Source organism: Gavia stellata, chromosome 2, assembly GCF_030936135.1.
Source record: "Gavia stellata isolate bGavSte3 chromosome 2, bGavSte3.hap2, whole genome shotgun sequence".
NCBI classification, from domain to species: Eukaryota; Metazoa; Chordata; class Aves; order Gaviiformes; family Gaviidae; genus Gavia; species Gavia stellata.
The window spans coordinates 110,825,168-111,086,635 of NC_082595.1; the positions used below are offsets into that span (position 1 = coordinate 110,825,168).

The 261,468-nt window shown below is 40.8% G+C and overlaps 2 protein-coding genes across 2 annotated transcripts; one reads left to right on the forward strand and one right to left on the reverse strand.

Moving 5' to 3' along the window:
* Window positions 1–5,104: 5,104 nt before the first annotated feature.
* On the forward strand, window positions 5,105–130,498 carry KIF13B (kinesin family member 13B). The gene is made up of 41 exons (XM_059832010.1): window positions 5,105–5,159; window positions 15,852–15,945; window positions 56,517–56,532; window positions 58,594–58,654; window positions 60,400–60,492; window positions 61,138–61,318; window positions 61,726–61,813; window positions 63,204–63,338; window positions 65,380–65,492; window positions 65,931–66,042; window positions 70,780–70,992; window positions 74,138–74,248; window positions 78,263–78,397; window positions 80,327–80,457; window positions 81,512–81,598; window positions 82,603–82,793; window positions 83,636–83,846; window positions 84,976–85,138; window positions 86,153–86,299; window positions 86,794–86,943; window positions 87,622–87,750; window positions 89,335–89,505; window positions 90,397–90,554; window positions 91,843–91,975; window positions 92,993–93,139; window positions 94,892–94,921; window positions 96,795–96,894; window positions 97,224–97,350; window positions 98,889–98,944; window positions 100,260–100,384; window positions 101,521–101,697; window positions 103,285–103,377; window positions 104,316–104,468; window positions 105,462–105,539; window positions 106,190–106,243; window positions 107,194–107,214; window positions 114,410–114,527; window positions 115,504–115,637; window positions 124,677–124,739; window positions 126,286–127,309; window positions 129,942–130,498. The coding sequence occupies exons 1-41, from the start codon at window positions 5,105–5,107 to the stop codon at window positions 130,232–130,234; spliced, it is 5,871 nt and encodes a 1,956-aa protein (XP_059687993.1). The 3' UTR covers window positions 130,235–130,498.
* Window positions 130,499–156,956: 26,458 nt separating this feature from the next.
* HMBOX1 (homeobox containing 1) lies at window positions 156,957–217,463 on the reverse strand. Its single transcript, XM_059835339.1, has 10 exons — window positions 217,451–217,463; window positions 204,237–204,716; window positions 202,388–202,473; window positions 193,295–193,405; window positions 185,979–186,132; window positions 164,727–164,809; window positions 162,456–162,551; window positions 160,671–160,759; window positions 160,394–160,462; window positions 156,957–157,121 (listed from the first exon to the last, which is right to left on the reverse strand). Exons 2-10 carry the CDS (start codon window positions 204,701–204,703, stop codon window positions 156,984–156,986), a joined length of 1,293 nt encoding a protein of 430 aa, XP_059691322.1. The 5' UTR covers window positions 204,704–204,716; window positions 217,451–217,463; the 3' UTR covers window positions 156,957–156,983.
* Window positions 217,464–261,468: the final 44,005 nt, after the last annotated feature.

A 261,468-nucleotide genomic window follows, 5' to 3' on the forward strand; every position in this document is an offset into this window, starting at 1 on the left:
TTTTAGCCTGCGGTTGCTATTTGCTAAACACAGGCAAAACACATTACACTTTTTTAATTATTATTAGTGTAAGTGCAGCTGGAAAATTTAGATCTGGGTTTGGATTAGGAGCTCGGTCAGTGTCTGGCAGTGTCTGGATCACTGGGACATGCCTTGAAGCTGTGCAGCTACTGGAGAGAGGGAAGGTGAAGAAGAGAGACGGTGGATGGGCAGAAGAGCAAAAAAAAAGTGACTTTTGCAGGTGTCTCCTCAGCAGAAATGGAGCAAGAACAACATGATTCAGCAGATGAAGCTATAACATATTCCAGCCTTTGAAGTCAAGGCAGTTCAGCTCTCACCGATCATGTATCTCAGAAGTACTAGGAGATAAATGCTGCAAACATTACACAACTCTCTAACTATGCATTCTTTAGAGTATCGGCGATTGCCATTGTGCTGGGTTTTTTGCTTTGCTAGGACTAAGCTTGTCTTGCAACCACTAAAAATACTCTCCTGCTAATTTTGTTTTTTGCAAGTTCTCTAGAGATTCTCCATTTTCTCCAAAGACAGAAAAAACCATTTTATTTTCCAACAAGTGAAATGCAATGTCAAATCTTTATCTGAGGAAAGAACCGTTCAAATACAATGCAACAAACCTGGTAAAACCAGTTGCTTTGAAGCACACTGCATCAGCAAACTGAACAGCTGATAAGAATAATAAAAATTTTTAGTCAATAAGATGAGAAAATTCTCATTGGGAGCCTCATCCTACCAGCACATAAATTGCTAATATTACCTGGCCCTGCATTGCTGCTGGAGGTATGAATTTTCATTGAAATCCCACTGTACAGGAGAAGCACCCCAGCCGAAGCATAGCTATAAGAAATTTCACTGCCATAAACAGGTTTATAGAGTCATCAGAGCCTGGCTATCCATTTGGGATTCCCTCTAGGTAACAGAGGAAAGAGTATTATGTCTTATAATGCCAGGAAATTTATGACCAGGACTTTGAACTTTGGAATAACTTTTAAAAAGTGGGGGCTGTCTACAAAAAGTTTGCTTCAGGCTTTACTCTGTTATAATCTAGTATTGCAAGAAGACTTCAAGAGTTCATTTATTTGCCCAGGGATACTGTTCACAGTGAGGGCAGGAGGCCACACTCAAATACCTTTAAAAGTCCATCCCAGGATCAGTAAAATTCACAGTTATGAATGACCCTGGAAACAATCAATCCTCCGATATTACAAAGTTCCTATTCAAATAACAGAGCACAGAAAGTGCCTTGCTAAAATTAATGTGAGTCTCCTGAACCTGTACCTTTGTACAAAACGTTGCAGGAGAAATTTCAGCTATTCCTTTAACAAAAACAACCCAACTATCTTGATAACAGGCAGAATTTTTACACAACTGATTTGGAGAAATTGATTTGATGTTTCATCCAGATTTCTCAACCTGTTCTTAATACCGATTTCCCTTTGTGCTTTCTTTCTCAAATAGAGTTGAAAGAAATCTATAACAAACTTGTCTTCTGGTTTTGTGTATAAGTACCTACAAATTTCTACTACATTTACATATTTGTACCTCCAGACTGAAAACCAAGATAAACCTGAAGACAAAGTTCGCATATCAGAATACCCAGGGACTGGACAAAACCAAAATCTGTGAAAAATGAACAACAGCAACAGGTTTTATTTTCTAAATGTTTCACCACGTACTTTTGTGCTGAGGACCTGATCACTGATGGTGTTAAAGAGCTGCTGGATGCCCTGAATGCCATCCAGTCTCTGAGTGGGACTGTCCCAGTTGGTGCTCAGCTCCTTGCAAAAGTGAACCCCAGTGACACTTAAGAGTTTGCATACAACTAACTAACCATGGATAAGATCCTCTGTTTTAGTTTTCCAATGCCTGAATGATTTATGGGCAGAAACTAGGTCTACAGCAAATTCATAATTGATGCATCTCTTTTGATAGGCAGTCTAACAAAGGAAAAAATGGATTTAAAATACATTTGATTTGTTGCTTGTTATGGTTTGGCAGAAGACATCCAAAAGACTGTCAAGTTTTCTGCCTTGCCCTGAGATATAGTTTTATCTAGATGATGTGAGACCTAACCCGTTCATACCTTCATCTAGATAAAAACAAAGCCAACTTTTTCCATTGCAGCCTGGTGATAAGCACACCCCAGGCATGGCAGTTGTGGGACACTCGAAATCCTTTTGACTTGGTTACTTCTAAACAGTAAATCGTATTTAGTCACTTATAAAAAAATGAGACGGAAGACCTGATTTTCTGTCCTCCACTTCACTGCTTTAATCCCTGTTACGACCAGGTGGGTATAGCAATAACTGTGGCTCCTCAACCTGATGAAAATAGTGTTGCATTCAGAAACTCGATAAATGAATGGGAGAGACAAGTAATGCCTCCCCCCCAAGGATGTTTTGTTAATTAAATTAGCATTTAAATAGCCAGAGCTAATCTGGGAAGTCAGCCCCTCATTACAGTAACTAGGAAGGGGGAAAAGAGTTGGAGACAATTCCCTACAAGATGGGGTTAAGTTGGCATTTCACAAACTATTTGCCCAGCCTGTCCCTTCCAAATGAAAGCTGCCCCCCCCCCCCCCCCCTTTTCCTCCCAGCATAATTAGCATGTTCTAGTGCGGTGAATGGAAACAATATCCTCCCTCCGAGCTGTGCCCCTCCAGGGAGATGCTTCCCACAGATTGTGAAACACCAAGCCAAGGAAAGGGCTTGTCGAGGAATTCACAGTGGGGTAATTACACTGAGGTAGCTTGTGCCAGTGCAAGATAAGTTGCATTACTGTAATTCATTGCAGGAGGCAAGGGCTTGCATAAAGGAAAAGTCCAGAGGCAGGACTGTGGAGAGCCATGAGAAGTTATTGCTCCCGTGCGCCTTCCCAGAGCCCCGATAAAACCTGACGACGAAGCTGAGGACGGTTCTTCGGGCTCTAAGGACGTCTCCATCTTTGAAGAAGCTTGCAGAAAGCAGCAGCAATTTTATGCGAATCTGGTTTCTCTTTGGCAATTAGAACTGAAGGATGGCTAAAAGGGTGGGGTTTCAGATTTTAAAATAAATTCTTCATTCCGAGTAGAAAACTGGAGCAAAGCTTGCAAGAATTGTGTGCCTGCATTTGTTATTGTCCATGCACACGGCACTTAAAACACGCTGGCACCTCTTCTTAACAAATAGAAAGGTGGCATGCAGTCCTTTCCCCAAAAGACTTACTATTTAATTCTACATAAAACAGAGAGACCAATGATAAGTAATACCAGGGGAGAAGAAGGAGGAGGAAGGACCGGATTTGGGTGACAGCTGCTATCCTCAGCAGTATGCACATCTGGCGGGTTTCATCCCATTTATTTAAATCAGATTCCAGGTGACTCAACCTGACATAAAAAACCCCTCCCTCCACTTGCTGCTTATCGTGCCCAGCTGCAAAACGGGGATTATATTTATCTCCATCGCGAAGTACTCGGTTTCAGAAAACGTTGGTGCGGTTTGTTGAGGCCCCAGCTGGAAAATACCACAAGAAGTTCAAAGCCGGGTTTCATCCTGTAATTGGATCCTCAAGTTCACAAGTGCAAGAACCAACTGTGCAGGCTGAGAGTGGGACGTCCCCTCTCCCAACAAGAAACCCTCCGCGGCACGGGGCGGTGGGACTCAACCGCGAGCGCGACATGCCAAGGAGCCGACGCTTTCTGCTGCTACGGACAAAAGCTCAATTTTTGTTTCAAGCTTTTGCCACCCTGCTTGATCTGACCTGCCGTTATTTAATTTTCTTTTTAACTTCAAGACAACTCCCTAATTCAGGATGCTCTGGCGCTCCTCTTAAGAACGTGGACTTTAATCCCAGCGTCACTTAAATGCCAACTTAATATTCATTTTCTCTCTGCCTTGCCAAGATATTTTTCAGGTTAGGCAGGTACGAAATGATAGATATTGATACCTTCTTCTGGACAAATATTGCTACTTTCTGAAATCTTATCTCAAAACCCCTTGGGAATGTGTTATTTATTTATTTCTGTCATAAAAACTCGTTCGATGTTCAAGGGCCAAAGGATTACAATTCTGAATTTGTTTTTTTTCCTGTCCTCGCTGAAATCTGGACTTTCATAATAACACAGAGAGAATCCTTGTTTTGAACAAAAATAGCAGCGACAAGGGTTTTCAACCGTGACCATTTAAAAGAGGTTTTGGGTGGGTTTTTTTTTTGCATCTTTGCATTATAGTTTCGTTCTCAGTCGTTGCAATCAGTAGCTGCGGTTGAGCAGCCGAGCCGCCTAATGAGGATAAATTGTAATATTGTTCAAACCGTCTCCGATTATTACTGTGGAGCTCTTTCAGTGAGCTGCCTTCGCTAAGCAAATTGCAACGGGCCCGTTAATAACAGTGCGTTGACAGAGCATCAGGGGTTGCTCTCTGAAGCCAGACCCAGTCGTCACCTAAAACCAGGGCCTACACGTTGGGTTACGGTTCACCATCTTCAGCGTGACGTGATTTCTAGCGGACAGAAACCCCACAGACCAGCAAAGCGATGCCGTCTTGCTTTGTTACCCACGGAGTAAATCTTGCGGTGAGGTGAGGTTTTTGGTCTCGGCGGCGACGCTGCTGTCTGCCCAGCATGAAATACCGCGATATTCCCCCAAAAAGGGCCCGAGGCGCTGGCAGGGGACAGAGGTGCGATGGGGCTCACCCGCAGCCACCCAGGGGTTGAGTGGCAGCGCCTGGGGTGACCCTGAGGCCCCCCCCGTTGTACAACACAACCCACAAACGCCATTTGGGGCTCACCCCCCTCACGAAACGCCTCTATAGTGGAGGACTACATATCCCAGCATGCAATGCTTCCCCTCCAGGCGGGGGCCGCGGGCAGGACTACAGCTCCCAGCGCGCAGCGCGCCACGCTGCCCCCCCCCGCTCCCGGCGAGCCGCCGCACTGCACGCTGGGAGCTGTAGTCCGGCCGGACGTTGGCCACGCACGGTGCCTCCCTCCTACCGCCCCCGGTCTCACCCCCCCGCCCCGCTCCGCGCTCCTCCCCGCGCCGCCGGGTGTCCCTCCGTAGACGGAAGCCGAGGAGGGACGAGGGAGCCGGGGAGGTCGGAGCGGCGCGATGGGGGACTCCAAAGTGAAGGTGGCGGTGCGCGTCCGCCCCATGAACCGGCGAGGTGAGACCCTCCTCCCTCAGCGACCCCCCCCCCCGCGCCTCTTCCCGCCGCGGCGCGCGCGGGGGGACGTGTGAGGGGAGCGGGCCCGAGGGGCAGAGCGGGGCGGGAGGCCGGGGGTGCCTGTCCCCATAGGTGTCTATAGGGGCAGGTGCGCCTGCCTGTGGGTGTATAGGTGTGCGTCCCGGCGCCGGGGCGTGTTTATAGGCGTATGTCTATACTTCTTTATTTATCATGCACGCATGTGTAGGTGCAGGTAGGTTGGTGGGCGAAGGCGAGCTGCTCTCAGGAAGCGGCTGTCTTCCCTCCCCTCTCCTGACATCTTTTTCCTAAACTCGCCCGCTTTTATGGCTTTATTCTTTTTTTTTGTTGCCCCCCTCCCCTCGGGGCACACCCCTCTCCACACCTCTTGCACCTGCTTTGCAGCCGGGCTGTGCCCTGGTCCCGGCTGGGAGAGCTCTTCCTTCTTCCTGCTTTCGGGGGTTTGGGGGAAAAATGCCTCTCTGTTTGTTTTTTCCCGTGCTAATTCAGCCCTCAGCTCTGTAACCCCTCTTCATACCCCTCGGTGACTGCGTGGAACAGAGTTAACCAGATGACAGAGGCACTATAAGGACAAAAGAAACAAAAACAAACAGGAAAACATGGAAGAGGAAGCCTGAATTGACAAGCGAAGATTTTTTTATTTGTTGGGTTGGTGGTTTTTTTCCCTCAACGAAACTTGCCTGAGGGTTATGTTAATCAGACTGTGGTCTAGGCATCTGTTTAAATGCTTATTACTTGTCTTAATTAGAAAAACTTGCTCTAGATTATGAGGAAGCAAGTATGAAAAGGCAACTTCAGCCAGGGAATGGGAAGGTGAAGAAGGCAAAAATCCAAGAAACGTGTAGGGTGACTTTTTTCCCCCACATTCTCACAGAATAATTCCTTTTGGGGAAAGGGAATCAAGTGAAGTCAGTTTAATAGCTGATGCAAAAAGCGGGGCGGGAGGGGGTGTGTGAGGAAAGCCCTTTATCTTCTATGTGCTCTGAAATAAAATAACTCTTTAACTTTTTTTTTTTTACTTATTTATTGAAAGGAATTAAAGTATTGAATCCAGTATTTCCATACCTTTTAAAATAAAAGCAGGGTAATGTCAACCTGAGTTCAGAAGAGCCCACAAGTCCCACATCCAAAACAGAGAAGAGTTGATGTCCTTACAAGCTGGGTGGGTTAGGGCAATTGAGGCTATTTTGACCAAAACCTGCATTCTGTTAAATTTCAGGTAGCAGTCCTCAAAACTGAGGAGGGACCCATCCTTGTGGAGTATTGCTGGAAGGAGATTGAGTGACAGTGGGGAGGAGTTGGCGGGAGCTGGGATGGAAAGGAGCTGAAAGGTGGTGCCTTCGTCCAGTGATAGACGTGGGCTTTCCTCTTGCTCATGTCCCTTTCCTGTTGTAGGTCATTTCCTCGGCTGTGACCCAGACATCTTCTGACTGTGTAGTGCTCCCTACCCCTGGGATTATACAGTAATTCAGGTTGGAAGGGACCTCTGGAGGTCTCTAGTCCAACCTGCTGCTCAGAGCAGGTCAAATTACGTAAGGTTGCACAGGACCTCATTCAGTCAAGTTTTGAATCTCCAAGGATGAATAATGCACCTCTCCCTCCTGGCGTATATTATACATATGTTCAGCCCCGAGTTTGTGCACGTGTAGTGGTCTTCAGGCTGCCTCCAGCTAGGGACTGAGTTCTGCAGAAAATAGATGTGGGGAAGAAGTGGTGGAAGTAAAGGGGAAAAAATGATGGAAGATGATGGATTTAGAGCAGTACATCTATTTGAAGCTTCTGCCTTCCTGGGGAATATCCTAACACTGAGCTGCATCAATCTGGGAGAATGTATCTTGTTATCAGAGTTATTTTATTCTGTATAAACTTAAAAATGTTAATGGACTAGAGAGGATGACTGTAGCCTGTTTGTTTGGAGGCTCATCCAGGAGCGAGGGACATTTGAGTATCAGTCCTTGCTGTTCATCAGAGAGAAGAGGGACCTGAACCCCACATGCTTGGCACATAGCTTGGCAGTCGGGCTGTACCTCCTCTCTGTAAGAACCACTTTGCAGGTATTAAGCGTCCTGTTATTTTGTGAGTGACACCTAAATCCGTGTAAGTCTAGCCTAAAAGATCAATGTCTTTCTTCCTGAAACAAAATGTCCTGGAATTTTTTTTATTTTTTTTTTTTTTTCCTGAGGGGATTATTTGTCACAGTCCGGATGTTTTGGTCAGTTCTAAACAACTGGTACCTCCATGCAGTATTTCTGATGCTCCTAGAATTTATACAAACAGTGATATGAAGCCTAGTATTTTTCTTAATCTATGTAATGTTAAATTTAAGAATTTGTTTAACTGATTTTCTGAAGAGTCATCCAGTTGTAAGACTTCTGTGGCTTTGCTTTTTTAATAGGCTTTGAGGCAGGAGGTGGCTTTCTTGGAAGTTCTCTAATATGCACTTTGTTCTAAGTAGTATTTGTATGAAGTTCTGGGGTTTTGGACCTGAAGCAAGTATTTGTTTTCTTCAGGATCACGAGTAATGTTCTTTCCTTCCCTCTGCACCGAAGGGCTTAAAACTGCAAACCTGTCAGATGGTTACAACCGTGGAAATTTAAGCTTTGAAATATTCTCAGTGTTTACTTGTGGTGGTGGTGGTGGTTGTCTGTAGTGTTTGAATTATGAATTTCTTAAGGCGAGGGTTTATTAGGTTAATAAAAGCGGTATGTTTAACTATTACTAATTTATACAGCTCATAAAAGTGTAATAGGTTCCTTGCATGCATGTTGAAGGGATTTCTGTATTAAACACTTGGTTATTCATAGTACTCGCAGTTCAAGGTGATTGTATTGAGGGTCCTGCTTCATTCTCTTGCAAAGTGGCAATCTATAAACTAAGCTTATAATACTCACTTTTAGCAGTGAGGGGAAGCACTCGTAATTGGACGTAGGTTACTTTTGTTTGCATCTAGGTTATTTTTTTTTTTGCATCTTGCTTCAAATTAGACCCCAATCCTACAAATTATGTATGGAAGCCATGCTTTTGTAAAACTACTACTTTGTCAACACGCTTGCAGCGTCACATCCACAGTTGTAGGCTCTGCTAGGTAGCAATTGTCGCTTCTTTTTTTGCATGCTTTCTACTTCGCAAACCAGGGTCTTGATTAGCATGCTGTTATGAATTAAATAATTGAGCACTGTTTTGCTAGGTAAGACTCTTAGTCTTCTGTTTTCTTGGTTTTGTCATTCATGAAAGTATTTCTTAGTGCACTGCTTTTTCAGATGGGTTTTTGATAACAGTCTCAGGTCTTCTGCTGGTGTATTTTAGAGTTGCAGTGGATTTCCTTTTACAGATACTCTCAGTGTTTGTCTTCACTTAGCAGATATTCATTGTATGTCAGGTAAACGCTGTGCAAAGCTCAAGCCATACCATGAAGCAAAGCAAAAGACCACTGGAGGCTTTTTAATTAATATTTGTCTTGCTGAATATTTTGTTTTCAGGTGATGTTGGTGTACGGGCATCCCATAAGTACGTTTAAGTCCTTGTGTTTCTCTGTGCCTTTGAATCCATTCAGTGTAGTGTTAATTAAAATCTAACATCTTTTGTCAGTACTAAAAGAATAGGACTTACGCTCAAGGGTATGGCTGATGATGCCTTTAGCCAGTCAAAACTACTGCTGTTGTGTTGCTCCATCTTACTTGGGTTAATACTTTTCTGTTTGAACAAGAAAGGCAGAAAACTAACTGCAAAAAATTATGTGTTTAGCGCTTTGAATGAATTTATTGAGGAGCAAGAGAAGCACCGGTGCTGGTGCAAAGCTGGGCAGGGTGGGTGGGGGCCTCACACAGCTCAGGTGGGGAGTGGTGGTGTGGGTGTGCCAGGTTTAAACTGTATGGGACAACAGCCTGTATTCCGGCAACGTTGCCAGATTAAACTCTTTGTAGGATTGTGGTGTAAGACCTATAGCTTCCAATTTAAATATACATTCAGGTATCTATTATGTTAATGTGTATATTCATCCAGACTAGTTTCTGTGTTAAAACAGGGATCCTTTTGTGCTTTGATGATAAAGATTCTGTCTCCAGTGCTTGTAAGGAAGGAATTGCTTCAGTATCTGTGCAAGCTTCTGACTGTGGTGTTAGGTGCTAATTTTCTGTCCTCGTACTCTTTGGAGGAGGTTGCATTTCCAGTCACTTGAAATGTTTTTGATTATGGGGGAGGAAGTGGGGTTTGTTCTGGTGGTTTTGTTTGTTTGTGGTTTGTTTTTTTTTCCACTGGACATTACAACAGAAACAATTTATCTATAAATTGGAGTTTGTGCAAGCAGTCTTACAAGATTAATTATGATATTAGAGTAAATGAAATGGCACCTGTTGTATCCCGATGGCAATATGCAAAACACAAGACTTTTCTTCACCATTATCCTTGTCATAGATGAGTGCTTAGAGTTTTTAGTATTTCCTGGTGATTGCTGATAACCTATAAAACAGCGTTTGCGGTATGAGCAGGATTGACCTAGAGGTATGGTGACAAATGGGTAAAGCATGTAGACTTAGTGTTTCATCTTGCGTTTCTTGGTGAGGCAGTTGTATCTTAAGAACTCCTGAGGTGTTACAAGTTTACTTCCCACTGCCAAAGAACCAGCAGACTACCAGTCAGTCCAACGTGAATGCCACAGAGGCGAACAATTCTTGTGCTAATTACATCTTTAGAGCTAGCCTAAAGCGCAGTATGAGATTACCCTGCTGCTCTGATTTCATGAAGTCAATAGAAGATCAGATACACACCCTGTGAATAGTTCTGCCTTGGCTTTTGGGTGGTTGGTGGCAGAGCAAACATTTCATTCCAGTTAACTCTGAAGCCCGGAACAAAGCGGCAGCACAGAGTTGTGTGTTGAACTTCCTCAGAGCTCCTTGCTGCATCAGACAGTCACCAGACTCATTTAGTTAGTCTCTGTGAGCTGAGAAGCGCATGCAGCAGCAGAACTGACTGTGAGTACGGTTAATCTCCAGATACACAGAGTGCCTTTACCGAAGCCATTTGGCAAGCTCTCTTCTCGCAGAAAATGAAGCAGGAGAAGATAGAATAAATTTTTTACCATTTGGACAATGTAGTGTTAACATGTGAGGAGAGCTTGCTTGCGTGCAGTGTGCTCATGAGTTCGAGTTGACTTATACCTCATCATCAAGATTAGATAGTATTGTGTGCTCTTCCAGATGCGCTCATACATACTTAATGATCTTTAACTATATATATATAAATATAGTAGAGAAGCTTGAAAGATGCCTGCGTAGATTTCATGTTGGTGGACTTAAGGGACAAGTCAAATTACTGTATTTTTGTCCAGAACATGGTAGTCACTATAGCTATAATTAATGCCCTAAAAGTACTATTATGCTATTTTTTTTCCATTTAAGCTTTTAGCATTGTCATTTAGATGTAAGTTATTTTCACGTTCTCTCATATAGTCAGTTAGGTTTTCCTTAATTTGTGTTGGCTTCTACATAGCAAAGGGTAAAAAGAAAAGTCACTCTAAGGCAACAAATATTGGCAGGAAAACTTGAGGACCTGTTGTGTTTGAACTTGCTTTCAGACTTCTTTTTCAAAAAAAAAAAAAAACCAAACCAAAAACCCAACAGCCTCTGTTTTTTTTAGTTGACATTCATTTAATTTGTGTGATAAATAAACTCTCATATATTTTTAAGTTACTATTTAAACATTTCTCAGTGTTATTGCCATTTGCTTTTTCAGACCAAGAAAGGTACAAGAAACCAACTGTAATCTCTTACTCAATTCACCTTGAAGGCTCAGGCCGCACCATTCCAGTTTTAACCTTCAAAGGAATGTTAATCTCCTGAAAATCTACTGGCAATTTAAAATACAAAATTTCTGTCTTTACAGGAAATTATGTTGAGCTTTTGTATTTGGGGCCAATTTTGGCTCATGAGCTTAGTACACGCACTGTAAACCTTTCACATTTTATTTTTTATACTTCAGTTAGCTTTTCTGAAACTCTACAAGAGCAGCCGTGCTGGTTCCCCATGACACCGTCGAGCCTAATGTCCTGTTTCCAAGGGGTCCTTAGGTGTCGGTGCAGGTGCAGCTGCCTTAACCCTGGTAGTGGGACCAGGAGAAATCTTTCACAAATTTTATTCTACTTGTGTTATAACACCAGGTTCACATCTTTGTTTCAGTGGGGTTTAGGAACAAATGGTATACGAAAGGGCTGAAAAGTTGTCGACCATAAGAAACTAATTTCTTAAATTGAAATCTGATGGAAAAATCTACATCGAAATAAAGGCTCTTGATGAATTCGGAAATGCTTTCACTTAAGTCATCTTATACAGTGTGAAAAAATAGAGGCAAATATGGAAGGTCAAGTAAGTTGTAACGGACTTTTCAGCTACTGTGGCAGTTGTACTGAAAGCTGTTATGATGCCATGGTCCCAACCACTAGTTTAATAAATTGCAGACAAACTTATTTACTGTGTCATCTTTCATTTTAAGATTATTTCAAACTGCCCTGTAAAAGCTATCTGTTAGAATCATTTTGTTTGGTTCTGAAATCCAGTAACCTTAAGTGGGATGACTTTTTAGGGTAGTGGCTGAAAAAGCTCCATCGTGGCAGTTCAGCTGTTTCTGTTACGCCACCTGATGCAGCTGGGTTTGATTCCGTACCCTACTAGAGGGAGTGAGTTGGGTACATCATTATCCAAGCACTGTTGTCATTAGTTGCAGCTAATCTTCGAAGACAGTTCCCTAACTGATCCGTAAATGAAGGTGGAGGTTTCCCAGAGTTAACGTCCAGCTTTTTCCAAAATACTCCTCTCCCCTTCCTCCAGGAGTCACATACGCTCTTTGTCTCTGCCCCAAACCTGTTTAGTACATTTTAAAGTTGCACCTCTGCTATGTTTCCCAACACCGTTGTGGAAAATCGGCTGTGTAGAGTTTATGATTACCAGAGGTGTGACTGCTATTACAGAGGGAATGTAAACTCCTACCTGTTGTTGGGAATATACCAGCGCCTGCGGAATCCACCGTTGCATGTGGTGGTACACTGCTCCTGCTTTTTCTTGCTCTCTCTTGCTTACTGACCTTTCCACCCTGTTTGAAACGCACCGAATTTCGTAGGCTAGTGAAAAATCCCAACGTGTATGTGGGTAGTGTGAATTCTTTTTTACAGCACTCATAAGGCTTATAAAAGGCATAGTCATTTAGGATTTACATGAGTGTGGTTTCAGCTAAGATCTGCATTGCTTGAATCCCGGTTTGTATTGTCTTAGAAAACTTTTGTGAGGAGTTGGAAAATCAAGGGAAGTGGAAAGGAGAATGGCCTCCTTCAGGCCCCACCTTCCAGTTTCACATGTGAAATAAGTCATGTGAGAGACCCTCTGTGAGTAGCTTGGACCCACTTGACTTGACAATTATTCTTGCAGTCAGCCCAGCTTTGCTTAACACTTCTACAGCTGTGAAATGTGGATGTGGGAAAGTGACTAAGATACGTGTTACCCTTTTATTATGGACGTCACAGCTCTCTTACTCCGAAGCTATGAAAGAGGCTTTCATTCCCTGCAATAAATGTTTCCTGAGATGTTGAGAGTTTCAATTTTTCAAAAGGCAATTAGCTGATTAGTTTCTTGATTTGATGAAGCAAATGAGTAGTTGATTGTGTTTGCTTGTTAATGACTGAAGATAGAAGCAGGTTAGCAATAATAATAGGTGAGATTTTAAACCTTGAGCTACGAGATTTGTGATAAATCTCCAAAGTTTGACAGTGAGCCACTTCTCTCATCTTTTCATTTCTCCTAAATTTTGTGATGCCTGAAAAAACCAAACTGTATAGTTGAAAGAAATAATAATACCAAGCCTCAACAAATGAGTCCTTACTACAAGATGAACTAGTTGGTGTTTTTAGATGTGCATGCTTATCATCTTATCTTGATGCATCCTAATTTTGCTTATTCAGGGCCAGCAAGTACACTGCTTACCGTGGAGATACTGAAACTAGTAAAAGTAGGGGTGGAGTCCTTGTGTGATCATATCCAAAAGAGCAAGAAGATAATTTGCCTATAAGGCTAACCTGCTTTAGTAATATTAAAAACTTAATGAGGTGGAAATTATGATGATACGATTTTCAGTAGTGGCTAATACAAGATTTATCTCTCGGAAGCATTAAAGAAATCAGAAATCAGTCAAAGAACATACTTTGTAATGGAGCCAGAATTTGTAGAAAGTGTATGATGTGCTATTAAAACAGAATTTAAACTATTTCTGCAGCTAAAAGGAGAGCTGCCATGTGAGTCTTTTGCCAGGGTAACTGGGATAAGTAGCCTTAAGGCTGTCTAGGTACATAACCCAGCTTAAAGGCTGAATATAACTCTTTCTTAGGGGTTTATTTCATGAGACACCATGAGCTGATGTAGCAGTTGTTCATCTCTGCTGGGGGAAGGTCTCACTCTTCTGCCTCCTCTCTCCCCCCCGTACAGGTCTACCCACTTCTTTGCGCAGACTTTGACGTTCTTCAGACCTTTCACTGGGCTTGTGTAACTTTCTACGTGGCTGAATACATCTGTTTTTCATGTTGGGTAGTTTTCTGCTGTTGAAGTAACTTAAAGTGACTTACAGAGCAGTCTGCTGAGCACGGTAGTGGTGGAAGGTGAGCAACAGGCACAGGTAGGCAGAAGGAAGGGCTGAGACCTCCCTGTTTGGCAATAGCTGTGAGGTTGGCTCACCCTGTCTTCCGAAACCGCGCTGTCCCCTGTCTGCAGGATGCCTAGGTGAGGGATTTTAACGTTACCTTTTTGATGACAATAATCAGACAAGGTGTGTTGTACATGACAAATTGGCTTTCAATCTTTCTCTTTTCCTGGGAGGATATACGACTTTAAGGAACTCTTGTATCCTGTTTGTGTGCTTTCTTAAAGGTATTTCACAAAGAGAGGTTTAATGAACACTAGCAAGACCTAGAGTTCACTGTGCAGTCATGGATGCAAAACCTGCCATCAGCATTCTCTTTCAAGAGATGAATTAAAAAACGTGATAGAGACCATACTGCTTATATACAGAGTGCGCATACCTTATGCTTTGCATAAGGGAGGTAGCATGTAAAAGCCTTCCTCAGTAGCTGGGGAAAAGCAGGTCAATGCAATACAGAATGTTAATCACTAACCAGCCAGACCAAGATAAAGTGGCTTGTCGGATATGCGATGTATGAAGAATATAATTTCATCTAAGCAAGCATGTATTGCATACTAATAATAGGTAAATTGGCTTTCAGGGTGTGGAGAGAAATTAAAATAAACACTGGCTTCTGAAACTTGTCTGTCTCTTCCTTCTATAAAAGCACAGTTTAATAACAGAGGAGTAGTTTTGTTCAGAAGGATTTCAGTTTCATGTGACTGCCTGCTATGATCAGTAATCTCGAGCTTTGGCATGCTTTGTTGTGTTTCAAGTAGCAAAACGCTATAACATTTCTTTCAAAAAATGCCTGTGGAAGAAACTTCCTCTTATTATCTTATTTAACAGTAGCAAGAAGTCTGCGAGGTGCTGCGCAATACTTAAGATCTGCGGTCTTTGCCTGAGAGATTTTCAGTCTTGAGTTTATAAGGTGCTGTAAGGTGAAAGAGCAAGTACAGTGACAAAGAAGGAAAGAGCAGAGATGAAGGAGGATGAGGATTATAATTAACATGATTAGGCATGAGCATATTTCGGTGATTCAGCTGAGGTGTTGAACCCGGTATGGAGGTTATGCAGCGTAGCCCCTCGTCATGCAGCATGTGAGGGTGTTGCAGAGTGCCTGCTGGGTGTGATTAGTGTGTCATGTTTATAGGTATCGGCACTTGGGTGCACTTCCCAGGTTTGGCATCGGAGTGGAAGAACATAGTACTGGTCTTGCTTATGTCCAGGCTCCGATGTCTGTAGGCAGTGACTGTGATTGCAAGTGGCTGCTTTTTTTGATATCTAATTCCATTTGTCATTGGGTGGATACCTTGGACAGTTGTCAGTGTTATCTGAAGCTTTTATTTTGTTTTCCCCGCCTCTACGGCTGAGAATTCACATACATTCCAAATATTCTCATTACTCATCGTATATATCCCATTTCTTAGCGTCATTTGGAAGCGTTGGGCTTTCCAGCTGACTGTGAGCCTGTGGGGAAGGATAGGCCCTTTTCTACACACTCGCACCTAAATTATGTTTCATGGGACTTGAATCTCTGCGAGCAGGTGCCCCAGGACTAACAGCTGGCGTGGCATGCTGCGGTATCACAACAGTGGCTGGGGAAAATGTGCTGCAGATGGTAGGGGCAGCTTTCCCTCCGAGCCTGTGAGGCACTGAGAGAGCAATAAGAAGAGCTGTCAAAGTGGTTCCATGCCTAATGGTTCCTTGCCCAGAAGAAATTTCATCCTGCCTTCATCCTGCCATATGCTGATTGTCCTTCAGTAAAACCTAAGTGCTCTTTCTTGTTTTGAAAAGAGTGCATGCTTTAAAGCTGGACAGGATCCATCCCGTCAGAATATCTCTAGAAGTGGAATTTGGCAATAGTCCTGTTTCTATTCTCTAGCTGGTGGGTGGCTGTCAGAATGCATGAATAAATTTGGTGTCTGGAGGAAGTAATGGTGTATATAATCCTAGTGCTTTAGGAGCGGCACTTGACACTTTCTCATTTCTTTATAGAGCTTGATCTGCATACAAAATGTGTGGTGGATGTGGATGCAAACAAGGTTATTCTTCATCCTGTAAACACCAACCTTTCAAAAGGAGATGCCAGGTAAGATTTTTGAATTAGGAAGGTCAGGTTTCATAAATTAAATATGAGGCTAACAACTAGGAGATGTAGGCCTTGATAGAGGGCTTCCAGTTTAAAAAATAATATATATTCTTTCTGCAGTGTAATTGCCATCATCTATAAAATAAAGCTGATTTTACCATGCTGGGAAGATGCTTTGAAAACCTAGTGCTTACTGTATTTGCTTCCTGCTCTAAACTATGTGTTAGCAATTAATGGGTCTGTGAACTGTTTCATTTCTTCTCACATGCTATTATGGAACAGGAGAAATTTAAATCAGCAAAATAATTTGAGTGGGGCACAGTTTGTCATTTTGGAATGAAATTAATTTTCACAATTATTTTCTCATAATGGGCTTGTCTTCATTGTGTAAGAAGGTGAATGGGAACATGCTGGAGAGGCATAGCTCGAGGAATGTCTTGACAGTGGGGCGTTTACGTGCATCAAAAATACTTGGCAAGGTGGCTAAGGGTAGGGACCAATTTATGTCGGAACTGGCATCAATTTGTTAAAACTACTGTGAAACTGAAAAGTCCTGTAATAATTGATAGGGTTAAGGTTGTGACTATTTATTGCTTGTTTGCAAGGGGAGGAAATGAGAAAATGTATGCATGAAACAAAATAAAGGGTGCAAGAAAAGGCAAAACCCGTTACTGGACATGTACAGTCAATCATGATTTGTTTTCTGGGGGGAAAAAGAAAAGTGGTCTTAAGGGTGACAGAAATGAGAGAAATTCAGTTAAACACATAGAAGAGCTTTGTTTAAATGCAACATATCATAGCTTTTTCATGTAAAGCTAAACTGTATGTCAGTGGTCAGTAGAAGTATTCTTTGATAATTTAAACTTCTCAAACCCAAGTGGTAGTAAATGGAAAAGCAGAGAGATAATTAGGTTTAATATGTATGTTTTATTGTCATCAGCTGAAAGACTTACTATAGACAGTGGGACCAGAGCTTTAAGAAGGTACTTAGAATCAAACAGGCTGTGTGTGGTGGGGTGTTTTTGTTTGTATCAATATCTGCCTCCTCCAGAAACATGTGTATTGTTTAGCTGCCAAATACCTATGCTGATTTGAGCCTTTAAAACTGCTAAAAATGGCAGGAAACTGAGATTCTCAGAAGCCTGGTCAGCCAGAGCTGTATTAAGAATGTTATTCATAGTTTCTCTAAAACATGGCAACTGATCAAATGCTGCATAGTTTATACTCACGGATATATGCTTAAAAAATGTTCATACCATGGCCATGAGAGAATACATAATGCCTATCGTGCCCCCTGGCAAGGGAGGAATCGGTTGGCAATTGTGTTGACGTCCCAGATGAGATGGTGAGGCCAGTGTGAGAACCCAGCATGCCAGGCCGAAGAATACTTCATTTGCATTTTCACAAATACCCATTGCTAATCTAAGCAGGATGCATAGTAAATTTATGTGGGGCGATTTAATAGAAGAAGGAAAAGTGGAGGCCCATTAACTGCGCTAAAGATTCGCCTGCAAACGGTGAGACAGCAAAACATAGTTGGACTAGTGAGGATCTGGAACAGGGTCCTATCTAGAATGTGATACCCCTGAGAGAGGCTGCTGCTAAATTGTCTTGGCTTCTGCAGCTCCATCAGAGGAATCTTAAATACCAGCTCAAGGAAAAGGTTAGTTTTAGTTACTGTTTTTATAAGTTTTGGTGTTAATTTATGCTCAGGTTCTGCTTCTGTTTCCAAATCCACCGTCAACAACTTTGCCTTGTGCCATAAAATAATTCATTTTGATTTCAGACTTGTCTAAAGTGAGCTGAAGGAATTCTGGCAAACCTAGAGTGCTTTTACTTAAATAGAGAAAAGCAAATAATATTGTAAATACACTCTTTAGATGATTGCGAAGCAGGATAAGTTTGAAATTCTTAAGAGCTTTGCTGCATTTCTCAGTAAGATGCCGGGATCAATTTAAGAATTGGGAAAAGACTTTTAGAAACAGAAATCTGTGCTCTCATGTCCCCACTTGTCATGACTCAGCCACGCTGGTGCAGGGAGTGACATTTGGAAAAACAACTGATGACTTGGAAATAGGCATGTTTTCCCACTTCCTTCCTCTCTGGTAGAAACTAAATCTGGGAGTTGGGTAGGTGTAAATAAATAGTTTAATGGGTGAATTAGCTGGTGGCAGAGTTACACGTATTTCTCCTGTTGCCCCAAGGTGGTCCTCGCAGGCCAGAGATCTACATAATGTGCCTGTCCATCTGCAAAGAAATCTCTGCCAGTCAGAACAGTTAAAATGGCAAATACCTGACATGTTGTTTTCATTTGTCTCTGAATTAAAAAGGAGAAGCAGGTTTTGGAGTTCCTAAGCAATACACCTGACTCTCCTGATTTCCCATGGGACCTGAGGATGAATGTGTACAGAAAAAGTCAGAAATGCCCACCCTTTTTATGTATTTCATGTTTTGACAGATACCCAACTTGAGGTGTGTGGGACCTGACTGGTGAAAAAGTGTGTCTCTAGCTGTGTTTCAAATTTTCCATTAAAAATTAAAGAATGTTTTGAAAATCCAGGTGATAACTGATCAACCTCGCTTTCTCCTGCATGTACAAACTGAATGTATTATTTACATGTTTCTCTAGAGACTTGAGGATTGATAAATGCATGTAAAACACTCTCAAAAAAAGAAGTCTCTTTTCATATGAATTCAGAAATCTAGCATCTTCTTGTTAGTTATTCCTTAATCAAGAAATGACCTTTCCTGAGATAGAGAAATGCAACGGTTATTTTATTGAGCAATCCTTAATAGTACCGTGCAGGTTTCAGTAATCTGATCGCACACAAAAGATCAATTTTAAAATCTATTGGATGACCTCCAGGCTGGGTAGGCTTTGTTACTAACCTTGGGCTATTGGGGGGTGGGTTTGGTTGAGTGGTGGTTTCTCGTATTAAAATGAAAATTAAACTGTGTGAAAATGGTCAACCTTTTCTTTAGTTGCTTTCACAAAATTATTTGTTACAGAGCCTTGAGTTTTGTCACAAATTTCCCAAAATGACCTCTTTAAGTCAAAATCTCCCCTCTCAAGGATATGTGAACCTCCAGGGATTCGCTGTAAATGAACGGTATCATTAGCATGACTTGTCAACTTTTTTGTTTGCCTTATGTAGTTGTCTGTTCTCTCTGTTGCAAAGGGCAAGGCTAAAGTTTCTTTGTCAACACGGGATTTACTGGGTGCTGCAAAGGTTACTCATAGCATTATTACTTGGTGGCTAGGGCTTGAAAGAGGGTGTGAACTAATTTTGATTGAAGTGAATAGATAAGTCCTAGGCAACAATTGGAATGTTTATAGGAATAAATTTTTTGGAAAACCTCCAAATAGACTCTAATTACTCTAGGCTCCTTTATAGCCTTTTTTTTTTTTTTTAAACTAACAATTTGCTTGTGCTGTCATTTTACATTTCCCAAACAAGACCTATTAAAAAGACTTAAAAAATTATTAATTTTGACAGGTCTGACAAAGGAGTTTTATTCTATACTGCAGACATAACTGTAATTGTTGTGTAACTGATACAAGCTCAGACATCAGTTGTGTATTAGTCTGGCACTTGCCTATGAATGAGCCATGACACTTGTAAAACAAAGCATTTATTAAATCTGCCCAACAAACCACCTTTGAGCCTTTTTATTAAGAGACTGCTTAAAAATGAAAGGAGTGCTGGCAAGTGTGTACTTTTGTCACAATTTGTGGTTTATAGATGCTTTCCCTCTTGTTTTGCAGAACAGATAGATTCCAAAGACTGGCACAGGGTAAAAACTATTCCAAGGAATGAGTGAAGCTAACTGAAGCTGACAAGTGTGTTAAACCAGGCTGGGTTTTTCCTTTTCAGCTATTGTAATAACTTTATAATTAGTGCTTTGTAATAGATACTTCAATAATTGAGTATCTTTATAAATATTTTTTAAAAGCAGTTTGCGTTTAAGGTATCTATTCCTGGATTTAAACCAGTTTATTTTTGTATATTCACACAGACAATGTTTTTACCTCGTGAAGATGTGATAATTACGCTCAATTTTATTGTTTTCTAAGGAGTTTTGGAAACTAAGAAGGGGTGTACTATTATCTTAGAGTTGAGGATTTTTGTAGCCTTGCAACATCTGAGCTTGATGATTTCTGCTTTGATGAGGCACTGGACGAAGCCCAAGTATATTTTACTTATACAGAATTACTTTTATAAGATTCTTCTACCGTTCCAATTCCCATTTTCTTTCTGAGACAAATGACGGCCCTGAAAAAGGTTGTGGGGAGAAATAATTTTGGACCACTTTCCTTGTAATTAAAACAGGGTCACCTTTCAGAGCTGTAGGTATACTGTGCTTACCTTGTTGTGGCTACTAATAATAATACTCCCAAAGAGAAATTTCTTCCATAATGAATTTAAAGATTGTTGAGAGAATAAAACCAATACTCACAGAATTTAGTGAAAAAAGACCAATTAAAAAAAAAAAATCCTACTTATGCAGTAAGCAGGTAATAAATCGCTGATTTCAGATGAATGATGGACTTTAGGCAGCAGTTGGGTTGAAATAAACAGCCCAGTGTTTTAAAACTTTCGGTAGTTTTTCTCTTCTTATAAAGCTGAAGAACCTTTTAATCCTTTTGAAGAAGTAATCAAAATTAGGACCAAGGCAGACAGATTTAGCTATTGAGAAAATGGCACCGGAAAACAATTATCGGAGTCTCAAGGTCTAAGTAGTGTTAGTTCACTCATTTTGAAGGGTTAAGTGTGGGGTGGGTGAATGGTAACAAACACATGCAACTTCTGAATTTTTAAAAAACAGAAGGATTGGAAGGGCTTTCTAGTTGTCAAACACTACTGGTGTGGGCCTGGGAATTAAAAGGTATCTATTGAGCCAAGCTATGTATTCTACTTTAACATGAAAGCTTACAAAATGCCTAGATATTATGTTAAATAATAGGTAAGGCACCCAGAGCTTTTCCCAAGCTCAGAAAGTGTATTTAGAACTAAATATGATCTTACCGTATTCTGTTTTCACCTATTTTCTGCTCAGTTACTAAAAACTAGAATATGGCGTTTGTGCAAGCCCGCACGAGCTCCCTCTGCCTACTCTCAATTAGCCAGGAATCTTGTGATGGCATTGCCTCTCAGTTAGCCAGGAATCTTGTGATGGCATTGCCCGGTGTGGAGGCAGCACCAGTGGGCATGCTGAGAAGCAGGATAAGCTCCTGCTTGGCACAGCCTTAGCAGTTATACAGTATTTGATCCGCACGGAGCGCAGGTGAAGCTGGCTTTCGCCTGGCTGCAATGCGTGTGTGACTTTAGCGTGACTCGAACTTTCCTTAAAGCTGGCTAAAAGCTGAAAATAAGTCGCGGCTTATCAGCTCTTGCTGTGTGGAGTATTACAGATCTCGTGCTCTCTTGATAAAAATGGAAACTGCTAATCTTAATGTAGCTGACTACATGGGAAGTGCCTGAATAGTGAGGTGGTAAAACTTGCACATCAATCAATTTCTTTTGCAAAAATTATAAATAGGGAGTGTGTTGGTGGGGGGAAAATGTCCATTAACCAGTAAAAACTTGCATTAACCACTTATAAATAAATCATCTCTTTGTGACGTGAAGAAGCATATATATTACTTGTACAATTCACGAAAATGTGATGGATGTGGAATGGTAGGCAAAAATCCCAGTTAAAGGACAGTTTAGCAAAAGTTGAAAATATCATGATCCTGTTTATCTCTGTTATAGTGTCTTACAGTTTTTGCACAATTAATCGATTTGCCTTGTATCTTCCAGAACAGCATGCAGATAGTCAAGATGCCTAGAGAGGATATGCTGACATGATTATATACGTGCTCTTGTACATGTGTATAAATATGAACTGGAAAAGCTGACTGGTAGGAGCAACCAGGAACACTTTGACTTTTAAAAATATTATATCAGAGCAGGAGCGTGTAGGGGTGCACACTTTACTTTTTCTACCATAGGAAAGAATATGCGTAATCAGAAAATGAGGAAAATTTATGAAGGCAATGCTATATATGGAATTAATCTGCAGAACTCCTTGCCCCAAGAAAACCGTGAGAGGCAATTGCTGGTATATAGTCATGGAAAAATGCACGCAGTTTCTTGAAAATACACCAGGATCCTGCTTGATGTTGGGTAAGAACCGCTTGGAAAACTGCCTCATCTTAGGCAGTGTTTTATGTATATGTCCCCAGTTGTTCATGCATTTTACTTAGAAGTATCATCTGTTGGACACAGCCAGAAATTGAAAATTGAGCGTGGTGGACCATTTGCATGATGTCGTACAGTTGCTATTTGACAGCAAAGCAATTTAAAGGAAGAAATATTATTGTCTTTGAAGATGGGTGAAAACTAATTGCGTTGCATGCGCCTTTGCTTCTCTGTATCTTTCCTGGCGTTGTATTAATTCCTGCTGTGTTAAACTGCTTGGGATAGGAACAATTCAGACTAGGATGTGAGTGTGTGGAAACACCACTAACTGCATAGCTGGCTGTGGAACCTCCTTACTGAGGGGGAATGGCTTGCTGTGCGGGTAAGTGTTCATACTGATGTATAAAACTCTAACTGAGAATGAAATTTCTGGGTTAGATGTTAGTTCAGCTTTGTCTTACAGGGAACAGATTTATGCAACGTTTCATAACGCAGAAATGTTCCAGGAAGTTGTGGGGGGAGGGAAGGAGTGTGTTTGTATTCCTGAGACTGATAGCTGACATGCAGAAGAAAGGGAAGCCTGCCTCTCTCAACATCCATACTGGTGTTTTGCGGGCACAGAACAGCTCACAGGAAATTCATGTTTGCAAAAACAGCGCGATGAGATCTTCCTGTATTGCCGACTTTGCCTGTACAGCTCTGTTGCATCTTTGTGTACAACTCTCACTTCAAGCATGACCTTGTTCTGTAAAATGATGATTGCTTCTGATGAGCTCCCTCAAGTATGCATTGCTGCTTTTTATTGATCAGGTTACTCAACAGCCTAAGAAAGTTAGAAGAGGAGGGGAAAAAATAAGCCTCCCCTAAACTGGACAGAGTAATTTAAATGGCTGAATGAAATTATGGTAAACCCGTTGCATTTTCAGTCATAAGAGTAACTCGTAAGAGTTTACTTTGTAGGAAGTCGTATTAAACCTGGGTTACGGAGCACACTCCTTCGTGTGCATTAAAGCTGGACTGCATCTGGCTGCCAGTCATCTATGTTTTACTGAAAAATGTCTTCCGATATAAAATTATATGTCTAAATAATTCTGGTGAGTTGCTGCAGTACCTAGAAATCATTTTCTTTCTTAAAAGCTTGAAGGCGATCTGTTTGTTTGTCCTGGACAAAGGATGGAGACAATGTCTTGAGGACAGCAGGGCTAGCACATAAGGCTGTTACTGTGGACCCCCTGAGTCTTTAGTTGCACGAGTGAGGGATTATATTGCACAAGGAGGTGAACACTTGCCATATAAAATACTTTTCTTGTGCAAAACTGAGAAGTAGGAGTTCTGCCAGGAGAGAAGGGGGTTGCTGCACTTCAAGTCGTGCTTTTGAGGAAGCTTGCTACAACTCGCGTGCTTTGACTTGACTAAAAGTGAAAATGCAAGACAGAAACCCTCCAGAAATTCCACAAAAAGTTAAAAAAACTTTGAACTGCGCTTGTGTATGTCTATGTGCTTAAAAAAGACCTGTATCCTATTTTGTTTGGCTTAAGAAAATAAAACAGTGAGACTGTTAACGATGTTTTTTTATAGACAGTTACCCTCCCACCAGTTGGGTCACACCTATTTACTTCCACCTTTTTTTATGGCTAAATTGCCATAGCAAATTAGAATTATCTGTTACTTATAAACTCTGTGCCCATATTGTAAGTGAAAACTACTTTTAACATGAGCCATATCCTCTTGAAATGAGAACTGGGCAGCCGTGCCACCACTAGGAATCATCCTCGTCCACCTTATATTCCTCAGCTGAACATGAAAGAAGCCTTTTTTGATCTTGCCAAGTCGGTAGTAACCTACTGTACTTGAGGGAAAGAGTAAAGATCATAGATGAAGAATTAATTCTGTTCACATGTCATGTCATCTGAAGTATAACCTTCAACTTGTGTTTCGTGGATTCCTAACCTCTCATACTTTTTTTTTTTCTTCTTAAAACCTAATACATTTGTAAAGTACCTGCAGCCTTGATTCTTCACTAAATTGAAGGCTTTTAATAGACCATGTAATCTAGCAGCAAGTTCTGGCGTACCCTTAACATCGTTGACCTGCTTGCAGGCAGTGTTTGGAGGTTGGTGGTGATAGTTGCTAAGCAGCCTGTCCTTCATGCAAACTTCTGGAGTCAGCGAAGGCTTCTGATTGTGAGTTATCTAAGGAGTGGTCTTCTGCTGCAAATAAGAAATAAGTTGTAGTCCCTTCCCATTGCAAAGCAGTATTGGCAGTAAGGGACAGTTCCCAGAGTTTTTTTTTAAAAAAAAACCAAAAACACAACCCAAAAACCCCCTCTTTGTGGCATATTGAAGCTGTAAGAATGAACATGTTAAATATTTGAGTGGAATGTATCTTCTATTTAAATCTCTAAAGCAGTTCTGAGATAACTGTCAACAGTTTTGTTTTTAAAGCTAGTCTATATCTGAACCTTAGAGTATGAGGCCGTTTAAGCTTCAAGGAGACTGTGATGTGTTAATTGTTTTCTTGACTTGTTAAATCCACAAGTTAAAACAGACAAATCCATTTGCTTTAAGAAGAGTCGGTTGGAATTTGGCTCAGTGTCAGTCTTTTTCTGGACTTCAGTTTCAATGGAGTTAGGATTTGACCTGGTGTTTTCCAGTTTAGCTCAATGGCTTTTTTGACTTTGCTGCAATGTAGGTTTATCTCTTATGAAAAGAATTTGAAAGGGCATAACATTTGATTTGATTGTAGTAATTGTTTGAAATGGTAGAAATCAAGTCAAAACTCGGTTTGAATGTATGAAGATAAGGAAATGACACTAACAAATTACCCTGTGCTATTCCGACAACGTTAACAGACTGGAACGCTGGATAGGTAATGAAAACTGAGCTTTAAGTTTGAAATGTTCGTTTCCTATGTAGATCTAATATATTAAGAGAAAACTTAAAGGTTTTAAAGTATATTTCCTGTTAAATCAAATCAAGAAAGATAGGGGACTGACCTAGTGGCCATAAACTGCGGGGAGAAGTGAATAAGGGTTGGGGAGCAAGCTTGATCTTAAGATCTGCCTTCAGTATTCTGAGTAAATGTTGCACCTATGAGCACTTATGTGAAATTAGTCCATCTTAATTTTCAACTCTTAAATAATAATTCTTCGTGAGGTAAGACTATAAAATGGATTTAGTGGTCAGAATGATGTTGAATAATACTCCTGCAGGCTGAAGGGTTATTTCAGTGGCTGGAGCCACTGGATTCTGCGGAAGGTGATAGGTGCAGTTCAGGACAGCTTTTACAACCTCAGCATTGGAAGGCATTTGGAATGTTAGCGAATATCTAGCACCTTCAGTCAGATTTCATGCCTGTCAGGTAAGTTTGTATCAATTTCAAGAACAGAAATATATATATATAAAAATATATATCTAAAATGAGTCTGTTAAACATCTTAACTGCCTTAAACTGGTTTTATGCCCACCAATTTTGTTTTGAGGATATTTGAGATTAAACTCCAAAATCTTGATCTCAGATTAATATGATTGTGAGATAGCAGAAAAAGATGCAAGAGAGGATATTTCTTGCCATCCAACGTGATTGATCAGTAATAGCCAGAATAACTTTATTCATGTGGAACAACTCTAACGCTTTTTGCCGCAACATTTTAGGTTGTGTCGATGTATCCCTCGAGCTGATTTGGGTGTTAGTTGATGGTTGGACTTGATGATCTTACAGGTCTTTTCCAACCTTAGTGATTCTGTGATTCTGCAATCTGAATGTTCAGAGTTGAGTATCTGTGGCAGGACATGCTCTGATGCTCTCCTGAGAAGGTCGTCAAATGCCTCATGATATTATCAGTGATTGTAACACATGTACTTTTATGGTCAATTAGAATACATAGGTAGATAATATCATATATAGTCTTCTGAATTGCTTAGGTTTTGCAAAATGGAATATAAACACTGGCAGGGTTTGTTTCCTAAATTATTTGTGGGCTTATTGTGAAAAGTGAAGAAAAGGAGAAACCTTGTACCTCTTAGTGTCTTGTATTCGTTGTCCTGAGGAACTTTGAACAAGTTTTTGGAGTTATCTATGTGCATCAGTTTGAGGTAACTTGTCCTTTTTTTGTTGTGGTGGTAATTTTAGAATTAGAAGTTCAAAAGATGACACTGTTACACTTGATGCTCCATTACATTTAAGAGGATTAGCCTGGTTCTGACATCATCTTACAGCTCTGTAAAGTTGGAAATAACACTGCTGAATTCAGAGGAAGTTGTTTCTGTGTATCTTTGTTTTCAGGCCCTTACAGTAAGAAGGGAAAACTGCAATGGCTGTAGCACCTCAAGATTTGCTTTAACATTTGATATTCTTCTACCTATTTTTATTTCAGTAGCTGGTAAATAGTTAAAAGGCCTGTTTTTTCTCCTCCTCCTCTGAGAAGAAATCAACAATCAGCATCTTGTAGGTATTTTTGGCTTTTGTTTTCCATGAGCTAGGTCTGCAGGAATGCAGCATCTGCCGCTCTTGCATGGGCAGCACCCTTCCCTCTGGGTTGGAATGTCTGTCCTTCCTGGAAAGAAGCAACGGAGGTATGGCTGCTTACAGCCTCCTCCCAAAAGGCACACTAAATTTTCTGTTGTTGTTGCAGTTTTAGAGGTATGAAACTATTCTCCTCTGATGCTAGTTTGCATTAAAATAACTTGTGTCTTTAGCTATTCTTTTGGTATGGAGCAGGACAAGGTCTGATCATGTCAACTTTGGCTTTCTGGGCACTGTTGTGGTGCTGTGGTATGAGTGTTGCATTCAGTGCTCTGGGAGTACGTGAAATAAAATAGCAACATTTTAATTAGGGCTTTAAAGTTCATGGCAGCTTTGATAAGCATATACCATTTTACAAAAATGCAAAGCCTAATTGGCCGATGGGTGCTCCTTTGAGGAGAGAAGCAATCAGGTTAAGTAGTGATGTTTTTTGCTAAATGATTGTAATGGAAGAGGGCTGGACTTTAAAGATGTCTGGGGAGAGGACGGATGGACTTCTGGTAAGAGAAGTGCTGCATTAGTGGATTTGGGTTTTGCCTCAGCTCTACCATACGCTTCTTATCTGACTGTAGGACAGTCACTTCAGATTCTTTTCTTCCATTTCTAGCCTCTAAAATAGATGTAGCATTTTTTCCATTTTTTTGGTTGATACCTAGTGCAAGAAGGGTTTTATTGTTTGGGGTGGGTGGTTTTTGGTTCCATTGTTTTGTTGTTGTTGTTGTCTTGGGGGTTTTTTGTGTTTGGGTTTTTGGGTTGGTTTGTTGTTTTTTTTTTTAAGCCAGAAGCTTCCTGTACTGGTATATAATTAATTAGGTCACATAGCTCAGTGGGACCAGAACTCAGGGCCTCTATATTGCGGTGGTGATGTAAAGAAACCTTACATCTTAATGTGTGTTGTCTGAGGTTCTTAGGCTAGACCACTTACTTTAATTTTACCCTTTTGAAAAGCACAATACCATTTTCTTTCTTTCTCCTCAGGGTTCGTAGACTTCTGCCAGCATTTTGTTCTGTTTTTCGGCAGTTGTAACTCTACTGTGCTGATCAGATAAATGAAATGAAGAAACAGAATATCCACCCAGCTTTTATCTGAATAGCCCTTCAGTGATGAGCAGTTCAAGCTCCCTGAAATTTTTTAAGCATTATTTGCATATGTTTATGACCTGAATGTTATTTATACTTGGTAACAAATGTAATTACTTACAAAAATGTTACCTAATATAAGTAATTCTGATGAAAAGTGACGTTATCAATTGTTTTATTCTTCTGTCCAGCCTTTTCCTGGTACGAAGGCTCTTCTCTCTACTCTTCTGAGCTTTTTGACTGGTATTTGTCACCAGCTAGCCTTCCTCTGATAGCCCGTATAGTTCTAGTTTCTTCCTGAAAATGTAGCTAGAGCTGATGAATTTGCAGTGTTCGCAGCCATGTTACTATGGGAAGGGAGAATTACAATGTGCTGAGCAGAAAAATAAACGCTTCAGAGGTGTGAAGGGGAAAAAAAAAAAGACAAAGTATATGCAAATTTTGTGGCAAAGAAGAGAGAAATAGGGATGGTTCTGGGAGGAAGCAATTATCTGGTTGCTTTGCTCATCCGCTGAAACCACATACGTACCAGCTGAGACTTACAAGCATCTCTACCACTTACAAGCTATCTTACTTAGTACCTATGCTGCCCACAACAGCCAATAAGTTATGCAGTAACTTCATGCTAAAACCTTACATCCTTGCTTCACTCCAGCCTGTGCAACTGCTCTCTGCAAAGTTTTCACACGTAGTAATTATCTCTTCCTGTCACCACTAAAATATCTTTCTTTGCTGCTGCTAAGAGTTTAATTGAATTGCAGGAAGAGCACTGGCAAGTCCTTTACAGCATACCCAACACAAGAATTATGCCAGATTAGTAGAACCACGACAGGTTCACACTGTAACACAGGAGTATGAATGATACAGAGTAAGCACGCTTTTGCATGCCGAATAATTACTGCAGCACTTTGACATAGGTTTGGAAGTAGGCGTAGGATAGTCCTCCATGACCCGATCTCTGATGACAATAAGCAGTCTCATGGTTGTGCAGTGCGGCATTTTACTTGTGAAGGTGACACAAGGTGAAACTGATAGAGCTCACTGATATCATGGGATGTATATCCTGGTGCAGCTTCTTGTGAAGTGGTGTTAGCCTTTTGAACCGAGAATATTGTATACTTTGTAATAAAACATTTCCTCGTACCTTCATTTTCCTTGTCTGTGCTTCTAGTCCCTGTTCGGGTTTCTTAGGTGCTACTTTCCCAGGTAAGGTCATGCCAGCAACCCCCTTCCAGAGGACGTTGCTGAGATTCTGCACGCTCTGCACAGGCTGTTTTGCTGAGCAGGGAGTCCAGCTGCCTGTCTCCAGGTTGGAGATTTGAGAGGCAGTGGGTTCCCAGAATATTTTTAGAATTGCTGTTGTAGTGAGAGCAGGCTTACCCGGGGCAGTCTTACACACAGTAATGTATGTGTAGAGTCACAGACTGGTTGAGGCTGAAAGGGACCTCTGGAGATCATCTGGTCCAACCCTCCTGCTCAAGCAGGGCCTCCTAGAGCTGGTTGCCCAGGACTGTGTGCAGATGGTTTTTTGATATCTCCAAGGATAATTCACGTAGCTCTGTACGTGAATAAAATCATAAGCTGGATGTGTACTGTTGAGTAGGGACCTTATTCAGAGTGGCAGAATTTGGAAAACACCTACCTCACTGAGATGTGGTAACTAAGCTGACAGTACTCAATATAAATACTAGCTGTCACTGTATAATTGTATCCACAATTAATATGTTTGAAAGTGAGAGACAGGTTCATTTTCAAGGCAGTAGTGATGTCAGCAGTTAATTGAATTTAATTTGTGAGAGGTTATTGTCAAGATACAAGTCTTTACCTTTTGGTAAGTTATATTTAGCAGAACATCCATCCAGAAACTAAAAAAATGAATCACAGTTATTGAATGTTCATCTTAAATAATTCTTTTCTAAATGAAAACTTAGTTGATACTTCGTGCTGGAACAGGACCCAAAGAAATTCCAACTCAACCTGAATGCTTTTGCCTCAGTGCTGACTGTTTCTTGTGTTTTAGCTGTTGGCTGCTTTGGCTTCTGTATAAACAAACTTTGAAGGCTGTCAAAGGTTTCGGCCTCCCTAAGTGTTGGAGATAGGACATTCATCCTTTGATGTTTTAATCATGCATCATATGACCAATGCTTTCTGTGGCAATGATCCAGCGTTTCAGTATTCTGCAGATTTGGCCATGGAAACATCATGAAACTTGCTGTTTCTTAAATAGAGGTTGGGCAAGACTGAGTACTCTGGATATCATGTGAAGTAACCCTCATGTTCAGAAGAGGTCGAGATTTCATATGGAGAGTAGGTGGAGCTGTGTTTTTTCTCCTTCTTCAGTAAGCGTGGATGTACCTTCAATTTCTGGAGGGGAAAAATCAAGTTTCCCATTTATTCACTGTATCAGTCCTTGAATTCAGTTAACTGTCCCACTGCTAAACATAAAGCATCTTCTGTAGCACTCAGTGTAAATAGCATGTAGTCTATTCTAATAAAAATCACTAGATGGGACACTGTTAGTACAGGTATCTTAAATTCTGCTCATGAGCTTCCTTGAAATGTTTGCATTTGTAATGATGATATCGCAGATGGTACTGTCTGGGTTGGGCATTAATGACAAGCATCCAAGTTTGCCTTTCATATGGATATCTCATCTGCAAAGCTATACTGCCCTGCTGTGTTCTCACTTGTGATTTTGCCCTTGTCAGTGTGTGTTTGGGGTAATTCCTGTGATCCTTTGTCCTAAATAATCAAGGATATTTTTTTATTGTTTTTTTCTTTCCTTCAGTCAGTTGTCATTTGGGGAAGATCTTGCCTGATTTTTGGGGTAATTCTGGGAGGATGTTCAGCACATTAGTGATTTCAACCTTTAGCAAAATTTGCCAGATGCACTCCAGGTTACCATGGATTTTGAAATACTTAACATTTTTCTTTGCATTTTGAACATTAACTACTACCTGGATCCTTGAACCTTGGCAATGGCAGATGTTGGTAAAGTGTTTTTTAAGTGATACAGTCACTCAGCTGGATGCTGCATAGGTAACAAATGCATCACCCCACATGACAGATTGAAACAGCTTCCTTTTGTATGACTAGCCAATCCAGAGATGATTTATACAGGATTTTACACTTCCTAACGTGTACTGGTGTTTACTGGACTAACTGCACCCTAAAACAAGGCAGTCTGCCCCATGGCAGTTGCCTCTCATGGTATCCAGAGACATAAATGCTTAGCTCTTTATGCAGAGTATTGTATGAATGCTTGCAAAGTGAAGTCCATAGCTCCAAAAGCTTGTAGTATAAAAAAAGCTATACAGAAAAGTGTTGGAGAACCTGTAATTTGAATATATTCAGTTAGGTAGAAAGAAGATTAGCGTTTAGGAGCTCATAGGTTCTGTTCATGCCTGTGCCTTATACTTGCTGCGAATTTTGGCAGATGAAATTGTGAAGACTTCATTGACACTAACAAGTTTTAAAACTGTTGCCAAGTTGCATAATAGTCATTAATCCTTGTTTATTGTCAGGGTTAATGCTTAGAAGGAGCTTGATTCTTTACGGAAAAATATTGAAGAAATCCATCCTTGCAGAAAAACGAAGTTAGTTTCTTTTGTGATAAAACTTAACTTGACAACTTAGTCTGTCCTGGCATCTCCAGGCCAACTGGAAGCTAATTACAACATAATTGTGGTTTTCTCCTGCTGTTGTCCCCATCTGTATACAGTGGTTTATAAAATATTTAAAAATGAATGAAATGGCCATAACTTAAATAACTTTGCTGTTTTGCAAATGATTATGATTGGGATTATAATGAAGTTTTTGAGCAAGTTTTTAATCTGTGCATTTGCACAGGACTGTAATGAAATATAATGAGTTTATACTGGGACTTGAAAATCTATTTATGTGAACTCATAAAGGAGGAAAAATCTTATGCTCAAACAGTTACTAAGGGGATTTTTAATTGTGATTTGAAGAATGCCATTTGAAGCCCTTTTAAAACCTATTTTAAAATTCAGATTCTTTTAGAATACAGTAACAAAGGCAGTATGTAGAATGAGTAATAATGATAGTAGTACAGTGTAAGATCTTTGTTCTTCCTTAAAAGGAGATCTCCATTTTATTATTTGAATTCCAAGTTGCTGCAGCCTATTCTTATGTGAGTCTCTTGCTGTTGATGAATCTTTTTAATTGCTAAAAGATTCGTAGGGAATCTTTTTCACTGCTAAACCAACTGAATATATTCAAATTACAGCTTCTCCTGTAAGGCTCCTTTGTAGCCTTTTCCTATTACTTAATGCTAGATGTTGTGAGAAAAAAATCATACTGATGGGGCATCTGAATTTTGGGGGAGGGAGGATTTCCTCCCTGTCTCAAACCCTCCTGTTCGAGATATTTGAGTGGCAGATGGGGGGGGGGGGGGGGGGCGCAAAATGGCCTTGAAAACTCACTTTAGAGTGACCTTGTACTGTTGCCATGGTGTTGTCTTTGACCAGGAAGAGCATGGTGACCAAGACATGCTCTCAACACAAAACAAACTTGTCAAAGCAGACAATTATCTGTTGCTGCATGTTCTGTAGAGATAGAGGGCCTGTATCATTGCAAGGGATAAAGAAGAATCCATTAAGTGTTTTCTGTACTTGCAATCCGGAGGCTTGTTCAGGAGGTGCCTCTTTTTCTTTTCCCAGTCTTCTCCTTTCATCCAGGTGACGTGATGTGCAAACATGGGAAAGCAAACTGTTCGCTTGATCAGAGTGGAATATGTATTTCTTTGCATTGGGCCTGTGCATAAATCCAAGTTACTTGAACTTGCAAAGACATGGGAATTGGCAGACAGAGCACCAGATGGTGTTAATTTTGTTGATACCACTTATAGTTGGAATCACTGATTTCATACTGGCAGAATTTATTTTTGTTGGGCCTAAGACAGTGGTGTCTTATCTACGATGATGTAGAGTAGACACACTGCAGGTGTTGATAATGAATGATTTTCAAATTTTGAAGTATTTTGGGGGGCACAGCTCTTACTCCTGCTGAAACAACATTCTTGTCTGGTAGATAGTTTGCTGCAAAGGAAGCTGAGTTAGATGAATTACTAATTTGATGGGTTACAGTCAGTTGTTGAATGCTGTAGAGTACTTGTAACACCAAGCTGGTGTGTGAAGCTGTGTTTGGGAGGCTTGTACATCGTCCAAACTTTAACGAAAGCAAATGGACTCTTAAGTTTTTCATAATGATGCTGGGCAGGATGTCTGCTGAAGGATGGAAAGATTGGAGAGAATGCCCTTGTTAGGCTTTGTTGTACCCAGCATGTCAGCGGTTCTCTCACACCTTGGTTTTGTCCCTTCCTGTGGTTCCTGGGATGTGAAGCACACCCCACGCTGCCTGAGAACCATTGCTGTAGGGGTGTACATAACGTACACACGCTATACCCCTCCAGATATGTGGTGTCACCTGCGGTCTGCAGCCACTATTTCACAGTGCATCCTGCAAATGTGACGGGCATAAGCTTCTGCTGTCCACCCTTTGCCATTGAATACGTATTTCCCTACTCTTCTGAAGTCAAGAAAGCCACCCATATCCTGGGCTGCATCAGAAGCAGCATGGCCAGCAGGTCGAGGGAGGGGATTCTGCCCCTCTAGTCCGCTCTCGTGAGACCCCCCTGGAGCACTGCCTCCAGCTCTGGGGCCCCCAACATAAGAAGGACATGGACCTGTTGGAGTGAGTCCAGAGGAGGCCACAAAAACGATCAGAGGGATGGAACACCTCTCCTGTGAGGACAGGCTGGGAGAGTTGGGGTGGTTCAGCCTGGAGAAGAAAAGGATCTGGGGAGACCTTCTGGCGGCCTTTCAGTACTTAAAAGGGGATTATAAGAAAGATGAGGACAGACTTCTTTGTAGGGCCTGTTCTGATAGGACAAGGGGTAATGGTTTGAAACTAAAAGAGAGGAGATTCAGAGTGGATATAAGGAAGAAATGTTTTACGATGAGGGTGGTGAAACCCTGGCCCAGGTTGCCCAGGAAGATAGAGCTGCCCCATCCCTGGAAACATTCCAGGTCAGGTTGGACGGGGCTCTGAGCAACCCGATCTAGTTGGAGATGTCCCTGCTCACTGCAGGGGGTTGGACCAGATGACCTTGAAAGGTCCCTTCCCACACAAACCATTCTGTGATTCTGCAAGTCACCTTTTTTTTTTTTGTCTGGTATTGAGTCTGAGTAGCACTTTTCCACTCGTGAACTGATGAATGTAGGGTACTTACTTAAGTTCCAGAAGACCCACCCCAACCTTGAGCACTTCGTAGGAAGCATCAGAAAACAGCATCTCCTGTCTTGTTGGGTGAATCTCCCTTTTTGGAGGGCACGGTTTCTCTGGCCTGATAATATCTGCCTTATGTGACACACGTGCTATTAATGTTTTAATAATTTCGAGGTATCACACAGCTAGGAGTTACTTCAGCAGTAATTCGGACTGTTTCGTGGGATCAGTGGAGAGAAGTGAGTACGTGACAGTTTTGTCTGCTGGCTGACATTTCTCCCTGAAGTTATAAAATAGCTGCAAGTCTTGGAGTTTTATTTTAACCCCCCTGGAAGGTTTATCTTGCCGTTTAACAGTTGAAACAATGCAGCCATGGAGAACTTCAAAGTGGTGTTGCTTCAACAGCAGTGAGATTCAGGCAGAGCAGGTTCCTTCCTGTAAACACTCACTTTCATGGCTCAAATTCTTTGTTTTTAAAAGCGTCTTTATTAAGAATCACCTATTAATGCTCTGTCCAGGAGTTTGTCAGTGTGTATGATCCTCCTGGGTTGTGCTGTGGAGAAACTGAACTAATCTTTCCACATGCTTAGAAAGTTGGATAGGCTGGATTGAATTGTTTTTACATTGATTTTTTTTAATGTGTCTATGTTTTATAACGTCTTATTCCTGGTAATTAAATACAGGCCTTGCACACAGAACCAACAATGTATATAATATGTTTATCTCATGAATCACTGCTTCAGAATAGCTTGTTCTGGTTTATCAGGTTTTTAATTAGCAGTGGTTGAGGATCTGATGCAGATAGAAACCTTATTTTTGATCATCTAAGACTGCTTATCGCAGTGAAACATTTACTGCTGATAATTACTGTGGTGTCAGCAACAAAGCGACGCTGGTTTAACATTGCTCACTTAAACTGTGAATCCTGCAAGCTGAGAGGTAAATAGGGGGCAGTTGAGTTGTTTGAGACGACAAGGATCTTTTCCAGCAGTCTAAGTGATGTTGATTAATTATTCTCTATTCTACCTTATCCCACTTGTTTACTGATATTGTCTGCTAATCTGCTGATACTCGAGACTGTTTTGATACTATGGAGATTTTGGCTGAGGATGATTGCTGCTCATTTGGGGTTGCCTATTTAACTGGAGTGTTAGTGTTGCCGTGTCCTTGACAGAAATGCGAAGTGCATGTTGATAGACTAATGCTTTCTATTTAGCTACAACCAAAAAACTAGAAAGAATTTTCATGTCTGCCCTTTGGTATTTGAAAATGAGGGTGTTTTGGTTTCTTTTGCAGTAGTCATTCTGTAAAAGCAAGCCCATTTTCTGTGCTGTAGCCTTGCATACTTGCTCTTTGCTATGGCATTTTTCATTCTGGGATTTTATTGGAATTACTCAGTAAAATACATGTTCCCATGATATAAAACAGACAGTCTTTGTCACATAGTTTTAGGTCAGTAGTATGAAATGGCTTTAGCTGCTTATCCTTTGTTTCTTAATTCTTTTGATTTGCTTGTTTATGTGGAGAGTTTATGGAAAGGTTTGGAAGTGGAAGACACCTTAGCGTAGGACTGAGTATAAAATGTGATATTTTGTGCGTAAGATACATGCCATCAGCAGGTATTTGTCTCATTATTGAAATTACTTTGTTTTGCTGAAATACGTCTCTCCACCATAGGCTTTCGACACTGAAGGATCATAAATCGTGAAGTACTTCATGTGCTGGACCTACCACATGACTTTTGTGCATGATAAAGTGCTGTCGTCATCTTGGAAACTTGCATTGTAAGAAAGGAAGGGTATGACAAAGACTAAGTGTATGAAAGCCTAAAACTAGAGTAATACAAATTAGGAATTTACATGTACCATTTTTAACAGCAAAGGTTATGAACTGTTGGAGCAAACTATGACAGGTAGTGGTGGGCTCTTGGATGTTTTTCAGAAGGAGCTATGATGGCCAAACACAAGTTGATGGGTGTAATTGTGTAGCTGGTGTTACAAGGTCAGGTGAACTGTCCAACGGTTCTTTCCAGCTTTAGTATCTATGAATATGTAGAGGACATGATGGTAAGACTTAAGGTATGGTGCATGGTTGTAGTACAGATATAAAATGTGAATGTTGTATTAAATTTACTCAGTTTTAATATACTCTAAGTTGTTTGCAGTTGGCATTTAAGTCAAGTTTTACATGGGCTGTGTGACAGTGTCTGACAACCTCCTTAAAGTCTCTGTTCATCTTTATTCAGAAAGCAGGTGGCATTGGCATGAGTGGCTCCGCAAACAATACATTGTTATGAGGTCTTAAGAAATACAGTCTCCCTCCTCTTGCCTTCTTTCTAAAGTCCTTAGATGCTGGACAAAATGACTTGTGTTGTGAAACCCTCTTCCTTAGGTTGGCATGACAGGCAATAAAATGTGTAGTGGGGAGGGGGATAAAGAAGGCTCTGGGCTCTGCTTCTGCTGCCAACACATACAGCCTTGGATAAGTTACCGTTCCCCTTTATCAAATCCATACAGCGGGAACAGTGCAAGAGGCTTCAAGAGACTCTCAGTGCTCTTCTGTTATTTAAAAAGAAAAGCTTCACATTTAAGTAATCTGTTTTTGAATCATCTCTGTGGATTTTGTTGACAGCACAGGTAGCTGAGTTAATGCCACTGAACCAGCTGACAAATGCACTGACGAACCTGAACATTGCCTAATCTAAGATTTATAAAATTTTAATGTAGATTTTTTTTTTTTAGCATATCTATATGCTGTGATAGTTCAATAGGATGTGTTTAAGAACGTAAAGCATTACACAAGTGAGTAAGCTCACTGGGCTTGAAAGACTGCCTGCTTCATTGTATATTGCTAATTGATAAACACAATCTCTATGCTCGTTAGTTAAACTAAGCAGGGTTATTTTTAATGAAGGTTTTCTTCGCATCAAGTACAGGAATGTTCAGATCTGTACTTGTCCATGGTTTTCTTTCTAATGAACCTGTGCTATGAAGGGTTGTATGTTATTTGAAAGACTTTAGTATTCAATCTTTCTTTTAAGTGCTCATAAGTCATTGGAAAAAATACGTTTAGCAGTTGAACTTAAAAACCATTCCACTGGGGAGGAATAAGTAGCTTGGGGAAGATGCTAAGAGATCTGGGTTTTTTCTGCTAATTTCTATTGGGTCTGCTCAGTGATTTTTAGGCAGGCAAAGTCAATTGCCTGATTTCAGAATGGAGCATTGGACTTGACACAAGCTAGGACCTTTGAAAACCTTGCAAAAAGAGCTTGAGCGTTTTAAAATATCCCTTTTGGTATCGAAGCCCTATTTGAAACTATGGCGGCTAAAAAATCCTATTAGGTATTCCTCAAGTTTATAATGTGTATTTATTAGAAAGAAGCTGTAGGGAATTGCAGCATTGGCAGCCTTTCAAGCAATCTCTTACAATACAGCTTTATGCCTGTAACGTATTTTCTCTTCCTTTCTTTTTGCAAGTCATGTTTTAACCAGATTTCTTTCCCTTTCAACTCTGGAAGGCAAATGTAATGTTTGAAACGCTGTGTTGTACTTGGAGAGGCTAGATTTTCCTCTCATTCTGTGGAACAATAAATGGAAACTTGCATGTTTAGAATTGCACAACCCCACTCTTCCTCTGGGAGCATTCAGTCATTAAATTGCTGATGGGAAAATCAAAGTTCAAGGGGAAAAAATAGAGGTGTAAGGAGGGAGATATAAGCAAGGGAGGGTCTCTTCAGGTACTTGGTTTTAATATACAGCCAAACACAAACTGCGTTTTGATGCTCTTCTGTGTGAGCCAAGTGTCAGTCTGAATTCTTTCCAGCTCTGACTCTTGAGAGTTTCAAAAGCCTGTCTCCTTTTGGTCTCACAGTTCTACCCGAAACCGTGTGGCACTACGTGCCTGGACAGTTCTATCAGCCGAAAAGGTGAAGCTGCATTCCTGCATGCTGCTCCAGTCTTGCATAAATGCTAATTTATGGATTGTATGTTGGGGGTGGAGGGAGAGAACTATACAGATGCTCCCCCTCCGCCCCTTTGATTTATAATTGTACCACTTTATAAAAAGTGCTTTATTCCCTGGAGACTGATTTCCTGGTCACTGTAACCAACACAATAGCAGCAGTGCTTTTCTGTCTCCCCCTCAATCCAGCACTACAATAACTAGAGCCAGTACAGGTTGCCAGCTCATTCTATACGTGTTTTAGCAGCGATAACTCATGTCGGTAGTGCAAATCCTGCAAATTAGGACAGCAAACTCCACTTCGCGCTGCGGTTAAGTAAAGCATGGTAAGAAGCTGGTATTGTTACTTAAGCAAAAGAAATTGTGTGTGATGACTTAGTGACACTCCACCTTTAAATATCCTTTCTTCATCCTGTGCTTAGAATAGCACCTTAAATTTCTGTATGACTTTATTTTTATGGGAGCTAGTTAGGAAATCATGGATTACATATTCCAAGAGCGTGGGCAATTCTCACGTGGTAATAACTGTTGCTGCAATACCTGTAGAGAGGAATTTTATTGATGTGTCCTGTTTTTGTAGCATCAAATGACAAAATTGAATATCCAGCATCTTTTCTGTGTTTGTGGTTATGCTTGGGCAGCTTCATTCAATCAACTGCATGAATGAGCACTTAGGGATTTTATAAGCCAGAGTGGCCAAATGATGGTAATTAGACATCTTGTCTATTTTGTTATACTGGCTGCAGAACAGTAATGAGGTTAAAGGAATACTGACAAGTTGATGAAGGTACAAAATTGGCGTACCTAAAAGCTGTCATCGTTCTGCTGTATATATCTGAATGCTTTGATTTTAGGATGTTCTTTCTGCATATGTTATGTGACATTTAGAGGCAGGCAGAACGGTGCAAATGTGTGGCCTGGTGTGGAAGCTGTACGAGCTTATTTCTCTTATTTTTCAGAGTTTATTTCTCTTTTAAATGCTGCCAAAGAACTTGACGATCTCTAAAGTTCATGTTACACAACGGGTCACCTGTAATGTTTCTGGAAATGTGTTATCTCTCATTCTACTGGGTATGGCAAACATACATCTAATATCACAGAAAACTGGATGCAGTAGAGAAACAGACAACTTTTTAGGGTATTGCTGCTTATGAATGCCATTGTCCTTTACATGTGCATCTCTCCTGCACACATTTAGCAAAGCACAACTGTCGTAAGACTAGTTTTCTATAAAGAAAAATAATTGTGTTTGCTTACGTGGCTGAGAATTTGATGTGTTAAATCCTCATAATTAAAGGTGATTCCAAGGAAAAAATACTGGTTGAATAACACCAAAATTGGATAAATTAGCTTGTATGTTAAAATCAAGCCTGTGTACAAAAAGAACTCATAGCAGTAGCTGAGGACAGCAAGCCGGTATGCTGAAGCCTGATTTTTGAGGAACTCTCATATGGAACATGTGATCTGATCTTTATATGAATATCCCTTTGCTTCTCTTTCCTCTTATGTACTTTGTCAACTGTTGTATTTAGTTCTTACGGTGTCCACAGGCTTTTATCTCAATGTCTGATATTAATTTCACATGTGTTAAGTGTTTTTTATCAAAGTAAGCTACTAGGTCTTTTCCCTTTGCAAAAAAGCGCTGGTGGAGAGACACTTCTTTTCCCCACCACCTTCAGGGCTGTGTTGTGGGGAAATCAACTGTTAACAAAGCATTTCTTTTGCAACACAGGCTTCATCCTAGAGCAGCTGACCTCGGATAATCTCCTAACCTGCCTGCAAACTGACAACTTTTTCTTCTTTCCTGTTGGCAGGAGGAGGAGGATAGCCTAGCATATCCAAAGGAGTTGGTTTTGACCTGTGTTCTTAGGACTGACCGTGGGAGGTGGGCATGGGTGTCATGCACTGTCACTAAAGGGTCTGCAGAAGCAAGAAAGTCTACTGTCTGTAAAAGTAAATGGGTTCCTTCGGGGCTCACAGGTCCTTTAGAAAATTGTTACGGTTCTATTAAGGGCAGGGGGAGCTCGAAAAGCATTTGTAGATGGTCTAACAGTGAAATAACTTTACTTCTTTCTCACTATGGTTCCAACCATTGCCACCGTGTCTTGTGTGATACTACCGCCAGCGAAAACGGGGAATCTGAAAAAGGAAAGTATATGCAGGGCTGTTTAAAGTGATTTTACCATGGTGTCTACATCTCTCCCTAATCTCAGCCCTGTATTCCAGATGAAACAGACAATGTGGTAACTCTCAGAGATAATTTTGGCTGTTGATTCTTCCCCCCCCCCCCCCCCCCCCCCGTTCAGTTAAGAAATATTAGCTACATGTCTGTCTTTTCCCTTTTGCTGCAGATTTTCAGTTTGTGTCTTTAAATATATGCTTGCTGGTGGTGTATAGCAAACTTCTTTGTAAACTAATCAGTTTTGGGATTATTCTTTTTTTTTCCCCTCAGTTATTGCTTGTATGAATCACAGAATCGTTAAGGTTGGAAAAGGCCTGTAAGATCATCAAGTCCAACCATCAACCCAACACCACCATGCCCACTAAACCATGTCCCGCAATGCCACGTCTACACATTTTTTTGAACACGAATATGTGATGGTTTATAGCGGTGGGCAAAGTGTGAGCTCTGTGGAACTGCTAATCCACAAATACACTGTAGTTTATTTTTAACAGGACTACTAGTACCTTTTCATGCAATAACTTTTCTTCCTCTCAGAGAGCCCTCCTTCCTGTTCCCACTCCTAACCCCCACCAAAACAGAGGTTAGGCATTAATGTTTTCTTAAGCAACTTGTATGTGTGTGGGTTTTTTGTTTTGTAGGTAAGTAACACGCAACTGAATTGATAGATCTGTACTGTTTGGGGGAGTTATAGTCAGGAAAATGCCTACATGGAAATGAAGACAGTTGAGTTTAACTGATGTATGTGGTCTAACTGTAAAGAATTGCAGCTGCTGCCCATTTGAGTTTCTCTGCTTGCACCATGTGGCGTTGAAGCTTGAATGTCATCCCCCTACTTCACTAGGAAGGGACGTAATCTTTTTGGTTACAACCTGATTGTTTCTTATTAAAAACATTTTATATGGTAATGATACAAACGGGAAGGAGAACAGCTGACTTTGAAATTCCATGTTGAGTTATGTTCCCAATCGGATTGTTGGGTTTTTTCAGTGTGACTGGGAAGCTGCTTTGTGAATTTGAGTGGATGATGCAGTAACCAGGGAATCCAGCAGTGGCATTTTTAGAAGAAGAGTACATTTGATTAACGATTCTTGTTTTGTCACCCCATATGAAGTATTGAGTGCTAAGCATTAGATGTATCATCTTAAACTAACGGGAAACTTAAGTACTCGGCTTTCAGCTTCTCAAAATGGTCTTATGTCTTTTGGATTTAGAGAAACAAAGTATGAGTGATTATGAGGGCAGTTGCTTCAAGCTGTTTGAGACTAAATCAGTCCTGTTCATCTGTTAAAACTCTAGTATATTCCTATTCCTCAACAGAGATACTCATAACTGCTTTTTGTAATTCAGGATTAACTGCAGGTATTGTACAGCACGTTTGTAATCTCTAAATTTGGTTTAGCATTAGCAAAAATCATGCTTTTCTTGGTGATGTGTGTGTTTAAAATAATTAAAAGGGGTTCTCAAGATAAGTGTAGAAACATCTGCTTTTACTATTGTTTGTAGGGGCACCGCTGTGTACGGTGCTAAATCATGATTGTGTCACATAAAGCGCTTTTGCATGTGCTGTCCCATATGAATTGCAGTCAAGCGGGTGACAAGTTGCCTCTAAAAGCAAGACGCTTCAGTCAGAAGAGACAACCGGGAGGCAATCTGGAAGTTCAAAGTTAGAACTCGGCAGAAACCACCATTTGGCTCCTTCCAGGACACATGAAAGCCTTACATCTCATTACTGTTTATGAATACCAGCAACTAGCTGTGTAGCCTACACTTGCAGACTTAAAATAGCTTCTTTGCAATGCAAACGTGGCATCAGGAGCTGACAAGTTTGTTTGATATCACCTTTATGTGGGTTTTTTTTTTTCAGAAAATGAGTGGCTCCTTAACTGTATATGAACTATCGTACTATCACGGAAATAATCACTGAGACCGCAAAATATTAAACACTTTTCCACATGGCATGTACCACACTTTGTCTCCCAAATAGATCGCTGGAAAAGGAAAAGAGATGTTTAAGTGAAACCAGCTGCTAGCAAGTATCTGGTGCTGGTGGCTACTGTGGAACAAAAGAGCAGTGTGAGGAGGTAAACATTAGTGCAAATTCTAGGTTGGAGCTGACTTTTTTTCTTTATCTTGTTTTAGATTTTTACACTTCCAGAATTTCAACTTTTTGCAGAGAGTATTGTGCCCAAAATGTAACAGAACCCACATCGAACATAGGCTATGTCTGCATTTGCTTCACAAAGAAATTACACAGCATTTGCTTCTAACTGTGGTCTTTTAGTGATAGCAGAATTCTTTTTAAAAGTTGCATAATTAGGTGAAGAATTTAGAAGTATGAGCAAGCGATTTCATCAGACTACAACAAGGCAATGTGATTGATTTTCTGGGTTATTAGGATTTTTCCCTCTTTAATTACAATGCTTTATGGCAGAATTGACTGGTGACACTTTACAGAAACTTTTGCTCTGTATTTTTATGAAGGTGAAAGCCACCCCTGTACCACCAGGCCACAATCTATTCTGAGAGCAAATTCTTCTAGAGCACTGGCTCAGCTTTAACAAATTAATATTTTACAGGGCTATAGCACATGGTCAGTGATGAGAACTGAGCTATTTCTACATTTTCTGCAGTGCCTGAGTATCTGTTTTGTATTAATCATTCCTGGCAGTGGGAACCGGCACACAGGTCTCGGTTTCTGGGTGATCGATTGCACGGTTCGCTAGGACTTTCTAAAAAGCCAGTTTATTATGGCTAAGTTCACAGAAAGCCAAACAACTGTTGTCGTAGTCCAGGATGGACACCGTAGATGCTTTAGTCCAGGAAAAGGTTCTGAGCTTTGAATTCACAACTAACATAAGATCTGTCCTGCAGTTGTTACACATTTATTCACAGTGGCTACATGAAGACTCATTCATACGCAGCCCCTAGTGCGGCATTTCTTGTTAGCCGGCTCTGTGGTTCCCTGTTCTGTGGGCTATTTTCCCTATTTTGAAGTCCTTTATATTGTATAAGTGAGGGGGCAAGTACTTAAATAGCCGGATAGCTGCATTCTTGCAGCATGGGACACTTGAACATACAATGAACTTCTAATTGGCCTGAACTGCATGTGATAACAGCACACGTATAATGTCATGAAAAGACCTTTTTTTAATATCTACAATCATAAACAGGTTTTGCTCCAGAAACAGTGTTGTGGAAGGCTTTAAGGCTCCTTTTGGGCTTGCCTTTTTTGGGTTTTTTTGGGGTGGTGTTTTTTTTTTTTTTTTGGAGGGAGAAGTGTTGAAAGGGATTTCAAAAGAAAGGGCATGCTGGGGAGATAAACAGCTCTGTGTTTAAGAGCAGTGCAGGAAGCGAATAGATGGCATTGCTTGTGGAAGCTCTTGGAAGTAATTAGTGATAAGAGTGAGGAAGGAGGAAATCTGGTTGGCAGCTGCTGCGCATTCAGCAGCGCCTCTGACCCTGGCCTGTAGGTGCTTCGAAGCCGCTGGGGAAAGGTTTGCTGCCAGAGCCGCTGGATTTACCTGAATTCCCTCTGAAAGACTTTGTGAATTCTGCTGAAAACCTGCAGGGTGTAACTTCTCATCGTGTGTCTAAAAGCCCCACATCCCTTATTCAGGCATTGCTTAATATACGTGATATAAGTTGGTGATAGATCAGAGGACTCATGTTTGCACTTTTTAGATGCCTAATAAGAGTACTAGGAACAGTCTCCCGTCAGTCTGTGTAGGGTGGGAATTGTATCCTCCTTGCAAACACTTCTTTGCCCTGCCGTGGGACAACATGAGAGTTGGCAAGAGTGAATGAGTCGTTGGCCAGAGTCCAGAGCCCAGGAGACTGGTTGGCAGGAAAGTACATGGCGGGATTTAGGCTGACACAATTTATTTGGATAAAAGGGGTAACTGATGGTGTACGGTGCGTGTTTCACCTTGCTAAATAGCTGAATTCTCTTGCCAGAGCTGTGAAATGATAACTTAATCCTTGATCGCTTCTTACAGCGCTGCAGGCCATAGTCTCTGGAAGAATGTTTTGTCAGCCAAAAATTACGTACAGCTTTACCAACCCCAGTTACAATGCCTATGCCAGCTAGCTAACTTCTGAATTAATTTGTGGCCAGATGCTTTTACACTATGTACATTGCAGCTTCTGCACTTGGTACCAGTAGCCATACTTCTCTGCTATTGCCTGTTACTGATTCTTATTTTTTTTTCCAGCATGAATAAATTACCAACAGTAATGTACAAGCCCTTAAGCAACTGCCAGATTTGTTTTTGGAGGTGATGGGTGTTGGTATCAGTGTTTAATGAAAGAAATTTTTGTACACAAAAATAAATAAAGATCATTGGAACAAGAAGTAGGGAATAAAAGCTTATTCAAAATGACCTTCCCCATTAAATACTTCGGGATTATCTGATTCCCCAAATGAGAGCTTTCAGTTGGGACACAATGGGCATGAAAGAACTGCAGTGCTTTGAAATAGTTATGTGGTGTGTTGACTCAAGAATAGTTCACAAAATATTTCCTACACTTAAAAATGACCACAGTGATTTGCTGAGGTGGGAGGGAGAAGAATAGACAAAGCAGATGTGTAAGTTCATCATGTGGACAAAAGATGAATTTAGGAAATTTAAGGGCACAGAGGAATGCTACAGCAAATCAGTAGCACTTATTTAGGCAGCAGTAGTTGGGCTTTTACCCCCAAATACTGAAGAAATTTGATATTTTACAGAGAGGAAGAAATGGAAATGCTGAATATGCAAGCAATGTTTTAGTCCTGTAGCTAAGGACTACTGCACCTTCAGGCTTGTACCCTGTAGCTGGACGTTCAGCTGCACCTTGGCTTTTCTGTATGCATTGTGTGCCCACGAGCCTGGGATCTGTCTGTCTTTTTCACTCCAAAGTTATTTATTTCTTTTTGTCTTCAGAGCAAGTTCTTGATGCAGATCTATACAATTTCATGCAATTCTAGATTTAAGCAAATATTTAATTCTGCCTAGAGCACTATGACTTTTTTTCAGCAGTCTGGAGCCATTAGTAGAGCATATACGGGACATGGGAGCCAAGCTGTCATGGTGAAGGCTTGCCTGTAATTTTCATAATATGCTGTATTTTCCCTTTGCTTTTCAGCAACCAGGTCAATTATAGCTTGTTTCCCATCCTCGTGCTGGGAAAAGAACGGTTGATTTGAATGGTACACTGAGGATAAGGATTTCTTTTCTAGGTCAGGCAGAAGAGCAGCTTGGTGCAAAAATGTTACCCTGAAAAGCCGTAGTCAGAGGGGCTATGGAGGGACCTAGGCTGCTTGTCTTAATGGTTCTTTCTAGCCTTAGTTTCTTTGGGGCAAAGATTTTACTTATTTCCTCATGCCAGGTACTCTAGTAGTGAGATTTCAGTCCTGAGAGCTCACTATAGGTCGGAAAAATGACAACAGAAAGTAACTCTGGCTTTCTATAGTGGGGATATGAGTAGGTGAGGAAAGCAATCCCTTCTTAACTTTGTTCATGGCAGAACTGTAATCTTGCAGCTGCTGAACTGTTTGAGTCAGTTTGCATAAATGGAGTACTGCGTAAAAAGGCTTGAAATCTTCGTGAAGAAAAAGTAATGTATCGGTGTATGCCAAAATGCTTCAAATTTCTGTTGACATTCAGCGTACGACGAATGTCAGAGTGGATATTGATTGCTGCCTTCGTTCTTATCTTCACGTTATCAGTCGAGTTTGCTAAAATGGGTTAGAGGAATAGAGACAGTACTGAAAGAGTTGATCGGGGGAGGGAAGGTATGTAGTCTGTGCTCTTGGGAAGAGTGAAAGACAGTATGACACATTTTTCTTTTTTGAGAGATACCAAACACTAATTTTACTATAGCTGAATGTTTGAGGCTTCTAATATATGTCAAGATTTTTTTGAAGTGCTCTTTTTGAGATGCCAGTGTCTTGACAAGCTGCCGTTCTCGCATTCCTTTTTTACTAGAGTGGTTCAGATGCGTTGTGCTGTTCTTTCACCTCCCAGGCTCCTTGGATGTCGATGGGAGGTTTGAGTTGAGAGTACAGAGATACTGTGCAACAACCTCTGGCTTATCACTGTGATCATGAAACGTGTATGTGCTGAAGTAAGGAAATTCAGGCAGTTACTGAGGCAAGACAAATAACTGCTATGCTAATAACCAACCCTGCTTGCCTACAGCTCTTATCTTTCCCCTCCATACACAACTAGATCGACATCATTTGTGGTTTCTAATGTGTGTGTGTAGTTTTAAATACTGCTTGAGTTCCTAATTTGGAGTTGGATCCAAAACAGGCCATGAATAGACTTGCCACATGAAAATAACACTTTGTTTAGCAGCTGCCTGGTTCTGGAGGCACCAAAAATGACTCTGAGGTATAAAGTTTTGCACTGTGCATGTGCCCGGAACTGCCCTCTTCAACACCCAGTGATGCTGAAATTGCACTGAGATTCAGAAAGTAAGTGGACGCTATAACCAATGAAATTCCCCACCTTGGGAATACATTGTATGTATAGCAAACACAACATGAAGACCGATTTATTTACAAAATGTGGCCACAGCAATGTTGTCTTTTGAACTGCACCCATTTCAAAAGTTACCTACTTGCTTCGTGTCTGGTGGACTGCTAAAGTCGAAGTGAGTCCATGTGTCTCCTCAAACAGGCATCACTCTTTCCAAAGAGAGGAGGATGTACTCTTCACTTGAAGACATGGCAAATTCACGGAGCCAGAAAACAAAGTGAAGGAGGTAGTTTGACTTATTATTTAGACCATCAAGCTGGAAGGTGTCTCCCCAGTTGCAGTCTTTGTGATTATCTAATATAAATTGCATGGACAGTCATGAGATAAATGACTGTAAGTTCTTTGGGGATGTGGTCTTTACAGCAGAAAATATATGGTAGCAGGTATTATAATGTAGAGCTTCTTCATGGCCTAAGTAATTCAGTGGAAGGAGAGTAGCTGGGAATTAGCGAGTACTCAGAGACAATTAAGCAGAGGAGAGGCACCTCTCACATTATGTTTAGAGGGAATTAGTGTGTATTTAAAAGAAATAGAGAACATTGCCAAAATTTTCTGAATGCTCTCGATGAATCATTTGTTTCCCTGGGTTGAAGAGTCCTTACAGTAATTTCTGTAACTTGCAATGATTGCCTGCTTAATACGAGGATGAAGAGCTTGTGGGCTACTCTGGAGGCTGGGAGCCTCCATGGCTGCAGATCCTTTCATACTCTTCTGCAAATGGCTCTTGTTCTTTGTTGTGGACTGTTTTCTTGTTCTCTTACTTGTTTGAAGCCGAGAGGTGCTGAAGTAGATTGATTTTTTGTCAAATGATACTGGATGCATACATTTGTGTATAGGTACATGTGTGTAAATATATCTAAGCCTCTGGAAAAACATCAACTTTCTTCCAAAATGATTCTGGATGATATATTTGCATTTTCAAGGAAGACAAACTCAAACTGGTTTAAGGTAGAGGTCATGAATTAGATGGTACAACTGGCTGATCCACAAAAGGAGGAAATGCTGAGCTTGGTGGAACTGAAAAAGTTCTTAAAATACCCTTTCATGGATTAAAAAATTTTGTTCTCATTCCTAGGTGCTCGTAAAGGACCCCCACCCCCCCTTTCCCACCTTTATTTTCTACTTCTAGCTGCCAGTAGACTCCCCTTAGAAATTTCTGTGGATGTCAGCATGTTTTTCTTTCTGAAGTGAGGGAGTGTTGACAGTTCTCAAATCCCGCACAAGGGAAGTGAGCAGGGAGGGGGCCTGGGGAGGTTGTCTGGTGCCGTTTCTACCGGTGGAGGAGGTACTGGCATGGGTTTGGCTTGTTCCCAACTTTCACCCTTTTGCTGAGTCTGTAAGAAAAAATATCTTGTGACAAAGAATTGCAGTAAGCCTTGAGATCACATTGAAGTGAGAAGGGTGAGACAAATCTTTAAAAAATGTTGCTATAGACTGCTGTAGCTAACTGAAAACAGACACAGACAAAGTTGTTTTGAAAGATTTTCTTTTAATTTTTCTTTTTTTCCCTAGGAGACCTGGTGACGGGTCCTCTGCCCTGGTAGCTCTGCCATAAATGCACACACAGCCTCATACGCTGAAGTCAAAATCGCTTTTCTAGGCAGAAGGCTGTAGAAGTAGGGCATGGCTATTTGATGTTGGAAAGGCTCAGAAAGAAAATAAAAAATCTGTATTAAATTTATGGTGGAAATTCTCTTTGTGTTTAAAATAATTTTCTCATTGTTTTGTGAATGTGCTTGCTGTATTTAATCTCAAAGAGTTGAAGAAAGTTGCTGATAAAGAATTTAATTGTCATGGGTGGCAGGTGGTATTTAGGAGAGCTCAAGAAGACAACCAAGAAAAAAATGTAGGAAAGCCCTCATTTTCAAAATAGGCATTTTAAAATCTTACAGTGAAGAAGCTACAGTTAAGGAGGTCTAAACACAGTTGTTCGTTCTTTGCAGCTTTGTTTGCATTAGAAAAGTTGCACTGTGTTGCACAATGAATTGTCAACTTGCAAAAAAACTAAAAAAAAAAAAATTCAGAATGGTAGCTGTTCTGAAACTGGGACTTCATAACGCAGTTTCTGCACGAATTGCAGATTAATTCTGCATATTGACAGGAACTAGGGCTAACAGTGTGAAGAAAACCTTGAACTGGGAGTCTTGGATCCTCTTAGAAATAAGAAGCTGATGGCTTGGGGAAGGCAAAGAGGACAGGCTGAAACTCATCTAATTGGCAAGTAAAATGCTTTTTAAAAACAAAAGCCCCCCAAAACCAACCCTCACTTTTGAGTGAAAAAGTTCTGATATGTATGTTTTCAGGCAATAGTTTTGTAAGAAGAAGAAAAAAAAATAGCTATTAGCTTCTAATATCACAGCCAAAAGGGTTTTGTTGGTTGTTTTACGGGAGAAGGGAAGTACAGAATCAGCTGTTCGGTGCTGTGACATTTGGGGCAGTTCTGGTGATAATGCTGAAGCATTCCAAGTAAGATGTCAGACTCTGATCTGTTGAGCTTGTTTCACTCTTCATACAGTCATAGTGTTGAGGGTTTGAGGTTGGTTTTTTTTTCTGATTGTAAGTATGATGAAGTCATTCTAATGACACAGTTGTTCTCATACAACTGCTGTTTGTACAGACTCTGTTGTGCCACTGAAAAAGATGCCTTGTGAAAACACAGACTGTTTTCCCTCTTCTGTAATATACTGGTTTTGAAAGTATCTTTACAAGACATAATTACATCCACATCAGGACACAATTATCCCAATACCTATTCTACCAGGTGGAGAGATTTTCCTCCAAAATACTTTCCGATGATTTGGTAGCCTGCAATGTGGCTCTCCTTTTCCAGTTCTCTAATTGTAGATTTATCCTATATCTCTATGGCTGTGTGAGCATTTACAGCTTTTAGTGTAAACCCTGTGCTTTGCCTAGTGTACAGTAGATCGTTCTAGGCTTAATCCTGTATAACAGTGACTTGGCTTTTTAGCCCCTGCCTTAAATTAAAGGTTATACTGGATGGGAACGCAGTGCATATAGATGCCTGCATTAGTTGATGCTGTAGAACAAGATTATCGTATGTGTTTCTGTACATCCGTACACATATACGGAGACACACATGCTGTGCGATCTGCCCCTTCGGGAGCTCATCAGGCAGCTCCTTGGCTGGCTGGAGATCGCGTTTGACTAAAGCAAGTTGTGCAGTTGTCCCAGAGGCAGAACAGATTTTTCTGCCAAATCCCAGGGCTAGGACCGTCGTGTTTCCATCTGGACATCTATTGGTGGAGTTAATTGGCTACCAAGTTGTAAGAGGGCTTTTTTCCCTCCCTCCCACGGTTATAAAATGGTAGCTACATCAGGCCCTATTAAAAAATACTGAAATTCACAATAGGAATTGAAAGTTTGGGTACTGGCTGTTCACCAAACATTTTCTAGAGCACAATAGTATCCCAACATCTAAGTGTTTACAAACAAAAGGATAAAGTTGTAATCCCCTTGTCATAACACAAGCTTTATGGGATACATGCACCACTTGAATGTGGTCAGGACTAAGCAGATTATTGTACTAACAATACAGAAAATTTAGCTCCAAGTAGAAAACACCCCAAACCCACAAAGCTGCTCTTCAGCCCAAGTTCTGGGTTTTTTGCGGCTTTTTTTTTTTTTGAGTGAGCTGGCAAAAATTAGTTTTGTCAGTAGAAACTAAGTAACCGCCAACTATGCCTGGAATGCCTTGGAGCACTGGAGGAATTTTCCAAGTAACAGTGATTACTTTTGTTCCTTTTAGCTACACAAGTTTAGGCTTTGAACTGTGTATGCTCTTTCACATTTTCTTTGATGTATTTGGGGATTTTGTTTTAAAGAGACTGTTTCTGCTCACAAAAACATCTTTTGCTCAAATAGGGCAGCATGGTTTTCTCGGAGAGCTCTGTGTCGCTATGGAGGTAAAATTGAGACTCCGAAAGAATAGTAGTAATTGGAGGATGTCATCTAGCGGGACTCAACATTTCAGTACCGCCTGGTCTATGTGTAAAAATGGGGAAAGAATATTTATAAACTGTTAAACCCAACAACCTTAAGCACTTTATCTTCTGAAATATTCTGGGAAAATGGATTTCTAAGTAGCGTAGGATAAAGAAGCCTGAAGTGATCAAACTTGATTTAGCTGACATTTCCTCTCATTGTATGCCTACCAGCAGCAAAATGTGTTGCAAGTTGTATTTGTCTGATACGTGTGGAAAGAGAGGAAACAACTTCTCCATGAATTCTGCTATTTCTTATCAGTTGTCGTACTGCTGTCTTTCAATTATGTCTATGCTAGTAAAATAATTAAATTTATTGTCTAAATTTTATTTCACCATTGGCTGGCTTTCTTTTATGTCAGGAAAGAAATTCTGCAGCTGAAATTTAAACAGCAAAACTTTGAACATTGTAGTGTCTTTTCTAACTAACTGCTGGCTCTCCAGAAAACCTTATTTTGAATCCTTTATTCAGATAGGGAAAAAAAAAAAAAGCTACCATTTAAAGGATTTGCTTCAGAAAGATAGCCAGGCTCCTAAACTTCAAACAAATGCAAGATCTTCCTGATACTTTTTTGTGCCCACACCCTTATCTGGTGTGCCTGAAGTTGTCTGCCTTGAGACTTGCTGGTGCTAGAGCTCTGCAGTCATTCCTACACCACTTCTCAGCTTCTCCACGCTAGGAAGCTCCTGTCGTACAGAGGAGGATATATTTGCTTCTTCACGGTGGAAGGTGAATTTGAAAATAATAAGCCTGTTATTCCAAAAGAAAAGACCGCAGAGTAGTGGTTTCTTAAATCCTGCCTCCTGTTACAGGCAGGTATGTAATGCCGAGGCAGCATGAGCGTTGCACAGGTCCTTTTGGTATTCAGCTCCATCTACGCCCAGTATTTACCCTTCCGAGATGCAGCTAGGGGTCAAGCTCAAAAGTCTTGTTTGAAGAATGAGTTTTCTTGAAAAACCTTTCAGTCCATGAAAGCTGTTACCTTTTAACCCATCGCTCTTCAAACAGAGCCTACATTTGCTTAGTAAAGCTCTGCGCTAAGGTTCTGTGAATGTGATATTTGATTTTTCTGAGGTGTTCTCAAGCACACTTACCCTGTGGTGTTTGAGTTGAGGACGCTTATGGCAGGTGAATGAGTGAGAAGGGGTGAGAGAAAACCCTGTACAGAAGCCACAAAAGAAGTTGAGCATGATAGTTCACAATTTTTCATACAGGTACTATTTGGGGCATACTTAACCAGGGAAAGGAAGGAAAGAAAGATTTGTGTGGACAACTAATTCTGCCCAGTGTAGCATTAGTTATTCGGTCCCAGGGAATAGCTGAAATATGACACAGTTGTGCATTTGTGTCAAAACCCAGCATTGTTATTGTCCTGCTTTTATCTGCAACAAATTATTAAAAAAATCACAGAATGGCTGAGGTTGGAGGGGACCTCTGCAGATCATCGGACATTTGTCCTTCAGGTGCTGCACTACAGTTTCTTTCCTTTGACTCGATACCAAGAGCAGCTCTGGGGCTGCTTGTCCTGTTGTGTTGATATTCCCAGTGCGCTGAGTGAGAGTGAAGGCGTAGTTACAGCATAGCATTTCTCGTCCAGATTTGCTTGGAAGTGTGGAGCGGGCATGATGGTTGTGAGTGTTATAACAGGGTCTGTGAATACGGGGTATGAACAGTTTACCTGATAAGTAGATTTAAGAAGTCTCAGAAACACAGTGGTTTGGACTATATCTGTGCAAACTTTAAAAAGAATAAACTTGCTACGAAGTGGAGTTGTTCTGCATCCGAAGGATAAATTACTGTGACACACGATGCCAACTTTACTTGTAATAAAACGTGTGTGAATACAAATTGATTTAAGGCAAGCTAACTCAGCGGGGAGCGTAAAGATGTGGTCTTACCGAGTGATTGCTGGGAGACACTGACACCTTTCTGCTGTTAAACCCCAAGTAGTTTTTCCCCATCAGTATGTTTTTCTAGTTGCATTTTTAGCTACTTCTGAGAGTTTATGCTGAGCAGTTCCTGCTGAAGGGCATAAAATAGCAGTAATTACATTGGAATCCGATATGCTTGGTTTTGCAATCGTTATGGAAGGTTGAAAGTGGAAAGCAGTAAAAATTTCTGGGAATTTGCTGAGACTTCCCTAATTCATAGTTACTGTTGTAACTGTTCCCTCTCCCCTTTTCTTTTTTTAACCTGCAAATTCTTACTATATTTTGCTTTTCCAGAAGCTTCTGAAAACGGTAAAATGTTATGTTTCAATTCCATAAATCCAGCGTACGTAGACTTGTGCCACTGAGCAGTATCAGCCAAATTTATAGTTTGGATGTTGTTGTGGTCACTGCTGGCATAGGAAATGTTCTTTTTTTAAAAAAAAAAGGGGAAAAAAAAATGCTTGGCTTGTCAGATCATGTTCTACAGCCTCTGTACCTCTTTTTCCTGCTTTCTGACTTGCCACCTCCCACCCTCCTCCTCCCGTTTGCCCCATCTGCCTATTTCTGATTTAGGCAAGCAGCAGGATGTGCTGTGACTGATTTAGAGCATGTGCTGATTTGCCAGCTGGCTGCGATCGCTGAGCTGCCGGGTCAGCCAAACAGAATAGATAAGGTCTGAGCTATCCTCGCCTCTCCCCAGTAATGTTTCACCTCTGCTGATTTGCTGTGGTGTTTTCCCCACCAGATTTGCAAGATCTCTAATATACTTAAGGTCGCTATACCTTCCCTCTGCTTTTGAACCTGGAAAGCCAGAGTAAAAACTGATCTGAGATATTACTAAAATAGCGCTAATAACTATGGCTGAACAGAGTAGTTTATTGTGCTTGAATGTATCATTTAATTATTGGAGATTCTATTTTTTTAAAAACCAGAAGCAGTAGTGGTGTTGAACATATACTGATGGTCTCACCTGGGAATTGCTCTGGTTTTATCCGGTGTTTAAACTGTGCATAAGATCTGTGAAACCACTAGCATTTTTGTATGAAAGCAAATGTGTCTTGGTCAAGAACCTTAGAGCATGTAAGAGCTAGCTTAGATAGAAATGGTTACTCAGGGCTGCATGTCTTCATTCACTCTTGAAATGGCATATATATTAACTTGGCTGAAACAAATAGAATAGTAATAAATGTAGGCAGTTGTTTTAGAGTATTTTCTTTCTCCTTTTTTAATTTTAGAAACCCTAGATACATTAGATTCCCCTTACTTCTGTTCAACATTGAGTTGAAAAAAGATGAAAGCGGGGAGTTGGCGAAGGAAAGTCCTGTCAGTCTGGATTCAAGTGAAAATACGTAGCTGAAAACATCTTAGTGACATCCTTCAGTAGCTAAAAGATAAGTTTTCCCTTCCTGTCCTGGACCTTTCTGCTGCATTTGAGATAGATGTGAATTATGGGCTGTCAGCCAAGGAATAATAGCAAGTCCTGCCTGCACCTCTGAAGTGGCAGCATCCTTGGGGGAAACCGCCGGATAGCACTGGACGGGTGCTTTGAGTCCTGCAATGATCGTTTCGCTGTGTGCTCCTTTTCAGTCCCTACCTTGCAGACACTGGTTTGGACATGGGTTTCAGTGTGAGCAGTTTGCAGGTGACACAACTGTACATGATCTTTTCTGCTTTAGAACTACATGTGATTCTTTACTCGTCATTACGATTACAAGTTGACAATATTAGGATCCTCTGGGGTTTTTTTGCTAATGCCAGCCTTAACCATAGGAAGTGTTCTTCACATACGTTGCTGTCATCCGTGTTTCGTTGTAGGAGATACTTCCCTGAACTGTAGGTGATGCTACATATTCTGTAGGTGATGCTGTTGCCGTTAATGCTTTCCTTAGGGAAACATTTGTCCCCTTTATTCTCTTGGTCCAAATTACACAGAACAAGCTACGGCTCTAGATAGCTGTGCTGTATCCTAAATGCTGTACGCCAGGTTTCTTAGATGTAGGGCTTCCGTTTGCTCTTGTTTGGATTAAGCGAGGCTGTGAGACATGGTTTTGTGTGTTTGTGCAGCTCTTTAGAAAATGAGATATTTAGTTCAGACTACAGGTCTTAAATTAAGCTTGATGATTTACATAGCCTAGCATAATCCATCCTCTTAAAATTGTATATGTGATAGGACTTCTGAGATTATATCCTTATTGCTGCTTTAATCCAAATACTCACTAATACGTCCTGTATTGAGGGCTGGAAAGATCAACCGCATTGTCGCAATATAATCCCACCTTGGAACTGGGCTGGGGAATATGAGCATAACTGCTTGCTGAATTAAGAGCAGCGTCACATCTCTGAGTGCTAAACTCAAACTCAGAATCCAGGATTGCTATTCTCTTTATCTTACAAGGAGAATGATCTTCCTGTAAGAATAGGAATAAGCCTGCCTTGCAAGTAGGAGCACACCTAAAAGCCGCTTAACAGTTTCCAGTGAAGTCCTTCAGCAAAATGCTCCACTAGCATTTCAGAGCACAAAAAGCCAAAAAAATGCTCCTGTGTCTCTCTTGGAGTAATCGAGACGGGCTCTCTGGTGTCTTCTGTGTCTGGATCAAAGCCCTGGTGAAGGAGATTCCCTCAATGCGCCCCCATATCTATGACCCACCCAGCAGCAACAGAGACAGTCGAGAACCTGCACCAAGCGTGCTGCCAAGGAGAGGAGAGCCTTTATTCAAACTTAGCCGGATGGCAGGGGGAAAAGTGGTATGTTGTTATTGCTTACTTAAAAGACCCGGCGACATGGCTGTCACAGGGTAACCTTGACTTAAATGATCATCCTGCATAGTGGGTCACACCGACCTGCTATCCAAAGTCACTGTTGTTCCTGTTACATCAAACAGATACGCATATTAGATCCAAGCCTGAGTAAAAAGAGATGAGGGACTTGCGTAACAAATAATTATTTTTGAGAGACAATGCTGATAAATTACTATTTTTAAACTCGCTTCTCAACCCATATGAATGGCAAAAACTCTGAGAGTAATCTTATATGGCTCCCATGTCTTTCCCCTGCTCTGTTCAAAAGAAATCAGTGATGCTTGTCACAAGACTTTACTTGTTACTGATATCAAGAGCTTCCTAATCTCATTTGGAAGGTCCAGGACAAGGAGAATATTGGTTCCTCATTGTTGTGTGTTTGCTGCATTTCTCCAGTCTTCTGTATGCGGGGAGGCTGTGTAACCTGCTGTCGGGCCATTGACTGATGCTGTGCTGTTATTTTAAAGGTCACTCTAGTAATTTTGTACTTGTTATTTTAAAAAAAACAAACACCCCCCCCCAAAAAAAAACAAACAAAAAAAACCAAACAAAAAAACACACACCCCACAAATTTTATGTGCGTAAGAGATTAAAGGAGTTGCTATTCTCTGCTCATTCTTTTAGGGAAACAAACGTTTGCCTTGCTGTCCCAGCAGCTGTGAGAGAACTGAGTTGGGCAAGTCCAAGGGTTGGGCCCTGAAATTTCCTCTTGAATAGCTCTGCTAAAGTTCCTGTTCAAGTGGTTTTGGAAATTTTTACGTTGCTTGGGTACTCTGTTTTTAAGAGACAGTGACACCCACAAAACTAGAGAGAGAGAGAGATGGGAAGAGATGGTGACAGCATGAGGATAATCCATGACTTTGAATTCAAAATCAACTTACTCAAATAGAACAGCATCTCAAACCTTACTCTTGAAAAGAGATAAGCATTGGTTTATAAAATGACTTGGGATCTGTAAGCAGGGGCAGATCTGAGGAGAGAAATGAATTTTTAAAATACACATGATAAGGTATTAATGATAGAGTAATTAAGCTAAAATCACTACAACTAACAGTCTTTGGTTTTCTTCTGTCTTTCTTTTTCTTACCCCAACCCTGTACCAAATCCTTTCTGCTCCTGATGCTTCGGGGAACAGTAGGACCCAACCAAAGGTAAGGGCTTTAATGCATGTTAAATCAGTGTGTGAAAAATTGTCGTATCACTTATTCGGTCTTGGGTTATCCAAATATTAAAAGCATTTTGAAAAACAGCTCTGTAGTTGATCAGCTGTTGAGTAAGAAACTCAAAGCATCTCCTCGCTGCAGAAGAGCACTGTACAGCCTGTGCCAAAAGATGAGTCACAGGAACAAATGAGAACATACATACTCAGCATTACAGACTACTTGTTATTTGTGGGCTTTTTAAAAGCATTTTCTGGTATTTGTATTAAAGCAAATCCATTTTCTTGTTATGGCTTATGGTCCCGTGACTCTCTATTTGGTATGCAGATATCTGTCTCTACCCTAGCATATCAGGATTCAGCTTTATTGATGTGGTCATGTAGCCAGTGGTGTTTTATGAAATAATCTGAAGGCGTGGGATGTTATAATAATATGCTTAATTGGAGAATAAATTCAAAGAACCAAAACCCCTTAATTTTAACTAAACAGGCTGTTGTTTCCTCAATTAGAGCATGTAAAATAACCACTTTTGTCTTTTGATGCTGGGGCATTAATGTGGGGGGGGGGGGGGGAAAGCAGTGTATTTTTGAAGATAAGTTATTTATATTTCAAGGATTTTGCTACACTAAGCATTTTCATAAACGTAGGTAGTAAGTTTGGATGTGTTGGTAGTATGGATTTTCAACCTTTGCATAATTTTTCTAATTATTTTAGTTAGTATAAATACTTGAGGAAGGTTTGCTTTGTTGCTCCGTGAGTCCTTAAATGGTTTTTCAGATTCCATGATATGATCTATTAGGAAATGCTGTAACTGAGGTAATTCACTACAGACTCAGTATCTCTTTTTAGGGTTTTCTCAGAATTGATCTAGGTATGACGCAACATATTTTGTTCCTACAATCTTTACTAGTTAAGAAGTGTTGAGTTTGATTACCTATGCAGATGCTAGTTCATGGTTAGTGCCTTTAGCATATAGACAACAAACTTTGCTAAAATGGAACATGAAAATGTGTTAACAGACAAAAAAAATTTTCAGAAACAATGGCATGAGGGTTCAGAAGGTGGGTGTGAGATGCTGACATGGTGCGCTTGCTCTGCCAACGTGATCTGAAGTGATACAAACGTTGGCTACATAGCAATACAGAACATCTAAAGGGGAAAGAGCAGCCGTCATTAAGCTCGGGGGAGAAATAAACAGCCAAAGAGCAACACATCGTACTTCCCTTTTCTTATATCCTACAGAGTGAATTTTGCCTGTGTGAATGTACGTCAGGTATTACCCTGAATTTTTTTTCTTACCAGTACGTATCCAGGGGAGCTGTTTTTGCAAATGCCCGTTTTTGCAGCCTGAGGTCCCAAAATATGTGCTGTCTTATTGGAGATCAGCTTTCATGAAGACAAGTGCCTGTGGGCTTTTAAATGGATTTACCACAAAATTGAAACTTCTCTATTTAAAAAGATTATAGTGTTACTCTTCTCATGATAAAACTCATTTGCTCTATATTGTTCTTTACAAGTATTAGACTTCGGTGACGACTGCTTCTGTTTGTCAGCAGTATATAAATACATACTCCTCTTGTACGGAAAGAGGTGCCTGCCCTAAGGCTCGTTTTTAATTTATGCAGGCGAGAGACACGGGAGATGGTAGGCAGAAGCAGCCAGGGGACATCTGTCAGTTTGCAAAATAGCAAGTCTTGTGAAAAATGAATTGCAAGGATGGGTTTGAAGGAAGATAAGGAGAGACCCTTGACATCCACACAGTTGCCACATGGGGAGCTTTGGGAGAGCACGGAATAGGAGTAACACGGTAGAAAGGAAGAAATAAAACCAAATAAAAGCGAGGAACAGGCTTGCATATAGGAAGATGCAGTGTTTGTTTAGGCTTCAAACTCATAGAAAATAAGTAATTCTGTGGGAATGTGTGTTATGCTCAGAATGGCCCTGAGGAGCATGGTGTTAGCCAACATAACACAGCACTGTTAAAATTTGGATAACGAGTTTAATTTGGCAACAGGTTTTTTATGAGGTTTCCTCCTGGTTATTTTCCTACAGGTGTTTGCTTACGATCACTGCTTTTGGTCTATGGATGAATCTGTCAAAGAAAAATACGCAGGTAATGTTTACTGTAGCTTTGTGCTTGTTGTCTCCAAGTGCGAATGATCTAATTAAAATACAGTATTTGCTACAGGGCACAGACCACATGGCATGAAGTGCCTTCCCCTATATGACTGCTTGTTGTCAAAAGAAAGAGGAAAATCTTCAGTCATTCCTGTTTCTATTCTCTAAAGATGATAATAGCAGTAGGCATTGCTACCTGTTTGCAGTGCAGGAAATTGAGAAATCCATCACAATAACGGGTTACTCATATTTACATCTTTATTTAAAATACTGTTCCAAGTCCATCATTTTAAAAGCATCAAATCCGTTCCTTTTCAGGATTTGAGGAACATTTACATACATTAGTGTATGTAATTTCATGTTTCACAGTGCTGATGGGATTTTGGCATCATATTAGAACTTAATGATGGAGTATTAAAAAAAGCCTAATTTAATACAGGGGTATGTGAATTCATATGGTCTGGTGAGAATGTGTAATGTATTTAATTAAGTTTTCTGTGTATTATTGTGGCACATTTTGGCAAATAGTTATGGTAAAATACGAAATATATTTGGACTTGCCACTCTTGTGACCTATTCCCTTGATACTTGGTATCTCTTAGAATTGGGAATCAGTTAAGCTTGTTCATTTATTTTTTAAAAAATAAATGAAAAATAAAAGATGCATATGTTCTAGGTTTTAATTTCTCTAGCAAATAATTAATGAATAGTAATATAGTGAGGAATTGAGAAAACCATGACACTTTCAGCCATAGAAATTACATAGGAAGGTAAATTTGTTTCTCAAACTACTGGAGGGTCCTATGTCGCTTATGTTATGATCTGTTATACATTGGATGTGTTTGGTCCAAAACCATTCTGCTGTGCTTAGCTAGACACAGCTATTAGTAATTTTGATGGGGAATTTTGCATGCATAAAATTCTGAGTGGGCTTGGATGTAAAGATACAGACTTCAGTCAATGAGAGAAAGGAAAAGCTCTCAGGAACGTTAACATGTTTGAGAGGACTCTTCAGTCCATAAAGTTCTGCCATGTCTTGTTCAGACTTTAGTTCCTCTGCTTGTAAAAGAAATTCTGAAAATAGTTTTGTTTAAATAGATACTACTGAAATATATTAAGCATTTCTTCCTCTGCTTGGGAAAGGAGCAAAAAGCGGTTCCTACAGATTTAGTTCAATTACAAAAGAAGTGATATACCCTGTATTTTCCTAATGCGTGTCTTGTACTATAATATCTCCCACATAGTTGTGATTCCTTCGCTGCAAAAATCTCCTCGTGGTATTATGTAATACCTTGTACATATACAGTAAAATTATCTAGAGCAATTAGTAGACCACTAGATTAAAATCAAATGGCAATTGTTAAAATGTATGGGTTGAGAATATTTTGAGGTGGTGTCATTCACCAGTGGGTGAAATTCCGCAGCTGGTGGCAGATTTTCTGCTGATAAAACTTCTGAGTGTGAACGTTGATAGGATGTTGTTTTAAGCACATAGAGGTATATGCATGATAGTCACAGCTTCTGATTTTTACAGTAGCATAAATCTGGAGCACGTCTACTGGCTGATGGTCTCGCTCTTGTAGAGCGAGCAAATACTGGATGCTAAACACATTATTTGGGCAACACCAGCAGGAAAACACTAACTGTTTGCTTTTACATAATTATTGAAGGATCCAAATCAAGGGGTAGGGGGAATCTGTTGCTGTGTTACAATGTTAGCTTGTGTGTTTTATTTCTTAGGTCAAGATGTTGTTTTCAAGTGCCTTGGAGAGAATATCCTTCAGAATGCCTTTGAAGGCTATAATGCTTGCATCTTTGCCTATGGGCAAACTGGTAAGTCCCTTCTGGACGTAAGCAAAAAATACCGTTGATGCAAAAGGTGTTACGTTCTGACTGGAGATTATTTTCACGGCTGTTGTGACATTGTTTCAGGAGAAATGCCTTGTAATGTAGATAAGAAATGTTTTTCTCTTTTGTAACATTAGATAAGAGGTGGACAGGATGAGAAATAGGATTTTGTCTGTTGCTGTTGGCTACCCTTATTTCTCACACCTTAGATTATAATCTTTGGAATGATCATGATCGACCTTGAGTTCAGTGCATCACTCATATTTTCTACATCCGTAGTTGGAATAATATTAATCGTAATTTCAAATGTAATATGCAAAAATCAGCATGCTTGCGCACCTGATTTTTCTCATTATGGCATATATGTGGGTGTTAGTGGGTTGTCATCTACAGTGAGACTGTACCTACCTGAAAAAGCCTTCTCTGTCAGTTTGAACTAAGGTTTGCTTTTCCTTTTAATTAAATAGTCTTTAGCTAAATGGTGTTTTGGTTGCTGTAAAACAGAAAACTGCACAAATATCTTTCACTGAAATGCAAATTACTTTTTTTTACATCTTCTATTTTCTTTTCATGTTCTGCACAGCAAGAAACTTTGTTGCATATACACTAATCATAGATTCAATCACACAGGATCTGGAAAATCATACACAATGATGGGTACTGCTGACCAGCCTGGATTAATCCCTAGACTTTGCAGTGGACTCTTTGAAAGAGCACAGAAAGAGGAAAATGAAGAGCAGAGTTTCAAAGTGGAAGTATCCTACATGGAGATATACAATGAGAAGGTCAGAGATCTTCTTGACCCCAAAGGGTAAGTAATTTGTGTGTCAACAGCACTGTAGTATGTTGTCATACACTCTTCCTTTCCACAACCAGCTTGCTTGCCTTAATGGATCCCATCTAGGCCATTTGCATAGGATGACTTTTGCTTCTTCCTGATCTCAGTGTCCTTTCATTTTAAATCAAAGTAAAGTAGTTAAGACTAAAAGCTTGGAGTAAACTCACCCTAATGCTAGCTTTTATGAAGTGACAAAAACGTCTGTCAGCATTTTACGTGTAGACATAAGGCTTTTTTGTTTGCATTATAGTCCTTGTTCTGTGCTTTATTACGGTATTTGTAAGACCGTCATGTTTGAGATCTGTCAGTGAGAAACTGACTTTCTATAAATGTTGTCTTAAGTCAGTCGTGCTTATAAATAACTTTTTTTTTCCAACCAGAAGCCGTCAGTCTTTAAAAGTTAGAGAACACAGTGTTTACGGTCCTTACGTAGATGGCCTATCCAAACTAGCTGTTGCTAGCTACAAGGTAAGGATCAATTTTATGAAAGGCTTGTGTTGACATCCTAAACACTAGGGTACTGTCCCTTAAGCAGGACAAAATCATTAAGCTACTCCTAATTGCGATGGCAATAACATGGATTTTAGAGCAAGAGAGCTGTAGGATTGTTGTATTGCGATCGCTGGGGAGAACAAGGTTAAGAGCAGAAACTCATCGTCATCCTGTACTATTCAGTAATTCTGGAAGTAATTCAACTATGTAATGAAACAGCTTTCCTCCCAAACTTAAGATGAGTGTACGCTGTATCCATGAGAAACTGTTCTGGGATTAGTTACAGAACCAGGATCTAGCAGAGACAGGCTTTCAGTACCACACCTTGTCACTTTTTGGCTGTCATGCTATTGCCTAGTAATTTCACTTACCAGTAGCACACAGGCTCACTGGACCTATAAACTAATGGTTGTTTGCAACACAGATACTTGAGAACATTGCATGAAACTTGCTTGCTGGATAGTAAATGTTCATATATGTATTCACGAAGTGCCCTAATTTTTAAGAAGCATTAATGTACTGTAGGAGAAATGAGTAAATACGGGATGGAATTCTGTCATCTTAAGCAAAACATGAAAATGGTGCAATCCTTCCTGTTGCAGTCTCTCCAGGTATTCATCTACCTCTCTTTGGTGGTTTCTGTTAAGACAAGACACATTGCATGCTTTTGCTTTACATGTTGCCCAGCAGCTTTGTGTAATACAGCATACAGAGTCAAAGTGGTCCGTGGTGGTCTTTTGTTTGATTTTTTTTTTTTTTATTTTTTTAGCATCATCCGGCTAAAGATGCTTAAATAAAAGTTAAGCCCAAGACTCTAAGGTTTTAACTATTTTACAGGACTGCTGTAAAACAGTTAAGCAGGGGAGCTGCGTATTTCTCAAGTGTCACAACTTAACGTATCAGAGGACTGTGTAAGCTCTTATATGTAGGAGGAACATAATGACCTGTTTAGCGTGGTTCTGTTTTATAAAACTTTGAGCCTTATGTCAGTGTTACAGATTTCAAGAACATGTGTTTGACAACTGAGGCTAAAACATTACAGTGTTCAAACATGAATTGCTGTTTCCTCACTTTTTTCTTTGCTTTTGAGTATTGCTATGTGCAGGCAGGTGCATTATTTTTGTTGGTAATTTAATATCTAGGTAGAGGTAATGGATGAATATGCATGTCACAACATGGTGTGATTTCTAGTCTTTGAAGGGGAGATCACAATATTTTATTTTTTTTTCCTCACATTTTATGAATAAACAGTGGGAAGCTTAGTGGGAAAATACTTGCTGTATTTTACCAAAATGAGATTGTTTCGGTACATAATTGAAAAGAATGTTAATGCAGATATGCTTATGGCTGTGACAATTGTATCTAGGACATCGAGTCCTTGATGTCTGAGGGCAACAAATCTCGAACAGTGGCTGCAACCAACATGAATGAGGAGAGCAGTCGATCCCATGCAGTCTTCAAGATTATCCTCACCCACACGCTCTATGATGTACAATCAGGGGTAAGTAAAACAAATTACAAGGTCTGAATGTTAGTTACGCTTGGATATGTGTCTCCTGCTTTAATATATTTCATAGACTCATAGAAATGTTGGTTGGAAGGGACCTCAGGAGGTCATTTGCTGCAGTCTCCTGCCCTTGTGTGCTGCTAGCACTGGATCCGGTTAGCTATGGCTTTGTCTGGCTAAGTCCTCATAACGCTCATGTGCTTGTACCCCAATGTAGGGAAATGAGTTTTAATAGATTTGTAAGTGAAATGTGTTTTGTGCAACGGAAAGCAAAAATGCAGGTCCCAAATTGCAGCAGATCTGCTGGAGGGTGCAGGAAGGATCTCCTAATCCTAGAATCCAAACTAAAGAAACACTTCTTTTTAAGCAACGGTGTGTAGTACAGACTTGGAGCAGAAACTAAAGATCTGATGTGTAGATGAAAAATAGAAGAACACCTGAGTATACATCTGGTAATCTCCTTCAAGGGGTTATTTCATGCAAATATGTATAAATGATCAACTCTATAAACAGAAACACTCATTTCAAAAATTTTGCATTGTACAACACTAATTTAGTATTTGTATGTATATATATTAAATATCTAAAAGACATTTAAATGTGAAAGTATTTTTCTTTACATTTCCTTATATGTAAATATTCCTTGGAGGGGTGTGTGAAATACATTTGAGTTAATATTATTTAATCCCTCACAGAAAATGGTGATAAACTAAAATTGAAATAGATCTCCTACACCAAAACTCTTTAAACTTTGTTGAGAGATTCTGTGCTTGGGCAATTCTTTAATGTCTTCAAAGCCTTGGGAGAAATTTGGAGTGCCCACGGAGCAAATCTAAGGCCTGTATGTGCCTAAATATTGAGTACAACCTAAAGCATAATGAGCATTTGGATTTTTTTCCTCATTTCTCAGTCTTCACCAATCTTCTTATCCAAACAATTTTCCTTGTTCTTTATTTGTTTCTTTTTCCCTTTGCACTTCAAATCAGTAGTCATACTATGCTGAACTCCTTGATTTGCCATAGTTTTGTCACTCCCTTTTTGCTGCAGCTGTACTGCGTACTTATCATACGTATTTTTTGTGTGGTCATGGTCAGCCTGGATGCAAGGTGGTAGTTCAGCTTGTCTGTCTTCTCTGCATCTTCCAGTGACCGCTGTGTGAATTGCTGGAACAGATTTCTCTGTTTTCCCATCTGCTGGTCCTTTCAGTCCTGGAAATGACACATTTCAGTATGGCCTTATGATCACACTATAATTTGAGAGGCTTAGAGTAACATTTTTCAGAGCATATTGATTCTAATTATTCCATTCATTTAGGGGAACGTAGCACTTTGCAACTGTGATACTGAGATGCTAAAGTCATAGATGCTGCAGAAGAGCATGATGTGAGCAAACTGTTCTCAAAGACAGTTAGCTCTTCAATTTCAAATTGACATACAAAATTCACTGAATGTTTCAGAATGTCATTTTTGGGTCAAATGAGATAAAAGGATTTGTGACAAAATCTGTGTTACAGGTTTAAGTACTCGCATGGCTTGGATTGCTTTCTGGGAGGCTGTTAAGGATATAGGAGACTTTGCAATTGTAATTTCGTAAATTATAACATGCTTCCTGTCATATTCGTTATAATCTCTGAAAAACAGAAGAAACCTGGTATAAAATCTGAGGGGTTTAGGAGACTGTTTTCAAGATGGGATTGTAGACCCCATGTCTTTGTTTGTTACTCCTTGACCTGTACTATCTCTGCATTTTTCTTGCTTTAACGTTTTACTAATGCGCCCTGTGTTCCTCTCCTCTGGAGATTTCTGAGATGTCTTGAAGATGTTAGTGTCTCTGACGTCACTTCAAATCTTCCTCTTGTTTCTGAAACAGCAGCTACTAAGTTAACACAGAATTGTCTGATGACTTTAAAGGTGTTGGAACAGCTGCAGGGAGTCTATACCAAGAAATGAAGCTTGATTCTTGTTTGAAAATACATCGAACTATGTAACTTAATTTGAGTGAACTAACAGTAGCTGTACTCTGGTTCCTTCTGCAGACATCAGGTGAGAAGGTGGGCAAGCTGAGTCTGGTGGACTTAGCAGGCAGTGAAAGGGCAACTAAGACCGGAGCTGCAGGAGACAGGCTGAAAGAAGGAAGCAACATTAACAAGTAAGACTCCGTGATGATTTCTTTTCCTTTTTTCATCAGTACAGTCATGACTGCTAAATACAGCATACTTGTAAAATAGGATAAAGTCAATATAAGCTTTTGTAGCCAGCTTTCTTCTTCCCTTCTCTCTATTTCTCTTTCTGACATACAATACTCTTAAATGTCTGAATGAGATCTCTGCCTGCTTAAAATGATTGGCATTTTTTATTCTGTACTTGTGTCCCTGCAACTATCACAATGCAATTATGTGGAGGCAGGATTATTAAGGCTGAAAACATACACTGAAAACAAGGAGTAGAGTGTCTGTGAGAGAAGAATGATCAAAACTGTACTAGGAACTTTTTCCTCAGAATTTTTGGAGAGAAAGTGACTGTCTAAATATGCATTTAACTTATGAATATTTACACTTGTTAATGACTGACTGTGTTCTCTGTGCAGATCCCTCACAACTCTTGGGCTGGTTATTTCTGCCCTGGCAGATCAGGCTGCTGGCAAGAACAAGAACAAATTTGTTCCTTATCGTGATTCTGTGCTCACTTGGTTACTTAAAGTAAGTACTCTGATCTTGTTTTTTTTAAAGAGAAATAAAAGGGAGGAAAAGGGGAGAAGAGTCCTATTCAATGAAGTAAAATGCTGTTCTTCTGCCTTGTTCTCTGGTTTTGATGTTAACCATAATTGTCTTTGGAAGATTAGCTTGGATGTAAGCCGTTAGTATCTCTACAGACTAAATATGTTCCCTGTCTTCTGTTGACCTGTAGCACCTGAAGAATAATGAACTTGAAAAATAAAATAAAATAAAAAGCATTATCTTTTATGGGTCAGTTTACATACGGCTTCACACACAACCTTGGGACTAATTTAATTTGAGCTATTGCCACATGCAACTGAGTTTTATATACTGGCATGGTTAGCTTTGAAGATTTTGATCCTTTTCCTAATTTTCTAATATATTTGTCAATATAATCTACTTTTGTCAGCAGAATATAATTGCAGAGCATTATCCCAGTTACAGTCTGAGGAACAGGTCAGAAGACTTTGTACATCATATTCATGTGAAATGAGCAGTTAAATAATTTTCTGTACTGCATGGGACTCTATTTGGCATTATTTTGCGGGGAAAAGAGTATCATAATGGCACGTGGATGAAGATCTGTAAGGTCTAAATGAAAAAAACAAATTGTTAAACATGAGTTTTATGTATGTCAAATTAAAAGGCAAGCTTTTGTTTTTGTTGTTCTTGCCACTTCCGAGATACAGTGGCTGTAAAGCGTGGTAGCCTGATGACAGAAAATCTTGGGAGTGCAAGTTTGATTCTAGGTATAGTTGTCATCTGTATTTCTCCTGTTCTCTGAAAGAGTGGCAAGCACAAATGTAGCCACTGCTATCTGTAAAAAGCTTGCCTGCTAGCAAAGGTGGCTTGTCTTTCTTTTTCTTATTTTGCCTGGTGCAGCTTGAGTGGTCTTGATTCCCTTGGATTTTGAAGGATTATTGAATTAGGTGTCATATGTAGATTACTTCAGTTTCATTTTTATAACCTGTCATTTTGTTAAAATTTTTCTCTTTCATCATTTGATTGCCAGGATGTTTCGTAACCATGTCTCATAGAAATACTAGCTTACCAAGTTTCCTTTTGTCTCTTGTGCTCTGTTTTATTGTTATCAAGGAGCAACTAAGATATTTGTTAGTAGAAAGATATAATCTGGGAAGAAACTGATTTTTGGCACCACCAGCCTTTCTTTGTCCTCTTACTTTTGTAGGTGCTCTGGCTAGATTTTGTTGTTTTGGATACTCTGCTGTGCTTCCCCACCCATTCTTAGCAATGTTTTTAGATGTTGTTTGAATTTGATGTCCCTGTGATTTAACTGCACATGTGGAAAGAAAAAGAAAAAGTTACTTGCAGGTTATACAGAGGTGTGGAGATTAAAAAAGATGTTTTCCTTAAGCAGCTTGGAAAACAAAGTTGACTTCAGTGCTTAAGTAAAATAAAATCTCTACTCATGTAACCCCTTGACACCACAAGCCTTCATTTTTCTCCGTGCTGTCTTTTAATGAACCTTTTAGCATGACTACTGTGAAATGATTTATCTCTTCTCCCCGATGTAAACATCACAGATACTCGACATCAAATAGTACAGTCACGAGGGCTACATAATAATCAGAATGGCATAACAGAAATAGTGTTTGTGCTTTTGTACAGTAAAATAAACCCTCATTTCACAGTGTTCCTTGCTCTAAGACTTTTTTAGTGTTTAAATATATTTTTGCTTCTATATATTTACACTGAGTTTTTACTCTAATTAAACAAGTGGGTTTTGGCTCTCTGCAAAGATGGGAACAAAACCAGCATGCAGCTTGCTTCAGTTTGCTGCAGTGGCATGTGTGCTTGGGTTCCTGATGTGGCTGTAATAGTCTGAGCAAGCAGAGTGGAAACTTTTCTAACGAATTTCCAGCGTTGTTGTTAGAATTAGTTATGCTGTTCCATTTCTAAACAAATCCAGCAAGCAGACTGAAATTCCTGTTCAGCACCTGTCTGATGCATTGTAGCTACGATGACGATGGCCATACACAGCACATGCTTTAGCTCAGAAATAGAAGCGTACTTTTGTTCTGCCTTCTTTCAAGCAAACCTTCTTTGTGTCTTTAACATCCAGCTATGTTAAGTGCAAACAAAAGGTTTGGGGCTTTTGGATTTTTTACAAACAAGCTCATTGAAGAGAAGCTTGATTTTGAAAGGGGAAAATTTAAACATTTTTTAAATTAAGGATCAAAGGAGGGATTTATTCGTTTAAAGAAGCCTGTTTGTAGAAGCCATGAGATGGCGGGCTATCTTTCTCTCTAGCTTTCAACTTTTAATTATGATTCCAAAGTGGATTAAATGTGTTCTGACACTAGGAATATCTGTTATACAGAGTCTCTCCACAAATCTGAGAAACCAGTAGAGTCCAGGAGGTCTCAAGATCTAACAATTTGTCTTAAATTTTGTTGAGGATCTTTAGATGAAAGTACCAGGTGAAAAATATTATTGCAAGAGGAGACTTGAAGAGTGGTGTCAGGTTATGTGTGGGAAGCAGAATAGCTTATCAACTCTTTAGCCTCTTGGTTTTATCTAATTCTATTGAGACAAACATCTCATTTTCCCATTTTCTTCAGAAGCCCTGTGTGTGTTACTGATGGCTGCTTTTAAAAAATATAATTGTGAATCTTTACATTGTAAGTTCTTTTCTCAGTAATCTTGGTGCTAGAGAAGACCATGCTAGTTTAGTCTTAGAAATAACTAAACACATTTATTTCCACTCTGTGTCTCTCTCTATCACGTGCAATCCCAGCCTTTCCAGCGTAATTTGCAGATGCTGTCTTCACTAATGAGAGGCTTGCTTACCATTCGTCTACCTTTCTTGCTTAACATTAAAGAAACCAGTGAAATCAGCACAGCGGTTTTATGTATAAAACTTTATTGGACAGTCTGGCATTGGGCTTGAATAGCCACAGTACAAGAGGAACTTTACCCAAGTTATAATGGGTGTTTTGTGAATTACAGTGTATCACTGTAACAGCGTTCTCAGCTGCCTGTACAGCAGAGTTGCAATTCAAATAATGAATTAATCCTATTTTGGAGCTAATTAGTGTGGTGAAGGAGGCTCCCAAAGTGCAAATTGTTAAGGTTTGATTTGGAAGCGGAGTACCTGGCCAGCTCCCTGATAAACTTCATATTTTTTTTTTTTGTTTAGAACAGGGATTGCAGTTAGAGAGTGTCGTTCCTAATTTTTGAAAACTGTTGACGGATTGAAGAAAAGTCCTGGCTTCTGTAGAGCCAGAAATCCCATCGAATGAGCCATGTGCTCTTGTTAGTCTTTTTAAAGTTTTCAGTGGATGCTTTGGGAAAACATTAGTGTGTTAGAGTGGATCCTCCCAAACCATATATTTATTGGAGTAAACATTGGCTGCTCCTCAGATGAGAAAAAAACCCACGCTGGTAGCAGTCAGAAGGCTGTTATTTTCGACTGACTTCTCTATAAATACTCCTACCTGCAAATGCTAACCGTGCTGGTGTACCTCACTGTGCTGAACACTCTACAAATGAAATCATATTCTCTACCGAAAGAGCTAGCAGCCCTTTTGCGTGACCGGAGACAGCAGAGCGCTACCAATGCAGCCGCGAAGCAACATCGGTCTGTGTGGTCAGTGCTTGTCTGACCGCTGAAGCAGCCAGACTGCTGTCAAATTGTTTTAGGCATCATGCAGCCAAAAAGAGAGTCTTAAGGAAATACTTAAAGGGGCGTTTTAATGATTGCTAGGGAAAGCTATGTGTGTGCTTTGTAATTGAAATGGTTAGATGAGCAGCTAATGTAGTCAGATCGTTCTAATGGCAATGCCTGTCCTAGATTTCATGGGTTATTGAAGATGAAGTTAATAGCACGGTTTGTCTCAGAAAGGGGTATTGGGTAAAAAACAAACAAACAAAAAAACCAACCCAAAACTCCCAACCAAACACTAAAAAAAAGATTTGCTGCAAAATTTAAACCAGACTATTTTATCTTTTAGACTGGCCAAAATTGTAAACCACAATTTTACGATCAATAAAAAGATTGAGCGCTTCCTTCCTTCCTTCCCCCACTCCCCTGACACACTGCCTTGCAGGAATGTGGTTTCACACCCTTCTTCTCTGTCAACTAAATTCCAAAAGGGTAATTTCTTACATAACTGGATTTAGATTTGTGAGCTGTGTAAGTGGGCGAAAGGGAAGGGCCCCATTCGGAAATACTTATAAGGATAAATTCAACTATATTGTTTATGAGGAGATCTTTAAATAATTTAAGTACTTATTGAAGACATCTTGCTTCCAGTCTTTAAAATAAGATAATCTGAATTCATCGTGATCTTTCCTGAGCTCCTTCAGTAGTATCTGAGAAGTCTAATGCTGAAGTGCATAAACCTAACCAGAAAAACACAGAAGTAAACCTTCTGAAGCCCTTACTAGGCACCATAAAGCCCAAAGAAGGGACTGTTTTCATTCCTGTTTAAACTAAAAATGATTCTGAAAGCCAAGAATGACATTTCCTAAATGTTCTTAAAAAAAAAAAAAATCTTTGAGAATAACAACTTTCCTTGATTTACACAGCTTTAAAATATTAATTTTAAACTGAGGAGCTCTGACAAAAATGTTTCTGTTACTAGTTGCCCGCATCTATTCCCAGCCCTCGGTTATTATTCGGTGCCTAAGTTCATTGACTGGGTAAAAACCGAAGAAACCTTTTGTTTTAATTTTATAATCTCTATCACTTTCCAGGATAGTCTTGGTGGTAACAGCAAGACTGCCATGGTAGCAACAGTAAGCCCAGCAGCAGACAACTATGATGAGACCCTTTCAACACTGAGGTACGCAGACCGGGCCAAGAACATCGTTAATCATGCTGTGGTGAACGAAGACCCCAACGCTCGCATTATTCGGGAGCTTCGTGAGGAGGTGGAGAAGCTGAGAGAACAGCTCACAAAAGCAGAGGTACAAATTTTAGTCTCGATTAGCCAGTAAGTCCTGTAAACCCCATTGTCAGGACTTTCTTACCCGGCTCTCGAAAATGAATGCCACAAGGAGTTACTACACAGTATCTATGAGAAATCTTCCTTTGTATCGCTTCGTTCCATTTTTCTGTACATCAGTCTTGAAACACGGGTGATAACATGAGATACCAGGTTCTGTCTAAACACCTTGTTGTGCAATCTTGTTTTTGTTGCGAGATACAGATCAAAAGCAAGAGGACATGGAGGCAGGAGTAGGGGTGGAGTCTTAAGATTGTGCAGTTCATAGGCAGAGCTTTGCCTGTGCATTTTAAGAATTCAGTGTGGCTACATCCTGCAAGATGTGAATTCAGTTAAATAATGCTTGCTTACGAGCTTTAATTATTCTAAATTGAATCTCTCTCAGGTGCTAGACAATATTACAAGTATCTGCATAGCTACCTCAGTGAAGTTGTGAAAGGAGCATAGTCTATAAATGTTAGATGAAGGCCAAGAACTAGTGTAATTCTGAGTTCTGTTCTAAAGTGTGGCAAAGCAATGGTGATAAAATTTGACTGTTTTTCAATTCAGAAAAAGTATGATTACAGTATTTGCCTCATGAGGCATGCAGGGCATGCTGGCTGTGGTGTTAGAAATGAGTAGTGAATTTTGGACTGTTCTCATCTGAGCTGCCTAATACGTAAAGCATCCAATAAGTGTATATCAGTTTCTTTAAGGTATCTCAACTTAGATATCTAAAAATTCCTTTTAAAGACAAACCACAGACTTAACAGTACTCTCAGAGATGCAAGTACTCCCTATTTATTTCATTTGTGAGCATTAGTGCCAAAATAATGTCAGCTTTCCAAAGTAATGAAGTAGTGTTTCCTAAATATGAGGTAATAAATACTTTCTTTTCCAAGTATTACAGTCCCACCCTAGTTGTCATCTCAGTGGCATTGACAAAGAGCATGGAAAAAATGGTGTAGTTGGCTAGTAAGAGGCTACACAGTAAGGGTCAAAAGCCACATTCGTCTTGTTGGTTTATTACATTTGTAGCCCATCTAATTGTTCATACAGAAATGTGCATAAATAACTTTTTTAAGTGAACAAAAACATTGACCTGTTATGACAGGTTACATTTTCAAAGCTCATTTCCAAATACAGAAAGTGCCAAGTTGTGGTTTTGGTCTTTTTTTCCTTTTGGTGTCGGTATCCTTTTCTCTCCTAAACAGCTAAGGCAGAACAGAACTTGACAGTTTACTTTTTTTTTTGACAGTTTGCTTCCCCCCCACCCCAGAAGAGTAAGGCATTATCCTCTTTTCCCCTTTTCTTTTTTAATCCACACATTTTGATCTTTTCTTGTCGAAATTAATACCGCATGTTTTTAATTTGTCTGTGCCAAGACCACCAGCTTGTCCTTCCTAAGCTGGGAATTTAAACTAACTGCTTTCGGCAGAGAATCGCACCTGCTGGTCTGGTGTGAATCCGGGCCCATGTATCTGTTGGTTCTATAAGCATTGTAGGGACGGAGGAGAATTACTCATTTTATTAGCTCATTTTACAGCTGAAGTATGTGAAAACATTGAGTAATTTTGCCCCAGGTCCAAATAAATAGACAAACAAGACTTAGACCTTGGGAGTAACTGGGCTTCGCCTTCCTGTCCTGCTCCGTAGCGTCCAGCGCTGATCATGTTTTATCGGTCGTAACAAATCTTTGTTCTGGAGTTTGCCTTGGCTTCGCTTTCCTTCCTGGGTGGAATTCATGTTCCCTTTTACCCTGTATTTAGGTATTTGAGATATTCAACCAGAAAAAGACTACATGGGACACATCAGCTGATAGTTCCTAGACTGTTGTGTCTTGAGGCAGAGGAAACTCCTGTCTTAAAACAGGATTTTCTCCTCCTGGCACTTGCTCCTTTTCTTGAACGAACTGCAGTGTAATGAGGCCACTCTGTTTGATTTGGATTCCTGTGAGGACTTTTGGGGTTTGCGGTAAGGAAATATCTGATGGAGAACGGTGCTTGCATTGTTTAATTGGCATTGTATAAATACCTACCAGCCAAAAAGATTTTCGTCTTGTTAGCAGTAATGAAATAATGATGTAAGGAAGTCCAGAGGCTTCCTGTTCAAGGTAGTACAGGAGGAATACGCCAGTACCGAGCCCAGAGGAACTAAATGTATGTAGTATAAAAATCACAGAATCACACAGAATCACTACGGTTGGAAAAGACCTGTAAGATCATCAAGTCCAACCATCAACCCAACACCACCATGCCCATTAAACAATGTCCCACAGTGCCACGTCCACACGTTCCTTGAACACCTCCAGTGAGGGTGACTCCACCACCTCCCTGGGCAGCTTATTCCAGTGTCTCACCAATGTCGATGTCCTTTCAGTTTTTGAAGTGTCTGATGGGTGGCAGTGGGGTATCTTCTTATTCTCAAGTTAGTCCTTGGGTGGAACGTGGGCCTTTGACTATTTCACAAAACAAAATTAGAGCTGTGATGAATTAGTGAGAAAATTGAATTCCAGTGTCCAGAAGCACATCATAAGGCTTCTTTTGATAATCCTCTCTGTAATATGCATATGTAGAGTTGGATATCCAGAACACCTCGGATACCTTGATATTTGCTATAGAAAGAAAAAAATCACACCCATCAGGCTCTATCAAAATGAACAATAAAAATATTTTGGTGGCGTGGCAGTTTAAGTGGCTGAGACATTAAGTGCCATTTTGAGGGAACGACAGCTGAGATGATGGTGGCTAGCCAGAGCAGCGTATCTTGAGAAACAAGGTTGTTTTAGATACGAGTCATTTGGGATACTCATATTGGTATAGAAATGAGATTAGTTTGCATTTGAATATCTTTGTGCAAATCTGCCAGTATCCTGTAATTGGTTTGCATTGAAGTATATAAATTCCACTTAAGCATCTGTACTTGAAACTAGTTAAACTAACTTTTTGATGGATTCTGCATTTGTATGCAATATGCATTTTAAAATCCCTTTACTTACTGCTAAGTATGCCTTGGAAAATGAATAAAGTTGTTTCCTTTTTTCCCCCATCTGTGTGACAGTGATGTGAAAAAAAGAAAAAACCGAAGCCCAACAAGCTTTCTTGATTTATTTGCTTTTATTTCTGCAGGCTATGAAATCACCAGAATTAAAAGAACGATTGGAGGAATCAGAAAAGTTGATTCAGGAAATGACTGTGACCTGGGAAGAAAAACTAAGAAAAACTGAGGAGATAGCACAGGTTTGCTGCTTTCTTTCCCATCCCCACCTCCCCACCCCCTTTTTTATGAAAAATATGTTTGTTTCCTTTGTCAGTTCATAGAGATTGTCTGAACCTCTCCCCACATTTATGGGTAAGTAGGTCAAGCTTACTGCCCTGTTGAAAAGCTTCACTTAATTCCTGTGATAGCTGGGTGCCTCCCAGATTACTGTTCCAGTGACAATAATAAATTGTCACTGTATGCAAATGGAGAAGTTATTTAAAAAAAATAATAATCCGTGGATGAGAAGATTACAGGGATTTTATATTCTTCAGACAGTAAAATTGTTTGAGAGATGGAGCATCGAGAGCGTTAAATGCAAGGTTACATACAGAGTGCCTCAATACACAAGGCAAAGGGCATTCAGAATATTAAAAAATAGAACTGTTCAGGATCCCTGTGTGTTTTAATACCTCTTACACACTGATACTTAGGGCCTCAGACCATAATTGAATATGATGGTTATGTTGAAAGATTGTGCAGGTCACCACGATTGTTGCATGACACTTCCAATTCTTACCACATAAATGCTGATGTGTGTATTTGCAGTAGGGAGCTTTTGAGGGGGAGGACTACTGAAAGGTGATGAATAGCATGTAATAAATAAGGAGAAAACGGAGCCTCCAATACAAAGCCCTCTTGTAGGTGACACAATCAGAATAGACTGTGTTGACTTTAGTTTTAAAGATCCATTGTAAGAAGTGATGCTTGTGACTATGAGGGCTTCCTGGCTTTCAATGCAGATTTGTACCATGGATTTTCCTCCCTGTGTATAAGGGTGAAAAATAATAATAATAAAAAAATTCTGCTCTCATCCTACACAATAGTTTCTAGACATAGAAACCCTGAGTGTGTGAGGAGGCTGAAAAACTAGAGTAACGGGCTCAACACTACAGACTAAATCTACCTTGATGTTTGCATATAGCTGCTTGCTTTAGCTCTCTTCCTCTTTGTCTCTAAATTTTCGGCATGTTATGATGTTTCAGAGCTGGGAGTTTCATGAGCCTTGCAGCTGTAGAAAAAGAGATTTTTTTTAAAATTTTTTTTTTTCTCAGAGGAGTGATAAGGACTAGTGTTTGTGCGGTGTAAGGCTGTTTTAGGATGGCTTGGAAGCCAGTGGAAGGAACTTTCTGACATCTTCAGTAGGTGTGGTGGGTTGACCCTGGCTGGATGCCAGGTGCCCACCAAGCTGCTCTATCACTCCCCTCCTCAACTGGATAGAGGGAGAAAAATATGACAAAAAGCTTGTGGGTTGAGATAAGGACAGGGAGATCACTCAGCAATTACCATCATGGGCAAAACAGACTCGAATTGGGGAAATTAGTTTAATTTATTGCCAATCAAAATCAGAGTAGGGTAATGAGAAATAAAAACCCCCAAGTCTTAAAACATCTTCCCCCCACCCCTCCCTTCTTCCCAGGCTCAACTTGACTCCTGATTTCTCTACCTCCTCCCTTCCAGCAGCTCAGGGGGTCGGGGAATGGGGGTTGCAGTCAGTTCATCACACGTTGGTTCTGCCACTCCTTCCTCCTCACACTCTTCCCCTGCTCCAGCGTGGGGTCCCTCTCACGGGAAACAGTTCTCCACGAACTTCTCCAACATGGATCCTTCCCACAGGCTGCAGTTCTTCACGAACTGCTCCAGCGTGGGTCCTTTCCACGGGTGCAGTCCTTCAGGAGCAGACTGCTCCAGCGTGGGTCCCCCGTGGGGTCACAAGTCCTGCCAGCAAACCTGCTCCAGCGTGGGCTCCTCTCTCCATGGGGCCACAGCTCCTGCCAGGACCCTGCTCCAGCGTGGGCTTCCCACAGGTCACAGCCTCCTTCGGGCATTCCCCTGCTCCGGCGTGGGGTCCTCCCCAGGCTGCAGGTGGATATCTGCTCCCCCGTGGACCTCCATGGGTGCAGGGCACAGCCTGCCTCACCATGGTCTTCACCAGGGGCTGCCGGGGAACCTCTGCTCCGGCGCCTGGAGCTCCTCCTCCCCTCCTTCTTCACCGACCTTGGTGTCTGCAGGGTTGTTCCTCTCACGTATTCTCACTCATCTCTCCCAGTTGCTGTTGCGCAGCAGTTTTTTTTCCCCTCTTCTTAAATACATTATCCCAGAGGCGCTACCACCATCATCGATGGGCTCAGCTTTGGTCAGCAGCAAGTCCAGCTTGGAGCTGGCTGGCGTCGGCTCTGTCGGACATGGGGGAAGCTTCTAGCAGCTTCTCGCAGAAGCCACCCCTGCAGTCCCCCCACTACCAAAACCTTGCCACGCAAACCCAATACAGTAGGCTTAGGCAGGTCCAAGATTAAAGGCATTTATATCATGGCTTGTCAAGGGATTTTATTTCTGGCCAGCATCCACCAACATCTGTCTGTCAAATTGTAGCAGGGTAGGCAGGTAGGAGGGGGAGATAATTGTAGATCTTTGAGGAAAGGATGATTTCTCATAAAGAATGAGGGCCATCAAAGAGGCAGTTTTTAGAGATGGAGTGGCAATAAGGGTTCAAAGCCTTAAGGACTAACTATGTGAATAGGCAATTTTTCACATTTTCAGTGAGTATTTGATATACTTTTAATGTATTTTGAACGTTTAAGTTAATTAATGTTAGGTCTTGAGCAAAAGTTAATAGAAACGGTCTCATTTTTTTTTAAGTTAATCCTACGAGATTTAGACTGTGGCCCAAGTCCTCCTTTGGGCAACACGTTCTTTATCTCAGTCTGTAGATAATAAGGAATTATGTGAACTTCAGAGCCTGGCACAGATGATCGGAAGAGAGATCTTTGACATCACACTGCAGTGTTTCCTCTGTTCTTTGTTTTCCTCTCTCTCTGTCTCTCTCACACACATACACATGACTTTTCCTTACAAGGACATTATGTTGGTTTTGTAAGTGTGTGGGGAGACAGGGTAGAGAAAATCAGGAGGGAGTTGTGCTTGCTCTTCGTTGCTATTTCAATCTTGATTAGACCTGGTACAACTCCAGTGCTGAACAGAGAATTATACTGAATAGTAAGACATACTAAGTTTTTAAATACAGAGTGATAGGTAAAGGTCAGAACCTTAATAAACATTCCTATATAATGTCTGCTAAATATATTTTTTTTTTTTTTAAGTCTCAGCATCGCAGGGAAGGCCCAGGAGGTCTCTTGTATTTTTTTACTTACTTGTTTTACCCTCCCCTGTTTCTGCTTCCCCCTAGTAATTCTGAGACGCCTCCCATGTTTATTTTTTAAAATTTTGTTTGCTGTGGTGGATAGTGAGTCCCATTTCAGTTTTTGTGTGATCCTGGGAACAAATCTCAACATTTCTGTCTCAATTTTTTTTTTTGTAGAAGAATCTCTTTCTGTTCTTAAGTCAGAAATGTTTAATGTTCCTCTTTCACTGCTCTAGTCTTCACCCAAACACTTCCCTTTGAAAGATGTACATTTTTGCACAGTAATGCTTTGTTGTTGAATTCTATGAAGTCTATTGACAAGAACAAAACACCATCCAAAATGCTACTATTCTTGTTCAGCAGGAAGTGTTATTTGCATTACTTAAATAGCAGGTTGCCAGTTTTTTTGTCATTTTGATTGCTCTGGAATAAAAGATAGACATGGAGCTTGACTTGGCAGGGATTTAACTTGTTGCTTTTTAGCTCAAAAGAGAAAATAAGGGCTCTAGAGATGTCTTTGTGGTAGTGTTTTGCTGTTTCAGTGAGGTCATGGAGAAGCTCCTACAGTACTACAGTGTGCTGCTCTCAGCTCTTTTCATTTTTCACTAGGAAGATGCAACAACTCTGTGAGACTATAGCACATAGCCCTCTGAGACCAGAGTGGGAGGACAAGAGAAATTACTGATCAAAGCTTGATATAATTACAGCTTTTGTGTCTAATCGATTGCAGAAGAGTTCCCTTTTTCAGAAGTAGCTGCCCATCGTTTTGTCTTGTGGCTTTGGCAGATAGGAATGCATTTCCGAAGGGCTGTACATCAATCAGCTTAATTTTTTGATGGCTACTCTCTTGCAGGAGCGTCAGAAACAGTTGGAAAGTCTTGGCATATCTCTTCAGTCTTCTGGAATAAAAGTTGGGGATAATAAGTGCTTCCTGGTTAATTTGAATGCAGATCCAGCTCTGAATGAACTTCTGGTATACTATTTAAAGGTAAAAATAAACATCTATATCTATATACACACACAAATATATTTTTTTAAAAAACAGAAGTGGGCTTCTAATGCCGTTGGCAGAGATGTATTTAATGTTACATAAACTGCATACCTAAAGTATTCTCTGATACTCCCTGCCTCATTAAAAATAATATGAGTACAACCTTTTTATTTCAAATTCAATTCTTTGTATCAGAGTAAGGTTTGGGGGTTTTATGTTTTTGTTCTGGTTTTTAAAAGAAATTCAGAGATGCTCTCTTTTATAAACTGTCTTCTGTTTTTTTATGCCAGCTTTCAGAAGGTTTTACCCAGAAAAGTGTTTTATCTGGGTGTATCAGTAATCAGCTCGTTTCTACATGTGTAGTACTGACTTCAGTTTATAAAAAGTGTTTTTATTCCTCTTCATGCAACTTGCCATGAGTGAAAATCAAGTTCTGTTCTGCCTCAGCACTTCTGCTGATGTGCAGTCCCTGTTACTGATGTTAAACATAAAATGTGTAACGTGACTTTTGGACTCTGTACTGAAACGTTTGAGCAGTTTATTCTAGTTTAACAAACTGTAGATGTGATCCGGAGTCGGGAGAAGAAACGAGATACAACCATTTTTAAGTGACATTTTAGAATACAAGTTCTAAAAACTTAGTAGTGTAAGAACGTTGGCGGTTTGAGCTTCACATTAAATCATTCTCTTCTCTTTGAAGTGGTCTGTAGTAACTCTCAAACTAGCCACAGAATTAGCAATCGGGCTGAAAGATGGTTTTGGTTTAGTCGGTCTTAGGAAATACGTGATCCTCTTTGATATCAGTCATAGTTGCTCTGTGATATCTCAGTGAAAGCAAGGGAAAGAACTTTCTCAATGTTGTATCTGCTAAAAAATGTTAAAAAGGACCAAAGAGCTGAGCTGAGGTTTTGGGAGCAGAGCTGAATCCCTTCCAGGCGCCTTGCACGTAGGTGTCCGGAGTGTGACTCAAGCTGCTAAATCAGCCTCCACACTGACAGCTATTGAAGGAGAGCTGACTTCTGTGGTGTTCATTGTGAACACATGACAAGAGTACACTGAAGACAAAGCCTGCTCAGAAAACAGTCTTGGCCCATCAGTACCAGCAGAAAGGTCTCAGGTGGTACTGTGCTACTTTCCGTTTCTAGAGAAAACCCCTTTGCATGGGGTAGATTTTGTGTGTTTCAGTTAGTATTTATTTATATTTTTTATAATGCACATTCGTTTTGGTGTAGAAATCCCTGTGCTTTGAAATTTTTTCGATAAAATGACTTACACCTGTTTTGCCTAAAATTCTGAGGTTAAACTCTCTTGCTTCTCAGAGTAAATATCTTGCCCACATTCTCTTTAATGTTGAGCTGCATATGTACTAGTTCTTATAAGAACCAAAGAACAACTTGATCTGACTTATCTAAACTATTGTATCTGTTCCTAAAAATTGCTCGGAGATGCCTAAAAAAGAAATGGATGAACTGGCGCATGTGTGGAGTGATCATTCCTCTGCCAAATCCCTCATGCCTCGAGTACTTCAGGAATTTCCTAAGTCGTTGGATGATCTAGGTGGAACCTGCATAATAGCCATGGGTCTAACCACTGTGAACCTGTCTTAATTCCTCTTTGAACTCCTTTGTACTTTTGGCTTCTACAACAACCCGAGGCACTGAATTCCACAATTAAGTTATAGAAACCTCTTCATCTTCGGATTTAACTGTTGCCTGTAAACTTTCCTGAGTGCTCCCTACTCGTTACTGTAAGACAAAGCGAGGATTTGCTTGCAATGTTTCATTCTCCTTTTTCCCTCTAAGGGAAGTATTGAACAGCTTTCAAATTTTGGAACTAGATGACAAGATGTATCCAGAAGGAGAATGGATGAGTTAGAACTGTGAACTTCTGCAATCCGTTGCTAACATCTTAATTAATTTTTCCCAGGAGCACACGTTAATAGGCTCAGACAACTCTCAAGATATCCAGCTGTGTGGAATGGGAATTCTTCCTGAACACTGTATTATAGACATCACTCCAGAAGGACAGGTTATGTTAACACCTCAAAAAAATACTAGGTAAAGGAATAAAATACAGCTCCAGTTGTATAATAATTGTAGTTTTATCTAGTATTTTATGATTAGTGGTGCAAAAAGATAATTAAAAAATAAACTTTTCTATGTATTCTGAAGTTAGAAAATTCTACTTCTTGTATCCTACTTTTATATTTTAATTGTCGTCTACCCCTCTGTCAATTCATATCTTTTTTTCTAAAGAGATTTCTTCCAGTGATGGTGTTTGTAGTCTAAGTTTTCAAAGAGAGGGTGAGTAAATTGCAAATACTTTCAGCAAGTAGATACTCACTGATTTGCAGTAACTGTTGTAACTCTATCCAAATTTGAATTAATTTTCTAGGAAATCTGTTGATATGCAAAGAGCTGATGAAGCATTTGTTGCTTTATTTGATTAAGTAGCAGTACTTGAAAAGCAGATGGTATATTCAAATTGATCACAAAATGGCATGCACCGTCAGCATCTCCAATAATTTATTGTTAGATACACAAAATTCAGGAATTTCATGTTTAGCTTGAGATGTAGTTGATCCTGCTTTGAGCAGGAGATTGGACTGGATGACATCCTGAGATTCCCTTAAATTTGAGTTATGCTATGATCCTATTTTCAGACTTAATGTGACTCTGAAATAAAAGTAGTTTCTGATTAATCTTACTAGTTTATTGTTTTTAAGCTATTTATATAGCAAAGTTCTCTGTCTTATTCAAATGTTTCTATTTTGTGTCTGTATTTCAAAGTAATGTGAAAAGTGTTTATTTCCAGTAACATCATCTTTTTTCAGGCCCCTTGTTTTTAAGCTCTAATTGTACTCCCCAGACATAGCTGTCATAATATCTATCCAAAAGTACTGAACTCAATAAGCATAATAATCAAAAGAAGCTGAGTTTGAGGAGTTTATGAAACAGCACAGGGTAGGTGAATGAAGTTCCTGGGGATATTTTGCCTGTTTGCAACCCGCAAACCTGTTCTCCTACCTTAACTAGTTACAGTAAAGTAGTACTGGAAAAAAAATGAAGCCTTACATAAATGCATTTGCTTTAGATTTTTACCTTTTCACAGGACGTTCGTAAATGGTTCTGCTGTCGTGTGTCCTATCCAGCTACATCATGGAGACAGAATACTGTGGGGAAACAACCACTTCTTCAGGTACAAAAGATACTAAAGAAATTGTAAGTTTGCGCCAACTTTGTTTTACCATAAGGTGTAAGGAAAGATGACAGTGGAGCGTTCAGGCTGCAGGAGGAGGTGATTTCTTTTTCATTGGGATTCTAAAGGGGATGCTGACATTTGGCTGTTCTTGAATGCCAGATGTCGTAGCAACTGTACATGATTGTAGTTTCAGAGCAATAGGCTGACTTAACTTCTTGTATTTTCAAGGGACCGTAACCTTGCTGATGAGGACCTTACTGTAGTTATCAGTACCATTATCTCACTGAAGAGGTTTAATTTTTGAGGTGGTAACTTTAATGTGGATCGGTACCACATTAATATCAAGTACTTTCTCTTCCACCGTGAAAATATTACACCCAAGCTTTGACTTGGATAGGCTGCCTTTTGGATTTGGCAGCTAAGGTGTTAGGTTTTTGACCTATGTTATCCAGTGATCCGGATCTTACAAGGGCTCTGTGTTCTCTGTTCCCTGGAGTTCCAGCTCCAGTCATACCTGAGACCTTCCTGTATCAGGCAGAATCACTGGCAGAAGTTTTCTGTGAAAGACTATTCTTGAAATCCTCTGTGTCTGGTCTGAAGTACCTTAAAGATCAGTGGATTTAAATAATAATCTAAAACTTAATTGTTTTCTTTTATGCTTGAAAGAAGAATCTGCATAAAAAGTGGGATATAATTTCATTATTGCCTTTAAATTATTTGGATATGGGATGACTGAAAAAATTCATAGTTGTCTAAACTATATGATTAGTAATATCAGGTACTCTCTATTACTGGAGTGTAGAATGGATTAGTTAGTTTGCCTTGAACTCCCCTGTTTACCGTGAGGAAAACTACGCTCACGGGACATCAACAAATTTTGAAAGGGGAAAAAAATCTACCGATCTGGGTAATCTACTTAATTTTAATAATCTTTGAAAGCAACCCTTTGTTTCAAATTTGAGCAATTAATAGTTCTTTAAAAAAGTTCCTCTTATTTAAAGGCTGAATTTGCCAAAGAAGAAAAAGAAGGCAGATCATGAGGATGAAGAACGAGATAACTCTATGAAGTGCAGTAATAGTGTTGAGCAGCTGGACATAGATGGAGACAATTCCAGTGAAGTGTCTAGTGAGATTAACTTCAGCTATGAATACGCCCAGATGGAAGTCACTATGAAGGCACTTGGTAGTAATGGTAAGAAGCAGCAGAAATTGTTGGAAATGGGTACAGAATATGAGGTTACATCTTCGGGGACTCTTAACCGCAGACTTTTTCCCTTATAACTTCCTACTGGAGAATTTTTCTTGTGAATGACTCATCGTAGCCATTTTAGCACTTGAGGGGGAAGAAAACCACCACAGAATATTTTGTTTGGCAGTTCTTGTTGAGGAAAAAGCCAAAACTGGAATACTGGTGGAACTGCAGCCTCAAATCAAAGTGTTTTCACTTTGTTGTTTATTTTTCTTGTGTTCTGTCTCACTCGGGCATTAACTGTAGTGATTACTATCTCTGAAACCATGTTCCTCAGTTTTTGCGGTCTTATGTAGCTGTCCCAGAACGGCATTATTTTGGGAAACAGGAGGAAGTTCGGTTTTTTCAGCTTGGTCTTTCCCTTTTCTCAGTTCTCTTAAATCATCCATCCAGTCTGTTCTGTACATGTTTATTTCACTCTGCAGTTGAGCAGCATTTTTTTTTTAATATGCATTACAGCAAAAATATAATCTCTTCCTCCTTCTATATGCTAACTATGTTTACTCTCCAGGGCGTTCTTCACCATGGATTTCAGTGGCTACTGCAGTCCCTAACGTGGATAACTGCAGATATAGAATTGGGATGGGAAGTACCAAATAATAGTAATTTGTGCCTTGCTCAAGGTCATGGAGCATATCTGCAGCAGAACGTGGGAAAGATCTTGTATTTGGGAGTCCGCTGTCTCTGCCCCATATTCATTATGTGATTGTTTCCATTTAATTTTATGATTAGCAGGTATTTGACCCCCAAAAGTACTAGCTGCTTTGTTTTCAACATCTGCTTAGATCCAATGCAGTCAATCTTGCAAAGCCTGGAGCAGCAACACGAAGAGGAGAAGAGATCTGCGCTTGAACGACAGAGACTGATGTATGAACATGAACTGGAGCAATTGCGAAGGCGACTGTCGCCAGAGAAGCAGCATTTCCGCAGCATGGACAGGTTCTCCTTTCATTCTCCCAGCGCTCAGCAGCGCATACGGCAGTGGGCGGAGGAGAGGTGGGTAATCAAATCGGACCATCAGGAGTGTTCATTTAAAGTTCTTCGGTGCTAGTGAATTTTGCAAGATTTTAATTGCATTGCACACCTCTGCCAAATTTCTGAGAGGACTCCTGCAGGGGGTTGGGGAGGACAGAGTGAAAATACCAGTCTAAGAACAATCAGGCCTATAATGCTAGAAAAGATGAGAAAGAATGAGTGCCTGCTTTGTTGTTCAGGAGAAACTCTGTCCTGATCGGCAACAAATTTGACTAAAGGTGAGTGATTGGAAGAAATTTTGGGACCCCTCCATGAGTTTGTTCTTCTGTGGATCATGACGCAGCTGCTGGGAAGGTTGTTTTTCCTCTTGATTCACATCCATCTGTCTGACCTGGGCAGGTCCTGGCAACCAGAAGAGCGCAGAAAGAAGAGGGAGTAAGAGGAGGATACAAAGAATTTTGATCCAGAGCATTGCAAAAACTGTTTAGTAACCACAGAGGGGCCACTGTCCTCTTTGCCTCTTGTAGGCAATTGCATTGAGGTTATTTACTTCAGCCTGTAAATGATTGTTTCCAGTATTACTGTCAAAAACAGCAGCTGCAGGAGCAAGATGAAACGTACTCTAAAACAATGAGTATGGTAAAGACATTGTAATGAGAAAACACAAATCTGATTTATATGGCTAGAGAAGTAACTTTTGAAATCAAAAATATTTAAGACAGTCTTAACAAGGTGTTAGCTGTGTGTCTGGAATATTTTGTGGTACCAGATTCCTGTGCTGCACAGTTGGCGCTCTCTCACACTTGCCAGGGAGCAAGTGGGTCATGGTGTCTGAATAAATCTTTCTCTGTAAGATGGAACATCCACATCTGTGGTGGGGAAATTCTGGAGTAAGCCACACAAGAGCTGACTGTTCAGCAGATGCATGGAGAAGCTGCCAAAGCCAGCAGTATGCTAATGTTCATACTGCTAAATTAATACAATTTTTTTTTTTTTCCCCAGAAGAAATGCAATTTAATTTGTCTGATTTTTGTGTTTAAAAAGCTGAATGTTAAGACTCCTTCCTGTCAAGTGATCATTTGTTTTGCACTCAGTTTCAATACTTGAATGCCACGATTTTTCCTGTCTCCCCCTCCAAATCCCCTTCTAGAGAAGAAATGTTGACCCACAGCCTGAGAAAGCTGCGAGAGCAGATTGTTAAAGCCAATTTGTATGTGAGAGAAGCCAATTTTATCGGAGAGGAATTGGACAAGAGGACAGAGTATAAAGTTACCCTCCAGATCCCAGCTTCAAGCCTTAATGCTAACAGTAAGGTAAGGTAGCCCTAATGGAACTAAATTATTCAGTATGTTTGCCCCGCAGCATTCAGAGTTGTCGTATTCTGTCTTTAATGGTCTAGATAGTTTGCCAGTCTATTCATGTGCATTAAACATGGCTCTGTTAGTGCATGCTACATCCTTATCTTACTTTGTTACCATGGAAGTCTTATAAAGTGCTAGCTTACTGATACATGTTATGGTGCAAGACCTTTCCACTGACGTTGAAGTTCACACTTGCTTCTGTTGCAGAGCGATAAAATCTGTGCAGGTTAGGTAACTTCTATTTCAAGTATTTACCATCACCTTGTGGACATTTGGCTTTACATCATCCTAGTGAGTTGAGAAAATGCTGTCATCCCCATTGTACAGGGAGGAACTGGAGCAGAGAGGATTTAGATTCCAGGCATCTTAGAAATTTTGGAAGGAGGGAACTGAACCCAGATTTCCATGTCTCAGACTGGAAATTTCTGTTCTTGAGGTCAGATCAATATTTTGGTGATGGTCAGGCTGTCTTTAGTACAGTAGATGTATTTTATTCCAGGATTAGATTTTTTTGTCAGTTGCTTTAGAAGTTTCTCTCGGTTGCTTGTTTTTCTTGCAGTCTTTTGGCACATCTAGAAACAGGATGGTAAAGAGGGTTAAGTGTCTGCACAAGTTGAAAGCTGCAGACAGTAGTAACCTTAGCTGGAACTCCAGGCCTGCTGTAACTTGAGGATATTTAGGAATATTTAAGCATTTCACATTTGTAACACTTATGTAAGGTGAAAATTCACGGAAACTAGTGCCCTCAGCTGTGATTAGACTTCACAGTTAAACTGAATGTGAATGTACTGTGACAGCTGAACTCAGAGTCTGTCACGCTAGAATTTGGTTGCTCAAGCTAGAATAAAAAAAAGAATGAAATCCAAGCTTTTTCCAAAGATGTTCTCAGTTTTTTATTGTTTTTAAACTATTTTTTCATTGTTGTGACATGAATTCTTTATTGATATCTCTCTAATTCCTTCACAGAGAGGCGCAATTCTCAGTGAGCCTGCTATTCAGGTGAGAAGGAAAGGGAAAGGCAAACAGATTTGGTCACTGGAAAAGCTGGAGAATCGACTGGTAGATATGAGAGATCTTTACCAGGAGTGGAAAGACTGTGAGGAAGACAACCCAGTAAGTAAAAAATTACTCCAGCATTGTGCTGGTAGAATTACATCCCTGTTAAATTTTTTTGTTTAAGCAGATGTGAGAAAATCTTTGGGGTGTGGGGAAGGGGATATGCAAAGAGACAAGTTTTCCAAAGCCTTTCCTTTTCCTAGTACTGCAGCGGATCTTCAGCATTTCATTAACCCTTATCTTGTCACTTTGATACTTGTTTGCGTGCACAGTTTGGTGACCAAACTGGGCATACAATAAGAAGCAATAAGTAAACACAACAGGAGTTGATGTTTGGGCTGACTTCTCTGTATCTGACAACATTAAAGAGAACTTGCTGAGGACAGACCTTATGCTCGGTCCAAAGTAAAATTCAAGTTTCTATTCTTCTTGTGATCTAATCTGGCCTCTTGCTTGAGTCCATTTTATTTTCACTAGGCTGGTTGTGCAACACCGAAAACTGTTTCATGAAAAGTTTTGTTTTTCTTACATTATTCTGAATTTGATTGAAGGTGATGAGAGCTTACTTCAGACGAGCTGATCCATTCTACGATGAGCAGGAAAACCACAGCCTTATCGGAGTGGCCAATGTTTTTCTTGAGTGTCTGTTCTATGATGTGAAGCTACAATATGCTGTTCCAATCATCAATCAGAAGGGAGAGGTTTGTCATTCTTCTATAATCTATCCTTACTCAACTGTTTAATTACAGCCCGTGGATCTTATTACCAGTATATAGTAGATGTTTTCCAGTTTCATGTGCACAAGCTCTTTGCTAACAATTTGGAATTATGCAAATCCCATAATACCTTACTAGAGTTGTTTAGACAGCTCTGAATTCCAGCGTAGGGATTGTGAAAGGAGAAAGCTTTGTGAGCACCTTTCTGAACGAAGCAGCCCAAAATAAATACTTAGTAGAATAAGTATGAGCTATAGCTCCACTGGGTTTCACTGACTACCATCAAGAATAGCCTCTTAAATATACACTGTAAGAACAACTTCAAAGGCAGCTGGAGCATACCAGGCAACATTCTCTGTGCTCTGCATCACATGTGCACTTTGCAGACTCTCTAGAGACTGGCGTGAAGGTGACTGAGATTGCAGTATGCTGCTCCCGAAGTCTCTCTAGGGGTTATTTATGGTTTTACAACAAAGGCACTTTGATTCTTGCTCCAAAGAATTCTTCATCTGGTGCAACAAATGCACAGTGCAAAACAATAGAAAGGAATAAAATGTTGTCTGCTTACAAGACTGGAAACAGCAGTAGTTGTAGTTACTTGAAAAGGGATGAACCTGCCGCTGTTTTCTGGCACAGAAGTAATTCTTACTCCTTTCTTACCAGGTATCGGGTCGTCTCCACGTTGAAGTTGTTCGAGTGAGTGGAGAGATAGACGACAGGTTGGTTGGAGGCGAGGATAGTCCAGACTATTCAAATGAAAATGACACTCAGGAGAGAAAACTTGTCTGCCGGGTGAGTTCCAGATATATCCCAACCTCTGAGCAACCTTCTCTCTTTCCATCCCAGATCTTAAAATGAAGAAATCCCTGGCGCATTGGCTTCTGGACGTTACGTGTCTCTTTGTAACCTTGTGCACCATGTTCGCTTCCAGTATTCAGCTACACAGGCAGATTCCTGTCTTTAAACTCATTGATTGACGATATGAAATTCTGTTGATGTTTCAGGAGTAAAAAAAAAAAAAGCAAATAATTTATCGGTACCTACTTATTCAGTTGTATGTACAGAGTTTAATACTTTTGCTGTATTTGTTTTCATGGCCTTGTGTAATGTCCTGGTGCCCAGTGTTTGTCTTGAAGCGCTGCTTTGTGGTCTTTTCTCACGATACTTTGTTTCTGGAGTGGCTGAAATAATACAAGAGAACTAGATGGTTTTTGTTCCTTTCAAACTGCATGATGTTTGTTGGTTTTTTTAAGTCTGCAAGGTATTCATTAATCTATATGTATATGCATACAGTCTTACCCCAGACAGTTTATTGTAGTCTTGGAAGACATGGACGATCTGTGCACTAGGATTGGAGCTACAATATCTAATTCAAAAGAACTTATAAAATCTAATAAACTCCCATTGTTCTGTGAATCATTCTGTCTCAGTATTTCTCTCTCAATATTCAGTATTTTGTGAAATATATGCAGGCGTGTTTATTATTGTTAATAATAAAAAGAAAGTCGGCAGGAAGGATTTACTAGCAGTTCTGTGTTGTAGTAAAATGCAAGATAGGCCAAGCTACAGGTAAGAAAAGAGGGAGGCAAAAAGCACTAGAGGGAGTGGAACCCCTGCTTTGCTGGCTTCTGGACAATATGAACAATTTGGGGCAACTTTACTCTTTTTCACTTTTTATCCTGTCCCGTAGAGCTCCATGTGCTTGCGAGCAGTATGGGGCACTGTTGCAGGAAACAGACTCTCCTGAGGGTCTTACCATAGAAGCCCAACTCATCAGAACTTAATTTGACAAATGGCAAATAGAAGTATTTTAAATAATATGGTTAATATGATGGCTTTGTTTAGATCAGAAAGTATATTCAAAACATTTTGTTTCTATTTGGCCTTGATTTTGAAAAAGAGGGGACAGGCTACTTTTCTATTCTTGGGGTTATTTTTGTATTGTTTCTAGCATCAAAGAATAAGGACAAGTAGTATCTTCAGACAAGGATTTTGCAGAATAAGGGGGCCAGTATTTGTAGAAGTATGAAATTTTTATTGTATTCCTCTTCAGTTATAAAGTTTTTGGTGCATCTCACCATTAAAAATTAATAAACTGTTTTGGTGAGTTTGTAAAATTGGTACCTTTAGCTTTCACTCCCAAGAAATATGTGCCTGCTGACATCTAGTGGTGGTGTTCAGCTGGTGCACTCCAAATATTGTCTCCAGTGTATATCAATGCAGAAATTCGCATTTTGTAAAGTCTTTTGGCTTGCTCCTTTCTTTTTTTGTTATCCTTTGCAGTGGAACAGAATAACATTGTTCTAACAGGAGATATTTTTAATTCTATGCCTAATGAATAAGAGCTTTTTCTTTGTTTCTCATCTCTTTTTCTAGATTAAAATACTTCAGGCTACAGGTTTGCCACAGCACCTCTCCAACTTTGTGTTCTGCAAATACACGTTCTGGGATCAACTGGAGCCAGTTAACGTTGCGCCTGAGGTGGATCCTTCCCTGTCTTCCATCAGCAAGGAACCACGGTGCATGGTTGTCTTCGATCACTGCAATGTAAATTTTTTTTTGTTTGTTTTATTAATGCAACTGTAGGCAGAAGAAGCAGGTTTATGCTTGCACAACAGTTGCCTCTTTGCTCTCATTATTGTACTTTGTGAGGCTGATACCCATCTTTAATAAGAACTTGAAACATCTTCAGAGTCCATAGAAGTTTGATTATACTACACTGTTCACTTGTACAAAAATCACAGAAGATGAAGAAGTGGATTAATAAAGGAAAGCAGTCTGTTCAGCGGAGATGCTTATGGTGGAGTTTCACATTCAGCAGCATTTTTAGTGTGGGTAATGGAGGAGCGATATTCATCTGAGTACATTTGATGTCCATATCTGAGCTGATCACTCTACACTCTGATGTAGTGGAGAGAAATGTCCCGGTCCTGGGACATGATGCCTGTTAGCCTAATGTAGATGTTGAAGTTAGGTTGTGTGTCTTAAAACAGACTATTTCTTCCTATGGGCTTTTGAGCAACTGTCTGAGTAGAGGCATGTCTATTAGAGATATCTAAAGTCAGCTTAGATGAATGCCAGCCAATCACCTGCATTCTCATCTTGTTCTTTATATCATTTGTCATTACACTGAGCAATTTATTCCACTTACCATTTGTAAAATAGATATAATACCTTGTGATGAGTTTTGATTTTCTGATTCTGAACATTAGAACATACGATTTTTTTTTTTTTTGAATCATTGGATCAGGACTTGGAACAGCATGCAGTCATTTTTTTAGCTCTTTATAGGCTTTAATCTTCAGCAAATCATGTATCTTTGCCTTGCCTCCTGATTTTACGAACTGAGGTGACAGTTCTTCCTTTCCTCTGTATTGTGTCTTGGGGACCAGGGTCGTTGTGTAGTCAGTCATCAATTGATTTGTTGCTTACGTACAGGAAGTTTCTGTAAATATTTCCGAAGACTTCATGGAACATCTTTATGATGGTGCTTTGGCAATTGAAGTATATGGGCACAAGCAGAGTGGTGACCGCAAAAATCCTGCCTTGTGGGATTTGGGAATAATTCAAGCCAAAACACGCAGCCTCCGTGACAGGTAAATATGGAAAATAGATCCTTGGTTTAGAATTTTGAAAAATCACTGTCTGAGGTGCCCAATTTTGAAGCAGGTTTGGGCTAAGTAGTCAAATCTTGAACTGAAGACAACTGAACGTGTGTCTGAGACTGTGTCCGTTAGACTATAGTAAATGGACTCTGTCTATTGGAAAAACACCATGCGATGTGTCAGTAGGCTTTAAAAGAGTGAAAGAGGAGAAATGCCCATCTCTGTTTCAAAATAAAAGTGGTAGAACTTGAAAGACTTCGAAGCCCCTTTTATTTAGGCAAACTCAAGTGCATAAGTGGTGTTTTACAAAAGAGCAAGCTGATTATTTTCCTTTATATTGTTATGCTAGTCTGCGCCAGAAAGAGCTATCAAGTCTAAAACGGCAAGATGTTGTTCTGAGTGTATGCTGATACATTTATTCAAGGTCTGACTCCAATTCATTCTTTGCCATGAAATGTCATCACTGTAATGCTTCCATTGGAAAAGCTATATTGCTAATTACTTCAATTGGAGTAAATATGCAACAGTATAGTAATTTAGACTGAAGGGGGTTGCTTTTATGCTGGCAGCTGTTTGTTGTCCCCAAAGTAAGCTTAGTAGCATTTTCTTAAATGTAAATTCTCCCCAATTAAAGGCAGCTTTGCACCTTAATTTATTGGCAGTTATTTCTCTTTTTACTTCCAGCCTAAGCTTGCGTTGAGCATCTTGAGTATTAAGCTATATATAGGGGAGTTTAAAAGAAAAGTCAGGAAAATATGGCAAAAAGGAGATGGAAAAAGGAGGCTATAAAATAGTGAGTTATGTTTGGTAGCTGAGTAGTAAGTACCTTCTTCCTTTTTAATTTTGAGGTACTATGAAAGTGGCTGTTTCTTATTTAAGCTCTTGGAAGAATTGGAGAGAAGGTAGTAGTATGAAGTAGTGCAGGAAAGTGCCCTGAATCTCAGAAGCTTGTGATACAATGTCATATTTCATTCTGCTGTCTTCTGTATGAATCTGATTGCACTGACAACGCTGGGCTTCTGTGGCAGTAGTTGAGACCAGAGCTTAAATGTTAGAATCTAGTGGGATTGGTTTTCATATTAGAATAAAGAAAAGGCTTATTTCTTTGACTAAAATAGCTGTCAGCAATATTTGTAAGAGCTGCACAACTAATAGCCCTATATAGTCACAAACAGCACACCTATTGAAGTGTTCATTTGCTTCTTCAATCTGCAGTCTTTTTTTTCTTTTTCTTTTTTTTGGGGGGGAAAAAAAAAGACGTATTTGATGTGTTTTGCAGGTGGAGTGAAGTAACCCGAAAAGTAGAACTCTGGGTTCAAATTCTAGAGCTGAATGAGAATGGGGAGTATTGCCCAGTTGAGGTGACTCCTGCCAAGGATGTGTGCACAGGAGGCATCTTCCAGCTCAGACAGGTAAGGGGGCATGTGCAGGATTTCAGCTGTGACAAGAGCCTGCGGAAAGCTAAGAAGCTTCTGTTTGGTATGGTAAAGGGATGATGTCCAAGGAACTGTTAAGCGTAGATGCAAAATATGATCTTGTGTAAAACAGGCATAAAATAGAAGAAAGTGGAGTCCCTCTGTGTTCTGTGAAACTGCCAGCGTGCAGAAGCTCAGGTGTAAAGGTAGTCAAAGGCTTACCTGTAATCTTTTTGCTATGTTCTGTTCCCTGTTCTGTGATAGCACCTGGTAGAAAGGACATCAGTCTCGACTGAACTTAATTATTTTTTAAAGAGGTCCAGAGTTCCCCTTTATTTGATCCTTTCAGCCAACCGCTCCTTTGTTCTATGAATTCTACACGCATTAAATTGTTAATGCTTAACTGAGTAGTTAACATTTTTAAGTGATAAGCTATTGCCCAGAGAACACTAGGAATTAGTAAAAGTTAGATACAGGCTGCCCCTCTGAACTCCCCAACTCCTTTGATTATTTTTTTTTTTTTTTTTTCCCCTCTATGGCTTTTACTAAAGAGCAGTTACTTTGATGCACTGATAGCATCAGTGGGTAAGAATTTTCAGTCAAGGACGCTAGAGTCAGGAAAAGTTCACTGGAATGCCAGTAGATACCAAGTTAGACTATTTTCTCTCCTCTTTTGTAGGTGGGGAAGAGATCCTATTTTCCGCCTTCGGAAGTATTAAAAATAAAATCCTATAAGTGTACATTTTGAAAACCCTCCAGAAAATAAACTGGGGAGTTGCTGAATGCTAAACTACTTCTGTAAATACATAAATCCTGTAAATGTAAATCCTTGCAACAGAAGGGGTATCTCTTGAACACTGGGTCACTGAGATTGCAGTACTCGCCACTTTGTTTTTCGCAAAATAAAAATAGAATGTTGCTTGCAAATGACTGCCAGTAGAGGTCTCTCTGTCATTAAGCTTTCAGCATTTTAAATTCTTTTTTCCAAGCATTTCAAATTGTTCTTTTGGGCAGGGGCAATCTCGACGAATCCAGGTTGAAGTGAGATCTGTACAGGAATCTGGGACTTTGCCACTGATGGAGGAATCAATATTATCTGTTGGAATTGGCTGTGTTCAAATAAAACATGTCAAGTCACAAAAAGTACCTGAAAATTATCAGGTAAGAGTCTGAATATTTCCGGTCAGCTATGGCTATTTCCAAGACATGTAAAAGCATAAAGTAATATTGTAAGTTTTTTGCAGTTGGAGGCAACTCCACTGTTTTTTAATTTTTAGTTTGGTTTTTGGGGGATTTTTTGAACCTACTTCTTAAACATATAAAGCAATGACAAGAAGAATTGTTAGAATTGCTTTGATGGTGGTTTTAGGGATTATTCAGGATAGTTTAAATCCAAACTTCTGTCTTTCAGGAAGTTTTGTGGAAGATCTTCCTCTTAATCAAAAATCATTTTCCATGGCAAAAATAAAATTTGTAAGACTACCTTCTGTGTCTCTTCTGATTTGGGGTTTTTTTCCCTATCCTTAAAAGCAGCACAGCCTTAGCACACCATTCAAAGGAGAAAAGAAAATGCCAAAGTTTCTAAAATTCATTAGGAGTTTGTTCAGTAGATTTTACTTCAAATATTAGATACGATAGCAATTTTAAGTAAGTATTCAAATTAAAATAAATCAATGGAACATATACTCAAGTAGCGTTGAGTTACAAATGTCAGAATTACATAAGCCAGTTGTTGGCCCATAGTAGATGTTGGCCAGTTGTTTGACAATCTCAGAAGCACTGCATCTCATCTTAAACTGCAAGTATATTGACCTGTTTTTAGGGATTGTCTTCTTGCAATGCTCCTCTCTGTTTCTAGTGCAGTTTGACTTTTTTCTCCCAACAGTTAAATTAAAATTTAGTCACTCCTCTGAGTTAGCAAGCCAAAATCTAGTGCAACAGAACAAGCAAGTCTCTGGACTTGCGTGATTAGCTGCTGTGCTTGAGACAAGGCCAACTAAATGTCAAGTAGTTTTTGGGACATCTCCCAGCTTTCCACAATGTTTAGATTGTTGACAAGAGTATGATTCAATGCATGTCTGCTCACCTTTTTTTGCTGAATCAGTATTGTTTTTCCCTTTGAGGTCTGAAGTAGTTGGGTTTTTTGTTGTCTCCTAACCTTAGCAGTCCCTTGCCCCTTGTATGTCAGGGGTACAAAAAGGGAAACTTTTCCCACCTTTGCAGAAATCTCACTTTTCAGCAGCATCCTAGGCAGATTATTGCTTTTATTCCCCATTATGCTTCTGCTAGTGACTCTGCCTGCAGGCTTTGGTTTGTTGAGAATGAAAGGTGGTGTCTCTCATCAGAAAACAGCGGAAATCAAAATGTCGAAGGTCTACGTTGTGACTCCTGGTGTGGCAGACAGAGTTATTCTAACTCCCTAACAATTGGCTTAGATGTTTACGGTTTTTCTCCTTTAAATGCTGCAGCAAGCTTACCTCGAATCCTTTATGCCAGACTTTGATTTTTCAGTGCTTGCTGTAACAATTGTACTTAACTCTTACAGGTAAAACAGCACATTTGTCTTTGCTGTCCACGATCAACAGGTTTCAAATTGTTTCACTGTAACTCCTATTTCTTTCTTAGGGCAATTTAAGTATTCCACTTGCTTCCAATTATGAAGAATTCTAATGGTTATATTTCTGTGAAATTTTTCCATTATAATTGTTGGTTTGTTCTAGTTTGTGTTTAGATGAGCTGAGAGCAACAAATCCTTGGGATGTCTGTGTTTTAGTTCTATGATCGTAGCATTGCTAACCTCAGACTTCTGTGTAAGACTGCTAATATTGCATAAAATAGTTACACCTTTTGCATTCAATGTGTTTCCTGCTATAAAAAAAAAAAAGTGACGTGGGTTTGTGTGTTTTGGCCTAGGAAGAAGAGGACGAAATGGACAGTTATCAGGTAAAAATTTTGAATTCTCTCTTCTTACAAACTCAGACATTTTCAGATTAAAACATGTTAGAGGAGGAACAGCATGTTATCTTTGCTGTACTGGTTGGATATATAGAGACCCTGTCTTCTGAAGAGACTAAAAGCTTAAGAATTGCATAGATTGTTATGCTACAAAGCCATATGGTGGATTAGAGAGGTGGAAGGGAAAGAACAAGATGCCTTAATGTGTATTTCCAAAACAAGATTCAATTGCTTTTCAGTGTTGATGTTTTGAGGGAAGGAGTCGTCTTTCTTGACAAACCGTGGTTAGATTGAGGTTGTCCTCGTTAAGAACAGGAACAGGCATGGCAGTGTTGAAAGGTGCAGTCAAAATACTTCATGCTGTTTCGTATTATGAATGTGCTGTGTGTCTGAGAGCTGAAGTATACTGCATAGTAATCAACCCTTGGGCAAGCAAGGGGGATTCTGTTCCTGGAGCCCTAAGATGACAGTGATAAAACTACTGAAATCAGCACACTCTTTTTTTCAAAAATGTTTGTAATGTCACAGTAACCTGAGCCTTAAAGGGGAACTGATGAGGTACAATACCTGTGATATATTTTTCATCTTCTTGTGAATAACTTTAATAAAAGCACATCATCTTCGTTATAGATCTTAACTTTGTATAATGTGAGTAACCAGAGATTTAGGTTTAATGCTCTCTGACAGATTCCAGCGTACTTGTAGGGGTCTGCGGGTGAGTAATACAACTGTAGTTTATAGTCTTGCATCCACCCATTTTTCTTGACAAAGTATTTGTTATAGTTTGATGTGGAATGACTCTGAACTGCTGTTGCCGTAAAAGAGGCTTGCCTGAAGGCATCCCAGAGCTGATAGCACCCAACAAGCCTCATGTAGAGCATCATTCATCATTTCTGAGCATTTCTACACCAGAGACAAATGAACTGAATGTTCTTAAGGATACCACGATGTTTTTGTTGAAGGACATGAGCACTTAAGAAAAAATATTTTTAAAAGGCTCAGTTGCAAATGCCATAACTAGGGACAGTGGCATGACGCGGGGCAGGGAGGGATTGCTAGTATGAGTCCGCTAAACACTGAGTGTGAACGGTGAGTCGTGAATAAGGACTGGGGTTTCGAGCTTTGCCACAAGGTAGTGGTTAGCGAGTTTTAGACTAATTGGGGGGCAAAGAAGATGTATATCAAGTGAAGCTTGTTCAGCTGGGCAGTACAGAATAACAGCTAGAGGAAGAGATGCCTCAGACTCGCAAGCAAAAATACTTCCAATAAGATGTGGAAAGTTAAGGGTTTGGACCTGTGAAGAAAGGCTAAAAGATCTGGGGCTGCTTAGCTTCAAGGAGGAAAAAAGGCTCAGGCAGGATCTTTTCAATGTATGTAAATGGGAAGGGGTAAAGAAGACAGAGTCAGGCTCTTCTCAGTGGTATCCAGTGAATGGACAAGAGGCAATGAGTCTCCACATAAGAAACTTTTTTTTTTTTCTTTTACACCGTGGTAGTGGTCAGACACTGGAACAGGTTGCCTGGGGACGTTGTGGAGTTTCCAGCCTCGGAGATACTCAGATCCCAACTGGACATAGCCCTGAGCAAGCTGCTGTATTTGACTCTGCTTTGGGCACAGAGCGGGGTTGGACTAGACAATCTCCAGAGGTCCCTTCCAACCTCAGCTATTCTGGGTTTCTGTTTAAGTTGTCCTGTGCAAAAGAAAATAGAGAAGAGCTAAGTGATTCATTGGAGGTCTGCTCTGTCTTATCTGCTTCTTGGGTACAGGATGAGCAGAAGGGTTGAGGAAATGTGCAAGCCACAAATAGGAAACCTTGGCTTTCCTGGGTCAATATTTAACATGACTACTTTCCTCTTTACAGGATAGGGATTTGGAGAGGCTCCGTCGGAAATGGCTGTGTGCCTTAACAAAGCGTCAGGAGTATCTTGATCAGCAATTGCAAAAACTTGTTGGGAAGCCTGGTAAGGAAAATACTATTAAAAGTAACAATAGTGATAGTTGAGAGGGGCATGCACACACACTTTTTATCTCAATATATTGTAAAATTTAGAAAAGAAATAATGGAGAGTTGAATCTCTGAACTCGCCGTTAATTTGCTTTCAGTAACGTTAGAGAAGCCCATATAAAATTGTTCGTTGTTCTTGTATACTGTGTGTTTCGTCTTTGTGGGCTGAATTTCTGAGCAGACTGGATTTTATTCTATTATGATGGTATAAGATCATCGACACTTGATAAAGGCAGTGAGTAAGAAATGCTCTCTGTTGTCCTGACTGACATCCTGCTTCTTCAGATAAAACAGAAGATGATGCAGATCGGGAGGCACAGCTTTTAGAGATGAGGCTAACGCTCACTGAAGAAAGGAATGCTGTAATGGTTCCTTCCGCTGGCAGTGGGATCCCTGGAGCTCCAGCGGAGTGGTATGAACATACATTGCCATATGCAAGAATGAGTATAAAAATGATGCACGGCCTGCTCCTGGCTTGGCGTGTTGCCATTTTTTGCTTTCCTTAATCTGGCCTCTGTACACTGTATGAGCAAAGTTGTTAAAATTAGGGCTCTTGCTTAAATTATTTTATTAGGCTGTGTATCTGAAATCCAGAAATGCTATTTAGTAAACGATACCATTATTGATCAGAGTGTAATTATGACCTTCTGAAAAAACAGAATCAATATTTATTACCACTGCACTTACCATTTAAAAAAATTAGCTAATATGTTAATTACCTAGTTCATTCACTTAAAAGACGGCTCTGTCATAATAAAACTGCATCTACAGGAGCATTTTGTTGCGCTCCTGGTTTGAGTGCAAAGTCTGTTTAGTCAGCAAGTGCTCCATGTAATTTTCTAAACATTAAAAATAGTAAACTACGCTAGACTGAGACTGCCGTGCTGTAGCAGCTGAGTAACAACTGCAGATAAGGAAGCAAGGTTGTTTCACTTCAAACCTCTTGTCTTCAGTTGCTTCCAACTTTCAGAAATTTTTTTCTGAGCAAACCTCTGACAATATTTATGGATGAAATTGGGTGTCATGGAGTTTTAAGCTGAAGTTTAAAGCTAGTATTTCTGACACATAAAAATGGCAAATGCTTGTTGGAAACACATCAACTTTCACTTCAAAGTGTTTGCCTAGGTTTGAAAACAGTGGAGCTGCAGGAAACTTGCTTGAGGAAGAATCTGTTTTGAACACATTTGCACCAGAGGAAATGTTCAGTATGATTTGAACGCCTTATATATTCCATAAGACTCCAGCCTGCTCTTGTTCACCATAAAGTTCAAGTCCAAGTTTGTCATGAGATGGCTACAGCCTTTCTTACCGCTAAGATTGCAACAAGGAGTCTTAAAGTCTTTCGTGCTTCATACTGCATTTTTAGTACCTTATTAATGTTGTGTAGCTTAAAAGTGCTAGGCCACGGAATATTTCATTTAAAAAACAAACAAAACGCCACCTCTGTTACCCTTTCTTCCGTTATCTGAAAGACATGCCTTATATGGCGGCTTTGATGCTTAAATACATGTTTTACAGAAAGAGTAACAACTTTGTATGGTGGCAACATCGATGTGAGGGTAGAAACTTGGATTTTCTGACTCTCACTCCGCTGTCTTCACTGCCATCACTAATGCAGAGGGGTTTGCATTTAATAAACTTGAGCGTCAGAGTAAATAAACTTAATTTTGCTATTAGCATTTTAGAGGGAGCAGACATTTCTGAAAGCAGAGGTCAAAGAATATAATAATTGTAAGAGAGCTGGTATAAAAGAAATACCAATTTAGTTGAGTCTCTCTGAATCTGCAACAGTAAATTAAAATAAAGCTGTTTGCCAAGGTTATCAATGGTCTGGCTTAGAATTGCGGTTGTACTGAATGTAATGTACTGTGGGCTTGTATCATAAGGTACGTGTGCTGGGTAAATCTGTGTTAGTTTAAATGCCGCCATTGTCCCTGTCTTACATTTCAGGACTCCTGTGCCTGGTATGGAAACTCACATTCCTGTTATTTTCCTTGACTTGAATGGTAAGTGGTTCTTAAAACGGCAGAGTACTTTGAAACAAACTTTGTACAACCAATGACATTATAGAATTTAAGCAAGCTAATAAAATGAAGAAATGCCTGGAATGGCAGGTGGATTAATTTGAGAGTGCACATTTTTCACTGAAACGTATTGTTTAATGTTGCAAAATACACAGCATTTTACATGGAAGGAACCATTGGTTTTAATAATCCCGATATTTTGCAGATACTTAGTAAGTAAAATAGAAATAGTAAAATTATTATGCTGAAGGGAGTGAACAGCAAAAGCCAGTGTTAAAGAAAAAATTATTGTTGGGCATGTTCTTTCTGGGGACTTACAAGGATATAGCACTGATGCTATATCCTATAATTTCTTTATTGATGACTTAGAAGAAAATGTGGAGTCACTGGTAATAAGATCTGTATATAAAAAAATCCGTGGCATGGTGAGCTCAAGTTAGTTTTACAGAGTGTGACTGTATGTGTTTCTTTCAACAAAGTATGTTTTAATGCATCCAAATACAAGATGTAGAACAATGTATTTGGCAGATACTTCTACCAAAGTTGGCAAATTGTAGCCAAGAAATTGGCAAGCCCAAAGTAGTCCGGGAAGCCAACAGCGCCTAATCAGTTGAACAAATCCTTGTTACGATGTTTAAAAGAGGGTTAACACTCGATTAGAAGCATCAGGTGAGAGTGGGGAGGTGACGTTCTGCCTGTTGTGAGGAGGTCTTTGTTGCAATGCTGTTTACATTTATGGTTTGTTCACCTCAAAAGGCACATTGGTATCTCAAATGGCTTCAGAGAGGAGCTAGTTAATAATTCATTCCTGGTGAGGGACTCGGGCCAGAACAGGTTAAGCTTCTTCTCAAAAACCAGATTAAGGGTTGGTTTGATCATGATCTAAAAGTACTGTACTCTTACTTGTTCAACCAGCAGCTTATCTTTATTTAAGAAAAACCACAACACCTAACTAATGCCAAATGAGCAATGTACTTACTATGGTTGAGCAGTAGTGCTGAAAATGTACCTGTGGGCAAGGAAGGGATGTTTACAGCTGCGGGAGATTCCCGCACAACAGAGGACTTTATAAGGCATGCTTGAGTCTGTGTCCCCAAATCTTTGTGCACGCGTTCTGTATAGAAATGGGTTCTTTTCGAAGTGGAACAGTGCGGGGAGCTTTTCTTACATGGGTAGAGTTGAAGTAGCCAGGCTGGGAGTTAGTGATGAAAATGTGAACACATGACTTGCCGGATGTTTTTAAAAAGGATTAATTGCTTTCTGTCTCCTCACCTTCTGCATTCACTTTTGTTTCTAGCTGATGACTTCAGTTCCCAAGATAACCTTGATGACCCAGAAGCGGGTGGGTGGGATGCTACTCTTGTTGCAGAAGAGGAGGAGGAATTCTTTGAACTGCAGATTGTGAAGCATCATGATAGTGAGGTAAGCAGAGATACAGACCAGTGTATTTAGTTTAGGAGTCTTTTAATTCTTCTCTTAATATGTTAAGATGTGACAATGATGCATCAAAGATGGCATACAAAGGTTACAACACTTGTTTCTTATATGACTGACTTTTTGTTTTCAAGAAATATTTGCTAGGATTTGAACCGTGATTTGAAAAATAATAAAACTCAAGGATCTTCCTTCATCTAAATCCAAGCATTACAAAAGCTCGAGATACTGAGTTCATGTTTAAAAAAACAAAACAAAACCCCTGAGCAAATTAGAGTACGGAAGCCCCCAGCTGAAAAACCAAACAATCTTAACTGTTGCTAGAGCTAACGTATTTACCTCTGCATTGCTATAGTCATTATACTCCATTTTGCCACGTAGCTCATAGTTTTACAACTTTACAGTTGTTGGTTTATAATTTTTGCTATTAGGTTTAGAAGAATCTCTGATTTATCCTTTTACCTTAAAATTTTGCTCCTTACTCTGAAACTTACTTCTTTTTACATTCTTAGAAGAGCTTTATTGCTGATGGGTTTGGTAGGTTTTTTTGTTCTGTTTTGTTTTTAAAGCCTGGAAAGATGGCTACCAGGCCGTTTTTCTTATGCCTTGAAGATAAACCATTTAACTCTTCAGTGATACTTATATTTTAACATTCAAGAAGAGAAATTCCAGCTTTTGCTGTATTGCTAGAAATGTTTCAGCAAAGTTGTTTCTCAAATACAGATTGGAGAGTTCGTGTGGTGTGATGGAAGACTTTTTCACTGCGATCTCTGTTGCTCTCTGGTTTATCTTAATGAATTAGGCCAAATGGTCCTGTAGTTCTGCATATTTTATAATTTATTTGCAATGATCCTGGGTATTCAAAGATCTTTTTTTCAAGAGGAAATATTCCAGAGTTTGAGCAAGTTGGCATTTTTAATCTCGACATCTTCATTTGGCAAACTAATCTTGATTTTTAAATGGCCTCCTCTAAAGTGCAGGGATTTTTCTTCATAGGGAGTGAAATGGAGAAGCTGACTCTCAAAATTTATGTATTATGTATTTTTGTTAATTATGCTTAATTAATTACAGTTAATTATACACCTAATTATGCTTATTAGAGGATACATTTTTTTCCTTTGCAGGTGAAAGCAGAAGCCTCATGGGATTCCACAGTCCACGACTGTATCCAGCTCAGTAAAGGAACAGCAGCAGATGAAAGAGTTTACCTTATTGTGAGGGCCACTGTCCAGCTCAGCCACCCTGCAGAAATGCAATTAGTGTTACGCAAGCGCATTTGTGTTAATGTGTATGGCAGACAGGTATATCTTTGTATAATCCTTCACACTTTCATTCTGTCCCATGTTTATCACTGCTTGAGGAGGGGAATGCTGTGATTTGTGCAATATGCTGCTGCTATGACTCTTATTTTCTTGGGTCTACCTTCATCTCTGCCTGAATGGAAACACCGTATCAATGGCATGCATAGAGACTTCAAACTACCAAGTAACTTTCGTAGTATCTTTTATATTGTGGATGATAATGTGGCTTTTTTAAACGCTCAATGGCATCTAAGTATGAGTACGAGAGATTGAATATGATTTGTATTAACTACTAAGGGCTTTATCCCCAATCACTGGAAAAAGTAGAATGAGTTAACTTCTCATGAGCTTGGACTTCATGTTTTGCAAAAACTGTGCATCAGAAGAAACTTGTGTGTCTCCCTACTCCTATAGTATGTTCACACATTACTGCTAACCATTTCTATTTATGCGTCCAGTTACTTAGAGATAAACTAGCAATAGCTGGAGCAGAGGTCCCCCTGTGTAATTTGTCAAAGTTAATCACTCTTGGTATTTTGTGTTTTCCAGTTGGCTTGTGCTCTTACAATAAAATGTAGGTGAGAGCAGGAAGTTTGATAAATGGAAAGCAGAAGGTTGTCATTCCATTTGCAGCATCATGTCCTGAGAAATGTTGAATTCTTGAGAAAGATGGTGAGGAAGAGTTTGTTCCGCGTTGTTTCAGAATCCAGCTTCCCCTAGCAGTGATAATGACAAAGCAGAAAGCCTGAATTGTTATTCTGTTTGCACATCTGTAGTTAAAATGTGAAGCAAGAGCAGAAGACGCGTGGTCACACCCAGAAACCCTATAGGCAACTCTAAACTGCTTTTAGTGCTAGGAGCAGAAGAACTACAGGTCTTGGTGCTTCAATCAGGCAAAAGCTTTTTCTCAGAAAGGGAACAGTGATTTTTTTTTTTGTCATACAGAATGGAAGAGAGTATGAAATAGATAAATTGAGCCTGCCAATAATTACAATTGTGTTAAGTCTTCATCAATTCTGTTTTCTACAGATTTAGTCAATGATGTTTTTATTCGACACGGAATCTTTGGCTTTCTTGCTAGGTTTCTAAAAATCCTCTCCAATAACCTTTCCCGGGCGTTCATCTCAGCAGCATCTTTGAATGACTCATCTCTGCATTAATTCAACAGTCCAGTTCTTAACCCTGCAAGGCGCCAAGTCAGCATAAACAATGACCGTGCCCCCTTAAGTCATTCTTCATAACGATCTCTTTGGTCAAGAATTTAATGCCTGCACTTGTCAATATTCAAGACAAGTCACCTAGGGCTCTACCGAAAATAAAACACCTCCTCTAGAAGTAGCAAATGCTTTGTTTGCTGGTTAAGCGGTCACCTTGCAATGAAGGCAGTTAATCCTTTCTCTGTATCTAAAATAGAGACAAGCAAATGATTTGTCTCCAGGTGAAAATCTTTGACTCGTACATATTTATTGGCTAGTCTCTTGGGTTTGGACTTCTTTCTTTGCAAACTATATTTACTTTAGCTGAAATATGTTAAACCATGGTTTACTTAAATCAAGAAATATTTTCCTTTTTTTTGCCTCCCCACAGGGTTTTGCACAGAGTTTCCTCCGCAGAATGTCTCACCGAAGTTCCATTCCTGGCTGTGGTGTCACTTTTGAGATAGTCTCAAATATTCCAGAGGTGAGTAAGAAATCAAGAGTATCTGAAATTGGCTAAGAGCCTCTAACTTTCTGATTTTTTCCCTTATTTTGAGCATGCTAGCTCTTGCTGCTGCAAGCATAAACTATGGCTCTTATAAAAGATTAAGCATGCTCCTTTACATGCTGTGACTTAGCAGCAACCTATGTCTTATCAGCGTCACTATGTATTTTGTTGAGTGAGCATCTATTTGCTCAGGTCCTTGAAGAAACATTTTAGAGAGAAAAAGGGGAGTAAAGACGGGTGGGTGAAGTGCCTAATGTAGGGAGCATGAGAATATGTAAAAAATAACAAAGTGGCTTTTTCTAAGTAATGTCTTTATGCAACTCTTGATTCCTGAGCATGTTCATAGATGCTAATCCTTTCCTTCCAAACAGATGCTCTATCAGAGCACTTGTAAAAACATTAACACATGAAGAGCCAAAAGTCTGATTGCTGCCTGACTCTGTCTTTTATGTTCTGCTCTATTTAGTGCTCTGTGCTGAAATGTTTCTCAAGCAATGTTCTGTTTTTTTCTTGCAATTCACTTGAAATTTTGTTTTCCTCGCAGGCCAGATAATGCCCTGAATGTGTTTGAGCACTTTTTCATTACAAAATATCTGAATGCAGCCCTTTTGCTAATTAATGGCAATATCTCACTGTAGACTCTCAAAACCAAAAGAACAATAACCACATATAGCTTGAGATAATGTCTGTGACAGTGGTAGGAGCACCCATGCAGTTCGCATGGCATGAATTCCTTCAACATAATGAGGCTTATATTTAGAAATCTCCAACAAGACATCTGAATCTGCCCCTGATCTTAAGGGCAAACAATGTTGAATTTGTCCTGCATGTTTTAAAAATGCATTTTCTTCAGGACTGATGTGGGAGATTTCTGTTTTATTTTAAAAGGATGTCCTTTCTTTTCGTCTTCCTAGGATGCTCAAGGAGCTGAAGAGCGGGAGGCACTAGCCAGAATGGCAGCAAATGTTGAAGACGCAGCTTCAGCTGACTCTGAAGCCTATATTGAGAAGTACTTGCGGAGTGTGCTGGCTGTGGAGAACATTCTCACCTTGGATCGCCTGCGCCAGGTCTGTTTTTAAGGCTGTAGCAGACAGCAGAGAATACGCTTACTGAGAACAGTATATGGCAATGCAAGTGTTCTCATAAGTGGCTAACAAACCAAAACCACCACTTCAGTGCATACCTCAGCCTTACAAAGTGTGTGCGTGGCAAACATCCAAAGAAGCAAATGTAGCTCTCTTTACAGAGATGTTCTCACTCAGCTGCCTGCAATATGGATGGATGGGACTGGGAGCTTTATATTAAATGTGCTATTATGGGAGCCTTGGTTTGTTTTTAAGACCGTGTATTGCTAATTACAGTTCAGAAAAAGTAGTTGTGTGGCATTAGCTTTTGCTTTCTGAAGCTTGGGCTTTAGTAATAGTTTCCGAAATTGCTAGTAGAATTCTTGTCATTTTGCCCATATTCTACCTTGGAAGTAACCAAACCCGTTCTGTCAATAAATAAGACATTGGTTGGGTTAATCTTAAGCACTGTAACTTGATCTGTTTACCAGGAAAAACACAGGAGAGAAAAACATTTATTGAAAATTGTTCTTCTGGATATAAATTGTGTAAGCACAAAAGAAAGTTAGGCAAAACAAGCTAGAGTATGTGCCTGCCCACTGTAAATTAATGGTGAAGTGTGATGCACTCTAAGTATTGAAAGCAAATTCCCTGACATGTATAATTAGTTTGAAGGATTAAAATAGGAGCTCAGCTAGGAAAGGGAGTCTTAGTCTTCACATCTGTAACAGTCATCTCCTAGAATCAGAACTAGCTGTAAAATCCTATGTGTGCCAATTAGCAAAATGCTAGATGTTAAAGTTTATCCACTCTTGCACTTCTAGCCATGTTATGTGCAAGGTTTAGATGACAGTAGACTTTACAGACAGGAGCCTGTGCAGTAAGGCTGTTTAGAAACATTTTTCTTGTACAGACAAAACTATCCTGGGATGATTGGAGCTTAGATTCTTGCAAAACATGCATATTTTCTTTCTTTTGCTTCTCTATGATTGGCAGGAAGTTGCTGTAAAAGAGCAGCTAATGGGAAAAGGAAAACTCTACCGCAGGAGCCTGAGCTCTCCCAATGTGAATCGGGTGAGTATTCCACGCTGGCATCTGCAGCATATTGAGGGCAGCAAGTCCAGTCTTTCAGTTACAGATCTCTGATGCCAGAGTCATGGAGTATAGCAATAAATTTCCTTCTGTTTGACCCTTCTGTTTGTCTGTGCTATTTGTGAGCACGTAAATCGCTAAGTGGAGACAAAATCTGCACATATTCATGCTTTCATCATACAGGCTAGTATGCTTGAAAGCACCCCCATAAATCCAGACTATCTGAAAAAGCAACGTAAAAAGAACTTCTGCGTTATTTTTTTCCTGAACACTGGAGGCTTTTTCATTTAGCTATCAAGTTGAAGATTTTTTTACTTTAGAAGATTTCAAAGCAGGTTCCAAGTGTTTACTGAACTTAAACATTGTAACAGTGTTGTGCATAAGAAAGATGAGACTTCTGTTGTCCAAAATTTGGAAAGAAGTCCTTTGAATATAACTGGGAATCAAACTTGTCAAATTCTGGCTCCTTCCAGGTCAATAATCGGGATTTCACCTTTCACCTCTTGGATTTCAGTTCTGCTTTAACAGCAAAACTGTTTCTTTTCACCTTTCCTTGTGTTTGTCAAGAGGCGTATTTATCAGTTATTTAAGTTTTTGTTAAGAAGTAATTCTGCTTGTCTTAACTATTTTAGCTTTCTGGAAGCCGCCAAGATTTAGCACCCCCTTATAACCTGAGCAGTAACCGGGTAAGTATCTGAAAGTCTCCTGGGAAATCTGTGGAAAAAGGTAGCTACAGTGACTACACTGTACCAGTTCAAGGGGCATAAGTGGGAAATATGTGTCAAAGATATGCTCCTTGTATCCTTGGGACTGTTCCTAGGACATACTAGCTTTGGATGTGCTACACTAGACCTCTCTGGGAAAGTTCCCCGGCCTTCGTTAGTGGTATAGCACTGCTGCCAACCGCTGTGGAATGTACAGTGGCACACCTGAGTTGAGCAGATGAGATTAAACGTAGCCATCCGTCACACAGGAATGCGTTTATCGGGGGAAATTTTCTCATTGCCAAGCTTCAGAGCTCTTCCAAAGCTTTCACGTGGGTGAATGCAAACCTTCTGGGTAAGGGACAAATTTGGGTTCATATGTTAAGTTCAGGTCCACCTCTAGGACAGAAGAGAGGCCTATGAAGAGATTCTCTGACCTTCAGAGGGAAACCAGCAGTCTAAAGCTTGTGGTGGGTGATAATTCAGCCCATTACACTCCTTAAAAACAACAGTACAGATTGAAAGTATTTCTTTAAGAAGTGAAAGATTAAATTTAAACTTATTTTCCAAATCCTAGATAAACTGAAGGGTCTTCTCCTGATAGATATTCTGCCCAGCGAGTGTGTAGTCATTTTAAAAGGGAGAATCTAGTGGTGACAAGGCATTTTAATGCATAATGCAATTGCACGGAATAATAGAATTTTGATGTAGTGCTCTAGCATTGGTTGCTAAATCTGCTACATCTGATCCATGTAGAGAATGCTAAAATATGTGCAGGTGATAAAGTGCTTATACCAACTTCTGTTTGGAAAGAACTGTGGGATGTTTCAATATTGTAGGATTTTAAAGCAAAAATTAAAGACCAGAGTTCTTAATGATTTCTGTTTTTCTCCTCCCTTCCCCTCAATGGTTTCTCTCATTGCATGTTTCAGAGTCCAAAGGTCCCAGCAGAGGTAATGCATTAGGTCCACCTAATGAGTGGGATAATAATTTTATCTCACTATAAAGTTTATTTTGCTCACTTGAATGCTTTTACTTCCTGCTTTGAAGATGCGGCTGGTGGTGTCTCATTTGCATAGTACACAGCAAATGAGGTTTCCCATTGAAAAGTCTGTCATTAATGCAGTGTGAAACTGGTACAAATGAGAGAAGTTTCTCCTTCTTGGGTGCATCTTATGGTTTGTTACAGAGCTATAGCTATTTAATGCCATTTCTCGCAGTTCTTTGGACAGGGTGAAGTTATTTCAGAAATGGCCCCATCTCAGCTAAAAAAAAAATAAAAATAGACAGACATGAAAGCAAGCAAATATATGCCAGTCATGTCTACATTAGCCTGGAGATGAGAGAAATGTTGAGAGTTTCTTCCAAATCTTTCTCAGGCTTTATGGCTTCAGATAGTTCAGCGTTAACAACTCTTGATTTCTATGAAAGAATGATTTTCAATTAACAGTGGGCCGACGGAAAACATGTTTATCCTTACTATCATGTTAAAACTCTTGGAGGAATGACTGTCCCCTTAGTTGTACCAAGCTTTGGTTAACCAGAGTTCATCGGTAGTGGTTTGCATGGGGTTTTGCAGCTCTTCACCATGGTTGATGTAGCCGCTGACAAACATGCTGTACCGCTGTAACATGGAGCTGAGATTGTGTAGCTTGCCTCCTCGCTTGCAGCGTGCTTCATTTCAAGGCACTTGTTACTCAGGACATGGGGGTGCAAACTCCCCTGTTAGAATATTCTGATTTCAAATGGATCACTGGTTCAGTTTCCATAGGGAGATGAACGAAAGCGTGTGTAATCACAGTGAAGTGTTAAACAAATTTTTAAATGTTCCTATAGCACGCAGACATAATAAAGCACAGTAGTGATAGCAGTCCTATCTATTTTGGCATAAAGGATCTGAGAATGGCTTGATATGCAGAGTTTCACCTAGGTTAGGTGTCTTTGTCACTTGCAGAGAAATTTGGTGAAAAAGAAGTCTTCTCCAGCAGTCATAAATTGTTATTTTACCAGGAATTTGGTTTTGTTTACAAGTGACTATAATAAGCTGATCTCAAACAAGTAGTTTATTATATCATAAGAAGCATCAGTCACAGGATAGTAATGGCATCCTGAATTGGGTGCAGAACTAATCTATCAAGCCTGCATACTTTAATGTTAGCGGAAGATCTCAACATGTTTCAGAATATTCCTCTCCTTAACTTTTACTCCATTACTTCATTTTTCTCTTTAATTTTAACTTTTTTATTCCTTGCATTCCTACTGTCTTTACCATGGATTTTTAGCTTTGTGGAAAGGGCTCTTGGGTGTCATTCCTCTTTGTAAAGCGCCATTCATACCGGTAAAGTTATGAATGTGGACGCTTTTCATTCTTCAGCACTATGAATAACCAGGACTCATTCCCCTGTGAACAAGAATATTAAACAAGTTAGAATAAGAAGCAAAGGTGGTGGTCGTGCCACTAAACCAGGCAGATGAGAAGTTTCTAGAATTAGGGCCCGCATCCATCTTGCAGCCATAGTTGAATCTTTGTTACTACAAACGTGGATGGGTGGTCACACCCCCATGAAGAGCTGGAAAAGCCCTTCTCCAGGGCTGCAGCAGAGGTGTGGGTTTGGCACAGTTTGAAAAACTGTTAAAGAATATCTCTGTGTACTGACACCAGAGAGAGCTTCCAAAGAGCAGGATGACTTTGACACTGAGGTATCCGTTCACGTGAAATATTTAAGTCATCATTGGGATTTTTTTAATAATAACTCATAAGATTAAGCTACCTAACTGGCTGAGAAGGAGATGCCTTCTAAATTCACTTCAGAAGACAGCCTTCTGGATGTTTCATATTAGGTTAACAGGACTGCATTTGGTCTCACTTCTAAGTTGTATCTGCTTGCTTAAATGAGAAAAAGCCTATTTTTACTCCTGTTATCACTACAGATATAGTTACGGGAGAGTGAGATGAATTTTGTTTCATCTTGCACATCAGCACATGTCAGGTGATGCAGGAGTACAGAGTCTCTTAGTGGTGCTATAAGATATGGAACTGGATTTTTACGCTCCGGGGTGCTTGCATTGGAAGTTTAAAAATTCAGTTGACTTAAACTGGATGAATCAGATGCACAAAGAATGGAAGGCACCTCTGACTTGTTTTTCAGGTCGTCTTCAGACTATAATCACATACTGATGAAAAATGTCATGAGCTGTTCTTAAAATACCTTTGCACAACAGCCATTCTGTCTTTGGCAGTCGTCCTTCCTTTCCCAAAGGTCCAGTAGTTTGTAGCTCAAAAGCCTTGTATCCAAAAGCCAATTAAGACAAGACTGTGCCACTTAACCTTCAGGTTTTACTGGGAACCAGAGTTGTTTTCACCAAATTGGTACCACATAGACCAATTTGAATAATCTTGCTGTTCATGAGAACAAGTGCCTTTTGTCCCAGCTGTATGCTTAAATATAAGTGCTACATGGTCGCCTTTTCCTAAGCCTTTTCTGAACTGCTAAAATAATAAAACACAAGAACTATTCATTTCTCTTACCCAGTGGCAGCATTTTAATGGTCTGTCAACTTCAAGAAGAGAATTGTTGTCAGGTAAAGCCTACAGATGACTTAGGTAGTGATCACCCATATTTGCTCTAAAAGTTTTGTGCATGTTGGTGCTGACCTCAAATAAATTCCCTGGTGTTTTTCATGGAGGCCATGTGAAAGAAGGGAAGGCAGAGGAGAAGGAGGAGAAGGTATTACAGAAATAAAACACTTTATAAACAGCTCTGTATCAAAATACATCAAGGGACATGCATTCTTCCAGTGGCTATTTTTGATTTGTTAAATTAAGTCACTTGACCTCTGTTTGGTCACTTGGCAGAGACCAAATATATTCATGAAATGATGGCTCCTCTGGGCAAATGATTTACAAGCTTCCTTCCTTTCTCTCACCACCCTTCTTGATAGAGGAAAGATTCACAGCACTTAAATAATACCTATTTTAGACTTAATGTTTAAGTGTTTCAGTTAGCGAATGCACAAAGCAATCATGTGAGAGTGCTACATAACATGCATATGTGAAACTTGGGAACTTCATCAAGTTAATATAGTTAATAATTCTTGTATTTTTTCTTTTTGTGAGATTGAGATGGGTTATCTTTCAATCCAGCTTAGTAAAATCAATCATTCATGAACTACCTTTTTGCCTCTGCAGATTCTTTGCACAACAGTTGACCCTTTCAGTTGTCTCCAGTATTTTCTTTCCCAAGTGTTTCTCCACCTGTTGCCCTGATTTACCTACTTTTTAATGATGGTTTGCTGTCATCTCACAGTTGAGGCTCACATTACCCCTAACAAATCTGACCTTCAGTCTAAAAAGATGATCTTTCCGCTCTCTCCAAAGCAATTGTTATTTAGAAACCTAACATGCCTTAAGTATATGGCCAGACAAATCCTTTTCTCAAGTGCACATTCCTGCTCTCAGGACCTTCATTTTATTTAACGTGGCAAAATATTTAAAATTATGTAGAAAATGTAGTCGTCCATAATATCAAGGCTGAAGCAAAATTTCCTGAACATTCTAAGAAAAAACGCTCTTCCTAAGGAAAAAGTCACTAAACACTGCCATTCTTTCTGTACAAAATGAATATTCTGAAAGTGGTTTGCTCTGTTTCTTACCTACTCTGATTATTTTTTTCATCATTCTCCAAACAGATCTAGAAAGTCAAGATGCTTGCCTTGAAATTATTTTTGTTGAAATAGTCAATGAAGGGCACTTCTGACTCAACAAATCATGATTCAGAAAATGATTCAGTCGCTCCTTACCTGCATTGAGTCGATGTTCTAGTAAGCTAGAAAACTTCCCATAACAGTCTTTCTGTTTCTTATGTCTCTGTGGTCTCCAGAAGCACTTAGGCTTGGCCTATGGATAGACAATTATTAAGACTTGTCACCTTTATCCATCTGTTTTTAGTAAGTGGATCATTATCCTAAGGCCCAAAAGTAACACTGATCAAGCTTTGTTATGTCCTCCAAAAACAGAAGCCTTCAGATGCTTTGCACTCTTCCGTAGTTCTTTTTCTTAACCTAATGCCAACATCTACCAGGTTGATGGCAGACCAGACCAGAAGGCAACAAAGCCAAACAGTATTTCAGGAGTGTTTGAGTCTTGTGATGACTTCCCACCAAATAGTCATCTCTTTTTTTTAACCTTGCTCAGCACCCCTGAGCTGGTGCCTCCAAAAAACACTGAATTACACTGAGATACTTTCCCCATCTGGATAGAGTATGCACTCTCTTCTCATGTTTTGACTCTTCTCCTGCAAACTAACCCATCAGTGGGAGCCAGAGAAAGAGACTTGGCGAAACATTTCACATCCCGAAGGGGAAGGCAGTTTGACCGTAGTCTGAAGTTGTTGGCTGTTTCCATGCTGGCTTTCAATGCCTCTGCAGTGTGTGAAATGATCAAAATGGCAGGATACGAAAGCAGGATTTTGAATGGATATAAGTGGGGCGAGACGGCATGCTGTAAGGCTGCCTGAAAGAAACGGGCACTAGTTGAAACACAAGACTGCAAAAGCCTGAGTAAGAGTTTCTGGAGAGGGGAATAGGAAAGACTGTTTCATAGAAGCATTTTGTGGAAAGAATTTTCCAGGCTTAGGCATGACTTTTTGATGTGTGTAAGACGTGAGTTGCAGGTCAAAGATAATGCTTAAGTTGGGGGCTTAAGGTATAGGTAGAACAGCTCTGTCATCCATGCTGATAGAGCAGGAAGCTTTCAAGAAGGGCTTAAACACTAAAGTCCTCAAAAATACAAGACTAAACAAGCCCCTGCTATTGCTGCTAGTCCCAGCTGGGTTACATCAGTTTTGACATTTGGGATGGCTGCCTCCAGTCAACCCAGACATCCGGTAGTCTTTAGGTATCCCGAATGTTACTTCACAGAAACAGCGCCTGTTGTCTCTACGTCTAATAACACAGATGTTAGGTAGGAGAGGTCTGAAGGCGGGTGCTGCTCTGCAAAAGTGCGAGTTACTTGCTATTCAAAGCAGGAGAGCTTCTATGGGACTAACTTATAGATCCAAATGGAAATGATTTTTGCTCTGGGCTGTTCAGTGTGACCTTCAACCCATTGGAGAAATCTATTCCTCCTATCCTGGCTTATTTATTATTTGTGAAACATTCATGACTTCAAGTTACAGTTAAGATTAGTTTAGCTGCCTGTCATTTTTCTGTTCAAGGTCGGATTAGTTCCTTGCATCCAACAGCCTGAAGCTTCTTGGAAAGGTGCGAATTTTCCCTTCTTCCCCCAGGGAAAAAAACACATGAAACTTGTGGTCTGGGATGTAGCAGGTTTATCCATCCCTTGTGACTCCTTTCTAGTATGTTTGCTGTACCATTTCGTTGTGAAAGTATTTCTCTTTCTGTTATGTCTTTTAAAAGGACAAGCAAGATTCAGATACAATATAATCCAGACAAGTACAGATGTTGTACCAACCATAGCATAACTCTTTACCAGAAGTGGGATCAGACTTCAATTTGTATCGGATTGGCCGCACTACCCTGTGTTTGAAACTTCTGTTTCTGGAAAGGTGAAACTTTGCAAGCTTGTAGTCCTGAGGGCACTCTGCTGCCTGAACGGGACAACACTTTTCCACAAGACATTGAGACTTCTTGTAGCATTTGAGACCAGGCTCTCTAAATGGATATTGAATTGCCTTAGGATCTCCTATAAATTAAGTAAATTAGTACTGTATAGCTTTGTTAGAGCCTACCCTTCAGCAGTGCGAAAGAACCGCTTCGACAGGCATTGCGAGTGTGCCTCTATCAGAAGTTTGCAGGGCAACCGCATGGATTTCAGTGCGCCTTTTCAGCACCGCACACCTAACGTGGTGCTCAGGTGAATCACAGAATCACTAAGGTTGGAAAAGACCTGTAAGATCATCAAGTCCAACCAAAAAAAAAAAATACCAAAAACAAACAACCAAACCAAAACACCACCCACACACCACAACCCACACCAAAACAACCCACCCCACACCATACAGCACCATGAAGCAATATACTGTCCTGTATCCACATGAAACTTTCAGGAGAGACACCCTCTGGCCAGTCCCTTAGTGTAATCGTTGCAGACAAATCTGTAAACGATTTTAAATATCAAGATGATAAAGTTAGGAAAAAATGATTTGGCTACATAGATTCTTGACACTTGTGCCCTGGTGTGAAATACTCTTTTGGAGATTCTCTCTCTTAGCCAAGAGACTTTGTCATTGAGCCAGTTTCTGACCCGTAAGGTTGAGATGAAAGTTGCAAAACCACAGTGGACCTTTGTAAAAGCGAGAGAAATCGCGCCCCATGTGCAGAATGGTGCGTACCTCCCTTGGGATCCATGTGAAAACCCAGCTAGAGAATCGTGGGACCTTGGGAAGGCAGATGGCCCGCTGCCTTCTCGGTCGCTGTTTCTTCCTACCTCATGTACACTCAGGCTCTTGCAGGTCTGAAAATCGTGTTTCATCTTCACTAACCACGTCAAAACTCTAACCTGTCTTTACTTAATCTTTCTCTTGGCTCCTGGTATCCGCAGCTTGTAGTTGTGTATTCCATCTCCCTCTTTTCCAGGCTGTTAAAAAAAATTGCACTACCACAGTTCTTTCCTCTTCCTCTGATCAGCTCATCCATTATCTGACCCTGGGCACTAACATCCAGCCTTTAGGTCTAAGATCATATTTCTTCTCTTGTTCAGAGCTCTTGTCTGTCCTCACCCCTTCCCTCTGACAGTCTCTACATCCAGATTTCACTTGTGACCACTTCCTGAGCAGATACGCAAAATATTTAGGCATTTTGGGCAGACAGTACTATTTTATTTTCACCTGGCTGTAACTTGTCACCTGGTTGTAACTTCCAAAACACAGCTGCGCAGTTGAGTGAACTATTGTAGCTCTAAGGTCTATAAGTAGACTTTTTCTGTGCCTTGATGCTGATGGGAGCTGAGGGTGCTTATCTTTGCAGGACTGGGTGTTCAACTAAAATTGCCTCTGGGGAAGGGTCTTTCCTCAGCTCTGTGTGTTCTGAACTTTGCAAAGGGGCTGTGCAGGCTGGCGTGGTATGTAAGTATTGCTGTACTGTTGCTGGTGTGCTAACTTTGAAAAATACAACTTTTTTTCTCTCTAGGGCCGATGGGAGAGTCAGCAAGATGTATCCCAAGGTGCCACAAATTCCAGTAGAGGCATTAGTCCATCTCGTACCTCTCTGCCGGGCTCTGGGCAGCAAAACCACTCTCCTGATCCGGGTAAGGGCTTTTCTAAAGCTAAACCAGCTTTCCTAAAAATGGAGTGAGGTTACCCCAGCTCCTGGATGTCTGATAATGCTGAGCTGCTTGCAGAGATGCAGAGAAACCTCTTCTCCAGAGCAATGTTAGTGCAGTTCCCTCTATGTGAATATTTAGCAGTTGTGGCGAAGCTACTCAGACTCTAGGCTATTCCAACTAGCCTCTCCTTTAACTCTGTTACCAGTTCTGCTGAATGCCATGTGGTTAAAGTTGTCTGAAGATGCAAGCTGATCTCAGGAGCGCAATTTCTAAAGCCAAAAAGTTAGCTGGGCTCAGAAAATGCTATTTGTTGTGAGTAAACCAGCAAAGGACAGTAAGGCTGCTAACATTTTAGAATATAAGCAGCGCTGGAATTTGATGGATTATTTTGCAGCTGATGTGCCTAACGCATAACTGAGAGCGCAGAGTTATATAGTAGTGATGCCTTGTATGTCTAACTGGGTTTTCTCAAGGGGGGAGCAGTGCAGAAAAAATGGCAGTATGAGTAAGGAGAGGGTTTTTGCTCTTTTTCTTAACTTGGATCTTCTTATTGTTTATTTCTAGTAAGTTCTGTAATTGTCATTAAAATTGTGTGCTAAATAGACATCCTTTTTCAATTTTGCTTCTTGGTGGTTTTTTTTCCCTGCTTCTGCAAGTCATAAAGCATGTTATGTTTCCAGTTGCAGACAACAACCTTTTTGACACCATGTGGTGAAAAAAAATTTCTGTATACTGGGGCCACAGATTAAGACCTACCCAAATTCATATGTCCCTTTCAAGGGAGGAGCAAGCACTCAATGCTTTTCCTTGGCTAATGCTTTGACCACTGGAAGATGTCATCTTAGACTAAAATGATAACAGTTTTGTAATATTTTTTTAGAGGCGTTTGGGTTAGGGTTTTTTTTTCTTTGCCTTTCCCCAAAGCATAACTGTTCTCTTTTTTTAATTTTTCCAGCAGGTATTGGTAGCCTTGCTGCTTCCTATCTGAATCCTGTAAAGTCCTTTGTGCCTCAGATGCCAAAGCTGCTGAAGTCTCTCTTTCCTGTTAGAGACGAGAAAAAGGGCAGGCAGACCTCTCCTCTTGCACAGCAGGTAAAGAAGGAAATCAAATAGGCCATGCAGTAATATTGGTGAGTGCTGTTAGGCTCGCTGGCAAAGTGCTATTTTGTATGTTGTTGCAGTGTAAACCAAGCTTTTAGTCATAGTAAAGCCCTGCGATGCATTTCCCCTCCGTTCTGCCCAGAGATAGTGGAGCTGTTTAAACTTATTGATACACTCAGCCCGCTTGGCTTTTTAAAAGTGCCAAGCACACTACCAGCATGATTTATGGTAATACCACTTGCAGCAACAATAGTAAAATTTATGAAGTGCACTTAGCGTTGTTTGTGTATTGCCAAGTGGAAAATGTAATTCTATTTTTAATTCGTTATTTCATACGCCGTTCCCCCCCCCCCGCCCTCGCCCCAGCTCATGTCACCTTTTACCATCTTCTCCTATGTACTTTGGATAGTTGCTTTTGTTCATTCTCTTATTTAGTCCACATGTCAGAGAAGCATTTGGGGGGTTTTTTTCTGCTCCAGATGTGGCTTCTGTGCCCTGAGCAGTAGCTAATGCATGGTCAAGCAGACTAGAAAACACTACTATCTTCTAAAGAAAACAGATGAAATACAGAATGCCATTATAAATAATATTTTCTCCTTTATTGGAGAGTCTGCAGTTTATTTATAAAGGAGTAGTCCTGTATAGTGTAAGTTCGGAAGATTTAAAAAACCATTATGAAGATAAATCTGGAGCCAGATCTCACTTGTTAAAGTTTGTGGAAGTCCTTTCTGTCCGTGCTTTGTTAACCATCCAGCTCACTCTGCTGTCACCTTGTTCATGTGTCGGGAGTTCTGGAAGCACATTACCTGTTAACTTAGACCTTTCCATACCTCTTCACATGCAGACAAAGGTTTTAAAGGATGTCTTTCTCAAAACAAAGCAAAACAAATCCTAAAATCCCCAAGCAACTATTTTTTGTGGTTGGATCCAGCCGTTCTGTTCCATTGTTCACTACAACTAAACTTGCTGTTACAAGAATGTCTGAGGGTCACAGGAAGTTGTTTTGTCATTGTAGAAGTACAGAGAAATATTAAATAAATAAATAGACCAAAAATAAATACACTAACACTTAAATATTTTTAAAAGTAACTTATGGCAGACCTAGCACAAATAAAAGTAAGGCAGATTCAAAATATTTTTAGTTTGACTGTGGTTTTATTCTCTACAAAGTAACAAAAGGAGCAAATTCTACTCCCAAATCTTATCTAATTTAATGCTTTACATTTTCACGTTGCCTTTTGCTTACAACAGCCATAGTGTTGAGACTGGAGTCGTATAACCTTACTCATCCATGAAATTTAGCGAATTAAAATGAAGACGGTGGCTTTCTTAAAGGTAATCGGGTATCGAAAGATGCAAATAGGTGCTCTTTACAATTGCAGTGAGAGCCTTTCACAACTTCTTGAATTCTTACAGAAGCCATGAGAGCTGAGATTACAAACGAGGCGTAATTTCCTGCCTCTAGTCTAACCACCTGTTCCCACTCCTTCCTCCTGTTCAAGATCAGTCCTGTATTATTTGTCTTGAAGTCAGTTTTTAAACTGCAGAGACATCTATTTAAAGAGATTTTAACTTACATTATGGACTACTATGGAAACTCAAGTAATCAGATCATGATCGCAACGATTTTTAATAGGAGGCAAAACGCTATTTCTGCTTTGTTTTATAAAAATAAAAGTTAGTGTATACACAGGAGCGTGTGATGTTTTAATGCTTGGTTGCATTGGAGAGCAACCAAAGTTTTTCCATGACCACTGGATCTGTATAATAAAATGAAATCTTAGAATTATTTGCTACTTTTAGTTTTGTAATAGAACAAGTCAATTACACCTCACTGGTTTGAGAGGTTTATTAGATATTCTTCGCAGCTCTATCAGTAAGGAAACGGAGCTTCTTCACTCCTGTTAGCAATCATAGTGCATAGAAGAGAGAGCAAAAATTGAAGGAACTGCTACAGAATTAACTACAGCTGCTTCTGTGCAGCACAAAAAAATAAATACAGGGTGATGCAGTGAGACTGGCTTTAAGATCATAAATACCGCGTCCCGTAATCTTTCTTGCTGTTTCTTTATAATGGCCTGATGATGCAAATGTGGCCAGAAGAATTTAAACGGTGGCAGTGATGAACGGCTGTTGTACTCGGTGGATGATGGGGCTGCTGTGGGGGTCAGTGTCGGCGTTAATACCTTATCGCTAACCTGCCAGAGCCGGACAGCAAGCTAGTAATTCTCGCATAACTGTAGGAAACTACGCAATAGAGAGGACACAAAAAATGATATTTCCGAGTCTCAGAAAATACAGAACAATGCATCTTAGTTCTGTGGAAGAATAAAACTTTGATACACAGTGACAGGGGACATAAATGAAATTGCAAGGTGAGAGTAGTTGGTAAACTACAAAAAGTATAAGGGGGAGGCGAAGCCAAAAGGATTTTTCGGCCGCAATTGCAAAGGAATCTGACCCCTAACTGGGAATTGATGGACTTCTGTTACTGTAAACAACAAATTGGGAGAGCTAGGTTCAGGAATAGAAATGACTGAAGGAATGCTTTGCAAAGAAAATGGAAAGGTCTAAATCGTCCTTCCCTGGCTAAAAGCAAATAAGCAGATATGTAATAACAGGTTTTGTAACATAAATACCAAAAAGTAAAGTGGATCAGTTTATTGCTTTCTCCTGGTTCATCAAACAACTACAGTGAAAGAGAATTTCCAAATTTCTTGCAAGCTCCCTCTTCAGTGCATATCTGTTACATTATTTGAGAGTACTTAATTATCTAATGTCATTAAAACCCGTTCTGGAAAAATGCTGGTGAACAATCTTGAACAAGATGGCTGGCCCAGCTGGTGTATTAGATCTCCAGTATGTTAAATTATGAGGGTTAGATTCTCTGCAGAAAGCATCAGATTTGTTTTGTTGCGCCTTGTAAGCAGGGTCTTGTGGCTAAGTTGATTTTAGAGCTTTTGAGCATCATTTCCAAGGGAGCGGTACTTAACCTTTTTCCAAGTTTGTAACTGAAGTTAAGTTCATTATAACCGAGCAGCTCTCCGAGCAGATGCGTTACCGAACCTCTGATTCTGCACGAGCAAACAGAAGATGGAGTTGTGATCACTCGTTCTGAAAATACCTTTTTTTATTTTAGCAGTTTTTTATTTTGATCATACGCGTTGCTTAGGCTGGCATCAACCTTAAAGTAAGCGAGCGCATTCAAGTTATCTTAACAAAATGGTCTTTCCCGGTGCTGTTTTTGTTTATCGTCAGTGGTTGCCTGAGTTTCAAAAAAGCAGAGACATTCCAGTCAAGGTGGTGGCAGCTAACAAAATTGCTGTCTTTGACCTTCTGATGCAAGTTTAGTAACTAATCTGGAGAATAATGAACCGCAATTAATGAAATCTGCTCTCGTATTCAAGTGTGTTTCTCAGACAGCACATAAAATAATTGAAAGAACTTCCTGCTCTCTAATTAGTTAGATTGAATTAATTTGGCATAATGGGATTCTTTATGTAACTAGCAGAACGGCTTCCGATGAAGCTGTTTATGTACCTAAAAGATTGGTTTCTGATGAAGCTGTTTATATACTTTTAAGTTAGAAAATGCCTATTTTCGCCATAATCTGATGCCTTTAAATTAATTGCCAGTAGTCTGTAAATAAAAAAAAGCCAACAATTTAAACCTTTTTGGATTGCTGGAATTGCTTTTTATTTTCCTAGTCTACTCTTTAAAAAGCTTAGTACCGCAGTGTGCAAGATTTAAAGTCTTACCAAACCTTATTGCTGATGGGGAAAAGTTTAAAATACTTGTGTAAAATATGCAGGTGGATGGAGAATCAGAGTTTCATCTATCTGTGCTTAATTATATTATGTACATGCTCTTGAAGCTTGTCTTTTTTATTAACATGCTGAGGCTTTCATAGTGTGCACCAAGCAGAATTACTGCTCTTTACCTTATGACCCTGTTGATCTCCAGGAACTGCTCGCGTAATTACATTTTAGGGCATCGCTGGGTGCTGACATTAAAAATGTACATATTAAATTTCAGTTTCTGGTTTTTGACATTGTTGTGGCAGAAGCGCATTCCTCTGACCAGTGTGCATTTGGCAAGTGGATTTTGGTCACCTTCATATTCGAGAACCTTGTTGGATGCTCAGATGGCTTAAATGAGAGACCTTGAGTCACGGCTATGTTAAAAAAATAATAAAGCATTTGAATTTCCGTACACTAAAGTAATTCATTTTTGTTTTGTGGTATAGAAGTGCAGGCATGTGACACGTGGAGAGGGGCAGCTCTCAATTTTTTCTTTCACTTTCTGACGCAGGCGTCGTAATTAATCTTAAAAAATAATGAAATGCAGTTAATGAAAAGCTATCTAAATAGACAAAAGCCTTTTTCTGGCAGTGCATTAAAAAATAAGTTTCATGGATGTGCATGGTGCATAGTATAATTGCTAGAACTGACATTCCTTAATCAAATGTAAATCATGTGGCCTTGGAGAACCTTCTTTAAAATCTCGAAGGCTTTTTTCAGAGTTTCAAATAAAGAATCATTTGAATGCTATAATCAGCATAGCTCAACAGATCCTCTGTGGCCAGCTGAGCTCATATGTGTCTAGTTCTTGTGACTGAGTTGTTAGTGTTTTGATTTCTTTCTGAGTTCAGTTTTCGCTATCATCCTCATACAAATAGTTTTTAATGAGAATGAGTCTGGAAAACTGGCTTTTAAAGTTCTTAGAGCAAACCACTGAAACTTCTTTAGGAACTAACTTAAAAATGGTTATGAATTACCCTTTTAATCTGCCTGGACCTAGGAATGAAGTAATTTAACTGCATAGAGAAGGGTATGGTTAATTTTGCATAGAGTATATTAGAAACATGGCATTCAAAAATATTATTACAGGCTGAAATGTTCCACATACGGAAGGTGGAATAGAGGGTTTTGTTTGGGTTAATATTTAAATGCACAGTGTCTTTAGAGAAGAAGACAAACACCCACCAAAAAAACCAACAAACAAACTTGTACAGGGTTTCAGATCTCCTTTTGGAATGCAGGAGACTTTACATTTGAATGATTAATGAGTTTAAAATGATTTTAAAATTGAGAGCAGAGAGGAATATTGGGGGGGGACACCTTTATAAAACAGGGAACCTTTTTAAAACAGATTCACCTTTTTTGGCTATGTACTAGGGGATTCAGAATTCTTACTGCATTACTGTGTATGTCTTGTGAAAGTATTTTATCCCGAGTGCTCAAAACTGATCTAAATCTACATTTAATGAAGCAACTGTTATGCCCTTCTGCAGAAGTTTCCAATAGCTGCTTTTAAATGGTGATGTGAACATAATACTGTCAGCGTGACAGTCCTTGAGCTCAGTCACTGCTATCTGCGGATGGTAAAGCATAGACGAGCGGTGGAAGTTTTCTGATAATGCCCTTTCAGGATTGCATCAGCTATAACCTTGGCTAGACCATTTCTGGAACTTGGAGGATAATTCTTGTACGTGCTGGCCCAGTCTGTTCTGTTAACTGCCACTGAACTTTCTGCATATCGGGTGTTAAGATTGAAGGATTTTCATCCAGTGGCATGAAGTCACAAGGCTTTGTACTGAAGTCATCAGTCACCATTGTCAGAGGCGTTGTGCAAAATGTTTAATGGCATTGAAATACCAAACGTGTTTTTCTGAGCTCATTGACGAGGTTGCCATTATATAAATGTAATATATGGTATGAAAAAGTTAATTTAGGATTAATTTTGGTGCCTCTATAAGTGGGGCGAGATACACATTTGCTTTTCCTTTTCAAGCTTACCAACACAGCAGATTGGTCTCTAGATTACTCTTTCACTGGAAACAACATGGCTTTTGGTCACCTCAAAGTATGTGCAAACTGACTTCCCATCTGACCGGAAAATAGGTGCTCTTAGAAATCCTTATAAGCTCACTGCACAGAGTAGCAGCTCTTAAGAAAAGGATGATCTTTGTTCTGCAAAGATTCAAGATGCTTTAAAGTGAATTGCTTTCATGTTCTCTCTTACTCTGTATTTTGTCATCTTGGTTGAAGAAATTGTGCCAAAAATGATCACTGTAAAAGGGTCACATTTTGCCATTGGGAAAATATATATGTCTAGTTTAGCAGTCGCTATCCACAAATGTTTGACAACAGAATTTGGCTCTCGATTCGGAAATATTTTTCATCCAGTAAACGTCTTCGCAGATAGTCAAACACATTGTTTTCAGTATCCCCCCCAAGTCACTTGACTACGTTTCCTGACAAAGATTTGGTTTAGTACCCTTGCTACCCCAGCGAGGGTGTTTCTGCCCATCTGTTTCTTGTCAACACCAAAGTTGGGCAAGTGCCACTTCTCATAATTGCTTTTTTCTCCATGTTTTTCTAAACGTTGCTTGGCAAAGTTATTGTACTTTTGAGATTTGTCATGCTTTCAGGAGGAGAACTTGATGAGGAATGATTAAACTGTAACGGTTTTCTTTCTTTTGCTATTTGATATCGACTGGCTTTTTAGATTTCATGGATTTATAGGCTGTAAGACTGAAGGTTTTTGAGAGATTAAAAACCCAAACAAACACTTTCTCTTTGTTTATTTCTTTTACAGGGAGAAAAGGAAATCAAAGGAACTGGGAAATATCTTTAAATACTTTTTCTTATTCCAATTTTGAGTGCTTATCTCTGGATAATAATGCTAGACCTCAGAGCACTTCCCAGAGATGGCACCTATACTGGGAGAAAATGGGGCAATAAGATCAAGTTCTGTTATGCTGCCAGTGAGAGAGCCTGGAGCTGGCTTTAGCTCCTCATACAAGGTCTGCTGAAAAAGGCTGTTTCCCCTGCTATATCAGATCACAAACAGTAGTGTGGAAGCAACAAGGGCAGTCTTTTTCCTTCACATAGCCTTTCTGAGGTGCCAAAATGCAGTGCTTTTAGCATTGGAGCATGGAGATATTTAACTAGGATAATTTGAATTCAAGAGTCTTGCTTCTCACTGAGGTTCGGCTGCACCTCTGCAAAAGGTTTAAAGTGCTATGTAAGTGCCTGCCTAGGGATTAGCCCTAATGCCTTGTGACTACAGATTTTTTTTTTTTTTTCATTAAAAGGTGATATTTAATAGCTTGGCTTTGCACTCCCAAGATGGACCAACCCATGGCTCAAAGATGGTCGAAGAGGAGAGAATGAGTGTTCTGCCAAATACTCTGCTCCCTTTAACACCGTGATAAGCCTCTATTAACTGTAAAATTTGCAGGGTTTTCTCATAAGAAAGTTAATCCCTCTTCTCTCTAGTCTTTGTTAAAGTGAAACACTTGACTGTTATGACAATCAAGTTATCCTTGCATGACCGAGTTAATACTTAGGATGAGTCAGAGTACTCACTGCACCTCATTGCTCTAAGCTATCTCTGGACTCGGTCACAAGTCAGTACTACAGTTGCTTTCAGGTTAATACTTTTGCCTTAGAAGATTGCCACTTTATTCCAAAGGAAGCTGAAGTTCTGGAGTGCAGGGTGTCTGAAAACCATTGGATCATGAGCCCCAAAGCTGTGTTTATTTTTAGGCTTCATTGATTTGTTCTGATTTGGGTCACTCTCTGCTTCCTGGAGTGCATGTCATAGTAAGGATCTCAAAATGCTAACATCTTGTGCACCTGAAATAGAGCCAGTTTGCTCTGAACCCCACTTCACTGGTGTACTTTCAATTAGTAGATTTAAAGACAAGCAAACCCCCTCTCTTCTGCTTTCTTTTATTGAACTGGAGCTTTAATGTCTTTACAAAAAGTTACTTCGATCCACTGTGAAGCCGTTGGGTTTTTTGTCCGTCTTTTGTCTTTTTATTTTTTACCTTGAACATCCATGTTTTTATTTAATGTCTGACGATCTCTGTAGAAATAATAGCTGTTCTTCTCCCCTTTGTTTTTTTATTTTTGTGGCAGGATTAGTCATATTCCTGCTTTACTGTACTTAGAAAGGATGCAAGAGAAGAGTACCTTACTCTTCAGCTGGAAAGTTTCAGTTCTTTAAACAGATTGTCTAATTCTGGAAATAGCTGTCTCAGAGATGAGCACTGCCTGCGTATTTCTACAGAAGGAGTTCTCAAGTCCCTTGGAGAAAAAAGAAAAAAAGCAGACTGCTCCCAAATTGTATAATACGTTGCCCTTAAAGAGTTCTTTCTCTGAAACGCACTTGCAGTACGTTATTTAACAGTGCTAAAGAGAGATGTTTCTGCCTTTTTCTCCTCTTTCCTTTTCTTCGTGCTTCCCTTCCCCAAGGTTCTCCGTTGAACTGGTGGTCCCTTTCCCTCCTGTGTCAACAGTGCATGACAGCCCAAGTTGACAGCTTAGCCTGAGATGCATAGTCAAGTGTCACAGTTTGCTTGTTCTCGTCTTAGGAGAGATTATTTCAGATCTTTGACATAAAAACCTGGATACAGAGGAAGTGAGGGACATTTCTTGTCAATGCCTTCATATCAAGCCCCATGCTATAAAAGAGAAGATAACTGTTGAAACACAAAAGTGGTTCTTCCGGCACAGGACCAGTATATTGTGATTAGCAAATGGCATGTGTAGTCTTCACTCTAGCAGGCAGTGGTGACGCCTTCTTTGAAAACAAGATGCACAGATCTCTTTTCTGGCTTCCTTTATGAGTTAAAGCAAACAATGCTAAAATCTGACCTGAATTAAGGTACTGGAGGTAGAGAAAGAGTTTTGGAGATGGACTGAAGCTGCGGATCGCACTAGCCAGACCAGCGTGACCTTGGATCTCTTTGTCATCTGGTTGCTCAGTGGTCTGTCTTTGACCGACTGCATAAAAGAAAACTTTGTATGCTATGAATCTGTACTTGTAGCCGCTTATGTGTTAATTCAGGGATGCCTTTGTTAAGACTTCTACCCCTTCAGAGTATGTTGTCAGAACGCAATAAAATAGCAAAATGCTTTGTCCTTTCATGACAAAGGTTTGTTTGCGATTCCAAAATTTCAAATTGACAATATTTAATCCTTCAAGTGAATGATGCTCTGGTTTTTTTCATTTCTCCAGGCTGTCCCACGAATTATGGTTCAGTCTGCCAGTATTGATGCCAGCGCTGCAAAGGTAAAACAGGTAAGCACATCCCAGGATGTGATGATACGATTTGCATATTCACATGCCTGGAAAACAGAGGTGGCAAAAACAACTGCTGGGTTAGCTACTTAAAACTTGTTGCACTTTTACTGTTGTTTCACTGTGAGACAATTAAATGCAGTGTGTGTTGCTGTTTTCTTAGGTCCTGGTAAGATCTCTCCTTATATCGCTGGTTACACTTTTATATTTGAAAGCCTGGTTAATCATATGATTGCATTAGCAGTTAACTAGCTAAAATTTAGCTGCTTTGCTGCTTTAAAAGGCAAATTGCTAGGGTCTGATGCTTTCTATAAACACAACGTGTCTGTTATTCTGAGTGTTGAGCTTAATTCTCAATTTTACATTTAATGCCAATTCATACTATCGGCGTGAAAAGAAGGCTCTTGCTAAGCTGGAGAGAAAATAGACCCTATGATCTCTCACAGTTCAGCAGAACTTCAGTCTTATGAATAGCAAATCAGCTTTCTCCCACTGTGCTTTTATTGTCTTAGCAAATTGTGTGCTATCTGAACACTTAGAAGGGAAAGCCAGAAGAAAGAGCAGAGCTCCAGAGTCCACATGTACTACCCTCTCCATAGAAAAGCTAAAAATATGTCTTTAATCCGCAGGAATATTTCAAAAAACTTTTCTGTATTACATTTCACTTAGCAATAGCTAGCTAGCCTTTAGTTCTGAAATTCCTGTAATTCAATCAAATCTCTCTTTCTTCAAATGCCATTTACGTTTCCAGTGGAAAAGGCACTTCAGAATAAGGTGAAAATCCTGTAGTTTGGGACACTTTACCACTAGATGGGATAACACCCAAAATTTTGAACAGTAAACAAAATGTACACCTGCGAGTTAAGATAGGATATGTACAAATTTGCTGTCTCTCCAACCACTTTTTCTTCCCTTCATATTAGAAGCCTCCTCCCTCCCTCCAAAAGAGATTTAGAGACATCCTAATCTTTTAGAGTACATGTGCTGGCAAAAGATATTGATCTATCAGATTTAGTAAACTTTACAGCCAAGAAATACATCACTAAAATGGGCTGTTAATCTCATGAGGTGCAGTTAATTTCATACTCTGAAAGTGTGTGGTGCTGGCGGCATTGAGGTGGGAATGGCATTTGGAAACGGGGACATAAATGACAGTTCAGTTGGAGAGGCATGATTTATCAATCCTGAGAGTTAAGCCAAATAACTGTAAGAGACTTATAGATCACGGCTGTTTCACATTTCATATAAATCCTGCTATTCAAACAGCAAATGACCATTCCTGTAATATAAATAATTTTTCAGTAAATATTGGGGAACGTATTTCTTTTAGTCGACGCTTTTCTTATTAATGGAAGAAATGAGCTGACAGTCCTACCAGGTCTGCAAAGCTGACTTCAGCTCAGCTTGCGTCTTTTGGAGATTGCAGCTGCACAGGGATTTAGATAAGCTGGAGGCCTTAGTACTTCCCAGAGACCTTGTATCTGTCCTTTTAGCCCAGATGTTTTGGATAACAGAGCTCCACGGTCCCTATCCTCTTCTGTTCCAGATTAACCAAGAGGAAGTAGGGAAACAGCCATTCGAAACCGCAGTGCAGACGTCTGAGGCGGACAAGAGTCCGGAAAAGACACCCAAAGTGCCTTTGCAGCAGCCCACAGGAGACACCCAGGCGCAGGACTCGCAGGAAGGACCTCCAAGTCCTCTGAGTGAAGCCTCCAGTGGGTACTTTTCTCATAGTGTCTCGACAGCCACCCTCTCTGAAGCCCTTGCAGCAGGAAGTGATGCTGTGGCTCAACAGGGAGGTCAAATGCCCGCAGCGAGTGACTTCCCAGCTGCCGCTGTGGCTCAGGTCTCCTCTTCTGACATGCCAGGGCACTCGGACAGTTCTTCAGAAAGCTGCCTCAGTACTAAGAGAGAGACTCTGCCCACCATCAGCCTTCAAAGTGCTCACGCAAGACCTAAAGACAGCACTGAAGTGAATGGAAATGACGCTTTGAAATCAAAATCTTGCACATCTCCTGTGACTCAAAGTGAGCAGGCAAATGATGCCTCTGTAGCCACTGATGCAAAAACCTTTCTTTCTACCTCCACTCCAAAGAAGGAGTTGTTATCCAAACAATCATTGGAGTCAGCAGAACAAGCTAGGAAAAAAGAAATGGCTTCTGGGGCTTTGGAACTGGGGTTTCCCAAACCACAGATTCATCCCGACCAATTGTCCCAGCCCAGCGTTGCAGCCTCCCCCTTCAAAATCCAGAAAGTCAAGACATCAGAGCTGAAGTCCTTTACGAGCATGCTGGGGACAGATCCCTCGTGTTCACAAAACACAGAGGAGCAGCAAGAAGGAGAAAAGAGGACGTCTGCTGCCCATGGACTGAACCATAATGGATCAGAAGTGGCAGAAGAAAAACTGGAGGTGACTTCTGACTCCGAAGATGCCAATGAAATTCCCGAGTGGCTGAAAGAGGGAGAATATGTCACAGTTGGTGCAAATAAGACGGGCACCATTAGATATATTGGGCCCACAGACTTTCAAGAGGGAACATGGGTTGGTGTCGAACTGGATTTACCTTCAGGTAAAATATGATCTAGACTGGGTGTAAAGCAGACAGCATGTCAGAGTTTGCAGTGTTCATTTTAATGCTGCTTTTTGATGAGGGGGCTTTCACTAGCCATTGCTGGGTACGTTTTGAGAAGGAAAATATGAAAGACCTTGCCCTGCTGTAATCGTTTTCCAGTCTGCCTTTGTAAACCGAGTCTCACTGACCTCTGGCTGAATTGTGTCCCTTTTCAGTTACTTCATTGGCTTCTTACAGTGGAGGTAGGAGTCAGGATTGCTTTTACAATGCAGCTTGGTAAGTAGATAGTTACAGGAGATACACCTTGGCCAGAGAGTTCTCTTCTGGGCTTCTGCTCTGAGAATGAGTGTCCAAAGTGCAACAGGAGTTGTGGGATTCAGATGAGCAAAGGAACATAATTTGCTAAGTCTCTTAACAGGTTACCTAGCCTCTCGCAAGCTATTTTAAAATAAGCTGTAAAATTGCTAAAGACTGTTTGTGTGTGTGTATATATATATACCCCTATATGTGTGAAAACCAGTAGGATATAATCATACATTGGCCACCAGGACATACAGATGATTTAAGGTTTCTTTCAGCTTCTCATTTGTCATTCCTGTCTGACTCTTACCTTTACAACTGTAGACTTCCCAGAATTCAGGCTCTAATACATGCTTTTCAGAAACTAGGGTGCTGTTCCTGGGGACACTCTGTTCGTACGTGCTGCTGTAGCATGATGCAGAAAAACAGTGACTTCAGCACAAGATGAAAGAAAGATGATGGCTGGCGTTTGTTCTCTGCTGGAGCCCCAGGCTTCATAACTCCGTTCCTCTGCAGGTTCATGTCTGCTTTCATGGGACTCGTTTTCTCCAAGAGTAGGTAGGATTGGGGAAAGGCAGGGCATGCCAGTGGAAAATTCAAGAGACAAGCAACAGATACTGCTGCCTTTGATAGTAAGAGGGTTTGGTTTACCAAGGGCACGTAAAGCTCCTTATTTAAATCCTTTTAACCAAGCTGTAGCATTCCAAGCTTGCAGTGCAGGCTCTGGTGAATCAGCACGTCCCAGGGAGTTGCCCACGCTCGTCTCTGCTGCATGCTTCCCTGGGATTGGAGCCGTTCACCGAGATAAATACTGTGTCAAGGATCCAGAACTCCCATTAAATGAGCAGTTATCTTCCCTGTGCATGGTGTGCTCATAAAAGCTAAACTGGATGGTGTGTTTTCAGCTGGTTTCAGAAAACTCTCTGGAGTTTGCCATCCTGGAAAGCAAACTGTAGCTCTAATCCCTTTGAAAGTTGTAGACCCCATTCTCAGGCCTGAATTCATGCCTTATTTAAAAAAAAAATACATATATATATATATATTTACAGATTAATTTCAATTTTGGAAAGTCACCTTCCCTCCCTGTCTGGCTACTCTAGTCCACAGTGCTAATTCTGTTAAGCTGTTCACACATACCCGGCAAGCATCAGCTCCGCTGTCCGTGGAGGAGTTGAACAGCTACGAGATTTTTGGTCTGTTGAGGACTCAACTGCTGATGTTACTGGATATTTATTTTTCCCTTCTGTTTTCACAAGGATTAAGTCCCTGATTTGTTGGGAGCGTAACTGGCTTCTAGCACATCTGGAGCTTCACTTGGGAAATACAGTCACGAACTTGTATCTTCTGTCACACTACAAACAGGGGTAGAAGTCCAAGTCCTTGGCCACGTGAGGGTGTATTGGACCCAACGCGGTAATGGTGGTAGAGAGAAGGAAACACCCGTAAAACAAAAGGGGTGACCTTACACCGTTTAAAGAGCTGTGGTATCTTTTTGCATTCCTTTTACAGATGGGAGCCGTCTCTGTCCCAGTACCCAGAACAGTGATTGTGAGAATTTTAAATGATCTGAAGGGAGAAATAGAAAGATCTCAACAGCATCAGCGTAAAGAAATTATTCTTTCTGTTCTGTAGAGGTTTTATGACATGGAAGCAGTAACACTTCTGAACTGCAGACTCGCATCATCTCAGAAAACCAAAAGCTCTTTTAAATGCCTTTTTTCCTTCCTTCTTGATAGTTTGCTAATGCATCTATTGCTGAACTGGTTATTTCACACTTTTGGTGAAATTAAAGAATTCCCCCGAATAGCGAGCGGGGAGGAAGAATAAGGTGGAGTGTCGCACTCAGAGTGACTGTCTCCATGCAGTGGCATTGCTGGTGATCGGCAGTGAAGCGTACTGGTGTCACTGGAGCACAAGCCTGCAGCTGGGAGCCACCTGAATCAAGTCCAGCCTTCTGCTGTCGCAGGCAGCTGCTTCCTCTAATCTTATAATTTTAGCTATAAAACCAGCTGATCTTTTTTTTTTTATCTTCACTCCTGTGGGAAGGCTACTCCCACTTCTCTACTCTTCTGGTAGTTGGAAGACGTGTCTTTATATCAGTAAGTGTATTGATCTTCAGATTTGTTGGCTCTTGAACCAGCTTTGTCCTCTAGTGTCTATAGTGCTCTCTCCTCCTGGGTGTTTACCTCCGCAGTGTATTTATAGGGAACAGTCATTTTCCATCTCAGCATTTTCTTCTTGCTTTCTTCTTCCAGTGTCCTGGTAGCACGCCGTATGCACACACTAAAAGCCATTTTGCCTATCATCTTTCTTTCTCTTCTTGTCAAAGGTAAGAATGACGGCTCGATTGGAGGGAAGCAGTATTTCAGATGCAACCCAGGCTACGGATTGCTCGTGAAACCAGGCAGAGTGAAAAAGGCCATGGGACCAGCAAGGCGGCGGAGCGCCGGATTGAGATTGCAAGGAGGAGCCAGCGCTGAGAACAGGAAGAGTGGCAACTTCTCCGGGTCAGCCTCCAACCTGGCTTCGCTCACAGCCCTGGCGAAATCGGAAGGAGGATCCACGCTGCGACCGGAGAAGAGTCAGAAAAACACGGAGAACAGGAAATCCTGGGCAAACTGAGACAGCCCTACCCACCACAGCAAACACCGTGCAACACAGCCGGGGGAGCAGGTCTTTAGCTTAGGGAAGCTAAACCAACCACGTGAACTTCTAGTTTGTGGCAAACACTAATGAAGGGGGTTTTTTCCTCTGCTTTGGGTGATTGACATGTTAATTCTTTGCCTTGTCGTGGTGCTGGATCTACGTCCTTCGTTTCCTGTTACAAATTGAGACGCTTCAGGGTATGACTGATGGCAGCTGGTGAAAGCTCGTGGCGGTGGGTGGGTGTAAGCTCTGCTCTCTTCCACCTTTCGGAGAAGGAAGAGATGCGTAAATTGTTCAAATTATGGCATGGCTTTCCAATAGCTCCAAAATACTACCCACACACCGGTGCTTCTCTCGGTGTGACTGGCAATTCTAAAAAAAAAAACCCTCCCCAAAATAACAGTTCTTTTCCAGTTTCGTAAGAGCTGTGTCCATATTGCATAATACATGGTGAAAGAACAAGGTCATAATGATTCTAGACAGGCAGAGAAGCTAACATAAAACTTTATTTGGAAATAAAGAACCCCCAAAAACCCTTTGTTTAAAAAAGCAACAGCTCTTTGGTTTTGTGACCTAGGGCCAGTACCCATTTTGATTACTGTGCTGTTGTCCCTCTCTCCTTCTGTGGAAATCAGTGTGATCTTTCTAGCTGATTTGTTGGGAACGGGAGAAGGCCCATAACACGCTCGGTAATATTTTTGATCCCTTCTTTTTAGGAAAGAGGGGAGTTGGGCGAATTTGCTGTCTGTAATCTAGTTGATGTGCTCTCTCACCATGACAGGATCTCCGCTTTTACTTTTGCCCCAAAGCATGGAAGGACCTTCTTCTCGTTGGTTCTGTCCTTTGGGCCAAGAGGATTTTTGCAGAGGTATCAGCACCTACGTGCTTCGACGTTCCCACCCAGCCTTTGGAGACACTTGGATTTTTACCAGTTATGCAAAGCAGAGGGTTGCTGTCCCTGTAACGGGATTAATCCAGTCTATTTATTTTTATTTATTATTTTAAAACATGAAACGTTTGCGCTTTACAATCATCCACCGCCTGATGTTGCACAGAAGAGCTCTACTAGCACCATACCGAGCGTCGATCCAAAGAGGAGGTGCCTCCGTCGCCAGCTAAACCATCCCAGTGGCACAGGAAAGCAAACCTGGCTGAAGAGTCATCCCCAAAATGAATTCCTCTCATGGAAGTGGGAGGTTTGGGCTGGCTTTTATAAAACTTGATTTTATTTTCAGTAACCCTCGCTAGTTTTTAACTGCCTGGGGCACAAATTACGTATTACTGTACATGTGCGTCTATATACATGTGCACATATCGACATACACGCGCTTGTTTTCTAACAAATCCAGAAAGGCCACAGACTTTTATATTCTGAGCTGTTTATATCTCGTTTAGTCATCACGGGGGGATTGGACAGCTTGAGCGATAGAAGTTTTATCTACGTGGGGAATATTTAGGATGCTAAATGAATGATTAAACTTTAATACGTATCTAGTCGCTGCCCGTGCTGCACGTGGGTATCTAAGTGCCTTAGCCATCTGGTTCAGAGGTCCAAGGGAAAGATACATTGTCATCAAAGCAGATAGGGATGCTTAGCGAAGGAGATAATTATGCTGATTTACTGTAATTAATATCATTTATGCAGAAGGAATAAAATTAAAATAGAAACTAATCTGTAGCAGAAATAAGTGGGATGGGTTACAGTGCAGCATGCATAGTACTGCCAGGGACTGGTATATCCTTTCAGCTTTGTGTAACTAGTTTCAGTGTTTCCTAAATTTTCATAAAGAAATCTTAATATAAAATGTACAGACCAGCTTTTAAAGCTATTTTTAGTGTACAGTTTTTCCTCCTTCTCCTTTGCACGAAGCTCCTGTCCATTCAAGCCAAGACGATGGGAGAAATTTGGTAATGAATAATTCAGACACTAAAATCCTGGGGTTTAAAATTGTAACTGTTTTTATAGACGTGATTCATGCAACAAAATGACGTTTCATTTTGGGGTATGATGAGTCTTGCTGATGAAAGAGCACCCGCTAATTAATGTGATGCCTCTTATACTGCCTTGTAAGTTTTCTAAAATCCATCTTTACCCTTTTTCTAATTGCACTTTGTTCTGATGTGCTGCAAGAAGTTAACTAATGTGAAACAGCCCCTTAACCGATAGTTGTGGTTTTTAGTCTCAGCATTTCAGTTACTGGATTTAGGGATATCTGTAAAACATCTTGATGTTTGCTAAGTGGCCCCTTTGGGGGAGATATGAAGGGAAGAACCTGTCCAAGTCCTTTTGAAGCCTCTTTTCTTGCACCGCTGTCTCTGAAGACTGAAGTTCTCCGAGACCGATGTAAAGGTATCCAAGTCGCAGGAGTGAAAGGGTCAAGCAGAAGGCAGTTGGGTTAATAGTTCACTATTTACGCTACCCACTATAAATTCCTCTGGCTGTATTTGTACTACAGCTCTGACCGCGTAAGGTCATATTTCGGTGTTTGCACATCTGGAGCACGTGGTCGGAGGCTGCAGCCGACTGATACGGGGTGGATTTCCTCTTCCACCCGCCCTCGGTCCCGTTACAAAACCGTGCTGTGCGTGTCTAGAGGGGTATGAAATGCGGTTTGAACCGAACGTACTCGCTGCCTCCTCTAGGATAGATTGTCCTGGGAGCAAACGTCTTAAACATGGCTGGTATGTTTTGAAACATCAGTGGGTGGTTAGCGTGACAATTAACAGAGCGTCTGGTTGGCTTTGGAGGGAGGATTTTACTCGTAGCTCTCTCGTTTTTTACTGTCTCATTTGACTTTTGAAACTAAACCTCCCCTCAAACCCCACCCTGGCACCTGCCCCTAAAATGAAGCCACCTCAATCACCCCATGCAGTGCAAGCTCCAGAAAGCCCAACAACTCCAATCTGGCGTGAGGACGTTCTTAGAGGACTTCTCTGACTCCCTCCTGCTCACCCCAGCTTTCCTGGGCACGTGAGGTTTCTTCTAAAGGTATTTTCCAAGCTTTTGGCACAGTGAGTGCACATCCCTCTACTCAAAGCCATCTGTTACTCTGCAGCAGCTAAGCCAACCAACCAGAAAACAGTTTAAAACCATAATGAAGGTAATACTTTTACTATTTTAATTGATAACATTAGAAAAACTGCTCAGCATAAAGGAGGAGGTGCTCTTAACTGGAACCACCCAGCAACTGAGGCTGGCGTGTTAATAGCTATGCATATTTTCCATGCACTTTATACAGGGAAGAAGATTATTTAATGCAGGAACTGTAATTTGTAGCCAGTGCCTCATCTCCGGTGGCTGCTCGGTGGTGCAAGCTTGCTGTCTATCCCCGAACCGTGGATGGGTCTCGGATTCTGGGTGTAGAAAATTGTCTTGGGGGGTAGGAACCGTAAGGGTCCAAACCTGTCCGCAGCTCTGCAGGTCCCTTCCTCCGCACGAGGTGCGGGGTTTGGAAGCCTGGTGTCGTTTGCTCCGGGTCAGCCAAGAGGATGCTTTTTGGAGGGACTTTTTTGGGTTTTTTCAAACCAAGCCAAGACTTTTCCCTGTGTTATGTTTAGCTCTCTCATGGTGTTTTGATCTCTGTGTCCAAAATACTACCTTTTCAGTTCGAGGGCCTTGGCTCTTTGCTGGTTAATGATCTCGTTTACTTGAGGAAAGCTAATAGAAACGAGTTCTGCGTGGTAATACTGCCCGAGTCCTTAAGAAGGTGGTTTTGTCAGTGGTTTGAGATGGAAGCTCCCCGCTGCTGCCCACGAGGCGGGATGTTCAACACCTCTTTCCTCTCCTGCGAACCAAGAAACCCCCCTCGTTCCTGCCCGTCAGTCGTGACAACCTGCACGAAACGAGCTTGGGTGTTGTACCGACCCGTTTGTACGGTAACGGAGCTGTCGAAGAGTCTTGTCTCTGTCGATGCTTGTGTCGTCCTGACGCTGGTACTGCCAGTTCTTTGCACAAGAAGTTGTTTTCACAGTGCCTTATCCCTGGGTCAGCAGCTGATGCGGCGAGGGGCTGGATTTCAAACCGGCCTCGAGGCTGCCTAGCTTTTAGGAAAGGGAGAGCGTGATAAGTAAAGGTGCAGACTGGTCACGCTACAAAATACTCTCGAGCTGGGGTCACGAATAAGTGTCTTGTTCCGAGATCTCCTTTATCCATCTTTGCTTCGGTTTCTGCGCTCTCCACCCTCCTCCTAAACCACCGTCATAATTTTCACCCCCGAGAAAGGCTCAGCGGCCGCTGTCTGCGGTGAGCCCCTGGCTAGGTCGGGTTCAGCCGGCGGCGGAGCCTCCTGGCATGGCCTTGTCCTGGCTCTGGCATCCGAACGCCGCAGCGGAGAGAGCGGGGACGTGGCTTGGGGCTCCTTAAACCCAGCGAGAGGGAGGAGTGCCTGGCGCAGAGCGGGAGGGATGCGTTGAAGACGTTTCCCCTTCACCAGCCTTACCCGCTCGTAGGAGCGGTGCTTTTGTTCGGTAGGAGAAGGCAGCTGCTCTCCCCTTCGCTTTCCCCTGCCAAACTGATTTTTGAAGCTGATCCAGGAGCTGCGCTCCAAGCCATAACCGGCCGGGTGTGAATCGGTGCGTTCCCCCCTCGCTTCAGACATCCTCGTCTTCAGTGCCGTTCCTCCCCGCACGCCCCAAGTGTGCTCCTTGCAGCCGATGTACGTTTTTCACCACCGCTAACGTCCGCTGTGTCTTGGGGAGAGCCTTTTCCAGCTCGTCTTTCGGTTGATTTCTGTAAATGTAGCGGGTCTGTATATAGAGAGTGGCTATTTACACTGTGGTGTTACGTGGCGGTCGGTGTACTTCAAATGAGCTAAAATCCAAAGATACTTTGTAATGAGCTGTAAAGTTTTTAATTATTTCTGTACAATACTAAATTACTGTAATATTGTATTATACATGGGATGCAGCCTGCAGTACCTAAATAAACATCTTCTTTAGAGCCGGTTAAGTCTGCGCTTTGTTAATCCCGTTTGTTATCACCAAAAGAATTAGATGCATTCAATGGAGTAGCATCACTCGAGGGTGCCGAGATCTGTTTCAAACAAGACTTTTGCCCTGTCGCCTACAATTTAGGGACCTTCCTGTCGATGAACGGAGACCCACAGCTTTTCCTTCCTTCCGTCCTCCCTCCTTTTTGATCCTCGGGGAAAACAGCCCTTCGCCTACAGCTGCTCAGGTGTGGGAATCCTTCTCACAGACGGTGGGTCCACAGAGCTAAGCTGAGCCAGGAAGGCCTTATTTAATACTCACGTGCCCTATCGTTACGCTAAATAAAAGCAGACGGAGGGCTGCTCGTGCTCCCCCTGTGCTCTCCAGCTCATGGGCTTCAGACTGGACAAGGGCTTGCTGCTGCCAGCCCTGCCCTTGGTCGCTGCGGGGATTTTTCTTTCCTCTGCTCCTGCTGGTCCCTTTATGGGGTGTAAAGCCCAACTGCTTGCAGCCCCCCAAAACCGGGCACGAGGCCCCAGTGCTTTGGGGACAGGGGAGGTGGATGCCGGCTGGGATGGGGCAAGTTTTGCAGGGAAACTGCTTAAAAAAAATCCATGACCTGGTTAGTGGGGAGGCAGCTGGGATGCAGACGGCTTCTTTTGGAAAACCAGATCAGCTGAACTTAGTGCTCACGCTTATTTTAACGTGATTACAGCCTGCTGTTACCTGATTTCCCCCAAACTGTATGGATGCAGGAAGCAACGGATGAGAAGAGGGGCTGTTCCAATGAGCTCAGCGTTGGTTTGCACCGGCCAGCCAGGAGGGGAACGGGACAGCGGCTTCGCAACGAGGACTAAGATGTAAGGCTGAAGAAATGATTTATTTTGTGATCGGGTGTCCAGGTTAAGAACCGTGAGATGGTCTCAGGGTTGTCCAACCACTGGTCTGAAAAATAAGAAATGTCCTCCGAGCAGCCCCGCGCTTCCTGGAGGCGTCGCTGCCCACGGCAGGCGCAGATCGCAGCGTGTCGGGTGCAGCACAGGGGAAGGAAAACTGCAAATTCATTTCCTCCATGGTCAGGGCAACTTGTGTCCTGCAGCCTAAAAACTTGGCCCTTTTGCCCGCCGTGCCTTCTGCAGGGCCCGGTGACCCACGGGGCGGTTGCCTTGCTTAGGGCTGGGGTGTAAAAGCTTTGGCTCTTACTAAAAAAAACCAACAACAAAACCAACAACAAACCATCTCCGATGGCTCATCGGGGCTTTCTCCCTTGCGTTGTCCCACCGCAGCCCCGGGGCCCCCCGGCCGCAGCCTCCCTGCACTGATGCTGCGGAAGGCGTCTGCCCTTGGGTTGTGCAGAGGTTTGGGGCAGAGCAGTGCGAGGCCGGGCAGGCGCCTCTTACAGATTATCGATGGCTCTAATTAATGTAATGGAAGTGAATCAGCAAACTAAAAAAAAAAAAAACAAAACCTGATAAATTTAAATTTAAAAAAACCCCAAACAACCCCAAGCCACATTACAGACCCCTGGCGCTGCAGCGTCCCTCCCGCGCCTCCGCAACCCCACGCAAACGCCCCTTCCTCAGCGAAGTGGCACGTTCTCCCTTCGCATTAAATGCCAACGCTGCTGCCCAAAACGGCCTCGGGGCGATGAGAAACCCAAGATGTCCTTGAAACTCCCTCCCGAGGGCACTTTATGTTCTTTCTCTTCGGCAACATTTTTCTCCAAAATATGGCTCCATGTTGGGGTTTGACTTGGAGCTTTTTGGGGTGGTTTTCTTTTATTTTGTTTTATTTTTTTTTTCTAAGCAGCAAACGTTGTGTTGATTCCACACTCCCCACTGAAAGTCGTTTAGCAAAGGGTATTTTTATCGGTGTTGTCTTGCAATCAGTGCACGAAAATACAGCTGCTTTTTTTTTTTTTTTTTTTTAAGCCACTTCCCTTTAATGTTTTACCTTCTGAAAAAAAAAATAATCTTTGGCTGAAACACAGGAGCCTTTTGAAGTGCCGTTACTTTGTTCAAACCTCGCTCTTCCCGGAAGGTGGTTGTAACACCTTCCCTACACCGCACCCGCGCTCCGCTTTCTGTTCTTCAGCCAAAGCTGTTTTTAAAAGGCACCGATCAAAACGAGCAGGGAAATAAGAAAACCCCCACAAAGAACACCTTTTTCCCCTGCTTTCCTTCAAATTAATACCGCTTTCATTGGCCTCGCTTGGCTCCAAGCCCTCTGCGACACGAGGCAAGCGGGGCAGTCAACAGAGCCGCTGGCTTTCAGCGGGGGGAGGCGGCGGAGGGAAGGAGGGGAGCGGGGGGTCGCTGCTGGGGGTCCCTCGGGCTGAGCCATGCAGGAGCTGCTCCGCCGCGAGCCGGGCCCACTTCTGAGGGGGGTTTTGTTCCCCTTTGGACACCAATCTGTGATAAATTGTATTTTTTTTTTTTTCCCCCCCAACTATGTGCCCCGATCATCTGGTTCCCTGTGGAAAACCAGCCCAAAACGGGCTGGAAGAGGGGTTTTTTTGCAAAGCGCAGGCTTGCCGTGGGTGTGTCCTTCTCTTTTTTTTAAAAAAGCTCCAAACTGAGCTTTTCTGCACTCCTGGTTTTCCTCCATGAAGCACGGCCAGAGGTTCAGCCTCCATCCTCCGCCCAGGGCAGCGACGGGGACCGCCGGCCTCAGGAAGGGGCTCCCTGTGCCACCCACCAGTCCTGCCCTCCATGAGCCCGTCCTTTCACATCCCTCCTCTCCCCTCCAAAAAAAAAGAGCTGGGGGACGGGGGCCCCGATGGGCGGCAGCGTTATCAATCCTCCGTAATGGCCGAGCTGGTCCCGTGGGTCGCCCTTACCATGGAAATTAGAACAAAATGAAACCTGTTGGGGATTAACTTGCAAAGAAACAAAACCCCATGAGAAAAATGGCTTAAAAGCCAACAGTTCTGGGGGGGGGGCTCAGCCTTCCATTCTATTGAGCTAACACTGGCCTTTTTATTTTTGTTATATTTATTTACTGTTTCTTTTGGAAAGGTGGGAGGTGGCGGTGGGGCCGGGCGGGTGGTGACAGCCCGGTGTTCCCTGCAGGTTTGGTCCCCCATCCCCAGTGTTCCCTCCAGGAGAAAACACGGCTGATGACAAGACTTTTGGCTAATTCCCCCCCCACCCATGATGTCTCAGAGAGGCACAAGGATGAATTTGAAAGGTGCTGCCACCCCTGAGGTGAGGCTTCCACTCATTAGCTGCAGCTCCAACGCAACAGGAGTTGCCCTGGCCCTTGTCTCGGGGGTGTCCATCCTGAGCAAAGCCCCAAAATCACCCTCAAAGCCCCAAAATCACCCTCAAAGCCCCAAAATCACCCTCAAAGCCTGGCTGCACACACTCATTTTAACTGGCATTGCAGCACCCAGGCAACATTTCAATAAATAAATCAGTTTCTGTGACACTGAGAGTCTTTCCTGCTGCCTGGCTAATTCATATGCACCTGCGGCAGAAACTCCTTCCCCTGTTTTAAGCAGCTCTTCCCCACCCACCCCACAGACCCCGTTTGGAGACCCCCGAGGCGCTGAGCACCACCAGGCCAGGACAAAAGGGCAGCCACCACATCCTCGTGCCTTTGGCCTCGCCAAGTTATGCCTGTACTCGTTACTTCAACATCTTTCTGGTTTAATTACCAAATGGTCCCTGAAGTCTCCTCCCTGCAGCCCCACAACAACTCCTCCAGCAAGAAAGAGCCCTTCAGTGTTGGGCTGGGACTCGAATGAACCTTCTCGAGGCTCCTGGAGCCCGGCAGGGGAGGCTTCCACCGAGAAGTGCACGTTTGCCTTGTGTCCACCACTTCCTCGGCCATTATTGTACCACAACCAGTACCTTTACTTGTGACAACCACAACGGCACTCAAACAAGCTGTGGCAGAAAAGGACCTGGGGGTGTTGGTCGACAGCCGGCTGAAGATGAGCCAGCAGTGTGCCCAGGTGGCCAAGAAGGCCAACGCCATCCTGGCCTGGATCAGAAATGGTGTGGCCAGCAGGAGCAGGGAGGGGATCGTGCCTCTGTACTCGGCACTGGTGAGGCCGCACCTCGAATGCTGTGTTCAGTTTTGGGCCCCTCACTCCAAGAAGGACATTGAGGTGCTGGAGCGTGTCCAGAGAAGGGCGACGGAGCTGGTGAGGGGTCTGGAGCACAAGTCTGATGAGGAGCGGCTGAGGGAGCTGGGGTTGGTCAGTCTGGAGAAGAGGAGGCTGAGGGGAGACCTCATCGCTCTCCCCAAATACCTGAAAGGGGGTTGTGGGGAGGGGGATGTTGGTCTCTTCTCCCAAGTGACGAGTGACAGAACAAGAGGAAATGGTCTCAAGTTGCGCCAGGGGAGGTTTAGATTGGATATTAGGAACAATTTCTTCCCTGAAAGGGTTGTCAGACATTGGCACAGGCTGCCCAGGGAGGTGGTGGAGTCCCCATCTCTGGAGGGATTTACAAGACGTGTGGATGAGGCGCTTGGGGACATGGTTTAGAGGTGGACTTGGCAGGGTTAGGTTAACGGTGGGACTCAACAATCTTAAAGGTCTTTTCCAACCTAAACGATTCTATGATTCTATGGTAAGTAGATAAAACTCTATACTCTTAAGAAGATCTTTCAGTGGAAAGAGTCCCGAAGACCTCTGGTATCATGGCTCAAACTCCAAGGAAGTGATGCCACCACTCCAGCTGCGCCTTCATCCCTCCCAGAGACCATCCCTACAAAAAAAGCAAAGGCACTAAGACTTCAGTCTTTCTCAAAGAAGTTAGTATTTTCTACGTTTAGTAAGTTCTCCAGAACTTTTTAGGTCTTATTTTTGTCCAAGGCCTCTCTCAGGCTTTCACACCCAGCCAGCTTTGCACAAAAAAGGACTATAGAAGAAACGCATCGTTGTTGAGTTATACATTTTTATTTTCTAATAGGTACAATACTAAAATAAACACAAATTAAAAAAAAGTTTTATTAAAACAAAACTGTACAAAAAAGCAGTTATACTACATTTTAATTACAGAACAGTCTACTGTCCAAAAGGCACTAATCCAGAATAGGAGATACAATGATACAGGACTCATTTTAACTATTTTAATCAATACAATAGAGCACTTGTTTCTCTGTCCATTCACATATAGAAACAAGGACTTTTGCTACAGTCATTACACATTGTTATAAATATGAGCCCTACATGTAAAGATGCAGTATCGCTCTCCCTGGGCCAAAATTCATTTCAAACAGTGTTAGAAACTAAATTTAAAAAAAAAAAAAAAAAAAAGAAGAAAGAGAGCAAAGGACACACGGGAAGAAGTCGATACTCCGTACCTCGGCAGTGCCTGCCGCCTGAGGAAGATGTGACAGATATTAACTCTCACCTGCGCGTCGGAGATGGGAACACCGAGGCACGCAGGAAGGACCGGTTTGCCTCAAGGGTCTGCAGCAAGTCTGCGCTGGAACCGGAAGGTGAACGTCCATCCCCCCACGCCCAAAGCTTCGCGTTAGTTCTTCCACTACATCCTGTTTTATCTAGTTCTGCTTTGAGCCCCCTCTTTCCCTGGATAGCTCCCCACTCCGTAATGCGTAACTAACGATTCCCAAGTGCCCCAAGGGAGAAAAAGTATTACTTTTCTCCTTGCGGCAAATGATGGAGCAGACCCGCTCGGCACCTTGTAGATAAATGCAGTGATTTGGAGAAGATTTTAGAATATTCTTCTTCAAAATCAGCCTCTCTACTGCAAGGGCATCAAGCCGTGAGAAGATGGACCTCAGCAAATGAGGCTGCTACAAGTGTTCTTACAGCAATGGACCAAAGTGTCACAAAGCCACCAGAGATGCGCGTGGCTCCCGTGCAACTCCGGGGACGGAAGGATGTGTCTGAAGTGGCACAGGGGAAGTCACAACCCATTACCTTGCCAACTTGCCTTCCTGAAAGCAGAAATACACTTCGGGAGCGTGCAGACAGCTGTGGGGAACACGCAGCACCTTCCTCCACCTTCCTCCGTGGTGGTGTTACCTGAGATTGACTCCCCTGCGACACACAGCACTGCTTCCCTGGCTGCTTTTCTTCCCTAAGTAACTTTAACACAAGGATCCGGTCATCCTCTCTCCCAATCTACGCTACGTTGGGGTTTTTTACCCCCTGAAATTTCAGGCTGAGGACCAGCAGCAAAGATACCGCAGACCGTGGATGGTGCAGACAGCGCGCTCGGAGAACACCTGCGTGAAAAGCAATCAACCAGCGCATGAATATTTGACATCACTATTAGGAGCAACGACACAACGCGCCCGTTAACTGCCAGGGTGAAATATATAGTCTTTAAGCTGAACGAGCAGCCCTTGTTAAGAGCAAGACCCAGGTGTATTTCGAGGTTTGATGATGATGAGTAGCATTACCCGACTCTTTCACGGTGGAAGAGGTTTAACGCGCGGGCGGGAGAGAGATACTGCACCTTTCGAACAGTGTCATACACATAAGACAAAGACAGGCATCTGGATGTTAACAAAAATAAGTAACAAAGAAATATGATTAAACAAAATCTCTTCTCACATCATCCTATACTACATCCTCCTTCTGCTTAGCAGAAAATTGTACGTACACAAAAATACAAATACACAATTTTGTAGAACAGTCTGATTTTAATATATTTATATATATTTATATTTATATGAGTGGCAGGTTAGTTCATTATATAGAGCTTTTTGCACTTTTGGCTCATATGCAACAAGGCTTTATAAATTCAGCTTTAGCTTTCATTCAGGTTTTATAGCTTCTTGAACATTTGTTTTCACATTTAAAGCAGCATCCAATTTTGCGAGAGGAGTTGGTGGTGGCTACAGCAAGGATCAGGTCAAGAGGTTATTTGGGGGTGGGGGGGAGGAGAATATACATTCCAGTGTGTGTGTGTGCGCGCGCTAGTGCTCGAGTAAAAAAGAAGGACAGACTGTGAATGTACGACTCTAGGATACCATGTTTACCTCTTGAGGTAGGCAGAACACCTACAGCAGATGAGACACAGGTGCCATTTTCGTCGGGGCACATGGCGGGAGAAACAAATGCGCGAGCGGAAGATGCCGGCAGAGGAACGTACAGACACGTAAGAACCCGCTGGCGAGCTACGGTGACCAGCAGAGATGGGACACGGCTCGTCTCGCATTATCGATGCGTTTGGTAGACACGTGAAGTAACCGCAGGCGGCTGCCAGCCGTCCCACACACACACTACTACCACGACAGCCACGCTCGCGCGCCCTTACCGGAGATGCAAGGTGGATACGACACCCCCCGCCCCCGACTCAACGTGACAGTGGAACAAAATTAAGATGCACAAAATTTTGAAATGAAAAACGCGACTCCCCAGAGTGTCGCTAAGGGTTTCGTTTGGGGGTTTGCTTCATTTTTTTGTGCCTCTGATACCGTTCCACTGTCTTTTCACTTCCAGGTTTGCAACATTCACTACTACATTAATCTCTTTTTCCATTACAACCATTGTTACTGACAATCACTTGGTTTAGGGAAAAAAAAAGAAAATCACTGTTAAAAAAAAGGCATCTCTAGAGCAGGGCGACGGCACAACGGCGAACGGTCCGTGTATCTTATAGGCTCCACAAATACTTTATTTTCATTAGTACCCCAGCGATAGATTCCCATTTGATGCCTGCTTATATCAACACCCATCAACATCCTACAAGCTAATTTTCTGTTCTCTGCAAGAGAGATGTCCTTACAGCTTTTCTTGCCGATAGTAATTTCCTAGGCTTTCCCAACTCATATGTTATTAAGTTGTCAGAGGGAAAACAACATTTTGTTACTAATGAAAAATAAAACATCTACATATGGATTGCTTTCATTTTCTGAATCCTTAAGTGGTACTAATACATCTTAATAGTGTTCTGTGATTTCCTTTTACTATGGTCAGAAGAATTCTCCTTTGACGCTATTTTTTAAACTACCATTGATATCTTTTTCTTTTTTTTTTTACCCCACATAAAATTGTCATCTATGTTTACAAAATTATAACCACCTGCCAAGAGTTACAATTACTTTGACAAAATGTTTAGCAGGTGCCACTATTATAAGCCTAGAAATAATTAAGAATATTAGGAAGAAACTGCCTCTGTGATTCCAAAAAGGGGTGATTAAATATGCATATTAGCTTTGTCTATCCAGAGCCTCAGACGTACGATTATCCAGAGGTGCACGCTTAATGCACGAAGTGATTTGTATCTGCAATCCAAGAGGCAGTTTCCCACTGAATTCTATCCAAGCTTCCCCCCCTCTTTACCGTCCACCCCAAATCGGAGATTGCTAAGGTTTGGCTGAGAAGTGAGATTCGTTAAGAAGATCCCCACCAACAGACTGAAAACCGAGAGGGGCAGCATGAGGAAGGAGCGGGGATTTCTGTCCAGCCGGATTCTGCAGGGTTCCCGACTCCCACCGCGCGCCTGGAGTCGCACGTGGGGAGGGACTGCAGGGAGGGCTCTTTTCTTAAGAGGGAAATGAGGTCTAATCCTATTCCTCCAGCTCACTCTGGAGTCCTGTTACTCACTTAGGCACTTTTTAAATTGACACTAAGAAAAAAAAAAAAAAAATTTAAAAACTACTGCACATATTTCACACTTCCCGGGCTTCCGTCAGCCTTGGGAAGATCATAAAGACCAAGGGGGAGACAGCCAAGGCGATTTGTCAAGAAAATAGTGCTCCCCATGGACACAACTGACTTTTATTTGTCACCCTTTGATAGAACTGCTATTGAACTAAATCTAGATTAAATTTGTTATTCCTGTATTATCTTTAAGGTAAAAGCCTGTCCTACGGTGGTTCTGTGGCACAATGACACCGCTTTATCGTATCGGATCCGACATCTGGCTTCCAAAGAGACGCGGCGCTCTCCCAGTTTAAGCCAGCAGCAGCGCGCCGAGCGTTTGCACTGGGGAGGGAAGCGCTGCCCGTAACCCTCAAGAACAACTCTGGCAGCAAATTAAGGAGGGTCGGCTGTTGACGAGATTCGGAAAGACATGACTAACGGTACGGCTAGAGCCAAAAGCAAGGTGAAAGGGTTTTTGCTTTTGAGTTTGTATTGCAACGGGTGATGAAATGGAAAATCTGTCCCTCTCAAAAGAACAAACACAGCAACTAGAAACGAGTCACAAGCTTCAGTTCAGCACAAGTCTCAAGATGACATCTTAATTTACACAGAAGCCAAAAGAGAAAGGGAAAATTCAGTGGATAATGCTGAAAGACGGGAAGATCAATATCCAAACTGTGTTTTCATTATCGTTATCGTAATTCCAATTTTTTTCAATCATCTTCAAATCTAAAACAACTTAAAAAATAGTAATAAAAAGCTACTCTGGCTGCAAAAAGTGATCCCAAACCCCGGGTGAATGAAGTGACGAGGGAAACAGCACACAGTAAAGCTATGCAAATCCACACACCCTCTCCCAAACCCTCACATTAAAAAAGCAGGCAATGGCACGCTAACCAAGAAAAAAGAACTCCACCGATTAAGACAGCTTCCAATGCTAAGTGCAAGCAAGACAAAATAAAATGAAAGAAAAAGATGCCACTACCTTGTCCCTCTCTGTTAACCACGGTCCAACACCTTGGAGCTACCTTATTTCACACAAGAGGTTGCAAGTGAAGAACCTGCTGTAAATTGACTGCGTTTATCAGCTAATTGGGTTTTTTAATGGTCAGAGTAGACAAAATGTTTCATATTTATATTCACTGTGGACAATATATATCCGGACTTCAAGTAAGCAATTGATACAGCACCGACTAATAGGCGAAAGGAAAGGTGAACGTCTCTCGACTTGGACTAAAGTAGTATTAAAGGAATTAAAAAATGTCTAACCATAAATACGCTGCTTGAAGTTGTGAAGGTAATAAAGTGCCTGTACCCGAGAAAGAGAAGAAGGAGAAACGAGAGAAAGCAGGGAGGTACAAAATTAAAATGGCAAAAGTCACCGAAGACTGCGAAAGGGGAGGAAGGGCACGGAGAGCAACAAGTGAGTCCCAACAGGAGCGGGAGAGGCAGCAGACAACAAACAGCACAAAGAACTCAACAGAACCGATAAACCTGAGCGCTGTAACTGTGTGCAAGAAACCTCAAATTAGTCTGTTTAGAAGCACTGCCGGATCTGTGATATACCTTTATTTTTGCAAGCTATTTGCTGAGTATCTGCTGAAGTGTGCAGCCCAGTACCAGTCTTCCCAGTAAAAAAACCAGTCCAAGTAGTAATAAAAAAAGATTATACTATTTCCCTGATTTTCTAATCTAAGCATCAAAACTGAAATGATGGAAGGGAGGAGGGCTGCTAACTAACCATGCTGGAAAATCCCAAGGTCTTTTGGCTAGCAGAAAGCTCAGAAGATTTCGTAAGACTGAACCAAATCTAAGCTTCAGCACTACACTGGCTTGCTTTTTATTAGGATGGCAACAACACATATCCCTTATTTAGAGACCGTAACAACGACGGGCTCAGGTCAGAGCACTTCAGTATGAGAAAACCACCGGTAAACCAGGTAAAATAGGATTACCAGGGTGCGAAGGAGGTTGGATGAAAGATAAAAAATTACCTCTATGAGAAGAACCGAACTGTGGGAAAAACACGTGTGACGAATTCGGTACCAACAAGAATCAACTTCAGAGGAAAGTGAATGGCTCAGAGCAGTTGGAGGAGGTATAGCTCAAAACACTCATCTGGAATTCCTTCAAGGAAATATAGGCTCAGTGTAGGAAGTAAGAGGAGACATCAGTTTAGCAAGAGGACTTCTGGTAGTTGTGATATTTTTTAAGCGCTCTGGCAATTGATGAAAGTATTTGTAAAAAAACCAGTTGCTTGAGGCACTGCAGCTCGAGGAAGCGGTCATGACTGATCAAATTTTATTCATGTCGAATGATTTTCACGTTGGATGTTCTTGGGTAATGGTAAAAATCATTGGAAGGTACCCTTAACAACTGGAATTCACGTAACCCAATGTCTAATGTCATGAATAGCAATAAAGAATTTAGGATTAGAAATTCAGACTGAAGTGGGCTTTTGGTTAGGGTTTTTTTGTTTATTTTCAAATAAGAAGCAAAAATAACAGTTGAACAGAATAATGCTGTTCCAGAGCTACTTTAGCTGCTCAGCACTGGCTGGTATGAAAGTATGCATCGCTGTGTCAGCAGAATAGACAGACTGAATCCGTGAGATACTGGAGCAAATCTAAGTAATACGGCAGCATACAGAAACCACCTGTTATCAAAACTACATTTGTTTGATTCCCATTATGGCAGAAGTACAAAGTGTAAAAAGATATTTATCATACATAACTGGAACTTCACGTGGTTTAGAGATATAAGGCACAATATGTTCTCTGATGGAAAGTCATACTTTTTAAAGAAGTTCTTACTGCAAAGAACCCCTCTAGTACTCAAATCTCTATAAATTATTAAATACTATGAACAGGTTATAACGGTAAAGGACAAGTCTACCTCTTTGGAATTATAGTTTTACAATTAAGGCCAGAAGGGACCAGTCTATCACCTACAAGGAGACCCTGAATATTAGCTGGCCTCCCAATTTCCAATGTGAACTCCCTATTCTATCTACTTCATCCCACAGGATGAAGGAACCATCCTGTCCTTCCAAATGCAAACAAACCCCAAAAATCCCCTAATTGAAAGTGTCTGCCTTTTCCACAAAACTCTTTACAAATTTCACCACTTGTATCCAATGGATTTACAAACATAAGTGGAATAATATTTTTTTTTCTCAACGCATTTACAATTACCTTCTTAATGTCTATGGATAATTCATTGACTCTTTACTCCTAATCAGATGCGTAATTTTCAAGCCTACTTCACTGGACTGAATTACTGGCAACGCAACTTCAGGACTGTTTTGTTCTTGCTCTGCTACAAATCCCAGCGTTAATAAGTGAGTATTGTTAAAATCTAGGGGCAGATTCTCAACTGATGTTAACTCTGGTAAGCTCTGCAAAGGAGTGGATCTATTCCCTCATCTCAATAGCATTTATCTTCTCCAAGCACCTGGAGAAAGAGGACTGTGACTCAAAAGAGCTCTAAAGGAAGAAAGAGTTGCGGAATTAAACTGTTACGGCCCAATGAGTGTGCCAAGATGTAAAGGTTTAGCTAAACTGATAGGCAACTACCTCTGAAACAAACCCAGCAGACCTCAAATTCCAGTAACGACTCCTAAACAAACTTTAAAATGCTATATGGCGTGCCACGAAGACACATTGGCACAAAGAAACATACGTTGGGGATTTCAGAGCATTTCATAAACTGCTTCAACCGTCTCCTTAATAAAGCATCCAAGATGTTTACCCTTCTTAAATAGTAGTTACACATTTTGTACAATACATCCGGTCTTTCCCAGCAACACGTCGAGTTTCCTCTTTGCCATTCTGAACCCAATATAGCTCCACCTAAACTCAGACCACTCTATCATCCAACACGCAGAAAGGTGAGATGCTCCTGCTGCTACTTTCCACTCCAAAACTATATCAAATCTGTTGAACAGAAGAACAGCTTGAATGTGGCAAGGGAGGGTCTATGTCATTTTGGTCTTGAAAAGATCTGCTCGCTTGTCATAGTGCACAAATGAAATGGCTTGCACTCTGGTGTAGGAAAAACTGGTCAGTGAGTTGACATTCTGAGTTCCTGGCTCTGGTTAGCTCCTGAAGGAGATTTTCAGTACTGTCACTACAGTCCTGTCAAAGAGAGATAGCAGCAACTTTATCAGCAGGCAGACTTTAAAAAAAAATATATCCAAAGTCAAACGCGCTTTGAGGAATGGAATATATGCTTAATAGTCTTAATGGAATACATTGGGTGAGAAATATTAATTAATAATTTACTTCATTATCTCTTTGCCCTCCTTGAGCGATTTGACAGATAAACTTTGTAAGTAAAATGTATTTTTAAATCTCAAATGATGTAAAATATATCTCAGAAGGCTAAAGTCAACCTCTTAATTATAGAGGTGGGTTATTTAAGCTACATATGCCATCTTGCCGTAACATGGAAGACTTTAATTAGTTAAGGAGAAGGGGTGGGGAGAGGAGGATAGGAAGCTGAATTGAGGCCACCGACAGCAGCAAGTTAACGTCTAAAACGTACGTCCTAGAAAAGAAGTTGCTACCCTTGCTACTGTGAGTGTAGTACCACCAGTGGTAACCGCACTGGAAGAACTAAAGTACCCAAGACCCACAGGTCTGTTCTGAACCACAGTGACGCTGGGTGAGATTTCCACAAGTATTTCAGTACAAAGAAGGTGAAAAGTAACTGGAGGATTTAAGTAAGAGCCTAAGGAAGTTACATTCCTAACTTCTTTTGCAAATCTGTTGGAGTTTGTAACCTGCTAACTTTTCTAAATTTTACTAAGAGTCTCTATATGCATCTTCGCATACCAAAAAAACTCCGGAAATCTGTCTGGTAAGTAACTACAGCAGGAGAACAGCACTCTGGAAAAAAATGGTCAAGAAGCTTAAGGGCAAAAATGGAGCACAGGCTTTGCAGTGCTCAAGACTGGTCAACAGATAACGTTTCTCACAAAAACACAGAACAGAAAGGCACATAACACCCTACGATAGATGCTTTTTCCAAATCTAGCAACATATCAGAGAACGATTACGATGTTATTTTAGGTCACCACCATATACCCTCTCCCATCGTGAATGGCAAGCACACAGTCCAGCCAACTATCCAGTCGCAGGCTGTTTTGAGATTTCTTCAGTAAAAGGTGAGTTAGCTCGTAATGCTGCACCGCGCTAACTGCAACAGGAGACAGCAGACAGCGCGAGGACAACACCAGTTATATACTTGGCAACAACTGCTGATAAGGCTTCCAAGCCGAGACACTGCGAAGGAGAACCCTGGAGTGGCACAGAAGAGCTAGTTACAGTCCCTGCTTCAGGAACCGGAGGACAGCAGTGCAATCGGTACCTTCTACCTGCGGGCAGGGTGAAAACACAGGATGAGTAATTCAGCGGAGTCCTGGACCATGGCTAATCTTCCTCAAGGCTACAACTCTAAAACAAATCAAGAGCAGCTAAAGCAGAACCCTGGGTAATCTGTAATCACCCTGTCACACATAGCTAAACGTCCTTTTTGTTTCTAAAACTCACTGAGAAGCAAGACATACATGAGCGGGGCGTAGGGGGGAACCATAAAAAGAAGACAAGCAGCTTTGCATAGAAAACTAAACTCGGTTTCAGTCCCTGCTGTTGTAAGTTACCATTAGGAACAGGTCATTATTTAAGTTTACGAAGTAGCTGTGTTCCAAGTGTCACTAATAACACTGGTATTAAAGAGAATTAGGGGGCGGAAGATCTTCTGTTTTCAATCACAGAAAAGACAGAAATCCTTTTAATTATGACCATGCCAATCCACATCTTTCTAAAGCAGCTAATTACATGTCAGGAGGACACCCAGTCATTCAAAAGAACTGCCATCACTTTTACTGCCATACTCTTATGCATTTATCCTACCCATCCCAATTACCCTGGCTGCAGTTTGAAAGGATTTAGCAGAAGTGTGCTGGATGTTTTGATCAGCAGAATACACCCGCTTCCATTTAACAGCGGAGGGAAGAGAGGGAATAAATGGCAGAGAGAGCCTTCTGCCAAGCCATCTGAGTGAAGATGCACTGTACATACAGAAACATCAAAGGCCCATTACGCAGTTCACTCCAGTTCAACGGTTTTAGTTCACTCGCGCTTAAGCTGTTGGCCAGAGCACTCCAAAGCTTACTGGAAAGAACGGGGAAGAGCACAACATTGCAGCAATCAAACCGATTAGTTAGTTTTCTTGATCAGCCTGATTAAAAGGGATATTTAAAATATGTTTTGTGAATTTTTTTCCCCCGCACCCGAAATAGCAAATCCTTTCCTATCTCTGTGATATAAGCTGTCAATATTATCGCCTGGATACTACACTGATAAGCACTTTGCAGGCATCCCAGAGACTATCTTGGTATCTTGAAAGAGCAAAATTTATTTGTTTACTTCTTCCAGCCAGCTCAAGCTGAAGTACGATATGGATTTTCATAAAAAGACTGCAACAGAAGAACCTTAACAAAAACAGAGAGCAGTTTGTACTGATTATTGTAATTGTGCAGATACCATCTTAGCTACAGTATCACCTACATTCAGTGGGCACCTACATGAAAACAGGCATGAACAAACAATTCTAGGTTTTGTCACTTAAAAATAGCCTAAGGCCAAGGTTAACGATGAAGAACTCTTTAGATGGTTGAATTTTTCTCCCCATGTCTCTGTTTCACTGGTGCCACTGAGATTACTTTCATTTATTTATTTATATTTGTCGGACAAAAACCAACATCAAAATGCTGTCATCTTATTGACAGTCCTCAAAACGACCAAGTCCACTTTTCTAATTATAACACATTTCTCACAAAGGAGAAAAATAACTTTTGTGTATTTTAAATTCGAATTTATAGCTGCCATCTCTAGAATGCCTCTTTTTTTCACTAATGTGCAACATCTTTAGTCGGACAGTTTAAATCCCATAAATTAGACAACAGTAATAGATGTTAAAATGAAGGGTTTAGAGCTATGCTTTTCAGCTTGCCAAATGCCTGTTGGCCAATAACTGATTCAATATCCTGAGTAAATATCCCAGCTACAAAAAAGCCCAAGGGGGAATGTTTTAATTTGAAATGTTTCTGCAACTCTTCTTGGGAACTGCAAGGTACTTTTTGGTCAGGCCGTCAACCTTCCCTTCCAAGAAATCACAGTGAAAATGTCTGACTCCACAAAACTCCATTAAATTAGCCGGGATCACGATACAACCCTGACGACTGCTACTAACACACACACACAAAATCTTCAGCTGTCTAATAAGAATGAACACATTAGCTTGCTGACACACAACACAGTTTTCAAGACCAATCCTGCCAACAAAGATTCCTGCCAAATGCTACAAGCTACACCAAACTCGAGATTCTTGCCTACAAGCTTAAGACTTTGATCAAAATAATATTATCAAGTTAAATAACTTCAAAGAGTGCAAGAGCTACTTGGGTGGGAAGCCTTGTCTAAAATAAGAGCAAAGTTTATTTTGACAAAAAACTCCCTAGAATTTGCTGGTAATTATCCAATGGACTTGAAAGAAGCTGATGAAGGCTGGGGAATGAGGGCTGCACGATGATGTAGCGGGGGTGGGAGAAGGAACACAAACCTTCTGGTAAGAAAATTATTATCTGAAATGAGCAGAATTCCAGGGATAAAGGGGGAAAAAAAAATCTCCTACTAAATAGCCACAGCTCTCAGTACTACAGGCAAAAATCTCACACTGAATCTTAGTCATTTGCAGAGGAAGGTGTGAATCCAGCTTTGCATTCCAATTAAGATTACACACAGGGAAACAACATCCTGCATTAAGTGCTTTAGGGGCTGCGATTTTGAGTTTTGAAAACTCTTATACCAATTTTGCTGGTTTTACCTACACAAAAAATAAAACCTGTTTCCTTATGAAACCCTGTCACAACTACCACGTGTCTTGGTGACTGAGCTACTCTGGGGGAAGGCCAGCACAATGCTGTCATTTTACTTCTTTGCAAGCAGCACCTCATTGTGAGGGAAAACTTTTATACCACATAGGGGAACTCAAAATCTTGGTAAACTCATCTCCATGTTCTTATACACCATGAAGGCAGAAATTAACACTTGGGAGCCTAACTGACTCCATGCCAGTCCATATTGGCAAACACCCTTGCAATTTCTCTTCAAAATAACATCCAAATCAGACCTAAAGTCTGCCTAGTGAAGTATGGTTGGGTTTTTTCCCTAGCAGCAGCCAACAGCAAACACTTAAGGAAAGAAAAGGAGGATCCATGCGACTATAACATGACTCTTTCCCAGTCATACCCTTTCAGCTTCTGATAATCGCCAATTAATGATTTACTGAACTAAACATTTCTAGCTTATCATAGTAGTCACCAGTGGGCTTAAGTTAACTACAATTTTTTCTCTAATACGTTCAGCTATGTGAAATTTTTCATCTCCACTCACAGCAGCAAGACAACGATAAATCCTCACAAATGAAGGCAAAAACTGATTTACAGCACTAATGTTACGAAGACATGGAAAACTTACCAGTCTGATGTTAGGCAATGAAACAAACAGAATAATTCAAATATCCCTGAAGAACTGTGTAAACAGAGCAAATAATTAATGAAATTTATTACTTATGGCTTGATTGGAGCCTGGAGCCAGACCCTGCAAATAAAGCTCCCCTCTATTAGTAGAACAGGAAAGATAACTTTTTATGAATAGCAAAACAGAAAAACAAACCCAAGAACAAAGTAAGATAATTTCTTCAAACAAGTCAACATGTATAGATCAGAACTAGGAAACACCTCAACCTGAGCAGGTTTGTACAGAATCACAGAAAAATTTAGGTCGGAAGAGACCTCTGGAGGTCTCTAATCCAACCTTGTCCAGTTGAGTTTGGAATATCCCCAAGGTTGGGGCTGCCCCTGCCTTTCTGGGCCACTGTTCTACCACTCCGAGTATGAAGATACTTCTCTTTATATTCATCTGGGATTTTCTTTAATGCAATTTGAGTCCACTGCCTCTCACCTTTTTGCTCTTCTGAGAGGAGCCTGGCTCTGTCTTCTCTAAACCCACCCATTAAGAGAGCTGAAGAACAAAAGACGAGAGGCCCCCAGAGCCAGCCTGAACAAACCCAGCTCTCACAAACTCTCACCACATGACATCTGCTCCAACCTTCTCATCTCAGCAGCCCTACAATGGACTCACTCTTGCCCAACGCTGCACACAGTACTCCAGATGTGGTCCCACAAGTGATGAACAGAGGGGACTAATTGCTGTCCTCGACCTGTGGAAGGCTCTTCCTAATGGGATTCCTTAATTGCTGCATGGGTGCACTGCTGACTCAAAACCAACTTGGTCACATCCAACAAATGAGTAATGGGATGACACTGCAACAATACGTATGTTTATAGCGTATTTAGAAGATGTCTCTGTAACGCTAGGGCATCAACGGATAACATGTCTGCTCATTGCTATGTCGACTTATTTTTATCAACTCATAATGCTTTTGCAAACGTCTGAGATCTCATACTTCAGGAAAAAGGTGGGGGAATTAAAAAAAAAACAACCAACCAAAACAAAAAACCCCAAAACAATCCAAAAAAGAAGCGGAGGTAGAAATTGTTGTTTTAAGAAGACGGTAAGAGACAACAACTCAAGTATAAGGACTTTATGAGCGACAACGTAACAGCGAGAACTTACTCTGCAAAGTTAAAAGCAATCTGTGCCCATCACAGAAGAGAAGCATCTTAAATAACAACTTCTCTATTCACAGAAGAAAAAGGTGGATCTAGTCTGCCACCAGATCCACTTCAAGGGAACCCACATGAGAACAAATTGCAGTAATTCCAGATTGGCTACAACAAATTGCAACTGAACTGCAATGCTACAAAAATGAGGCTTAATTTTCAAGAAAATCCAGAGACAGAAAGACAAAGATGACTCCCATATTGTGGAAAAAACCCTAGAACAAAGGCTACATTCCAGGACATGCTCTCCACCAAATCTTTCACTTACTCCAGATCACGTACGCTTCTCCTGATATCATCACACCAGCGTCTGTTCCATTTTAGCTAATTCATGACAAACCAAAAAGTTATTAGCCAACTGCAAATTATTCATTATGAGCTTTCAGAATAAAGGAAATAGACTGCCGTGAGCACCCTGATAACAGCTGAAGTCTTACTCTTTCCTCGTACTTCTTGCTGGTCAAAGAAAAGCCAAAATAGACAGGGGCAAACCAAAAACTGACACCACGGAACTAAGTGTCTGACTCCTCAGTTAAGTCATTTGTTATCTTCTCTGGTGAGAAGGTGTTATTTACCAGGAAGCCCCAGACAAGGAAGATCTGCCAATCTCCAGTTGTTCACAAGGGGTGTAACTGTTTGACCTTCAGATAGGATACTGATGCACCATGAGACCAGCAGCTACCTGACAGTGACAAACAGAATTAAGACCAGATTATTCTACATTAGATGGTACAGATGTATAGACATACAATTTTAGTGGTGTTACTTTGATCCTGCATCACATGAACCTATAATCAGGATACAGAAGTTCTAGTACTATTTTTATTCTTCCCTATTGCTTTAAAAAGGCGATGCTTGAAACAATGACTTTTCTTTTTTTTAAGATGGTATAGTAAGCAATATTTCTTTTAAAATTGCAGCTGTCCAACAGTTTGAGTCTGTTCTTTTTAAAATGAAACAGCCAGAACAAATGGTGGTGGCAATCCCAACGTAAAGAGGCCATCGATTATTAAAATCTCCTTACTATAAATCGTGGATGTTGCTTGTCAGCTTGGTGTGTGACTGTAGTATGAATAAGAAGGTAAAATTCCACTAAGGCTATAGTTTGCTCGATCATGTTGCTGTGCAAAAACAGAAATAAAAGCTCTCCCCGTCCTTTCATTCCTTAGTACCACAACAGTCATACACACATTAAGAAAAAAAACTGCAATGGTGCAATGGTCACTGATCCAATTCCTTTCTTTCCTGAGTCTGCCCTGATGCTACTTATGAATTTGCCTACTCAAGAAATGCAGTAAACCAGAAAAAAGACGGCTTCATTCTGCTTCAGTGATCTATATCTAAGGAAAGCACATAAATTTTCCAATGAAATCCATAAATGAAAGACGAGGCCAAGCCCTACCTATATATCTTCAAAGTTCCAGAGACAAAGAGGTGCCAACTCTGTGCCCTCTGAAAGCACAAAATCTCCTCCACACTTACCTAAGCAATTTTCACAAGATTAACAGATGTAAAGATGATCTAGTTAGCCTACGCCTTGAAGGGGTTTAGGCTGGCTAAAAAACCTGCCGAGGAGCCACATTTTAGGAGTTCACAATGCTATCTGAGAGTTAAGCCTGAGGAAGGGACGAGAACAAGCCAGGTAATAGCAACTTCCCTTCATTCCCTCCACCTTTAGAAGCGGAGGGGAGAAAAGGGAAACCCATCCTTCAGACTAAGCTGTTTTCCCCTTTTTAAGCTATTCCCACATAAACTGGGAAGATAAAAATGGAATGTTGTGGAAACACTATGCAAATTTTTATATACCTATATACAAAAATTTACATAGGTTTTTAATTTTTATTTTTCATGTAGCACAGTCCTGCCCGTCTCTAACACTTCCCGTGCTGTTTCCATCGAAATGTTTCCTCTTACCGGCAGCAACATATCATTTTATCAGGATGCCAGGAGATCATTTCCACACAATGCCAGCAGATGTAATTTTCTTAGATGCACACACAGTTCATCATTTAGATACTAGATGACAAGGTGATCGCAGGGTGACTCTGTAATGCAAGTTTGCTGTTTGGTATTTTGAATTCTCAAATGATAAAAAAAAGACTTATCAAATATAAATATCTTTAAGAAAAAAGTAACAAAAGTGCTACATATGATCAAGGAAAACAATTCCATTAGTTTCTGCTACTTAAAGTAGGTTTGCTTTACAAATATTACCACATCCATTATCAGTATGGCTTCCAATTATTAATTAAATTGCTCGTAGCAGTATAGCTTTCTCACATCTTAACAAGGACAGAGTAAAGAGAACACAAAACATTCACACCCCATTTCTCAGGTAAGAGATCCTCCTGCCTTTAAACAAACAAGAAAAGTTCGTGTTTAGGAGAATATTTATGCTATGATGGTTATCTAGCAAAGGCCAGATGCAAAAGTCCTCCAGTAACCTTTCAGGCTAGTCAGGATGTAGGCATTAGTTACACAGATGTGTAAAAATCCACTCACCCATTTTATGACCTTAATACCTTCCTGGAAAACATTGCTTTTGAAAGTGGCAAAGTGGAGAGGGGAGTAGGGTGGGGACAGAAAAGGCGAGAGGAAGAATAAAAGGTGAAATTGTTAATGACAGATCAATAGAGTCTAGACCTCTTCTGAGCAGGCACTGCTAGCCATGCCAAATAATGAATAGTGGTTTTGAGAAGTGGACTGTTGTCCATTAGACATTCAGCTCATTTTTCGTATGATCCCAGGCTGGGCTTCAATCATGGTCCCAGAGGCAGAAGGCAGTACTTATCCACTAAGCCACGCAGCTTGTGAGAGTAGAGGATGTCTGTGTTGAATATGTGAACATCAACCGAAATATGTGAATGAGTTTCCAATGGACATTCTCAGCACAGCACCCAAAAGTATATCAAGTCACTGTATGACCAGTGAGGCACGGCTTATTGCAGCTGGAAATCATTTATTCCCATGCTGAAGTGGGGTTTCTAGTGTTCTTTTTACTCTCTGTTGATACTCCCGATTTGATGTCCATCGACCCTGTGCCACTACCTCAGCTTGCATCCTTTCAGTCTCAGAGAAGGAAAAGCGTACAGACTATTTTTTTAACACGATCTCTAAGGGTATCCAAGATTTTACGTGTAGCCTAAGACTTGTAATTGAGGGCTGTCTAAAATACCTGGAAGCACTTTGAATGCTAAGACAGAGCAGCAAGATTTTTCTAGCCACTGGGGCTGGGAGAGGGAGGTTGGTTGGTTGATTGATTATTTATTGGGAATTAATACTGAGAGAGTATATGCAAAGGCTGAGGGCACCATGCCATCTTCACAGAACAAGACCCTAACAGCTAACTGACGTACAAGAAACTGCAAAGTTATACTGTAAGAACACATATTAAGGACCGAGGAAAGTCTGCTAAGGTGCTACGTCTAAAACTAAGTTACTTCTTGCTTTGACCCTCCCCTTCCTTTGTATCAGTCGTCGTCTAGAGCCTCTGTCTTGATCTCGTTGGCTCCTTGCCGGGCCAATGCCAAGATGGTGTGGTTTACCGCTGCCATTTCCACGGCTAGTGAAATGGGGTCTTGATGGTCACTATGGCTAGTGCTGTCATCCTGTGCATGCGGAAAGGAGAAGAGAGAAGCGTTGTTAGTCCATAAGTAGAAAACCAGCGGATAAAACTAGCGTGTCAAGTAACGGACTAGGGGCAGCAAATTGCACATTTGTTACAGGGGTAGAAAGTGAAAGGTATTTATAAAATTGATTTAGGACTGATTTCCCTCACTGTGCAGACAAAGGTAAGCGGGGAAAGGAGTGGCGTACCCAATTTTCAAGAGACAAATTAAATTTGGGGGGGGAAGAGATATTCTGAGGAAAATATTAAATTATAAAGATAAAAGTGATACACAAAGTATGTCAGGAAACCAAACTAAGATAGGAATCGTTATGCACTGCACAAATTCATGCTGTGCTTGCATTTTGAATATACAGTTCTGGTCATCCCATTTAAAGAGAACACAATAGAACTAGAAGAGGTACAGAGAACGGCAACCCAGGGGAAGAAACAGAGGCATGGGGTGGCTTCCTTACGAGGAGAGGCTAAATAGGCTCAGGTTCTTCAGCTTGGAAAAGAAATGGCTGATGGTTGATATGGTAAATGTTTATTACAAACGATTAGTAAATTAAGAACAAAGTGGACACAGAGCCTGGCTCAGGAAGCCTCTCAAAACTACTGACTTCCAGAAGCTAGAAGTTACTATAATAAAATAATTCTATAATTGTCCTATTCTTTAAAAATACCTTTTCCTTAAATAATACTATTGACCTCACTCAGAAACAGGATACAAATGTAGACTAAGCCTTGGTCTGAGCCAGCATCCTGTGAAGACAGTGAATTCGCACAGGCATAGGGAAAAAGATGCTGAAAACCTCCTCAACTGCTAAGCAAACCAGTGCAATGATTTCAGGGGACTGGAACCGCCACAATTCGAATACGCAGGTGAAGATACTGCCAGGTTCTCTAGTCCACTGAACTAGGCACCATATATTTCTTCATCTGTTTTCTAAAGAGCAGAGTCTCTCGGCTGCAAGAGGACCACTGCGTTGGCGGCTGTCATGGTTGGCAAGCAAAACGAAGACTGAGAAACTTTGCTGCTACAGGACCGCAGTGAAAATTTTAAAATCAAGGCACAAGAAGGGCTGCCTTCTACAGGTGCGTAATGGCCATACAGTATCAGACCTAAATTCTGACAATTCTAGCATAAATTTCATAGTGAGTTGTGCACGTTTCTTAGTCTACATCAGAAATAGGGCTTGGTTTTCAGTGATAGGAAGGAGAACAAGCAATATCCAAACTGTAATCCCAGCTGTCAAATACATTCTTCTGGAACTTTGGGCAAAATCATGTTGTTTCTTCTTTAAAATGGGGTACTAATAGTTACCACACCATGATCTCGCCATTTTTTAAATCATTATTATTTACAGTAGGGAAATTAGAAACATTTATCAGTCTTTCAACAGCCTTTAAGTGATGAACTTGTGAAATTTAAAATTTAAAATGTGTTATTATGCATTTTTAAATTAAGATGACAGGTGACAAACACTGAGGGGCACAGAAAAGCCAGGATCTGGTAAAATCCTAAGGTTATTTAAAGGAATGCATTTATTTACAACAAACATCAGGCAAATATTGTGATGTGTACACACTCTAAGAACCTCTCAGTAATCTCTACCATGGTAAGAAATAGGACTTTGTAGTCCTGACTTCTGGAGTTTTAGGCACTTCGTTACTATTTGGATGAACTTTGTGTTTTAAAGTTTACTAGAGTTTAAGTGTCGCTGTGGAAAACAGAATTTATGGTTTTAACAGCTAAGGGACGTTAAATGGTCATCAGGAGAGCTTGCCATTTAATCTGCTTCACTGCTAATTACACTTGGTAGAGGAGCCCAGCCACATTACTGAGAAATTTAATTTTTAAGGACCCTAAACAAAAGATCTTTAAATTTTAATAACCAATTTATTTCTCTTTTCAAAGCATTTTGGATAACACACAGAAGAAAAACATAGTTTGGAAGTCTACATAACATTTCATCTCAGTATTCAGGTCCTGTATATGACTGACAAGGAATTATCTGTGCTCGGCAGCAGTTTCAAAATATTTTATAACCGTCAGAGAGTGGCCTCTCATCATCTAGAACTAGCAAGGTTGGTTCCACCAAATCTGCTGGTGATGACCTATAAAAAGGGCCTTAATACCCATCAGAAGCAGAGCGGCTGGGAATGCCTCTGCCAGATATCTGTCATACTGGGCCACAGCCAAGTCTGCTGGGGACTCATTCCAGGACACTCAGCTGCTATTATACGCCACCAGCAGCCTTTATAGAGGGAGACCTACCTACTTCTCCCAAACGAGTCAATTAAGAGCGATCTGCCCACCCCAGCTGTTGGGTGTAGCACAGAACACAGCTCCTATCCAAACCAGAACCAAGTAAGTGAACTGTTCAAGTCCACTGGTGCCAAGCACACACAGCCCTGAGGGGTTCTGGCCAACACTGACACCTGAAGGAAAATTGGGAAGGGGGTGCAATACCTGTCAGGAAGGTGTGTGAAGGAAGGGTCACCAACTTTAGGGTAGGTGAGGGCTCAGAGTGCGGGAAGGGGTATTCTTTTGCTAGAGAATTTAAAAAAGAAGTTGCTGTCAAGGGTTAAAAATAACCAAGAAAAATAGAGAATAGGCAAGAGTTAAAATGCAAAAAGAAAAAAAAGACAGATAATACGTAAACAATCCAAATAGTGGTACATTGTTGCAGAACAATACAGAACAGGTACGGGGCCAAATAAATGTCAAACTTTATTTAATCAAATCCTTTCCCCCCACCCTTCACCCTTTGTCTGTCAGTGTCTTAGGGACTGATCCTGAGACGCTCCTGAAAGGTACTCCCACAGACAAACAGAGGGAGCTCAGCACCTTATAGGAGGGTGCTCAGTGTCTTTGCTGGGCCAGGTTGACAAAAGGGATTATAAAGTGTACTGGGCAGGGGCTTACTGCTGTACTTGTCTGGGTGCCAGATAAGCAACTCACAGTAGCTGCAGCACAGGCTAAACCAGAGATATTTCTTGCTGAAAGAAATAATAGGTGTAAGAGGAACACACATGCCTAGTTTTGCAGGGAAGCATGTTGGTGCCTGATATATAGGAGCAACTGTTAAAGACCTGTACATCCTTTCTGGAGGGTGGGTAACTAGAACAGTGGCAGGGGTAAGGAGAGTGCAAGTTATGCATGGTGCACTGGGTGAGTTAACACTCTCCTAACATTTTTCATACATTGCGTGTGGCGTGAATGGTGTAACTTGCTTGTTTGGAGCAGATCCTCCTGTCTTCTTCTACCTTCTCTGCTTCTCTGCCTCCCTCTGAACATCTTCCCTCCTCCTCCCCATTGCGTACTTGCCAAGTGTCCTGTTGTATGACAATAAATCCGTGTGGGTGAATACTGGTTGCTCAACACATTCAAATAGGGGAGCTGTGCTCTTCCACTTTCCCCATTACAATTACATAAAAGCAAAACAAAAACAAGAGACCTCTGCTTTGCGAGAGGTAGAGGGCCTCTTCACGTGTCGCGTGAACTCTCCCTTTTTGGGCCACGCGGCTCAGCCATGATGCTTACCTGCTCTGAGTAGTCATTGCCATCAACGTCGTCACTGTTGGAATGACCTCCCGGACTCTGTACATCTATTCCATGGCTCTCCAGGATTGCTGCTTCTTCGAAAAAAGCAAATGGATCCCTCATTTATCTGATGCATTAGAGTAATTAAAAGTAACTACTTTTTTTTCAAGAAGTTAGAATAACTGGAAGAACAGAGTTAGTTCTTAGCCTCCTCCTCTTCACTCTCCAGTATTTGGGAAGGTAGCACATGTACAGATACTGGTTTGCCTGAAATCCTTCCCTGCCAACTAACGGACTTGTTTGCGAGTAAGAATCCTTGTTTTCCAGCCAGTCCTATTAGAAATTAGCTTAATTTCTAATGCACTGGAGTGGCAAAGGCATTCCCTGTAGATCTTCCCACATAGTTTGGACTGGCAGGACTTGAGGGGGGCGGGGAGTGTCTGAAAATAGATGGAGAAATTCTTTTAAAGCACTTAAGGGATTTAAAAACACACATATCTTCATCTTCCAGTAGGATCCATGCATCTAAAGCTCCCTTTGGTCTTTTTAATCTCCTTCCAACCCTCCTCCCCATGCAGTACAGAGACAGCTATAACTCCACCCACCTTGGACTGACTTTGCTTTGTTCCCCCCGCCCTTCGAGAGACAGGTTTCATTTTTAGAAAAATAAATTTAGGTTAAATTTCAGGAACTCATTAAATGATGTAAAAAGACATCCTTCTTATTCACAAATACGGCAAAAAGAAGCAGTCAGCAAAAGGGCATTTGACATTTGCAGAAATACTGGTTAACAAGCAGGTATGGATCTCTGTTCGTCTATGTATTGCAAACGCAATTCCGCGTAGTACCTAGAAGTAAGTGCATAAAATTTTGCATGCATCGCAGAAGTTTGTTGAATCCTGGTCACCTATGTGAGTTTATTCTCATTAGAATGCCTTATGCTTATTCCCATTAGAAGGTCTACTTCTTACAAGCTCAGAGCCACTTCTAATTTTGTTACGATCAGCTACTCACACAAAGAACCTGCAGGGCTAACTCTGAAGTGACTTTTGGTTTATCCAGGTCGTCAAGAAAAATTATTACTCTGTTCCAGCCACTTGTCACTGTGCAACCCCTTGGAAAGCAATAAGGAGCACAGGTGTAAGCAGAATAAGCAGTTGGCATGCAGAACCTTTGGTGCTAGTGGCTGTATCTGAGATATAAACCAACTCATCTGGACTCTTAGATCCCTGTGGGGTCTCAGGGACAGCAGTAAGCAAAACACCCCCAGGTTTTGGCTGAAAAAACAAGCACATTTCAATGGAATGCAGACACAAGGAAACTTACAACCAGATAAAAGCTCTTCACAACAGACACTTTTCATTTAGATGGCATGCTAAGGTTGTGAACTTGCCACCGTCTCTATTTCCCTTATTTCTAATGCAGATATTTTGAGGTTTTATTTTAGATTTTATTTTGGGTACTAAAAGAAGTCTGAGCATAGGGAAGTATGATTCTCCTTCTGCCAACAAAATTCTCACTTTGCTTTTTAAAGCTGACCTTCCAGTAAAATATCATAACAGCATCATTTTCCTGCACTGATGATGGAATTCCATAAATCAAATTCCTACTCGTATTTTAGAAAAAATCTGGAACAGCAAGAGACTAATTTAAAAAATAGCTCCACATTTCTATTAAGAATGTCAGAACCTCTAGTATTTTCATTAATACAATCTTACGTAACTTCCATACCTCCTGAGCAAGTCTATGTACTAAACCTTGAAAACAGGCTCTCTGATACATTACCGATATTGGCTCTTCTCTTGATTTCCTTTCGTCTGTTGGCAAACCAATTGTACACTTTAAGGGAGGTAACTCGCTCCAAATCCGATAACTTTTTTCCTATGAAAGTAACAGGGGAAACAAAAAAATACAGCATTGTTACTCACCAGGTTCCAGAGATAGGCACCCTTACACATGTGATAAACCCCTGAAATACAGACAGCACTTGAAAAGTTATTATAACTGAGAAGAAAGTGAATTTTATGTGAATCAGAGTACTGGGCCCAGATGCTATGGCAACAAATGCCAAATATCTCTCGAAAAACAAAGTAGTCTTTCTTCTTCTTTTTTTTTTTTTAAATCTGAAACACAGGAATTTCTTTGCAGCTTCAATCAACTAAATCCAGAGCCGTGGGAGAATAGAGGGCTGCTTTTCTAGTTCAAGCACAAAACTGAGATTCAAAAAACTCAAATTCAATTCACAGCCCTGCCACAAATCGCATACCCTTGGGCTAGCTCTCTTACTATGTGCCACGAGCATATAGTTCAATTATGTGTTTTCTTCAGCAGCAAAATGAATGAAGAAATTTGGTGTCGTCTCCTCCAATCTGCTTTCCTTCCTCTCCACCACCAGCCGCTATCGTGCTCCCACAGCACTGATCACACCCTCCCGATTGTGCCAGGACACTTGTGATCTTTTGGGAGAATGGGGGTAGATGTTGGAAACCAGATCACTGGAGTTTTACACTTAAACCAGCAAAAATAAATCCCGACAACCACCAGCCAGCTACAGGAAACAATGATCACCAGCATAAGAGGGAAAACCGGAGGGATTCAGCATTGCAAGGACATCATGGAAGCCTCTTCAGCTGGCCTTGACCAAATGTAAGATATTCGATGACCCTATATAAAATATTCGATGTAGCTGCATCCTCAGTCCTCTGCAGGCTACACGGGGATGAGATCCCCTGCGTCAGGCTGTTTCTATAAGTTTATTTATTTAGCATACAAAATGTTCATGTAATTGTAGCAATCTGCAAACTTAAATAACTAAGGAGGGATGAGACAAGTGAAAGAAAAGAAAATCTGGAAGTACACAGCATTTTACCAATCCTGAGACATGGTGTTTAAGCAGTTTGTTCAAAGTTGCTAAATCAACAAGCAGCACAGCCAGGCATAAAATCCTACCCTCTTTGGTGCTCTACCCACTAGCTCATTCTGCCTCCACAATGAAAAGACAAGAGGCAACACATGAAAGTTGCAACAAGGGAAATTTTGACTAGGAAAAAGTATTTCACCGCAAGAATGCTCAACATTGTGGAACAGGGGCTCAGAGGTGGGAAAACTTCCAGTTTTGGAGCTATTCAAAACTGAATGAGGCAAAGCCCTGAGCAACCTAATCTAAGCTGGTCCTGCTTTACCAGATGATCTCCAGAGGTCGCTTCCAGCCTAAATTGCTCTATGATTCTGCGCTATCCTGCGACTCGAGTGTTCAGGAGCCATGCCTTAGCTTGCTTTCGCATTCATTTCTATTCTGGTTAAATAAAATCTAAACATACCCAAAATACGTAAATGTTTGGTTAGCAAAACTAAGCAAAGGCAGGTGTGTCCACTAATACACTGAATAGCATGCTCCTCTCCCAAGTATGACTTCTCCAGGAACAGGGAAAATGCAACTTGTTGACCCAAATACAAGGTCCTCCATTAACAGGCAGATTCTAATACCAGACCCCTGTCTAGAAGCTGTTAAGAAAATTGGAAGACAGGAAAGCTGTGCTCCTTACTCCTCCGAGGAGCTGCTGTATGATCTCTGGCAAGCCTCCGTCTGTGAGCTTAAGATTTTCCATCTGTAAAACGGAACCAGTAAAACCCACTTTCATGGGCTGTCATAAAATTCTCAGATCACTACTGAATGCTTACAGAAGTACTTTGAAATAACTGAACGGAAAGAATGAAAACCTTTCAGACATGTTTATCTTCCCAGCAACGCCGTTTACAAAGCTGCATAAATGAAATGTTCAGACGCACAACTTGGACTTCGTATCTCAACTGGTGGGAATTTCAGTTGCAGGTGTCGGCATTTAGGTTTGAAAATTACATTGACTGTCATGCTCATCCAAGTATGGCAGCTCTGAACAACACGAGTTACAGAATGCTCAAGAAGAAACCTACTACTAATTGAGAGCACTACGTTTGTTAGTAAAAGCCATAAAATGAGATTTGCTGAATTGAGCAGGAGATGTTGAAATCTAATTGCAATTGCCTTTGGAAAGGACACCACGATCAGCTCCTCACCTGGCTTTTGTATAACTGCATTACAGGCGTTTGCAATTTCTTCTCTCTTTGCCTCGTCTGGATATTGATTCTCATTGAAGTAACTGCAAGGGGAAAACAAAAAAAAAAAGTATTTTTCAGAAATCAGAGCATGAAGGTTCCAAAGCAGCTTCACTAAAAGGTGTCAACTGCTAGCTTATGCGTTGCTCTTACAGAGGTAACACAGACGCAGTAAATTTTATGTAAACCTGTATACGCGTAAGGTAATATCGTCACGCACTCATATCCACACAGAGTGGATGAACTTCCCAAATGCCTCAGATAAATGAATGTTAGCTCAGCATTTGCAGTGTCACCTCGGCATTCGGAATATTGTACTAGGAGATAAAACAAAGTAGGTAATGCCATGAATATCAGAGTTAAGCCTGTCAAGTGAAGCATCGTGTCAGAAGACATCATAGGCCACGTCTCTGCCTTTTTTAATTATCATTTACCTATTCTTTTTCCTGACGTACCCCCAGCTTAGGCAGCATCCTACAAATTAAGGAGCCGTTCAATATTTATTTTGATCCCTGGGTTAATATATACACACATGCATATATACTTACTTGTATATATATTACGCACAAACACACACAAATATTGTGTACTTTAGACATATATGGTATGAAGATTGTACAGACAAAATTACACAGTAATACAGTAAGATTCCTAGAGTCAGACTAGTTTTTCTTTTTTAAATCACAACTTAAAAATTTTAAATCTCCCCCAGAACAACATATTGAGTATAGCATATTTTAACAGTATTTTTTTCTGAGTAATTGTGATTTTATTGTACTTTATATGCAGTAAACATCCTATAAAAGTTAAACTGTTTTCTCTTTTACTTCATTTAAGTGCTTTACAAATTTTAATGAACTGATTTACATTCTACAGAGCTTATCAGATTTGCATTAAAAACAACAAAAAGTCCTGTTTACTTCAATGGACTCTGATAAGCATGCCATAAGCAGGGACTACTACTTTTTTTTTTGTAGATTGTCCGTAATATACAATCCTAAGAATTCTTTGATCAACTTTGATCAGCATCAGGTTCAGCTGTTGGACAGCTGCTCTGTATTTGAAAAGAAGGTATTTCCTTTAACTGTAGATCATTTGGTAGTAGGAGATTTAGGCTTATTTAGGCAATTATTATTTTCCACGGTCATCTCTCTCCTCCGGTGGATCAGCCCCAGAAGAGTTACGTATGGAAACCTGGATTCTGTTCCATACAGCAACTGTTTCTGTCCAACCTTCTTTTGAATTAGTGGTACTAATGCAGATCTCACTATTTCACTTCCAGTTTATTTCAATTAACTGTAAATACAAATATTGAACATTCAGTTTGAATTTTAGGTACTACTTCTTCACCCCACTGTTCACAGTGTTATTTACAGTTGCAGCCATGACCACAAACGGAGTCCTATTTCAAAGTTGCTACTCATTGACTAAGAGAAATCACACATTTGCACAGCTAGTTGCGCTGTTAATGTTCTTCCACTTGATTTGCTAGCTTAGAGAGCAAATGAAACACAGAAATAGCTCCATCTTCACTAAATGAAGGGCAGGCTACGTCTATAATAGCAATTTGGGCTTTGGAGGCAATCACATTTACACATAAATGCCCACTGCTTCTTCCCTGGACCTCTGAGTTGCTCTTACAAAATAAATCTGGAGGGACTGACCACAACTGCAATTCCCACTATGCTTGATCCTACTCTGAAAACACAGCTGAGGTTTTGCCATTAGAAGTGAAGAGGAGGACACCTGGTTACACTTACTTTCTGGGAAGCTTCAAGTACATTGCACTGTCAACTCTGGCACTGCCACCAGCAGGAATGCTCCCTGAATTATCAACAAAAGATTTTCTTCTTTTTTCTCCCCCTCCCAGCAATACACCCAGTCTCTGGGCATGGTATTTTTTAAAGTATATTCTTTCCTCTTCCAGATATATAATCCTTTCTATTATTATAGCCTTTGAAGTGATATGTGTGTCTACCTTAACTTACAAATTTCTGTTCAAAGGGGTCACGTTCTGTACAAAGGTTGTTTTGGAGAATGGAGAGCTTGGAAAACAGACCAGAAGATGCTTTTTCTAGTAGTTAGTGATGGAAGCAGAAGCTCAGGATCCCAGTCCAACTGCCTCCTGACAGTGTCTCACTTCTCCCACCTACAAAATAGAGCACTCCACTCTCTGCCCAGAGCCAAGAATTATTTCCTCTTTTAAGTGCCATGAGATAAAGGAATGTCAAGACATCAGAGCTGAAAAGTGCTGTACTATTATTTACATGAATATATCGTATGACCTGGAGTCCTAATCAGGAATCCAGGTCACCACTATGTGTACAAAAATTAACTCAGCAAATTTTGGTATCCATAATAGCTATTTTATGGACTCCCTTTGCTGAACAAACAGCATGAAAGAAACCCCATAAAATTAGAAATAATAAAATTATATTAAAATTATATATAAAATTATATTATAAAATTAGAAAACCTGATGGATCTACGTGGTGAAGTACTAAAACCAGAAGGTGAAACCCTGATATCATGCGATATTACGGATCTAGATCACCTGTGGTCACAAAACTGCTGGACAATGCCTAACTTTATGGAAGAAATAACAAAAGATGTAAAATTAAGAAACAGTATATACTTGAACTGCCCATTCTTATGTTGATGCAAGAAAGTGAGACACCAATTAATGAAGACAAGACAACATAAGAGCCACTAGTGATCCTTCTCTTGGCACGTAACCAAACACTATCCTTTTGGCAAGCCACTGACTGCCATCCGCTTTTGCTGGCTCCGACAAAAAAGCCCACATTTTCTAATAATAACAAAACTTAAGCTCAAGTCTACAGTTCTCTGGGATAACAGGAAATCTCCTGTGATGGGGCTAACTTTCAGAACTCGACAATGAATAAGACACCTCTTCTGGCAAATGAGGAAGTTTTCTCTGTGTAGTCCAATTGTTTTTGTGATTTAGAAAAAACTCACTGCTGAAACAGTAATTCTTATCTTAACGCATTTTACAACTGAATCAGCTATAAACATTTTTATTGGATTGGATCAAAACACATTTTTCATAATTCTAAAACATTTTCTTTAACTTCTAACACAAATTTCTTATCTTTTCATGTAAATGTCTAAAAGTTTCTGCAAGAAAAGTGATTCCCATTTGAAAATCTGAAATTCTTTTCACCCTGAAACCCTGTTTTATGAAAAAACACCAAAAATTTGAGAAGTTTTCAGGCAGCTCTCCTGGTAAATACGACATTTTCATGGAGATCACAAAGCTAAGCAGGTACCAGAGGGGAGCTGGAAGGGAACCACCCGAGCAGTTAAACGCGGTTTCTGTAGCTGACACAGTAATTTTAGAACCTGCCTCTCCTTCCACCTGCTGGCTTATTCCTTATCCACATTAACGACGTGCCTTCTCCTTCCCCCACACATTCAAGCTGCCTATAAACTTGTCCAACCCTCAACTCGTGCTCCCCAAAACTGTGTCTTCTCCTCAACTTCTCTTGATAATATTCTTCTCCATCACTATATTGTGCTTTTAACCTTTGACAGAGTGCACGCTGGTTTTAGCAGAGAAGAGATCATACTCAGGAATTTTCAGTCTTAAAGGTCTCATAGCGACAGGTAACCAAAAACATACCACCTCCACCGTAAGAGCTGATTTCCATCCTCAGCCTCCAAATGCTCCATATACACACTGTACCAACACATCATCTTTTGTTCCCATCACTTATTTCAAGGTCTTAATGGGACTTGTAGGTGATACACCATGACACAAAGCCCAACATTTAAAGCCTCCCAACATTTCTGGAAAGTAGGTGAGAATAACTGAGTTTTCAAGATAGGGAAGCCGTGGTAAAAAATTCAAGATTTCACCATTGACTGTTTTGGTTTGCTCATGCAGAAGTTGTGAAAACACTGTGAATTTTTTGACTACAGTTCTTCTTGCAAGCAGAAAATTAATTAATCTCCCTCCAGTTCTGTTTCTTATCAGCCAGGTATACCCTTGCTAAGGGATGGGGAAAGAACGTGGGATGTCTGAATTTCTCTTCACAGCTACAAACCACAGCCTGTTCACAATCTGAAAACTTCCTGAAAACTGCAGATGAAAAATAGGAAGCAACATGAACCTAAAAGGAAGAAAAAAAAAAGAGAAGGCACAAGTAAATCCTGCAAAGGCATGCTGCTTTCTAGACAAAGGGCAGCTGTCAGCTGAGTACCTTCAATGAAGAAACCAAATGATCTCTTTTGTAGAAAATGACAGCGTAGGATTAAAATGAAAAGTGGCCAAATAATTTACATGAGATGAGAATCCATATCATGGTAAAGAACGTAGATATCCTTGAAGCAGTTTCATTTCAATAACACTGAAGCCTAGAAAAATTGCAGATTCGGAGAAACCCTCTTTCTTTCAGGGATAATGTGCTTAGGACAATGACGGTGAGAGAATCCATCTCAGCCCTGGGCTCTGTAATGGAAGTAAACTCATTCGGGGGGAATGAGTACTCTTTACCAAGGTGCCCCTATCTGAATTCCTGCAATAGCTGCCAATCTTTTTTTGCTGGGCTGTACCGCTTTGTTATCCAGGCTAAGATATCAGATGCATTAAGCAATGCCTCAGTAGTGTTCCTGATAATCCACAGTGGAAGTTTTGCTGCTTCATATCAGCTTTGCAGCTGTCAGGGAAGTGTTTGAAATGACCTAAGCTACAGAGCAGCGGAAGGACGGCCAGGTTTGGTGCTTTTTCATAGGGCTGGATGTCAGACACAAGCAGATAAAACCCCAGAATTGCTCAAAAGAACCCAGGTTGGGGAAGGGCTTAGTTTACACCATGACATAATGGTTAAAGCTTCAAAGGGTGCAAGTGATTCAAAGTAGAGAGGCTCAAATGTGCTGCAGGGTAACAATTCACCGTGGGTCAGCTGTTACAGCAGAATTACACACACTCAAGGTGAGGTAATTCAGGTATGTGTACAGCAGGGCAACCTCACTGAAAGAAGGATAATTTAGCTTGCAGTTAATGGGAGGTAAGAATAAGCAGATGGATATTTACTGAAGAACAGCGGATGTGCTGCAAGTTCACTCCCTCACTTAACTTTGTGTTTGCATGCCTGGGTTCCCACTCGCAACAACGCGGGAAGCACCTGCAAGTGAAATACCCCAACACGCTTGTGGGGGCCCTCCTCCACAAGGGTGGAGGTCAACTCCTCCACCGAAGACCATCTTCCCCGAGACTCAGGCTGCAGTCCAGCTTAATGCAATTTAAGCACAGACTGAAAGGAATGCTCCCATCCTCTCCTCCATTGCCTTTTTGCGGAAAGGTTTTCTGCCCGACTGCTTCTCGGGTCCAGCTTTCCATACGTGCCACGAGCGGCGACTGCGCAGCCAAGGGAGGCGGGGAGGAGACGGCTGAAATGCGCAGCTGGGACCGGTTCCTTCAATGGCAGCTCACACACATCCTCTTCAACTGATGCTAAAAAGCAAAGCCTGAGTGATGGGCTCAGCGACTGGCCCAGGGACGTATGGAAAAAAAGAACTGCCCATTCTCCCCAGCTCCCATCTGACCCCTGTTTATGAACAGAAGATCTTGCTGCCACCAGGGACTGAGCTCCCTGCCAAACCCTCTGGTCTCAAAATACACGAGAGTGCAAGCTGCTCTTTTGTCTTTGATAAGACTGCCTGTAATTTCAGCTCCCTATCTAGTTTCCCTTCGAACGGTACCTCTGCTTTCCACTGACAAGTTACATAAAACACTCAAATATAGTCACCTACTTTATCTCTCATTAGTATATTTATCAACGTAGTATCACCCAGTAGCAAGAGGTCATTGTTTCAGTCTTTGTGGCTTTTAACAGAACTATTATTCAGGCTGTCAAATCAATGGAAATATTTCTGAAGTTAGACTGTCATCTGTGCCTGAGATCTTATCACTGCGTGGCATGAGACAGACTGTCAGAAGTGACATTCAAAGCATAATCTCATCGGAAAGTGTAATGCCTAGTTTGTTTCTCAGTAAATACTGGCCAAGAATATCACTAATGCCATTTTCAATGAGGTCAACAGATGACACCATCCATTTATCTACTGATATTTCTACAGTTTCTATAATAATGGCATGCATGTCAACTAAACAGTGCACCTCACAACATATAGCAAAGTCGTTTCTATTCTAGACAGCAAAATTAAAGCTCAAAGATATTCTCTCTGCAGATGAACTCTGACGGAGCTGAGAATTACACTGAAGACACCATCTTCTCTTTCCCCCAGGACTGCAAAACGTAACCACCAGTTTAGGTGCTACAGGCAACATCTGGTGAGCCACTTTTGCACTTGAGATCAGCCAAGGATGAGAACTGCAGCTGTCTGGATGCGAGCAGCTGAACTTGAGTCTAGGCATTCCTACAGCGTCAGCTCAACTAGACCTTCCATCCAGGCAAAAGACAAATTTAAAAAAAAAAAATCTCAAACCCAGAAAAAACACTGATGAACACGACTGCTACAGCTCTCTACTGTTTTCCCTACAGCACTATCGTTTAGCTAGGGGCTCTCATAGGTCTATGGATTTTAAGGACTGAAGAAACCACTGTAGGACTCTAGCTTGACCTCTTCTACAGCGCTGACCAGAGGTTTCGCAGCAATTCTGGCATTAAGCCCAGATCTTCTGTTCGATCTACAGAGATATCCAGTCCCAACATAAAAATTCGGGATTTTATCCAATGCAGAATCTACCGTAACTTTAAATAAGCTTTGGAACCAAACTGTAAAAATCCTCATTCTTTAAAAATATGCATCTCGTTCCTAGATTGAGCTTTCAACCCCAGGGTATTGCCATACTCTCTGTCTAGGGAGAGAACAGTTTTTAAGTCTCTCACTGTAAGAGACGTTTCATTCTTGTACTTCTTTTCATGGAAAGTGCAAACCTGGAGAAGAGTCTCAACAGGACTAAATCACTTAGAGCAGCAGACATATATAAATTGTAATTATTTTGCTCATCAGTATGTGTCTGTGTACATAAATTGCATAGTCATTTCAGTACACATAAAAAAAAACCTCGTACAATAGAGCTGACTCTCTACTCTGGTTTTACAAATCAGTGCCTAAACTCTGAGACAGTCATTTTACTGATGTTTCTTAGCAGGAATCTACTCTGCAATGTAGATTAAAATGCCAAAAATACACCTTGCACTGGAGTGCATAAATCTGTATGACCTTCAAAGCTACTCTAACATCATCAGGTTTCAATTTTTTAAAAATCATTTTCTCAGTATTTTGACAGCCGTCTCAAGCACCAACACAATCCCATCAAGCCAGTAATATTATCCTAAAATTTGTTTAAAACCAGAATTAATTGATAATAGCTCCGAAAGCCTCATACTTGCAAAAGATAATCTATGCCTCCTAATCTATAGCACCCTACTGTTGAGATAATTAACAATTAAAAAAAAGAATACTTAAGACATCGGAGGTGGCGATTTACTCTTCCTTGTAATTGGATTTGGTGATAAGAATATTTTTGAAATTACACAATAGCTCTCTTCTGAGTAGAAAGGTTTGGAGTTTTTAGCAATTTGAAACACATAGGTACTTTCTGCTTAAGGGACCTTGAAGACACTGACAGCAGACAATGGCTAAAATTTTATGACTATCCTTAAGCTTAATGGTATCGCAGACTCCCAAAACTAACATAATTAACTAAATTGTTCACAAAATAAAAGGAAAAAAAAAAAAGATGGAAATTTTTTGAAGCCAGGAAGCGGCTAACACATCAAGACATGATGAAGTGAGAATTGTTCTGTAATACTTCAACAATGGGTTGGTGTGAGCATACAGCACCTTCAAAGCTCTTCCTAACAAGGCATCTAAGCATGAATAATAGCACTCCTTCTTCTCCTTTATTTACTTGCAATATTTAAATTGGACCTACGCACTACAGGGATATTTATGTGCATTAAATCCTCTGAACTTAACCGACTGGTAAACAAGACCTTTATGAAGACAACCATGAAACAAACATCTCATCTACATTTTTTAACTTTCTCCAGGGGATGAGTTATTCAAGTTACACCCTCTGGATTAGCTAGTTCTCACAAAGCAAGCCAAGCTAAGGCAGGATCAGTCCATGGATGAAACATCTCCGAGAAGTGATGAGACCCTGCAGAAATCAGCCCCGGGACTTCAGTAAGAGCCCAACCCCTCGTAAGGGCTGTTTTGCTGCTTGGTGACCCACCTTTCCAATAAGATGTACTGTAACCAACACTGCGGTTATTAGAGATATTACTTGCAAGACAGAGAAGGATTCCAAGGCTTTATTTGGCAACACAAATAAGTAGCAAAATGTGCGACGTGGATTTTACATTACCCAAGCCGAAACATCATTCTCTGCTCTCTTGAAGAAAATATTAAACTCATCAGAGTCAGAACTCAGTTTTCTGCTCATCTAAAGTAAGGCATTTCTAGAAGAATAGCCTATCCTTGCCTCAAAATTGTGCTTTAATGGGAAGTTCAGCACCAGATCACAAAAAAAGGTATGTACGGAACGTCAAGTGCAAGCAGCAAGGTCCCTCAAGTTGTTACTAGTTTAGCCTCCATAAGGTCATGTTTTTCAAAATTTTATAGACCTTCTGGTTATGAAGTTTGAAGTCTCACTTTGTCCTAAGCCTCCAGGAGAGGAAAAATACCAGACATGAGATTTGTAATAAAGCTTAGTATAAGCTGACAACTTCCAACGTAATCACTAGCATTTCCCCCCAAAGATCTGCAAGTTTTTATTTTCAATTTCCAGTACTGGACCAGACTCAGGTCCGCTCAGCTTAGAAGCGCATAGACAGCCACCATTGCTGCTGCATTTTCAGAAAACAAAAATTGATTAAACTAATGAAAGGATCCTACAGGATTCAAAAGACAAGATAAGGCCAATCCTTGCAGGATATCCAGTGCCTAAAGTCAAAAGGTTCAAGATCAAAGCTTCTGACTTTGGGCTCAGTACATATATTTCTCTTAATGCCCAGTATCTTCACTATCTGGACCAGAACTATTACTGTATTAAGTGCTGTACAGCCACAAAGCAGAAAAAGTTTTCTGTTTTTTTGTTTTGTTTTGTTTTGTGGGGTTTTTTTGTTTGTTTTTTAATATCTATTCCCTGCCTTGCAATCTAAATGCAATACAACAGATGGATATAAGCAAATGAGAACAAGAAATCATGAATCAGCATAGGCCAGCATGCTAGTTGATTAAGCTACTATGGTGCCAAGACCAGCTTCATGAGGTTTTTTGTAGACATCATAGCAAAGAAGAAGGTTTAAGGGAAGTTTTAAGCGATGAGGTAGCTTTGTGGATCCTTGAAGAGTACTACTTCTCAAGTCTGGCAGCAGCAACATTTTTTTATTTATTTTCTACAGATCATTCAATGACCATTCACCATCCATGGGGAAAGGAAATAGCTGAGTTTATTATCCAACTTTTTATACATTTGTGGTTTTTTGCCTATAGGACTGTGAATAATTACCTTGGAAATAATAAGCTCCAAGGACTCAAAAGCATTACTTCTTTAAAAAACACCCATCATGTTTTGTATTTCAAGAACACTTTCTATAACCAGATCATAAACCCCTTAAAAGTATTCTGAAATTGTGTTCTTTAACCTTATTCTTTAATATCATTAGAAGAATTTAGAGGTAGAAGAACAGCAAAGTTCAGAGCTACAGACACAGGAAACCAGCCGCAGAGCTGTGAAATGAATCCGCAACTCCTTACTTCTAGCTTTGTGCTCCCTGTCATGAGCCACGTTTTTTGCTGTGTGTTTCCTCTTAAATGTCCTTGCCACTCCACCTCAGAAAAGCCAAGTTCCCTGCGGACAGTCTCATCTCTTCAGGAAGCATGACTAAAACAGTACTGGTAGTAATGCTCTGAAAGCAACTGAGGAGTTGTTGACTATATGTCCTATGTCTAGAAGAATAAATTCTTATCATTTTTGGACTTCAGTAAAGCATCTGATACAGTCACAAATGGGAAATAATTCATATTTTTGGAAAAAACAAAGATTAGTGTAATTATGAGATAAGGTAGAAAGGAAACAAAACTAAGAACTGGGCTGAAAATTCAAAATAATGGCTTGGAAGACAGCTATCAGCGATATTCCTCAAGTACCATCTTTGGAGTATTGTTAAGTGGTTTTGTTCTTAAGATCTTGACACAAAGTCTGAACATGGTAATGAAATCTGCTGATGACAAAGTCAGAAGCCATGTCAATACAGGGAATTGGAGTATCATAAAAAGTAATAGACAAACCTAAGGGCAAGAACTCGAAAGAAATTTAACAGTGCAGTGTGCAAGGTCATACACTTTGGGAACAACAACAACTACTCATATACAGAAAGAGATCATCAGCCTGAAGTAATAGAAAGACTGTTGTTTGTTAAGTCACTGTAGTATGACTAAAAGACACAATGCAATACAACCACCAAAAAGGCAAAGCCTGCTATAGCTGAGGATGCCGGCTATTTCCAAACCAGAAAGAAAAGCATTAAAATACTTGCACGAGACCTCACCTGGACTATGTACAATCCCGGTCTCCCACATTCAAGAAAGACGAATTTAAAACTGAACATCTCCGAGAGCAATCACAGGATGACAGAGGAATGGAAAGCCTATCTTGCAAGAGATACAGCATGTTTTACCTGAGCAAACCTCAAGGCAGAGATGAGGTTATGGTTTACCATAAATACATGAAGGGGACCAACAGTGGAGATGAGAGATGGAGGTAAGGATTTATTTTAGTTAAATGGTAATATTGATCCAAGAAGGATGGGTCACAAACAATCTCAGGAATTTAGATACCTAACCGCTGAAACAATAAGAGCCTGCTGGGTAGCCATCTCCCAATGGGCTTTTGTACCCTCGGCTGTACCTGCTTTTAAGACAGCGAATTTAATCAGTTTCTGAAAAGGGTATAATAAAGGTTCACTGAAACAAGAGAAGCTGAACATGAAACTGAAGTCCCAGTCCAGCACTCCGGTGACTAAGAGAATATCAAGGAACATTTAGAAACTGAAAGAGCGCCAGTCTATGTACATAATAAGCAACAAATCAGATGACTTTTTCTATATGTTTTGTACTTACGTACCCTATTTTCTCATTCTTTTTTTCTTTTTAAGGAAATCATATTAAAAAAGCTCTTTGGAACACATCCATGTCTTCTATTCTGTTGACAGAGTTCCTCACAAGCTGCACAGAATTCAAAACAAATTAAAACTTATGCATGTTCCAAAGGAAAATCAAACAAAAAAAGGTCAATTGTGCTATCCTGGACTACAAAAAAAAAAGATAAAAAAGAATGTAGGATGTGGTAGTGACTTCTGTGGTTAAAGCCCATATGGTTCTCTGATAAAGCATTCTTTTTAGTCTGTTTAAAGTGCTCCACAGTCTGACCAAGAGCCCATAAATACATGATGCAACATACTTACGAGTTTTACTTAGGAATTTTGCTCCCTCACTTCTCCTTGTAATTACTCTGTTTATTACTTGTACAAAGACCTCACATCTGTTACTAGATGGCAAAGAATTTCCTTTCGCTGAGGTAGGTTTGGACTCTGTTCAGAGAGTAGCTGCAGTGAGAGTCAGCAGGAACACTTTGCATACTTCTAGAAACCAGAAATGGGCAAATCCAACAGTGCTTTGAGCTGGATGGTGCTCACGTATACTCCAGGCCGACAGCTGGCTGCATCAAAGTCAAAGGTGACAAGGTGCCAACTTGATTAGTAATTCCTTCCAAACACTTTCCAGATCACTCAAGAAGTTAATTTTGTAATTCACTTAAGTGCGTTGATTCCATGGATAATATTACACACAGGTCAGGCAAATCTCACTGTGAGCAACGACTATCCCTTTTAGCTGCACTTGGACCTGGAACAACCCTCCTTGGCAGGTCGGGGCTGTCTAGCTCTTTCTCAGGACTTTAAGCAGGCTGAAAAAGAGCCAAAGGGGGAATGATCACAGCTTTATGGTCACTTGTGCTTGTCATTGCCCAGGGAGCCGTTTGCTACTGCCGTATGTGCTAAACTTCCCTGGAGTCTGCTCACAAAGAGCAAGTACACTCCCCAGCGCTGTCTCAAGCTCCTTCAGTACAGACAGAGAGACAGCAGAGTATAACTGTTATACCCTTGCACCAGAGCACATCCAACGACACATCACCTCTATGTGGGTTGTAATGCGATCAAGAGATTTTGTTCCAGACAGCCTACAGTGACAGTCATTATAAAGCAGCCACACAAAATGTAGACTGAATGTGCCAGGGTCCAGCTCACACAGTTTCCGTGACAAGTATGCCATGACTTTCCTTGCCTTTTGAAATCACGTTAACAGGTAAGAAATAACAATGCAGCTAATTAATATGAGCTTTTTGTTTCTATTCGAGCCTGTGTACTTTAAACGGAACAGTCATTGGAAGAAGAATACTATGAAGGATTACAGAAAGACTAGTGTTGGTATAGAAGAAAGCTCACAGAGGGATAACCCACAGCATCAGACTTATACTTTTACACCGTCCTTACAGCAAGCAGCATCTACAGGTCTCAACGTCATTGTAGAGCCCACTGGACCAGGCTCTGTGCATGAACACATGGCTCGGAGAAGCGGTGACCTAAAATGACTGGCGTTAACAGTTACATTAAATAATGTTCTGGAAAGTGAATTATTCATATTGGACACAAATAAAGCAGGTAATTGCTGTGAATTTCAAAAATATCTAAACACTCCCATGATTGTACTTCATTTGCTATCTTTGCAAAAAGCAGGGTAACGCACAAGGAAAAGAACAAATTCAAACTCCTCGCATACATGACTGGTTCTAAATTAGTTGTAACCGTTCAGGAAAAAGACACACATCATTGCGGGCTACTCAGAGAAAACATACTCTCAATCGATACACAAAAGTGATCAGCAAAACCCAGATGTTAGGCTGGAGGTCAGAGAACAACAGGAATCAGATTCAGCTGCCTGTATAAGCTGGAATATTCACCCTGGAAATATGGTAATCAGTTCCTCTCCTGTCCCTACTCACCTACCCTGGGTCACTAAAAATTGAATGTAGAAATAGAAAAGGTCCAGAGGAGAGTGACAATGAAAATTATTAGAGGCAAGGGAAGACTTGCCATCTGAGAAGAGGCAAGAGAATGACTGTTTAGTTCAGAGAGGAGATAAATAAGCAGCACATTCATAGTAGTATATACAATGAATGATCACGGGAAGGTAAACGCAATGTTCTTTCTTAGTCTTTCTCATGATACTCAGGCAAAAGGGACCTCCAACTTTTTAAACACATTTTAGCATATAAAATGAAACTAGGTATAATTAGTTCTCCCGAAGTACCCTGAAGACCTTAGCAGGATTTAGAAGGAATTACATATTTATGTGAATAATAAGAATGCCCACAGCTGCAACAGCAGGATTTTTAAAAAATACAGGAGAGGAGATAAGAGCTTTTGTCCACAGCCTCATGGTTGCTAGCCATGTGTGAACTAGTCACAGACTGGAGAGGACAGGTAGAATGACAAACACCATCATCATCATCACCACCTGGGTTATCGCCGAGCCTTGAAGCTTCAGTCACATGCCAGAACTCCACAGTGCTGGTGCGGTACCGGCACACATCGCAAAGTCAGCCCTTGTGCCAGGGACAAAAGATGGAGCTGGAAAAGGCACCTAAGGACAAAAGAGCTGCTCTTGAATGAGGCTGACCTAGGCAGGTATTAAGCAGCCTATAGCTCACGGTGCTCTTCAGGCCTGCCGTGCCACAGTCATGTTTTCCAAGTGGGAACTCGGGTTGAATTGAGGTCACCTCTATACCTCCTCTCCCTATGCAATGCCCCAACATCGCTTTACATGCTGGGGATGGTGACACGAAATCACTGCAAGGGCAAACAGGGCAGCTGGATGTTGCACATGCAAGCATTTGGGGGTACGCTCCAAAGTATGGGGTCTCTGAGCTGGGACACCCCTGAAAGGAGCCAACAGATGTTCTTAGGAGCAAACGATCAGTTAAGAGGTAAATTTGATCTTACAGATCTTCCCATACGCTCGTGCTTGGAGCCAGCAAAAATGACATTAGCCTGTAGAGTAAGCAACAATGATCCCTTTTTACATCTTCACTGAAAGCATCTGGACACTTATAGGGATTTCCAATCCCATGTGTATGACAATTGCTTTGATGCTATGAGAAGACAATGTTATAACTCAGGGTGAGATCCTACTTCTCACCTTCATGAGCAGGGAGACAGGATACTGAAGTATCTCAGCTGGTCCTGGAGAAATGCAGGGGAGTATCTGGACTAGAGAAGTATTCCCATTCTTAAAACGTGGGTTTATTGCACCAGACAGTGCTGTTGCAGGTCAGATTGACAAGGCTCCTTTTACAAATGTTGATTTCAGTTATTTTGACCTTGGCAGATAGAAAAATTTTATCTGGAGTCTGCTGCAAGGAGTTGCCCCTCCCACAGATCTGGTTTTTTATTATTAAAAAAAGAAGAGAGAGAAAGAGAACACAAAGATACAAAAAGCACCTGAGCTCCCTGAAAAAGAAAAATAACTCATTAGGTGCTGGATCCTTCAAGAGACCAGCGTCTGGCAAGCACTTTGGACAGACATCCTAGCATTATACTTTACTGCATGCAATCTGCCCAACAACTGGGATTTGCTTACAGCTCATTAGAATAGGAAGCTTGCGTATTATGCATGTCTAAGAGGGAACATAGCTTGATCTAATGCAAAATAAGAAAGATACTGTGTAGCAAGCATAAAATGGCTGCTCTTGCATTTTATGAAGACATACAGCAATGACCCTCAGCCAAACCATTTGAACTTTCAGGCAATAAAAACATCTTGCCTGTGTCTAAACTGTAAAGTGAACTTTACTGAATGCCTTTGCAAAGCGCCCGCACTCGCAGATCTCAAAGCATTTCAGAAGCATGAACAGCAAAGATAGATCCTAAAAAACCACTCCCCTCCTACATCTCAGAGGACTTAATGAAGTTGAACCTCCCACCGCAAGTTGCTGACTAAAAACCACCTTATGACAGAATAGAAAGAGCTGGAAAAAAATGTAAAGAAATCACCTGATGTCTCCCTCTGCATTAAGATCAAGTATATCAGAACCATCCTGGCAGATTTTAGCTAACTTGCTCCTGAGAAATGTTCCATAAATTCTGTAGATAACCTGCTTAGTGCTCAACCATTCCTAAAATTGGAAAGTTTTTCCAAATGCCTAATACAAATCTTCCTTGGTAACCCAAGAGTTACAGGCTTTTAGCATCTTGCTCATCCTTTCTTTGGTTTGGCTCTGTCTCCCAAGCAGGTAGTAGGTATTTTGTAGTTGAGAACGGCGAGTCACCGGAGTTCAATGACATCTGAGGGTCACAGGGACAGCAGAGCACAACCCTCAGCACTCCTCACCTCTTAGCAGCCTGCGAGACAAACCCGAAGAAGACGAGCAGCATTCCCGAGCCAACTGGTGGACGTCGTTATATTGATGAGAAACTGATGTTCTGTTTCTAACAATGTACAAGCCTAATGGAAGAGGCCGAAAGACATTACTTCCTGCTCTGTTGTCAGCTTGAAAAGGGAGAAACGCAATGAATCCCAAACTTAAATCTCCTCCAAAGCCTTGCACAGGAAACTTAGATCCCCTATGGGGCCGGTATTAAGGTTCTGCTAGAAGACATAACTAAGAGTAATGGGATGAAATTAACTAAGAAAATTTCCTAACTGAATTTCAGGAGCTAATAGAGCTCTCATTTTCCCCAGGGAAGCCGTGGAAGTCCCAGCGCTCAGGAGAGCTGCAGTAATAGCGCTTTCACAATCGGAAGAATTTCTAATAACGCATGTCAGGACTGATATCGCTCAGGGCCAGAACCATGCACAGGGCTCCGCTGGTCCAGCCTGCCACCGGCTCGCTGGGACCACTGCAGAAGGTACTTCTTTCAGGAGGGTAAACAACGCTAAATCTTCCTCAGCGTAAGCATGCAGCTGATGGAAATGCAGCAGGGACTGGTTTTGGTACAGACTTGTACCAACTTGGGTCCACTTTAAAGGGGGAACAAGAACGCAACCTGGTCAGATTAGACCACTTTGGCAGTGATACGAGGGTAATACATTGCTGCTCCCTGGCAAAAATCAAGGGACACCTCTTCCATGATGCCAGCACAACTGTCAGCGTGACCATGCTTTTAATCAAACCAGGAACTCATCCAACTCAAACCAAACAAAATCAGAACAAAAACAAGCAGACCAAAAAAGCACCATGGAAAATTAGTCCATCTTTTTATTAAATTTCCCCCTCCCTATGCTCTCCTGTCATTTGCCCTGAGCCAGTTCTGGCACACCCCCATTGCACAGCAAGCTGAACCAATTCAGTAAAATGCAGGGGGGGGGGAAAGGATTTCTTTTCTCTGAACTGAGCTGAATTGGCTGGTATTTCCATCAGACAACAAACTTATCTGGCACAATGCAGGGTGGCAGGAGCAGGGAAACTGAGGAGGAGGAATTGAGAAGGGCGATGAGACAGGATAACACCTAAGGATGAGATGGTGACAAACTGTTAATTCAGCTCAGCTATATCATGAAACTACACCCTCAGTACCCTGGGAAATCTAAACCCATTTCTGTTATGAATAAAGCTGCCTTGGATCACAAAGCCAGGTGAAACACCTGACTCTGGTTTGCCATCTATGAAATGGGGATAACAGGTATCTATAGCATCCTAGTCTTATTTAATCTAAATACTTCTTTACAAAAGGATGCTTCAAGAGCACAGACGAGTGTTAAAATAAAAAACCGGACCCATAAAATCAAACCAAATAACTCTCAACCAGAAAGCAAAGTCCCTGCTCCCTAGACGAACTGAAATACTTTCAACTGATGAATTATTCATTTTGTTTAGAGCAGATTTTACAGTTATTTTAATTTAATCTTTGGATAAAGCATATACTTAAAAAGACAACACTCATACCCCCCCCGTCTTTAATGGCACTCAACAAAAGCGCCTTAAAACGGGTATATAGTCATTGATTCTGCTGCCAATCTTAAATGCTTTTTTTGCCTGAAAAAGAAGATAAACCTCAACTCCAACATATGATTAGAGGAGAAGCACAAATCATATTAAGAAAAAAAAAAAAAGACAGACGAAACAACGCAGCTTCATAAAAAAAAGAGAAAACCCTAAGGGAATTTTCAATTTCATAGTTCTAATGAGAGGGGTTGAAAAGTAGAAGTAAAGCAGAGAAAAGAAAAAAAAAAATTATCTTTGGGACAAGACGTAAGGAAGAAGAACATGAAACTGAACCAGCAACAGACTTTCAAGTTTAACCTCAGGTTTTCACAGAAAGGACTACTGTAGTCTTAGCTCTGTTCCCAAAGGAGGGTAAGCCACACAACACCACCACCACACACAAAACTCAGCATATTTCATGAGCAGGAGGCTCAGGAAGAGAACAGGTCAAGGTTGCTATCACTAGCACAGCAGTGAGAGGGAGCTTGCGCTGCAGTTGTCTGAACCACACCTAGTCTGCAGTTAAATATAGAACTTTACTTTCTGGAACTATTGTTCCTCTTAACCTTCAGAGCATAAATATTCGGAGAGATATTTAAAAAAAAAAAAAATAGAAAGGAGAGAGGGAGAAAGAGACCTGAACCCATTGTTCGAAACCTAAGCCTAGCGACTAATAAACTACCCTGGGAGAATTTCCAAAAAAGCAGTAAAGACTGGAGAATTGAATTACAGAAACCGCAAGCAGCATTCTGGAAATCCAGTATAAACCAATTAGTTTCTTTAATACACATACCCTGTATACAGACACTTATGTACATCAGACATTTAAGTATATGTGCTGGCCCTAACTCTAATCTTAATTATATGAGGTTGGCACCAATATAATAATTAATTGCACTGGAATTTTTGTTGATTTAAATATTTTTAAAAAGAAAACTATACCTTCAACCCTCAACCTTCTCATGCAGTTCATGGGCCGAATCCTGACTGACGCTGTGCATTTTCAGTTGGAGAGCCTGCTCCTAGAAACAAATCTCTCTAATCTTTGCAATCAAATTCAGATTCTTTCCTTGAAGTGCTCTCACCTGGTTTGACACATTGACTTTTAGCAACTGCATTTCTTACCAACTGAATCCAAGTGAAAAGCACATACCACAATTAACTGATAGAGCAGCCCAAGACTTTGATCCTCACCCAAAAAATGTTTATACAGCGTTGCAGCAACGTTTCAGAAGTTTATAGGAAGAAGTAGTCCTGCATTACCTACACTAGAGTTTCCATTAAGGTCTAGATTCAATCCTCTTATCTTCAGGCATTTAACTAAATCACTAACGTTCGGTCTAATTGCAGAAGGCTCTTCTTTTGTAGCCAGAGAGGAAGGTGCATATAGCCCTCATATGAGTTCCATTAGTGGGATGGAATTGTCTTCTGGATCTCTATTTCTCATTGCTGAATAGCTAGAAGCCTAGATGAACAGGCACTTTACTGAGGTTCCCAAATAAGAGAGCTCAAAACTAGGTGCCTAAATCCCTGCGTGCACCAACGGTGCATCAAGATGCTGAAGGACATACAAATGCAATGCAATGAAACTTGCATTTAATTAAGGAAAATAGTCCATTAAACTGAGTAAGATGCCTCCACTCACAGACAAAACTTAATCCTTTAGAAGAAAATGCAAATGAGCAGATAAATGGCACCAGACCACATGCAATGCCAAACATCATTTTAGTGGGCCAAATGCTTATTCCTGACCCTACGGCGTCAAGTGAACCTTATCTGCTTGGGCCAGACAGCCAGGAGTCTGGTTACCTTCATCCCGGCTGCTGTTATGAGTCGTATTACGGACAAGCCTGGAAGACTCCGGCGACTTGTAAGTGAAATCAGTTAGCTTCTTCCTAGGGCTCCCAAGAGAGTGTTTTCCTCCCACTCTTTCAAAACTTGTCACATAAAACAGCTCATCCTTTCAGCTCAACTAGGCCTATTAAAGTATAAGAGTTAAACAACCATATTCCCAACTTGCTTTATGGTGTAGTTTTATTGTCATACAAAGCTTTTACCACAGCTCGAGTTTACTGTGTTCTTGCCTCAAGTACAACTCCTCAGCCGTGCTTTTCCAGTACCCACACACAAGGCTGTGAAATTCAGTGCTCATGGTGACCCAGCAAGGGCTTTGCAAATTAATATTATAGCCAGGATTAAGGCAATGTGGCAGAAGTCTCCATTAAACAGCAGAGTAAGAAGAAAACCCCAGCAGCAAAGTCCTTACAGAGCATAAGACACAGCGAACAAAACCAAGAATGACAAGAAGAAAGAGGGTAATGAAAAATAGGTCAAGTGATTATGTATCTGCATACACAACTGAATGATATCCAGTGTCAACACCAACTTGCTTCTTTCCATATACAAAACGAAACCACACATCCTTCTAACAGCCACATATCAAACCATTACAGGTTGTCTGACTTCTTGAGAGTGTCACGGCAGAGACTGGCTTTAGGAGAGATCTGAAGGAGGAAAGGGTAGTGCTTGCATGCTTAGCTTTCTTATTCTGCTCTGTGTTTCCACAGCACCTAGCACAAAGATGTCTAAGGCACTATCATGGTTCAAACAGCAAATAATAGCAGTTATCGCACTTTAGCCCAGACAGAAACCAAGAAGGAAAACACCCAAGCCCAAACAGCTCTAGTTCTACTTCAGAGTAATTAAATATTTCACACACAGAGGGTTAATAAAGAGATGGTCCTGTCCTGAGGGTATGCTGAGCTGTAACATTTTTGTCATCCTACATACTGCAATCAGGACAGTCATACAAGCATTTTAAAGCGCTAAAGATCCTATACTGCTCATTGTACTGCCTGTGCGGAGGGGGACACTAGAAAAACACAGTCCCCTGTACTATGGGATTTCAGGACTTCATATTAGTCCGGTCTAGCAAAGTAGAACAGATTTCAAACATTTACATTATTACCTCTGGGGAAACATTCTCAGCCAAAGCTGAAAACATCAGTGTAGTGCCAGGACAGAATAGGGAAACAAACACTTCATTACTGGTCTCAGCCCTGCAAAGACCTCGTGATGGCCTGTGGCCACACAGAAGTATGTCCATCTTGTGTGTAAAATGGCTTGGGTCCCTGAGGGAGCTCAGTATTTGGTCTTAGCTTAGGCAAAAGGAGACACTCTCCTGCTCCTAATCAGTTCCAAAGAGACTTGTGCAAGCAAGAGGAAAGAGAAGCATTACAGAAAGGGCAAAAGCACATCCTAAAATTCTGCTGGCCAAGGACTCAATGGAGTTGCAAACCAGAGAGGAGCGTAGCGCACACAGAGTCATCTGGTGCTTTCATGGAAAGGAGGTTCCTCATGCTCTCGGAGGGAAGAAAACTCCTCCCAGCCATTTAGCCCTTAACAGAAATAAGCATTCATCCCTAAACTACATTTGAGTTCACTAGCCCTTTTCTATTATACAATATTATCCACAAAAGAGACATTACTGTAAGCAGAGGGAAAGGCAAAGCACATAGGCAGCCAGGAGACCAGGCTCAGAGAGTGCTTCGTCTCTGCAGGACTGAAGAGCTGGGAGCTCTAATGATCACCTGCCACTCTGCATATGTATTTGAAAGATCCACTTTGCTCTGTACTGTTCCCAGCTCATGTAAAAGGGTTGTAAGAGCCTTTTTGGACAAGGAATCTACTGCTTGTTAGGCAAAGTTCTGCATCCTGAACAATTACAGTGCTGCCGAAATGCCAGTATCAACTATAAAATAACATGATACATTATGAGGACAAATCAGTAAATTGGGAAAGGAGAAATGTAGAATGTAAAGAGCGTGCAGACCCCCACCAAGACAGAGCCTGGATTAGGCTAGATGGAAAGGTTTCTGCAAAAGCAAAGGAAGAGCTGAACACCAATACTCTCAGACTGAACTAAGGACAAGATGTCTTAGGGGCTACAAAAAATAAGATACTGTCCAGAGCAGTATAACATTTTTTTAAACAACAGAAGGGGTAAAATAGCTCCTCCTACTCTATCATCTAGAATCAAATTATTACACTGTTATTGGCTTGCGTGATGCTAAAACACATCCATGAAAATGAAGATGGTGTTCACCAGAGCAGGGAAAAGGATACGTGTATTGGCTTTAAAATGCCCATCTCCAAACCCCGAAGTGACATACCTTTCCATAACAGCCAGGCACTCCTTTCTCCATGTGAACCGACTGCCTCGCCGTAGTCTGAAGGTCCCAGAGGTAGCTGTGACTGGGGGAGGCGTCTGTCTCCATTCTGGCTCTTCTATTGGGATAGGAGCGGGTCTCATGCTTAATGTAGCCCCTAAGAATAATAAATACTGTGTTTCCTACTGGATTAAAAATCATGCCCATTTTCTCACTCCTGCTCATGAAAAAAAGACAAGACAGATGATGAAACCATTCAAACTAAAAAAGTAAAGCATTATCAAACAAAGACACCTTAAAGATACACAAAGCCAGCTAGAGTACCCATCCCCAACCTCCAAGCCAGAGAGGTATCAGGTGACCATGGAAATCTAAGGGGGGCATAACTGAGCTGATAGCCACTTAGGAAAAGCTGCCCTGTCTTCATCAAGAGGAAAAGTGTCGTACAGAAAGGGTGAGCTATGCCCCAGCTGGGATTTATTTAGGTTGTGCTGCTACCTCTTCTGCCACGAAACAGGAAATAGCAGGTTTCTATTTAATTGTACAACAGCCTCAGGAAGCAAAATGTAAATTTATACCAAAGGTATTTCGATGTGTCTGAAGAGCTGAGTAAACACTTGAAATAGCTCCACCGACAGAAACACACCCCGTGACCTGTGCAAACACAGGTTCCTGAGTGCCAGGGTGCCTGAAAAAGTCACTGAAAGCAGATTAACATCACACCTTTACTCTCCTGTCTCCCTTCGATGGATGTATCTCTCCTTTCAAGAAGCCTGAGCTGGAAAGCATCAAGCAAGAGACAGGACTTGGCACGACGCCTTCAGGAAAGGCCCTTTGAAACTTACCCCTGATTCTTTCCACAGCAGCCCCTCAGTTAATAAATCAAGATAAATCAAGACACACTGGGAGACCGATCTTTCGTATATCCCTTGGTGAGGATGGGAACCTGGTATAAGACATTAGTACGTAAACCAGGGTATGTTCTGAAGGACAGCTTTGTGCTCAGTGACTTCCCCTGGAGGGAAGAAATAGCTGTTCTTGTGTGCAAAAAATAAAGTCGTATGAAAAGATAAATCACCACCTATATCCCATATGCATACTGAGCTCAACTGTAATTCATGTGCTGAACCAGCCTGGATAGATCCAAGAGAAGCAGGCAGCTCTGCTCACAGGAGGAATACAGTATTGTGCACATGTAAAAGCAGGCTGAGACAGCAAACCCCTCTGGGTACACGGACTTGCTCAGAATGGTTAGGATTTAATCATAAAAACATACTGTGGTAGTGAAACAACACTGCTTGTTTAATTTAAAGCAGAGTAAAAGGGTTAAGGGAACTTAAGAGTTTAACCGATGAACAAAGTCCTACAGATAAAAAGCAAGAAATGAGCTATTTAGGCATTCGGCTGCACTCCTTTCCAGAAATGCACAGAGTATTTGCCTTACTGCCAGGGGCTTGCATCTGTGTTAGGTAGCAGAGCCCAAAATAATTTAAAAATTTTACCCAGGAGAAGTCTATATATAGGAAGTGAAGCCCACAGCCTCTGCCTTGCATGCACAATGGACGGTGACTCTTACTAATTCCCAGCTAATGAGCCTACACAGATTACTTAGTTTTATTGACACATGAAATATTTCCTATATTGCCAAATTACTGGGAGGCCATTTCAAGGGAAGTTCTTTATCTGGTCTCTCTAGTACTTGCACAGTTTAGGGGTCTGGGTCAGTATGAAGTTGCTAGGCTTTAAATACACTTCAAAAACTAAAAAACGTTAAAAAAAAGGAAGAGGCAGGGGAGGACAGGACGAGAAATCAGCTTTCCCTGCATTGTCTTAGCTATATACTTTCCCTACCTGAGGATTTCATTTCACAGGGAAAGTATAGGAATATCAGTGATGCCTAACATCAAGGTAAGAGACGCAGAGTACTTCCATTAAAGTTGCCTGAGATTTTTCAGACAAAGGTTGGAAAAAAATTTGCATTTAAAGCATAAATTTGCTCCTGATATGTTCACTTACTGAACAGAAGATGCTTTTTTTGTTTTAGTAGCCTTGCTAGATCAATTTAGCTATTTCTCTTTTCTATGGGGCAACATCAATATCAGCAGCAGATAAAAGAGAAGTATGCGGAGAATTACAAGCAAGTACCCACCGCTGTTTTTGCACATGCACATAAAGACGGAAGCATCTGAATGCATAGAGGCCCAAAATGTGCTTGGATGTATGAGTGGCAAAAGTGGTGGACATATGCACTGCTGCCACGGAGCTTTTCTTCACCCCCCTCAATTAACTGAGCACTTGGGGATCCTATTTATTCTGCTGTTCCAATGCTTCATTGCAATCTTCTTGCCACCCAGCTCCACTTCTTTACAACTTATTAAGTTACATCCTAGTTACTAGGTCAGATTCTTTTTACAAATCCCTCAAACAGCTTTTAAGAAGTGAAACTTCTCTCTTGAGCAGAATGAGCGGAGCAAATGCAGTATGAAATTTTCATCTTAGTATATGCATCAAAAAGCAAGACATCTATAAAGGGTGTAGAGGTGAACTGTCTGGGAAGAACTCCTTTCGTAGAGAAGAATGAAAAGCAACATCTCTCACTACCTGCCAATGTTGAGTACCTTTTACAACAATATAGAATTTTCTTTGTGCAAGCCAGCATTTTCTCAAACGCGGGGTATCACTTTGGAGATGCTGCAGGTGGGTTTTGGGGAGAGGAGGCAAGAGCGGTGCTCTCCAACTGGAATGCAGCTCTATCTCTGCACTCAAAATTCCTCATGGCAAAGGCCTGCCTTCTCTCAGCACATCCCAGACACTAGCCTGAAGAAAGAGCGGTGCTCTTAAAAGTGTCAGGTGCAATTGCTGACCCACGTCACATGTCTCAGGGAGGCCCTGTCACACTGGGGTGATGCACAGAACGGTTGGAGCAAGCCTCAGGCCATCTCCCAGCTTCAAAAAACCATTTAGTAGCAAGCCTTTGCAGCAAGTACCGATCATATATTATACTGATAAGAAGAGATGTCACACTTTGGTTTTAGCCAGACTGACCTGAGATCACATGATAAACACCTTTCAGTTACTGCTGAGCCAGGCTAGATTGGAATCAGCAGCCTGCACAGCAAAAGGTTCCCTACAGAGCTCATTGCTTGGATGGAAAGGATCAGAGCAGGGGCTATTTTCTCTGCAGCTCTGTAAAATAGTAAATCACCAACAGTACTTTTCCAGTGCAAATCTCGTGGGATATCCAGCCCCTGAATTTTTTTTTTTTTTTTTTTTTGTAGGCTTTTCTTTTATAGCTAAACAAGAACTGCTATGGGAATAACACAAGAGATGCTACATCTTGATAATAACTACCTTTCTTCTTCCCTTTTGTTCAAGGAGGAAGAGCACACGGTTTTCTCCAAGGTGACCACAGCTGCCTTCCTATTACAGAAGACTGGCAGAAATAAATATCCAGCCTAAATGGAAGCAGTCTGTAGCCATCTGCAACTTCAACACATCATTTCTAGGTGCCAGCTTCAGTTTGCATTACACAGAGGCAAAAGACATGCTAAAGTTACTCCATAACAAACTTTCCACATTGCCCAAGACCCAGTGCCAGCCAAACTAATCAGGCTAACAACTACCAATGTAAAAAGAAAGATTTCTTTATTTATTTAAAACCCATGGGCTCTGAAAAAAATAATCAGTACATTATAGGACTCTATGCACTCATATACTGGCTTCTGAAACATATACTATTTATCTACTGCCAAAATGCTCTCAGTCCTCTACAAAACACAAGAGATGTGGTACTTGTCCAAAAAAAGCCCGATCTAAATGAAAAGCATCCCTATTAATTGGATTAAAGACCTTTCAAACACTAGCATTTAGCACTGACTTCTTCCCTTCAACAAAAAACTGCCTTTCACCCTAATTGGCAACTGTTTCCAGAAAAATTTACAATCACTAGTACACTGGCATTCGCAGCATTGCTATTAACTCTGACATCACTCCTACCAGGAAAACATTGATCAAGAAATTTTTGAGCGAGATTATTGCATACAGTAGGAAAAGCGGTGGTTTTTTTCTGATCTATGAGACTTAAGTCTCTTTTGCAATGCTCCAGTCTGCTGTTGCCTGAAGACCCGCCACAAAAGACAGGAGAAATATAGAAAGTACCCATGCAAATAAGCAAACAAAACCCAGAGAACAAAAAACAGCATATTCAAGAGGCCAAAGCAAGCTGGCAAATAACAAACGTGATGGAATTGCTGAGCCTTTTCTGTACAGGAGCAACGTCTAGCAACGCCTCAACAGCAGCAATGTCTCAAAACTGCCCTAAGGCTCCACAACACAAAGTTCTTTGGTTAGCAGATGCAGGACTGCTTGTGGATGATTTAAAGTGTTACATAGCACCATTACAGATTTGAAAAAAGAAAAATAAAATCTCTTTTGATGTATATATAAGGCATCTTTTGTCCCCTATATTATTGGAACCTCCTGGTTGGGTGCAGTATATAAGCATAGTAAAAGACAGTCCCTGCTGTGAGGACCTTACAGGCAAGGCAGGCAAGTCATACACAGGAAACTGGCCTCATCTTTATCCAGGAGACGGGAAAGTGAGGTGCAAAGCTGAAATCATTTGCTAGAAGCCATACAGAAAAACCAGCAGAGCCAAGGAAAGACTACAGGTCTGCCAAGTGATCTCCAGCCCTTTCCTCACAAAACAACTATTCTTTCTTTACAGTTCATAAATTGATTATATCTGGCATCCTAGTCCCTCAAAACTGTTTCGATTTTAAGCAAAAGTTTTTTTTCCATTACTACACAAACAAATTCAGCCAGAAAATGGACTTACTCTGAAGATCCAGTTTTCCAAAATAAGGAATTAAAGAAATGGGGAAACAAAAAGTTCCCAAAGACCTCACTTTGCCCACTGGTAACTCAAACGCATAGGTACTTCTGCACAGAGAGACCTGACTCTATCACTCAAAGGAGAAGGATTGAGATTTTATTCCCAGCAGCTGGAATTGGAAAAGATGGGCTATATGAGAACAGAAAGCCAAAGGTCACTTCCTAGTACGTGTGCAAATAGAAAAAACACATGCCAGTCATTTAATCTCTTAAGTTTCTTCAAAGGAGGACAATCTTTTACACTCTACAGAGTGCAGTGACGGCATCACTTCTTTGTGAACATGGCAGGAGGCTCTACCGATTTCCTCACTTTCTGACTGTAAAGAAGGCAGCAGAACGGCTAGTCGAGTCTACTAATCACAGGATACTATAAGTAGCATCCAAAACTTAGGCTCCAAATTCGTTTTATAACAGTAATTTAAATCCAGGATGCTTTGGACAAGGTTGGTACCTTCCTTAATACACTGTATACACTTGCACATACGCGTGTTAATTGTCTCTTGGCTAGCCAGTCTGACCTGCAACGCAGTAGATGGCAGTAATTCAAAGCAGTGGATTATCCTACAATAAATAACGCAACCATTTTCCTCAAGTAGACTTTTCCTGCAGCTATGGGAAAACTGAGGGTTCCCCCCTTTACCTCAGACTCTAAAAAGAAACCAAACGTTATTTAGTTCTAAAGGGAATTTAAGTACATCCAAATAGCCCTTTGGCATAGACAGAGGAGCCCTTTTGCCTTTTAAACTTCTTAAAAATGCTGTATAAGATCTGTGATTTGAAAAAAGGTTAAACTCAAACAATCACTCTTCAAGAAATTTTTCCACGTGTGTATAGAGAAATGTGAACAAGACCTCAGCAAGACAGTGCATCAGAAAAGTAGAGGTTAACGTCGATTCACTTCAATTTAAGCTGTAACCTTCAGTGTTGCTAAGTCTTCCTTCCTTAGACACTTCTCAAGAGCAAAAGGATAAACAAGATGTGAGCTTATGGATATGGGGATAGAAAGAAGGTTAAGAGGAAGAAGTAAAGATTTTCGTGCTAAGTTTGAGAAGGCTTCTCTTATCCCAGCACAGAATACTTTTTCTTAAACAGCTCCAAACGATATTGGAAAGAAAAGATGCAAGGCTATAGGAAAGATCCACACAACAGTTTTCATCATTAGGAGAGGACTTTGGGGTTGTTTTCCAAAATACACCTTCCAAAAAACCTCTGGTTCTCTCCACTGTTTTGGAGGCAATACCTTCCATCAAAGGGAAATGGCCAAGAGTCACTTCGTACGGTACAACTCGAAGCTTTCAAAGCAGCTGATACTGAACGGTTGTATCCAGTAACTTTGCCGATCCTTAGTTTCACAATTCCAGCCACTGCAAAATCAAGACTTCTCAGTGATCCCTGCAGCTTGTCAGCACCTCACAACCCTTGGCACTTTCATTCTTTAAAGCAATTTTCTAGATGCTTAACAGAAAGGACAGGCTCGGCTGTGGCTTTAAACCCACCCAACTTTAAGCTAAAGTATTCTCAGGAAAACTGGCAGCTGGAGCCTCTTGATTTCCAGCTTACACACAAAACAGAAGTTTTAAGAATTTACTTTCACTGGTATTTTTCTTAATAGAATTCTAGATATCGAAGCCAAGTTCACATTAGAGAGCCCGAGTCTTAAATTCCTTAAAATAATTACACAGTTAATTTAATCATGCTGTTGTTTAAAGGAGACTAAATGTAAATATTTTTATCTTTACAATAAAACCACTAAAGGGAAAAATAAGAACTGTGGTCAAACAAAATCTATGGAGAAGAACAATGCAAGGAAATTAATTCAACTGTGATTTTGAAGATTGCTGGTTAGTTAAAGATAATGAGGAGCTTTACTTCTCTTTTTCTATTTAAGATCTATTTTGAGATTTGGAGAAGCAGGTGGGATTTGAGAGACACATCTCCAACTTATCACTGTAACTATCAACATCCCACCCATGAGATTGAGATCCAACCCAAAACCCTCTGAAGTTATCCCAAAGTTCCTCTCCACTGAAATGTGGGGGGTTTTTCCTGCAACTGTGTATTATGCAGCTGTTATTAATGTTTTCTGTTTGTTCATTCTTAAGAGCCTCAGCATATATTACATGTTAGCTGACTACAGCTTCACTGACTGCTTCTGAGTCCCAGAGTTAGCTAGTGGTGAGAGGACAGGGCAAGTAACCATCCCCGAGGAGCTGGACAGACAGCTGTGGATGAGTCAGCCTTGGATCATTTGCTGCAAAGCAAAGCACAGATTTGTTCCTACCCTCCTAAAAAGTAAACTGGTCAGAGGGAATACCTCTTCAGTACAGCAGACCAAGAAGTGAATGATCAGCGATAATAAAAAAGTGACAAAAGGCTTCTTTGCCGTAAATAAAACAGCAGGAGATGTTTAGGCTGTATTTGTTTACCAGGATTTGTCTTCTCAAGCTGGTACCATCTGTAAAATGCCCTTTTCTTTTGTTCACTCAGGTCCGACCCCTGCTGCAACAGCCAATGGGAGATCCGGCTCTGACTGATACCTGTAAAAAACCAGAACAAAACAAAACAAAACAAAAAGGAGAGAAAGAGGAAGAGAAAACTTGTTCTTTTTAAAACATTTTAAAGTAGCTTATATATTGATAAAAGCTGTTGTCTTACATAATGTTTCAATTGGAGAAAAAGTAGAGAGTTCAAGCTTCCCCGCCCTGTCCCTAACTGCTTTAACTTCTCCCTGTTGTTATTTTCAACCTTACTCAAGGTACATCCTGGAATCGGCACAATCAACCTACAAGCAAAGAGGGTACAAACTGGGAAGCCAAATCTACCACTGACTTGAATTGTCCACAACTTCCCTGGTTCTTAAATTTCTTCAGCTGTGAAATGGGAACAAGTCCCTTACCCACTATTATATATAAATAATGATAGTTAGGAGATCATTATCATTCAATGCTTGAATAAGAAGGGAGATAAACATAGAAACCGTTTATGTGATATAGATCAAATCAGCCAGAAACGGAGCAAGCCAACTATCAGCAGCTGTAACAACGTCCAGAAAACAAAACAGAAAGGGCAGTTGCCTGTCAGCAAAGCAGGATTCAAGCTCTAGATATCCAGGCAAGATTAGGGACAAAAAGTTCCAGAGATTCTAAAGCAAGACTTCTAAGAAAACAGTAAAAGGGGGAAAACCCCTAGAAGTTAATACGGTTATTTCCAAAGCACAACAATGAATGAAGAATCAATGCAGAAAGGGAAAAGAAGGAGAGGAACCAAATAAAGTGAGAGGTTTAAAAGTGCAGCAGAGGTGAACTGTAGGTTCATTTGAAAATACCAAATATATACAGTTTGCTGAATAAGCAGTACTTCAGGTAGGAGGACTCCCTGTGCTTTCCACAAGGCTTTTCAGCTATCAGAAGGGCTTAACAACACATAAGCTCTCCTGAGAACTGAAGTTTTAGGAGGTGCTCCAAGTAACAATATTGCTGAACACCACCTGTGCCACCACCTGCTTGGTGACAACACTGAGGCAGGTAGAAGGCTGGTTTTCACACAGAAACCAAACTACCTCTCCCCTCTTGAGATGCGTCAAGGTTTTATAAGATTTTATAATCATATTTAACTTACGAAAAACAAGCCCCTGTAGTTTTACCACTTCTAACACAGGGGGTTTACTATGCCCTATGCCTTTTTTTTTTGTGCATTGAACACTGAAGCTAGTCAACTTGAGAATGATTAAACTTGACTCTGAGGTATCGTATTCAGGTGGGTTTACTCCAACCAGATTTTTAAAATCACAGGATTTATGCTCTTAACTGTTCTTCCTTATACAGAATTCTGGAGCCTATGAAGTTTTAATTGTCCTGGGGAAAAAGGATAGGTGTGTGTTGTTTCAAGTACAGAAGCTTACTGCTATTCAACAGAGGTCTGCCCACAAAACATACCCTGGTTTGGTTTTGTTTCTGATACATCTATTCATCTTCTAACACCCATTCCCAGCGACTGCCACAACTGAAAGAGCTCAGAAACAGCTGGGGCAGTCAAGAGTTGACTATCCCCAGGGCCCACACTGGGATATATAATTGAGTTTATACTACTAGGCAAGTGGAATTATTCAACCAAACACAACCCTTAGATTCTGCCAAGTTTACATCAATGAACTGTGGAAGCATACAAGTTAATACCAGAAGAAGTCAATGTAAGTTGATAAAACTCTCCAGCCCAAAACAAGGCTTCAGTCTAGTTGAAATCATGCAAGCTAGATGCCTGATTGCCAGTGAAAAGACCAAATTTTGAAAATTTGCAGCTCTTCACCTACTATTACGATTTATAAAAGCCATTTCTTTAACACAACGCTGTGGGACAAAAATGTTTGTGTCACACTGCTTTTGGCTGCATGGCTCCTATTAATCAACGGGTAACAGCACCATTAATTTACTTGTTTACTACAGTCCACTTACACTTATTGCAGTGAATTAGTGTTTGTTAAGTGTTTGGATAACAACGTAAGATATAAATGCAAAGCATTATTAGCTAAAATTATAAATAGAGAGTAAGTATCTTCAACAAGAATCATATAGTGGAAAATCCAAATTCTGCTCAAGAGGCTGCCTGATACTGTCATAAAGTGGTACAGATGTTAGCCACTTCAGACAATGTGCTCGAGACAAAGCAAAGGAGCAGGAGCCAAAAGATTCAAGCTGTGTATTGCCATGTCGACATTTGACTCATTGCGAGTCCTCGCAGTTTATAAAGTCACTTCTGCAAAAGGGAGCTTTGTAGAAGACATTGAGATGTACAGATTCAATGAATGCACTATAAATTCTTAGTACATTATCATTTGACTACAGATCTCATGAACAGCACTGCCATCCATAGCATTTTTTGCATTAGCAAAAAGCCCACAGCTGTTCTACTCTTTGGCTAGCAAACTTCTATAGCAATGCCACAAACCCAGGTAACATGTCAGGTACAGCTTAGGCAGCTGATCTTGCCTGTGGTCATAGGAATTTAGCAGATGACCTCTAGAAGATCCTTTAAGTCCCATTTCCTAGCATTCTTTTCTTGTTTTTATTACTCTCTTTCCCTGTTTCAGAGATCTGTGGTGAGAGCTGAGCTTCTTAAAGGTTTCCTCTACCTATACCACTCCTCCTCTTTTTGTTTTTAAGATATAAAATATCTTTCATCTCTACATCAGCTCGGTTTAGAGGCCCCAAAACTGTGTATTCCAACAGCCTGACTGATTCAAGGTCACATGCAAAGTCCGTAGCAGAAGAAATGATCCAGGCTCTCCTACATTCCAGTACAGTGTCTTAATCACAAACCCATCCTTCACCCCTTTCAGTTAAAAAAACCCCAAATTGTCACATCAGAGTTTCTTGCATCTCAAGTGGGTTTTATTCAGTTGACTCACAGGGACAATGACTAGTACTACCACCAGTACCATCCTGTCACATTATCTGTAATCATCCTACTTTAGGAAATTGCACTGGCAGGAAAAAAGAAATCATCCTGCTGCCAGAAGCAGATTAATGAAATAAGTTCTGTGGAGTACTGAAAATCCAGCTGTCTTGAGGAAATTCACTCACAAACTGAACCATGGACCTCAAAGACGACTGCCATCCTCTGGGCTCAGCATCAGCAGGGACACGAACACATTGTAATGAGCACAACTGGTCTTCTCACAGAAAATACTGAGGATAGAAGTGGTAATCACAAAGGACTCACACTGACTTCTTGTATCACGTGTCACTCCTTCCCATAGCAGGTTACAATTCATAATTATAAACAAAATGGAGATGGCAGTACATTCATGCTCTTCTTTCCAGCCCCACTCTCTCCTACATAAATTATTTGGGGAAAAAATTTCCCTTTCAAATACATAAAAGAAAATGGCAAAATGCATCATCAAGAGAAGGCAACTGGAATCTGCAGCACAAATCTGCTCATAGCCCTCAAAACTGCTATTCATCAAGTCTTTGGTAACTGGTTTTCACCTTCACAGACAGATTTCTTCAGTGACTCTACTTTGCATTTCTTTAATGTTTCTTTCAGGAGAGATTTTTTAGAAGCACCTGGAATACGTTAGATTTGGAGAGGAGAAGAAAGTAACCGACTGCTTACAAACTGAAGAATTAAAACACAAAGTCCTAGATTCATATAATATGTGCTTGCAAAGGACATCTATCAATTTAGGAGATTAGCAAAGCTTGTTTACAGAAAACCTGCAAAGATCAAAATCATAGAAAAACAAATCCTTCCCTTGTGTTGTCATGAGTGTAAAAAAAAAGGAAAGAAAATGTTTTTCGAAATGCAGTTTCTTGCCATCTCAGATGATCAGTAATTCAGTAATTTTCTGAATTCTCTTCACAATGGAGCTAGTTAAGTTTCATCCCTGTGTGTAGGTTCCAAACCTTAAGGGATTTTATTTATGTTACAGCAGTGCTTCAAGGCTGCCCTCCTGCACTAGATGCTGTGTGTGTTTAGCATAGTATAAAGCTAAGTCCTGAAGATCTCATATCAATTAAGACAGAGACAGTAGGACAGGGCTAGATTGTACAAGCAGAATAACGGGGAAGGTTAGCAGAACTGCACACTGGGAAGTTCTATTTGTTATGTATTTTTTTAAAAAATGACCTCTGCATTTTATTGTTGTTGATTTTTTTTTTTAATGGTGGTTTAGTTTTTATGGTACTAGCCTAAGAATTGAGAAATCTGAATTCAAATTCCTGCTCTGCCACAGACTGCTTCCACTGTGACCTCAGGGAAGTAAGGATTTTTTTTGTTCCTTCACTCCCTATGTGTAGAAAAATGGAAAAGGTAATATTTCCAAACCTCGCAGAGGCATCATCCATCAAAGCATTTAGCCTGGCTGCAAAGGGCTTGTCTATGTATACTCCTCCCTCTCTCCTTTACTGGAGTACATAACAGAAAGACGTTAGTTCGAAAACATTTCCCCCGCCCTCCATCTACATTTGGAAGCTAAGAGACAGCATCTCTTAATGAGTTTACATTTATCTCTTTATCCTTTGCCTTCTGACCGTAACTTACTTGGTACCCAGATACAATTCTGGTGGCAATTAAAGCAAATTGCAGCACACTACTTCAAATTACTGTTGATAAAAATTTGGCATCTCACCTGCCACATGTAGGGCCAAATACCTACCTCTGAGCAAGCTGCAGCTATGTTAAAAGGAGCTTCAAATAACAAGATAGGAAATTCAGCAGGAACTATTATTAGCTCCTGTTTATACTGTCATTTTTCTTATCAGTAGGAGATTATTTATACAGAGCCCAACCCAAGTGCTTCTTGTTTATCTTATTACAGACACCATTAAAAAAGTTTCTATAAAAAGCAGCTCCTGTATTTAGGACCAGCACTAATAAGTGTTATGCTAGGTTTTTGCTTCTTATCAATCATTCCTTTATTTTTAAGTCACCACTTAATACCCTGTTACTATTTTCCAGTCTGCCCTCTTCTCCCAGTACACAAGGCAGCCCTGTAGAATGTCTTCCAGGTTTAATTTTCCCTGGCAGATTCATTATCTAAATGACTTTTAAAGTTTCTAGTAATTTTATAAAGACTAAGAGAGCCTAAAAAACTGTTTTCCAGCAACAGCTGACTTTAACCTTCAGCTCCGCATTCCCCTCTCACGTATCCTCCCCTCTCCATCATTTCCCATCCCCTTGCGCTGCAGCACAGGAAAAACACAAGGAAAAGCCGTTTGCTGTTGCAGAGTCTGTAAATGCAAGGCTGCTCAGTGTGCTTTGTTCAGTTGTGGCTGATGTAGGAATGTGTATTCTATAAGTGCACTGCAATATTAGAATTAACATGAGAAAAAGGAGAAAGATCTTTCTGAATGAAATCCTAAATGGCTTGAAGAATTAGTGAAAGAAGGTAAAATGGAAGTTTCAAGGGGCAGAAGTTGCAGCAGAGGTTCCTGCACCAAGGCCAGAACACGCAAGATACAGAATGGGGACAAATATGATCATACGCACAGGGAAAACATGGCACTCTCTGATGAGCTAGTCCAACACCTGCAATTTGAAGACATGCAAATACATTGGTTTAGCTAAAGTTCACCACTTATATGTCCAATTTGGCCAACTTCAAATCCAGCTGTAATTAAGAAAAGGAAGCAAAGTTTTAGGTTCCTAACTAAAGGTCTAATATCACTCTGCTCAGATGCACTTTTACTCCTTTCCCCTCTCCATGCCATTCTCCCCTCCCATTACACACACGCACAATTTTTTAGAGTAGTAAAGAGATTGAAAGGAGAAAGTTGACAGCATGGGTAGCCAAGCCAAACAACTCTCCTTCTGGACAGAGCCAGCCATAAATTTTTCATTTCATTGCTTTCTTGCCTCTCTTTCCAGGGCAGAAGAGATGAACCTAAAAGCTGAGGCCACACTACTCTGCACGTATTGCAAGCGCTAAACAAATGACTTCCAGCTGATGCAGAGTGGTAGCCAGTGGACAGGCAAGTCAAATATGCCCAACATCTGCACTGCAGCCTCCAGAAACAGCTTGCTATGGTTGTATTACAGCAAACAGTGATGGAGGTTGTAAGCACACCAGCCTCTGTGGGTTGCTGACCTGTTCTTGTAGCATTGCCCCCTTTCACGCTCTTTCACAGCCCCTTTGTTGGCCAGAACAGGGTTCCACCTCGATGTGTAATATAATAAAGAGGACCCTGAGACACGGATCACTGGATACTGAACAGTATTCTGAAAAGGTATCACTTCACTCTCATAGTCCTCCCCTACGCCATCTCCTACTGACCACTCTTTGGATTTTATTTATCTATTTTTCCTCTTGTTTATGGAATGATTTACAGAACAGCTTTATCAGTAAGACTAAGCCTGTAAATACTGACATGATACCATTTGGGATCATATATTCTGCAAAGTATTATCTCTGTCTATACAAACTGCTTTTTTAATGAACCTAAAGTGGTTCCCAGGCCTTCCTCGTGAGCCTGTTTCATAGCAGAATAGGAAGGGATGTTGGATACATCTGAAGAACACACAAGTCAACTAGCACTCATCAGGCCTAAGACAAGTCTGGAAGTAAGAGCCCTGGGACACATGCTTTCTGTTCTGGGCCTCTGTCCTGAGCTATTTTCAGTCACTCTTCACCGTACTGTGCTTTTGAAAGGAAGCTGATGTTTCTGCCGGTAGCGCTGAGCACAATCTTCAGTCTGGTCCCTTCAAACATCTCTTTGAGATTTACTATTTCTTTCAGATAAGCCGTAACTATGTACTTAATAGTGGCACATAAGTACTACGCATCTGCTTACACAACAAGGCTATGGGTTATATTTAAAATGAATCAGCTCCCACAGACCTTCCCACCAAGCATATGGAGGATGACAGTTCAACTGCAAAGGGTAGCGAGAGGAAGAGACTGGTGCGTCACAGTGCAGCACAAGCCTTGCAGCTATCTCTGCTTGAGAAACTGCATCATGTGCAAAATACCACTTTCTTTTCTTATTTGAAAGGTCTGTGGAAACACTACTGGGTCAGCTGCAAAAGGACATAGCCACTTAACCTTTAGATCTACCTGGTTTCCCATTGATTTGACTTGAAACAAGATACTATCACGGCGTCATTAGTTCAGTCTTCATTCTGTCCCACTGACAGGCTCGAAAGAGACGTCTAGTAATATTTTCACTGATCCCTCTGTGTGCGCATTCTGTGTCTCCATGTTACGTAGTAGGGTTGAGTGGATGGGTGAGAAACTTAGTCAACCATGTATGAAATGGATGGTGTCCTTTACTCATAGGAGGCACAGCCTGGCAAAGACAGTGAAAGCTCCCAAAGGCTAAATGCCAACTTAATGACTTCAACAACTGAAATCCAAGAGAGCAGATTGAGGATGGAAGGAGCAAAATGACCAGGTGTGAAGAGGCTGGTCTTGACTTTGCTACAGTCTGCCTGCAGGGGTATCAAGACACCTGGCTAATTATAATTAGATCAGTTCCTTCTACTGATACAGACTCTGTCTTGGGTTTGGCGTGGTGATTCTGACTCAAGGGCCCTGCATACAGTAATCCCACTGCCAAAAAAAATATGCTGGCTTGTTTTGGAAATACTCTTTTTCTGCCATTTTTTCCTCTTTACATTACTTCTCTTGAAGGGGAAGCTAGTTTGACTTGCTGGTAGACGTGAAGGGTGCTATACAGAGGTTAATTCAGAGACGGGTTATTACAGGACTATACTCAGGCACGGACTGCGCAGAAGTAAGGGAGTGACCCCCTAACTACCAAAACTTCAGAGTTGGTACAATTTAAGCAACTAGACTTAGCATTTAATTTTTGAAGTACTAGTGCTAACATCTGATAAGGCTAATAACATTCCTTAGAGTTACACAAAATCTTAATCTCATGATTTTACAGATGAAATTGAAACCAGGGAAGGACGAGTAATTTTGCCCAAGATCACAGAGAAGAGTTGGAGACGTGGAAGGAATTCCTGGCTCAAACACCTGTTTCTGCCTGCCTACCGCAATTGCTAGCATGTCTGCAAACCCAAATCTCCCAGACGGATGGGTTCTTATGACATGTCAAATACTGGAAATATCATAAAAGAACAACTTCCCTCCTGCTGGTTTGGCATTCCTAGTCATCAAGGAACCTTAAAACTGATGTATTTCAAGATCTTTATTCAAGCTTGGGTTTAGAAACGAATAAATTTTATAGGTATAACATGGGATTGAGCTATCTGTATTTCATCATCAAGTCTTCATCCTAAATATGCTACCAGCTATGCTGTTCTGGACAACCAGTTGAGCCTGTAAAGGAGAACTAATAGCAGCCCACCCCATGGAGAAGCAGTAAGACTTCATTACTCTTTGTGTAAAGCTCTGGAAACACACCCAAGGAAGAAGATATCACTGCAGTCTGTTCACTTGTCCTGAATGTGAAAGACAGAAGGTACAGGGCAGAGGGCAAAAAGAGAACTACTTCTCCTTCTAGGTAAAATCTGAGCTAATATGGTCACCCCCTCAACCTCACATTTGATTTTCATTAATCGTGACTCAAAAGCAAGTGGTTGAAAAACTTCAAGCTATCATAATCTGACTTCTGGATGTAGTGATACCAGCTATAGCTGTGTCTCCTGACTTTTCATATACATTTTATAATATAAATACATATTATATATCTCTCTCCCTCCACACATAGAGATGCAGATACGCATCTATTTGCCGCACTCAACAAACAATTTAAGAATTAAGGAAAACCATTTTCATTTTAAGATAAGAACTTCGGGCTTATTATAATGCTGTAAAATAAAATCTGCTAGCACAAGCCACAGAAAAAGAGAAAAAAAAAGTGATTCACTGGGGAAGTTCCATGATGTGCGGGACAATGGGTCTTAAATCAAAGGCATACATTATCATGACTAAGCTGACAGATCTGCACTGCAATGCAGAAAGCCAAGCAATATATTCCAACATCTGCACTGTGCACAGATAGGCAGTTAGACACAGTTTCCCAAAATGAAGAAAGGACTCCCTGAGCTCTTACCTGTTACCTGTGCAACAACTGCTTGGGAAATTCTCCGATTGGCTAGGAAGGCTTTGATTTCCTCCTTTATCACACTGCTGTCCCTCCTACCAAAACAAAAAACAAAAGAAAACACAAAAAGACGGACAGACCAAAGTGTACTTTGAAGATGCAAAATGGCTTTCTTTCCTTTATTTAGGGGACGAGGAGTGGGGAAGGCAGGCAGTAAAATAGTCAAAGTGCCTCACCAGTGGACACTTCTTTTAACAAGTGTCACGTTTGATCAAAGTACCCTAGCAGCAGAATGGATGACTCATGTCCTATATAATTCATATTAGGTGCAGCACTGCCATATGGAATGTACAAAGTTTCATTACACAGGGATGAATAAATCTCTCACACCAGCATAAAAACCTCAGTCATAAAAATGAGGCACAAAAATAAAAAGTAAAGGATAGCAGGGTCTGCATGGTTAGCTACACAAATGAATATACACACGCAAACCTTCTCCAACCTTTCAAAGAAAAGTCCCAAAGGAGGAAAGATTTTGCAACCTCTATCCCTCGACCCCTACTTCCTTAGTCCACAGCTTGCACTGAATGAACAAGGGCCAGTTATTTAAAGCCTTTGTATGATTTTTACAAGGTGTGCAAAGACAGTTCAGAAGGGACTAAAACTGTGCTAAAAAGAAAACAATTTGGAGGTTGCACAGTGACTGTGATATGCAGCAAGTTTCAATTGCAATAAACACATACTTTTCCCTCCTCTTCCTCCCTCCCTTCCTGAGAAGGGCAGACAATTAAAACCACACTTTATTAGGCTTTATTATTTGGTAATTTCCCTTCCCCTTCTCCTCTCCTGCCCCAGCAGCATTCAAGGCAGATTCAAGCTTGCAAATATAAATGCAAAATAAACGCTATGTTCGCTATGTTGTGGGTTCATTTTTATTTCTGTACCCAACACTCATCCTCCATATGCCTGCAAATAAAAGTAGTTTCAGTTTAAATAAGCACTAAAAGCATTACCTGAGACTTACTACATGGCAACCCAAAACTCAAAGGAACGATTAAACTTCAGCAATGGGAACTCCTGCACGCTGCCATACTCACCACCTTCCTGCATTATTCCATTATCCTGCAGCCGACAGTAAATGAGGTTGATCGGCTTTTCTTACCGCTCATCTCTAATCCCCCAAAAGCCACACCTTTACCCTAAATCTCCAAACTACTTCAAAAATATTTTCATCCTGGAGCTTATAGACTCTAGTTCCCTCATAGGTACTTCATAAATGTCGCGATTTTGGGGAGAAAAGACATTCCAACATTATGACCAAAATAGTTTTGAGACATTTGGCCTTTCCTCTTATTTCTTTTTGCTATCAAGCCCACTGACTCTGACTTTCATCCTCAGTGGCATAGTCCCCTCCTTTCATCTTTGCCATAATGCTGAAAAGGAAGCCACTAAAAGTAAAGGAAGGTCAGTCTGGGGAAAAAAAAAAAACCACAACTGGTTCTCACTAAAGACTTCTGCTTCTTCTTTATTATTTGTTTTTTCCATGTGAATTGACACTCAGAAGTCTTCTGAATAAGAGTAGGGTGGAAATTTAGTGCACTAACATCAATTTCAGTTTTTGGTACAGCATGGAAAAAAACATTTCAGCAGTAAAACAGACTGTGGGATACCCACACAAGGCGAGGGGTTGTCTACACAAGACTAAGAGGCAGACGAGAAGTATTGAGATAGTGAGCATTAGGGAATTACCTTTCTTGGTAATACCTAGCACTACTACAGCAGTCCTCCAACATGCAGATTTCCTCTGAGGGACTTCTCACTCTGACTTTCCAAACTTTTTACAAAGACTTCTACTAACCTCATCAGTTCCTCCACTTTGTCATCAATGTCCAAGTCCTCTTCAGAAGCTTCAAAACTATATGACCTTTGAGCCAAGCTGTTTGCAAGTGGGTAGCGGGTAGGTGACATCTTCCCGTTGAATGCAGACAACCTCTCGTTACTCTCCCTCCCGTTCTGGTTAGTAGTGCAAGGCTGTGGGGAGGTATCGTAACTGTTGCTCGGTGATGGGGACATCCCAGAATGCTGGGTCTGTGTTGAAGCTGTGGCTGTAGAGGAAGATGCTGGGACATTGTTGGTACTGTTGCTGTAGGAACCACCTCCATAGCTAGACCTTCTTCCAAATTTGTCACTATGCTCTTGATCAAGACGATCCAATGTTTCCAGTGCATGGAGGATTTCATGTCTGGTCATTCCTGTACGTCTCAGGCGCTGAAGCAGGTCTATCTGCTCTATGGTAAATCTTGGTTCGTCTGTGTAGTGAGACATGGTTTCCAGCAGACTGAAAAAACAACAGGTAAAATGAAAAACAAATACTTCAGTTCAATAGTTCTCTGTGGTACACAGAAAGTACCTTACATGCAGGAAAGATCAATTCTGGTCCAAAACTAAGTCACAGACATGACAGAGCTGGCAGTCCAACAGTCCACCTCCAAACAAGCTCAGCAGGCAATCTCCCATGAATGCTAGTCTCACTACGTAGCAGAAGGGCTTACTTTCTTTGAAGTGCTCAAATAGCATTTCTCTCTTCTACTAGCATTCTCCACACCTTCCTACAATAAACCTGCAGTTAGTACCCTTTTGCTTTTGATAAACTGCTGCTACAGAGAGACAGTGGTTGCTCAGTAATTAAGGCTGCAACGTGATTTCAGACAAAATTTTGCCATTGCTAAGCATCCATCAGACAGAAAGCCCAGATTACAAACCGGTTAAGTCAAGGCCAGAGGTTGAGTTTTTCTGGAGAAGTTTTAACCAGTTATGACGTGAGATTTGTGAATCTCAACTATTTTGAATCTTAAGTACGAAGAGTTCAAGTTGCCCTAACTTTTTGTTGTGACTTGAAGAAAAGAAGATAAAAAACACACCTAGTGGACATTCTAGCTGCCTGCAGGACCAAAGTTGATTTGACTGAAGTCCCATTTCTGAAGTTCAATTTCTGAAGTTAGTAACTTTTGAACCTGGAACGTTGTCACAGATCGCCTGCCCTAACAAGGGAAGTGCAGCACATCCAATTACTACTGAGCTTTCATTTAAAGAAATAACTCTACAGCCTATTTATTCCTCTCCAAAGACAGGCTTCTCATGTAACTCAATCATCATGGTGGCTCATCAAAAGCGTTTTTAACTCCTAAACTTCCCAAGGTGCCAGAACAATGAACATGTATTTGCTGCAAACCCCAGAAATAGAACTGAAAAATCACAATATGCTCCCTTAATCTCTTTTCCTAAGTCTCCTCACTACAGATCCAAATGGCATACAAATGACAAGATCACCTCCTTCAGAACTCAAGATCTTGAGAAGAAGGGCAGACAGAACTTGGCAAAGACATCAAGGCATTTTCCATCCTTCTTGTGAATCTTCTTATGAGTCAAGGTTTTATTACAATTCCTGCAGGAGAGCAGGGTGAAGAGATCACTCAAACGCCAGGAGACATGACAGAGCTAATATACAATCCCCACAAGTGAGCGCAGACAAACAGCAGCCTCAGGAAAGTCAAGTAAGAATTCCAAGGACCCTATGAAAACCATGAGAGGGATGATGGCTGTCACAATTATGCTAGACCTTCCAGGGACAGGGCTGCCTATTTCTCTCCACAAATTTTGAAGATCACTCCTCACTTCCATTTCTACACTGGCATAGAAAAGTCCCCAACAGGACCCACAAAGTGACAAAACTTTTTCAACTGCTGCATTTAGTCTTTTTTGAGATACGTGAATCACAGGAAAGTAAACCAAGCCCGTAGGTTTTGGGGGTGTACCAAGGGAATCTCTTCAGGGGAGTAACATCTCCCAACACAGACGTGACTAGGGACCAGGTCTATCCTTGAGTCAGAGGGTATAGCCATGTCAATACTAGTAAATTAAATAGTGCCCAGGAAGAGGCACCGTAGGATCTACACACAGTCGTCTGCAGCATTATTAAATCAATGTAACTGTCTTTGGCACAGTTTTGGTCCAGCACAACCACTGCACTCCGGACCAATTCGCAGGCTTTTTTCAAGATTTTGCATGGAGCAGAAACCACAAACACTCTGTTTGGATGCAGCCACTCAGTCTCAAGGCTGAGGGTGTCTGGTAGTATGGATGCGGCCAAGTGGCCCTGGGGCTGAAAAACAGCATGAAGAACTGGCTTGCTTAGTAGAGCTGTAGCTAGACTGTAGCTGTACAGACATGGTGCTACAAAGCCAGGATGCATAAATCCACAAAAATGGCATCTGCAGCCTGGAAAACATAGAAATGAGAAGAAGCTCCTATCTTTGGTCTCATAAAACAACTATCAAACCCCTTTTGTTGTTTCAACAGTGTGTAAGTGGGAGAAGGAAGCAGGAGGACAATCGAAGGGGATGACTCCCATCCAAGAAAATGACTAGGTGAGAAGACAGACAGACTACAGCCATGTAAGTGCTTCAGTCCAATAGGAATGTGCTGTCCTTTGGACAATTGATTACTGAAAACGTACAAGCCATTTTAAAATTTAAAGACAAGCACCCAGACTATTCTACTAAAAGGAGGGCGCAGCAGCCAATGCAGCAGTAGACTAGCAACTGACTGGAATTGTAACAACTGAAATTTGGAAGTCGCATCTCAGACTGAGACGTTGAGAGCTTGACAAGGAGCATTTGGAAACAGACACTGTGTTCTAGGTTTGGCCTCTGTGTTGGGGGAGGCAGGGCTGCTCAATCCTTTTCTCCAAGCTTTGTGAGAAGAGAAGTGTCACACTGACTTACTGACTCACATCACAAACTTCTGCACAGCCTGAAAGACCCCCACGTCAGCTCCAAGTGGCATGGTTTTGAAATATAAAATCTCTTCTTAAACATCTGGCCTTGAGATGGTTTTCACTAGATAGTCAGCTTGCCTTTCCTTACAGATAAACCCATTTTTGTGATTTCTTACCTGTATTTCTCATGTCACCATTTCCTGGATCATTTTTCTGTCAACACCAAGTGTCATGTGCTCAAGTACTTGTTGAACTGGAGGATTTAGTGAACCCAAACCTCCACCCAGAATTATCTCTACTCAAAATTCCTACTTTACTGACTCTTTGACATTTAATACCAAAACATACTTTAGATTATCTAGTTTGCTCTCCAGCTTGTCACAGACTTAGAAACCCAAAACTTTTGTCCTTCTAGCCCTGTGAACCGAAAAGCTCCCATCTGACAAAAGCATGACTTTCCAGATGGCTTCAAAAATGTCAAGCAACACAGAACTTACCATTTCCTGCAGCAGTTTGTTGCCACAGCCAGTCATTCCCTTTAAAATTTGGGTGTGATCCCTAATTTGTCTAAAATGCCTGGGCTGAGATTCCAGATCTGGGTTCCCACGCCAAATTAATATCCTTTAGTGAATTACACATAATCCTTTAGTGAATCCTAAGTATCCTTTAGTGAATTACTAGTGAATTACACATAATGAACTCCAGTGTTCTTACATGCAAGAGAAATGGTTGACCTTCTGTCGTACACGGCTGTATGTGGGAAAGTGATCTGGCCTCCAGTTTGTCCCATTTCGATGCAGCAGGGATCCGCTGCGCATGTGCAGTAATGAGGAGGAACTTCCGAGGGTGGCAGAGCACTGTAACAGGCTGCCCAGAGAGGTTGTGGAGTCTCCTTCTTTGGAGATATTCAAAACTCGCCTGGACGCATTCCTGTGCAACCTGCTCTAGGTCAACCTTCTAAGCCGGGGGTTGGACTAGGTGATCTCCAGAGGTCCCTCCCAACCCCTATCATTCTGTGATTCTGTAATTTCAATCGCCCAGGGATACAAGGGCTACTGGACAAGGCCACCCTCTGCCCTAAGAATAAGATATTCAATGACTTCCAATTTGTGTTCTGTCCTACAGAGTCCTGTTAATCTGTGGACTGCTGCTAAAAAGGTTTGCAGAAATTAACCTAAGAGCAGCAAACCTATTGTCAGATTAAATCCATTATACCATGTTTAACACAATCATTGGAAAAATGTTGGCAATTAAAAAAAAAAACCACCCACAAAGTCAATGCTCCCAGCAGTCTGTCTCTCCATGCAAGGTATCATTCTAGCCCTCCAACCCTCTTAGACAACTTCTGTATAATTTTTTATCACTTAAAAAGATATGGACACCAAAATCAGATACCGTATCTCACTGCTGGTCTCACTAATGTCATATACAGATGTAAAAACTGCCTTGCTTATACTTACATACACAGCATACATTACATCTGACATACTTCTTATTGGTCTTCTTGATTTTGAATTCTTACTCACATTTTCATGTGCTTTTCTACACAACCATGAGATCTAGAAACAATGCTTCTGAGTGAGTTTTATGTATTGAAAACAACTGCAGGAACTGGGAATTTTCCATTAAAAACCCAAAACAAATATTGCAAAACTTGGTATTACTGAACATGTTCCAACATTGCCAACTATCTACTGCTTTTTAATGAATAACTACAGTAACATTATTTAGAACTGTTATACTAGCAGGGCTTCAGTTATTTTCCCTTTTTAAAATATTTTAATAAACTTACCCTGTTTCAAGATCAATTTACAAACCAGTTAAGTAAATCAGCCATTTTAGAATCATCATAATTTCATTCACCTCATTAATTAATGGATATTCTCCACTACTTCATCCCCCCCATATGGCTGTAAGAGCCTCTTATCCTCCTGAACTCCTCTAGCTAGCTGTAATTCAATTTGCTTCCCCCCTCTTTTTCCTTGTGAAATACAATCAACTGCAAAAGTAACAAGAAGTAAAATAAGATAGGGACAAGCAGAATGATTGGGGGTGTGCAGGAGAAAATAAAGATAGCAAATACTTTCTCTGAGAACAAAGACTGTGGACCGACTGCTTTGCTGTGGTCAAACTTTGGCAAACTTTGCTGCCAGTGTAGCAAAATGTCCTCAACACTAGCAGATCTTAGCTTACAATCACATGTTTTATCTTCTGATCAGTTAGCAAAACTCACCAGTTACAACGGGCTGTCAGATTTCCTTGGGGAGATAACTAAAAAAGAGACCCAACCCAGGGACAACTGCCATGCATTTTTCTCCCTGAAATTTTGAACGCAAGACCTCTAGCAAAGTACTGATTAAGCTCAAAACTAACAACTGAACCTGGCTCTCAAAATGAATCAAGTTTATTTAGATCCTGACAGAAAAAAGGTAGCTTAAAGTATCAAACTTATTTACATTTCTTGCATTAAGTTGGCAGTCACACCCCGAGTAAGATGGCTCAATTCCACTTACTGCCTCTTGGTATCTATAAAGCATGAAAACTTCATGCTTATCTTTCATTGCTCAGCCAAAAGGAACCTGAGGTATCTGAGTATCAGCTTGAAGGGAGAACTACAAGGAGCTAAATAAAAAAGAACTCATATCTGTGGATTTGGGAGGGAAACTAAAATATCCAGCAGGTCTCAACCAGCCAGATGCAGGATCACTCTTTTTCACTTCTAACGCCACTTTCTGGAGTGAAGGCTGTTTAGGGGCATAATTGCTGTCAATACCATTGCTTTTCCTTGTCATACCACCAAGACTTATTTAGCCTCTTTTTTGTATGAATTTCACCCTGTAGATATGGGGCTCCCTCCCCACTTCGAAAGTACTGATCTTGAGTGGGGGCACGTGGCCAGATACAGAGTTGTTCTCTTCCTTCCTCTTCCTGCATCTCATAGGGAAAACTAAGGAGAAACATAGCAAGGTTTTCTCACCTACTATCAGAGCCCAAGCCCACACAGATACAAGAATCATTTAACCAACACTAACCTTCTAGGTGATGGAACACAGCAGAATAATCCCATAAAAACAGCTATGAGCTAAGTCCATGTCCAATTGAACTTGCAGAAGTTCAAAGCAATTCAATTACCCGTTCGGGAATAAGGCCAGACACCAGCCTTAACACCTCTAACACTTGAGAAGATGGCTCTGGACTCTTTAATAATCGCAAGAAATCATTTTTTCCACTCTTCTACTCAGTGTACGTGAGTAGGAAGTACTCTAGCATCTCTTCCGCAGAGGTCCTTCTCCAAATTTCCATTAAAATTCACTGCTACATCTAATAAGCTTTGCAAAGCTCAAGACTTAGAAAACCAGTTGTGCTTTTTGATATAAGACCTATATTTGATATAATCTGCATAATATGGATGTGGGCTAGAGCCAAAGTGTTCAGAACAGGATCCTAGGTCTGGTAATTCGTTTAAGAATGATTCTGATAAAGTCACATCAACTGTGGCAAACAGGATGGGGAGAGATGCCAACTTCTGCCCTTTGACAGACGGCATGAACTGCCGGTCCAGGGTAGGACTCTAACAGCACTACTTTGTCCTGTTAACAGCATCTCCAGAATTTGTAATCTTATCTTTTACAGCACCATCATTTTTTTGGAACTTAACACATACTTTCTTGGTGTCATTGAATGCAATCTTGCCCTTTAAATGGAAGAGCAAAATCGCAAGGTAAAGTGGCTTTTCAGCTGACATAGGTTATCGCAAAAAAATTATTTTCTACAACTAGTTAACTAAACAAGTGTTTTAACTATCACAGTCTTTCTCACAGCTTGAACTCCATAGCCTGCCAGTTTTTTCATGTGTGTATGTGCATATAGTACTAGTGAGAACTGCTATCTGAACAACTGTGGAGATGGATGTCCTCCAGCTATTAAAAACATAGCAGGGAGAGCAGCTGTGCTGGCTTTGCATGCCCAGTCCCCAGACCACGCACCAGTGTAAGGATCCTTGCTCGGTATGACTGGGCTCCTATGTTTCCCTTCTATGTGAGGTCTCTGATCTAGACAACAAGCAAAAATGGGTATTAAGGATGGCATTGCTATTTCCAAAGGCAATATAATTTGCTTATCAACTGGACTGATATTCACAACCTAATTCACAAGACATACTGCTCCGGATGCTTTCTATCACAACCAGTGACTACAAAGAAACTCCACTTCCAGCTGCCCAGTCTGCTAATTTTTCAACTGTGCTTTATATTATGGCAAGCTTGTTTCTCTCTCCATACATTTTTATGAAGTCCAAGGACCCAAGCAAAGTTTCATTCAATCCTCCTTCCTTTTCTACATCTCACCCACCGTTACCCATCCCAAAGGAGGCAGCTGGTTCTTACAAGATGCTCAAGAGAGGGACTTTCATTCTGAGCTATAGCTGTTCCACAAACAGAGCAATTGATGTATATCGCAAAGTAAACAGTGCACACCATGCACACACATTCAGAAGCAAAGACTGTGACCCATCAAGTGCAGCTCTAAGGCGCTGTTGGAACAAAATTGGGACATTCAGGGCATAACACTATCTAGTCTTCTGAATGTCAAGCCTCGGACTTCTCTGTTCTTACTGAACAAGTGCGTGTCCTTTTATTCACAGCCAATTTAAGTATTTCAGAAACACCCAAAGCTTTGCACCATATTAAACAAAGCTGCCTTCAAAACAGTAGTTGATGCTATGAATTCTGGGGCGCAACAGCGGATTAAGGATCTGACTCATCTGAGCCAACACTTATGCTCATCAGTTGCAACTCCAGTATTTTCAGTGGAGTTGTACCAGTTTTCAAGAGAGAGAAAAAAAAAAAAAAATCAGGCCTCAAGTGCTCATCATGTCAACGAACACAGAGCCATCGTTATCCATACGTTAGCATAATTATCTCCTGCAGTTGCATCTCTTAGTTCTGATTTTCAAAGAGGACTCTACTCCCATTCATCCTGATTCACAAACAAAATGTAATGCTTGTAATGACTGCTCTCATCCCAGGGAAACGAAAGCCTCACATTGCAGCAGGGAGTGAAATCAGACTACAAGCTGATCTATCGAGGTTAAACGTCACCAGTTCTGTTTATGAATGCAAAACACTGCCTTATGAATGCAGAACACTGCCATACGCTTTCGATCAAAATGGTGACAGTTAATAAGAGCAGCCTGAAACTTCTGAAAATAAATCCAACGTAATCAAATACTCACCGCTACACAAATTATAGAAGGCAAGCTGAGAGCAGAATATCAACACATCATTTCTTCAGGAGGCTTCAAGTTTCTCAGCTAGTTAAAGAGCCCCAAACCCAGATTCACTACTTCTACATAAGCTGTTCTTCCACTCAGTCTTTGAAATTCTTGACTGCCGATAAAATATTGTTTACTGGATGCTGGCACACTTGCAGTAAGCAAACCCTAGCAGTTTTGCCACTGACTGAACTTGGGTGAGTAACTTACTCTGCTTTATAGTATTCGCTTTACATCTTCGGGAAAGAGAGAGTGAACTTGAGATCGATCTTACAAGGCAAAAATATAATATAAATGCCAATTATTGTCATAATCCAAGTCTTACAAAAGGGACTGACCTCTGACTAAGCACAGGGCTGGGAGCCAGATACTTCTGAATTCTACTCAAGGCACAGACTGATTCACACTGACACTTTATCTGTCTAACCCTAACCTTCCCTACTTCTAAAATCTGGGTTTCCTACTATTGTTGCAATTCTACAGCAACGAGGTAGGAATTCAAACTCTGAGGCTGGATTCAAGGGCAGAATGACGATCAGAAGAACTAACAAACAGGGAGAAAAGCCGTAGTGGCAGCTGAGTGCTGAACCAGGGCCCAAAGCCCAAACCTATGCCAAGAGAAAAGGAGGAGCTCTTGGATTTGGGAGCTGAAGACTAAACTTTGGATATATAAGCTCTGCAACAGAATCAGGTCAGGACTTCTGCACCTGAGTTACACAGCTAAGCAAATCTCACCAACACACTGAAATACTGTCTTCAACCCACACAAAGAAACAGAGTCATTGTGGCAATAAAACCAAGATGTGGGCCTAACCTAGACACCAGACTGGCAAGACACATATTTTCAGCTGTCAAGATTACAGGGGTAGGTATACTGCAGTATTCTGCCTCCTCCGGTTCACTTCAGAATTTGATCCTTGTATCAAAATACAGGCAGAATCTCAGAATTCTTCTCTATTAATTCTGGTAGCTGGAGTATCTAAATCCTTGAAACACATCTTTCTATAGAATAACCAACCCTGTGAGGCATGGAAGTAAAACTGCTATTTTTTGCGACAAAGAGCTCACAGAAAGGGGCTGGCCTTCAGACAAGTCAAAATGACTTGTCCAAAGTCACACAGCCGTTCTGCAAGGCAGCAGACCAAGTGCCTAGCCAAACTTTGAGCATTTTCCCACCACACATACAGCCATCCTACAGGGTCCATCTATAGCATCAGATATGACAAGGTGTAGGACGAGTTTCAAGGAATGCCATCACCAGGATTTCCACCACCTCTCTTCCACATGTAAAGAAAAAGAGACATTCTGAAGTATTTCAGGCACCTTCGTTCTCCCTCAGGATCTATCACCAGCAGTAACAATTGACACACTTTCTTAAAAGAGAAATTTGTTACTTCAGAAAACTAAATTCCAAACCCAGCAAATAACTGAAACTTACCTATCCCTAATTAGTGCTTAACTACAAGCAAATTTTTTTTCCACTAGAAAACAGTTTGCAAGTGTAGTTTTACTGGCACGCAGTCTTAGTGAAGACAGAGATTATACTTGGAGAACAACTCAGGAATAGATAACAATGGCTCCTTAAAGAATGTAAATCATAATGGCAAAAACATGGGCTTTTGGCCACAGTTGCTTCCATATTAGAGTTTTATTTTATTTAAAAGCATTTCAAAAAGAAACACATGTCCTAATTAATGCTCTTAAAGCAACAAACATCTCTTTGTGTAGCCCAGACCTGAACTAGGGGAATTTCCTCTTGCATGACATAGAGAAGACCCAGTCTATATTCTTAGGGCAAGTCCAAATCTTTCTGTGCCCTGCTCAGAGCAGGAGAACACCTACAGATGCAAGTCCTGAGGCTGCAGATGCATGGGAGAGGGTGAACCAACCTACAACCTGCTCTTCTGCCCTTCTGCATAGCTCCAGGACTTGGTGGAAATCTCCACAGACCAGTTCAGTTCACTAACCCAAAAGGAAAATCAATCAGCCAACCAACCCACCCACAGCTAGTTTCTGTCTGGGTTAGCGAGCTGAATTAGCTTAGAGAAGGCTCTGATGATTGCTATTACCAACTCAATAGATGGGGACAAGCCAATCTGGCCAAAAGCAGAAGTATGCATAAGAGGCACACGTGCAACAAGATTTCTTTTAGGTCCCTTTCAGAATGGCTTAGCTGTCTGAAATAATGAATTAACTCATCTGGTTGATCTTAAAGTAAAACTAAGGGCTCAGACAAGACATTGTTTCAGTTAAGGAAGCTTAAAATGCCAACTGAACATTCCTACAGTCACCAACTATTTACACAACACCTTGTCACTAAAGACAAAAAGAGCAAATTAGCCGAGTCCTCTTTCACCCAAGTTTAATGAACATGTTTCGTGTCACATTTCAAGGAAGCTGGACAGTTAATGCAGCTCAGCTGTGCGGTGACTTTCTAAGCCACCCTAACTCCACTGTCTGTTCTTCAACGTGTGATGACTTTGGTATCGTTCACATACTCATTCCTTTCTTTCTGTTGTTTTTCCTAAATGATGACAAGGCTTCAATCTAGTCCTTTTTCATCTGCATTACTCATACTGATTTTCTTTCCACTCAGCAGGCTTTTACTCACTCCCAAGACAGCTCTGTCATTGCTGGCAGTTAGATTCATAAGCAGCGGCCTGATAATTCAGGTAAACTTTAAGTGACTATGTTGAAACTGTCTAGTTCTATCAGAAAACATATTTTGAGAGAGAGTTTGAAACATGCAACACAAATACTGATGGTCATATCTCACTATTAACACATATTAACTAATTAATACTGCCGTGAGCCTGCGAAGTACAAGTAATTACTCCCATTATATTTATGGAGAACCCAATAGAGATATACTTGGATTGGCTACAGAAGGACTTAGTTTCAGATAAACGACTCATTCTTGTGAGACGAAAATCAAGAGTCTTGTGTTCATACCATGCCTCAAATTCCTCTCGAGTACTGACTCTCATCCAACTGTGAATAAAAATTAGGTAGGTGAAATGGTAACTGCAGCCAGCTGCCTCCTTTGCACTTCTGAGAGAGGATGCTGCCCCATGGTAGGAGTGACCAAACTAGTCTCTAACCATGGTAGTTTTAAGACTGTTCAATTTTAATCTTATTCAGTATTTAAGTTAAAACTCTATTTTTTTAATAAAAAGACTCTGTTTTCTTCTTTCCCCTTCTGCTCACTTACCCTTTTTAAAAGTTATGTATGGTTTAATCTGGAACCTTTATACCTAAATGGGTCATCCTGGCCCCTTTCCTCTAATTTAATACTCGCTAATCCCCTCCAAATAGGGTCACCTCAGCCTTCTCTTCGTCAAAAATTGGTCACCTATACTTATATTGCATTCTCGATGACCGTATTAACTGCACATATACTGGAAGAAACTGAAAAAGCTGCTACTCCTCTGATGGAAGGTGGCAGCTGATTAACAGGTCACATCAATCTGCCACAACAATTCCAGAAAGCAACAGAACAACATGATATCAAACGAAAACTGCACAGGGGCAGAACGTGACTGAAATCTAGCTAAAGCACAGGAAATTAAAACGATATAATTCACAGTTTGGAAATTTATGTTAAGAGTCTGATTCCAAGTTAAAGCTGACAGATTGTCCTTGTGCTCACACAAAGCACAGAGGAGCTCTAAGATCACTCTGCAAACTCTGAATTACCAGCATAATAAAGATGCACAGGGCAGTGTGGCCTTACCTCCAGACTTCTTTCCTGCTGTGAACTAGATCTTTACAATTTCAAGTGGTGATTTTAATACTGAAATCCAACATATTTCCAGCTAAAAGAAAGAAGAGGAGGTAGCTCAGAGGACTGGCAACAAAGTAGGAAACCACTAGTTTTGAACAGAAGACTAAGCCACCAGCAACAGAAAACAACTAAGTAATGTCTGTATCAAGAAGTCTTTTTGAAATACACTGGTAGTTTAGTTTCCAACACAAAACCCCTGGCAGTCGTTACTTTTTACCATGACTCCCGCTACAGACGTCTGTGACTGCACTGCCACTTGCACTATGAATGTCCATGTGCTAGATGAATAATCTTCATCCTTGAAATAATCCATCTGGGAAAATCTGACTGCATTCACAGCAGCCCAGTTACTTGCTACCTATTCTGTAGGCAGGATTTCTCTTTCCAACTCAGCCTGACAGAAGGTACAATCAGAAGTCAAGAGGTCAAAGTATCTCAAGAATCTGATTGCCAGTGGACAAGCATTTGGTCATGCCTATAAAAGAGGTATGGGGAACAGTGATATAGGACTGCCCAGTGAGAGAGATGGATGACAGCACAGTACAGGTCAAGCCTTTCCTTTCAGCCTGACAAGCTTCAAACTTTGAATTCATTTGCTTATTTATTGAAGAAACAGCATGGATACCAATTACATTGAAGATTCATGAAAGAAGTAATTTAAAAGAACAAACTAACAGGCTCAAATTCAAGGATGAGATTTAGACAACTTCAATTCGTACTGGGATTCAAGACACAGCAGTGGCTGCTTGGACCAAAACATCCAATTCTAATGTTACGTTATTAGGTGCCCCAGGTTTTCTGCCTTTGCTATATAATATACTGCATTACTGGTGTACTTGTCCCCTTTCACCAAGCCCGTAGTGGTGCTAAACTCTCTTGCATAGCTCTGGTATCCCTTTCGTATGTTCAGTAGATGTATGGTGATCTCTCTTTTAACACTACTTTTCCTCTGACCAAGGCTGAGTTTCTAAGAACTGCATGATTTTCCTTCTCTTTCAGTGACAGAATATCAGCCAGACCAAGTGGGGAATTAAATGCTACTGTTCCCTGGTTTAAATGTCTAGCAAATACCAAACCAGTGGAACTCTCCAATTTAGCTAACTGCTGATAATCATTGTATCCATTTCTCTGCTCTTTTTAGACAAATTAACAGGAAAAAAACCACCAAACAACTCTTAATTTTTGTGGGGTTTTTTAGCTTGTACTTACACTACTGGAAAAGTTCTGAGCATACTTTACATGGGGATGGGACGTTATAAAGCCTCTTGAGGGTCTTCAGTGTTATTCACCATTCTGTAAGACACAATTAAAATATACAAAAACGTTAGAGATTTCTGTGAAAGGCAAATACATTCTGACTTCTTGTTATCTGGTGTACAGTTATACAACCGGCTTAGAGGGCAACCTTACGGCAGTTTCACCAGGCAGTAGAGCCAAATCACTTCTCGTTAAAAAAAAAAAAAAAACAAAACCACACACAAAGACAGGCGCCTTCAGGATCCTTCTCAATCACCCAACCCATCCTTCTGCTAAAAGGCAGTAGAATGTATACCGATCACTAAATATAACCACGGTTACGAAAAATGCTCCCTGGAACCACTGAATTTTCTTATATCATCTTTCAATTTTTATTTTTTAAATGGATAGTTAAAGCCTCACCCTCTTTCTTCCCTTTGCCTTCAGCGGGAGCTCTGACATGGTTTGCAATGTACCCACAGTCTTAAAGTCTGGTAAATAATCTTTTACATCCAAACAGCCTATGAATTACAACGACTCAAGTTATAAACGGATACTTTACAGATCTAAACAAGCCAACCAGGTGAGTATTCTGAGCTTGTGCACGCCCATAGGTTAAAAACTGGAAATGTTCAATCACATTACTCTGGCTAATCTGTAACTAATCCAGACCCATATATAATCACAGACATATACTTCAATGCACATGTAGATTCCTAAGGAGAAAGTTGATGACTGGTAGTGTAATCAGTCCAGAGACAAAAATTTAAATTACAATTGATTTCTTTTGGCCACAAGTAAATTAATCTATGCAATCATTTAGCCTTATGACAGTTACCTACCCTTTTAACTCACAAAAGCTATTAAAAGGATTATTTGGCTAACATACGCAAAGAGCTTAGAAGACAGGTACTATGTTCTGAAAAGGAATGACCTAATAGAATTTTCTTTAACTATCTCTGCTGATGTCTTTCTCTACAAACTAGCATGGACTGAAAGTGTTTCAAAAGTCAAACTATTAACCAATGGGAAAGAGAAAGGCAGATTATTATATCCAGGCTGATGCAGAAAGAACTAGAAGAGAGAATTTACACTTTGGTCTACGGGTGTACGTGGGCTGGAATAGAAAACAAGTGGGTAGAGTAGCACAGGAATTTGCATGGGATGATTTACTCTGCTCCGTAAAGAGATGTCTGTAATCTTAGCAACCAAGCCTTGTGGACGGACACATCTTGGCTCTTCTCAGTGGTTAAGAGTGGTCCAGACGCTACAGCATGACTCTTCCTCTGTCACAGCTGCTATAGGCTTTGGGGAAGAACTGCACCTATTCCAGATGGAGTCCACTGGGCATACACATACTATACCATCGTTTATGTGGCTTTTTTCTTTTTTTCCTTCCTGAAAAAACTTAGGCACTCTCAGGGCAAAAGGCTGGGCTGAATGAGCTTTTCCAGAAGTCGCAGCAGTCAGCTTCTGGCCACCAACTTTCCCAGGGGTTTCATGCCTGCCCCCACACAATTGCTCCCACCCAGATGCGGCAAAGGAAAGCGCTGGGTGTTTTTGGGAAGGGAGCTGCTGAGAGCTGGCTGCTGCCACTTCCAAAACAATTCATTTGGCCCACATCGAGGTCTTGAGTTGCCTTCTTCCTCTCCAGGAAAGGAGGTCACCAAGAGCAAGGTCACAGACAAGATGAGTGGTCCCAGCAAACCACCAGTCACGTACAGTGGCCTGGGAGAGAAATCGTGACAGCAAAGTACTGATGGATGGAAAAGACAAACACACAGGTCCCTTGCAGTCAGCCACCCCAAACCTTTTAAAGATAGTCCTACACCAAAACACTTCCCTGTTAAATCTCTTAACTGCATTTAAAACATTTTCCCCGAAGCAGTCACAAAAAATATGAGATCATGCTGTTGACTTATTGCCAAATTTGGAGTTTAATACAGAGAGCTGTTTTGTTTTCCAAAGATGAAAAAATTATACTTAAATATATACAAACTTTCTGAAGGTCAGAGAGGCTAATGATAGAGAACTGGATTTCTCAGAGAAAGATTTGCTTCCAGGGTGAGGAGTGTGGAAGAAGCAAAGAACAAAACCCACAAAGGAAAGAAAAGATCACCTTCCATCATCGTGAAACGCAGTATTAAAACTAGAACATGAGGAGATGAGATAAAGAGCCAAAGAAAAGGCTGCAGTAACTCAGGTGTGAGATGACAAAGGCAGGACAATGATATTAGTAATACTAATGGAAGAGAAAAAAAAAAATGGTACAGACCTCAGATGTTATAAATGAAGAGCCATTAGGATCTAGCCCAAATCTGGGATGTGAACAGAGGAGGAAGGAACTTTTCCAAGAGACTCCAGATCTGTGAGCGCAGACAGAGGATGATAGCATTTCAGCAGAAATAAAGAGGAGAGAGTTCATGAGAAAATAAGAGGAATTCTCAATTTTTGCTATGTTAAAGGTTGAGGCAGCACTATTACAGTCTGAATGCAATCGCAAACTGTCACAGACAGAGCCAAGCAGTAAGGCAGGCCGGGGAATCCTCAGGTCTGCCTTGGTAGCTGGACTTGTGAAAGCAAATGCAGTTACACAGAAAGGAGAGGAAGCTAGTGCTTCCTACGCCTGATGCCAGAACAGAACGGCTGCTATTGAAAAGGGTTACAAATAGTCTTTGACTCAATGTTGGTCTAAAGTTCAGTGGCACAGAAATACCTTCCCTGCCCCCACACACATGTAAAGGTTGCTTAAATGTTTTTGTAATTTAAGGGCACATCAGATGGGAAACAAGTAACCCCTCGCCTACAATTTTAGCCAAAAAAGTTCAACCCCAAACAACATAATTTCTGCCACCAACAAATCATGATTCTGAGATGATGAATCAATATCCCTCTTTCCCTCAGTCTCCTTTTAGCATAACCGGGTTTGATGACAGTAGCAAAAGCAGGTGTCACCACAATCTATAGTTGATATGCAAATAAGAACTCAAACCTTTGCTCTTTTCGCATTATTCATTAAATAAATTATCTGCTAACACAGGGAAAACACTACCAGCTCCCCTTCCTATTTCTGCTACAGACAATAAAAAAAATTCAATATTAATATGGAAATCATGGCCACAGTTGTAGAATCAGATGTAATGAACAATCTTGTCCCCAGCTTAAGTTGCTATAAAGGCAGCTTAAATTTACAATGGATGAGTCTTCATGGCAATCTGTTTTTCAGATATTAAAAATCTCATTTTCTCAGTGCCAAGGACAAGTGGAAGTGTGAAGCACTGGAGTATCAACTCTGCATTTGTCTCACTTGACATGAAATCATTCTCATTTTAGTTCAGATTTTTAATACATTCTTGGGATCCACTTCAGTTTTCTTCATTTCTCACTGTATGCAATTAAATGTTTTGAAGTGTAGTTCACCCTGATCCACAACGCCCTGCAGAGGCAACGAAGAATTCACTTGGTAAAGATGAGGCTGATATCACTTATTTGGAAGAGAAATTAATTTTCCCTTTTAATTTCTGAGTGAGTCACATAGTAAAAAAATAATGCCACCACTTTGTATTTCACTAATACCTTCCGTGGTCAGTTCTTAAAAAGGGCTTTACAAATAACATATTAAAACCTTTTGTCCTTGGGGAAGAGAAACATCACCATTTTGACAAAAGTAAAACATGACAGAGGGGCTAAATTCTTGGCTTAAAGCCACACAGGATAGTATCAGTGGCTGAACACAGTATCTGCCTGAGGACATAAGCCCCACTACAATAGGACTATCACCAAACTAGCTATTGAAATGCAGAAGAACCAAGTTTCAGCTTGCTGATAAACCTGGTGCATTGGATGGTGAAGAAAACCTGCAAATTCAGCCCCAAGAATGAAGTTCTACCACTGCTGAATTCACAATAATGGCAGATTCCCAACCCCACGCATAATTACAAACCAATCCTCTCCTAGAAGTAACAAAAAATTTCACAATTTAAGTCTTTTACTTAATGTACAGGAGGAATCGTCAGGTATTCTGGCTGGACTGTGTGCATGCATGCGTACTCACAGGTCTATAAACATGGGCTGTTACATTTCATCCGCTTCAAGTTCTCTACACTGAGGCCAGCGTAAAGTAAAACAATCCCATCACCTGGCTTAACTTATGTCCAGAAGGCATCTTGCCTCAAAAACGGCAAGAGACCAAGGAGCCATCCATTCTAGTTCATTCCAGTGGTTAATCACCCTCTCCATTACAAATTTGTACTTGATTTCTAATTTGAATGTGTCTGGCTTCAGATTCCAGACAGTAGCTCCTGTTAAGCCTTCCTTTGCCAGCTTGGAGTCCTTTATTCTTGGGAGATGTTCAGACAGGCTGTTGTTTACCCAGTGCTTTTAAAACTGTAGGTACTGCATCTGTATCAAAACTTAAATTCATCTGGGTGCACGCACAAAAGTAGGACTAGTGTCCAAAATACTAAAGCTAATCTAGGACTCTCTAGCCCATTTTCCCAAAATAGGCCTATTAGGGGGGGAAAAAAAAAAAAAAGCTCTGCCATACAACTTAAGGATGTGTTACATTTGTGCCCTGGAAAGCAAGGTTAAGGACCTTCTCTAAGAACCGCCACCTCCTGAGCACACACCGTGGCTTGGCAACGTGCAGCAACCAGTTGCACGTGGTCACTGTACTGCAACACAAAGAGAAGAATCTCTAAGTCTCCAGGCTGCAAGTTATTTAAATGTCACTGCTTTAAGTTAGTACATTGATCCGTACCCTGGGCAGACCCTCCAGAAGGTGCGCAACAAGCTCTTGTCAAGAATCGTTGCTAAACAAGCAACACAGTCACTGCATTTACTGCAGCTTCTGGGTTACCTTGAACCGATGTTTGCAAGGAGCATGTTGGCTCAGTTGCAAGGTAACAAGGCATGAATTGCTATGGCAGACACCTTATCTTAAGGGAAAGGTTGTGACCTTCTAATCACCGATTCAAAGAACAGTTCAGGTTGGAAGGGACCTCTGGAGGTCATTTTGTACAACCTCCCGCCACCCAGAGCCGGTTGCCCTGGACCATGTCCACAAGACTTTTGAGTATCTCCAAGGTTAGAGGCTCCACCACCTCTCTGGGCAGCTGGTACCAGTGAATCAAAGGAAACCAAAGGGAGCAAGACCTTACTTACTTTTCACAAACACAAAAATTCTTGAAGAAACTGCTCAGAAGTTACCTCCAACCAAAGCTGTTTTCAGTCTTATTGTGACTGTGTTGGTTTACCAAACCGTTTACACTACAACCCAGGGGAAAGGCATATTTAGGGATTATGGTGAGGGAATAGAGTGACATCTTGCCAAGCTTATAGCAAAAAATTTTTCATGGGATCCTCTTCCTCCTCAGAAGTCTTTAACTGAAGGGAAACCACCAAAACAAGCTTTTTCCCCTTTAGAAAACACATGCCTCAATCTTATGATAAAGCTACAGTTGGTACGCTTAAAAAAGCAAACACGTAAATCCTTGCTTCCACAATATGCCCTGCAGTAGATCTCCACAGAACAATTAGCAAAGGATTGCAGTCAACATTGTTCCTCTCCTTTTCCCTCTCCAACCACACGCAAAGAAACCTTCTTACCCAAATTTAGTGGAATTGCCGAGGCTGCAAGCCGGAGGCCACGCTCCATTTCGAAGCAGACTAGCAACTGATCCACTCTACAAGAAGTCCGAGGTCGCAAAATCACGTTTCCCAAACTCACTCAAGGCTTCCATAGAGGCAGAAAAGCTCATCTGCATTTCACTGGGAAGGACCCCAAGTTACTTCAGAGTCCCAGAGATACATAAAAGGTAATGCAGTCCCAGTAAAAAGACATCATTTAGTATTGCTTTGTCCTTAAGGGCAACCGGAAAATGAAATACTGTCATCAAGATACATCTGCAGACACATTCCAGCAGAGAACCCCCGGTTGTATATTCATTACTGCTTACAAATGAGCATCAGGCCTTAATGTACCAAGCACCTACAGAGTTGTATCTACTGAATTTCAGTACGTTGTCCCCTCCAATCATGTCTAAAAACTTGCCCAGAACCAAAAACCAGACGTGAATTAGCTTTTCTGGCTAAAATTACAAGTGAATCTCAACAGCGGAAGACTGACAGCAAGGCACACGCACTCATGGCTACCAGGGATAGCTAACGACCACTACAAAGACCACTTCCTTAATGATCAAATAGGTTATCTTAATCCACTTAGATCAGTTTGAGCACTAAAATAGTTAGGGAGGAGCAAGATGATCATTCACACCTGAGAGAGAATTTAAGGAGATGGTGACTCTCAGGTGAGTGGTTCAGTTCAAAATGTTTGACACCGCACTGCAACAGCACAGAAGCTGTCACAAAATCAGTAATGGCATGTCAGAAGACAACAGGCAAGAGCAGGGAGCTGAAGGGGCAGTCCAATGCCAGCTAATTCCTATAGAACTATGATGGGCAAGACATACCCTAAAGTAGAATGAAGATTTAAAGCACTCACATGCCAACAGTAGGGATTATACCTTGAACACTGTGGCTATGTACACCGTAAGGCATATATGTTCATCTGGACAAAACTGCAGATGGGAGATCGCCAAGTCCTTGAGTCCAAATCTGGGCCAAACATACAAGAAATGAGGGGCTCATTCAAAAAAGATTCCAATTAACACTAATTACCGTGACAGTTTTCTGCTAGGAATACAGTGACATAGTAGCACTGGATATGCCAATTGAAATGAGATTCTGTATTGCCAAGCATAATGTGTGCATACTGCGAGGATACCTCCACTGCAGAATATTGTTAGATGTGAGCATCTCTGCTCACGTGCAGTCCATACCTGTGTGGTTATGACCATAATAATGCCACAGTTAAATTCCTCACCAACAGGAACCCGTCCAATTAATTACTATGCAGTATACTGTGGAAGAACTTGACCTTCTGAAGAGCCCCAGGTTTGCCATCTCTCTTGTCTAGGTAGCACCAAGTATCGATTTTGGCACAGAGGAACTACCTACCCTGTTTGACTGCAATTTGGATGCAACAAAACACAGACCAAGCACACTATGCCCAACAGTGCATGCTAGGACCAAGAAACTACTGCTATTATGGCTTCCAGATCTCAGTGGGGAGCTCACTCATGCTGAAGAACAACCTCACAGAGTTGGCCTGCACACCACACATGGCAAGAGGTACCCACTGCAGGAAAACCAGCAACAGCAGCAGAAGCACAGCATCCTGCAGGTCTGAGATGGTCAGCAGTGCCTTCAGAATATCCATCTCGTACATAAAGCTTTGATAATATAATTTCAGCATGCTAGTAACAAGACATACAAAGATCAGAAAACATACTAGTTTTCTCAATGTCTAGAGAACAACTAACCAAAGCTACTAGAATCAGTGCTTACGGAACTCGGCTTTTGATCTTACAGTCATGCAGGTTTAGCTGTTGTACTTAAAATAAGTATAGTCTTTTAAAGACAGGCCTCCCTCTTTGGCTGTCGATTCCACTCAGACCTGCAGCTTGCTTGTCCCAAAGAGCATACAAATGTCCACCATGAAGACTAACGCTCAGTTGCTAAGCAGGTCATGGCCAGTGACAGACAAGTTCAAGAGCACAAAAATGGGAGGTACTGCAAAACGTCTAACAGCCCCAAGAAAACAGAGCGTTCATCCGACTGGGCAGGCAGAGAACTTCCTTCATCCACGACTCTCCAGGGGACCCCTACACTCCTTAGTAGATGCCACCAAATCTTCTTTAGCATAATCCCAGAAGTCGTACTAGCCATCAAGCCACTTGACAGAGGGAGATTAATTGCAAGACAAGAGGTACCACAAACCCTTGGCAGGCACAGAAAACTCCTACTACACGATCCTAGCTGAATATGAAGATGCCCAATGCAAGATGCATGCATATTCAGCTGAAGTGAGCTGAAGAACCTACACCCGGTTGCTGACCTAAGAAAAGAAACCACAGTTGTTACTGCCATCACTGGTACCAGGAATAAGGACAGAAGAGAAATAAGTAATGCCTTATGATCCTTTATTTTTGCATCGCTGTATGGCACAAAAAAGTATTAAGAGGAATGTGGTTACCACTTGGCAATAGCAAATACACTGCATAAAATTTCAGTATTATCTTTTTTAAAATAGGTTTGGATTTAAGATCGCCATCCCCTTTTCTCAAAGAGTAATCTGATAACATCCTGTATAAACAATAAACTAGTTAGGAACTTTACAAAACATTAAATGGTGTTCTGAAAAGCTCTGCGAGCTCCCAGTTACTTGTAATAAAATAAGCGTGCAACCCTTTTCCATCCCCAAACAAGTTTGCATAAAATTGTGCCATAAAAGGAGACTACAAGCACAGCAGCCTCGCCGAGGTCTGCCCTCTGCCTTACAACTGAAGGCAGCTTTGATGAACAGTCATAGGGCACCCAGGGCACCCATATGTTGGTCACTTCAGAATACGATTAGTTATCAGAGAATCCACACGTCCGCCAGTGATGCTGGAACTGGGTTGGGATCTGGCAGATGTGCCTTCACTGCAGCAGCACATCATAGAATCATAGAATGGTTTGGGTTGGAAGGGACCTTAAAGATCATCTAGTTCCAACCCCCCTGCCATGGGCAGGGACACCTTCCACTACACCAGGTTGCTCAAAGCCCCATCCAACCTGGCCTTGAACAATTCCAGGGCTGGTACATCCAGAACTTCCCTGGGCAACCTGTTCCAGTGCCTCACCACCCCCACAGTGAAGAATTTCTTCCTTATATCTAATCTAAATCTACCTTCTTTCAGTTTAAAGCCATTGCCCCTTGTCCTATCACTACACACCCCTATAAAAAGTCCCTCTCCAGCTTTCTTGTAGACCCCCTTCATGTACTGAAAGGCTGCTGTGAGGTCTCCCCAGAGCCTTCTCTTCTCCAGGCTGAACAACCCCAACTCTCCCAGCCTGTCCTCATAGGAGAGGTGCTCCAGCCCTCATAGAATGGTTTGGGTTGGAAGGATCAAACAAGTCTCCTTGCCCCTCTCCATCCCCATGCCCTTGTCAACTGGTTGTGCTTAAAATATTCATCTGTGGCTCTACCCTCCTTTTCTGTTTTCCCCTCTTCTTCCTCTCCAATGACCCAGACTTTCATCAGGTCAACCTCGACAGGTATTATCCATGTCAAGCAAACAGCCCCAATCCAAGTTTTCTTTTTCACATGCTTGGCCAGAAAGCCTGTGGGGCTCTTTCACCTCTGCAGAGGTGCATGGTTCAGCAGATGCAAGTGAAAGGGGGCAATCTTTTTGTCCAAGGTAAAGCTGCACTCTGGCAGATTTATTCTCAAAAGACACTCCATCTTGTTTCTACCCTCTGACTTGTTTAGAAGACACAGAGATGACTTTGGTCAGCAGACCGGTAGTGATGAAAATGTTCTGGTTATACTGGTGTTATGAAAATTAAAATTAGAAAAGGGGACATTTAGCAATATGCTTTCATAATTTCAGGGTTTGAGACACTTCATTATTTGGAATAGCATGCTTGAAAAAGAACAGTATCTGTCCATGAAAAGGAGATTTATTTGTTCGTTTGTTTGAGGTGTTTTTCATGTGGTTGCTTATTGCCTGAATAGCATATGAAGGAGAATAAGAGATCAGTGAACTACAGGTCTTATTGCTAGAAGTACAGAAACCTCATACACTCTCTTACACTTCTGTCCAAATAAATAAAAAAATAAAAAATTCTAAGCACCTATTAGAAGTGGCAACAACATTCAAGCAAACATGAACGGGATGTTCAAGCAGGACATCCTACCAGCCAGCATTTACTTCCCCTATCTGTCCCTTTAGCCTAGACAGCAAGCCCCAGGTGGAGATCGCTCGCCGGCTAAATATTATTCTTGCAAAGGCCTTCTCCTGCTTAACATATTAACAGGGATTTATAGGAGTGACTGTCTGGAACACTGCTTAACAATGCTAATAGCAGAGTTCCAAGAAATCAGTAGTTTGGCAATTACAAATACAGCAATACATGCTGAAATATGTGTTCACGCTTGCTAAACCCGTAAACCGAGCTTTCTGTTGGTTTTTTTTCCCCTCCCCATAATAAGTGGTTTAAATTTAGTAGGAATGATTCACTCGATGCAGGTTTGCTTGCTTTATTTAAATTTTTTTTGCACTTGGAATCCATCTTGGATGACATCTAACGGGAAGATTGGAGGAGGAAGGCAGAATCTGGCTGTCTAAAGCCAGCCCATTAAATGCAGTGTCTTCAGTAATTTTGTCGTAACTTAAGCATCTCTATAACTTGGCAATTTCCTCCTGCAATAAACAGCAGATACAGGGCAGACACATACTCTACCGATATCCTAGTGCTACTTTTGCTCTAAGCTGGGTCCAGGCCAAAAAAGAGCCATTTCTGTGGTCTGAAGACATACCCCATCCCTAGATGGTCTGCTCCAGCATCGTGATACAACTGCAGGAGCCTCCTGTGCTGCTTTCAACCTAACCAGGCTGAGCAGCACTTTTGCCTTGTACGAGCCAGGCTTGGGGGCAAGGAATACGTACCCATTTGTGCATTTTGTTTTTAAAAAAAAAACATATCCCCCCTACGCTGAGGCTTTGATAATGGAAGTCTCCAATTCTTCTCGTCTTATTCATAACTTTGGGGGCTTCTCCCAGAACTCACGATCTTTGCTGCAGACACAGAGGAATTAACCCAAGTTTAGGCAAGCTGCATTGCCCAGCCAGCAGCACACCGGGAGGACAGGGCGGTTTAGCCTCTGTGCTCTACCTAATGCCGAAATCTGAAATGGAGCCATGTTAGTGGCAGAAGGCCTTGACCCCAGACACAGAACTCTGGCAGGTGGCTTTTGACGCATGGAAGGTAACTGGGAAGGAGGTAGGCAGAAGAGCAGATGACACAGGAAGCTTTGGGACAGCGCTGTAGGACTATTACAGCAAAACTTTGCTAAATATATCTGCAGTGCAAAGTAGGTGGGTCAGAACATACCTCCAAGAGAAATCCATATTTGGAAGCATAGCCCAAGTGGCAAGCTGTATGTTCAAAGTAGGTATATGCACAAGCATAAGGGCTTTAAGCAAGAACACTTGAAGGATTTGGAGTTTCCCTCCCCCTCCCCCCCATATATATTCAGACAAAAGCACAAAGCAAGCCTGCAATCTAAAATACTCTTCAGGAAGCAGGGCCAGAAAAATAAACAGATGCACAGAGAGGTGAAGTGACATCCAATCTCAGATGAAATTATTTAGGAAGCTTGGAACCAAATCAAGACTGTGAGCTACCGGCCTACATCCTCTCACCTGCGACTGGGCTGAGACTCAGCAGCTCATTCCACATGTGACATGCAAACCTGCTGAACTGCAAATGGTGAGCTGGTTATTTCCTGAACATGCAGTACTCTCAGAGCTATATAAAACAGAATAGTAATTCCAGTGTCAAGAATCCAATAAGATGAGGACAAAAAGTAGAAAACAGAGAAGTTGTATTATGGAGAATTCTGAAAAACTGATGAATTTTGTGGGGTTGTGAGAGAGTTCTGCTGTATTCCCTTAGAACAGGAAATCCAGCTTCGGCTGTGGGAATGTATTGGAAGTGTTGATAAAAGCCAAAATTGCAGAACATTTGGAAATGCATAATTTAGTAGAAGACATCCAGTACAGATTCATAAAAGGAAGGTCATGCCTGACAAATCTGCTGAAATCCTTTTTATTATACGACCAAATCGTTAGGTTAGACAAGAGTGAAACAGTAGACATAAGTTATCAGGATCTCAGGAAAGCATTTGATTTTGTACCACTCAGACTGATTTACAAAGTCATAAAGTATTGTGCAGGGAAAAGGAATTGAAATGGATTAAAGAACATTTTAGGAATAGGAACAAAAACAATGTAGTGAGCGGAAGGAGTATGAAACAGAGGTGTAAAGGTCACTCTGTTGTTAAATGCATAAAAAGGGGCTCTGAGAAGGGTAAAACTTCAGCTCAGCTACCATTTTAGAGGCAAGAATACAAAGTCTGGTGACAGAACTGCAGAATAGTATTACTAGTGGTTCATAAATTAGCAGGAAATCAGGTGCAGAAAGATGGATGAGCTAGGCTCAGCATTTGACAAAAGGACATGAGAGGTGCTGCACCAACTTGTGGGATTCACTTGTACTAGAGCTGATGTGTGAAAGGACCTTCTGGCTGGGAATCTGCATTCATTTTAAAGAGGATTCGATAATTTTATGGTCATTAATAAAATCTGCAGCTATGCATGTTGTGGTAATGATATGGGTAATTAAATCTGAAGCTTCTGGGAATTAAGCTGATAGCCTGAAAGGGTCAAAAAGAAAATTCCTTTTGTACTTAATCAGAGGAATAGCTTTGCAAGCTGGATAGGTGCATTAATTGTCCAATACTGACCATTACTTGACACACAATGCTACATCAAATGGACCTCTAGATTGATCCAGCTTGACTCTCCACCAAAATTACTAAGATCTCATGTAGGAGACGCCAACAGAAACAGTCTTTTTGGATCTGCATGAAACCAGTTTCATTTGGTTAACTCCCCTTAGACAATTTTGCACAGACAAAAAGTACTTCCACTTATTCTGAGACCTTCAGTGGGCTGTTGGTAATATCTTCTCCTGAAAACTGCCAATTATTCTCATCGCTGGTGGACTGGAGATGAGGTCTGTTGTTTGATGACGATGCAAGAAGTTTTTATCCTTTGTCTTTTCTTTCCTAAGAGAGTAGCAAATCTTTACAATGTCCTCACGAGCCAGGGTAAAATTCTCCAGAGAACCGAGCCTCAGCAACATGCTACTTGGCTCAAGGTCACCTGTTACAAAGATGAGAACAGAATGTGGATCTTCTGATTCCTACTCCTGTGCCCTGAATACCAGGCCATAGTGCTGCTGCCACCACCTGTGGGGACAGCCTTTCAATCTTTAAGGCTGTCAAAACGCAGCAGCTTTTGTGAGCACTAAAATGCACTTTAAATAAACTTCACTTTAAAAAAAAAAAAAGTTACAGGAGAACAGGTGGACTCCTGTGACACCAGAATTCTTCAATGCACAAAGAATCTTTCATCTCGCTGTTCTACACGGCACCTTTAAATATTCTTCTACATAAAGGCATGATATGCAAGAGCAAAAGAATAACCGAGAAACAGTAATCCCTAACAGATCAACTGTGCTTTATCTACACAGATACTGCTTTCATAAAAGCACAGAGGAGAGGGGGGAAAAAAAGAAAAGTACATTCTTATTGTTTTCTGAAGCTTAAAATAACCATAAAGTGAGAAAAATCAAAGCTGTTCCATAGAACAACTAGGAAAAAAAGTCTCACTGAGCATTTGAGAAAGACAGTAAATGGCAGAAGATGGAATGAGAGATTTAGCGAGTGCTATGGTCACCATGCTTAGATCCTAAATTTGGTCTATGCTGAAACCAGTGTGGTTTAAATGGAAAGCATCTGCTAGAATATATGTGCCCCATATATAATTATAGCTGTCGTTGGCAGCAAAGGCTACAGTTATGGCCACCATTACATACTCCATTTTCACTTGCTAACTTCTCTGAAAACTTTCGTTTTTCAAATATAATGCAATTGAATGCAGGCAATTTCTGGAGAAAACTTGCTGTGAGAGACACAGAAGGCAAAGGGATGGGAAGAGTTAGAACAAATCATCTGCACTGAAGATGGGCAGAGTTGCCATCAATTTATTCTCGTAGTTGATTGACCATGGAGTTTTTCCACTTCCAGAAACAAGCAGAAAATGCATTATCTACTAGCCGTTTTTGAACCAAACAACATTTGCGCTTAGCTTTAATACAGGGTCCAGTCTGGTGCTAGGGGAAGCCGCAGGAAAGTAACCAAAATGATAGCTAGCAAAACATTCATTTATTCTTCACATTCAGACATTTCCTATTTTCCAAAATGTTGAGCTGTTCTGTAACACTTACGAGCTGATGAGCTATTTCTCCTTGTTCCTAAAACTAACCCGTGCCACAGCCAGGGTTTGTGCGAACCCCTTTTGTCCTCAACCTGGACTAACAATCTACAGAAAGCTCTGAAAAACCCACAAACTTCCCCCTAACCAAAAAGCTTCCTAGCCACAATGCAGCTTATTTTCTAAAACCCCTTTGCACAAGCATTTTCTTGGAGCTGTTTGCCTGAGCAGAGCTCTCTACCCTTTCACACAGTCAAGCAGTCTTAAGGTATCTACTCTCTCCTGTCCAAATGGGTCAGGTACCTACCAGCTCAAACAGCGGTTCAAAAGAGATCGTCTCAGAGCAAGGTTAACTTGCCTTCAAAGCTGCAGACTGCTCTGTTGTACAGCGATAAGACGATGAACAGAAACCATCTGAAGAATTATTCCAGTCCTGACTTTCATCATTTCTAGACGTGTCTTTCTGTTACTCTGTCTCCATGCTACACCCCATATTTTCAAAGACCAGGGAAGATTCTTTATAATTCGCCATTCAGACCTCCGGAGAGCTTTTTATATCTATGTATTTTTTAATACACATATACACACACAGACTTTATTTTAAACCCAAATAAACAATACAGAGTCCATTACCTTCATCCCATTCAGCCCCACCACTCAAAAAAAGAGAAGCGGCTGTTGAAGAGAAACCCAGGACCCTGGCACTTTTACACACATGTAATTCAGATATGAGTTAAAGTTACAATGGTTGCCAATTAAAAAAAAATCTAAGACTTTTTGTGGTGTGGATGAATGCTTCTGTCCCCTCTACTGCCAGCTGCTGTGGTACACAGACGAGCTGGCAACATCCTCCCAAAACATGCTTCAAGAGACATGGTTGTATCATCAAAGGTGGGAACTGCACTTTCCCCGTACACCCTGCAGCAACACAGACTGCTAACAAGTTTCTAACAATTATAATTCAAAAAGATCTGTGCAATATCTCCTGCGTACCAGTGACACTAACAACTGACAATACTAGCAATAAGCCGCTGTTTTAATTTAGCCCTACTGCCCACATTACAAGCTTCCAATTTTAACAGCAATGAAGGAAAAAACAAATCTTTTTTAATTCACACATTACTTTCACTTTGATTCTGAACTTGTAGATAAGTTTCCCACCCTTCCCTAAGTGCATGTATGTTGCTCAGAGGGATATTCAATCCATTCAAAGGTATACACACCAAAATCCAGATAGGAGTGAGTGTAAAGCCTTTCCTATGCATGCTTTTAGACCTATCACACTCATCATCTTACCACTTTCCTTTGAGCTGGATAGGTAGTATCTTGGAAAGCTTCTCTTCCCATCTGAGAACTGAAAATTTTGACTCTAGTTACTCAACAGAAGTATCCAAGTTTGGAAATTGGATGTCTACCAGAGGACTGGAAGATATATAAATCAACACATAGGTACTAAAATGTAAAAGCTACCGTTTAATGCAATATGCCAAAAATAAAATGTGAGTTCCTCTAGACAGTCTGCAACAGGCAATTATCTAAAAAACAATTTTTCACAAAGTTCTGCACATTCTTGCTGACTAACAATTCTGCTGCCAAGCACAGGAGACTGTAGGATGAATTTTTTTCTTTTCAGTTAGTTCTAAGAATATTATCCAAAATACTGACTTACATGAAGGGATACTTTCAACTTCATTTATTACTTAGATCTTTATGATTCTTTACATCCAGTTGATAATGAATTGGCACACTTAGCTGTTAAATTAATCTCTGTCCCCATCCACACAAAGATACTATTTGTTAAGTCAGTTTAACCCCTGTTTAAATATGACTTACCACTGAAAACACAGTTAAAATTCCCATGACTGAGGTTAGTCATGTAATTTAAAGAACTCCTGGAAGACATTCAAAAGTTACAGCAGTAAGACTGCTGCAAGATCTTCTAGAGAACAAACCAGGACAGCAGTCTTTGAGGACGTTTGGAGACCACGAACTACATCTCTCCCTCAATTTCCACCTTCATAAACAAGTATCTAAACCATTTTTTTTTTTAGGGTGTGAGTGAGTGTAAGTTCACTGCAAGCACTGGTTACGAGTTCTCTCTCATCTAGTACCCAAAATAGATGGATCTTCCTAGATTCGCTTTGTTTTGAAAAAATCTGAGTCTTTTTAGCTAGAGACAGTAGAAGGGACAACATGTCCCTATAAGAAGATGCCAGTTATCAAATAGCCAAGGTATCTTAAAACAGTTATTTTAAAAGTGAAATCTTGGGGGGGGGGGGGAACCGCAACAGCGTGCTTGGTGATTATCATGACAGACTGTGCATGCTACGACATCAGTAGGGCTAAGATGCCACTCATTCAGAAAACTCACAAAATCATTTCACGATCTTAGCAAGCAAAAGGAGTGGGAGAAGTTATGACCCAATATTACCTACGCCTCAAACCCGGGCCTCTCCACTCTAGGAAATTACAATATTGTATTACTTAAAGTGATGTAATTTCCTCCCTCATCTCTTTACAGTAACATAAAGATGCTTTTATTGCTATTCCTACAGAAACAGAGGAACAAGTATACTTAAGTAATCCCTCACCACGTCAACACTGTCCTCTATGCAATATTACTATTCCAGTAGAAATCATCCTTCCCCTCCATCAACACAGCTACGCAGCTAAACCTTTCAAACACAGGCCACCAACTCTATTCCAAAATCTGAAGCTGATGGTTTTACCTTGTCCGCTCTTGCTGGCACTGGGGTGCTTGCACCACACGTAATGAGCTCTACAAGAGAAGTGAACTACAGTGAACTACCTGGATCACTGGAAAGAGTTAATGACTAGAGAGTGCTGGTTGATTCCCTGCCATTCTCACCAAGGATTTGCACTAAAGGAACAACTAAAGGATCTGAAAAAGAAAAATAGAAGTGGGATGACTTTGACAGCCTCTTTTTTTAGGGCTTTCTTTGGAATCCGAATCAGAAAGTAAAACATCTTAGCCATTCTCCCACCATCCTCACATTCACAGTTAGCATTTGCTCTTCTTTATGCTCCAGCTTCTGGAGTGAAATGATAGAAAGTGGAAAAAGAAAAGCTGAAAAATGTAAAGTGAATAAATACATCTTATACCCTTAAGACAGAATCAACCCCTTCGCTTTACCAAACCCTGATTTAACAACAATTTTTTTTTATATATTTGATGCTGTAAATAACAAACATCAGTTAATTTCAAAAGACTGCTCATGCCTAATACTTGGGAATATATTGGCAAAAAAACAAATGGGATTGGTCTAAAAAACTCTCTTAACCCGTAAAAGGGAGTTTGGAGCCACCCTTACCTGTGACTGAGACTGATCAGTCAAGAATCAGCAAAAGTGGCCTTGTTGAGAAGAGCTGCACAGCAGAGGAGCTGCAGAAAGCGGCTCAAGTAGGCTTATGGGGTAATCTGGTAACAGAGAGAGCGATTTGGGTGCAGAGAAGGGACACCTGATGGCCTGAACTTTGTCAGTTATAAGATACGAAGCTGAAGTCCTGAGCATGGTTTCTGCCACTTCTTCAACTGTAAGATAAAGGCTGAGTTTCTGCAAGTAGTGTTTTTACTGTAATCAGAGACTGGCTACTGGGCTAGTCTGACCGTCAGTCTGACCATGTAGGTATATTATCTTCTTAAATGGCCTGGGCACAATTCATGTACAGCCGTTCCACGAGCCAGAGCGCGTGAATATATTGTAAAACATGGTACATCAGAAAAGACTCACTCTACATCTACAAGGAGAAAACTGACACCATAAGTCAACATCCAGTTGGCCGGGGGAGAAGGAGGGATGACACATGCATGCATACAAATGGATTAGATCACAGCCTCACAGTTGCTCTAAAGCAATCTAATAAGATTTACCTTTAAGAATATTAAAATGTTTTTATTTTTGAAATGTAAGACATGAAAGTGCCCCATTTTTCACCAGCTGAAGCCAAACTTGAAATAACGTAACAGTCTTAAGTAGTTATCAGCCTACAAAACTCACCATGATTTCCAGTCAGCATTACAGAGACTTGCAGAGTAACACTGTGTACCCATTAACTCCAAGTCCACAATTTGGCCAGAATTTGTTTTTGCTGCATTACAGCCAAATCACTTTTTGTGTCTGTCTTCCTCCTACGTGGCATAGCCTTAGCAGAACAGGATGCCAATACTGAAAGCACTGACTGTCTCTGACTTTACCATCTTTGATTAAGAAGGCCCTTTTATTGCGGGATCACTTAGACTTTACAGATAACTGTTGCTGCATTGAGATGAAGTTACTGGCAGGAAAAGCCTACAGCAACTCAGGAAAGAGCAACCAGAATATTAAGACTCCCCAAGTGAGCTATTCCAGAAGTCCAACACAGAAATTATTTTCCGAATATCAACTTTCTGCTGAAAATTAGATCGACTATTTCTTGTACTCCCCACAGCTGATGCAGAAAACGGTGTATTCCTCATTTCCTTACGAGACACTTCCACATCGGGTTTGAACAACAACTCTTGGCAGGTGGGTGGGTTATTGAAGGTTTCACTTTAAATGTCCTTGCCCTCTCCTTCCACTGTAGAAATCCTCTTGGAACTCAACTCTCCATCCTTTCACTGCCACATTTTCAGCTTCTACATCAACTTCACAACATCTTGCTTCCAGTTCCATTCCTGCCCCACATTCCCATCCCATTTTTGTTTGCCTGTCCAACTGAGCAAGAGAAAGTATGTGCTACAGCTGGTCAGGAACTGCCTCTATGTGGACTGATTACCAGCAATCAAAGACTGCAGATCTGTATGCCTACTCCCATTGTCCACATTTTTGAGGGACCAGATATATAACAGTATCAAGAATCAGGTGTTTCAAAGCAATGGGCAAGAAATCCTCATATTTATCAAGGCTGACACGTATCCTGAAGGATATCCTTTCCATTTTGTTCTACATCTACCACCCCCTGTATTATGAGCATGGGTAAATAGCAGTTATCACTTCATTTCTCTTTACCATTTGATATTTTGACTCTGTCTTGCCTTTTTTTTTCCTAAACAGATGTTCCAATACATGTAAACTGGCTCAGTACGTTGCATCAGCCACCAACTTAACGCTTTGTATTCAGATACGTGCAAAGGTTTTTTGAGACAGAGAACTAAAAATCTCATCTAGGATGTGGGACATAAGCACCTAAGGATGTAACAACAGACGGTCCTAGTTTATCATGAGGTCGTATGTACCGTTACATCCTCCTTCCAGTTTTACAGATCTAAACAGCAACTGTATTTTGCATTCATACAAAGGCTTTTTTTCCGCATCAGAAAAAAGCAAGTATTTTCTAACTTATTAAACAGAGCTTAACATCTGAAACAACCTGGTAAAGGTATCGCTTTGTCATTTCCAGCAGCAGTCACTTGAATGACGGAAGGTAAAGCTGTTTATCATAGCATCACCAAGGCACACAAACGGCAGCAAATGAATGACCTGACAATACAGAATTCAAGTGAAACTGAGAGTGACAAGATGTTGGGACCTCACTTTTCGCCCCGCTTTACAGTATAGCACATTCAACAACAGAGTGCTGGTAAATCAACATGGTGAGGCATTTGTTTTAAGGCGGTACAAAAGTAGAAAAGTATGTTCTGAAGAATTAATTATATTTTTTCTGGGAAAAACAGGGGCCCTGCAGCATCCTCTAGCCAAATACGGGCATCGTTTTCAGCAGAGTACGAGCCCTATGCTGCAAGAAACACCACAGGTTTGATACTGCTGAAGAAGATGGGATGATATCATCAGCTTCACCCAAAACTGTTGCCTTTCTTCCTAACTGTAAATATTTACGCAGTGCCTGAGAATGTAGAGCAATAAGCAAACAGTTAATTACCAAAGGATTTAAGGTGCTCTTTACAGTTGAGACTAAACTGTCATCATCCCATCAATTTTAATAAAATAAATATAACAGAAAAATCTAAACAGGCCAATATCTCTTGTCTGTTCTCATTCAATCTTCATTATAACTGCTCTACGGCTTCAACAAGTCTTGTGGTCTAGGAACAAAAAAATAAAAAAGTATGAAAGACTTTTGTTTTTAATCACAGCAAAACAGAACTGTGTCTGCCTCCCTTGTTAGCTTTGTGAATTTAAACAGTGACCAAACCACTTGAACTGCTCTGTGAGCCAGACACACTCTATGCTAAAAATAATAATAAAAAAAAATCTGCTGTTAAAGTTCTTCAGAAAAAAAAAGAAACTCAATATGTATTCCATACTGAAAACTAGCTTAGTACATTTCTTTCACCTTGATTACCAAACCTAGATTGCATTCACCATCAAAAAATGCTAGGAAATTATCTGCATTCACGATAGATTTCATGAGGGAAGATTAAAAAAAGTTTTTTGAATTAGATTTTTAATTGACTTTTTTTAAAGTTCTATTAAAATTTTGATGAACTATTCCAAAGCATAAGCTTACTATAATGTTTTTTAAAATGACACGTAAAATATTTAGCAGCATTAGCTATTGCTGTCTTTCGGGGAGGCTAGGGAGGAAGGGAAATAAATCCAACTCCTGAACTGGTGAAAGGTACAGCCTAAGCACCTGGCGGGAGAGTCTCAAGTGCTAAACCACTTTTGCCCTCTTTTGCACATAGAAGGAATATTTTGCCCATTTTAGTTTATTCATCTAATTCAAATCAATGACTTGTTCATGCAAAAGCTGAATAACCAGCTGGGAGTTTAAGAATAAAAAAAAATATGAAAAAATGAAGCAGGAAAGCTTGTTTTCCTCTTCTAATCTGTGAATAATAAAAGAGGTAAGAGAATAAGATCTGCCAGCTCTCAAACCTTGAAGGACATGGTATCCAGAAACAGTTCAGTTCATTAACTGCAGATAATGCTTTCTTTGTTTAATGAATCATTTTTAAAATGTAAAACATTTATGAGATGTTTTTGTCTTTTTTTTTTTAAGCTGGCTTTTTTAGATAGCTGCATTTAAATACAAATCTCAAAACAGGGAGGTTTTTTTACATTCGGTTCCAATCCTCATCTATATAGAGCTCATTTGCCATTTCTAGAAAATGTAAATGTTAAAGAATTCAAATAAGGAATTGTTAAATTATGTACCTGCTTAAGGACATATTCCTGCCCTACTTACCCTACCAGTTAAGCATTCCCTCTCCTGCCCAGAGAAAGAAATTAAGAAATTAACTTAAGAGCTATACTTGTTTGCAAATGAACACGCTTCAAATAGTTACCAGCCAATGAAAATCAACCTGTCTTCAGGAAAATAATGAAAGTACAATCCCAAAACAAGATTAAAATCAATGTTTTAAATCAAAGCTTCCCTCTTGCTGATGTAAATCAAAGTGATTTAAATCACCAGTTTTGATCAATTCACTCATTTGCATAACCTTGATCGTTTATCCCTTAAAATGTCATCTAAGGGCCAAAGTTAGCTGCGTATTTCTCCAAATCTCAATTCACCCACCATAAATAAGGCTTTTGTGTTCTTATTTAAAAATTTATAAAAGTCACTATCACCTAATACATTGCCATTACTGATGTCTAATCATATTTGGGATGCTGAAGTGGTTTAAAAGATAAACGAATGCACATTCTGCAGTAAACCCAAGTAAAACTAGAAATACATTACAGCTGACAGTGGCTCTGTAGATGTCCTTACTATCAACAAATAAGCAAACATGCTGATGGGACAAACAAGTGTTTACAAGATCCCCTCAGCCCATCAATTATCTTTAATACAGTTGGGTAGCTAGGGGCTATTGATCTACACTGGTAAATTTTCACAGCATGCTGTTTTCCTGCATTGATCATTGGACCAAAGCAGGGATTAACATAGCGTAAGGCTCTCCTGCATTAGAGAAAAACTGCCTTTTCGAAAGGCAACAAAAATGTTAGCTAGACCCTACCAATTGTTGTGCTAGATTTTCGTTCCAGTTCTCCCTGCCCTGCTTTGGTTTCCTATAGAAACTATTACAAATGTGCTTAGATCTTTCGCAGTTACCATCATTTTTGCCTGGTTTCCTCCACCCTCAGACTCTTCACCTGAACTTTCGGGTGATTCTGACACTGTCCAAATCCGTTTGTAAGCCACCCTTCAAAATACCAACTCTTCTCCATGGTTTTACCTTTTTTCCTGCAGCTTCTAGTTTGAGATACAATGAGGAAAGGAAATGCTGGAGAAACTGGAAGGAAGCGAGCGCACTAAGGAAACTTAGGATGTCAGGATCATACAAATTGAAGTTAAACAATTCTCAATCACGCTGGGACAACACAGCAACCTACGACTAAGAATTCAAATGATGCTTTGCATGCACAACATTTTACACAAAAATGAAGAGTAAACAGTGAGTGCTTTTACCTTTTTTATTGGTATACACAAAAGGAAGATTGTCTCGAGTACCAAGTAGGTTTGTTTTTTTAAATGCAAACATTTTAAGGCAACAGCACAAAGCTAATAACTGTATCACAGTCATTTTGATCCAATTACAACACATTTTAGTTTAAAGTATTACAGTACTTTAAAAATTAGTGTTACAATTTCTCATACAAAGATACCACTCTGAAAAGTTCTTGGTTAGAGAACGCACGGCCCTGACTGTGTGAGCTTTTCCACTCGGGAGATTCAAAGTGGATTTAGCAGGATTATGAGCATACTGTTTAAGCTCTGATCCTGAAAATGCTGAAGTATCTCCAACACACACGCAAAAAAAAAGTGAAGGGAAAAGGAATCTGCTCCTAAGAAAATCAGGAAGCTATCAATCCTAAGTAGCTTTATGCTTTTGACTTTAAACTAAGAGGGAAGGAATGAAAACCAAATACTCAACATTTAATAAAAGACAGTTTTATCTAAATCCATGTATTTATAGTCTATGCATTTATCACTAATTAGTAAATAAAATATGCAATAGGAAAAGACAACATTTTTAGATGACAAAACTCAGGTCATAACTAAAGGCATTTATTTGTTCCAAGACTGAAAAAAAAGACAAACTTTATAAATACTATATTATTACGCCGAGTCCTGAAATAACCTAGCTGGACAAACCAAGAAAAAAACCGTACCCCAAATCCCTCTATGTAGCAAAACACCATTTTTCTCGTTTTTAATCAGTAGATGGAGTTTAGCTCATTTCAGGAGAGCAAACAGTCCAGTCCTAAGGAATAGGAAAAGTTAATATCCCAAAAAGAGAGCAAAAGAAGCTATTACGGCTGCACATAGATATTTCCTGCCTCAAGATCTCAGAAATTCATTCCCCAATACACTCAGAACACTAGAGTGGCCGTAAACTGATGCCCAGATTTGTTTCCCAACTTTTTTTTTAACTCCTCACAATTTATTTTTAACTACCGTACAGAAGTTGCATCTGTTGAGAATGCTCATTTTGCAAACTGAGCTCCTGCTCTAGCGATTGCAGGGCAACTTTCCTGTCTTGCCTTCAGCGGAGTTCAAACCATTTCTTATTCTTCTATACACTAATTTGAATTTTAGCATTTACAGACTGCGGCTCTGCCATCCGCTCAAGACCCGCTGCTTTGTCGGTAGAAGGACATACTGCTGCCATCTTTAACGTCTCACATGAGCTTGAAAGAAGGATTTAGTAGTAGATGGACTATGTTTAACTTGCATTTAAAGCCTTTAAAAGTTAAAGGAGTACTATGAATGATGCCAGGGCAAGCATTATCTAAAAAGATAAACAAGCTCAAAATAGCTGGCAGAGATCCCTGTTACACAGCGAGCATCCTGCCGTGAATGTATATCCTTCAATAGAAGCAATTTAAGCAGTTCCTTTCCAACAATCTTCCAGAGACTCATCCTAAAAACTTAGGGGTAGGCACAACAAAAAAGCCAACCCAAAACCTATCATTTAAACCGCTGAAAGACTTCACGTAAACATTATCTTAAGAGAAGAGCTCACTCTTAAGCACGTTACTTGTGGTCACTTCTTTTCCGAGTCTAGCCATGCAGGCCATGAATACGCACTCTCAGGTATCGGGGTTTTCCCCCAAGAAAAAGACCCTAGACTAGGCTGAAAGCTGAACAATACTCTGAGCATGAATCTCTAGCAGGGGACATTTCCCCACCGCAGCTCCAGGACAGCATCACTTCTTTCCCTATCCCCGGCCCCACATACCACGGAAAGGCTGCTCAGGGATGAGTGCCCAAATTTGGGATATGAGGCCCCACAGCAAAACAGAGACCGTAGTGCTGGGCTGCGTGCACACAAGATCCCCGGCCAGCAGAAGAGAGACGGGTGGGAGTACGCCCTGTCAATCTTGCATTCTGCTACAGGGTATTTGATAGGGCTGGGTCTGCCGTTACACATGCCCTTCATTTCACAAACACAGCTGCAATATTCGCAAGCAAAGGTGCATCTGCATCACTGCAGAGTCATGCAGATTAAAAATAAAAGCTTTAAAATTACTTTCCAATTTAAAATAAACTAGCAAAATTAGTAAGCTGCCTATTTAGCAAAAATTTTCCAAGGGAAAAAGCATATCAAGCCAGTGAACTAGTGGAAGTCACTCGGTAAGCACTGGGAACTAGTGTCTGATTAAGTGCCAACCCATCTTTCAAGCAGTATCCTTGTCTGCAAGTACAAAAGAGCAAACATTTTCTTTTTACTTTGCTTATTTAGCTCAGTTCAATGACTACTGCTTTCAAAGTTGAGAAATCAGACGGGAATTCAGAAAGCAGGAAAAACAGTTTCTCACTTTTAAATGAGGAATAAAAATACGGTAAGTTGATGAGCTCTGCCAGCTTTATGTTTTTGAAGGGCAAGGTAACCAGAAATTAAGTTAAATTTACCTTATCCAGACAAGACTCACTGTATTTAATAAGTGTATTTTGAAAGAAAAACTGTATTTTGACATAAGTGTAACACAGCCTTAACGTCAAGTAAAACTTCACTTTCAATTGAATTCCAGTTTCCATCCAAATGTAGCTTGACATGATTTCTAAATAAGAATCAGCTGGGAAATATGCAGAGAATTAACCATTTTCTAATTCAGCGTGTAATAAATGCATAGGAAGTAATGTAATTGCTTCGGTTACTTCTTGACACCTGCCAGAAAACGATGAATTTATTAGCAGAACCTAAGAAATACACAGGCAAAACAAAACTAAAGATCAATTATTCAAACCAAAGTTTCCTGCCTGCTATTTAAACCGCTTTGATTTAAAAAAATCAATCTGCATGCTGCAGTGTTAACTCTGACGATTGACACATAGAACCAACCACTCTCCAAAGCTGTATTTAGGTTAATATGGTATCTATATGATGCATTTATCAGAGGTAAGAGAACTTCTCGGACATTATCTAATGGATCTTTTACCTATATGAGAGGCAGTCCTGTTTCTGCCCCAAGCAGCCAAGGGAAGGGGAGCAAAGGAAGTTCTGGAAGAAGACAATGGAAAGACCAGAGGTGTTTGAGTGGTTTAGCCAGCGCCTGTTCTGGGTGGGTTAGTAAGAGCAGAGACAAGAAAACAGTTTCCTTAGGCTCCTCTTCCAGCTGATGGAGAGAGAAGTCCTCTACAGGCAAGTCAAAACATGAGCCTAACTGCAGACCCTATGAGTTACTCCCTGGAGAAACTTCTGTCTTCTAAGAGGCCAGAGCTAGTCTTTGTGGACACCCAATGATAAGCTAGCTAGAAAGCATTGCCACCGCTGCGCTTCTACGAGCGGAAGCCAAGGGGCAAAGCTCAAGTACAAGGTCCTGCCTGTATTTGGAGGAAGGAGCACTGCCTGTGGTTTGAGCTGGCTGGATTTAAAGTCTCTGGACCAGATTTGGCTGTTCAGACTAACAGTTTGTGAATGTTAAAAATGTGAAATTCAAGCGAACAAATGCATCCATCCTTTAGGAAGAAACAAGAAAATTAAAAACAAACCACCTTTTCTTCCACCTTCTAAAAATGCAAACTTGAAGGGGCCGGGGCTATCAGTTTTGTATCACACGGGATATAAAGGAAATGCTCCAACAGGTGTAATAAGTTGTTTACGAACTATGAAACTGTGCTTTGAGCAGGCAAAAGTTGGTCACTCCCATTCTAGGAAGCAGCAAAAGCAATGTCAAAACTTTCAGGTAAAGATTTACTCACTGATAAGTAGTAGAGAAGGTTTTAGTCCAAATGAGGAAGATGATACTTCATATCAGACCTATCAAGACATCAAGATAAGCTGTGAACACTACCACAAGCCAACAGACACCGTCCAGCAGCCACACTGGCAAGCAGAAAGTGGACGAACAACTTGAACTTTGGCCAAACAGCTGTTTCAGAGATACATGGAACATGATGCAGCCAACAAGGTCTGAGCAAAGCCATCCACTGGTACCACCAGGACCAGAGTGGTCCAGGATCACCGCAGCAGAGCACAGTGTTTGCTACGCAAAGCCGGGCACGTGCACGGTATTTTCAAGGATGTTCTCCGATGGCCTTGTCTACGCAAACCGGAAGGATTAAACCAGACCTCAAAGCAATTTACATAAATCTGCACAACCTGAGTGTCACTGTGAGTGCCTTACGCCGTTTCATCTTAAATTGGTTCCCTATCAGCTTAAACTTGTCTCTCCGCGTGTTGGAACTCTCCTAAGCACAGCAAGGTGACACCCATGAATTGGCCTCCAACCACTACCACGCATGTAACTAAATGCGATTTATACCTGGTTGTAATTTTACCCATTGTAAATTACATACATAAACAAACATAAATTGTATGTACTTGCAAATGCATTTGTGTGTATCTAAATATGCAAACATAAACCACCATTTGTGCTCCAAATCTAAAAGCTTCTCCCGGCCATTCAATAAACCTTACAACCAGAGCCAGACGCACTTTATGTTTTTATAAAGTCTGCAACTAAACCTTAAAATAAATAATAAAAAAGGTCGTAATTCATCATCCTGACATCAAATCAGCAGATTGGGATTTCAGTATATCAGAGTGATGGATATAGACTTGTTTTAAGGCTGGTTTAGTCTGCATTATACCAGAGTGTTCATTGTTGCCTTTAAGACCGTTTCCTTTCCAAGACGTTCCAACACTCTTATTTTCCCTCAACTGTCTGGGAGGGAGTCCACTATTCAGCAAAAAGAAAAAAACTTGTCCCCAAAAAATCATTAATAGGGAAACAGCTGGACAGTGGATGCTAGAAAACAAGACTTCTTGTTCTTCCTTATTTTCTCTTGCTTGTCAAGTGATCTAATAACCACTCTGATAGCTCAGGAGTTCAGGGGCAAAATCCTTCCTAACAAACCCCAACCGCCACACCACCTCTCCATCCACTGCTTATCACCTCTGCCGTTTCACTATGCCACAGTTTCAGGCTGCTGGAGCACTATTACCCTGGGCCCTGCTGCCTACGAAGGACCACGTCCAGTCCCCCCAGTATACTCGCTTGCATTACTGTCCAGCTTCTACCTGCTCTGACCAATGTCTACCTGCTCTCCTTGATCCACGCCTGCCCTCTTGCCCACCTCTCTCTGCTTTTGATGGAGTGAGATAAAAGAGCTGCTAGCATCCCTATAAAGAAAACTCTGATCTTGTATCAAATGCTATTCAATAAATGAATACACATTTTCAGTTATAAGTCACATATATATATATATTTCCACCACCAGAGCATGCTGAAAACTATTAATTCTCATTACAACCCTAGATGGTGGCAAAACACAACAACTTTACAGATAGTCCAGTGCAGTAGGATGCACGCAAAGAGGTCTGTTAACCACCTAGGATGTGCTGTGCAGCCTGCGTGCTATACACAACTGCTTCCCTTTGCCTAAGGCTAAGAAGATTGCATTTCTTAACCTTAAAAAAGTCCACCTTTTTTGAAACAACTCCATGGGCCATCCTGTATCCCACTAACACGAAGATACATGGAAGTGGTGGAGTCATAAAACCAGTAACTTTTTTGGCAAAACATTTTCTTAATTAAAAATATTGATAAAAAAACCTGCATCCCTTCAGCTTTTACTTCTCTGACAATGCAGCAAGTACCAACAGCACTCAAGAATATGCCCATAAGCAGAGTCCAGAACATTTAATTTTGCTGCAACTATTTCAGGGTCCCCCCTCTAATACCTTACAGACAACCAAGAGCCAGCAAATCACTAACACCGATCTGGAAACTTGCTGTTTGATAAAGATTTAAACAAGACCTCCTCAGGTTTTGATCTGTGTTGTAAACACAGCTTCGTAAGCACAACTGGTAATCAGTTTGGAAAAGAGGAGAAAATGTAAAAGAATAAATTATCATTTCTACCCGTTTCCCTTGCTCCCCCTGCCCACATCATAGTTTTACAATCCTTCTTTGCATCTACTTATGCAAGCAGTCAAACCAGCACAGCAGAGGAGGTGAAAACTCCCAGCAGAGAGGAGAGAGGATGAGTGGCTGACGGTAGAAAACAGGTCTACGAACAAAAACCGTGTCAGGGGTTGATCTGTTTCAGGAAGTGCCCTCATCTTTCAAGTTGCTCACATCACCTCTTTCCTTGCAGCAGAACTGAAACAATTCTTTGTGTGTTGTAAGGGTGCAGGAAGCCATTTACAGGCATGGGGGAATATGCTCTTCAAATGAAAAAAAAACCAAAAACACTAACCACAAAATAATTATAACAATCTTGGGTCTGACTGTACCCCTCTTGTGAGAATATTATAGTATATTCTTCATAATATTTATAAATAGGACTGGTTTTATCATCTACACAGGCTAGGAAGTCCCTATCATCCACATTGACTTCTCTTTCAGTTAGGATGGAAGCTCATACACAAGAGCTCCGTGGTATGAGTTTGTAAATAGAGATACGTATAAATGGAGTAATAGATACGCAATTGTGCAATATGAGGCCATAATTCCACCGAGCGAGAAAGCATGAAAGTAACCCCAGGTAATGTAACTGTTTCTACATATTCACACAAATAATCTTAGATTGTGTCCTGACACTAATATAAGAACACAGTCTTATGGAGCTTGAAATCTTCCCCTAGAGAAACAGCTTTGCAAGAGCAGAATGGAAGAAAACATGCTGTGTGGAAAAGAATGCTTGTAGCTTTGCTTGCTATTTAAACCAGGCTGATTAATCTTTAAGATCTAGCAGCTTTTCAGATTTTTGCCTTCCCTCCCTCCCCCATTCTACCAGTCTTTTTATTAGTGCTTTAAAGTAACAGCACACCAAGGGCTAAGTTGTACCCAGGACTGCATACACAAATCCATCAAGTGCAAAAGCAACAGCTCATTAAGAGCTCAGAAGCCACCAACTAGCTGGAGAGACATAGGACAGGTCAGAATACAAAGCAAGGAAGAACTAGCAGATGCCTGAATACAAGCAACCACAGCCCTTCCAAAACCATGTAAGTCTAGGTTTTTCAGTTGTTGTCTCAAACTGGATCATCAGGGTTCACCCCCGCAAGCTTTTCACTGCAAAAGTGAGATCTTCAGTCCTGGCAAAACTTGAGACTGTTAGATAAAATGTAGATTCTCAAAGCTGACACATGAAAAAACCCACCCTAAAAATCTGATAAAAGATGCCAATATTGACACTTTGCTTTCATATGCAGCAAGGTGGGAATAGAGGACAAGAAGTTATTCAGAGAAAAAATATGAATGAACAGAAGGCATTTATCAGGAGCCCATTTCCGTAATACCTGGAGCGAAGGCTGCTTTGTTCTTGGTGACGAACAAACGCATGAAAGACAGACCATCCCCTTCCTGGAAACCACTTGTAGCCTAAAGCCCTAATTGTGAGACTATGATCCACCACATAAGGTTAAGTATCTACATAAATGTTTTCAGGTCTAGGCCTTAAGAAGTGAAGGGTGGTCCAAGGTAGTCCAAGGTCCTTCAGCACACCAGTGGGAAACCTTGGTTATGTGGAACACAAAAAAAATGTGTGAGAAAACCTCAGTATGAAGCATAGTACAGAAGATTTCAACTAGGAAACAGTTAAGTAGAGCACCTCAGGAGAGACCTTCCCTTTCATAAGAAATTACTTGAGCGATAAGGAAAGAAGACAGAGAATCAGACCACCACTAATCACTGGGATATAACTCTGTTTTTCCGCATCTCGGGTCTAACTGCACAATCTACAGGCTAGCTGCCTTTCCTAGGACAAGAATTCCTGCATAAGTGTATGGATGCAATGCATGTGTTCCACAAAACCCAAGTTTACATAATAAAGAGAATATATATTTGCTTTGATCTCAAGCTGCCCCATAAATTTTTAATAACAGCTGTAAAACAGAAATATTTGGATAGAAACCATCAGCAGCTATGAAATTTAAGCATGTAGTCATTTCAGGTTAAGAAAACCCATTTCCAGTCCATTCCTAATAGAACTGTAACCAACTTCTTGCAAGGAGCAATGCAAATGTCATTCACAGCCATTTATTTGCAGATTACTCTCTTCAGCCTACCTCTTTCCCTTGCTCTCTCCAAAACAGAGGGACCAAGGGACCATTCAATCTATTTTGTCATCTTTGTTCCTATTAGTGGAGAAAACACTAAGTTCAGATATTGCGGTCCTCTCATTTTGTATTTCACTGGAAGGATGTCTTGATCTGTTTTTTTCTTCCTCTACAGAGAAACCGTTAAACCAGAAGTACTAAAAAAGATACTTTTCTACCATGCACCACAAATAGATTACAGTTTCTAGTTCGAGTGCAAAGGGACGAAGAAAACAAAATCTTTTTACATGCATACATTAAAATAAAAGCAGGAAACATTAACATCTGGAGAAAAATATTAACCCTTGTGCTTTCAATGATGAAACTCACAGGAACTTAATTTGCAGCACTGTTTCCAGCTCCTTCCTTCCCCCCCCCCCCCCCCCGATTAAAGAACTGGCACTGTTGTACAGCATTTGAAACAGTATGTTCACACATATCCTATAAAAAAAATAGGTAAACTAGGAGGCAGTCAGGCTCCAAAAAGCTGAGGCTATCATCTACCTATGTAGAAAACAAAAGCTTAAAAATGAGAATTCCCTTGTTCAAGACTTACAAAGATCACCATTGCCACGAAAATAGTCTCACACAGTGGCATTTTATAGGAAGGTTTTTAGAAAACACAGTATTAGATGAGAGATTCAACAGTATTAGGGGCCAGAAAAGAGGACAGATGATTGCAGTGCAATATGATGAGCATGATGAGAAAGAGCCAGCTAATGGGATATAAAACTGCATACACTGGAGACAGCTTTACAAGTTAGAGAAATGACAGCCAAATAGCAATCATACCACACCAAAAAGTTACTGACAAGTCAGAAAAGAAACTTCATTTTCTAAATGACAGCAGACTGAGACCTCACGTATGAAGAGTACGCAGAGCTGGAGTTAAACAGTAACTGGTAGTCCTATAGGTGTTTGTAGATGACCTAAAATGGAGAGAAATCATTCGTTGCCCTCGTTCTGCAACGTTCATGCTACTCCGGACACAGAGAGATGTATTTTTCTGGATGCAGGTATGTCAGGAGAGAGCTAACCCGTGCATGCCCTACCTCTCCTGCCGTCACCTCCCTGCCAGGGGTGAGCGCTTGAAGAGTCCTGCTGGCACAGTACTTTGTTTGAGCTCTCCCCAGATCACTTTCAGAAAAACTATTCGGGCTAGATCAAGCATGAAGTTACATATAGGTCCGTGTGATGCCAACCGATTTCATTTGAACCAAACGAGAGAGTTATTAAACAAGCAGCCCTGGCAACAGGTCGGTGAGATGGTAACTTCGGGGAGGAGGGTAACTGTTTGCTATCCCGCACACAGAATTTAGAAGATGGTATTTGGTCGTGCCTTAAGTGGCATAGGACAGGACTGAACAGGGATGCCAGAAAAAAAAAAGGAATAAAACAAACAAAAAAAAGGTGACGATTTATAAATCAGGACACTTGATCATTAGGAACTGAACTAAAAAAAAAAGCACCTTACTTCACAAAGGCTACCTAGCCTCCAGGTATGTGACATTAAGCAGGTGGGAAACACTGCAATGGACACAGCTCAGGATGGCAGTTTGTCTAGACAAATGGGCCATTAAGGATTTAACATGCCTAGACCTCTCGTTAAGCGGAAAAGATCGGCTACAAAAGGTATACCGAGTGCCTGAAGCACACAGTGTGGATATTTGCACGTAATGCTGAGAGGTATCAAATGTTTGTCCTGTTCTTATAGGCTTTCCTCAGCATCCAGGACTGCTAGTTATCTACCCTTGTGCCAGAGATAAGGCAAACTTCTGATCTGACCACTACTGCCACTCATTCATTAAACCTGGTTTTAACTGAACTTAGTCTCTATAGTGTTTTGCAACTCTTAAGCAAATCTTATTTTATAGCTGCCTATATTCAGAGGTACAAATTGGCATAGCTCTGTCGTTACTGCAGATCAGAGCCTAGCTTCAAGCAACACTCCCACGACATGCACCCTTATTTTTACCAGTACGGTGTGCGTGCATCAGTGCTGCTCTGTAGAAAAACAGCAGTAAAGCAGGAACCTCACAGAACTCACAATTTCAAAGTCTACCATGTAAAACGCCGATTATACAACTAGCTTCTAACCCTCCCTTGTGACAGCCATAGTGTTAAATCCAGGGAGAGTAGTATGTCTTTAAGAACTATTATAAAAGGCTTTAAAAGGCCTGCCTTTCAAAAATAAGGGGGGACAGGATGAAAAGCACAAGGATGTATCTATATGAAAACTATTAGTTAACTATTTCCCCATTTGCACCTACCACTGAATTTTGCAGGTTGGATAGCACCTCTCAAGCTTGTCAGGTCTAACCCCCTACATATGCAATTTTTTGGTGCAACTTGCTCTAAAAATAAATGTGCAGGCACATGATGAGCCACTTGGATTTAGGTTGGTGCTGGGGTAACAACTGGACTACAAAGACACATCTTCCTATGAAGACAAGCTGTCTCAGAGGTGCGAGGTAGGGATACCCACACTTTTTGGCATGGTGGCTTCAGAAACCTGAGAGAACATTGCTAAGCAATCACTTCTGCTTGGTGGCTGACTAAGGCCAGAGCTGAAAAGTTAGTTAAAATGGGTTTTAAGCTAAGATTACAACTGGGAAACTATGACTGCAAATGGCATAGGAACAGGTACGAAAGACAGACCATCAACAGGAGCAGGGGAAACAGGCAAGAGAGACTCAAGACGCAGTAGGAAACACAAACATTATTCACAATTTCTCTGGTTTCTGTGAATACCAGTCATGGTCCAAGACTCCGTAGTGGCTGTAAGCGCACACAGCTCACACCCAGCACATCCAAAGTAATGCAGGAGAGTTTAGGAGGTCTGCCCAAGTAATGTCTCCACACCTCAGAAGTCATAACCCCTCCCTTAAATATTTAAGAGAAAAGAAATCCCATTTGCAGCCAAAATGTACCGATAATACTGCAATGGCAGTATGGCCCTGAGCCTGCAGTCTTTTCTCGGAAGTCATTCTCATTAGAAGAAAACTGAAGGATCATCCTCTTCATTCAGTTATTTGCAGGACATGTAACACATGCTGTTCACTAGAAGGCCAGCGCTATGGACTTTTTCAAGAGTGAGCAAGGAGAATAAAAGTGTTTCAATCCCAACAATGTGCAGATTTTTATCTGTAAGAGACAGAGAGCATAAAGCAGAGTTGGGGAACAGCACCCAGGAGGACACCAGAAGCAGCTTTCTACCATGAAGGCTGGGGGGACGGCTGCACGTAGTAAATTATTTCATCAAATAATTGGAGGAAGGGCCAATGTCTCCTTTGGAAGGGTGACAGTAGAAGTCTGTCAAAAGCAAAAACAATGGAGAATTAATTATTCTTAAGTATGAAAGGACCTAGAACTCAGTGATCTCCTGTTAATTAAAAAAATATCCTCAATATAGTTCCAGTTCAGTTCTTGTGAAAGCCAACAGAGAGCATTCCCACTGCCTCTAACGTTAGTTACATATTGTTTTAAGGACTCACCCCTTAAAGGCACTGAAATTTAATAGAATTTGCAGACATTCAGCACTCCTTCTATTCCATATTCAAATATCTGAGCTCACATAAAATACACCAGAGAGTCTTCATCAACGCATTCTGTTTCAACAGTTCTAAAAATCACTGAAAGGTAACTAGCAGCCTAACTAAACTTCATTAGTGTAAAGGAGCTTCTTGAAGGCAGCTTTGGAGGGGCTTATTTTTGTTCTGGCTGGTCATTCACTGGGTAAGAAGCAGAATGCAGCTCTGACGTGCAAGAAGTAGAACAGACAAGGTCTGCGACAGTCACAATTTATCTTTTCTTCTCCCTTTCTGTGAAGATGACAACACTGAAAACTAAATGCGCTTGTCTTAATTAATGCTCCAACGTAGCTAGCGCATTTTGTGAGGGACAGCAGAAAACTTAGGCTTCTCCAGCCTGCCTTTCCCACAGCATTTTGCAAAATAGGGAGCAGAAAGATCTTCAAGATAAATCAGGATCTGTAGGCATCCTGCTGCATCTGCAGGATCAACAGCCTTTCATGAAGAGTTCCCTCCTCACAATGTATACAAGCCACCTATAAAGGCATCCACAACCAGCATGCTGGACAAGGAGCTATCTAACGTAGAAACGCAAAGGAGAATGGAAGCTTTTAAATCCACCCTTCTGTTGAAGTGGGGTGCCCTGATGTGGGCTGAAGGCAGGCAGCTCCACCGGACTACAATGTTAAGACTTGTAATATCCCAACTGGAACAAGGTGCCTACCGCCTTTACTCCAAGCACTGGGCAGCAGCAAGTCCTTTAAGGAAAAGGACAAGCAGAGGAGATGGCCATGAGAACTTCATGGCCACTGTCTTCCTTTTACCTGCCAGCTCACTAGTCAAACACCTCTAAATTAAAATAACTTGCAGCTTGAACTTGCCTCATAGACATCTAACACCTCAGAGTGCCCTACATCACCCAGCAAGTCACTGGATACCCCCTGGTTAGGAAAGCTGCTTTCTCCCCTGAAGCTTTCATTTTATATTGAATTAAAAAAAGACTGGAGGGAACTTTACACTCTAGCAAGGCAAAGGCCTGAACAGCATACCTGCATTTCAGCTTCCACCCTGGGTTATTAGCCAGACTGTTTATAAAACAATTTTTAAATGCCAGCTTTTATGTATTACAGTTTTATTAATCTTGAATGATACATCATACGTGCCGGACACATAAAAGGGTTATGGAAACATGGTTTGCATTTTAAAATGCTTTAGCGAAAACAAATGAATTATCTTTATTAAGTGAATTGAACCTTGTTGTGTCCTCCACTGAAAGATTTCAGTATGAGTGAATCTCTTTCCTCATTGTTCTTTTTTTCCACCTTATGTTAGGCAAGGAAAACAAGCATTTCTGCATTTACAGCTCCCAAATGGTTTCTCAGTTTTGAATTAAACAGTCTGTGATCTGAACTATCTGAATATACAGAAATTAAGAAAATATTCTCTAGGCACAGGCAGAAGAGGCTACTTCTGTCAAAAGCCTCATCGGATTCTGGTTCCATGTGCTCAGCCAAGAATGACTACCATCACTTCACTGGTTTGACTTTATTTGAAATATTGGCAGTAAAAATACATTGCCTAGGTTCTGTTGAAGTACATTACAAGCAACATAGGCATTACATCAGATGGCTTAGGCTTAAGAAAAAGGTATTTATATATTTTAACCTATTTAAGTAGAAAACATTTTTAACAAAAACCAAATTCTGAATTCAGGTTATAAACTCAAGTTTATAAAAGAGAGTATAATTGTAAAGAGAGGGTAGAGGTGCTTCACTGCTGGTTTTATTAGCTAACTTAGCCAACAATCTGCATTTATTCTTATCAGAGATACAGATGCATCCATTTGCTATTAAATGGATCTGTTTTCTGCAAACTAGACATAGCTTCCAGGCTCCAGATAAGTAGTGAATCTGGCCCTCTTAGCATCCTGAAGCGTCCAAGTACAGGAATTTTAACACCTTCTTGGAGCAGTATTTAAATTGATCATCAATGTAAACAAATGCAATCTAAATGGACTGTCCTGATGCGCAGTAAGCTCTTTGGAAGTAGACACTATCTCTCGTCTGCATACTTGCTCAGTGCTTAATACATTGGGGCCCCAGCTCCAGAAATGCTCTCAAACTGCAACCGCTGTCACTCTAATCTTCATCTTAAGTATTTTATCAGCAATTTATATGCAAACATAACCCACCTAAGCAATCAAATACAAAGACCTAAAAAAAGAACTGGATCCCCGTTTTCCAGTTTCCCAAAACCAAGTTGTATGGAGGAAGGGGAGGTTGGAAGGAGAGAAAGAGAGATGATCTTTCCATAGCACTGCAATGCCACAGGAAAGCGCCACGTTTAATGTAATCAAGCTCTACATTGCAGCCATATGGAAACAATTTCAGTCAATAAACAACTCCTGCAAGAAGACAGCAGAGGAACAGGACAAAAAAAAATATCAGATACCGATTTAGCTAGGAGGCAGGAAAGCCGCTGACTGAGCTCAGAGGCTTGCATTATAAGAAATATTTATGTCCAACAAAACAGCACACATTTTTGAGTCTCTGTTACTTGCTGTAGACTTCCACAGTGCCACACCTCAGATTGCAAGCAGTAGAAATGGCATACCTTCTTTTACAGTATCTTTCCCAGCCTCTGAGATCCTGTGCCGCAGTCCTCTTCCCTTTCTTCCCCCTTCCAAATCTTTCCTCAAAGCCTATCGCTATGGCAGGTTTCCCACCCGATAGCCAGAAAGGAAGCAGACATCCCAAACTTCAGATACTCGCCTGACCTCTTTGCATTTTATCTGCCAGGTTTCAAAACAGGGACTTTCTCAGGGAGCAAGTCCTTTCAAACACCTACCATTAAAAAGAAAAAAACAAACAAAATACAACACACTTCTCACTGACAGTGGTACTCACTGACAGTGGCATTTAAATGAGGTTTGGTTTCAAGGTCCCGTATTACAAAGTGTCCTAAAAAGCAACAGCAAAAATACTGCCTTTCCTACAGAGACATTCGTGTGCGCTGCTGATTACAGCTGCAACATAGAGGGACTAAAAGCTAAATTAGTTTGGGACAGGAAAAGGGAAATTCAAGGGAACAGCCAGCAAGTGAAGGCAGCTGCACTTTTAACAAAAAGTAAGAAGGCACACTGCTATGAATAAAACAGAATTTACTTGACTGTGACAGCGGAGTGACACCAATATTTGTCAGAATTATGCCCATGAAATGAACCGAAGGATAATTCACAAGCGTCTTCAGAAGTAGCCCCTTGCAAAGGTGAGAAAGGTCTTCACTTTCACGATGCTGTGCGATCTGCCAGCAGATGCACCACGGCCGCCCCAAAAGCATTGCTGTTTTATACTTGCAGACATCCAGGAACAAAAGGTCTTGGGATGTTCCTCTTACTAACCAAAGTGCAAGAGTCAACACACACACAAAAAAATATTACAATAATAAAACTTTTAAAACTAACTTTCATAGGGGAAGGGAGAACCAGGATTACTGTGAACAGTTCTCTGTTAGACTGGGGCAACATGATTTCGTCACACAAAGTACCAATAAAAGATGATTTTCAGTAAATCCATTAAGAGTGAAACATACGAAATCAGCCTACAAAACATGCACCAAAGCGGGCTTCTTGCAGTCTTGTAGGGTGGTGGTTTTTTTTTCTTTAATGAGGGACTCTCTAGAAAATGAGGGCAAAACCCCAGGCCAGGTGGATGTTCATATTATGCTAATGCTCAAAAAGGGGATGGAGCAAATCTGGAGAGCTGTAAGGCGATCAGCTGGGTATCAATCAACAGGAAAAAAATACATATATTTTCCCAGTAAAGAATTAGAGAACAGGGACATTGGTAGTGCCAGTCAGCATGTTTTAACGGGAAATGTCTTGATAAAGGACTAACTTTGTGAGATGACAAATGTAGTCAAACAAAATAAAGTATGTGCACAGAGTATACTTTGGTTCTAGTCGAAATCCACATCGGCTGCTCCGTTATCGACTGTTACTTTCTGAGAGCTGTCAGTTAGCCAGTTCTTAATCTACTTCCTGGGATTGCATCATGCTAATTTTTTTGTCACTAAATTTAAGGTCTGATGCAGTTCAACATTTTTATCACTGCAGATAAAAATCTGTGACTGACATCAGGACTATAGAAACAGTACATTATTATGAGGAAAGGACAGCAAAAGAAGTAAGTCTGAATGCCTACCTTAACTTAGCTCAGGAAAGCAAAACACATCTGAATACAAAGGCAAATTTATAATCCAAGAAATGCAGACTGTAATACCAAATGGCAGACTTTACTAGAAAGAATCTCGGTGTTGGAGTATCAAGGCTTACGAATAGGATTTCCCTATGCAAAAGGGCTACTGTGAACCTTTTAAATGGCTGCGTAGCAAAAAAGGGCCATCGCACCTCGGTATTCAGTACGGATCAGACACAGGCTGGAACGTTCACCATTTTTGGTTTCCACAATGTTAAAAATAAATGGAGACCATGAAGAATCACCGGATGATCTGAGTGCTGGAGAAAATGCCTCAGAGTGAGACTTAAAAGCTAAACTCTGTTTCCTTATCAATCGAGTAACTTGATTACAGAGTGTAAGTACCTCCATGGCAAGAAAGTACTGGATACTAAAGGGCTCTAATCTTGTCAGGAAAGTCGTAACAAGAACCAGCGGCAGAACTTAGACAAATTCAAATTAGAAATCAGCCACTTATTTTTAACAGTGAGATGGCACAAACTACCAAGCAAAGTGATGAGTCTGAAATTATCCATGATGGACACTCAAGGCTGGAAAGCTTTCAAATTGTTTTTAGCCAAACATCAGTTACTGGTCTCAGTTTCAGAATAAATGATTAAAATTTAAAGGCTTGTGATACAAAGCACATAAAACATATCAGAGAAGGCAATTTAATTGTCTGTTCTCGCCTTAAATTTTATGAATCTCCAATATGTTAACATCATTCTGCTTCTATGGACGAGGAAATTACAGAGGGAGGAGTAAGTTTCAAGTTCAGTAAGCTGCCTCTTTTTCAGACTGCTGTACTTATCAAACAGATGGAGCCCCCACGAAAGGCAAACAGAGAATGACCAACTACAACTTCTGGAAATCATGCATAATACAACTTAGCTGAGAAAACTGTGATCAGCTACTTACCTCTCCCATCCGTGGCACGAAAAATCAGTATTAGCTTAAATAGCTAGTTCTTATTCTGTGTAAATACACTTATGGCATTCATGTTTATACTATGGAGAGCAGCAGCATGCACTACCATCCAGCCAAGAATCTTCAAATACTTCATGAATGTAAAGCATCTCAACAGCCCTGAAAGGATTGTTTTCATATTACACACAGGAACACAGGTGAGTCAAGAAGTTTGCCCTGGGTCATAAAGCAAGACCTATGGCAGGGCCTAGAAATGAGAGCCCAGCATGATCTCATTGCCAGGAAGAACTTTCCTTTTCAGCATTTGAGCACTACTTACATGTCAGAGCTGCTGCATACCCAGTTGCTCGCACTCCAAAACCCTGTCAGTTAAATCACAAAGAGATTTCTAGTGAAAGCTGACATTGTAATCAGAGAATCTGATCATGGCAGAGAAACTGTCCAAAATAAAGATCAGAATAAATATCCAAGTAGAAACAGTGCTTGTATTTTATGAACTAACTAAATGCTTTCTGCTTCCATTAGTATTGCAGTACCACTGGAAGAACAAAAAGCAGATTCAGTGCTTACTTCAGAGCTCATAAGAAACGGGCAGCTCAAAATGCAGGAAATGACTATATGCTACACTTCCCAATTGATAGGGCATAGGCTTATCAGAAGAATAAAACTGGCTGTTCACAAGGCTCACTGAAAGAGTAGCCTACAGTATTGTTTCAGCAGTAGGAGCTGTTTTACTGGTGAACTTAAAATTCAGGGTTGGTTTTTTTTTTTTTCCAAAGAAAATGAAAAGAAAATAAGGCTTCTTAACTCAAAAGTGGGGAGAAAACCTATGTCAAGAATTCAGGGCAAATGAGATTCAGCTAAGGGTATTTAGAACCAAACATAATTAATGTATTTTGTATGCCCAGCTTCTAAATTACTTCCTTAGTCCAATATTAAGACCTCATCTACCACCACAGCAGTGAACGGGGTTCACATAATTTAATATAGCCTAGACATCTTATACATATGGAAAACAAAAGAATGCCACCTCTATGCATGAAGCAGGTAGTAAAATCTGTTCCCTCAGGCTGCAAGAAACTCTTCAGTAGATCTGGAAACAACACTCCACCCATCGGGCAAATAGTGACTGGAAGAAGAACTTGCCAACATACCGCAGACATACACACAAAGCTAGGTCTTTGTCAAGCCATAGTACAGAAGTCACTTTGATGTATACATACATACAACCTGATGAAGGGCCACGCTTAGTAATAAGTTTCAGGCTAGTAACTGCACCAAAACCAACATGAAATGATGAAGTAAACATTCATAGAGGAATTCTGTAGGAGAAAGAGTTAACTGACCTTCCATACCTTCTGGTTGGCTGCACAGGAAAGATAAAGCAGAATACACTTTGTCAGAAGCACTGCACTACAGCAGTTCCCCGTTTTAAGAGTAGTCTTTAACTTCAGACTCTGCATGCAGCTTTGATTAAGAACTGGGAAAGGGAAATCGGCACACAGACGGGTAGAATAACCAGTCATGGATTATTTTTTTAATGCTTAAAAAAGTGCGTGAAAACAGTAATTGTTCAGCCTTTTGGTGCCTACATTAACACGGTGCTGAATCAAAACAGTAACAAACATGCATGTGCATTCCTGAGATAGATTTGAGGTCCAACACTGAAAAACTCCTATTAAACAAAGCAGAAGAAAGGCTATGCAAGAAAAAGGGGCATCCCTTACAGCCTTGTGAGAAAGTTTACCCCCGTAGTGCTTTTGGCCTGATGGAGAGGAGGGGGGGAAAAAAAAAATCTAATGGATTTAAAAGCAATAAAATTAACTGAATAAATAAGGATGACAAGTGTCAAACCACAGAAGTCAATGGAACATGGGAAATCCTCCCATCACTGTAAAAAAATCTCATTGACTTAGGTATTCTTATTGAGCACATTAAAAGACCAGCCAATAAATTCCTTATATGATTAATAAATATTAATATCTCACAGATTTAAAAGTGCAATATAGACAGGGAAGAGACAGTTGTGTTCAATTGCCACTGACTCAGTATGTGACTGTGAGTCACTTGGCCCTTATGCCTCAGTTTCTCTATTTGTAAAATACCGATACATCTGTAAAGCACTTACAAGATTTACAAATGAAGGTACAAAGTATTATTTTATCATAGAAGGACAGTGGCTCGGCCATAATGAATCAAATGTGAAACATCAGAGCCGTACTCCACTAGCACGCCACACAAGTTACGGCCATAAATCGATCACTTCTGATTAGGTTAGGCTTTACGATGCAGTAATTGCGATAGCAGCAGTTTCATAACTGTGAAACGAGCACTTTGCTCAGCAGCATATTATGCAGGAAGCCTGCATGAACAATGAGCTTTTGGTAAACCTGACTGCAACAGCAAAGAAAAGAAGCATCCCAAACACAATATACTTTTTAAGGTTATCTATCATAAAAGCTTCTCCACATGCTTCTATGGTCACAGGCTAACCCTGTATAAGCACCTAGCCAAGCAGGAGGAGAAGGGAAGAAAATCAAACAATACCACGTTTCAAGAAAGACCAGATTTCAAGCGAATATGTCTCTTTTTAAGAGGCACAACACAAAAATAAACGTGTTTTTCACAGTTACAAGATGAAATTTTCAGTTGGCCAGCAACTACAGAGCCGATTCTCTACTTCTTTCTGTGGACCACATGACTGTCTCAATACATAAGAACAGTTTATGTGCCAACTTGCAATGAAGACCACATAGTTAATAGTTTGCAACCTCCTTTCCCCCAGAAGATCTTCAGAGTTGAGTAATAAAATTCCTCACATGATTTCAATGAGAGGGTTCACTTGTCAGAGGCTGTTTCAAGATAGTATCGTATGTCAGGGAGGTGCTGTTCAGACGAAGCTTTCCAATCCTGCGTTTTCGAGGCTCAACAAAATGAAAAAACTTGAGGCTATAAAGTTTGAAACTGGAGGAACGAAAAATAATCTCTAGATGTTATTTTCAAAACGTGGGAATTAGCCAATTCATGAAGGGAGGAAGAAAAACTCTGATCAAAGCCCTGACAAACCCTTGAGATCACAGACTGATTACTAGTTCTGCTGCAGACTCCATGTAGGAACCTGAGCAAGTTAATCCCTCTACACCTTGGTTTGCCACCTGCGAAATGAAAAATAACACTTTCTTTTCATATCCTGTTATTCTTGCTTGTGCTGTTCCCCAAATTAAAAGCATTTGTCAAAACACTTATCTTCAGCGTTAACACTGGAAATTGCATTCAGAGCTAACATACAACCCGTTTGCATGACTGAGTGTTCAAACATGAACTCTTACTATACTTTGTTACCCAGCCATCCTAATTTTATACATGTCAGAAGGGAGCTTTGGTCAATACAAGAATATCAGGATGTTAAAATACAATTTATTACTAATCTTATGTATAAAACCAGCTTTAGGGATATGAGTTAGACCTAAAAAATTTCAAATTCTCCTCATTATCTCCTAAAAATCCCGCTATAATCATGACATCGGTCTCACTTCATTGATAACCCACAAGATAATATTATCAGCATAGGTATAATTAAAGCCCAGTCCCACGAGGACATGTATATGGAACCCAATGCCCGCTCCATTAAAATCCATATAAACTGAAATCAACTTCAGTGACTTCAGAAGTGTCAAAGCTGCATAAAGTTACCGATAGGAGAAACGAAGACATGGGTTCTTTTGCAGTAGGATTCTTAAGCTGACAGCATCCCTTCAGGTGTTTGATTTCAAATCCTAAACTTTGCAGAAGATGAAAAATATTTGCCACAGATCCCAACACTGTAATGTGTAATTCTGTAGTGTCCCTAAAAGCTGCGCACAGAAATCACTGTAAAGCACAAGTTGCTTTCTTTAGATTACCATGTGCTGTCATTTCATGCAAATTGGTTTATTTTCTAATATACACAACCAAAGATCCCTTTATGAAAGGGACAGTACAGCATCCTTCCTTTCTCATGTTTCAGTTTCATTAATTCTCCCAAATCCCCGCCCAAACATCATGTCCTAAAGACCCAAATTTCACCACTGCCCCACTGACATACAACAACAAAAAAAAAGAGCAGTCCCAAAAGTTAATGATAGAACAATTCTTGAAATTCATACTTATTAAAAATTCATTTTATTAAAAATAAAATTAGTTTTAAAAGTGAATGTCAGAACCCCACTGTTTTCCCAGCTTCAGATGCCGATGAAAAAACATACCAAACACTTCCATGAACTTACGGATTATCACTATAAAGTAAACACTTCATAATAATTTAATTTTCCAAACACTGGACTTTTAATATCCTTTTGGAAGAGCCCAGTGAGACCCACACAGAAACTGCCTTAGAAGTAAGCTTTCTGCAGCTAACACTGGCTACTAATTCTGTGCAATTATCAGAATCACAGTGCTAGAGAGATGCACAGTTTCTAGAAAGGTCAACAAATAGAAATGAATCACTCAAGACCGATCAGTAAAGGAGTTACAGGGATAAGCAGGCCTCATCTACACAGGATTTTCTTCAAGATTTCCTTACCACTCTTTAAAAATCCTGCAGTTTCACCTATGGCAGCATTCCTGTAACACAGCTGGCAGTCTGCATACCACAATGTCGTCTAGACCTGCTCTGAACAGAGTTGGATGACACAGGAGTAAAAATGCTGATGCCTGTTCTGGTGCTTGCACTGGTGCTAAGGGAGCGACAGGAGGAAGAACAGACATTGCCGAGTAAAACACAAGTTCCTTGTTCCTACTCTCATGCCCAGGCTCGTCAGACAATTCTGTCAACCACACAGAAAAAGTTGTGGCTGTCCTGGGGCTAAAGAAGAATCTTCACGTAAGGGAAAAGAGCGTTCCCAAGCCCCAGTTTTCAGGTGTAGTATCAAACCCTGCTCTTTCG

Bases quoted from the DNA above. Each gene is read 5' to 3' on its own strand.
- KIF13B (XM_059832010.1), top strand. From the start codon at position 5,105: ATGGGGGACTCCAAAGTGAAGGTGGCGGTGCGCGTCCGCCCCATGAAC. The intron at 78,398-80,326 runs GTAAAAATAAAC...AATTTTTCCCAG, and splicing joins TTCTGGTATACTATTTAAAG to GAGCACACGTTAATAGGCTC. The intron at 103,378-104,315 runs GTGAGTAAGAAA...TCGTCTTCCTAG, and splicing joins TAGTCTCAAATATTCCAGAG to GATGCTCAAGGAGCTGAAGA.
- HMBOX1 (XM_059835339.1), bottom strand. From the start codon at position 204,703: ATGTCTCACTACACAGACGAACCAAGATTTACCATAGAGCAGATAGAC. The intron at 186,133-193,294 runs GTAAACAAATAC...TATTATTCTTAG, and splicing joins GCTTGAGAAGACAAATCCTG to GGGCTACATTAAGCATGAGA. The intron at 162,552-164,726 runs GTGAGGAGCTGA...TTACTTTCATAG, and splicing joins TGCAGTTATACAAAAGCCAG to GAAAAAAGTTATCGGATTTG.